Here is a 242,190-nt window from a genome sequence, read left to right as displayed (position 1 = left end):
AGTGCCTCATGCCTAGCAAGTGCTTAATAAGGAGTCAGTATTTTATGATTGGTAGCAGAGTTAATGCTTTATTCATTCTGCCAGCAAAGAGGTTTTGTATCCAGCTTTATGCTGGGTACTGGCTCAACACTGAATTTGGAGAATTTATTAGCCCAAGAACCAGCCCAGATTTCAAACAGGGGTTAAATTATATCCCATATTTTTACCGTATTTAACAAAACTGCTTTCTTAACCAGGCCCTGTATGCATCATACATGCTCCTCCTTATTCCGAGAGGAGTAAGCCCCACCCAGCCCTCATGGAGTTCACAGTGTAGCTGGGAAGAGAGACAAACAAGGGAAAAAAAAAACAAAAAACTCATAAAAGCAGGTGGAAGGGAATGGGAAGTTGTTTCATGGGTACGAAGTATCAGTTTGGGAAGACGAAAAAGTTCTGGAGGTGGATGGTAGAGATGGTTGTACAACAATACGAATGTACTTGATGCCACTGGGCTACAGACTTAAAAATGGTTAAGATGGTCAACTTTACATGATGTGTGTTTTACAATTTTCTTTTTAAAGGCAGATGGAAGCACAGGGGCACAGAGCCATGAAGGGCATTGTGTGTGAACCTACCTTATGACCAACTAATTCCACCCGCAACCCCAGGTTCTTTCAGGAGGATAACCATCCTGGGGCCCAAATGGGCATTTGGCACCTTCTCTAATCAGGCAGAGGGGCAACCTGGTTCTCAGTGCCCATCAGAGACCAAGCCTTGGGTGGGGATCTGTGCAGAGACACTGACAGCTCCCCGTGATCAGGGTGGCTGTGTGATGTGTGAGGCTCAGTGCCAAATGCAAGCAAAAGGCCCCTTGTTCAAAACGTATTAAGAATTTCAAGACCAAGGTGTCAGAGCATGAAACCAATCGCAGGCCCTTCTGAGTGCGGAACTTGTGCCACTCTACAGGTCGCTTGGCAATGAAGGGGACTCTGATGGGGACAGTTTCCAACCAAGTACTGAGAGGAAAGATGACAGAGAAAGGGAGAGAGGGAGATTGAGAGACAATATTTTTTTGAAATGTTTAACTATAACATACAGAAAAGTGCATGAATCCTGACTTCATAGCCTGATGAATTTTCACGAAGGGAGTGCATTTGTGTAACCAGCACCCAGACGAAGAACCAGAACATCACCAGCACCCCAGGAGCCCCTCCGGCTTCTCATAGGTCCCGCTATCCTGACTTCTAACACCTTATTTTTGCCTGTTTGGGGGCTTTATATAAATGGGAATCAGATGGCATGTGTTCTTTTATGTCTGGCTTTTTTCATTCTATTTCATGTTTGTGAGATGCAGCCATGCTGCTGTGTGTAGCTGTAGCTGTAAATTCTCAGACTGGTGATACCAAATGTCAGAGAGGATGTGGGGCAGCCGGACCTCTCATGCACTGCTGGCAGGAGTGGACAATGGCACAGCAACTTAGGAAAACTGAGTAGTACTATCTAGTAAAGCTGACCCAGCACCTCCACTCTTAGGTAAGTGCATGGCAGAAACGGAGGCGTGTGCTCCTCAGAAAACAACATTTACGAGGCTGCTTATATTAGCACTATTTGTAATAGCCAAAAACTCAAAAATTTGAAACTACTCAAATGCCCCAGAACACTAAGATGAATAAATCCATCAACAGCAGTATCGTCACAAAATGGATATTTTCCCCGCTGAGAGTCTGTATATTTGTTTATGTAGAAAGCCTACCCTCTTTGTGTGGCCTGGGTGTGCAATACAGGGACACAAGATAAACTTGGTCTCGAGTGAAAATGCAGGTATCCCATATTAAGAGGAGTGGGTAGAAGAGAGGGCCCCAGTCTCAGGAGCCCTCGGTAGAGCAGTTCTAAGTGACGTATTTAAGAGAAGAATTTTCACGAGACACTCACACCTGTTTATATTTGAAACCTCAATTCCCAGAAATCTGCCCCCAGCCTGGCAAGAGAATTTGCGTTATGGAAATGGAGCATACATGCTTTTGGTGACTCCCAGGAGCAAAGAGCAAGAGTGTGAACACGCCCTCCTTCCCAGGGCCACACCCTCTGCCTGGAATCAACCTGTGCAAGGCCCAGCCCCCATCTCTGTTTGGACTCCAACCGATTCCTGGAGGAATGTCTTCTTCCTTCTCCTCCATGAGAGGTACCTGAAAGACTGTGACCTCACTCTTTCCCAAGCCAGGTGAGGACCAAGGACAAAAGTCACCTTGGCCAGAAGGTAATTTCAGAATAGTTTTGGGGAATTCCATGGCAGTCTAGTGGTTAGGACTCAGTGCTTTCGTGGCCAAGGGCCTGGGTTCAATCCATGGTCAGGGAATTAAGATCCCATAAGCCATGTTGCGCAGCCAAAACAACCCCCAAAAAACAGAAAACCACGAAAGAATAATCCTTTGGCTGCTGTGCAAAATGACTGAATTTAGGCCTTGTGCCTAAAGTACTCAATGAATCTCAATCTCTGTTCACACTCTCCTGTCTCAGTGACTTTTTCTTTTCTTTTATTTTTTTTAATAAATTTATTTATTTATTTATTTATTGGCTGCATTGGGTCTTCGTTGCTGCACATGGGCTTTCTCTAGTTGTGGAGAGCAGGGGCTACTCTTCGTTGTTCCGCACAGGCTTCTCGTTGTGGTGGCTTCTTTGTTGTGGAGCACGGGCTCTAGGTGCACGGGCTTCAGTAGTTGCAGCACACAGGCTCAATTGTTGTGACTCACGGGGTCTAGAGCTCAGGCTCAATAGTTGTGGCACATGGGCTTAGTTACTCCATGGCATGTGGGATCTTCCTGGACCAAGGATCAGACCCATGTCTCCTGCATTGGCAGGCGGATTCTTAACCACCACGCCACCTGGGAAGTCCCTCAGTGACTTTTTCTGCCCTGCCAGTGGCTCCCAGAATGTCCCTTCCCTCAATTGTTTCTGGGTCCCCACTGCAGGTGGGTGACTCAGGTGACCGTGATGATGGCCTGGCTTTGACATTTGCCCTGCAGTCCCAGCTCCTCAGCCCCAGTGGGCATACTAAGAATAGTAAGAACAACAATAGCCATTCGTGAAATGTTTACTGTGTGTCAGGCCCTGTACTAAGAGCTTTTACCCGCATGATTTATTTTCACCCCATAATAATGTTTGCAAAGTAGATAGTGTTGTTTTACAGATCGGGAAATTGATGATCAAAATGGTAAAATAGAATGCTTAAGGGGCACTGCTAAACGGCAGATTAAAACCTGTTAGTCTCCAAAACATGTCATTAACCAGGGCATCCCATGGTTCTTCTGAACCTCAGTTTTCACAGCCTTCCAATGGGAATGTCAATGGAAACATTATCAGCCTACCTAAGAAAGAAAGGGAAAATTTTATTCTAGCCAAACTGAGGATTATAACTTGGGAATAGCCTCTGAGAAAGCTCTGGGGACTGTTCTGCCCATTAGAGGTCAAAGCACAGTTATATAAGTTTTTGAGACAGAGGAGTATACATTAAATGACGTATTATTGACAGGTGACACAAACAAAGCAGTGGGTCATGGGTCATGGTGGCCCCTTACAGGATTGAAGAAGGAATGTTATCTTTTAAGGAGTTGTCTTGTTGGTGTTGGGGGAAAGTTGCTCCTCGAGGTTGAGGAGGTCTTTCTGCCAACGGGGAGGTCTGGCTGATGCATAACACAGGCACACAAGGCACAGTAGGGGGAGAGGGAATTATTTACGTTTAAAATTTCCTTGCGTTGCCTTAGAGTATGAATTTTTATTTCATCAGGAATAAATGATGCTGACTTTTCAGAATCACTGGGAAATTTCGAGGAGGCAATTCACATGAGCACTTAGCCTGGGGCCCAGAGTAGGCCTAAGTGTTAGGGCACAGGCTGTGTTAGGTCTAGAGGAGCCCACAGTGGGGTCTCACCTGAGGGGCTGGGGTCCACAACTCTCTCATGGAACTTGCTCCAAGCCTAACAGCGTGAGTGAAGCCAGCTGGAAGAGTTCCCTGCACTCCTCTTTCCTATGTCCTAAGATAGACTTTGTTACCCCCACTCTTATCTCCCCCTCCCATGACTCTGGCCAGGCTCTCCGACTCTCTGTATCAAAAAGGAAAGCACTCGATCAACAACGGCTTACACTAGGGTTTCTCACTGTGGCTCTGTTGACATGCCGGATAATTCTTTGTTGTGTGGACTGTCCTGTGTATTGTGCTCTGGTTAGCAGCATCCCTGGCTTCTACTCACTGGATGCCAGAAGTAACCCCCTTCCCTTAGTGAAAACCAAAAATGTCTCCAGACATGGCCAAAGGTTTCCTGGATGTCATCACCTCCATCTGAGAACCTTGGCTTACACAATAATAACATGCAATTATCTAATCCAACCAGGAGTCCCTGAAGGTGGGTGTAGTTCCAGGTTTGGTGCAGCAGCTCAATGATGCCAACAGGGACCAGCCTCGTGCCAGTGCTCACCATCTCATGATCACAGGTGGCTGTGACCACCCCATTGTGCCATCATCACAATCCCATTCACAGGCAGGCAAGAGGGGCGAAGCGATGGTGTCCTTTGTGGCTTCACCTTTAATCTGAAGAGTTTCCCAGACACTCCTCAGCAGATTTCTCCGATGTCTTATTGGTCAAAACTGGTTATATGCCCACCCTTAGCTGCAGGGAGGCTGGGAAAATGATTATGTGGCCAGAGATAAGGGGGTTGGAAATGGGGTGGGCCCTCCCTGACAGAGCAATTTGGGCACTCCTCACACCTGTGAAAATTATTTTTTTGTCTGCTCTTCTCAACAGACTGTGAGCACCTTTAGGACGGAGCCCTTCTCAGGTTTTCCTCTGCATCCTCAGAAATTGGCCCAGGGCTCAGCATTACAAAGGTGCTCAATCAATTCTTGTTGAAAGAAAGAATGAATGAATGAATGAGTGAGTGAATCCATCAATCAATGATAAGACCTTCTCCCTTGCTTGCTGATATCAGTAAGAGCCCTATCTAGGCAGGTGTTTTTGTTTGTTTGTTTGTTTGTTTGTTTGTTTAATGGATCAGATTTAATATTTTTATCTAGATCATTAGGTCCCTTCCAAATGGTCTGAATGTCATTTATTGAATAATCTATCTTCTATATAGACAGTTATTTATTCATACGCAAAATAAACTTGGTTTAACTACAAATAAGCATATCATGCAAATGACAAGGCAAACATCTCCCCATTCCTCCAATAACATGGTCTGATCCCTCTGGCCGTTGGACTTGGCTATTCTCTTGCCCAGAACATTCTTCCTGCCACCTCCACTCATCCATCTTCACCTGGCCAGCTCCTTCTCACTCTCTAGGTCTCTGCTTGGACAGAAACACCCATAAGAAGCTTTCCCTGATCTCCCCAGTGTGGCTCAGAGGCCTCTGCTCTATCCCCCTGGACCCCCCCTTGCTGTCCCGTCCTAGCACTTGTCACCCTGGGTCGTGAGTGTCTCTCTAGCAGGACAGTAAACACCCATGGGGGCCAGAACAGCGTGTCCTTCACCATAAACTTTTGTTGACTGAATCATTTACACCAGGGGATGGCAAGGTCTTATGTAAAGGGACAGATGGTAACTAGGTTCAGCTTTGTGGGCCATATGATCTCTGTTGCCACTATTCAACTCTGTGGTTGGAGCAAGGAAGCAGCCACAGATAACATGAAAACAAATACGCCTGGCTGTGTTCCCATAAAACTTTACTTATGGGCATTGAATTTGAATTTCTTATTATGTGGGTGAGTCAAAAATTATCCGCACTCTGGCTGTAGAATTTACAGAAGTTTTAATATAACCGGAGTGTGGATAATTTTTGACTCTTCCTTGTAGTTTCACGTCATGAAATATTATTCTTAAAAAATTTTTTCCAGCCATCTGAAAAATGCAACAACTACTCGCAAAGGCTCTCGGGCCATATAAAAACAGGTGACAAACCATAGTCTGCGGACCCTGATTAACACTGAGGGTCATATGCTCTGGTTTTCCAAGTCATTCTCTGGGACATAGCAGGATCACTTAGAGCAATAATATAACAGTATTTCTTAATACCAAGCAGTATGCAGTTTATTGTATGTCAATTGTACCTCAATAAAAGTTCTTAAAAAAGAAATGGAGATAATAGAATAAATAAGAAAAAACAATATCATGCAGTAAATTAAATTTGAAAGTGCACTAAATGACTCAGTCATTCCGTACTGTAGACTGTATTTAAGAAATTCAAGATGATGTAAGATTAAGGAATTGTTACTATCAAGGAACCAAGTCAATAGGTTTAAACAAAACCGCTTGACAATTTCTATATGCAATCCTAGTGGGAATTTTTTAAGCTAGGCATAGAAGGGTATTTCTTTTTTTGTGATAAAAATTATTTATCTTAAACAATATCCAAAATATTATTTAGATAAATGAAAGTAACCACTGGAAAAACTGAAGACAGATATTGAGACCAATTGTTTCAGGGAGTGGAAATGAGGGTAGTTTTCCTGCAATGCTAACTTTTTAAACTGGGTTTCGTGTGTTACTATGATGTGTTGAATGTTAGTGAGGCTGTGGGGATATAGGAACTTCCATGCTCTTCTGGGGGTGGGGGGAGCGTGTGGACTGGTACAGCCATTTTGGACAACAATCAGGCAGTGTTAGTGAAACCTGGTGTCCATATTCCCCAAGGACTAGCAATTCCACTCCTAGCCGTTCTCACACAGCCCTTTAAGGGCAGGTGAACAAGGGTGCCCACGGCAGCACTATTTGTGCTAGCAGGGAGTTGAAAGATCCTGGGAGAAGGACAGATAAAATGCAGTGGATGTACACCCTGGAGAATTATTTACACGTTAGAGGCAACTGATTGGATGAACACATAGCAATACAGAAGTATCCTAGAGATGCAGTGTTTACTGAAAAAAAGTACGAAACAGAATATGTACCAAATAACTATGAAAATTAAAAATACAAACAGGCAAAATAACGATGCCAGGTTTGTAAGAACACGTGCAAAAAAATTACACACTCAACAATAAGCAGGGTTCCTTAGGGACAGGAAGACATACATGGGATAAACACATACAGGTGTCCCCAAAGAGAGTGCAAGAATTCCTTGCCTGGATCCAGAGCCATTCCCAAAGATAACCAAATAAAAGAAATAATTCCCCAGGGCTGCAAATGCAGTGGAATCCACATTTCCGTCTAGCCACATCTAGTCACTGATGGGGTGCAACTGACATTCCTGTCTGGCCGTATGTGGGGACCCCCAACCTGATGGTTGCCAAGCCAAGTTCTCAGGACACACAAGGAGACACAGAAGGTACCAGCTCTCCCAGGAGAGAAAGGACCAATAACTCATGGATCTGGATTTGGAAGGGCAGGGACAACATGAAATTTTATGGTCTTCTCTCAAAGAGGGTATTACAGGCAGAGGTGCAGGAGAGCTGACTCTGGTAAGAATTCTCACCCTTCACTTGGCCTCTGCCCGTTTTTCTGGGATCCAGTCTGCACTCTCCAAAGTGAGTGAGGTTCAAAATACAGCGTAGCTCTGGTATTTACCAACATCTGGCAAGGTTTTCTGTTACTTTTAAATTTCGTTTCCCCTTGGCTGTTTAAGGGGATAACTGGTCGTGAGACAGGAGGGAAGGGGGCAGGGCACACCCTCTGGAAGAATGACACAGCCACAGTACATGACGAAAACTTGTGAGAACCAGCTAGGTCCAAGATGGTGGAAGATTCGACTTCCAGTAGACCTTGAGCCTTCTTATATGCTCATTGTAGTACATTAGCTAAATGACCCACCTACCAGCACCATGACAGTTCTGAGGCCAACCAGAAGAGGCCAAAAAGTGGGCTGCGGCCCAGTTCCTGGAAATCCCCAACCTTTCCCCAAAATAATTGGACTACTTCTCCCACTCATCAGCCTGTGCAATTACCGGCCCATAAAAACTGGCCGTATTTCGAGGCTCCCTCTTGCCTTCTGAGATGGCCCATGCTCTATCCGTGGAGTGTGTCACTCTCTAAATAAATCCACCTTTCACATATCACTTGGTCTCTGAATTCTCTTGCAATGAAGAAAGAACCTCAAATTCACCGGGAACAGTAGCAGTTTACCAGAATATCCCTCAGGGCCCTGTCAACTCTGGGATAGACCCATATGGGGGCCATTCTTTGAGGGTAGATATGAGGATAAGTAACTTGGCGAATTTTTGTTTGCAGTCAGGTAGTCTCTTCAGAGTGGAAAGGTAATTCAGACAGAGGATTAGTATTAATAGACTGCGTACCCAAGGAAAGGAGGATAGAGGGGAGGGGAGGCGTTACATCAGTCTCATAGGCTTTTCTTATACGTACCTTTTATATCTTTAGCTTTTCATCAGCAATGAATCTTTCAATGAAGTCTTCAATTGTTTGGAATTTTGAAGCTTCTTGGAGGTGTCTGCATGCCAGTTAAAATAGGTATCCTGTTCTGTTTGATTTGGGAACCCTTACCTTCAAGTGCACCTCTTAAATGTGCAAATGAATGATCTTGTCTAATTGGAACTTTCCTCATAGTGGCCACTGTAATTCTAGGTTGTCTTCAGGAAGGCTGGTTCATGTACATGTGGAGAAACCATAATTTTTTAAACCGGCTGTGGTACCTAAAGAGGGGTCCACCCTTAAAACATTTAGATGACTGGGATCCCATTTTTGGAGTTTTCCCAAGAGCAAAAAGTCCTAGATAGCTGAAGGGACATGCTTAGGGTTGGGACTTGGGTTTTGTTTCACAGTGTGCCTTTCAGGAGATACTTCTTTTTTCTAGCAGACAGCCTTTGCCCTATTTGTCCAAGCTGTGACCAGGTGTTCCTCGTTGCACGGAATTTTCTTGTGAGTGGTAAATGACCTACTGGAAAATTTGCTCACCTGTGACCATTTTATCCTCAGACAGGAGTCTTGCACTTGGAGATGGCTGTCTCTCATATACAGGTGGCAAGCACTCTGGCAGCATTCAGCTGTTCAATCTGTGTCCACCAATTTTAGTTTTTGGTTTGCTCTCAGGAAAATCCACAAGTTTAAATCTAAGCCAAGTGCATTCTAATTTAGAAACCAAAAGAGTACTCACCAGAAGGACAGTCTGTCCTTATCCAAATCCCAAATAAAGTTGGAGAGCTTGACCAAAAGGAGGGAGCTTGAAAACCAGGAGGAGACTCACCAAGCCAGAAGAAGAAAGTGACCCTAAGATGCATTGAGCTTAAGGGGCTCAGTGCTGGTAACTTACTCACTTCTTTTTTTTAATTTAATTAATTAATTTATTTATTTTTGGCTGTGTTGGGTCTTTGTTGCTGTGCGAGGGCTTTCTCTAGTTTGTTGCAGTGTGTGGGCTTCTCATTGCGGTGGCTTCTCTTGTTGCAGAGCATGAGCTCTAGGCGTACGGGCTTCAGTAGCTGTGGCACACGGGCTCAATAGCTGTGGCTGGCAGGGTTTAGAGCACAGGCTCAGTAGTTGTGGCGCACGGGCTTAGTGGCTCCACGGCATTCCCCCTCAATTCTGAGAGTCATTGTCCCTCCAGGAGTCGTCTCCTTTGGATACCAGTTCTGACACCATTGAATGTCAACCTAAATAAGGAGGTAAACTGAGGCAATCTCAAATTATTGCAAACTTGAGTTTATTTGGGAATAGCAGAGGAATTGCAATTTGGGAAATCCATGCTGTAGCAAGCTACAGGTGAGTCAAATGAGGGTTTGGGAAGGACTCTATTTACAGGCAAGTAGTGCAAAGAGCAGGGAAGTCCCGCCAGAGTCCAAGCAGTAAGTTCACTGGCTCGAGGATGGAGAGAGATTCTTGGCAAATGTTCATCGGTAAGGAGATAAGACTCAGTCTTCTGTAAATCAGACATTTAATGGAAATCAGTCTCAATGTTCTTAAGTTCTGTTCTCCTGAGGGCACATGTGTGAGATTCTCCATTCCATATTTTCATTCATGCTGGATTGAGATCCTTTACAGATATAGATTATACAGATACAGATATAGGAAGGCAATATTGCTATCACTTGTAAAAATATGATTATACAGCCAGAAAATTGGAGTCTACTAAAAACTTTCAGAATAACACGAGTCTCTGTGCGAAATACACAGAAAATCTATTTACTGTCATTTACTGTGTTTTCTGTTTACTATTTACTGCATTGCTATATAACCAGTTAGAAGGCATGATGGCAGAAAATATTCCAACCACAATAAACAATTTTAAAATATTCTAATTACCCCTAAGAAGAAATGCATGCAATCCATAAATGATATAAAAGATGTCAGAAAATACAGAAACATCCATATTCTTGAAAGGAAAGCTGATGAAAAAAATGTCAACTCTGTTAATTCATAGTTCATCACATTTCCAAATAAAATTCAAAAGAATCTGACACAGAATTTGGAAATTGACAAAATCTCCCTGACTATATTTCACTGGAAAATTAACAGATGAGTTTACTATAAAATTTTTGGAAAAGAAAAATAATTGAGACGAGGAAGGGACATTTTCTCTACTGGATAGTAAGTGTATTATAAATAAAGAGGTAAAACAAGGCTGCATCTGCCAGAATTAATGGGCAAATCAATCAGGAAAAAAAAGATCGCTCTGAAGCCATTCAAATTAACATATGAATTTATTGAGAAAGAAAGCTCACAAACCAACAAGGAGAGGGGGCTGATTATGCAGCAAATGATGTTGGAGAAAGTGGCTGGAAATCAGATCTAAATCAGTTTAGATCTACACTTTATGCTGTGGTATAAAATACTTTCCAGACGCATTAAAGCATGACAAGTAATAATAATGCCACTTAAAACAGCAACAAAAACTAAAACAAAACCAAACAAACAAAAAGCTAAAAAAAAAAAAAAAGGTAGATAACTAAATTTGGCTGAGGGACTTTGTAGGAATAAAAACCACAATGAGAGGGGCGCCCCGCGCCGGGCACTCAGCGGGCTGGGCCGCGGAGGCTCCGCGCGGGAAGAGGCTCCAGACGAGTCCGCGCCAGGGCCCCGCCGCCCTCGCCCCGGTCTCCCCGCCGGGCGCCGAGCATGGAGCGCTTCGAGCCTCGGGAGCCCCGAGCACACCCCTGGCTGCTCCCTCCCTTCACAGCGGCGGGCCGCGCGAGGGCTGCCGCTCCGTGCAGGGGAGCCCCGCCGTCAGCCTGGCTCGCCGCCGGAGCTCGGCGCTCGCCCTGCCTCGAGCATCTCCGTCTGCGGGTGCGAGTGGCGTCGGCGCCAGAGGCCCCGGGGCTGAGGCGGCGGCGGCGGCTGCTGCTCCGGCTCCTGACTCCGCTGCGGAAACTCCCGCCCGCGTTCGCGGGGTCGCAGAGCGGTGAGAGTGCGGCCCTCGCGTGCGCGCCCCGCTCCCGGCCCCAGCCCTTGCCCGCGATCGCCGGCCCCTCTTGGCCACCCGTGCCTCTTCGCCGCGGTCGAGGGTCGGGTTTTCACCTCCCGTCGCCGGCTCCGCCGGCTCCTCTCCCGCAGCCCGGCCTTCTCCCGTCCACCAGCCTCCCCGGTGCTCACCCCGCCCAGCCCTAGCCTCCAGTGCATCCCTTTCCTCCCGCGGTCGCGTGGTCTCACCAACCCCGGCTCCCTTCTGGAGCGTCCCCCCCACCCGCCACCCCTTCCTTGCTCTCATCTCAGTTGGTCGGCTCCGTGAGGACCCCCCCCGGGGAAGCCCCACTCTTCAACTTGGCGAGGAGGATGAGAGCGGGCCTCTGCGTCCCCAGAGGCCTGGCGCCCAGCAGCGCAGAGCTTATGGGAAGTGGGAAGTGGGGGTCCTAGAGGGTTCTTGGATTGTTTTCACCTGGATGGGGACTTGTCGGTTATAGAGGACCTGTATTTGGATTGGAGACGGCTTGAGGATGGAGTGGGTGGGGAGTGAGGAAGTGGCGGGGGCAGGGGCGATTTTTAGGCTGGGTCTGGCTGGAAAACCTCGTTTTCTTCTCTTGACTTTCATCCCTGACAGTTCTTTTGGCAACGTCGATGCTTTTCCAGTCTCTGCCAGGTGCAATGTGGTTGGTCAACTTACTTGAAAATTGTCTCTCTTCACCTCTCCTTTTTCTCGTTTCAACGCGGAGAAGTGTCTGATTCTCCGGACGGTGGTGCAAACAGGAATTACTGGGGAAATGTTAGTTATTGCATTTCTTCTTGAATATTTTCCAGTTATGTATTTTAGATTCCTGTGAGAGAAGTCTTTAAAATAACGAACATCTTTGTTTTGTAGGATTTCCTTTAGGGTTGGGGAGTAATAGAGAAGGAATAGATTCATCATCTAGTTCTCTCAATTAGATTTAAGTATGTAGTACCATCTTGGCTAAATGATTCTTCTATGGTTAATATTCCATAGTATCTGATGAGTGAAATTACTATCTCATTTACCTGATCAGGCTTCTGCTATGACTGTACTTTCTATTAGATATAAGGTTCTAATTTTGTGATGGCTGTCTCTAAAATTACTTCTTATGGTAATTCCAATTTTATGCTGTATTATGCAAACTTCACACTCTACAATTTAAAGATTATCATCCTCTGTTGTATGTCTGACACTTTTCCTGACTATTTTTAAAACTGAGATGTTAAGATATTAGTTCCTCCCAAGTCATCAGACACTGAGTTACCTGCTAGGTGTTTTAGGTTAGGCTATAGAAGACATTTTTTTTTTTGGGTTGGAAAGAAGATAACTGATATAAATTCAGAGCTTTTATTACTACCTTGAACTATTTATACTAATTTGTATGGCCTTAGAATAGGTTAATAATAGTGGCAAAATTGCTTCCAGTTAAACCTGGGAAATCATTTTTCTTCTTTCATACATAATCTTTTCTCCCTGGCCCCCTTACCAAGTCTCCTCTTTGCTTAATTTTCCTGAAGTAAATATAAACTTGTTTCTTGAAGTAAGTAACTTCATAAGACCTATGAGGTTGTTCCTTGTCCAGGCATTTTATGACAATTTCAGGACAGTGCCGTACATAAAATATAGGCTATTGGTCATTATTGTTAAATAGGATCTAAAGTGCTTATTGTGCACTCCAGGGATGTTATTGCCTGCCTTATGTTATGATGCAGAGCTATTTAGTTTGCACGAAAAATCCATTGAGCTCTGTCCTAGGAAGATGTTAGTATGAATAGAGATCATACCATAAGTATTTGCATATTTCCTTTGAATTTCTTGAGTTATATTTTAATTCACATTTCTTAATTTCTTTACTAATTCTCCTCCCTACTACTGTAATTCCCAAAGCCATCATATATATATATATATTTTAAAAGTATGCTTGATTTTTTTAGAACAGTTTTAGATTTACAGGAAAATTAAAATCATGCAGTTAGCCCCACCCAGTTTTCCCTCTTATTAACATCTTACATTAGTATGGTACACTTGTTACAGCTAATGAACCAGTATTGATACATTATTAACTAAAGTCTGTAGTTTATTCAGATTTCCTTAGTTTTTTTTTTTTTTTTTTTTTCTGTTTCAGCATTCCATTCAGGGTACAACATTACATTTGGTTGTCCTGTCTCCTTAAGTGCCTCTTATTTTATTTTATTTTATTTTATTTTATTTTTAGCATTATGTTTACATGCTTTTTAACTCTGTGGAACTGTGAGGTTAATTATCTTTTGAGGCTAGTATATTGCTAAGTAATGCCATCCAATGGCTTTGATAATGAAAGATTGATCTGTTTTCACCGGCAGTGCCGTAGTTTTCTTTTTTTTTTTTTAAAGAACTTTTATTGAGATATAATTGACATACAATAAACTGCATATGTTTAAAGCATACAATTTGATATTTTTTCTCATTAGTAATGTATATATGACAATCCCAATGTCCCAATTCATCACACCCCTATGTAGTTTTCTTATACGTTAGCAAAGGTCTGTAGAATCTATGTCATCTTGATGTACCTTTTCTTGAATTTTTTATTTTTAGGTTTTAAAATTCCACAGTTCAGCTTTCAGACTAATCTGTGGCAAAGTCTTGTTTTTCTCCTTAATAGCGTTTACCACATTTATAATTCTTCTCTTTTTTGTGTTTGTTTTTGTCTATTTCCCGTAGCAGAATGCAAGTCCCATGATGATTAAAAACTATTATTTTGTTGTTGTTGTTCATTGTATCCCCAGTGCCTAGAATAGTGGGTACTCAGAAAATCTGGTGAATGAATGATGGTTGAATCTGATAGTAACCAAAGCTAGTAGTCATCTTTACTATGGTACGGTCTATGTTTTTTCCTTATGCAATTAATAGTTTAACAATAACATTTTATACTTACATTATTTGATTGTATACAGGGATACTCAAGATGCTCAGGGGGCAGGGAACTCAATAATTTATAGCCTTTACCACATCACTAAAAAAAAATATATGATTGACCAGAATTTTATACTTTTTGAGTTAAACAAAATTGTGTTGTTAAAGTTATTGTTAAATTATTTGCTCTTACTATAGCACCTAAAAGTATGTCAAAAGGTTATTAAAGACAGGTTCATGGAACAGATTTGAAGTTAGGTAAACTGTTTCATTTAGCTTTTCAAAAATTTAAGGTTCTATGCTCAGTAATGAAGACAAATTGTTTTCAGTATGTGAAGCCTCCCATTGAATTAATGACATCAGTCTTGGAAATCTTCCTGTAAACTCTTACAGTTTCTTTATATATCAGTAGTATACATGGTTCAATAAAGGAATGTTGAAATAAAAACAAAAATCAACAATAATGAGAGGAATCACATAAGAAAAGAATTATAGACTTTATTAAGTCAAAGTTGTAAACTTTTGCCCATCAAAAACACCATAAGAGGTTAAAAGATAAACAACCAAAGTAGAAAAAATTATTTGCAACGAATAATACAGGCAGTACTCTTCTTATTTTATAAAGGATGCAAAAAATACATGCAAATTTAAAAGTAATCAGTAAGCACATAATAAATGTTTAACTTCATTGTCAATGTTTAACTCCACCTCATAAACACAGTTTACTTTCATTTGTATGTTATGACACAACATTAAGTAGAAAAATGAGGATATAAAACTACATATGCAGAATAATCCAAATGATGTTAAAACATGCCCCTGTGTTTTTTAGTGTTTGTTTTTTAAGCCCCACGACAGGGGGCTTCTTAATTTCTTTCTTTTTTTTTTTTTTCCCAGCTTTTGGGATCTTAGTTCCCCAACCAGGGGTTGAACCCGGGGCCACTGCAGTGAAAGCGCCAAGCCCTAACCACTGGACTGCCAGGGAACTCCCTGCATGTTTGTTTTTTTTAAATGGAGACACAACCACCTAAATATTTTAAATGACTTTCCTTTGACATGGAATTATAGATGGTTCTATTTTTTTTCTTTTATTCTTTGGCACTTTTCTATAGTAAATGTGTATTATTTACATACCCTGTTATTGAAAATTAGTTAACAGTTTTCCCTGGCTGGTCCCCACCAGGAAAATTATACAAATGGCTTACGCCTCTAGCAGAAGGGGTTTGAAGGGAGGATTCCTAGCGTAACTCCCCCAGAGACAGCTTCCAGTTTGCTGTGTCTCACAGGAAGCTTCCTTCCTGTCCACATGGGGCCTCAAACATGTCACCCTGGAGAAATTCTGGCTGCCGGCTGGGCCCTCTCTGTCACAACCTCCTTCCCAAAGAGAGTGCCAAGCGGTGTCTCTGACTTTCTGGCCACTGAGCGAACCCAAATCAGATCGTCCCATCTGGGAGTGTTCGTGGGGAGGGAGGTCCCCACCAGCATAAGGCCTCGGGAGTGACAACAAGCAGAGGGGAGAAGAGCGGTCTCAAGAAGGCCCTGATCTTCAGGAACTGACCGCCTGCCTCCAAATGCCTGTCTGTTTCTCCTTCCATTCAGCATCCCAGTTTCCTCTGCCAAGTCTGAACTGGCTGAAATGATGCAGTTTAGTCCCCAGGAGCTGGGACCTCTTTTACAGATAGGAGGTTCTGCAAATTATTAGGCAAAGAGAGATTTGCAACATGCCACAAATCATTGCAGTAGCTCAAAGGGCCATGAGAGTAGCAATTGTCCTCGGTCCCAGTGGGTCCCTCTCTTTAGTGGGTTGAGCAATGATCCCCTCAAAAGAATATGTCCAAGTCCTAACCCCTGGATCTGTGAATGTGACCTTATTGGAAAAAGTCTTTGTGGATGTAATTAAGTTAAGGACTCCAAGATGAAATTATCCTGGATTTAGAGTGGCCCCTAAATCCAATGACAGGTGTCCTTATAAGAGAAAAGTAGAAGGCTGTTTGAGACATACAGAGGGAAGATGGCCACGTAAAGCTGGAGGCAGAGATTGGCGTGAAGCATCTACAAACCAAGGGATGCCAAGGGTTACCATTAGAATCTAGGAGAAAGGTGTGGAATGGATTCTCCTTCAGAGGGAACCAACCCTGTTGAAACCCTGATTTTGGACCTCTGGTCTCCTGTGAAAGAATACATGTTATTTTAAGCCCCCAGATTTGTGGCAATTTGTTACCATAGCTACAGGGAGCTAATACACACTCTTTCACAGACAGCCATTCAGCAGTCTGGGTCTTCGGGTCCCGGCACCCCCACCCAGCTAACTCTAATCCAGCTGCCCATCTCCTCTGAGTCAAGAAGCCACTGAATAGTCACCTTCCTGCTGGAGGAAACACTCAGGGGCACTGTAATTGCCTGACTGTCCAGCAGAAGGGGTGTGTGACAGACAGATAACTAACTGTACCATCCTGTTACTTTCAAAGTGTTCCCTTCATGGGCTCTAAAAAATAAGCAAATAAAATGAAATAAAAGAACATAATTCATCTGGAAATTAAAGATGTGAAGCCAGTATCGAGGAAACTGAAGTCCAGGTAAAGCATTACTCACAGCTTTTTCTGCCCTTAGTGACTTTCATTCTTAGTCAGTTCTGACCTTCCATTTAAGTCCAGGGTAGAACCAGTTTTTCACCTGCAGAGGTTGCCCACAAGGTGAAACTTGAGGGCTAGGCTCTTCTGACTCTCCTGAAATTCCCGCAGGAACTTTATCAGATGGTAGGATTTCGGGCACTAGGGTCCGACCTGGAAGGAGCTCTGTTTCAAGGAATAGGTGGACCTTTGCATTAGCAGGTGACTGTGCTCTCAGTTGATAAGTAAGATCATTCCACTCCCACCAGGCAACCAGCAAATGAGCTGTCCAGGACAGACTTTGAAGGTCTTATCTTATCAAAACAAGAGCCTTACTGACAGGCAGGCAAGCCTGTTGGGCGAACTTTGCTGAGAGCAGAGCTGTTGCACTGCTACAGTAATGCATATCTGAGGGACTTCCCTGGTGGCGCAGTGGTTAAGACTCCACACTCCCAATGCAGGGGGCCCAGGTTCTATCCCTGGTCAGGGAACTAGATCCTACATGCGTGCCACAACTAAGAGTTTGCATGGCACAACCAAGGAGCCGGCAAGCTGCAACTAAGGAGCTGGTGAGCCTCAACTAAGGAGCCCGCCTGCCATAACTAACACCCAGTGCAACTAAATAAATAAATACAGCATATCTGTATATGTCGTAAAACACCAGGGACCCCATCACGCTCCCACATGAGGGAGAGGGTTGCTGTTTTGCATATGCTCTTCTGGGATGCTTTTCATAGAAAGTAGCAGAGCCTCATTTATCAGCAGCAGCATCTCCACAGGTGGGAGCGTTTGATATATACTCCACAGCTTGCTTTTTCCTTCCCCCGCAGGTGTTCTTATAGTGGTTCCACAATAAACATTGTCTTAAAAAGAGTTTTTGGCCAAAGAGCAGGGAAGACTCCCTCCTCCCTTCCAAGCCTCAGATAGTTTCTTTTTTTAACTCAGGGTGTGAAAGGGTTCAGAACACCAAGAAACAGTCAGGACTCAGGAGGGGTGTTCAGCAACGTCCCTGTATTTCCCATGCAAGGCGAGATGAAGAAAATTGCATTTTACCCACACTGGCTCATCAGCCTTCTGCGGATAACTTTTCTCCTTGAAACTTTCAAAAGTTGGAGTGGGACTCCCAGCTGCCACTCCCAACTCAACTTAGGCAGGTGGGGGGAGGGGAGGGGACAAAGCAGTGGGCCCAAATCAGCTTGTCCACAGCTAGGTCACTACCTACCTCCCCGAGGTAACACGCCTCCCTCTTTTAAAGCCAAGGTGGTTGACAATTAGGACATCCAAGTTCAACTTTTCCTTTCTCACTTGAGGCTCTGAGAGGTACGTAAAATTTTCATGACTTAATGGAAGGTATGAAGACTAGAGAACATCCCATGCTTTTAGTTTAATTCCTTGATGCAGTTTATATAAATCATCTAATATAACAACCTAAGCCTCGCTCTGCCACGTTCTCTGAATCACGGCTTTACCAATTCCAAATATTTAAAGACAAGAATAGCATCACCATTTGCCAAATGACCAAGAGAGCCCTCCGCCCCCAGCCCGGCACCTGGGGTCCATATGTCCATTCCATGTCACTCTTTACGGATCTACTTTTCTTTACATTAGCTGCGTAGTATTTCATTGTGTTTATTTATCCAAACCCCATAGCTAGCTGTGTGGATTTTTCCCCAGCTTTTGTGATCGTAACCCAGTGCTTCAGAGAATATCTCTTTAAATATTTGTGTCATGCGAGAACATTCCTGAAACGTATATCCTTTGGTAGATCCTACTGAACCTTTGGTAGACTACCGAATTCCCTTCCAGAACTTTGCACCTCTTCACACCTCCAGCTGTTGTTTGAGTGTGGCTGCTTCTTCCCACTTACGACACCACTGAGCCTGTTCATTGCTTTCGATCCGTGAGCCATTCTCATTTGAATTATTTGATTAATAGTGAAGCTAAGCATCTTCTCAAATGCTTCTTGGCATTCGCGTTTATTCTTGAGCAGCTGGTTCTTTAATTGAAAAAAATTTTAACTTATCAAGTTATATTGTTTCCTCCAGGAAGTGCTCATTATGCTGGAGAGAATACATGGGAGCGCTTGCTTCCCATGATGCACAGGAGTTTCTCGCTTCCTGTAGAGAAAGCAGTGATTCACTTCCATGTCAGCCAAGTGCAAAGCACTCGGAGTCAGGCGTGAGCACTTCTCAAAGGAAACCGCTTCTCTGGATTTTCAAGGGCTTGTGTCACAGATGGGGCTTCAGCGGTAAATTTCTAGGCTCCACAGATGGGAAAAAGGCATTTCACACCACAAATACGAATTTTACACAGACACACACAAAAAGGACCGTCAGTTGTTTAGCTCAAGTAAGTATTGAGCAAAGTTAAATGTACTGTAGTGAATGTTAACTTTAAATTTTATTAAATATTAAAACCTTGATTGTCCTGATGGGTTGACCTCATTCACATTCATCCCAACCTCCTCCAAGGGTCTCTTCCTCTACATTATAGGTTGGAAAGCTGAGAAGTACATTTCCCAGACTTGCAGCTAGAGTTTCCGATGATTCCCATGCCCTGGCCCGTGATTTGGACGGAGCAAGTGAGGTGGGGGCAACTTTCTGTGGATCCAGCCGCTGCTGGAAGAGGCAAGGTTAAGAGAAGCTGTGTACTTTCCAGCAGCAGGATCCCAGCATGTTGCTCTCTGGGGGTGGCGTTCTGGAACATTGTTGGAGGTCCCACCCAGAACCCACCCCTCCAGCCCTTTCAATGACTTTGTAAACCCCTGATTCCTTCTCTGCTAAAATTAGCTGATGTAGTTTCTGTTTTCCTCCGACTGAACCGACTGATACAGCTCACAAATACTTATCTTGAAAGCAAAGGCTAGACAAAGGGCAGTGCACTCACAAATCATGCTTATTGTGATTTTCCTAATAGCACTTTAATCAGATACCTCCTCCCTGTAGGAAATTTGAAAAGTACAGAAAGGGTACAAAGAATGAAATAAAAACCATCTGCTATTCCACGAGAATCAAATATTGATGAGAAGAAAACATTCAGCCCCTCTGAAATGCGGGTCCTAATCAGCCAGCTGCTGCTGTTTATTTGAATGCAGAGGGACCAGCTCAGCCAAGGGGAGCTCAGGCTGATTTTGGTGCTCACATTGAATGTGAGAATGCAGAGCAGCTCCCAGCCCCTTCCCAAGAGTCAGGGAGAAGAGTTGTGGCAGCAGAACATGATGATAATAGCTTACCCACTTTTTCTCCTAGTTCTAACCTATAGACCTGGCAGCAGTAGTGGGAGGCTGAGTATCTATACTCTTTCTCTCTTCATTCATCTTCCCTAGACCCACACTGACCACTCCCCACGTCTGGAGAGGGCCCAAGCTAACCTGAAGTCTGTTTGTCTACTTATTTAAGCTGGGCCTCTTCTTCTCATTTTTCATCCAAGGCCAGAGTTTCCTTCCAGAGACCTTCCTCTGTGTCCAAGAGAAAATAATAAGAAAAATAACTATCATTTATTGCATACTCTAAGCTACCAAGAAGTTAAGCCTCGTAAGAAACCTACAAAGTAGAGATTATTTTCATTTTACAGATGAGAAACTCACAGTCAATTTCCTAACATTTCACAGTTCAGAAGAGGTGGAAGCAGGATTCAGAGTCTGGGTTTTAACACTTATGCTGTGTCCCACTCCTGCATCCCTAGGAAAGTGCCTCGGACCTGCCGCTCTCTTAGAGGAAGCTGACACTCTACACAGAGGCTCTATTTACTCATAAATTCTTTTTCTCTTTAGCAACACCTTTATTGAGCTCTAATTCAGATGCCTTAAAGTTCACCATTTTAAAGTGTACAATTCAGTGGGCTTTAGTATATTCATACAGTTGCGTGTCAGTTGCCACTGTCTTAATTCCAGAACATTTTCATCGCTCTTAAAAGAAATCCCATACCCATTAGTTTTCACTCCCCATTCCCTCCTTGCTCCTGCCGCTGGCAACCACCAATCTACTGCCTATTTCTATGAATTTGCCTATTCTGGACATTTCATATATGTTCTGGAATCATATAATAGGTAACCTTTTGTATTTGGCTTCTTTCATGTAGCATAATGTTTTCAAGGTTCATCATGTTATGACATATATCAGAACTTGATTCCTTTTTATGGCCAAATAATATTCCATTGTATGGATATGCCACATTTGTTTATCCATTCTTCAATTGTTTGTTTCTTTGGGTTGGTTTTGTTTTGTTGTGTTTTGTTTTTTGACTATGAATAATGCTGCTGTGAATATTTGTGTATGAAAAAAATATATATATATTCATAAATTTTCAATTCTCTTGGTTATATATTTAGGAATGAGATTGCTGGACCATATGGTAAATCTGCTGTAGCTTTTTGAGAAAATGCTAAACTATTTTTCATAGCAGCTGCATATCAGCAATATATGAGGGTTCCAATTTCTCCACATCCTCTCCAACACTTGTTATTGTCTGTCTTTTTTATTACAGCCATCCTAGTACGTGTGAAGTAGTATCTTGTGGTTTGATTGCATTTTCTTAATGACTAATGATGTTGAGCATCTTTTCATCTGCTTATTGGCCGTTTGTATATCTTCTTTGGAGAAACATCTATTCAAGTCTTTTGCCCAATTTTTAATTGAGTTATTTGTCTTTTTTCTATTGTGTTGTAAGAATTCTTCCTGTATCCTGGATACAAGTCCCTTGTGAGATATACGATTTGGAGATATTTTCTCCAGTTTTTGTGTTGTCTTTTTAGTTTCTTGGTGGTACCCTTTGAAGCACAGAAGTTTAAAATTTTGATGAAGTCTAATTTATCTATTTTTTTCTTCTGTTGCTTGTGCTTTTAGTGTCATATTTAATAAACTGTTGCTTAATTCAAGGTAATGAAGATTTAGTCCCAATTTTCTTCTAAGAGTTTTATGGTTTTAGCTCTTATATTTATGTCTTTGATACATTTTGAGTTACTTTTTGTATATGGTGTGAGGTAGGGGTACAACTTCATTCTTTTGCATGTGGATATCCAGTTCTCTCAACAGCATTTGTTGAAGAGACTATTCTTTCCCCATTGAATACTCTTGGCACCCTTGCTGAAAATCAGTTGCCATAGATGTATGGGTTTATTTCAGGACTCTCATTTCTTTTTTTTTTCCAGGGCTCTCAATTCTATTTCCTTGGTCTACATGTCTATTCATATGCCAGTATCACACTGTTTTGATTACTGTAGCTTTGCAGTAAGTTTTGAAATCAGGAAATGTGGGTCCTCCAACTTCTTTTTTCTTTTCAAGATTGTTTTGGCTATTTGGGGTCACTTGCAATTCCATTTGACTGTTAGGATCAGCTTGTCCATTTCTCCAAAAAAAAAAAAGGTTGGAATTTTAATAGGGATTGTACTGTAGCTATAGATAAATTTGACATAGCTACATTTTAACAGTATTAAATCTTCCCATCTGTGAACATGGTATGTTTGCCCATGTAATTTGGTCTTCCTTAATTTCTTTCAACAATGCTTTGTAGCTTTTGGAGTATATCTCTAGCACTTTGTTTAAGTTTATTCCTAAGGATTTTATTCTGCTTGATATTGCTGTAAATAGAATTGTTTTTAAATTTCATTTTCAGATGTTCATTGTTAGTGTATAGAAATAGAGTTAACTTTTGTAGATTGATCTTGTATCCTGCAACCTTGCTGAACTCATTTAATAGTTCTAATAGATTTTTTTCCCTTAAGATTTTTATATATAATATCATGTTATCTATGAACAGGTGTGATTTTACTTCTTCCTTCTCAATCTGGATGCCTTTCTTTTCTTGCCTGATTCCCCTGGCTAGAACCTCCTGATATTGGGGGGAAGCATCTATGGTGGTAGCAGTGGGGTTTTCATAAATGGCCTTTATCAGGTTGAAGATGTTTTCTTATAGTATTAGCTTGTTGAGTATTTTTATTATAAAAGCATTTGGACTTTGTCAACTGCTTTTTCTGTCTACTGAGATGATCATGTGGGTTTTGTTTTTCATTTTACTAATATGGTGTATTACACTGATGATCATAAACTCTTGGTCCATGGGTTTGAGAGAAAACTAGAACCATATTCAAATACTAGGCCTCTAATCTCTGGCAGGAGGACACTGTACACAATGGGATCAGTGATTATTACTGAGAATATTCTTGCCACTCAGCTTAATCTCTTGAGCTCCGATGCAATAATTCCTTCTGATTCATCCGAGACAAAGGACATCCCTTTTCTGCTTGAAAGCCTCTAATGATGGGGAACTTACCCCCTAGGAAAGAGAAAAGTAGCAGGCTTGTGTGTGAACTTGAAAGGTTCCAAACAATCGTTTGACTGAAAATTATGCCTTCTCCTCAAAATGTAGTGAGATTTTTCTTATTTGCCAAAGACAGAACCCCAGCTCAAACCATTTTAAATGAGAGTTTTATTAGAAAGCGATTGAGTTTGTCAAAGAATTGAAGGGAGATCCACAGGGATTAGGACAGCTCAGAAATCCCACCAACTGGAGTGGGAGACCAGCCCCTCTTGGGACCCCACATCACCTTTCTGCTTCCCTGGCATCCCCTCATGGCGGAGGACATGGCTACCACCAGCTTGGGGATAACTTCCTTGCCAGCTCCAATTAGAAAAATCCCAGGGAAGATCTCTGATTGGCCTGTCCTGGGTCCTGTGCCATCTCTGGACCAATCACTGTTGTCAGGGGAATGAGCTTCTCTCAGTGCTCCTGCATAGGTTACAGGGCCCTCTCCCATTGCCAGGATCAGGAGACTGTGATGGAGTAGGAGAGGAGCCACTCCCAGAGGCGATATCAATTATTAGCAGGAGGATGGCAAGATGGGTGCTGAACTGATACCTGTATTACCTCACTGCCAATCTCTTTGAGGGGTTAGGCATTGAAGATTCATGTTTCAAGTTTAGATATGTTATTGAGGGAAATTTGAGGGACTCCATCACCTCCATTAAAAAGTCATCACAGGTTAATTTATCAAAATACTGCAGAAGCCTCAAAGGGCAGAGTTTCTAGGGCTGCCAGAACAGAGTACCATAAACTGGACGGCTTAAACAACAGATGCCTACTTTATCACCGTTCTGGAGGCTGGACGTCCAACATGCAGGTGCCAGCAGGGTTTATTTTTTCTGAGGCCTGTCTCCTTGGCTTGAAGACAGCTACCTTCTCAGTGTTTCCTTACATGATTTTTACTCTGTGTGTGTACATATCCCTGGCGTCTGAGTGTCCTAATCTCCACTTTTTATAAGACACCAGTCGGATTGAATTAGGGCCCACTGTAATGGCCTCGTTTTAACTTAATTACCCCTTTAGAGACCCTATCTCCAAACATACTCATATTCTGAAGTATTGAAGGTTAGGGCTTCACCACAGAAATTTGGGGGAATACAATCCAGTCTATAAGAGGAAGTTAGAGGATACATGGCAGGCCATGGATTATGCAGGGTTATGTGTGTGTGTGTATTTGTGTGTGTGTAGTTATATATAAACTTCATGGTAATCACAAACCAAAAATCTATAATAGATACGCACACAAAAAAAGAGAAAGAAATCCAAACATAACACTAAAGATAGTCATCAAATCACAAAGGAAGAGAGCAAAAGAAGACAAAAAGAACAAAAAAGAACTATAAAAACAACCCAAATACAGTTTTTTAAATGGTAATAAGTATGTGTCTATCAATAGTTACTGTATATAAATGAACTAAATGTCCAGTCAAAAGACAGAGTGAGTGAATGGAAACAAAGCAAGACCCACATATATGCTGCCTGTAATAGACTCACTTCAGATCTAAAGACACACAGACTGAAAGGGGATGGAAAAAGATATTCATTATTTATAATAGCCAAGATATTATGTAACCTGAGTACCCATCAATAGATGAATGGATAAAGAAGATGTCACACACACACACACCCCCCACCCCAGAATATTACTCAGCTATAAAAAAAGAATGAAATCTTGCCATTTATGAAACATGGATGGACCTAGAGGGTATTCTGCTAAGTGAATTTCAGTCAGACAGAAAAAGACAAATACTGTATGATTTCACATATATGTGGAATCTAAAAAACAAAACAAATAAACATAACTAAGCAGAAACAGAGTCATCGATATAGAGAACAAACAGGTGGTTGCCAGAGGGGAGGGGGATGGGAGGAGGAGAGAAACGGGTGAGGGAGATTAAGACATACAAACGTTCAGTTACAAAATAAGTGAGTTATAGGTATAAAATGTACAGTATGGAGAATATAATCAATAATTAGATAATATCTTTGTACAGTGACAGAAGGTAACTGGACTTATCTTGATGATCATTTTGAAAGATATAGAAATATCAAATTACTGTGTTGTATATTAGGAGCTAACATAGTGTTGTAGGTCAATTATGCTTCAACAACAAACAAACAAACAAAGCCTTAGAAAAAGTGATCAGATTTGTTGTTGCCAGAGGCAGAGTGTGTGTGGAGTGGGGAAAGGTAATAAAAAAGTACCAACTTCCATTTAAAAGATAAACAAGTATTAGAGATGTAATATACAACAAGACAATATAATTAACACTGCTGTATGTTATCTGTGAAACTTGTTGAGAGTAAATCCTTAGAGTCTCATCCCAAGGGAAAAAAAAGTTTTTTTCTATTTCTTTAATTTTGTATCTATATGAGATGATGGATGTTCACGAAACTTATTGTGGTCATCATTTCATGGTCAAATCATTATGCTGTACACCCTAAACTTATACAGTACTGTATGTCAATTATATCTCAATAAAACTGGAAGAAAAACAAAACAAAGTGTCTATCATGCTAAGCCCTGAGATTTCAGTTTGTATGCTGCAGCTATAACTGATACAGTGGATACCTTAGCTAATTACAGTAGGAGTGAATCATCAGGACTGGCGTCCTTTGAAGGGGAGCTGGATTTTGATCTGGGCATGTCTTCCTCACTATAGAGTCAGATGATTTAATTTGTATTATCAGAAACGCACTTCATCGTGCTCAAAGTAAGATGTGGTTGAGCCACCAAGTTTTGTTTCTGTTATTTCTCTGAGGACCTTCCACTGTTAGCTCTCGTTCAGATCTCTTGCTTTGTCAAAGTCCCTTTTCTCTTTTTGATGCTGATCAAGACCCAAGTTGGTGAATTATTCACTGTTCAGCCAGGGAAACATAACTTTAAAAAATTGCAAATCACTATAAGTTTGTAGAGGGATAGGCTTGGCATGATCTGTTCCAAAGCTTGGAGGGGGCTCTGGGTAAAAGCTGGGTGCCAGACCCTCAAGCTCCCCTCGACATCTTCAATCTTCGGTTTCTCCATCCCTAAAACTGGGCCAGATCCTGAGACTTGTGAGGGGTAGTGGGAAGAAACGTACCTTGTCAGGTGCTTCAGAATCTCTTGGAGATTTGCATATTGTGCGCATCTGCTCCCTGAGAATCTGATACGCTCTCCACCCATCCCATGCCTCAGGATGAGAACCTAAGCATGTCACTGGCTGGAATCACCTGACTGAGGGGGAACCCTTCCTGATCAGAATTGCTGGGATTTCAGGGCCGTATTTAGAACCCTGGGGCTTTCCAGCCAGAGCACTTTGGACAATACACAGGGCTTCCTTGAGTTGGGATGTTTAGATAGGCCTAACCTGGAGTGTTGCTGTCTGTTCAGGAGACTTTGTGATCTCATTGATCTTATCTTGTGCCTCCCCTATGTGCAAAGGAGGCGCATAGAGAGGGATAGCTCTGGGCCGTGTTGGTCTTCTCTTGCCAGCCTCCCTGTCTGCATTATTCATACCCCTTAGGACTGCGTTTGGTTGCACATAACAGAAACCAACAACATTGTCTATCATCTCAGGCATGACCTTCACGGTGGCAACCACAGGCTAAATAAGAGGGGGACGAGACAGACCGCAGGGGGAAAGTTGATGTAGGTGACGATGACTTGCTTCTCCTTTCACAAGCGCTTCACATCTCTGGCAGCTCAACTTAAAATTGGCACCGTCACGTGACTCTGTTTTATTTTCCTTCCTGGTGCTTGTTACCAGCCAACATCCCATGCTGTGTTTACCACTTACTCATCTGTCGTGGTTACCACTGTATTCCGCGATTTCTAGAACAGCGCCTAGTGTATCGTAGGCACTTAATAAATATTTGTTACGTAAATGAATGCTCGAATATTTCACTTGAAGTTTTTCAACAAAATGTGGCAAGCAGGGCAGAGGACGCTGTTACTCATTTTACAGATGTGCCTAGCTAGGCCCAGCAGGCTGACTTCACTAAAGCCACCGGGGAACTGAGGCATCCTCAGTCCTTTGGATTCCTAATCAGCGTCTGAGTGTGTGGGGTGAGGGTTAGAGAGGCTTTTGACACACCCCCGGCCTGTGTCCCAGAAAGGTCTCATCTGGGCCTCTGCTCAGAAAGTTGGTAAACTACTCGGGGATAAGGTGATAAGGAAAGGTGATAAATTATTCCCAGCAAAGAGACTGGGAAGCTAGGAATTTCAGGAACCATTACCCTGCTGGTTGGGAAAGGAAGGGTGACATCATTGAACAGGTAGCTTTTGGGGGCCTTCAATTCCACCCTCACTCCTGCTACTAACTCTGTCCTGAGAGGTGCTGAGCTCTCCATTACTGGAGGTGTTCAAGCAGGGGCTGGATGTCTCCTTACAGAGCATGCCTGAGCTGGAGAGTTGTACTCACATCTCAGAAGGAGAGGGCAGGCATGCTCTGTCACAGATCAGAGTCTCAGCAGAAAGTGGTCCCAACACCAACACAAGAGGCTTGCGCCACCTGGTGGTGGTGTTTTTAAACTGCAGGCCCTTCCTTGGAGAGAAGCCTGCAGCCTGAGTATCCCTAGAATCCTAAGCAGTGAAGCCAGAATAGAGTTTTTGAAGGTTTCATGCGGACCACAGGGTTTGTGAGAGCCCCGGGGTGGGGGGGATGGTACTGCATTGGGCCGGGCACCAGCAGGCATCAGAGAGCTCACTATTACAGGGAGGACTTATTTATTTTTAAGCTCTTTATTGGAATATAATTGCTTTACACTGTTGTGCCAGTTTTTGGTGTACACCAAAGTGAATCATCTGTACTTATACATATATCCCCACATCCCCTCCCTCCCGTGACTCACTCCAACCCTCCCTATCCCAGCCCTCTAAGTCATCACCCATCATGGAGTTGATCTCCCTGTGTTATGCAGCAGCTTCCCACTAGCTATCTATAGGGAAGACATTAACAGGACTCAGGAGTTGCTGAGGCATGTCCCTGGAGATGGAGGGAACGCATCCGTCCCAAACTTTAATTCCAGATTCCTGGGATGACAAACTGGGAAGCTACCTGGGGGTGGGGGGGGTGGTGGGCAGGAGGAGGTTCATTTGTTCATTCCACTCATCTTTGTACTTGGGAGTGACTCTGAATTGTCTTTGCCTCGAAGTAAAAAACAAACAAAAAAACCTCCATGTTTTTGCTCCATGGGTATCAGATTCTGAAAGATTCTGTCTGCCAAAGTGCATATTTTCATTATGTTTATTATACTATTACTTGTTTATTATCTTACTGTATCATTTATCGCCATCGAAGGCCTTTGTAACTGCCGGTAGAAGCCATGATGAGCTTCGTGCATTCGCCTTACCGCACGGAGTTCAGGTAATGTGAGCAGACGTGAAAACGCCTGAGAGCTCGTTGGGCCTGCACAGCCCCATCTGAGGCGAACGTTGGATTCTGTTCATCCCTCCTAAAACCCTGAAATGGGCCACATTTCCCGCCTCAGACTCTGCTCTGGGAAGTGAGCCACAGGGGTCAGCGGCCCCTAAGGGGGACATGCCCCCTCCCCGGGCCAGCTGCCCCTTTCACCATTTCTCCTTCCGGTTTCACTTCATTCCTGAGAAAAGAGCACAGTTTTAATCAGCGGTCCATCCCAAGCCTAGCTCTGGGTGTCAGAGGCCAGCGGGGCTCGTGTGTCATGGTGCACAGGGCCAGCACAGGGCCTAGGACTGCGCTTCCCAATAAAGTCTGTTGGGTTAACAGTTGAAGTCTCCCTGTGGACGAGCTTCAAGCAATGTTTTATATCCTCATAGCATCAGTTGCCACACCACATAGGTTATGTGCAGATGGTGCTGCTGGGAGTTTCCCCTTGTATTCGTGGGTCAGACATAGGACACCCCCCTCCCTCTTCCTAAAGGCTCTCGCCTTACCCTCTCAGGGTCTCAGCCCCAGTCCTGGGCTGCTTCCCTGTCTGGGTGAGCCAGGCTGATCCCAGCATGAACTTCAGGGACCCCCTTGCCCTCCCTTAGGGATGGGCCTCTACAGTCTGCCCTGCTCCTGTTTCCCCTGCATCCCACATTCTCCCCGACCCCTCATGGTCAGAAGGCCCTCCTCCCTGCTGCACCTCCGGACTTCAGCCCTCCAAAGGGGAAGGAGAAAAACAGCAGAAGCCTGTGTGATCTCCTTAGGGACACTCTCCCTGCCCTCCCCCCCTCCAAGCAGAATTCACCAGAGCCACTTCGTTCCCCACCTTCACCTCTCATTGACCTCTCCCTGGGCACTGCCACAGAATCTGCTCATCAGCTACTTCTGGCTCCCCCACTGCTGTGTGAACTTCCCAAGGGCAGGGCCAACTCTCCTTTGTATACCACTCCCACCCCATCCCCCCATATGAGCAGTTAATTTATAAGGATCAGGGAATTTAAAAAATTAAGATCATGACTAAAATATTTTGGAGACTACTCTGGTGGTCCAGTGGTTAAGACTCTGCGCCTCCACTGCAGGGGCATGAGTTCGATCTGGTCGGGGAACTAAGATTCCACATGCTGTGCAGTGCAGCCAATAATAATAATAATAATAATAGTAAAAAATACGTTTTAAAAAATAAAATATTTTTTAAACATGCACATTCTTATTTCAGGACAACCCACTTTAAACTTCCCACCCAAATCTTGGGGCTGTCCCAGGAGTGGCTTAGTTCAGAGGTCATCACACTGAGTGGCCAAGCCAGCATGGAGGAGGGGACCGAGGGGACCTGACACCAGCACTGGATACCTTCTCATTCACCATCAGACGCTGGATGCCTTGGAGGCATCAGGACCTTGCTCTGTAAGTGTGTGTGTGTTTTCTCTGTGTCTATAAAACTTATCTACCTCCCTATGGTAGATTAACACCATAGGGAGGAACCAGAGGAAGAAGCCAAGAGAGGCTGACACAGCAAGGATCCTGCAGGAGAAAAACGCTGGGTCACCAGCATCAGCCCCGGCTCCCTACAGAAAGAGCCCGAGACACGGCAGGGCCACCAGGATGGGAGAAAGTGCTGGACATTGTGTACCTTAAATTCACACATTATATGTCAGTGATGTCTCAGTGAAGCTGGGGGGAACTGCTAGATCTGGAGCTTCCTTTCAAGAGAAAAAGACTTTGTGGGCAAGAATCCACGTAAGGAGAAGATGGATGTGGTGGAGCCCATGCTCCTGGGTTTATGCCGTAAATGGCTGGACCAGATGGAGGCAGTGACTTCTATTATGAACTTCTTAATATGCTCACTTTTTTTCATAACCTATTTGCTGTTGGCATTAATGTAATCTGGCAAAAAAGGACATGGCTGGCTACTTTTTCAAACCGTGGGACTATTTCCTGCTTGTTAAAATGATGTGTGTGGAAGTCCATCTTGATGTATGTTGTTTTCAGTGACCCACCACTTTTCAGAAATCTAATTGTGTAAAAGATGGGTATAAACCTGGAGCCTCCCCTCACGCCAGGTACATAGCAGGTGCTCAATTAATGCTCACGGAAGGAAAGGCTGAATGAATCCCTTTATTCCTGACCCAGGCATCCATCCCAGACCAGGGCACAGCGTGCCTGGAGAAACAGGGCGCAGCTCAGCCCAGAGCTGAGTGGAGAGTTCAGGGATGTGGGGTCTGGGGTGGTGGACTCTCCTCAAGCCCACAGCCCACTCCTGGCCCCAGCGGTCCCAGCCAGAGCTGGGTGAGATTTAACACGCTCCCCTCGCCAACCCCCGCCGGCACACTGTGAAGACAGAGTCTTTATGATATGCAGCTGTTGACAGCCATTAACACAACAGCAGGCAGATGCCAACATTATAACTGGAAGAAGTGACTTATGACTCCATCCTCTTGTTTAAACCTCTACTTCTTGGACCTGTGAGTGAGATGTGAGACAGTTAGAAGTGAGGCAGCACACTGAGCTGGGCTGTATGTCCTTGGACATGTCACTCCCCCTCTCTGGCCTCAGCTGCCTTGTCTGTAAGAGGAGGGGCTGGACAAGTTGATTTTGATGGTCCCTCCCAGTCTACTTATGTGGTTCTGGGCTGGCGATGATGAGAGAAGCTACAGGGCATGGGTTCATCCTGGAGCAAAGTCAAGGAGCTGGAACAGTCTCAGGAAGACTAAAGGGGCCAAGGATTTTCCTGCCGAACCTTTTTGCCAAGGCCCCTGCCTGGCCTTTTCTGGTGTGGAATTGTCCAGGGCCCAAGTCGGGACTAAGCCAGGATTTTCCCTGTTTATGAACAGTCACATCTCTGAGTCCCCAAATCCGGGAATCCTAATTGGCTTCTCCTTGAGTCAGCAGTGACTCAAGGCCAGCTCAGGCCAGCCAGATGGAGGCGGGCCGTGTGTGTGGGGTGGGGTGGGGGGAAGGTGAGGGGTGGTTTCCTGACCTGCTGGAGGCAAGAGGCAGAGGTGGTTTCCTCCTTCCAGAAAAGAAGATGTGAATCCAAGATGTTCTGTTTTCAATGAAATGAAAACGTTTCCTTCCCTTTCTCCCCCAGCTTCCCTGGGTTTGCAAGGACAGAGGCTCTGACCCCGTAGGGAGGTACCTGGGGGGCTGGGGAACAGAGAGGAGAGGCTGAACCAATAGTAGAGGCATTTTCATGCTTTAGAGCAACTTTGGGTTTGCAGAGTTTTCTTAGCTCCTTATATAGCAGGCATGTACTTCACAAATACTGTCTTGTTCAAGTTTTCTGGGAATCCTGCGAGGTCAAGTCAGGAATAGCATCTCCGTTTTGCAGATGAGAAACGTGAGGCTCCAAAGAGATAGAATAACTTGCCCAAGGTCACTTGGCAGATATAGGTATAGGAGCATAGGAAGCCGGGATGTGGGGGCGGGGCTGGGCAATCTTTACTGGGTCATAATCAGAGTCACCAAGGTCTGAAAACTGAGGACAGGGGATTGGGCCAGGTGAAATGAACTGTTCCCTGAAGATGCTGAGGGCAGAGAGCTAGGTTTATGGCCTCTGCTTACGAAGTGCCCAGTACATTCAGAGGCACTGAAAGGAAACAGATCACAGCACTGAATTTGGGGAAAGCATCTGCAAGCCTCTGCCTCGGTTTCCCCATCTTTAAACCTCCAGGTATGTGAATTGAATGAGATAAACTATAGATAGGACCCTCGGCACAAGGCCTGGCACACGGTAAGCACTTAAATGTCAGGCATCATTATTGCTGTTATTGCCAAGGCTGACAAAGCAGTAATCCTTTTTTCCATTTCGTGCACCAGCCCCTGAGGGTAGTTTTCATGAGCAGACCCCCCTGCAGATGAGGAGAGCTGAGGCTCAGTGAGGGACCTCTGCTTCCTTCCTCCGTAAATTGGAGCAGTTGGACTGGATATCCTCTCAGTGACTGGCTTCCTCTTCTGAGCTGGGCAGGTACTAAGGGGCAGGGCAGGTGAGTGAGTTCACTCCCTGTGCCCCCACTTAGCCCCAGGGCTGCCCTCCACAAAGAATGATGCCCCCACAATGTCCTGGAGGCGAGGCCTGCCAGTTCTCAGCCATTCCTGGTCCCCAGGCAGCTTTGAGGTCTGAGACACCAGCTGTGATCCCATGAGTGCAAAACCCAGCTGGGGTCCCCTGCTGCCCTGGGAAGAGGGAGGAGGCCCCGTACAGCTAGCTGCCTTCGTAGGAGACTCAGTCTCTGCCCCATTGGTGCCTGGTGCCTGGAATCCATGTGCCCTTCACAGAGAGACTTCCAGCATCTCCTCCTTAAAGCCCACCCTGTCCTGCCCCTGGCTCCCCAGGAGCTCCCTGCCACTGCCCTCGCCCTCGCTGATCTTCCTGAGTGTCTTCAGAAGTCTAGAATTCAGGCCCCAGCTGCAAATCCGCCCCTGCCCCAGCTGCAGAGGGTTTTCAGGCAGTCCTACCCCAGCCCCACTCCCCCTGGTCCACAGCCCCTAGGCCACTCACCTGAGCAGGAGTTTCTGCCCGGGTTCCTTCTCTTTTTTTTGGCTGCACCTCATAGCATGCGAAACTTTGCCAACCAGGGATCGAACCCTCACCCTCTGCAGTGGAAGCACAGAGTCTTAACCACTGGACCACCAGGGAAGCCCCTGAGTTCCTTCTTAATGATGTTCAGGTTATAGGAGGGGCACACGGCATGTGACATCTTCCCGTAGGTCATGTTCACCCAGTTCTGGAAGGAAAAGCAAGCCCCACATCATCCCCGACTTCCCACCCCACTCCTTCTAGGCTGGAAGGGAGCAGGTTGGACTGGATGATTTCTTAAGCCCCTCAGCCCAGGGTTCTGTGAGGACGTATGAAAGTCCTCTTGAGTTTGGAAGGAGAAAGGCAGGGGAGAGCCGGGGGTGGGGGGAATAATGGGGGTTCTGTCACCTACCTAGTGGAGACCCATGGGGAAGGAGTGAATTGCATATTGCTTTTACATGGCGAGTGTCACAAGTAGTAACAAATAAGTATATAGTTCGTAGGAGAGACAGCATGGTGGGGTGGCATGAGGGCCCTGTCACTAGTTGTGTGGCTTTGACCAAGTCATTTTTTTCCTCTCTGGGGGCAGGACAGTGCAGAGGAGGGACAAAGAGGCTGGGCTTTGGTGTCAGTTTAAGCCACCGCTCTACCATTTGGCAGCTGTGTGACCTTAGATAAGTTTCTTTACCTCTCTGAATCTGTTGTCCCAGCTATAAAATGAAGATGAAAACATCCATCTCACAGATTTGTTGTGAGGATTAAGTGAGCTAATCCACAAGGGTACCTAGCACAGTGCTTGGCATGTGGTCTGTGCTCATTAAATGGAGTTGCTGCTCTTGGGGCCTCAGTTTCCCTCCCTCCAGATGAGCACACCCAAACTTTAGTCATTTGCATCCTTCCAGCCACCAGCACTACCGGGAGGCCACAAAATACGGTGGAGCCCAGAGCTACATGGTCTGAATTCAGGTCTCTGCCACCTCCTGGCTGCAAACTCTGGGACAAATTGATAAACCTCTTTGTGCCTCACTTTCCCCATCTGATAACATCCACCCCATGAGGTTGTTGTGAGAATTAAATGAGTTACAGGCAAAGCCCTCAGAGCCGTGCTTGGCAACCAAACGCTGTGCGGTTTTAGAAGATGCTGTGTGTTGCAGATGATCGTTATTAATGGTTGTCTTTAAAAGACTCTTTTTAACTTAAGTGAATTTATTTATAGACTAGCACACTGGTTGTATATCACCACTGTCAATCATGAGATTGACAAGGCAGTTAAATTTTGAAATCCTAATTCTTAAGAAAATAAATATTTATTAGATTTTGGAGTAAACCACCTAAAATCCCCTGGCAGACGCCCATTTAGGTATGGGTGTTCCTCACATTGGGAATGCTGGCCTCGGTCACCCCCAGGCCTTTCCAGCCCTGACTCCTGACGATCCTGCGGGACCTGAGACCTGGGTTTCTGTCCCAGCTTCCTCCAGGGAACAAGCTTCCTCATCTGGCTTAACAGCAGATGATGCATAATTCATGTGAACGTGACTTGAAAGCCTCAAATGCTAAGCAAAGGTAGAATTAAGCAATTAGAAGGCAAGATTCCTGAGTTCCAAGGACAGTCCCTATCCTCAAGAAGTAACTGCCTGTCCCTCGGGTTCTCCCAAAATAAAAGGATCCCAACACTTCTGGGACTGCTGGTGAAGCTCCCATCCGTTGAGGCCTGTCCCCTAGTGCTGAGGGGTCCATTCTGACCCCCTGCCCTGTCCTCTTCTGAATATGTGTGTTGAGACCATCCTGCTGGCTGGCTGAGGTTCACCTTGTGGTTTTCCCAGAGTCTGGTGAGCTCGTTTGGATCCACAACTCAGAAGATCTTGGTGTTCTTATCTTCCCGCTTGATGTAGGGCTCGTACCTGGTGTCAGAGAGCAGCTGATACGCGTAATCCCACAGCAGCCGGCAGTCTGCAGTTGAGTGAAAGGGGTGCAGACAGGGCGCTTTCCTGGAGCTGTGAGGACAGGCGAGAGAAAGGAGCTCTGGGGCTCTTGAGGCTGGGGCCCAGGCAAGCAGCAGGATGGTGAAGACGGTGGTGCTAACAGTGGGGCCTCATCACTCGGCTCATTCAATCATCCTGACTCTAGGCGGTGGCTACCTTTACCCCCAGGAGGGGACGAGGAAATGGGCTCAGAGAGGTATGGACACGTCCCAGTCACCAGGCTCCTAAGTAGCGGGCAGAACGGGGAGTCCAACCCAGCTCTGCAGACACCAAAGCCAACGCCCTGCTCGGGGGCAGGGGGCAGGGGGCAGGGGGCAGGGGCGCTGGCCTGTGGCTGGTGGCCGGCACCCTGCCTGCAGGTCCCTCTCTGCCTCTGGCCCAGTCACTCAGCCTCCCGGATCTCTGTTTAATCAGGATTGTAGCATCCATCCTCTCCAGCCAGCCCCCTGGCAGGAGGTTCTGGAAAATCAAATGTGCTCTCATGGAGGGCAAGTGGCAGAGGGAGCCTAGGCACAGGAGCTTTTTTTTTTTTTTTTTAATGCGGACCACTGTTTTAAAGTCCTTATTGAATTTGTTACCATACCGCTTCTGTTTCATGTTTTGGCTTTTTGACCCCAAGGTGTGTAGGATCCCAGCTCCCCCACCAGGGATCAAACCTGTACCCCCTGGAAGATGAAGTCTCAACCACTGGACCACCAGGGAAGTCCCTGGGCATAAGATCTTAAGTCCCACCTTGGCCACCTGGCTCAGACGGGGGGCAGGTTACCAGACTTCTTCTGAGCCATAGTTTCCTCGTGTGGGGTGAGCTGAGGATTAAGTAACATAATGGACCAAAAGACCACCTTAGCACAGTGCCTGGTACAGAGTAAGTGCTCAAAGAATGTTAAGCATTATATTAAAATTAAATAATTGTGTTTCAGTGATTCTCAGTCGTTTTCAACCCAGGAGCTAGGCTTCTGCCCCCTGTGTGGTGTCTTAGGATAAGTGTAGTGACCCCACCGTGGCTAGAAAACACACTTTGGGAAGGCAGTCAGCTAATCTATCCATCTATCTGGTTGCCTGTCTGTGAGTCAGTCCTTTAACAATGAATGTGGAGAAGTATATCACCTGGTTAGAGCTCAGGCCCTAGAGCCAGACTGCCTGGATTCACACTTCAGTTCTGCCACTTACGGCTGTGTGATCATGGGAAGGTCACTTAACCTCTCTGTGCCCCACTTTCTTTATCTGTAAAATGGGGCTATAATAATACCAACCTCAGAGGGCTGTTGTGGGATTAAATAAAAGCCTTAGAACCATGCCTGGCACATAGTAAACACTCAACTATTTAAAAATAAATTTTTAAAGGGGGAGCAGGCATACACTAGGCCAGTCTGTCTGACTGTGACTGGTAAAGCATCCCTGCCCTGGACACAGGCTGGGCTTGGTGATCCAGGGCAGCACGTTCTGCCTCCTGTGGCCAGACTGTGGCCAGCACACAGGACAGTCACCCCACATCCCACTGCCAAGCACAGACCCTCTCATTCCCCAGGTCAAAATAACCCTCTTCCTTGTCACCCGCCACCCCTCTGGGACTCAGCCTCAGCACACCTGCCTCTGGGCCAGGGGAGCACAGCCTCCCACTCACCAGTGATCCTGTCGTCGATGGGGTCCTGTGGCATCGTGGGGAAGGAGCAGACTCCCTGCATTCGAGCTCTGCCCAGTGAGATAAGTTGAGGGACTTCTGCCTGCTGAGGGGCCAGCTGGCTGGGCCAAGGGCATCCAGGTGGCTCAAGGAACTGGCAAGCCTTGGGTTTGGTGGCTGCTGCAGGAGGCCGCTTGGGGGGCCACCTGAGAGGGCCCGATCCCCTCTACAAGCAGAGGAGCGCCATTGATTCTTTGGGCCCAGAGCCTGCCCCCAACCCAGACCTCCTCAGTGACATGCCCAGGAGCCCGTGAGGCTGTACTCCTAGTGTTCTGCCTACACCCAGCTCCTGGTTAGAAGGTCAGGGAAGCAGTGGAGGGCATGGGTGAGGGCCAGACAGCCCAGGTGCTAACCCCAGCTCCAAGACAAGTAACAGTCTCTCAAACTTGTTCCTTCATCGGTAAACTTGTTCGCAAAGCCAAGAGGCGACAGAGCCAGATCCAGAACCCAGGTGCCCTCTCCATCCACCCAATAATTATATATATATATATATATACATATATATATATATGTATATAATATTCTATGAGCCAGGCACTGTTCTAAGAATGTTGGGGACACATCGCTGAACTCAAAAGAGCTTCTCCCTCATGGAGCTTATATTCTAGTGGGGCAGGGCGGGGGAGGGAGACAGATGATTAAAATGAAAAAGGAAATAGAAATAGTATACAATATGGAGGGGTGGATAAAGCAGTACAAGGCAAGTAGGGAATTCTGGGAACGGCCTCACAGGCACGATAACATGATAACAAGGTAGAGGAGTGCGCCATGTGGGTACGTAGAGAAGAGAATGTAAGGCAGCGCGAACAGCAAGTGCAAAGGCCCTGAGGCAGGGGTGTCTCTGGCTTGTTCAGTGAGCAGGGAGGCTGGTGTGGCTGGCGCAGCATGGGCAAGAGGGATGGGAGTGGGAGAGGACAGCAGACAGCAGGGAGGTCATTGGAGGGACTGGGGCTTTAACGAGTGAGGTGAGAGCCCCTGGAGGATTTTGAGCAGAGGAGTGACATGACCTGACTTATGAATCTCTGGCTGCTCTGTTGAAAATAGATCACAGGAGGTCAAGGGCAGAAGCGAGGAGACCCGTGAGGAGGTTCTCCAGAGGAGGCAAGGGCTGGACCCTGGGCAGCAGTGCAGGTGAGTGAAGTGGTTGGATTCTGGGTAGATCTTGAAGGTAGAGCCAACAGGAGTTGTTGACAGTTGGGATAAGGATGAGAGAGAGAGAAAGTAATCAAAAATGATGTGCAGCGTTTTGGCCCAAGCAATTGGAAGGTTGCAGCCGTGAGTAAGGACGAGGAGTGACACGGATAGCCCTGTGTGCAGGTCCCTGGAGACCCTGATGAGGGCAGTTTCCACGGAGAGATCAGGAGGAGAAGAGAGACGCCACACAAATCACTGTCTGCTGGAGAGGAGAGCAGAGAAAGGAGGAGATGAGAGGCAAGGCCCCGCGGCCAGAGGGCTGCAGCAGCAAGGCCTGTCCAGAGGGCAGGAGGTGAGGCCTGGGGAGGCGGAGGGGCTTGGTGGGGGAGCTCAGTGCACACTGCTGCCTCTTTCATCACCTTGCCCGGAGGAAGTTCTGCCCTCCCCACGAGGCCAATCCTGGGGAGGGTCCCAGAGGTCCAAGAAGAGCCTCTGCACCTTCTGGGGAGCAGGGGAAGGGCTGAGTGGGCATCCTCTGCCTGAAGGCCATTCAGAACAAGGGCCCACACGCCAGGGCTTGCCGCTGGGTCTGGATGCACTGGAGTAACTCATACAGAACGGCACCTGGGGGTGGAGCAGGTGGGCAGGCTGCTGACCGGGCAACAGCCGGCCTATCCTGTCACAAGATTTGTGCTGATGGAGATGCTAGGCCGAGGCCATAGGATGGAAATGGGGAGGGGAGAGTGAGGGAGCAGGACAGGCCCCCCTGGGGTTCTGAAAGCAACAACCGAGTTGATTCCTTAGCTGCAGGCCTGCGCTGGCTGAGAATCACAGGGAAGCATGTATGGAAAGAGGGGCATCTGCGGGACTGGGAAGAGAGCATCATCCTCCAACCAACACCTTCTCCGTCTCCCTCCCTGGGCCCACCTGGGTTTTTATCAGAGGAGCCAGGGAGGGTCCCTGACCTGAACCCAGGAAGCGGAGTGGGAAGTCGTGCTTGGTGAGGATGCACAGGGCTCAGCCATTCATCTCAAAGCCCTGCTCCCCGGTGCGCTGCAGAGAATACTCCTGCTCGGCCAAGCGCAGCTGGTGCAGCTCGTCCTCCCTGCTCCAGGGCACGGGCTGGATGGGGCTGGCAGAGCCCCGGGGAGGTGCCCCGAGAGGAGGGCTTGGCTGTGCGGTGCCTCTGACTCTTCGGCCCAAATTGCCTCACGGAGGAGACAGAGGTCTGCCTTCAGCATCCAGTGGGGCGCTTCCAGTCTGGTCGGGTTGCCCAGTGGCCAGACAGCCCGATATGCTGTCTGGGGTCTGACTGTCCTTGGATTCTCCAGAGGCAGGACTCTGGACCCAGACCTACCTGGCGTGACTCTTGGGCTTGCAGTTTGCAAGCTGCAGGCCTGCACGGGTGCTGGCATCTGGAAAACGGGGCTGGTTGTCATGGATGCAGAGTGTGTACAAGCAGCGGTATTTGGGTGGGTGGTGTGTGCTCATCCCGGTGTCCTTTCTCTCCAGAATTCTCCCCAAACTTCCTTCTTCCCTTTCCATCGGAGCCTCTTCCTCCTGTCCCAAGGGTCTCCCTCATCCATCTGTTGAACGATCACTGATCACAGCCTTTATGCCAAAAGCTGTGTGAGGCACTGGGGTCAATGAGAAGTTCCCAGCTTTTGAAGCTGCAGGCTGGAGGGGCCGGCAGTGAGGTAAATCAGGTCGTATGATGCAAAGCCGTGCCACGTGACATCAACCTGTCCCCTGACATAAAGTCAGGGAACCTGAGGTAAAGCCAGGCACCTGAGGTAAAGCCAGGCATGTGACACAAAAAGCCACCTCCTGAAGAGAGACATTTTATCTCCAGCTCATCAGGGAGACTTTGGAAACCATCACTTGCCAGAAGAAATATCTTTTAGCTGCCTTGTACCTGAGAGTATCCATTTGCTGTCTATCCAAACGAAAAAGTATTTTTATGAGCAATGGGAACTACAGAAAGCCGTAGATGATAAGGATCGCTGGTTTACTTCCTTTTTCATCAGGTAATTTTTAAGTTCCTACCCTTCGCCAAAGTTACAGCGGCGTCTCCTGAGCTGGAATAGCGGTTGTCACAGATACGGGGACCATCCCCACAGGAAGAGTGGAAACCCCAGAGGCTTGCGTGCAGGAAAACAGCACGGTTTCCATCAGACATGCTTGTATGTCCCTATAGCACCACCAGGAACAGGCAGCTCAATAACCACCTTCTAACACTGATCTTCAGGTTGTCCCTCTATGTAACCTCCACCATCCGGAAGGAGATCTGGCCACTCCCTTTCCCTCACTGACATCCAGCTTCACGGTCAATCAGTCACCAGGTCCTCTTTGTTTTCTGTCCTTAATACAGTATCTTTAATCACAATCCTCTTCTCACCATCATCTCTGCCCTAGTTTGTTAAGCATAAAGGAATTGTTCCAAGCCTGAGGATGAAGGGTTGATAGAAATGAAATGATGTAGCAGCACCAGGACAAGAGTGAAGAAAGAGAGGCACCTAGGATGCACATCTCAGGAGGCATCACTCTCAGGAGCAGACAAGTGTAGGGTCAGCTCAGATGCGTGCCTTCCTGAGTTTATGCCCTAGTCACCTCTCGTCTTACCCTAATCCCAGCCCTACGATTTTTTTAAGTTTTCGTATAAATTGTTGCCGAAATCTATTAACACTCATCCGGAGGTTATGTACCCTTCTCCTCATACCACAGGTACTCATGCAGGTGATACACCTGGGCTCAGGTACTGCCACTTGGTGCTTGCACGCTTGGACAATTCTTGCCCATGCCTAGGGAGGATAAAATGCTCAATTATGTTTCTTGAGCTGCCGTTTTTCTTTAGGGAGGTTTTTCCCTCTGCTCTTTATACTATGTGATTTCATTCTCTGGTTTTACATCGACACCAGCATAAAATAAAAAAATTTTTTTTTAAACGTAGAAAAGAAAAAACAAAAAGAAAAAAAAAGGACGCCAGCATATTTTTGTCATCACAGGACACTCAGGGAATCGACACATGCAGGTTGTCAGCTGCGGTGCTAGGAAACACAGGTCGGGCTGGATGTTCCTCCACAAGGAGCGTCATAAACAGAAGTGGCGGCGGCCACAGGTACTCGGTTCTTTGTTTTTTTGTTTTAATATTCATTTTTTGGTTGCGCTGGGTCTTAGTTACAGGGCACGGGATCTTCATTGCCACCTGCGAGATCTTCGTTGCGGCATGCGGGATCTTTAGTTGTAGCACGTGGGATCTTTAGCTGCGGCATGCAGGATCTTTTTTTTTTCAGTTGCGGCATGCGGGATCTAATTCCCTGACCAGGGATGGAACCCAGGCCCCCTGCGTTGGGAGCATGGAGTCTTACCCACTGCGCCGCCAGGGAAGTCCTGGTACTCCTCATCAACAGTAAAGTATCAGTACCCACCAGTGATGTGCAGTACTTGCAATGACATTAATAAATCAGAGCAGAATCAAGGTTATCTCCACAATAACATCCTTGCATTCTCTAGAGTTATCTAGAGTTCTAAAATGCTTTCCTCAGTAGGAGAGAAAGAGGCGGCTTTACTTCTAGCCTTCCCAGCGCTATTTTTACCTTCTAAGCACTGTGTACACACGTGCCATGATCTCTTAAGCGTGTCTCGTCAGGACAAAAAGGCAGAGAATGGTGGCTGCATGTGGAGCTTAGAAACTCCAGGAGGCCCTGAGATGTTTGATTTCTCCACACACTGTCTCTCGGTTACCTCTCGAGTGCGCTTGGAGACGTTTTCCAGGGTTTGTCTGCATGTATCCCAATCTCTGTCTGGTGGGGGCCCCATGGGTGGGTCCTGGAGTGCTTTACACCTTCTTGTTCACGACATGATGTGATGTAGGCTCCCCGCCCCTCCCCCCCCACCACACACACTAACTTTCCACACGGTTCACAACTGAAAAGCTCTTCACCTGGTGTCTTCCTCTCTTTTTTCCGGTGGATTGGCTTTCACCTTCAGGATGAAATCTATCTCCTAAGATACTATATTTCACTGATCCTTTTAGGTCAGTCCTGGTCATTCTGAGTCAGACATCCTCCCACTGTTTTACACACACACACACACACACACACACACACACACATGCATTTCAATTGCCCTTTTCCTACCTTTTACAGCTGCTGTGGTCATAAGAGCTGTTCATTCAAGGCATGTCTTCTAAATTGTTGTCGTTGCCTCCTGGTTAGTCTCCCTGCCTCCTGGCCAAATCCCCTCACTCTTTATAGGAATAAAACATACCCATGAGACATCTGGATATTCTGGTCACAGACTTCCTCATTCTCTTGGGTGTATAATGATACAGTGGACAAGTAGGGTCTTTGGAACATGTAGATGTGGGTTTAAACCCAGCTCCATCTGCTATGACCTTGTGATTTGCATCACCTTTGAGCATCAGGCTCTTCATCAACAAAAAGGAATAACAATCTCTGCCTCATGGAGTTTTTATGAAAATGAAATAACACCATGCCTATAAACCAGTCAGCACAGGTGTCTGACACATAGTAGTGTTGAGGCAAGGGGGAACCCCTTCCAGGGCCCGAGCGTGGGCTCTTGTCTAATACTCGGAAATAAATTGTCCAAGGAGACACACGTGTTGACAAAACAAGATACTTCATTGGGAAGGGGCATCCCGGCGGAGAGCAGCAGGGTAAGGGAACCCAGGAGAACTGCTCTGCCACATAAGGTTCATGGCTCGCAGTCCCAAATTTTATGGTAATAGGGTTAGTTTCCGGGTTGTCCTGGCCAATCATTCTGACACAGGGTCCTTCCTGGTGGTGCATGCATCGCTCAGCCAAGAGGGATTCCAGTGAGGAGGATTCTGAGAAGTTGGTAGGACATGTGGACTAGTGTCACCTCTGTCCTTTTGACCTCTGAATTCTTCCGGTTGGTGGTAGCTTTTTAGTTCCGCATTCCTTACCAGAACCTCCCGTTGTAAGATAACTCACGCATGTGGTTACTATCTTGCCTGGCCAGGGCGGGTGGTTTCAGTCAGTGGCTCCCCTAACAGTAGGATTTTAACAGAGGCGACCCCTCCCTTCTTCCCTTTGTTATCCAAAGTAAGGGCATCTAAGGGTTGGGGAAATACTGTGCAATTTTTCTTCATGTGACCTTTCTGTTTGAAACACTTAGTACTAGCATTCTATAAGTTTGTACTACCTTGTTGAAAATATCTGGGGATTCTGAAAATAGAATTTGAATCCTGCTTAAATATATTTTCAACATAGTCCTGTGGAGGGGTGAGGATGAAAAGGGGGAAAATTCAGTGATGAAAAAATAACTTCATGAAAGAAAGAGAGGTTGTAGGTGAATTATTGTTAGCCTATTGCTTTTTCTCTTCTAGTTACTTTGATTTGATTACAGGCTCACAATATAAGACGGGTGGCATTTTTTTCCATCAGCGTTTCTCTTAGAGTCTGGTCTTTCAGAAACAGACACAGAGAACAAAGCCCCTTTCCTCTGTCCTTCCAGAGCTAACATCCCACCTTAAATCCAATGGGATATCCCAGTTATTTATTATAATGGAATTTTGCCAAGTGTTATGCAAATAACACTTCTCATTCAAAAGATCATAAGAGAAAACAGAGAGCTTCAGTCATCAGTCAGCCAGAGAATGGATTGCACCATGAACATTCCTTTCTTTCCTTGCAACTCCTGTCATTTCAGCCCCTCTCTCCACACTCCCCACCCCCAAATTTAAGCATTTCTTTGGAGCAGTATTTGCTGGGTTAACTTTCATGGAAATGGTGATAATATTAGGAATCAGAAGAAATGTGCCTTCCCGTTTTAGCAGCCCTCCCCCAACCCCCCAGGCTTAAGCATTTTGTTCTTGTTGTTGTTGTTGTTAAGACGTGTTGGGTGGGGGCTTCCCTGGTGGCGCAGTGGTTAAGAATCCACCTGCTAATGCAAAGGACACTGGTTCGAGCCCTGAGCGGGGAAGATCCCACATGCCGCAGAGCAACTAAGCCCATGCGCCACAACTACTAAGCCTGTGCCCTAGAGCCTGCGAGCCACAACTACTGAGCCCACATGCCACAACTACTGAAGCCCATGTGCCTAGAGCCCGTGCTCCGCAACAAGAGAAGCCACCACAATGAGAAGCCCACTAGAGAAAATCCATGTGTAGCAACAAAGACCAAACGTAGTCATAAATAAATAAATAAACAATAAAAATAAATCTTAAAAAAAGAAGTGTTGGATGAGTCAACTTTTATTTAAATGATGAGGATGTTGGGGGGGGGGTCAGAAAAAATTTAAGAAGTTCAAGGATAATGACAACTTGGTGACCAGACGGAGGTTTCTCTCCTCCACTTGCTGCTGACAATGCCGTAGCATTCAGGTGTCTTCTCTGGAGTGGGCAGGAGTTTTTACATAAATGTAAAGCCTTACACAGAGCTGCTTCTGGCAGAAATTTTATTATAACCAATTCAACACATCTCTCTGCACTGGCCACTCATGAGAGTAACAGCGGCTTTGTTATGCAGACCGCATCTTTAACGCAGAATTTAGTTTTAGGGGAGTTTACCTAGGCCTGAGAGGTGGACTCATGCTGCCCAGAGAGCACAGAAGACTTTTCTGAGTGAATGACGATATTCCACCCTCACCCTTGCTGCCGGCGATGTCCTGGATCCGCAGCGGCTGGGCTTTCTGACCTGTACCTCAATCTCAAGTTCTGTTTTGGACAGGGAGGAGGGAGGGCGTCAGCGGGGAGAGGGAGATTGAAGACGTCAGAAATGGCCTCAACCAAATTAGTAATTAGGTTTTTTTGTTTACTGTATTTTGACTGCGCCTTGTGGCTTGCGGGATCTTAGTTCAACGACCAGGGATTGAACCAGTGAAAGCACCGAAACCTAACCACTGTGTTGCAGGAAGGGGGACCCCTTCCAGGGCCTGAGAGGGGGCTCTTGTCTCACACTCGGAAATGAATTGTCAGTGGAGACCGTGCTGACAAAGCGAGAGGCTTTATTGGGAAGGGGCACCCGGGCGGAAGGCAGGAGGGTGAGGGAACCCAGGAGGACCGCTCTGCCGTGTGGCTCACAGTCTCGGGTTTTATGGTGATGGGATTAGTTTCCGGGTTATCTCTGGCCAACCATTCTAACTCAGGGTCTTTCCTGGTGGCGCACGCATCGCTCAGGCAAGATGGCTTCCAGCGAGGAAGATTTGGGGAGGTTGGTAGGACATGTGGACTGGCGTCTCCTTCTAACCTTTCCCAAATTCTTCGGTTGGTGCTGGCTTGTGAGTTCCAAGTTCCCTACCAGGACCTCTTGTCGTAAAACAACCCATGCACATGGTTACTGTGGTGCCTGGCCAGGGTAGGCGGTTTCGGTCAGTGGTTCCCCTGACAACTAGACAACCAGGGAATTCCCTAGTAACTAGTTTTTAAAGCTAATGAATTTCTTCTCTAACTCTGCTTATCACTCATTGGCCGTGTGTATAACATGCTGCTTTTCCCCTCCTCAGGCCGTGTCTCTCTCAGGGCCGATCGCAATTCCTGCAACATGCATTCACTTTATTTTATTTTATAAAAATATTGGGCTACAGCCGATTAACGATGTTGTGATAGTTTCAGGTGCACAGCAAGGCGACTCAGCCATACCTATGCATGTATCCACTCTCCTCCACACTCCCCTTCCATCCACGTCGCCACATAACATTGAGCAGAGTTCCCTGTGGGTTCTTGTTGGTTACCATCTTAAATAGAGCAGTTGTGTACATGTCGATCCCCGAATCCCTAACTATCCCTTCGGCCCACCCTTCCCCCCAGTAATCATAGTTTCGTTCTCTAAGTCTATGAATCTGTTTCTGTTTTGTAAATGAGTTCATTTGTATAATTTCTTCTTAGATTCCACATATAAGTGATATCATACGATATTTCGCTTTCTCTGTCTGACTTACTTCACTCAGTAGGACAATCTCCAGGTCCATCCATGTTGCTGCAAATGGCATTATGTCATTCTTTTTAATGGCTGAGTAACATTCCATTGTATATATGTACCACATCTTCTTTATCCATTCCTCTGTTGGTGGACATCTAGGTTGCTTCCACGTCTTGGCTATCGTAAACAGTGCTTCAGTGAACATTGGGGTGCATGTATCCTTTTGGGCCATGTTTTTCTCCGGATGGATGCCCAGGAGTGGGATTGCTGGGTCATATGGTAGCTCTATTTTTAGTTTTTTAAGGAAGCTCCATACTGTTCTCCATCGTGGCTGTACCAATTTACATTCCCACCAACAGGGTGGGAGGGTTCCCTTTTCTCCACACCCTCTCCAGCATTTATTGTTTGTGGATTTTTTGATGAGGGCCATTTTGACTGGTGTGAGGTAATATCTCATTGTAGTTTTTATTTGCATTTCTCTAATAATTAGCGATGTTGAATGTCTTTTCATATGCCTCTTGGCCATCTGTGTGTCTTCTTTGGAGAAATGTCTGTTTAGGTCTTCTGCTCATTTTTTGATTGGATTGTTTGTTCTGATGATATTAAGCCTCATGAGCTGTTTGTAAATTTTGGAGACTAATCCCTTGTCGGTCACGTCATTTACAAATATTTTCTCCCATCTGTGGGTTGTCTTTTCATTTTGTTTACGGTTTTCTGTGCTGTGCAAAAGCTTTTGAGTTTAATTAGATCCCATTTATTTTTTTAATTTACATTATTCTGGGAGATGGATCAAAAAGATATTGCTATGATTTATGTCAGAGAGTGTTCTGCCTCTGTTTTCCTCTAGGAATCTTATGGTGTCCGGTCTCACATTTAGGTCTTTAATCCACTTTGAGCTTATTTTTGCGTATGGTGTTAAAGAACGATCTAAATTTCATTTTTTTTTACATGTAGCTGACCAGGTTTCCCAGCACCATTTGTTGAAAAGACTGTCTTTCCACTATTGTGTAGTCTTGCCTCCTTTGTCGTAGATATGCATTCACTTTAAATCCACCCATTCTCCTGTCTTCTCTTCCAGGTAGCTATAGAGTCCACTGTCTCAAACGGGGACCTCAGGAACAGCTGTTCCCTGCTCTACATCCACCCCTAGCAGCTCAGCGAGTAAGGCCTTGGTGGCTGTGGGGGAGATTTGCCAGGGCTTTGACAGGTACAAGACTCCCCGTATCTGTGGGTTTCCATGGCCCTTGACTGACCCTGGGCAGAGGGATGGAAATTAAGTCATTGCTAAGGGTCATGAGGGGACAGAATAAAGCCTGGCCCCAAACGTGTCATCTTCTCCACACCTAGAGAAACTGAGTTCATACCCTGCTCACATTGGGCACCAAAAAAATCCTTTCTTAGCTTTCTTCTCTTACTTGGCTGGCGGGACCACTCGATAGCAGTTTTGGTTTCCCTTTTGTATAGTTTCAGTATGTGCCTTGCTACACAAAGTTTGGTGCATGGACCAGCAGTGTAAGGTCACCTAGGAACTTAGAACATCAAGCCCCACTTGAGAATCTGAATCAGCATCTGCAGTGTAACGTGATTCCCAGATGATTCGTGTGCACGTTAGAGCTGGAGAAGCACTGGTTTAGTGGGCACTGTTCTATCTGATCCTCGCATTAACGCTTCTGTCGTGGGTGTTGTTTACCAGCAGCGGAAAACCATGCAGGGAGGTGACGTGCCCTGTCGCACAGCCAGAGGCAGGATTTAAACCCAGATCCAGCTCATTCCATAGCATAAGCTCGTAATTGTGGGTTTCACTGACCTTAAAAGCTATTGGTAACTTTAGCAGAGGGTGTGTGTCTGCCCACGTGCCCGTGTGTGTGCCCACACCAGTGTGAGTGTTTGTGTGCATATAGAAAACATGATTTTGAGATCAGATGAGGTCAGATCAGTATTATATTTATTTTTACTTGGTGGTAAGTATTGACCTTTCCCACCAAGAGAATTCCCTGTAAGAAGTGATTTCCATAAATCACATTAAACTGAATTTATTCTGCCTTTGCAGTATTTCCAGATCGAGGTGATGTTGTTCACATGTTTGATCCAGAAGCCTCTTTGAGGGAGACCTAGCATAAATATAAATATGGGTAAATCTCAGTTGACTGTCTGGTATGATGGTAGAAGAGGGCTGTTTAGTAATGAGCAGCAACTAACGGACCTGTTAAAGCAGGAAAATAAAGAAAGTGACTCTGTCCTCCAGTTTCAGAGAGATTTCATGGGATAGCTGGTTTCTGTTCTTTCTAGTCTCATAATTGGTGATAACCGTATTAAAATCCTGATACCCAGGCACCATAGGGAGTGACACAACCTAGGGACCAGAAGGTGCAGAGAAACCAACAGGACAGGTAATAGGAAAGTTTCCATCAGTGTCCTTCCCGCTGGCGAGTCTCTGATTCGGTTTGGTCATTGCCAGTAACTCAAATGGGTACAAGGCCAGCTGGGGATGAATGAACAAGTCCAATCAAATCAGACAGCTCTAAACACTAGGTCCCTGCTGGCACTTCCCCTCGTCCACGTTTGGAACGAAGGGCAGTGATAGCTTCTTGTTGTTGTTCTTGTTGCTGCTGCCATGCCACGCAGCTTGTGGGATCTTAGCTCTCTGACCAGGGGCTGAACCTCAGCAGTGACAGTGCAGAGTCCTAACCACTGGACCGCAGGGAATTCCCAACAATAGCATTTTAAATTACCTTGTTGAACGGATACTTATACTTGCGATATTGTCTGTGAAGACAACTTGAATCTCAGCTCTGATTTCTTCAGGCCCCAATTCGGGGAGGATTCTTAGAGGGGCTCAGGTCGTGGAGATTTCTACCAAGGAGGGAAAAGATGGACAGATTGCATCGTTACTGTGAGAAACTCCTCCAAATGTCCCCACGACACCAACACAGTAATTCTCTCCCTTCTCTCTATCACACACACAATTTATTGAGGGGACAGTCTTTTCCTGGTATATATCCCTGGCAGCTTTGTCATAAATTAACTGACCACATATGTGTGGGTTTTTTCCTGGGCTGTCTATTCTATTCCTCTGACCCGTGTGCTTCTTTTTGTGCCATTTCTACACTGTTTGGTTACTGTAGCTTTGTAATATGTTTTCAGGTCAGTCAGTAAGTTTCCTCCAACTGCTGTTCTCCTTTCTCAGGATCCCGTTGGCTCTTTGGGGTCCTTTGTGATTCCATACAAATGTCAGGATAGTTTGTTCAGCTTCTGTGAAAAGTGCCATTGGAATTTTGGTAAGATTTGCATTGAACATGCATACTGTTTTGGGTAGAATGGACATTTCAGCACTCCTAATTCTTTCCATTTATGAGCACAGGATATCTCTCCATTTATTTGTGTCTTCATTTTCTTCATTAATGTCTATGGTTTTCATTGTGCAGCTCTTTCACGTCTTGGGTTAAATTTATTCCTAGGTAGTTGGTTCTTTTGATGTTACTGTAAATGGGATTGTTTTCTTGATTTCTCTCTCTGATGGTTCATTATTATTATATAGAAACACAACTGATTTTTGTGTATTGATTTTGTATGCTGCAGCTTTAGTGAATTCATTTCTTGGCTCTAACAGTTTTTTAGTGATTTAATACGAAAACTGGAATTAAAAATCCCTCTGTTTCTACCACGTCCGGGTTATCCACAACACCCAAGACATAGTGACTACTAATATAATCTTCCCACAGTGCCCCTTAAAAACATGTGAACTCCTACAAGGGTGCATTGCATCATCATTTCCGGTGAGCAGGATCTGGGTAGGGCTTGGCCTCTGTGGCAAAGGGTGTTGTCTTCTCTACATTTCTGCCCTTCTACTGATGTGATTGTTTTGAAAAGTAATTTATTCACCAGTAATTTCAAACACATAGAAAATTTAAAATAGCAGTACAAAGTACTCACACTTGCCACTGCACACAAAACAGTTCAGTGTGTTTTACCCAAAATGGTGATTCTCTTCCAGGGAACCAGCACGAAACCTCCACATGAGGAAATTATTATGGTTTCCACTTTATGATCCAATCCACAGGCCCACTTCAACTTTCAGCAGCTGCCCCAACTCTCAGGAAATCTCTCTTTTCATTCTGACCCTGTTTGGGTTTTCTGGAACCATGACTCATACTTTCCTTCATTATCACAACCTCGATGGGTTGAAAGTGCACAGGATGAGTAAGATCTGGGCGACCTTCTCTATATTGTACCATGGATCAATCCTGCATTCATTTCTTATTGTGATTAAATGTACATAACATTTACCATTTAAACCATTTTAAGTACACAGTTCTATGGCATTAACCACACTCACACTGTTGTGCAAATAGCCTCACCATCCATGTTCAGATTTTTTCCATTTTCACCAGTGAAGCTCTGTAGCCATTAAACACTAATTCCCCTCAGCCCCTGGCAACTGCGTTCTACTTCCTGCCTTTGAATGTGACTCCTCTGGACACCTCGTATAAGTGGAATCATACCATTTTTGTCCTTTTGCAAGAGGGCTATTTCACTTGTCATAATGGATCAAGGTTAATACATGTTGTAGCACGTGTCAGAATTTCCTTAGATTTTAAGGCTGAATTTCCAGTGCTTTCTGTGTATACCACATTTAGTTTATCCATTCCTCCACTGATGGACACGTGGGTTGCTTCTACCTTTTGCTGTTGGGATTAACATTGCTGTGAAGGTGAGTGTACCCGTATCTGTTCCAGTCCCTGCTTTCAATCTTTTGGGTATAGACCCTGATGTGGAGTTGACGAGTCATATGTTAATTCTATGTGGAAGTTTTTGAGGAACTGCCATCCTGTTTTCGACAGAGGCTACATCATTTCACTCGATTCCTCTTAAGGCAGAGTAATGTGGATCAACCGCCATATCATTTATCCATTTACCCATTGGGGGACATTAGCACTGCTTCTACCTTGTGGCTACGGTGAACTGTGCTGCTGTCAATAGATGTGTACACCTGTTTTCAATCCTTTGGGTTCTATATCCAGGGGTGGAGTGGTGGAACCATAGGAAATTGTATATTCATAAACAGAGGTTGCACCATTTTCCATTTCCACAACACTGTTTTTAAAAGTTCCAGTGTCGAAAATGGGCAAAACAGGTCTTCAGATAGTTAGATGTTTTCAGGAGCTGATGTTATGAGCCCGACCTTTGAAACTCCTCATATCTAGAAAAGCACTAAATCCCCGTATGGTGACGTCTGTTCCTCGTGACGAGCAGAAACCCCCTACAAAAAAAATGTGTTTGATTGCATGTACTCCTCCTTTACCAAGAATACATATATACCAATCCTCCTCCCTGCCTCTTTGGAACATTTCTCAGAGCTATCTGGGACGCTGTCTCTCGGGCTGCAGTCCTCATTTTGCCCCAAATAAACGCAACTCACAGCTCTCAAAAAAAAAAAAAAGTTCTAATGTCTACACTGTTGTCAACATTTGTTATTTTTAATTTTCTTGATTATACCCATTTTAGCGTGTGTGGAGTTATTATTGCATTGTGGTTTTAAGTTGCATTTCCATCGTATCTTTTCATCTGCTTGTGGACCATTTTCATGTCTTGTGTGGAGAAGGGTCTATTTAAGTCCTTTGTCCACATTTAAAATTGGGTTGTCTTTGTTGATGAGTTGTAGAAGTTCTTGATACACACTGGATAAAGGCTCATCAGATATAAATATAATGTGGAATTATTTTCTTCCATTCTGTGGGCTGTCATTTCACTTTCTAAACTGCATCTTTTTTTGATGCATAAAGGTTTTTAATTTTAAGGAAATCTAATTTTTTTCCTTTGGTTGCTGGTGCTTTGCTGTCAGATCTAAGAAACCATTGCTAAATCCGAGGTTATAAAGGTTTATCCCCATGTTTTGTTGGAAATTTTACATAGTTGTCCCTCAGTATCCATGAGGAATTTGTTCCAGGACACCCTGCAGATACCAAAATCCATGGACCCTCAAATCTCTTATATAAAAGGGTATAGTATTTGCAAATAACCTAGGCACATCTTCCTGTATACTTCAAATCATTCCTAGGTTGTGTATAAGAAGTAATGCAATATAAATGCTATATAAATGTTGTAAAAACAGTGTAAATGTTATGCAAATAGTTGCTGGCACGTGGTAAATTCAAGTTTTTCCTTTTGAAATTTTTTGAAAATTTTTTTCTAATATTTTTTGATCTGGCGTTTGTTGAATCCATGGATGTGAAACCTGTGGTTACAAGGGGCTGAGTGAAATTTTACTTTTTATATTTAAGCCTTTTATGTATTTTGAGATACTTTTTGTATGTGATATGAGGTAAGGATCCAGTTTCATTCCTCTGCAGGTGGATAGCCAATCACCTAGCACCATTTGTTGAAAACACCATTTCCCCCCATTTTAATACTGTTGACTGTAGTCTGAAGTCTGTGCATTGTAAACGAATGGGTTTATTTCTGGGATCTCCATTCAATTCCATTCATCTACGTGTATACCTTCATGCCAGGATCACAGTGTTTTATTTAATGTTGCTGTGTGCTAGTGTTGGAAATTGGGAAGTGTGAACCTCCCGTTTTGATTTTCTTTTTAAAAATTGTTTAAGCTCTTTAGGTTCTCTTGAAATTCCATATTTCAGGGTGTCACATTCTCCTCCCTTTCATGTGGATGTACCCCAATTTGCTTATGCATTCATCTCCTGAAGACATCCTGATTCCTGTAAGGTTTAGACATTATGAGTTGAGGTTCCGTGCATATTAGCATCCTTGTTTTTGTTTGGATATGGTTTTTCAAAGCAGTTGTGTGACTGCTGGAGGCATGACGGGTGGATCTCAGGGTGTGAGACCTGTTCAGCTTTGGATAATACTGCCAAACGGTATCTCGGGAGGCTGTGTGTGCCTTCCATCAGCAATGAAGGAGAGTTGCTGTTGTTCCCCATCCTCCAGCAACTGGTGTTGTCATTTGGGGAGGAGGTTAGCAGCTCTGATAAGTAGGTGGTGCCATCTTGTTGTTTTAATTTGTAATTCCCTGATGATATCCGACATGGATCATATTTCTTGTCCACTTATTTATTATCTGTATATCTTCTTTGGCCAGGTGTCTGTTCAGCTCTTTACCCATCCGTGATGAAGGTGTTTGCTTTGCAGTTGTACAAATTGTTTATCAGATATGTGTTTTGCAAATATTTTTTCTCCTGATGTGTGGCTTGTCTTCTGGTTTCCTGAGAGTTTAAAGTTTTACATTTCTGAAGTCCACGTTCAAAATTTTATTTCTTTTGTGGAGAGGCTTTTGAGGTTTTGTGTTAAAATTCATCAGGTCCAAGGTTATGTAGATTTCCTTCTATGTTTTCATCTACAGTTTTTATAATTTTGCATTTTAAATTTGTCTTTGGACAATCGCGAGTGAATATTGGTGTAAGTTGTAAAGTTTGTGTCTACAGTCTCTGGACTGCGTATGGTTTCCGATTAATTATTCTGTAACTATTTTTGGAGAAGTCATGGGATATTTGGCTCCATTTCAGTTTGAATTTCCAGACTTAGTGGTTTCTGCAGGCTTGCCAGCTGGGAGCCTGGGCTCCACTGAACTGAGAGGTTGGGGCCTGCACTTCCCAACTGGCTAGCAGACAACGCCAAGCCTGCCTCTCTGACCACTGGGGTGCATATGTGTTCCCTCCCTCCTGTCACAGCTCATTGCCTTTTTAAAAATATATATTTATTTATTTTTTAGGCTGCACCATGTCTTAGTTGCAGCATGCGAACTCTTTAGTTGCGGCATGCAAACTCTTTAGTTGCGGCATGCAAACTCTTTAGTTGCGGCATACATGTGGGATCTAGTTCCCCAACCATGGATGGAACCCTGGCCCCCTGCATTGGGAGCGCGAAGTCTTACCCACTGGAGCACCAGGGAAGTCCCAGCCCATTGCCTTTTGACAATGTTGAAGGTGACCTGAAGGTCTAGAAATGCCCTCATCCTCTGTGTCTGGGAAACGGCTTCCCGCAAAGACCCTTCCTCACAGATACTCTGCTGAGACTCAGGATCCCCCCTTTCCTGACCGGGCCACACAGACCCAGTCCCTCCCCAGGCTCATTAGCCAGGATGACCCGCTCCTTCCCAGGATCAGTCAGAACAAGAGCTATTGACCCGCACGTTCCCCTCCTCCCCAGCCCAAACTGCAGCCACTGCCGTCCGCCTGGGCAGAAGCCCGCTCAGGGCACCTCCCGAGTGGGGTCCTCGGATCCATGTGCCGTCAGGCCTCCTTTATGCTAACCCCACAGCCAGGCCTTTATACTTGTGTCTACAGCTCTCCATGGAGAAACCTCCTTTGCCCCAACTCTCCCGATGTTTGCAGACCTTGTCTCTTTTCCTACAGCTTTTCAGTCTCAGAGTTACCTGTCACCACTCACCATCCCTGCAGAGCCCAGAGATTTCTCCTGCAAGGAAAGGTTCTGGAGAAATCAGAGGGATAAATGAAGATGCCCAAAAGGGGGAAGAGAGTGAGTGGTTTCTGGGTAGAATTTTAAAGTCCTCCACGTAACAGATCATTTGGGAGCATCCTGTGTCTTCCTGCTCATTCTAAAAACATGTTTCTGAATTTTAATGGGGGAAATTCTTTATCTCATACATATCCCAAGTGAAAGGCCCATTTAACAAAAAGTGTTTACAAAGAACAAGGACACACTACCCTTTGTTCAGACACTGGCTGAGAGCTTCCCTCCAGGAGCCTCAGAGGGCCGAGCAGCCACGACCCTCCCCCCACACGTGGGCCTCCTCAAGTGCATCCCGCACACGGGCCCAACCCCATCGCAGAATCCTGGATTGGCCAATGGCAGACAGCTGGCTAGAGATGTGGACAAGTGAAAACTGCCCAAAAGCCTGGGACCACCCTGGGGTGTGGCTTCAGGAGCATGATCCAGCCCAACAGAGCATCCTTCTAGCAACACACCACATCAGGAGCTCTTCTGGTCTGGGAGGTGGCAGGAAACTGTGAGTTGAAAGGAGAGCTGGGGGTGGGGGCGGGGGTGGGGACGGGGGAAGCTTTCTGCTGAAAATAGTTTCTGTTTCCACCCCTGCCACCAGCTTGGTGTTTGGTCTCCAACAAGCCCCTTCCCTCCTTGGCCTGGGTTTTCTTTTTCTTTTTTAAATTTATTTTTATTTATTTGTTTATCGGCTGCATTAGATCTTCCTTGCTGTGCATGGGCTTTCACTAGTTGTGGCGAGCAGGGGCTACTCATTGCAGTGCATGGGCTTCTCACTGCAGTGGCTTCTCTTGTTACGGCGCATGGGCTCTAGGTGCGTGGGCTCAGTGGTTGTGGCTCGAGGGCTCTAGAGCGCAGGCTCAGCAGTTGCAGCACATAGGCTCTGCAGCATGTGGGATCTTCCCGGACCAGGGATTGAACCCATGTCCCCTGCATTGACAGGCAGATTCTTAACCACTGTGCCACCAGGAAAGTCCTTTGGCCTAGGTTTTCTCACCTGTGGAGAAATGAGTTGGACGCCGGCTTACCGAGTTTCCTCTGAGTTTGTGGTGTCTCTGTGATATCTCAGCCCCACAGGCACCTCCCTCTCATTCAGACACCTAGTGGTTTCATTCGTTTTCATCATTTCCTGGGGGGAAAGTGGGAAGGAGGGTGGTTTGTTGCAGAGATGGATCTCATAGCACCTAGGAAGGCAGGACACTCATTTCCCCTTTAGCTGCGCTGATAACCCTCCACTTTCATCAGCAGGTGAGTGACTGTGGCTTCTTCCTAATCATGGTGCAAAATGTAGAATTTCTGCCAAAGAAATTTGATTTTAATGAGAGACTAGATCATAGGAGAGAGTAATTATCTAGATGGTATTAGGCACGTGCCAGGTTAATTTTAAATCACCTTTTAGGTCAATCTATCTTAATTATTCCATTAACTGTTTTTGACTAGCAGTTTCAATAATTGTATTAGCACAATGCCTGGTAGTATAATTGAGTTTTGGATCTTGTTCACTGTGACCTCAGAGTCAGTGCCTGGGCTGTCTCCCTGGGCTGGTGTTACTGTGAAAGTGTGTGTGTGAGTATGAGTGTATGCACATGCACACGCACACTGGGGGAGGGATGCTTTCTCCTTATTTTATTTCTACTGTAGAACCTTGTGTGTTTATTTTATACACAATAGTTTGTATCTGCTAATAAAACTTCTAATTTATCCCTCCCCTCCTTTCCCCTTTGGTAACCGTAAGTTTGTTCTCAATGTCTATGAGTCCGTCTCTTTTTATGTAAATAAATTCATTGTGTCATATTTTAGATTCCACATATAAGTGATAGCATATGGTATTTGTCTTTCTCTGACTTACTTCACTTACTATGATAATCTCTAAGTCCAACCATGTTGCTGCAAATGGCATTATTTTTTTTTTCTGGCTGAGTAATATTCCTTAGTAGATATGTACCACATCTTCTTTATACATTCATCTGTCAATGGACATTTAGATTGCTTCCATGTCTTGGCTATTGTAACTAGTGCTGCTATGAATATTGGGGTACATGTATCTTTTTGAATTACAGTTTTCTCTGGATATATGCTCAGGAGTGGGATTACTGGATCCTATGGCAACTCTATGTTTAGTTTTTTTGAGGGACCTCCACACTGTTCCCCATAGTCACTAATTGATTTAAAGCCAGCTCACCTGATTTCAGGGGGTGCTGACTGATTTAAAGCCGGCTCACCTGACTTAAAGGGTGGGGCTGACTGATTTAAAGTAGTGGAGTAGGCTAGGGAGGGCTATGTGGCCTGGGAGACTTTGAGAAATACCCACCTCTGTAGGGCACCTCATTGCACTTGGAAAGGAGGGCCGAAATCAGGCTGCAGGTCCTCAGTGCAGCCCCTGGAGCTGGGGAGGTGGGGAGGAGGAAGGGCTGAGAGTTGGCATTAGAGCACACGGCCACTAGAGGGCGCTAGAGCACCAGCAGAGCCGCTTGCAGCTCCCCACGCTAGACCTCCAGGCTGGGAAATAGGGTTGGCGATGGGGTTGGCGGATCCCCAAGGACGTGCCCAGGGAGGATGGGTTGGTTACCTGGAGCTTCTAACTCTCCGGCCCAAATTGCCTTGCCTCACAGAGGGAAGAGAGGTCTGCCTTCAGCATCCGATGGGGGCACTTCCAGCCTGGTCGGGTGGCCCAGTGGCCAGACAGCCTCAGAGGCTGTCTGGGGTCTGACTGCCCTTGGCAGTCCTGCCTTATTCTCCAGAGGCAGGACTCTGGACCCAGACCTACCTAGCTTGACTCTTGGGCTTGCAGTTTGCAACCTGCTGGTCTGTGTGGGTGTGGACATCTGGAAAATGGGCTGGTGGTTGTGAACATGGAGCATGTAAAAGCGGTGGTATTTGGGTGGGTGGGCTCTGCCCTTTATCTCCAGAGTTCTCCCCAAACTTCCTTCTTCCCTTTCCATTGGAACCTCTTCCTCCTGTCCCCACACCCCTGCGAGAGATTTGGCGGGGTGGGGGGGGGGGGACCTGACCTAAAGCTGAGTCACTTAAGGGTGTGACTTAAGGGTGTCTGATTGATTTAAAGCCGAATCATGTGACTTAAACGGTGTGACTTTGTTTTCTGATTTTAAAAGAAATTGGACCATTTTTATGGGCCCCTAAAAGTATCGGGGGCCCTGGCACTGTTCCTGCTGCAATAAGTCAACCTGGCTTTTCACTTTGTGTGGTGCTTCTCCTCCCCAGCGCTCTTCATCCCTCGCAGGCCCCCAGCTGTGTAAGACTGGAAGCAGCTCAGGGCTCATCAGGTCCAGCCTGACAGGTAAGAAAACTGGAGCAGAGGAGAGAAGCAACTGTCTAAGGCCACACCTTGAGAGTGACAAGGACTAAGCCAACCTCTGACTGTCAGGTCCCAAAACAACACAAGAGAGAGAACTAGTTTTCATGTTAAAAAAGAAAAAAAAGATATGCAACCTCCACCCCCTCATGCATTCCCTCACTCTCTGTTGAGCACCAGCCATGCACCAAGCACCACGGCGCTGCTGGGGACGCGGCACAGAGTGACGCTGGCGGGAGGGAGGGACCCCAGGGACTCACGACCTTCTAATGACCATCCTGATCAGTGGCACAGAGGGAACGTGCACTTACTACAGACACAGAAAGCAGAGCAACGAAACCCAGCGTAGGAGGAAGGAGAGGCTTCCGTTATTTATTTGGGGACCTAAGAAAAAAGAAGAAGAAGAAATGTCTGAATTGACCCAAAAATTATTTAAGGGGAGAAAGAGGAATAGAAGTGACAGTTGGCCTTTGTGGTACTACAAAGCCACATGATCAAGTTCTGATGGTGTTAACCTAAGATTGACAAGTATCACTGGAAAAGAGGGAGCCCATGTGTGTGTGTGTGAGACTTTAATTCAGTGGGAAAGGATAGCTAATTTAAGATATGATAAAACCACAACTGACTCTCTACCTGGAAAAGTCTATATTTGGACCCTCACCTCTCATCAGTCACAAAAATCAATTCCAGGTGGATTAAGGCCTAATGAATTAAACAATAGAAACCCTAATAGAAGTGGAAACAGGAAACCATATGTACTGAACAAGGGTATCAGAGGCTCAACCATGACAGGAAATGCAAAGACTGTAGTAAAAATGAAGCACACATTTGACTACGTTAATTTTTGTATGTGTGTCAAAAGATACCATAAACAAAACTAAAAGAACATTTGCAATGCAGGTGACAGATAAAATGCCTGTGATAGGTCAAGAGCATCTCTAAATTGATTTTATTTTTAAGACAAAAAACCTTACCAGCAATTGACAGTGCAGCAGAATTTCTGTGGGCGCTTTGTAAGATGTTTAGCAGCATCCCTGGCGTCTACCCCCTAGATGCCAGCAGCACCCCTCCCCCACTCACGAGTTGTGATGACCAAAAATGTCTGCAGGCATTGCCACATGTCCCTGGGGAAGGAGAGAAAAATTGCTCCATTGAGAAGCTCTGCAGTAGAGCAAATCCACTAATAAACATGTGGCAGGACGCCTCAATAATCAGGGACAGGCACAGAGAAGAATGAGATGTCATTTTAATGATAGTGCCTACACCTGGCACGAATGCAAGGAAAAGAATGCATGGAGGATGCAAATAGGAATTGAGAGCCTCCAAAGGAGATCAGTCTGTTGATGCAGAAGGGAGACACAAGAAGTTGTCTGGCGTAGAACTCAGAGGCTGTGTGACGGTGTCATGCAGGTGTTGAGGGCAGGCCTGCACAGCCAGCCAGGACTTCCGGGGACTTTGGGGACCAACTGCCAATTGCATTTTGTACGCAGTTGCCTAATCAGACTATCAGCCTGAAAATTTCAAAACTATGATTCCTGAGTCAGAGGGGTCTGTTTTCCTGTGTTTGGCCAAAGGATGGGGATGGATTCCACACCCCTCTGGCTGTTCTGCCTCCATGAAAACACAGAAACTACACTCAGAGGGAAAAACCCTGAATTTTTAAGATAAAGACCACAGATGAGGCCCTGCTCCCAGGTCCAGAGAGATGGGCAGGGGACTTCCCAAGCTGTCTCTGAAGGACCCTGAGGTCACACACAGCCCCCAGTAGCACCTGAAACTTTGAAGCTGTCATCCTTCTGGAGTGTAATTTGGTTTTTCTTTCATTTCCTCATGCTCACTCCTACCGTCACCTTTCATCCTCATGCAGTCAGCACCTCCAGTCCAGTGACAAATAAAAGGGACTTTTTTAGTCTACAAATAATAGATGCTGGAGAGGGTGTGGAGAAAATGGAACCCTCTTACATGGTTAGTGGGAATGTAAATTGGTGCAGCCACTATGGAGAACAGTATGGAGGTTCCTCAAAAAACTAAAAATAGAGTTGCCATAGGATCCAGCAACCCTACTCCTGGGCATATATCCAGAGAAAACTGTAATTCAAAAAGATACATGCACCCCTATGTTCATAGCAGCACTATTCACAATAGCCAAGACATGGAAACAACCTAAATGTCAATGACAGAGGAATGGGTAAAGAAGATGTGGTACGTATATGCAATGAAATATTACCCAGCCATAAAAAAGAATGAAATAATGCCATTTGCAGCAATATGGATGGACCTAGAGATTATCATATTAAGTGAAGTAAGTCAGAAAAAGACAAATACCATATGATATCACTTATATGTGTGATCTGAAATACAACACAAATGAACATATCTACAAAACAGAAACAGAGTCACAGACATAGAGAACAGACTTGTGGTTGCCAAGGGGGAGAAGGTGTGGGGGAGGAAAGGATTGGGAGTTTGGGATTAGCAGATGCAAACTATTATATATAGGATGGATTAACAGCAAGGTCCTACTGTATAGCACAGGGAACTATATTCAATATCCTGAGATAAACCATAATGGAAAAGAATATGAAAAAGAATGTATATGTATGTGTGTAACTGAGTCACTTTGCTGTACAGCAAAAATTAAACACAATATTGTAAATCAACTATACTTCAATAAAATTTTTAGGAAAGGGGACTTTTTCATTCCTCATGTCTTCAAAAGAATATTAAGGTGAAAATGTTCTTCCAGTAGGACTTGAACCCCAGGAAAGGCTCAGGTTCCAAGCACTGGGTCAGCCACCAAAGTCAAACCCAGCAGTGGGTCGAGGCCCCTCACACCAGTCAGGTTGCTGTTCCCTGGATCAGCCACCTGGCTCAGGGCCAGATCCCCAAGCTCACGGTCCAGGTTCCAGCTCAGCCCCTTTCAGCCAAGTCACCTCATCTAAGCCACTCACTCTCTCTCAGCCTCAAGTTCCCACTCTGTGAAATGGGATAATAACTCTGCCCACTGGTCTGTTTGAGGGGCAGTGTGGCACAAAGGTTAGGCACCCAGGCCACATACTATACAACCCAGCATCCCACCCCCAAGTAAAGACCTAAGAGACGTGGTGAGTGCATCCACTGAAAGACATGCATATGAATGTCCACAGTGACTCTATTCACAATAAAAAAAAACTGGAAACATCCCAACTATCCATCGGCCAGAGAATGGACAATCGAATCGTGATGTTTCCATGCAATGGAGTGCTGACTGGCAACGAACCAGAATGCACGAACGACTTTGGCTCATGACATAAATGAAGCTCAAAGATGCTGCACTGGAGAAAGAAGGCAGATATAGAAATACCATCAAGAATAGACAGTGCTGGGACTTCCCTGGCGGTCCAGTGTTTAAGACTGAGCTTCCACTGCAGTGGGGCATGAGTTTTGATCCCTTATCAGGGAACTAAGATCCTACATGTCGCATGGCATGGCGCGGCCAAAAAAAAAAAAAAAAATCAGAGTAGTGGTGGCCCTTTCACTGGAAGTTGACTGGACAGAGGCACAAGGGAACTTTCTGGGGTGTTGGAAATGGTCTAAATCTTGATCTTTGTGGAGGCTACATGGATATATACACACAAAAATTAGTGGAGCTGTACACTTAAAATCTGTACACTTGACTGTACAGATTGTTACACCTCAAAAAAAAAAGAGTAAAAGTAAAAACATACAACAGCAACAAAAACTACCAATGATGGTGCCAGGCTAGCGTTAAACATTGGGACGTAAATGACTGTCTCAGTTTCCTCCTGTCCAAAGTGAGGGCGATGACAAAAACAGTACCAGCGACACAGCAATGTCATGAGGACCCTATGAGACAGTTTAAAGACCAGTGTCTGCGTGCGGTGTGTGCTTTCTGAGACAGATGGAGTTCTTGATGTTGGTTGGGGGGACACGTAAAATGCTTGGCACAGGGCCCAGCACACCTAGGAGCTCAACCAGTGCTCGCAAGTGTTATCTAAGGCATCAGCCCAAGAAGGCTCCCTGACCTAGTGACAGATGAGCCTAACCAGGTCTCCCCTTACCAATCTAACCAAACCTCTAGGGCCAGCTGAGCAGCCCATGGCGTCTCCCTCTCTTGGCAACGATCCACTGTATTTTCAGTTCCTTCCCATCAACCATCTTTGTCTCTCAAGACTCCAGGCAGATATCACCTTACCCTGCCTGCCCCGGGGGCCTCTCACTGGGGATTTCCAGCTTGGCTGGCTCCCAGCTTCTGGACAGACATAAACACAGCCCCCGGCTGCTTGTCCAGGGCACAGCTCAGGTGTCTCTGAAGAGTCAGCACTCTGTCCCCCTGGCTTCCAGAGCAGGGCTGGCTGTGGGGGCTGCCCCTCCCTCCCCTCTCCACAGGCTCGTGGCTGGGCTTCACACTTCCTTCTGTGCTCTCTGCGTCCACCACTAGAAGGTCAGCTCCATAAGGCACACACTTTGCCGGTCTCGGTCACTGCTGTTTCTCTAGCACCTAGAGCAATACCTGTCACACAGTAGATGCCCAGTACATATAAATTGTCCAAATGAGTGAGCTGAGCAAATCAGCATGGCGCTGGAAAGGCCTCTAGGCATCCTGACCAACCCCCTCCGTGGACCCCCAGCCAGCCCTGACCAGGTCTCTCTCCCCACAGCATCCCTTTACTCTCTTGCTCGAGAACCTAACATGGCTTGAGAACCTATCGTTTAGCACAGGGAACTCAATGATCTGTGGTGATCTATATGGGAAGGAAATCTAAAAAAGAGTGGATATACGTATATGTATAACATTCATTTTGCTGTACAGTAGAAACTAACACAACATTGTAAAGCAACTATACTCCAATAAAAATTAAAAAAAAAAAAAAAAGAGAAACCAACATGGCTTCCAACTATCAACTCCATCAAGTCACAACCCCTCTGTCCTGGTTTCAAGACTCCCTCAAGCCGCCCCCTCCTCACCCGATCAAAGCTACTTCCCACTACTCTTCACCACATCTCTGCAGCTTACTAGGTCCAGTGACCTCCAGGAGCAACAGAGCTGGACTAATCTTTAGCAACCAAATCAGAACTAACAGCTGAGGGATAGTGGTTAAGAATCCGCCTGCCAATACAGGGGACATGGGTTTGATCCCTGGTCCAGGAACTAAGCCCATACACCACAACTACTGAGCCCGCGCACCTAGAGCCCGTGCTCCGCCACAAGAGAAGCCACTGCAATGAGAAGCCCATGCACCACAATGAAGAGCAGCCCCTGCTCTCCACCATTAGAGAAAAGCCTGAGCGCAGACCCAACGCAGCCAAGAAAAAAAAAAGAATGAAAAGAAAAAACCAAAACTAACAGCTGGCTCGTACCTACCTGGCAGGGTCCCCAGGAGGCATGCAGATAACAGTGTAAAGTGCTCGGCTGGCCCCCTGAACATGGGCACTGCCATCCTCTGATGCTGGAGGCTCTTGCTCTGGGTCAGTGACAGCTATGGGGTCTACGGGACATAGGTTCAAATCCCAGCTCCATCGTTTTACTGATGGGTGACAATGGACAAGATAATTCACCTCACAGGCCAGTTTTCACATCTGAAAGGTGGGGATAATAAAAGAGCCTGCTTCCCAGACCTACGGAGGAATTTAATTAGACAGTGTGTACAATGCGCCCAGCATGATAACCTGCTCAGGAGTAAAAACTCAACAAACAGCCTTTGTTATGATTAATCAGTATCCTCTTTGGGGAGCCTGCCTGGAAACAGGGACTAGCTGGTTCCTCTGCGTGATGACTGGTTTAGCACTGCCATTGCCCTCCATCTCTCGCGGGTCGCTGTCTGTTCAGAGTCCCCTCAAATCCGTCACCTCATTGCTTGCCCTGGTTGTCCCGGCTGGGATCGCTTTTCTTGGTCATCACGCTCGGCTGTGTGGTCGTCACCAGCTGTGGGGGCAGGGCCAGCACAAGGGCACCATCTGGGGGGAGGCCAGGGACAGTGCAGGTAAAACTCAGGCCAGGCTGGACGTGGCTCCTTCCCAAAGGAGAGGTCATCTCTGTTCGCACAAAGAGGCACGCGGTCCAGCCCAGCCCCTGAGTTTAGGGAGGAGGCGGCTCTTTGTCCTCAGATGGTTAGTTTGGGGCATCTTCCTCCTGTTTGTTGTTTGCCGTGTCCCCTTCCGTGTTCAGGTGGTGGCATCACTGTCCACACTCACAGTGTGCGGAATCCTCACTTCTGGTCTCCGTCCTCCGCGCTCCACCTCACCTGTCTCACCTCACCTGCATCCATCTAACTTACTGTTTCTAATATGCCGTGATCTAGCACAGCATTTCTCAAACCATTCGGACCGCAACCCACAGTAAAAATTACATTTTATGTCATGACCCACACAGCCATGTATACCTAAAGAGCCAAAACAACGTATTCATTAAATCACAGCTACCTTTACTATTTGTGATGTACTCTGATATATTCCATTTCATTTAAAAAAAATACTTATCTTGACCCACTAAGTTGATTTCACCTCCACAGAGAGTCTTGGCCAACACCTTGAACATCACTGTTGGGACACCTGCCAAAGGTGAGATCCCACACGCGTTTCCAGCAGCCACAGCATCACCCAGGAGTTTATGAGAGAGGCAGAGCCTCAGGCACCACCCAGACCTGCTGAATCAGAATCTGCATTTCCACAAAGCTCCCAGGGGATTCATGTGCATGTGAAAATTTGAGATGCCCTGGTGTAGCATGCCAGGAAGCCACACTTGTCAGAACTGCATTTATTAAAACAAGTATCTGTGGACTCCCTTATAAATAAAGGATGTGAACTTGAGCAAGGGCACAGAAAAATCTGCTGGAGTGCCCCAAGGGCCCTTTCCCCTGTTGTACACCACCAGGGGGTTGCCAAGAGGTGACTTTCCCCTGCCTGTGACATCTGAAAATCAGAGGTGGTGTTGTATGTCTTTTCGTGTGGCTTAGTCACAGCTAGGAGCTTTGAAAGCCAATTTCAAAACACAAAGATGTCTCATTCCCTCCGCATCTGACAGTGGGAATTTCACAGCTTTTTTCCAGGAATGAGCTCCTGGAGAATGAAAAGATTCAGGACCAAGAACTAAGAGTCCTGGGTCTGAGGCCCTGTCTGATCATTAGCAGAGTCTTGGTTTCTCTGCCATTGAATGAGGACATGCTGGTGACCATCTCTGAACGGCTTCCTCTCAAAGTCCTCTGAGCAGTCCCCGGAGGTTGCATCACCTCCTCCGAGACTCACTCCTCTGTGACCTCAGGCTGGGTCCCGCAAGTGGTCCTAAGGGTCTGCCCTGCCTTCATAGCTTCCGACTCTCCCCGGCCTGGCCTTGGACAGACCCCCGAGGACGCAGACCGGGGGAGGGGGCCGCGAATCCCCCTTCATTCTCCACTTCCTCAGAATGAAACATAGTTGTAAATCGCCTGTTGTGCACGGGAGTCCCTCTGCCGGAGCCTTGGTGGATCCCACCCCTCCATCCCAGCCCACCTCCTGTCACTAGACATTACAGTCACCCTCAGAGTGGACTTTCCACTGCTCTACTGCCCATCTTTGTTTGTCGGGCAAATAAACGTGGAAAAGTGGGCTCAACAGGGAAGCAGCTTGTGTGCTGCACTTGGTGCTGACTCAGAAAGATAAGCAAGATTTGTTTTGTTTTGTTTGTTCACTTTGTGTAGAGGCAAATCAGCCCGGATGATGAGAATGGAAGCTGGAGGTAGAGGTGGGAATGGGGTGGGCGACTGGGAATAAATGTCAGAGCGATGCCCAGCAATGGAAACCCGGTAGGAAACAGGGCTGACATCATCCCAACCAGCTAAAAGGTCAGACTTTTGTTTTGGGTCTCAGCAGTTTGCTTATTTGGGATGCTATTGACAGGAAAATCAGCCCTTTAGTGTACCTTATCTTTCAAGACTGTTAGATATTTACCAAGGGCTAGAACTATGTTGTCTGAACATTTTCAGCAGTAAATATGAGTCATGGAACCTAAGGTGAGAAATATAGGAGATGTGTTGTATAGAAAGTCCTGCCCACCACCTTTGGCTCTTACTTCTACTCTCTGAAGGCGGCTGGGTGCCAAATGCCAGCACCTCACGCTGCACTGGACTCAGCCGGTGTTCAGGGCAACTTGGAAAGCTGGGAGGCAACACCCCTGTAAGCAGCTCTCATCCCATGGTGGGTGGGAAGTGAGTGGATAAAGACCCAGCTTCCTTGCCCCTCCCCCACAGGTCCCCATTGGTTATGAGCTCCAGTTGCCCACAGGGCTGCCTGGCCCAAGAGAAAGTTCTTGGATTTCCTTCTCTCTTCTGTGGGGAAGTATTTCAGGGTCTGCTTCTGGAGAAATGTAACCTAAGGCAATGGGACTAGTACCTCAGGAACTCAAAATAGGTCATAATGACCCTGTACCCTGAGTTGAGTAAACATGGAAGAGGCTGGTTCAAGAGGGGAGGAAATTCCCATCACCAGAAAAATGCGGGAAGACCTGGTGACCATCTCAGGGGGGCCCCACTGAAGGGGGTTTCAGAAATTAAAAGGCTTGCATTGGGGATTTTCCCTGGCGGTCCCACTTGGTGCTTCCACTGAAGGGGGCCCCTGGTCAAGGTGCTAAGATCCTGCGTCCCACGTGGTGTGGCCAAAAACAAAACAAAACACCCCCTACGTTAAAAGGCTTGCCTGATTGTATTCTCCAAGGTGATGATTAAACTTTCTAAATCCCCACTTCTCCTCCTGTACCCTCTCAGCCAGCAACCTTGAGCTAGGCACCCAGCAGAAGGGAGGGACTGAAAGTTCCATGACCTTGGGCAGAATACAACCTCCTGGGCCTCAGTTTCCTTATTTGAAATAGGAGGGCATTACCTGAGGGGACATCCGGGGCCTCTGCCAGTGTTGACTTTCCAGGACTCGGTGAGCTGGTTGGGGTGGTCTTTGAATAAGGGGGGAGACATGGGGGACGATCCAGAGGGCCCTGTGCGACCTGCAGGGAGCCCCTTCCTCTGAGGCTCCGTGTCCTTAGCTGCCACGAGGGGACTGGATTCGATGACCTATGAGGTCCTCCTCAGCAGCAATGCTCAGGGTCTTCAGGTCTGACCCGACGTCCTGCTTTTCCTCATCCCCACAGCCTGGGCCAGGAATGGAGCCCAAATCCTACCCTCTAGGTACCCGTGGCCAAATATCTCCTTAGAGCAGCCCTGAGCCGCGAGCTACCCGTCATTGTTGGCATCTGGACACAATAAAGCTACAGACGTTCCTCACAGAGCTCCCTGCCCCCTCCCCAAATCACACTGCCGCTTCCCTCCTCTGCTGCTGTGAGGTACCAGGGCAGCCTCCACGCTCTGGGCGTCTCTAGTGTCTGTGAGTCCCCTCTTCCCTCTCACCCTGAACAGACAAGCTCTGTTCCCCATTAAAAGAATGCCAGTCATTTGGGGGCAACAAGGTCATCCCAAGGCCTGTGAAGGCATACACCACATTCTTTGTTTTTCTTTTTTTTTCTTTTTTTTTTTAATCTTTATTGGAGTACAACTGCTTTACGGTATTGTGTCAGTTTCTGCTGTACAACAAAGTGAAAGAGTCACGTGTATACATACATCCCCATATCCCCTCCCTCTTGAGCCTCCCTCCCAGGCTCCCTATCCCGCCTCTTTAAGTCTTCACGAAGCATCAAGCTGATCTCCCTGTGCTCTGTAGCAGCTTCCCGCTGGCCACCTATTTTACATTTGGCAGTGTGTATGTGTCGATGCTGCTCTCTCACTACGCCCCAGCTTCCCCTCCCCCCGGTGTCCTCAAGTCCGTTCTCTATGTCTGCATCTCCATTCCTGCCCTGCCACTAGGTTCATCAGTACCATTTTTCTAGATTCTGTAAATATGTGTTAGCATACGGTATTTGTATTTCTCTTTCTGGCTTACTTCACTCTGTTTGGCAGACTCTAGGTCCATCCACCTCACTACAAATAGCTCAATTCCACCCCTTTTTATGGCTGAGTAATATTCCATTGTGTATATGTGCCACATCTTCTTTATCCATTCATCTGTCGATGGACATTTAGGTTGCTTCCATGTCCTGGCTATTGTAAATAATGCTGCAATGAACATTGTGGTACATATATCTTTTTGAATTATGGTTTTCTCTGGATATATGCCCAGTAGTGGGATTGCTGGGTCATATGGTAGTTCTAGTTTTAGTTTTTTAAGGAACCTCCATACCATTTTCCATAGTGGCTGTATCAATTTACATTCCCACCAACAGTGCAGGAGGGTTCCCTTTTCTCCACACCCTCTCCAGCATTGATTGTTTCTAGATTTTTTGATGGTGGCCATTCTGACTGGCATACACCACATTCTGCTCAGTCCTGTCAGCAGCTCAAAAAGCAATTTGTGGCCAGGAAATCAAAAGGGTGTGAAATTATAAAGCAGTGTTCCAGCCCCTGGACCAACCGAGCAGAAAGTGACTTGGATGCTTCATAACCCAGGTCAGACATGCCTGCCCCCAGCTGCCCCCAGACCCCTACTCAGGTTAAAGACCCTACAGGTGGTCAGCTAGCTGCCTGTCCTGTGATTTCCACAGCTTAGGAAGTGCATGTGAAAATCTCTTAGAATATGATCCGCAGAACCAAGGTTGGACCTTAGCGTGGAGACCTGTGTGATTTTGAGCTTGTCATTTAGCTTTTCCACCTCTCAGCCACATGAATGCATTAATCGGCAGCCTGCTCCATGGTTATGAGCTTCCTTGGGCAGGAGCATTACTTAGGAAAATGACATGAAAGGATAGAGCCAACATGTTTCCTGTGATTATCTTTGAGTGGATTTGATTGTCCTATGTATTCTTATGCTTCTCTGTCATTTCCGATTTTTGACAATAAGCACATGCTACTTTTGTAACAACAAAAACTAAACATAGTTATTTGAAAGAGGGTTTTACGTACATACAACTGTTCACGGATTAGCCCCGTCTGGCTTCCTCACTGGCAACATCCTCAACTCTTTGTCCTTAGGCTGGAAAGGACCTAATAGTTCATCCAATCCCAATCCTCATCTTACAACCAGGAGACTGCCTGCCCTCAAGCTTGGCCTTAGCTGTATTCCCTGCAGGAGGATTCACAATGACCTTCTCTGACTTCGTTACCAATTAAAGTTAAAGAAAACCCAGCAAAGGGACTTCCCTGGCGGTCCGGTGGTTAGGATTCTGTACTTTCACTGCCATGACTCCAGGTTCAATCCCTGGTCAAACTAAGATCCCACAAGCTATGTGATGTGGCCAAAAAAACAAAAGTAAAAAACAAAACAAAAAACCCAGCAAAGAAATAGCAAATGGAGGGAAGGCAGTTCTTGGATAAGAAGTTTATGCGTCACCTTTGCATCCTGTAAAAACATCCGTCTTTCTCCTCCCCTCTCTCTCTCTGAGTCTTCCCAGCAGCTTGCTGATGTTCCTCCTCACCCAGCAGATTCACTTGAGCTTCACATCTGGCGTGGGCCTGGGTGCCTAGGGGTGGTGTGGCTGCCTTGGGGCTCACAGGAGAACCAGCCGACGCTCCCTCGTAGAGAGAGGGGCAGAAGGGGCAAATATGAGCATCTTGGTGAAGGCTCAGTCATCCTTAAATGTATTGAGGATTTTTTTCAAAGGGGAAGAATATCTATCACTGTGTCTACCTTACAGGTAGGAACCACATAAGTCTTGAGCGTGGTACCATCAACATCTTATATACAGTGGACACTCAATAAATTTTATCTTTCCAATTCAAGCTTTTCACTCATCTGCCTAATCCTACCAGAAGGCTCTCCTGCCAGTACTTGACTTGTAAGCTGGAAATCTGAGAGCTTAGGAACCTTGGTGAGAGGACACAGGGAACCTGAGCAGCCAGGATAAAAAGACCTTCAACCAGAAACATATAAAAAAGCAAATACTATTTTCGAAAGAGAAAAAGAAAGGATAAATTTCTGAATCCCAAGGTCCCACCAAGGGAAGTCTTCATCTTTACAATGTTACAGTCCTCCTGGGCCCTAGAGGTCCTCTGGCTCAGCCATCAGAATGAGGGGATGAAAAAGTGACAGAATTTTGTAGAAACGGGGGCTCCTTGGGGCTTATGCCCCGCCACAGGCTGCCACATCGTGAAAAGCAAAAGTGAAACCAATCCCAGCAAGAGTCATTTTCGCACTCCGGGATCTCCAAGAGCATTACGTTCATTCATCTCCTGGTGTCTGAGAAGGGCAAAGTGCAGTGAAAGACTGTGATCTGTAGCCAGCAAAGCAAACTCAAGAAGCCGTGGCCACCGCAGAAGAGGATTCGACACCTTTGGCGATACTTCTCACTGCATTTCTTGGCTACCCCCACGCCCCTGCCCTAGTTGGTGCTGTACCCAGGATACCCTGCCTCAGAGGTTGCCACCTGGCCGAAGGGGCTTGCCAAGCTGGAGAAGGGGCTCGAGGCCTCGACTTGCCTGGGACTTGTGGGGAGCTCCTTGTCTATTCCTCCGCCCTCTTCCAAGTGTGAGTCATGGGGAATTCCAGGGTGTGACCGACTGGGAAACGCCAGCCAGGGAGCTGCAGAGAGATAGAGCTCTGGGTTTCAGCACAGAGGCAAGGGAAAGTTCTGATTAAAAAAAAAAAAAGGATGTGGATATGGATATTGGAGAGAGGGTAGTGGAGAAAGGCCTTGGAGGTGGGAAGGGGGCCCAGTTCTGGGGGTTCCTGAGGCTCCTAGGGAACTATGTCAGATGGAGAGGGACTGCTAAGGAGAGGAGTCCCTGCGTGGTTGCATCTCCAGCTGTGAGGGTCTGGCTTGTGCAGGAACTACACCAGCTTGATGTAGAGGTGAGCAGGAGGGGGGAGGAGCCGTATATGACACAGAGGGGTTTCCAAGGGAGAGAGTGAGAGGCTGGAGGCGAGTGAGGTGGAGAAGAGTGAGAAGCGGTGAGGGATGGATGGTGAGGTTTGGGAATGTGTTGGAAAGTGAGAGTCCAGCCAGGGAGAAGGTCTGATAAGAATGGGTATGGAAACTGAAGTGGGTGGAGAAGGGGTGGTGGGCGGGTGGCTCCGTGTGCGCGCTGCGGGGGTCAGCCGCCAGGCTCTTACCTGCATTACAGGTGGAGGCCAGGGAGCCACCCGGCTGTCCGGCGTGAGTGCACTGGTGGCCGCAGCTGCTGGGGCCTAGGCCGGCACTCTCAGGCCCTCCTTCCCCAAACCCCTAACTTGGCCTCCAAAACTGGAAGGTCTCATGGGATGGAATCTTAAATAGCACTGGATACCGTGCGCTTGGGGTTCCCGGGCGAGCAGGTGCACAGGGTTCTCTGGTCATTGCTGTCCTTCCAGGAAATGAAAACAAATGAGTGGGATCTGGCTTCTACTCCCACCCTGGTCAGAGGCTGACCCCTGCGGGAGGGGAATCCCGGGGCGCTGCATGCGTGCCCACTGGGAGGCATCGGTCCTGCTCGCATCCTTTCACGGACGGACAGCCCCTCGGGCAGCCTGGCACTGGATCCCAGGGGGTTAGCGGTGGGATTCTGCAGGATCTGGAGAGCCAAGGGAACCCCTGATCCTGGGCTCACAACAGCGACAGGCCAACTTCGTGTCACCAACTTCATGTTCATCTCCACAGATAGATAGGAGGGGGCCTCCCATGCTGTCCACCTGCACCAGGTGCCTCTCCCCTTGGGGTGAGTGACCTTCCCAGCTCTGACCTGGCCACGGCCTGCCCTTCAGCCAGGTGGAGGCCCCACTGCCCCATGCCCAAATGCCACCCTCAGAGAGGCTATGATGCTCTTCTGACCTAGACCCAAGTACTCAGTGGATCCCAGCTGCCACCTTTTACCAGGCCTCTGGCCGCTCCAGGTGTGGTGCCCACCTTCCCATCAACGGTGTGTACCTGCCTCAGCTCCCTCCGCCTTGAGGGGAAACCAGAAAAGGTTGTAAGCACTAAAGCAAACCCATACACGCAGAAGAAAGGGAGGCAAGAAGCCTTAATAACCTGCCCCAAATCTGAAGGTACAGATGCTGTTGCCTTAGCATTGATAAATCATGAGCTCCTAGAAACCAGTAAGAACAAGACCAGAAACCCAATAGAAAAATGAGCAAAGGATATGCATAGACAGTCCACATTAAAGTAAATGCCAAATGGCTCCTGAGCATAGAAGATGCTCAGACCCTCCCTTTAAAAAGATGTGCAAATTAAGGTTATTCTGAGATATCATTTTTAACCTGTTAATTTGGAAAAAAATTCCAAAGTTAAATAACATAATCTGCTGGCAAGGCTGTGGGGAACAGGGAACATTGGGCATGGAAAGTGCTACAACCAGACGAAGGCTAGTGTGGCAGGATTAGCAGAGTTACAAATGTATTTACCCTTCACCCAGCAATCCCAACCCTGGCAACGTATTCAACAAATGTACCTCCACATATCCACCACGGTTATTTATTTCAACATGGCTTATAATACTGAGTGATTAGAAACAACCCTGGCATGCATTAAGAAGGGACCGAGGAAATAAACGATGCTGCTGCCATCTACCAGAATCCTGTGCATCGTCTGATGGAGCTCTCTATGCACCGTGGCAAGCTCTCCAAGAGGCAGCACAGCAGAGCAGTTACGAACCTGGACTCCGAGGACTGCCCTCCTGGCTTGGAAACCCAGCTGTGTCACTTACTTACTGGCTGTGTGGCCTTGAGCAACTTAGTTAACTTCTGTACTCCTTCTCTCTACTAACTACTGCCTCAGTTTCCTTCACAGGAAAATAGAGCTAATAATAATACCTGTCTCATTAGGTTCTTATGAAGAGTGAGTTAACACTTGTGAAACAAGTAGAATAGGGCCTGACCACCATGCTAAGCAAAAACATCAAGGTACAGAACAGGCCATTACATGCTGCCTTTTGTGTGTTTCTGTGAGTGTGTGTGTGTGTGTTTACTGGTATTTGAACAAAGAAACTCTGGAAGGATATGTAACAAGCGTACAAACGTAACTGCGATTCAGGATAGAAAATAAGGGTAAGGGTTTTCCTTTTTATACAGTTTTTACTTTTTTAACCATATGAATAAATAAATACCTACTCAAAATAGTTAAAGAAACAAATAAGAGGGAATTCCCTGGTGGCGCAGTGGTTAAGAATCCACCTGACAATGCAGGGGACACGGGTTTGATCCCTAGTTGGGGACGATCCCACATGCCGCGGAGCAACTAAGCCCGTGTGCCACAGCTGCTGAGCCTGCGCTCTACAGCCCTCAAGCCACAACTACTGAGCCCACACGCCACAACTACTGAAGCCCGCGTGCTCTAGAGCCAGTGCTCCGCAACAAGAGAAGCCACTGCACTGAGAAGCCCACGCACTGCAATGAAAAATAGCCCCCGCTCGCCACAACTAGAGAAAGCCCGCGTGCACCAACGAAGACCCAACACAGCCAAAAAAATCAATCAATCAATCATAAAAAGTTATTTAAAAAAAAAAGAAGAAAGACGTTTTAGGATCTGTTCCCTGCCAGGAAGCCAAAACCTAGGTGATGATAGGCATTGCCTGAGACGTACTTAAAAAATGAGGACATTTCCCTTTGGAAGGATGAAGGTGATGCTATATAAGATCAAACTACAAAATTATGAACCCATATAAGCAGGAACAAGTAGACTCCCTCCTTCACAAAAGAAATATGCATAGGTGTTTCATGCTCAATAAAATAACCATATTTATTTCATTTTTTAAATTATTAATTTTTTAAGTAACACTTTTCCTACAAAGAACTCAAAATGCATATACAGAACTTATAATTTATAACAACAAACTTTCTTAACACTTGTCATACTTCTCAAACGGTGGAGGGAGGGAATATGAGGTAGACAGAAAGGTACAAAGAGGACAGGGCACTGCAGGTCTGGACATGAGCAACGACGGTGGGGCAAGCAAGCTGCTGGAGGGCCCTGGACTCAGGGAAGGGGCCCAGGAGAAAGCACCCCTTTCTGTGACCTCTGGGGATGAGGTTCAATTTCACTCATAGGAGGAAATGTTCAAGGTTTCCTTAAAAGGAGCAGTGGGACTATCCACAGTGCTGGTGTTTCCTAAGCAGCAAGGCCTCCTGGTTCCTAAGCTCCTTGAGTTCTACCATGAGGCAGTTACAGACATCTCATCACTGGCTGACCAGTGAACAGACATGGCCAGTGAGCCCGCAGTTCTCCAACAAACCAGGCACAAAGCAACAATGATGGGTGAAAAGAGAGGAGGTAGAGAAGGGTCTTCTTCCCATCTGCCCTGGTGGGATTCCTGTCTTCTCAGAGAGTAGAAGGAAACTATAACCTGACATTTACGTTCCTTTTACATCAAATGGTTATTCCAGAGAAAGCGCGGCAACCTGCGAACTCCTCCAAAGAAAACTAAGACAAAATGAGCCAGGATAGCTCTGCCTTCTTGTTGAAAATCCTGTTGAAAAACAGAGAGAGCAAGAAAGGTTAAAAAAGAAGTGATAAAATCATCCAAAGTTAGAAATTCAGTATTGATATTAATTCAATCAATGCCACAAACAAGCTTCTCGGGCTGCTTCATGAAGTACTGAGTGGAAGAATATCTTGGTCTGTTCCATAATGTCCACACCATCTACGGTACCTTGGGAAGTTTTCCTCTGGACATGCTTTCCCATCTTCACCATCACCCAATCGGGGCACTCTTTTCAGGGTTGATTAACCTCTTCCTCTGGCTTCCCAGAGCACTTTCTTAGTCCTCGCAAAGAAGCAAGGGGCTCTGCTTTGGGATTGGAAGAACGGACTTAGATGAGAAAAGCTGGAAGTGATAAAGACCACAGCAGGTTTCTGGAGCCGTAGGTAAACACCACTGTTTATATGGGAGCATCAAGAGAAGAAGGCCGGGGGCCCTACAGAAAGGACTCTCCCTGGCCCTGCCCTCCTCCTGCAGTCTGTTCTCAACACAGCAGCCTCGCAGACTGTTGCGATGCGGCGCCTCTGCTCAGTGCTCTCCAATGGCGTGGCCACACTTAGAAGAGCCTTTACGCTGACCTCAAGGCCCTGCCACCCACCTCTCTGATCATATCTTTACTGCTTTCTCCATCACTCATCTTCAGCCACCCTGGCCTCCTTGCTACTCTTCAAACGTGCCAGACATGCCCCTGCCTCAGAGCCTTTGCTATTCACCTGCCTCCACGGCTCTCCCCCCATGTCCACGGCCCCTCCCCTACCTCTGTCAGGGTTTTGCTCAGAAGGTACCCTCTCAGTGAGGCCTTCCCTTAAAATTGCAAATCCCCCAATGCTTCTCATCACTTCCCTTGCTTTACTTTTCTCCAGAATATTGATCACTCTCTGATAAACTATATTCTTTGTTTGTTTATTGTTTGTCTCCATGAGATCAGGGGAGTTTTCTCTTTTGATCATTGCCATATCTCCAGCACTTAAATGGAGCCTGACACATAGTAGGTGCTCAATAAATATTAGCTGACTGACTGATTGAATGCATGATAAACCATTAGCAGCAGGCTAAGGAATTTAGACTTTGTCCTATCAATAATTGGAAATCATGAAAGAACTTCTTTCCCCCTTTTATAGTTGATAGCAGAAAAACTGAATTTCCTTCCAGCAAGGCAGATGAGAAAATATACAGAGCACTGAGTCAGATGCTTATATATTTAAATTCCAGTTTTGCTGCTTGGTTGCTGAGTAACATTGGATAGATTATCTAAACTCTCTGACCCTCAAATGCTTCTCCTGAAATACCCATTGCACTCATTCATAGAGTTATTTGGAAAACTAAATGAAACACGTAAGAGTATCTCAGAGTACCTGGAAGAAAATGTTTTAATAAATGTTCATGTCCCTCCCGTCTTTCTCACAAACTAAGAAATTCTTTATAAGTTAATGTCAGGGTCCCAGAGAAAACGGATGGCATCCTCAAGTTAGGATAACTCAGGGAGGGTCAGACAAAGACACTGTCTACAAAAGTGGGGGGAGGGGCACAAGGGTGGGCTGGGAGCAGCAGAGTTGTTGCCACTCTTAGGGCCTGTAGGGACAGGGAGGGGGCAGTTTCTAGAACCCAGGAGAGAGTCCTATGGAGAAAAATGTCAAAGACACATTTAAGATCCTAAAAGCAATAGGAAGACTATTTCTAAACACACTTGATATCTAGGAAAATGACATGCCCCAGATTTAAAAAACAAAAAAACAAAAAACAACCAGGTCCTTGAACCAAAACCCCTCAAAACTAGATGGCAAAATAGAAGATGTTATTTTGAGAACCAAGGCCTATTTGAAAACACAGAGCACGTGCTTAAGTGAAAAGAATAACACGTCAAGCTGTGTGATAACTCGAGGACAATCAATTCGGCAGATGAAAATACACCTCTGTGAACTCCTTGCCGGGGAGTTCCAAGAGCAAGAATAAAAGTTTCTTTAAATACATCAAAAGCAGGAAGACATCTGGAGAATCAATGTGACCACTTGATTAAACAAAGTACAAAAGGTGAATAAACAACTGTATATGAAAGCAATATATCATGCCAGATTTGAAATTCTGTTAAAGTTGCTTGAGGTAAGCCTTGAAGCAGCAGAATAAAGCCTTTAACATTTTAGAGCTAAACTTAGGAGGAATTTTAAAATTATTTTTAAAATATTCTGTGGTCTATTTAAAGTGTTCTAAAATGCAATTTTGCAGTACAAGATTATTTTAAAAGTCTAGGTCAAAGCTAGCTTTGTAAAATGTTACAAGAAAAGGTAGGGTAGGCATTAAAGATAGACATATAGATCAACGGAATAGAACTGAGAGTCCAGAAATAAACCCCAAAATTTACAGTTAGTTGATTTTCAACAAGGGTGCTAAGGCAATTCAGTAGGAAAAAAGTAGTCTTTTCAACAGATGGTGCTGTGACAACTGAATACCTATATGCAAAAGAATGAAGGTGAACTTTTAATTCATACCATATACAAATATTAACTCTAAATGGGTCAAAGACCTAAATTTAAGAGCTAAAACTCTAAATCTCTTGAAAGAAAACATACGTATAAATCTTCATGACTTTGGATTAGGCAATGGTTTCTTAGGTATGACCCCAAAAGCACTAGCAACAAAAGAAAAATAAATTAAAATTCATCAAAATTTAAAACTTTTGCACTTCAAAGAACACCATCAAGAAGGTGAAAGACAAAATAAAATTTAAAAGTTAAAAATAAATTTAAAAAAAGGTGAAAGACAAACTTCAGAATGGGAGAAAATATTTGCAAATAATATATCTGATAAGGAACTTACATCTAGAATATATAAAGAACTCTTACAACTCAATAATAAAAAGACAACCCAATTTAAAAATAGGCAAAGGAAAAAAAAATGGGCAAAGGATCTGAATAGACATTTCTCCAAATAGTTACACGAATGACCAATAAGCACATGAAAAGATACACAACATTAACCATCAGGGAAGTGCAAATCAAACTCACAGCAAGATTCTACTTCACACCCACTGGGCTGGCTATAATCAAAAAGACAGTTAACAACAAATTTTGACAAGAATGTGGAGAAACAAGAACCCTCGTACCCTGCGGGTGGGCCACAATGTAAAATAGTGCAGCCACTTTGGAAAATGATCTGAAAGTTCCTCAAAAGTTGACTATAAAGTTGTCATATGACCCAGCAATTCCACTCCTAAGTATGTACTCAAGAGAATCGAAAACATGCCTAAACAAGAACTTCTACACAAATGTTCATAGCATCATTACTTATAACAGTCAAAAAGTGGAAACAACCCAAACGTTCATCAACTGATGAATAAACAAAATGTGATATATACATATAATAGACTATTATTCAGCAATAAAAAGAAATGAAGTGCTGATTCATGCTACAGCATGGATGAACCTTGAAAAAAACATTGTGTTAAGTGAAAGAAGCCAAACATAAAGACCACATATTATATGAGTCCCCTTATATGAAATTCCAGAATAGGCAAATCCAGAGAGATAGAACGTTGATGGTGGGGCTGGGAGGAGAACTGGGAGGAAATGAGAAGGGACTTTGGATTTGAGGTGTCTTCTGGGGTGATGAAAATGTTCTAAAATTGATCGTGATGATGGCTGTGCAGCCATGAATATACCAAAAACCATGTATTGTACTGTTTAAATGGGTGAATTGTATGTTATGTGAATTTTATTTCTCAATAAAGTTATTATTTTTTAAAAAAGAAAAGTGTTTATTTAGCTGCAGAGGTTAAGTTTAAGACATAAGTAAATTACAACTTAAAAGGTAAGACAAAAAAAATCGTTACCAAAAAAAAAAAAAAAGGTAAGGGAAAGAAAGAAAAGAAAAAGAAGAGGAGGTTATGTGGAGAAGTGACTTCCTGATTGGGTGGAGGTACACTTAGAAAATAGGTGGTTGTGATTTGTCCTACTCTGTTCTCCTCAGAGAAGAAAAATTAAAAGGAACCAGGAGTATTCGGAGTGTTAGCTGATAAAGAAGCAGAAGAGCTGGACTAAAGGACTTGCCTAGAATTCATAAAGCACAGTCATCAGTGAAAACTATAGAAGAAACTGGAGCTTAGAAGGAAGGCAGCAAATATCATGTAACAAATGATACGTGGCAAAGAAATGTTCATCTCGAAACAGTGAAAGGGCAAAGCCCCGAAACAAATTAATTTGTTGGCTTCGATAACATGTATTGATCATTTTCTGTGGGTCAGACTCTATTCCAAGTGATTTACATAGAACATCTCACTTAATTCACAACAGCCTACTCTCTGCACCGCAGCCAGGCTTCATTCTAAATGTAAATCAGCACAAGGCACTCTCCCGCTCTCCCTCCCCACAAGCTTCCCTTATACTTAGAGTAAAACCCAAACACCTGACCACCGCCTCTAAGACGGAGGCCAATTCCTGGACCTCAGCACTCCCCACTCCAGCTATTTTGGCCTTCTTGCTATTCCTTAAGCCTGTTCCTATTGCAAGGGCTTTGCACTCCCAGTTCCCTCTGTCTAGAACACTTTCCCCCTAGGTATTCCCATGGCTCTCTCCCTCAGTTCCAATCTCTGCTCAAATATCACCTCCTTAGAGTGGCCTTCCCTCAGGGCCCCTCCAAAGTCACTCTCCATCGCTCAGTATCCCCTAGAGTCTAGTCATCTGCTGTACTGTTTGTCTCTCCTACATTAAGAGTCCTGTGAGAGCAGGCTCATCTTCCATCCTTGTCTCTGTCTGGAACTAAGTCTGGCACATAGTAGGCACTCAATAACTATTTGTTTGAATGAAATTGGTCTATCAATATTTTGATTGTGTTTGTTTCCTTCTTACTTTTAATAATGTCATTGTTGGGACCTTCCATTCTTGTTTTGTCTCAGGGAATGTTTTATTTGAGGGGATGGCTGAGTACTGCCACATTTGGACCAGAGCATAGAAGAGGGCCTGAAGTCAGCATAATGACAGCACCGTGATAAACAAGAAATTACCACAGGTATCTGTCCTGTGATGAATTTAAGGGCAGGACTTTGGGCTGCAAGGGGCAGCCGTCCCTCCCACCATGGAGCCTCACATGATCATTCTCATTCGGCTGCCAGCTTCAGGTTGTTCTGAACGAAAGCTAAGCTGGCTGTAGATTTCATGGCCCCTAAGATTCGAAACAGCAATCATTATTCTTTCCTGTTTCCCTTATTATCCCTTACAATAATCAGGAGAAACAAAGAAATCAGGGGGAGCTGGGCTTAGACCATAACCTGGGTTGGTTCAAGGAGGATAACCCCAATCTGAGGCAAAGGTTCTCCTCCCTGGCAGAGCGTTAGTCACCTTGACTGTCTCAAGGTGGGGCGTGGCATCTGCAGTTCTTAAAATTCCACAGGTGATTCTAACATGCATCCTAGTTGGAGGGTGTGGAGCAAAGTTTCTCACCCTTTAATGTGCACTCAACTCCCCTAGGGCGTGTGTAAAACAGTAAATTCTGATTCCAGAGTTGTGGGCTAGGGCCCAAGATTTTGCACATCTGACCAGCTGCCAAATGCTGCTGCTGCTGCTGCTGGTCCGTGGACCACAGTTTGAGTAGCAAGTGTGAAATCAAATACTGGCTTTGACTCGGGTTCACAATTTTCAGATCTCATTGCTTGGTAATCCGGACATTATTAACCCATGTGTTCTAATTCCTGGGCATCCCAGCTACTTGGCAGCCATAGTTCTGTTTGCTCTTTCCTCCTCCCTGACAGGCCCTTGCTGGGGAAACTGAAGTCTCACCTCTTGAACCATTCTATGATCGATGCTGTCCCCAATGTTTCTCAGCTGCCTGGCCAACTTGTGGATTCTTTCCTGCTGGTGATGGTTCTGACCGATATTATTCTCCTTGGGCTGAGAAGGTGGGTTGTGATCTGCATTGATAGAAAAGAGTTCAAAGAGATAACTCCATTAACTATCTGTAAATCATTCACCACTAGTCACTTAAAACTGTCTTAGACAACTTTCGAGAGGGATGAAATCCTGTCATCATAATGATTATTGAAAAGCAAAGCCTTGCATTGGAATAGATCAACTCTGTCCAGTAGAAATATAATTCAAGCTACATATTAACTTAAAATTTTCTACTAGTAAAGGCAGGTAAAAATAATTTTAGTAATATATTTTACTTAAGACAGTATATCCAAAGTATTACCATGATAACATAAAATCAGTATAAAATTATTAGTTTTACACTCTTTTTATTATATTTAAGTTTTCAAAATCCAGTGTTTATACTTACAGCACATCTCAATTCAGATATTAACTAATTTCATTGGAAAACCTTGTATTTTTTAAAAATAAATTTATTTATTTATTTATTTAATTTATTGACTGTCTTCGGTCTTCGTTGCTGCACGGGCTTTTCTCTAGCTGCAGCGAGTGGGGGCTACTCTTCGTTTCAGCGTGTGGGCTTCTCATTGCGGTGGCTTCTGTTGTTGCAGAGTGTGGGCTTCAGTAGTTGTGGCATATGGGCTCAATAGTTGTGGCTCAAGGGCTCTAGAGCACAGGCTCAGTAGTTGTGGCTCACGGGCTTAGTTGCTTCATGGCATGTGGGATCTTCCCGGCCCAGGGATCGAACCCGTGTCCCCTGCATTGGCAGGTAGATTCTTAACCATTGTGCCACCAGGGAAGTCAGAAAACCTTGTATTTTGATTTCATGAAGTTTACAGTTAAAAAGTAAATTCATATATCCAAATTGTTCCAAACATACCTAAAACTTTTCTAACAATTAAGTTGAGTATCAGGTTTGTTTTTTTTTTTGGCGCATGGGCTTAGTTGCTCCACGGCATGTGGGATCTTCCTGGAGCAGGGATTGAACCCGTGTCCTCTGCATTGGCAGGTGGATTCTTAACCACTGCGCAACCTAGGAAGCCCTATTTTGTTTTTTATAAACTCATTTATTTTTTATTTGTTGGCTGTGTTGGATCTTCATTGCTGTGCGTGGGCTTTCTGTAGTTGTGGAGAGTAGGGCCTACTCTTCATTGTGTGGCTTCTCTTGTTGCGGACCACCGGCTCTAGGCACATGGGCTCAGTAGTTGTGACTCAAGGGCTCTAGAGCACAGGCTCAGTAGTTGTGGTGCACGGGCTTAGTTGCTCCGCGGCATGTAGGATCTTCCCGGACCAGGGCTTGAACTCGTGTCCCCTGTATTGGCAGGTGGATTCTTAACCACTGTGCCACCAGGGAAGCCCAAGTATCAGTTTTTTAAACTTAAATTAATTAAAATTAAACAAAACTTAAAGTTCAGTTCCCCAATTGCATTGGCCACATTTCAAGTGCTCTATTATTTTCCAAGTATTGAATTTTTAATATCCAGAAGGAAAAAGTATCTCACTTTATGCTGAAAAGTCATATGGATATATACATAACCACACAGAGTTCTGAAACTAAAATTGTAGTCTAAATGATCTAGTGGAGAATTTGGAAAAATCTCATGGTTAATCTTTTTGAAAGAATAATTCCTTCACAAAGCAAATAATAAGCCTCAATGTATTGGAATTTTTAACAATATTGTTGTAGGACTTCCTAGGTGGCACAGTGGGTAAGAATCTGCCTGCCAATGCAGGGGACACGGGTTCAAGCCTTGCCCCAGGAAGATCCCACATGCCGCGGAGCAACTAAGCCCGTGCGCCACAACTATTGAGCCTGTGCTCTAGAGCCCGTGAGCCACAACTATTGAGCCCATGTGCCGCAACTACTGAAGCCCACGCACCTAGAGCCCGTGTTCTGCAACAAGAGAGGCCACCGCAATGAGAAGCCCACGCACCACAACGAAGAGTAGCCCCCGCTCACCGCAACTAGAGAAAGCCCGTGTGCAGCAACGAAGACCCAACACAGCCAATAAAATAAATAAATAAATAAATAAATTTATTTATTTTTAAAAAAAATCAGGGCACCTGTATTCCTAATCTGATTAATGAATTCTCTTGCAGGAAAGCCCTTTAAAAAAAAATATTGTTGTATATTGAGAATCCTTCAGTTGCATTTAGGGAAACTTTTAAGCAAATATGACCTTAAGGTTTTATAAGTGCTTTTCCACTGTCAGCTAAAGTGTGAATATTTTATTTTCTCAAATAGTGGTCATCCTTTTAAAATCTTGATTTTTTTTTTTTACTAAAACTAGAGGTCTAGGGACTTCTGGTTGAAGACTGAGCACAAGCATTGACCTCTCCATTTCTCCTAATCCCTCCCAAGACCCCACCAACATCAAAGTATAAAAAAGAGTAAACCCACAACAGTGAAGTGAATGGGAAGCAGGATCAACAGCAGGTGAGAGGTCTGTACATTCTCCTAGAAGGCAGAAAGCAGAGAAGACAAGATAGGAACAAAGAAGCCAGACAGAGAAAGTGCCAAGAACCCACGACAGGAAGCATGGTTACTCCACGAAGACCCCAAAGCTGGGAAAAGGAGACATACCGTTGACTAGAATTCTGATGAGGATCAGCTGTACCGCATGGTACCCTTGACAACCCCAGCCCACTGGACCCAGCAAATTTCAGGTAAAAAATCCAGACCACTCTTCTCTAACAGAGAACAAATCTTGTGGAGAAAGCTAAAACTTCTTTATGAACGTTAGTGCCTTGGGTTAAAGGTCTCCTTGTTCTGGCATTTGAGGGACGTGGGGCCAGAAAGCCAGCTTCCCTAAATCATCACCCTAAAGCTTCCCCAACTCAGAGCCCTCATTTGAGTCCCCACTCAGTGAGGAGCCCTGGAGAAGCAGTTAGGCATAGTGGTAAGAGTCTGAAGCCAGATCATTTGGGTTCAAATGTAAAATCCACTACAGATAAAACTACGTAACCTGGGAAAGTTATTTAATTGCTCTATGCCTCAGTTTCTTCAACTGTAAAATGGGAATGGTAATGTATTATTTTATCAGTTCTAAGATTTCATAATGCCTCCAAAACAGAATGTGTTTATAGTCTCTGGCATGTCATATTCTAACAACACTGTTTACCTTCTTAGTAGGAAACAAAATTATAGTACATTTTACAATTGATGGAATATTAAGCTTAACGAGATACCATAGCAACTACCTTGGAGAGGGGTTGTTGAGATGATTAAATGAGTTAATATAATTAACCTGCGCAGGACAACACTTGGAACATGGATAAATGCTTTATAAATGTTAGCTACCGCTACCACCTGGGAAAACAGTCCTACTCACATAACAGCAGAAAAAACCCATACCAGCTAACTGGTCAGTATTTTTTTAAATAACAAAGGATCATCAGGCAACTGAGGAGAACCACAGAATGAAAGAGAAATACCAGATAAACAAACAAAACAGTAATCCTGAAGAAAACGGATATAATTCAGGGAACAGAAGCGACTATTTCCAAGTTCTAATGTATATGTTTAGAGAGATTTAAGGAAATATTACATTTAGGAAGCAAAAGAGAATGCTATGAAAAAAAGAATAAACCTACAACAAAATCTTTCAGATTTTAAACATATGAGTGCTAAAATTAAAAATACAATTGATGGTCTGAAAAAAATCAAGTCAATAAAATCACTCAGAAAAAAAATCAGAAATTTTAAAATATGAGAGAAAAGATAGGTGATATAGAGAACCAATATGGAAACACCAGCATATGATTAATGAGTCACAAAAAGAGAGAAATAGAGGGGGGAAATTGTCAAAACAAACAGCATAAGACAGCTTCCCAGAGCTAAAGGACACCAAACTTCAGATTAGAAAGTCCTACCAAAAAAAAAAAAAAAAACCACCAAGTTCTCAGGACAACAAATGGGGAAATAAAATCCTCATCTCTGGAACATACTAATATTTCAAAACACCAAGCATAAGGAGATGCTAAAATTCTCCAAACAGAAACATGGATTAGTTTGATGATTGACTTTCCATCAATAATGGATACTAGAATATAGTAGAACAATTAATACCCTCAAGGATTTTATTTAAAAAAATTCTTTTCAACCTAGACGACTCTGCCTATCTAATTCTCAATAATTTGTGAGAGGTGAATAAAGACATCTGCAGACATGCAAGGACCCAGGAAGTTGTTCACTCCCAATTTCTTAGGAAGCCTCTTGAGGAAGCTCTCCAGCAAAACAGAGGATGACTAAACCAAGAAAAAGAAGATTTAGTAAAAGGTGGATCCAACCCATGAGAAGGGAAGTCCCAGGAAGACAGTGGTGCACCAGGCCTAGAGAGTGGTGAGATTCCAGCAAGAGAACAGCTCTAGAAGGGAAGTCCCTGAGGATGGGGAGATTTGATAGAAGAGATAGCATGGTTGAAAAAATCTGGGGAAACTTGAAGATATCATAACTACAAGTCATGTGAGGAGGGGAGGGAGAGGCAATGAGAAAGTTCAGAAAACAATAAAAGGTCATACAGGAAGTTTATGGTCCAAAGTGAAGCCAATTAAAATGTGGCTTAAGTTTAAACTGAGGAATTGTTTTATAGTTCCTTTCAAAAGATGTTCCTCTGTGTTAAACTTTACCATACTTTACCTACGTAACTAGTGATGAAATAAAATTCATATTTTATGGCAAGATGAGAAAAATTTAAACATAAAACTTTTCTTTGCCTGTTTGGACCTCCTCCTTCCCCTTCAGTGTATACTGTGCCTCTGCAGGAACCAGACCTCCCTGGGAGATAACCTTCCTTGTTACTCTTATAAGGGGCCACCCTAACCCATGACCCACTACTTGTAGATCTGAATTATGTAAACTGTCAACAATGTGTCCTTTAACGTACAGCCTCCTGTCTCAAAAACTTACATAACTGTGCTCTGACCTTTAATAGGCAAAACAGTTCTCAGAATTTTCTGAGAGGCTGTTCCCAGGTTATAATCCTCAATTTGGCTTGAATAAAATTTTCCATTTCTTCCTTAGATCCACTGATTAATTTTTTGTCATCACTAGGCATAATTTTAAGCAATCACAGCTTTGATCCCCTATTTCATTACTGGGAGGTCATTATTCTCAGGGAAAATCATTTCAGTACATATGAATTTTATTGTTGGCAGCGACCACTCCTGAACCTCAGAGCCTTAAGAGAGTATGAAGAGTATTTGCACAACCTTTTACCTTTCTAAAATAACAAGTGGACAAGAGGGTACTGGAAGTTTTGGCCTCTCCACATACTGGATCATCTGCTTCCAGACTGGAAAACACATGCCTCCCTTTTTTCAGAAACACACCACCCCACCGGAACTCAAGGCTTCATCTCAAACTCAGAGTGACCTCTTCTTCAAGTAAAGGAAAGTGGTGTCTTTTAACAGAGCATTAAGCCATTAGCTAGTGCTTAAAATTCAATCAGTATGAACATTTAAATCTTTCAAGTATAAAATCAACAGTAACTGCCCCATCTCAAAGGACACACCCCCTCAGAATCAAGCATATTATAGTTGAATGTCCAGTTGCTAACAGTACCTAATCTGAATAATAATTTCCAAAAAAAAAAAAAAAAAAACAGCATGCTTACATTTAACAGCACTACTAGTCAATCACAGGAAGGCTCAAAGGCTCTTACCAAGGACACACTGCTCCTTTAAAAAGGTTTACTAGTATCACCCAGGACTGAAGTACAGCAAAAGACAGTTAGTCACACAATGAGAATGAAAGGAAGTTTGCGCAATTCAAGTGTGACTTCGAGCTACCCGGACTAGACCTGGCATCAGGGAGTGTAGACTACTCGTCCAAGAGGTGCCCTGATGAACGAATGAGAGAGAATGGACAGTAGCAAGAGGAAGAGATGTGTTGAAGGAATTCTCTAAGTTGAGAGTCTTAAGCAGGTTTGTAGGTTGAGGAGAGGGATTAGAGCAGAAGTGCAAGATAGAGTAGGGCAAATTGTTGAGGCAGAGTCGCAGAGGTTTGGGAGAAATGAGGATGAAAACAGGAGGAAGGATACATTTTGAAGGAGGGGGGTCTTCCCTTCCTTTGAGATAGGCTAGAAAGAGAGAAGATGTGATGCTCATGTAGGGAAGACTGCAATGAGGGGTAAGGAGATTAAGGTGTTTACCCCCAATGACGTCAATTTTGTACATGAAGCAGAAAACTCAGCCATCTGCTGAGAGAGGGGGGAATCCTGAAGTGGCTGAAATTAGTCACTAACAGAAACAGAAAAAAAGAAAAGTGACCAGAGCTAAAGACCATTACCCCCTCCTCCCCAAAAAAAAGAGAAAGAAAAAATATGTATATATGACTGATGTGCATTCTCTTTCCAGCTGGAAAGAGTCCTAAACTTGGATCTAAAGAAAAGAAAAATTTATCCTGTCCTCACATAGGAGAAAGTCTTGACTCAGTTACTTTCTAATTCCTGTTCTTAGCTTCTCTGTGCCTCAGTTCCCTCATTTGTTAAAAGGGACTTTAGGATTATGAATATTAAACAATAATGTTCGTGAAGTGCCTGGTATACAATAAGTCCTATGTCATATGTCTCAGCTACTACCACTGGACTTGGTGTCAGACTATACTTACAGGGATACAATAATGTAAACCAAGATTGTTGGTTTTTAAATTATAGAATCAACTGATGGAAAAAGCATGGGAGAGTTGGTTGTGACTGGAAGACAGAATGTAAATGTTAAAATTTTGGCTAATAAAAATTAAAAATCACAGTTGTGCCTTGGTATCGAGGGGCATTGGATCCAGGAGGAACGAGGGGCCCCAGAGCTCCAGGACCATACACAGAATAAAAAGTGGGAGGGATGAGATGGGGGCAGGGAGAGCCAGAGTCTCAGTGCATTAATTCATCTCAGCCAAAGTAGGTAGCTTAAATAGTAGGTGAAATATATGGCCCTTTGATCAAAATTGCAACCATTATTTCCTGTCATTTGTTTCTATTGTTGTTTTCAAGAGTATCTCACCTTAAGCCATTTTGAAATGACACCCTAATGATTAACTGACACCCCAGCAAGGATAACTTGATAATTACCTGAGAAAAGGTGAGGGTACCAGTGAGGGCTGAGAGTTCACCCAAGAGGGGAGGTGCCCAGAGAGAAGAAAGGGCAACCGAGTGGGGAGACCATCCAAATGAATATCATCTACTTCAAAATGGGTTTAGGACCAGCCCTACCTGTGCCAATCAAAAGCATAATGATTTGCAACTATTATTCGGCCTGATTGTCACCTGGGGAATACGAAATCTAGTATCTGCAGTAAGAAGATGGAATACAAGTTGGATAAGTTTCAGTAATGGACATTGGGAGAAATGAAGCAGCTGTAAGGATGTCAACAAGTCTTGGGTATCCCAATTGTGTAGTCAAAGGCGCAGAGAAGGAAGGACCCAGAGATAGGATGCAACAAAAGATTGCCTGTGCCCAAAGCAAGACGTGTGTTTTGCATTCTGGAACTCAACATAATAACTGTTTGTATTTTGTGCCTGTCTGGCCAACTAAGTGGCAAAACCCTTGAGCACATGTATCTATTTCATAATTCTGGAACCTACCTCAGTGCCCTACACAGATGTTGTTGATTATGATTATGAAGTTGCATAAGGGGGTGGAGAGAATGGGACAGAAAAGGGTTGGAGGGAAAATACTGGCTACTCTGTAAGTTGATCTAAGGAAAGCCCTACCTTTTTGTTTGTCTTCAAGACAGCTAGCTCTCCTTTCATTTAAATTTGCAGAATAGCAACAATAATGCATTGGTATAGAACTTTATCAAAATCCTGGAGACACAATTGGTGGTGGAAGTATAAATTGGTAAAAAACCTCTGTGGTGGGCAATGTATCTATTTATCAAAATTTACAAATACAGATGTGCTGGAGGTTATCTGTTGTAGCATTGGTTTCAATGTTAAGTGTTTGGAAACAACCCAAATGTACATCAATAGGATACTATTTAAATAAATGATGGTGTATTCACACTGTGGAATATTATGCCACTGTAAATAAGAATGAGGAAGCTCTGTAAGTATTAATGCAGAGAGATCTCCAAATCATATTGTTAAGTGAGAAAACAAGTAAGAACAGTGTGTTTAATGTGCTAACTTTGTCTAAAAAGAGAGGTGTATAAATATTTATATTCACTATTGTTTATTTTCACATAAAGAACCTCTGGAAGGATATCCAAGAATCTAAGAACAATCGCTACCTATGATAAGAACTGAACAGATGGGGGAGAAGAATACAGGAGAAATTTTTCACTACATGCCTTTCCTTATTCTTTAGTTTCCCAACCTTTAAAATGTATTTTTTTAAGAAAACACTTACACAGCACTTACAAGCCACTGTTGCAAGCCATTTAAAATAAGTAATGCATTATTATTATTATTTAACATACTTATTCAAATTTTAATTTTAAAACTATCTCAGTTGTCATAATTGCATTGCAATTATGCAGAAAAATATCTTTGTTCTTAGGAGACAATGTGCAGAATAACTTGGAGATGAAGTTAGTATGTCTGCAACTTTATCTCAAATGGTTTAGCAAAGAAAAACATCTGTGTATGCATTCATGAGTGTGTGCCTCTGTGTGGTGTGCGTGTGTGTGTGTGCGCGCGTCTGTGTGTGTGTAGAGAGGGAAAGAGAGAGAAAACTAATGTGGCCAAAAAGTGGTAAATCTATGTGAAGAGTATATGAGTAACCATAGATTTATCCATGCAACTTTTTTGTACATTTTAAATTTTCCAAAGTAAACATTAAAGGGGAAAAGTATCTCAGAAAAGTCCTCAAAACTTAAATAAAACATTTCTATTTAGTTTCTACAAACTCTTTGAACTGGTTTTCAAGACCCTTAGAATAATCTCAACTTATCTGTCCATCCTCCTTACTCTTCTTCTTGAACCTTATGCTCTAACTAAGCTGTATCTCCACTTGACCAAATCTTCCCTGTGAAGCATATCTCAAAAATTATTTTCTCAAAGATGCCTTTTTTGAGTCTTCCAAAATAATGTGATCTCTCACCACTTTGAATATCTATAGCACTTTCAGTTCTATTGAGACATATCCTAGTCTAGATTTGGTACAATCATTGCATGTTTTCATTATGTAAAATGATAGAAATGATCATGCATGTTCGATGTGTATATCAGCATCCTCACCTACTGGATACACACTGTCTATAACAATAATTATGGGTTACCGTTCCTAAGAACTTGGAATTGAAAGAAAAAAATGTCTTCTGACAACTAAAAGGCAAGATCAATGTGCGTTTAGTGGAAATGGGTGAGATGGGCCGTCATTGAAAGGGGGGAGGCTACTAACTCTCCCTTGCACAAGCCACTCCCTCTGCCTGGAACCTGTACCCTCCTTAACCCCCTCAGGTCTCAGTCCAGGCTTACATCTCAAGGGAAGCCTTCTCTAACCTCCCTACCAGGTCAAAGCCCCATTATAGTATCTGGACCTCTGCTTAGCACCTATCACATATCTAACATTGGTGTGTGTAACTGACTGCTATCTGCCTCCTTTACCAGACTGTCTGCTCCCGGAAGGAAGGGGCTGTTACTGTTCTTGTTCACCATTGTCACCCCAGCACCTAGCACAGTGCCTAGAATATAGTAGGCCCTATCATTTTTTTGTTGTTGATGAATAAAAAAAGTAAATGTGTCCATCTAGAGGAGGAAAGGGAGAGGTGGGAGCCTTAGAAGTACAATAAAAAAAAAAAAAAGGCAAAATGAGCATCCAAGCACTCTCAAAGGAAGAAAGAAGCTGAATAACTGGACTCTCTACTGACTTCTACAATTAATATATCCCATCTACACTACCTATACATATATGTGTATGTATACATATATATGTGTGTGTGAATATATATATATTTTTTTTAATTTTATTTTATTTTAATTTTTTGGCCATGCCACTCAGCTTATGGGATCTTAGTTGTCCGACCAGGGATTGAACCCCAGCCCCTTGCAGTGGCAGGACAGAGCCCTAACAACCACTGGACTATCAGGGAATTCCTCTATGCGTGTGTATATATTTTTAATTCTGCCCTTTCCTATCAATACTTATTACATTTTTAGAGGTAGGCAGGGCCTCTTTCCACTTTTAATCATTTTTGTTTTCCCAAGAGTGTCTAATTTATCTTAAATAATGTATCAGGATGGTTGCTCTGGACTTCACCAAATCCTACACACTACCTCAACTTTTCTAAGAAGTGTCTTTAAGTTCCCCCTTACAAATACTATGGGTTTTTTCCCCCAAAGAGTTAGTACGAGTAGTGTAGATGTCCCCAAAGTAAGAGATATAAATTTGGGCTTCAGCAAGGACAAAAGCCACTAAAGGGAGAAAGGGACCTTCTCAATCAGCTTCTTCGTTGAGAGTTTTGCTTCGGGCAGTATTCACAGTCTCTATCTTATCTATCCTATCTAATCTACTTCTACCTATCATCTATCTCATACAGCCTGCACTCACCCACCCATCCACCCACCCACCCACCCATCCATCCATCCATCCATCCATCCATCCATCCATCCATCCAATCAGGTTTCCAGTAGGACACCTTCGCAGGGTCCTCTGCACGACCTCCCACACCTGGGCCGGCTCCGCGCCCAGCTGCGCGGCCCAGGCCTGCTCTCCCGAGGGAAAAACACTTGGGGCGGGGCCGGCGGTAGAAGTCACGTGGGCGGCTGTGACCCATGGAAAGTGCACACGGCGCTCGGTGGCCAGAGGCGGGCTCCCGCGCTGGCCGTGGCGCCTCTGGCCAGTTCCCTCCCTCAGACCTGAGTGAGAGGGAGGGAGACCGGGCACCCGGCATTCTCCGCCCGGCACCTCTGATAACGCTGGCGTTAGTATTCTCGACGCCGTAATAACAACTCCAGGTCCCTCTCACACTGCCCCTCTCAGTCTGCACCTTCCCCATTCCTTCAGCGATACTGTAAAATAATAAGGGGAGAAACGCGCTGCTTCCTCCTGAGCCTGTGGGGGAAGGAAACGGGGGGATGCGGGTGGTGTCTGCTACACCTCTAATTGGGGGATCCCTTGTTGCTAACTGGCGGTGGTCGAATGCACGCTGGTGATGCACCACTCGAAAATGCCAGGCGCAAATACGGTTTTACATACGTGGTAAAATGAGAGCTCGAGGCGAGAAAACAAATACTTCCTTGCTGTTGTTGTATATCAGGTTGTTGGCTGTTACTCTCTAACTCAAAGGTAGCGGCATGATTAATTCTTCACCCTGCTTCTGCTTTTGAGGTGAAACTGGAATTAGGAAAGCTTTTGGGGTAAATGTGGCAACCGCCCACAGTGCACCTCAATTTCATGAGGGATCTGTGAGGATTAAGTGGTATAGTGAGTGTGAAAACACTGGAAAAGGTTTACAGTAAAATACAAGTTCTAGAATAGTGCGCAACTTTGTGAATATACTAAACAACCACTGAATTGTACGCTTTAAAAGATTGAACTTTATGGTGTATGAATTACATCTCAATTTAAGAAAACAAAATATATGTTCTAGAAGGTATTCATAGGTCACACAGTCTCAGGCTTTGTGAAATCATTGTTGACAACTGCCCAGATGAAAATTCAAACTTTCAGTCAATTGAGATTTTTCTAAAAAATGGATACCATATTTGATGTGGTAGCAAGAGTCTGTCAGGATGCTTGAAATTTCCACTTTCTCAGTGCCATGTAATTGCTTTAAATTGCAGAATAGTTTGAGATTCCTTTCAGGTGTCTAGCATATTTTTAATCTAAAAGTCTTTTTTAAAAAGTCTAAAACCTCATCATTTAACCCTAACACTCTGTAATGTTTTCAAAATATAACACTTTAATTTTACAACATTTTGGGACATTTTTGAAAAAACAAAATTTCAAGTTTATCTTTCCCTCATGTTCTTTCCTATATTGACAAAATCAAAAAGGATCCTAAGCTGAATTTTCCCTACCTTAACAAAGCAGACATTTTCAGGTCCAGTTAAAGATAAATTTGTATTAAAAGATAAATTTGATCTGTTTTAGTCAATTTGGGGTCATCTTAATTAGTTGTCACATCAGTGATTAAGGGCTAACAGAAACTAAGAGATTTATACCATGAAGCAAAGTCAGTTTTAGATTTTTACTATGTAAGAACTTTGATGAATAGATTTATCACTACTTCTTATAGTTAATGTTTACATACTCTAATGCCTAATTTTATATCCTCAATATCAAGAAAAATGCACGCTAAATGGAATATTTAACTTAGTTTAATACAAATATCTTACCTGGGTTCCTTGACATGGCTGAAACTGGCTGGGAGCTGACAAGTCGAGTCATGTAAGCCTTCTGAAAACTGTATTTCACGCACAGTGATTTGCAACAATTTGTTACTTTGGTAGAGGGATTCAGAAGTTGTTTAGGTTCACAAACAATAGCATCATGTTTTTCCTTCTTCATGTTTTTTCCCTGTTGAAAAATATACTTTCAGAGGATTTCCCCCATTTCTCAGTATATATTTGGTATGTTAGATGAATACTGATACTCTAACACAAGCAGCCTGTATTCCATATTTAAAAAGGTTTTGGATTTGGGTGGAAGATGGAACAGGATAATCTCTAAATTCTTTTTCAACTTAAGTAAAAATCTTTCTATGTTGTTTGGTCTTTAGATCTGCTACACCACCCTGCATCATCTCCCAGCAGTTTTTTTGTCATCTTTTTAATAGCCACATTCCATCAAGGGAACAGTCTAAATTAGTACACATAGAAGAAGAGAGACAAATCAGTGTAGCCAAAAGAAAAATAGATAAAAAAACCTAGACAGGTGGGGAAGGTTGGAGATGGAATACCTTCTTCATCCTACTTCGGAGTGTGTGTGTGCGTGTGTGTTTTTCCCCAGAATGATTCTTGTATTCCCTCTTCAATCCTCTATATACACACAGTCCATCTCTACAGACACTAATGAAGGCTATTCTCCTGTGCTTACTCCTCCCCTTTTTTCTAATATTGTAGCACCAACCCAAGAAGTTGAAGAATTAAAGATTTTTGTTGTCTATCAGTTAATTATCACTTAATCAATCATTTAATTATCACTTTAATTATGTGATAATTAGTTAATTGTCACTTAATTATCTTATTTTAAAGGTTGACCACAGAGTTTGACTTGCTACTTTACCTTCTAAATCTAAGCAGTTACTAGCAAGTAAAGGAGTAGTTGAGAGGTTAGACCATAAAAAACAACTAAAGAAGGTAGCAGGGGAGGACTTCAGGAGACTTAGAGCAGTACTATCCAATAAAAACATGTGAACCACATACGTAACGTTAAGTTTTCTAGTAGACACATTAAAAAAAGTGAGAAGGAACAGGTAAAATTAATTTTAATGATGTATTTTATTTAACTAAATGTATGCCTAAATAAATCCCAGTTATCATTTCAACAGGTAATCAATATAAAAATTATTATTGAAATATTTTCTATTCTCATTAATGTAACTCTTCAAAATCTGGTATGTATTTTACACTTACAGCACATCTCAATTCAGACCAGCCACATTTCCAGTGCTCAGTAGCTACATTTGGCTAGTGGCTACTGTATTGGACAGCAAATACAGTAAAGCTGTATTGCAGCTTTAGAAGAAGAAGTAAGAATTGAAAAGAAATGGCTTTGAGAGAAAGGCAATAAGCAGCTATCTCAGCTAGAAAAACCAAGGTGGGGGAAATCATCAAGTAAAATTCAGATTCATCATTTTTCAAATGTACCACATTTTCCAGTGCAGAATGCTATTACAAATTTTGATTTTTGTAATTTGGGCCAGATTAGGGGAGAGGGAACTGTGGGATGAAGGGTAGTATGTGCCTGGGCATTTTTGGTGCCTTAGGCTGCCTGACATTTTAACTATACTCATCAGGCAATCTCCTAACCTTTGGGACTTCCCTGGTGGTGCAATGGTTAAGACTCTGTGCTCCCAATCCTAAGAGCCTGGGTTCAATCGCTGGTCAGGGAACTAGATCCCACATGCATGCTGCAACTAAGGAGGCTACCTGCCACAACTAAGAAGCCTGCCTGCCGCAGCTAAGACCCAATGCACTCAATATCAAAAAAACAAACAACCCAATCAAAAAATGGGCAGAGAACCTAAATAGGCATCTCTCCAAAGAAGACATATGGATGGCCAAGAGGCACATGAAAAGCTGCTCAACATCACTAATTATTAGAGAAATGCAAATCAAAACTACAATGAGGTATCACCTCACACTGGTTAGAACGGGCATCATCACAAAATCTACAAACAGTTAATGCTGAAGAGGGTGAGGAGAAAAGGGAACGCTCTTGCACTGTCGGTGGGAATGTAAATTGATACAGCCACTATGGAGAACAGTATGGAGGTTCCTTGCAAAACTAAAAATAGAGTTACCATATGACCCAGCAATCCCACTACTGGGCATATACCCAGAGAACACCATAATTCAAAAAGACACATGCACTCCAATGTTCATTGCAGCACTATTTACAATAGCCAGGACATGGAAGCAACCTAAATGTCCATCAACAGATGAATGGATAAAAAAGATGTACGTATATACAATGGAATATTACTCAGCTGTAAAAAGGAATGAAACTGGGACATTTGTAGAGACATGGGTGGACCTAGAGACTGTCATACAGAGTGAAGTGAGTCAGAAAGAGAAAAACAAATATCGTGTATTAACACATATGTGGAATACAGAAAAATGATACAGATCAACCGGTTTGCAAGGCAGAAAGAGAGACACAGATGTAGAGAATAGACATATGGACACCATGTGGGGAAAGGAGGGAGGGTTGGGGGGGGATTAACTGGGAGATTGGGATTGCCATATATACATTACTAATAAGAAAAAAAAATACCAAATTGTACACTCTAAATATGTGCAATTTATTGTCTGTTAACTGTATCTCAATAAAATTTCTTAAAAAAAAAAAAAGACCCAATGCAACCAAATAAACAAATCTTAAAAAAAAAAAAAATCTTCTAACCTTAATTTGATTTCTCAAGTAAACTTTCCAATGGGAAAAGGATATCCTCTACAGCAAATGCATCAGAGCCAGATCAGCCCTGGATAAAATTAATAAATTACTAAATGGGCAAAGCTGACAATCAAGATATAGTTTCGGGGTGAGATTCTTATCTGAAAGAGCTAGCTGACAGCCTTACCCATCAGCACATTGTGAAACTGTCACTTTGTACTGGTTGTTCATATGACATTGCTAGATAACTGAGAATAAAATATTAACCATGGTCTTTTAAAATAATCCAGAATGTTGGACTTTATTTCTCCCAAATAGGTTTTTATTATAATACAGTTATTCCCAAACAATTCTGTACAATGTTATGAGATATTTATTGAAAATTAATCAGTACTAATTATACAGCTGTCTTTTGGTATCCATGGAGGATTGATTCGGTTACCCAGTCCAAGCTCGCTCTGCTCGCCCCACAAGACAGGCCAGTGGGTCAGAGATGAGGTGTTGAGGCTAGGAATACTACTTTATTGGGAAAGCCAGCAGGACATGGCAGATTAGTGTCTCCAAAAAACCATCTTGCTGGGGTCTGGTGCCAGTTTCTTTTATAGTATCAGAGAGGGAGGGATGGGAAATAAAATAACAAGGGTTATCAGTCTTGTAAAACATCTCCTGGGATGGCTAGCCCAGGGGAAAGGATGTGTTAATTTACACGTGGGTAGGGTTCCCCCAGACAGAGGCAGTCCATTATGTATAATTTTAATAACAAAAGTAATGAAAAGCAAAAATCAAAGAAACAGATCCAACATGGAATCCAATTTAGTTTTTCCTGGTTACAATTCCAAGGCCCCCTCTGGATATCAAGTCCACAGATGCTCAAGTACCTTATATAACGTGGCATAGTATTTACATATAACCTATGCACATCCTCCCGGAACTTTAAAATCATCTCTAGACTACTTAAAATACTTAATACAATCTAAATGTCATGTAAATAGTTATAATGTAAATGCTATGTAAATAGTTGACAGCCCACAGCAAATTCAAAGTTTAGCTTTTTGAAACTTTCTGAAATTTTTTTTTCTGAATATTTTCCATCTACAATTGCTTGAATCCAAGGATGCAGAACCAGTGGATACAGAAAGCCAACTGGATTTTTCTTCTAATATTTATTTTTAAATATATCTAGGGGACTTCCCTGGTGGGGCAGTGGTTAAGAATCTGACTGCCAGTGCGGGGCAGTTCGATCCCTGGCCTGGGGAAGATTCCCACGTGCCACAGAGCAACAGAGCAACTAAGCCTGTGCACCACAACCACTGAGCCTGCACTCCAGAGCCCACAAGCCACAATTACTGAGCCCGCGTGCCTAGAGCCTGTGCTCTGCAACAAGAGAAGCCACTGCAATGAGAAGCCAATGCACCACAATGAAAGAGTAGCCTCTGCTCGTCACAACTAGAGAAAGCCCATGTACAGCAACAAAGAACCAACGCAGCCAATAAATAAATAAAGAATATATATATATGAAAAACACTATGCTCTTTTACATAGTTGTTAGTATAATTGCCTTTAGAAAATGCTGTGCCTACCTGAAAACTTCAGGAAATCTGAGGATTCCCGAAAGCATAATAATGGCAGGCACATGAAAGCCTAAGCAATCATTGAGCTGATATATGCTGTCTATTTAATAATCATTGGTTTATGTTAGGTATCTTATTATTTAAATATATATATGATATTTTTCACTTAAGAAAGCTGTTTTATCTACTTTGGAGGTTGTTCTAATATAAAGTTTTAAATATATGTGAGTGAAATTTTTATTATTTCTTGCAGCAACTAATTCATCTGTGGGTTCATATTTTGCTGTCTATGTGTGGTAGGCTGAAAAATAGTCCCCCAAAGATGTCCACATCCTAATTCCCAAAACCTGTGACTATTTTCCTTTATGTAGCAAAATGGACTTTGCAGATGTGGTTAAGTTAAGGCTGTTGAGAAGCAGAGATTATCCTGGTTTATCTGGGCCTGACCTAATCATATAGGTCTTTATAAGAGGGAGGCAAGAGAGTCAGGGTAAGCAAAGGAGATGGAAGTAGAGTTCAGAATGATATGAGAGGACTTCCTAGGTGGCGCAGTGGTAAAGAATCGCCTGCCAATGCAGGGGACACGGGTTCGATCCCTGCTCCAGGAAGATCCCACATGCCGCGGAGCAACTAAGCCCATGCGCCACAACTATTGAGCCTGCACTCTAGAGCCCGTGAGCCACAACTACTGAGCCCATGTGCCGCAACCATTGAAGCCCACACACCTAGGGCCCGTGCTCCACCACAAGAGAAGCCACTACAATGAGGAGTCTGCGCACCACAATGAAGAGTAGCCCCCGCTCGCAGCAACTAGAGAAAGCCCGTGTGCAGCAACGAAGACCCAACACAGCCAATAAATAAATGAAATAAATAAATTTAAAAAAAAAAGAATGATATGAGAAAGGGTCTATGATTGCTTCTCAGCCATATGGCTAAGGTCAAATGTAGAAAGGGTCTATGAGCCAAGGAATGCAGGCAGCCTCTAGAAGCTACAAAAGGCATGCAAACTGATTCTCTCCTAGAGCCTCCGGAGGGAATGTAGCCCTGCCAACCCATTTCAGACTTTCGACCTCCCGAACCATAAGATAATAAATTTGTGTTGTTTTAGGCCACTCAGTCTGTGGTAATTTGAAACAGAAGGAATAGAAAACTTATACAATATGCTGATTTGAGTGCATATTATAATATTGCCAGTACATGATAATTTAAAAAGTGTTCATTATAAAATAAATTTGGGAGATGGACCAGAGTCCATATTATAGTGTTTTCATATCCATAACTAGATAATTGTAATAACTAGGAATGTTGAACTCTAAACAACTACTTGTGGCAGCAACTGTAAATTAAGTTACAAATCTTTATAGTGAGCAATATATGTTATCAACAGTGAAAAACATATATGGACCCCCTACTGAATGCCAGGCATTACACCAGACACTGGAGTCAACAAGACAGAAATGATCCCTTCCCTTGTGGAGGTGACAGTCTAGCAGAGGAGATAGGCATATACACTAATTAGAGTCATGGCAGATGTTACGAGAATCTATCATGGGGAGTGTACCTAACCTAGTCTGGGTGATCAGGAAGGATTTATCTATGGATGATGTTTAAACTGGGACCTAAAAGACTTGGAATTGGCCAGGAGGGAAGATTAGGGAGGGAAAAAGAAGGTCTCAGAGAGCTGGAACACCAAATGTAAATGCCCAGCAGCAGTAAAGAATTCAAGGCATGTGAAGAACTAAAAATAAAGACAGTGAAGACTTTTCAAGGTAGTTGAGATCTTCCCCACATCACTTCCTTCAAAAAAAAAAAAGGAGGGGGGAAAAACCCAGAAACAATAAAATTTCATCTTGACTGAATTGGTAATCACCCCAAACTACAATGCCTGAAAATGGAAAATGGACAGAGGGTGATAGAGAACTTAGCGACCCAAAGTAGGTCAAGTCTAAGTGATGGAGAAGGAGAAACCAGGAGAAGCAAGGCAGGTCACCAGGAAGGACTCTGCAAAGACTCAGGGAATTGGAAGCACGTAAAACACAGGAGGAAAGTAGAGACGTGGAAATGGAAGGAATGTAGTGCTGAAGAGAGATTTATTTGAAAATATGCTTGAGAAGTGGTCAGAGCCCCAGGTTCCAACTCCACCTGATATAATCAGGCTACTAGTTTTACCTTCATGTGAGAGAAGAAATCTCACCTCTGAAGAAAGTAAGCCAAAGGAGTCCTAGATGTAGGGACACCAGGCATAGATCAGAGTGGGAGTGAGACATCTTACTGAATAGAGAGGAATTAAGTCTGAACCTGAAAATGAGATACTCAGGCCTCTTCTCTTGGTCACATACAGAATTTCACAGCCAAGCTCTACTCTCAAGCAGAAAATAAAGTGTGCTTCTCAGGAGAAATTAACCATGCCAGAAAAAAGAGCCACTGATACTGACATTTAGGGGACCCATAGGGAAAGCCTACAGCAATGCCTTCAATTGACAAGACTCAAAATACACACCTGGAGCCCCCAATCAACTTTTAGGACTTTATTCTTAAAATATAAGTGGGCAGAAATCACCAGGTACCAGATACTTCGACGTAAAGTTTAAAACCTTCCAACATGTGAGAATCATGGGGGAAAGGAATCATAGGAAATAGAAACAATGCAAGGAGCATAAAAATACTTCAGAGAAAGCATAGTATTATCAGAAAAATACTATATCCATGAAACAAGAACAGGATGCTGAAAGAAGAAATAATCTAAGAGCAAGAAGGAGCATCTGGAAATGACAAATACTGTTAACTAATTAAAATTCAGTAAAAAAAATTATATACTGAAAGATAAAGACAAAGAAATCCTCAAAGTAGAATGGCCTTGGAAATTGTTACAGGTCTGAAAGAATCATGAGAACATTCTGCAAGCTAACTGATCTCTTTTTTACAATTGGTATTACAGGGAGATAAAATGGTGGGCAGATGGGGAGCACTGCCCTAGATTAGAAGAGGCTAAAGAAATAAAACAACCAAATGCAATATGTGCACTTTGGATCCTGGTTTAAAAAAACAAAAACAGAAAAGCTGCTATAAAAAATGTTCTAAGGTGTTTGCATTGTCCGAGAAGAGGTAAAAATATAAATTTAAATTTGTTATACTTAGAGAGTTATACTTTTTATATGATATAAAATTAGATATATGTGATTATTGGCCTAATTTCTTTAGCCTGCATCCACATCTCTGCTGTGGCTTCATGAGACTGGGGCACGAGTGACAGTGTGCTAGTTCCAAGCCTAGGCCGGAAGAGGCCTGGTGTGTCTCTGCTTGCCCTTTTGCACCTCTGCCATCTGCATAAGAAGAGTTTTCCCTGGGTAGCTGCTGCCCTTCAGACTAAGCATCGGAAAGAGTGCAAAACAAAGAAAGCAAAATGTCAACAGGCTAGAATTAGAGATTCTTTTTTTACCCTGCCTTTCTCCCAGAGAAAGAGAATTAGAGCTTCTTTATTCCACTCCGTATTTTCCAGATTTTCTAAAGAGCATAAATTACTTTCGTTCTCAGGGGAAAAAAAAAAAAGTTACTAAAAATGAAATCATAGACTCTTTGCAGTAGAGTAATGCATATTTGTTTCTCCCAAGAAATGAATTTATCAAAGTGCCTTGCACACAGTAGATGGGCATAAATATTTATAGAGTGAAAAAAGGAGCTCCCTTAGCTCACCTCTCCTGGCTTCTGCTGCGATTCTCTGTTCTTAGTCTTTCTCTCCCTTCTATGACCAGCTTCCTCCCTTCCCACTCCCACTTCCCCCTCCCTCGCAGATTCCTCCTCCTTCCCTACCTCTTTGTCATTCTCTCTTTCCCTAACTCTAACTTTTTCTTCCTATATTTCTCTCCTTTCCTTTTTTCTTCCCCCTTTTTTCTTTTTAATTTGATATTGCCTCCCGCTTTCCTCCTTCTCTCATCTCCCCTTCTCCTTAATTGGGATTTCTCCTTCTTAGCTAGACATAATAAATAGTTATTTATTATGTTTATTTATTATGTTTATTGAAAGTATATTATTTACATAACTTTATCCTGTTTTTAGGGTTTAAATAATTTTAAAATGTAAAAATATATCTGTATGTGTACTTAATTTTTAGGAGCTATTTTAATAACACATTAAAAACTAAATTAAGTTGCTTTTTAATTATGTGTGACTCTCCTATGACTTTTCAGTGGTTCAGTGGTTCTGGATGGAAGAGTTTCACCACTCTTATTTTACACCTTTTCGAAAAAAGGAAATGTTCAGAAATTCCCTGGTGGTCCAGTGGTTAGGACTCTGAGCTCTCACTGCCAAGGGCCTGGGGAACAAAAATCCCACAAGCCACGTGGACCGGCCAAAAAAAAAAAATCCTTTAAAAAAAATAAATGTCCTCCAGTAACCTTCAAATCTTCAAAATTCTCCTTACTTGGACAGACAATATTTTCACAAATAACCAAGGTTATGTTTTGGAACTTTTGGAGCCCAGGTCAAATTCTACTTCCTGACCTACTTTCCCATATATATTTCTCTCCAAGTAGAATCAGTTTACAGTGAGCATTTCAGGCAAACTTGAAAAAAAATAAATCATAACCATGGGCCGGTCACTGATCCTTTTTGGACCTTAGATTCCTTCTCATCAAGTGAAAAACCTAGCACTGATGATTTCTAAGGCCCTTTTCACATTTGGCATTTCATGACTGAATCCCAAAGAATGAAATTTCTAAAAGGGAAACATGAGGCCCAAACGGTTGTCTTTTTCTCTAAGGAATCCTAGAATTTCAAAGCTGAAGTGGTTGCATGGAGTTCACCTACTGTGACCCAAGATGATAACTTTACTTCTTTGACCCTTGATGTCTGTAACTGTAATATGGGACTAATAAAGCCTGTCTTGCAAGGCTGCTGGGAGAATTAGAGCTTATACCTGCCTACTCTTTAAGAACAAGACAACGGGGCCAAAATGGAGTCACTTACACTAAGTTCCAAGTCACCAAACTGAGACAACTTAATTATAGTTTTGGCTCTCCCAGAAAGGGAATCTTAAACTGATCTGATCAATCAGGAGTTACCTGATCAGCACTAGTTAAGTAATTTGCCTGATAGAGTCTTGTCATTCTCTAACTGAAAGTAACTTTGCAACAACTAACCACTTTTTTGTCAGTATAACTTCTTTTGTTCCCACTCCCTTCTGTCTATAAGTCTTTCACTTTGCACAGCTTCTTGGACCTCCTTTCTATCTGCTAGGTTGGATGCTGCCCTATTCAAATCAATTTTTGCTCAAATAAACTCTTAAAATGTTTAATATGCCTCAGTTTATCTTTAAACACTGCCATGTGGAAGGCACTCAACAAATGGCAGATATCACTTGGTCCAAACTTCCTAATTTTTAGGTAAAAAGAAATGAAACAGAGAGGTAATGACTGACCAAAGGTGACCAGGCTGGAGCAGATGCCAGATCTTCTTAATGCCTGTTTAGCCTCCTCTCACCTGACTCCTTCTCAAAGTCAATTTCTAAAGTATATGATTTCCACTCCAAGGCTGAACATCTACTAATTTTCAGCATGTTAAGGGCCTACCTCCATTTACAGTGAATAAAAAACAAGAGAGAACAACCCAAATTACTAGCTAAACTTAAGGGTTAAGTGCTACAGAGATTCAGAGCAAGAAGAGGAACTTCTTGAAATTGCTCTCTTCAGCCTTATTCATATATTACTATCATGTGATTAAAAATCAAAGAGCAGGGACTTCCCTGGTGGTGCAGTGGTTAAGAATCCATCTGCCAATGCAGGGATTCCATCCCTGGTCCGGGAAGATCCCACACGCTGCGGAGCAACTAAACCTGTGTACCACAACTACTGAGCCCGTGAGCTGCAACGAATGAAGCCCGAGGGCCTAGAGCCCATGCTCTGCAATAAGAGAAGCCACTGGAATGAGAAGCCTCAGCACCACAACAAAGAGTATCCCCTGCTCACCGCAACTAGAGTGGCAAGAACAAGGACGCAGATGCAGAGAATGGACTGGAGAACTCGAGGTTTGGGGGGGGCGGGGGGTGAAGGGGAAGCTGAGACGAAGCGATAGAGTAGCACAGACATATACATACTACCAACTGTAAAATAGATAGCCAGTGGGAAGTAGTTGTATAACAAAGGGAGTTCAACTTGAGGATGGAAGATGCCTTAGAGGAGTGGGACGGGGAGGGTGGGGGGACTCGAGGGAGGGTGGGGGAGGAGTCAAGGGAGGGAGGGAATAGGGGGATATGTGTATAAAAACAGATGATTGAGCTTGGTGTACCCCCCCAAAAATAATAAATACATAAATAAAATAAAAAAAAAGAACAAGAAATAAAATATCAATATTGGAAAGGAAGAAATAAAACTATTTTTATTAAGAGATTAAAAAAAAAAGTCCTCGAGCAGCAACGAAGACCCAACACAGCCAATAAACAAATAAATAAATAAATTTATTAAAAATATCAAAAAATCAAAGAGCAGCTAAGGAAAGACTCAGTTACTAATTCCTAATAATTTCTTCCAGATCCAGCCTAGAAGTGTGTGTGTGTGTGTGTGTGTGTGTGTGTGTATGTGTAGTTGGCAACCTTTTAAGAATTAGAATCTATGAGGGCATTGGAAAAAAAGTGCTAAGAAAAGGACATACTTGATAGAGAACCAAATGTCCCCTTAAGAAAAGATGTTAAATTCTCTTTAAAATAATAAGTATTGTTATCAATGATTATGAACAAAAGGAGAAAACACTGAAAATATCTTGACACTATAACATATTGTTATTTGCATTCAAACTGCATCATAAATGTTAAGGAAACCAGAATAGTTTGATACATAAACAATTTACAGTTGACATTAAGGAGGGTGATTTTATATCATTAAAAAGTCCTTGGGGGCTTCCTAGGTGGCGCGGTGGTTGAGAATCCGCCTGCCAATGCAGGGGACACAGGTTCAGTCCCTGCTCCAGGAAGATCCCACATGCTGTGGAGCAACTAAGCCCATGTGCCACAACTATTGATCCTGTGCTTTAGAGCCTGTGGGCCACAACTATTGAGCCCATGTGCTGCAACTACTGAAGCCCACGTGCCTAGAGCCCGTGCTCTGCAACAAGAGAAACCACGGCAATGAGGAGCCCGCGCACCACAACAAAGACTAGCCCCCACTCACTGCAACTAAAAAAGAAAGCCTGCGCACAGCAAAAGAAAAAGACCCAACACAGCCAATAAAATAAATAAATTTAAAAAAAAAAGTCCTTGGGTGTTCCTTTTAAAGATAATAATGGTTTGGATGGAGTGTGTGTATAATATTAATAACAATAGAGCCTTAAAATTTTTTAGTGCTTTGAGGTTGTAAAATACTTTTGTATATCTTTTGATTAAGTTTTCTTCCTTCCACATCCTCAAGGCAGTGGTAGGTCAGTTATCTTACAGATTGGGAAGCCCAAGCTTATGGGTGACTTGCTCAGTTAGTAACTGGTGGAATGGCCTCAAACTCAGGTCATCTGGCTCTTTTTCTAATTTTTATTTCCACCACGTCACACTGCCTTATGAACCTGATGTCACTTCCTGTTTTTTTATTTTTATTTATTTATTTATTCATTCATTCATTCATTTATTATTTTGGGGGGGGACTTTCTGTTTTTATATTTCCTTTTCATGTATCTTGTACATTCACAAACATTGACTTATTTCCAAGTAGGCATCACAACTCCAAATAAGCAAGAACAGTTTGTTTGGGCTCCTTGTTGACAAGCAAAAGAAACTTTCTGAATTTGCCGAGTTCCCACTATTTATCTTATTGTTTATCTGTTTGTTTTTCATTACAAAGTTTCTAGAGAGTGAAGGTAAGGGGGCCAGGACATATGTTTGGTAAACAGATTTTGTCTTTTTTTCAGTTATTGAAAGTTTGGCGAAAGGAGGAAGTGTGATTTGAGCAAAGTAAAAGAACCTCGAGGTTTTATATGGTGACTCCATGGGTGACCAACCTGTTTTGTGATCCTAAATGTCACTGGTTCAAATCCTAGTTTGAAGAATGTTTATTTGGGGGCTTGTCTTTTTGTTTTCTTTTTCAAATGCAGTTTATTTAAAACCCATGTAAGGTTAAAACAAACAAACAAAAAAAGACAACTTCCCAGCATTCTCAGGGTAGAGTTCAAGAATGAGACCTGGCACTGTGAGCCATCAGAGCTGGTGCATGGGATTGGAAGGTCAGAGTCTGTTTGTAAATTGATAACGAGTAATAAGAGATAAACATATCATCAGTTTACACACAGCTCTGAAGCCTGGGCGAACGCATTTCTACATTTTTTGACTCCCTATTCTGGCTCCCCACAGGACTTTCATTTACAGAAGTTTATTTGATTCTTGAATCTCAAGCTGAGCATTCTATTCTATGCACTTTTAAAAAGTCATAGAATTCTGAGATGAATTGTTCCTGGCATGTGGGTGGGAAAGGGAGAGAGTTCATGCCCCCAACAAAAACTCAATGGGAAATGTTAATACTCTCCTGACCTTTATTAGAATTTAACCATTAAGCTTCAAAAAATTGTTCATCTCCATATCTTTCATCATTCCATTTTACCGCTTTCTCTAACACTCAAAATACACTCTGCTACAAATTCCCCAATTGTATTATAATGCAGAATATCTTTCAAAAGTTTTTTTGGAAAGCATTTATTTTTTTTTAAGTAATTTAACCTTAATATTGATATTTTCCCAGGAAACCAAATGGATACATTTGCAAATAGCTCATTGTGAATAAAATATATTTCAGCTCTTGGGTAGGACTGGCCTCTAGCTCCAAACTTTTTCTTTAAAAAAAATTCTATCATAAAATAAAGCACAGAAACAGAAGACAACACAAAGAAAATGTTTGCCTTAATCAGTTATTCTAAGGCAAACACCCTTGTAACAACCACCAGGTCAGAAACAGAACTTTCCTACTTACACTTAGAAGCCCCCTTCCATTAGTCACTTTCCAATCACAACTGTTTCACCACCAACTGTGAATAAGTAACCTAACCTTTACAGTAGTCACTTTCACTTCCTTTTTCTTAAATGGTTTTACCAGCCTAGACAGTATAGTATAGTTCTCCCCTAGACAGTATAGTTTCCCCCTACACACATATACACACTTTTTAAAAAATTGAGATACCTTTTAAGTCTTTTTTTTTGTTGTTAAACTTTACCATTTTTCTCTTGAAGAAATGAGGCCTTTTGACCTGTAGAGACTCCCGCAGTCAGGACTTTGCATATTGCATGATCATGGTACAGTTCAACATGTCCCCTGTTCTCTGTTTCCTACAAATTGGCAGCTGGATCTCAAGCCTAGACCCAATTTAGTTTCCATCCCTTTAGCAGCATTTTAGGTGGTGGTGTGGTCTTCCCTCGGAAGGCACATAATGTCTAGTTCTCTCTCTTTTTATGAGGTGTTGATGCATAATGCCTGTATCTGTTAATTCACAGGGGTTTGCAAAATTGGGATATTCTATCATTTCTTTTTTACTTACCAGTGGATTTTTTTTTTGGGGGGGGAGCGCCCACATAGCATGTGGGATCTTAGTTCCCCGACCTGGGATCAAACCTGTGCCCCCTGCAGTGGAAGCATGGAGTCTTAACGCAGTGGAATATTTCGATGTACATTCACTTCCCCTTATCTCCTGTTTGGTTACCCAAATAACCAAACAACTTTTTCAAGTTCCCTTAGAGGAGAGATCCTGCAATCATCATCTATGTAATTCTCTTGGGGTCCTACACCTTTGGACTGTGCTCGGTGTTTGTTGAATCTGCAGATGAAACAATCCCTATAAATGAGGCTAAAAGTCATACTAAAGTTGTATGTAAAGCAGATGTATATTAATAAAGATTTAGTAGCAAATTCCAGCCACTAGAAACTTAAAATTCTTGCTTCTCTGGTTGATTATGTACTTAAGGTCCAGTCTGTTCCCTGCTGGTCATACGCCTTTGTGACTTTCATGAAGAGATTGTTAATGAAGGCGAACTAATGAAAGTGAAGTAAAAAAGATTCTTGTGAATCTTCTTTGGGTCAATATGCAGGATTCTGGCCACCCTCTAAAAAGTCAGAAATTAAATAATTATCCACATCTATATTTGAGCACAATTTTGGACTTCCCAATGAAAGTGATTATTCTTTCAAAAAGTCTCATTTGATATGTCTGCAGTGATCTAGAGATTATACAACCTAAAGCACTTAGTTTAAAAAATTGTCTTTGCAAATGTAATTATTTTGATAGAGTTCAAAAATCTTGGGATTTTTGGGGTTGTTTTTATATTTACTACATACTATGTATGTTTAAAGGATAATTAGTTTTTTATATGATAACTGATAGCTATTACTTTAATTTAATTAATAATTAATTAATTTATAGCTGTGTTGGGTCTTCGTTGCTGCACATGGGCTTTCTCTAGCTGTGGTGAGCGGGAGCGGTTTGCCAGGCTTCTCATTGCGGTGGCTTCTCTTGTTGCGGAGCACAGGCCCTAGAGCACACGGGCTTCAGTAGTTGCAGCACATGGGCTCAATAGTTGTGGCTCGCGGGCTCTAGAGTGCAGGCTCAGTAGTTGTGGCACACGGGCTTAGCTGCCTCACAGCACGTGCGGTCTTCCTGACCCAGGGATGGAACACTTGTCCCCTGCATTGGCAGGCAGGTTCTTAACTACCGCACCCCCAGGGAAGTCCTGCTATTACTTTAAAAATATTTTCATTCTAAGATAGAGGCAATCTTAAATTAGTTGGTTGGTGTTAACAGCTGAAGACATTTAAGGTGCCTCCTGGAAGTGCTCAGGAGTTCACCTGGAAGCAGGTGGAGCTGCCATTCACTCAAGGAATGTCAAGAGCAAGAACTTTGGGGTCAGGCTTCCCTGGTGGCGCAGTGGCTAAGAATCTGCCTGCCAATTCAGGGGACACCTATCTCCCAGGTGTCAACCAAAAAATAATGCAGGAGGCTGCAAATAAGAAAAGTTTATTTGGGGTCTTAAGAATTGCAATTGGGGAGACACAGATTTGGGTAACCCCGAAAGAATGTTCTTGGGAAGAAAAAGAGTCAGGGGCTTATAAAGACAAAAAGCCAGGAGGTTGTTAAAAGTTGCCTGGCGAAAATTGTGATTGACTCTGAAGCGAGTCAGAAAATATTTGTCCTTAAAGAACCATGAGTTTTTTTAGGGTAAGCGTCCAATAAGTAGACAGACTGTCAGCAGATGTTCTGGATTACTTCATCCGGTCAAAAGTTCAGATTCCATCCAGACAGGGCATGCATAAGTCACATTTCCTTAATGGCCTCCCGGCTCCATTTTAGAGAGCTCTCTTAGCGATACCAACTTCATTTTGATTTTCCTTTCACATAGGGCTGTTGAGAAGTTTAAGTCATGTGAAATACTGAGAAAAGTGCTTTGTAATATTTACTGGTAGGAGATGTTATATTTAAGGAATTTAAATAACATAATCAAACTGTATTGCCTTTGAATTGGCCATTATGACAACTGAAAATTTCAGGTCTGCCAATTTGACATTAGAAAGGTTTCAGCTCCAGATACAAATACATCTGAGATTCAGATTTTGGAGATTCATTAAATTAGAAATAAAATGGTAAAAATCAGCATACACCTTTGCTTTCTGTGAGTCTACACTTTTCATACTCCGTCTCCTTGATGTCTACTCAAAGTACCAGGTCTGATATGCTGTTCATTATATGAAATTAGAGATAAAAATAGAACCATTTAGTCTTAACTACTAACTAAAAGACACAGTAGTTAGCATAATTTTGCAACGTTGGGGCCAGATTTTTATATTTTACAAATCTGTAGGGCTTCCATGGTGGCGCAGTGGTTAAGAATCTGCCTGCCAATGCAGGGGACACAGATTCGAGCCTTGGGCCAGGAAGATCCCACACACGGTAGAGCAACTAAGCCCGTGAGCCACAACTATTGGGCTCACATCCCACAACTACTGAAGCCCGTGCACCTAGAGTCCGTGCTCCACAAGAAGAGAAGCCACCACAATGAGAAGCCAGAGCACCAAAATGAAGAGTAGCCCCACTCACCGCAACTAGAGAAGGCCCCATGTGCAGCAACAAAGACCCAACGCAAACAACTAAATAATTAATTTTAAAAAAATCTGTAGGGCTTCCTAGGTGGCGCAGTGGCTAAGAATCTGCCTGCCAATGCAGAGAACATGGGTTCGATCCCTGCTCCAGGAAGATCCCACATGCTGCGGAGCAACTAAGCCCATGTGCCAAAAAAAAAAAAAAAAAAATCTGTAGAGAGAAACCGTTCCAGAAAGCAAGAATTTGTTTCAAGAACTGTCTTGCATGAACATCAGAAAAGTTTTTTCTTTCTTTTGACTCAGCGGACATAACACTGTACTTTATAGAAATGGAAATAAAGGCATTAGTTAGAATAATTCTCTATATTACTTTGGTTGTAAAGTTTGGATCCTATAACACATTCAGATTGGTTTATATTTATTTTTACTATAGAATACTGTGACAGAGACAACGCGGTGTTCACTAAATCTTTTTTCTTGTCCCCCCGCCCCCACACACACAGGAAGTTATACCTCCCAGCCTTCTTAGAGACAAGTCAGGTTTGGCCATGTGACTAGTTCAGGCCAATGAAATGCCAGCAGAAGTGAAACGTCCACATCCGGAGGAGGCAAAGAAGAGCCCTTGCTCCATTCTCCAATCTAACTCTTCTGGAATCCCTGATGTGTAACCTGGTGTTGGGCTGGCAGAGCCACAGATGGAAGCAGCTGGGAATGCTAAGTCACCACATGAAGGTGAGCTGCCCTGAAGGCGAGCTGACCTACAGGTGACTAGTGCAGCACCTAACCCATCCTGATTCACAGTACTGGATGCTTTACAGTCAGTATAAGTGAAGTGAAAGAACAGAAATGGGGAATGACCCTTTACACTTCTAAGATAAAATTACAATGATCAAATTTATAGCTTCAGTTTTTTAAAGTTGTTGCCCTTAATGAGGCAATTTTGCTATACAAATATCCTGCAATCATTTGCAAGCTACTGGAATGAGATATTTTCTTATATTCCTTACATTTCAACTCTAATCATTAGCCCCAAATTAGTTTTTAGACTCTTAACAAAAAAGTTTACTCAAAATTTAAGAAATCGTGCTATTTTTCACTTAATTGGTTTTCAGCAATTTAAAAACAGAATAGTTTGCATCATCAGTATAATTTAACTAGTATAACTTTTAAAAGTACAAAAACCAGTAGAAATCATGACAGAAAAGGACTGATGCTGTTTCTTTCCTTTTATGCTTTATAGGTCATGGACTATACATAGATTTTTTTGAGTGTTGAAATATTTTATTAGTAACAACCAGCTTTCCAATAATTTGCTTCAGGTTGATTAAAACTTTGTAATTCAGCTTTGTTTGCTATAGTATGTAGTTTCATTAAACTCAAGATTTGAAAAAAACGTGCAGTTTTCCCCCCTCCTTTTGGTCAGAACGCATATCCAGGAGAGGGATTTCCAAGCAAAACGAGTTTAAGGAACTCCATTATTCTTACTACCCCCTCCCCCCAAATGTATGGCAAGATCCGGGCTCCACAATTTTCTAAAAGCACCGGCTGTCCCGGGGCTGGGCGAGCTTATTTCACCATTCAGATAACTACTAACTTTTCCGTTTCAGACTTTTAATAATTGAAAGCGGGTATCCGCAGCTCAGAAACCGACCCACCGTGGCTGTGCCGGGGTGAGAGCGTCCTCCCAGGGACCGTGCGGCGGGCCGGGAAGAAAAGAGGACACCCTGCAGCGTGCGGCCCAGGGGGCGGGCCGGAGCCCAGCCTTCCCGGCGTGCCCCGCGCGCCGAGGGGGACTCTTAACGTGAAGCGCCGGGTGGCTCTGCCGCGTGGCCGCACGGGCCGGGGCGGGGGCTGGGGGGCGCGCGCCGCTGCGGCACTGCGGGTCCCCGCGGCGGCTGCTCGCGGCGCCGTGTGCGCGCGCCTCCCGGGCGGATTCGGGCCCCGAGCGCGAGAGCGCGGCAGGGAGCTTCAGGTAAGTGGCGGCGCGGGATGCTTCGACTCAAAGACCCGGCGGGCGGAGTGCGGCGGTGGGCCTAGCCCCGGAAGGTGCCTTTGTGTCGGGGGTGCGGGGCCAGCTCCTCAGGACGCCGCTCGGGCGGCAGCCAGCCGGGGCGACCCCCAGTTGAAAGGCCGCGGGGCTGCAGTCCCCTCGGGGCACAGCGTTGGCAGATGGGTTCCCGGCGCCGGTTTCCGTGCTGAGGGTGAAGCCTAGTGGTAATCCGGGGAAGAAGGGGGTCGCCTTGTGTGGAAGCCGTCAGCGCAGTCGTGGGAATAAGTAAAGTGTAACTTGGCTTTTCTGCAGGCCTTTGGTGTTTTTATCGCAACAGAAGAGAAGTCATGAGAGCCCTGGAGTGTATCTTGCTAAAACATTTGCAGACGTGTTTTTTCCTGGCAGTTAATTTAATTCATTAAAAATTAGGCAGCTGGGCGGACTTCTCGCTCTTTGCTCCCCTTCTCTGCCACCCATAAATGACTAGCTTTCATCGGTGCCTCTGAGTGCGAAAGCGCCGGGGAGCCTGAACTGGAAATTTTCCTTTAAGTAAAACCTTACTTTTTATAGCGTTCTTCAGGTTTACGAGCCTAGTTCTGCACCATCAAAAAAAAAAAAAAAAAAAAACACACACACACCAAAAAACCTCTTCTATTTTGGAGTTTGTGATTCTTTCTGAAAATTCCTGGGTTGATGCGATTTATTTTTAAACGAGAAACCAGTGAACAAACTAACAAGATAAACAGACTGTGAGGAACTGTTTAACCAGTTTATGAAAATGCATTTTCCAGGCCCTTTAATTGTGCCCCTGTTAGCTGTTAAACAACTAGTTGCAGCTGTTACCTGAGAAATTAAGGGTTTTTTTTTTTTTATGGTCCTCCAAAACAGTGTTGTAGTTACAGCAGTTGAATTTGATGAATCCAGTTGAAGAACTTCACCTTCAACTCCGACCCCCCACTCCCCCCCAAATTCTGGAACAGTAGTTCTCAAATATAAGTTTGCCCCTTAAAAAATACCAACACCCCTCCCAGAATTTTTTTTTATAATTTTAAAAATTGTTCATACAATTTTTAAGCCTTACTTTCCATTTACAGTTATTACCAAATATTGGCTGTATTCCCCGTGTTGTACAGCACATCCTTGAGCCTATTTTACACCCAATAGTTTGTACCTCCCACTCCCCCACCCTTATATTATTCCACCCCCATCCTGTAACCACTTGTTTTTTCTCTGTATCTGAGTGCGCTTCTTTTTTCTTATATTCACTGGTGTGTTGTACTTTTTTAGATTCCCCATATAAGTGATATACAGTATTTGTCTTTCTCTGTCTGACATTTCACTTAGCCTAATGCCCTCCAAGTCCATCCATGTTGCTGCAAATGGCAAAATTTCATCCTTTTTTATGGTTGAGTAGTAGTCCATTGTACATGTATACTACGTCTTCTTTATCTGTTCATCTGTTGATAGACACTTAGGTTGCTTCCATATCTTGGTAATTGTAAATAATGCTGCTTTGAAGATTAGGGGGCATGTATCATTTCCAATTAGTGATTTTGTTTTTTTCAGGTATATAGTCAGGAGTGGAATTGTTGGGTCATATGGTAGTTCTGTTTTTAGTTTTTTGAGAAATCTCCATACTGTTTTCCACAGTGGCTACACCAGTTTACACTCCCATCAACAGTGTACAAGGGTTCCCTTTTGTGCACATCCTTGCGAACATTTGTTATTTGTGTTCTTTTTTTTTTTAATTTATTTGTTTATTGGCTGTGTTGGGTCCTCATTGCTGCACATGGGCTTTCTCTAGTTGCTGGGAGCGGAGGCCACTCCTTATCGCAGTGTGCGGGCTCCTCATTGTAGTGGCCTCCCTTGTTGTGGAGCACAGGCTCTAGGCGCGTGGGCTTCAATAGTTGTGGCTCATGGGCTCTAGAGCACAGGTTCAATAGCTGTGGCGCACGGGCCCACTTGCCCCGTGGCGTGTGGAATCTTCCCAGAGCAGGGCTCGAACCCGTGTCCCCTGCATTGGCAGGCCGACTCCTAATCACTGCACCACCTAGGAAGTCCTATTTGTGTTCTTTTTGATGATAAGCTATTCTGACAGGTGTGAGGTGATAGCTCAAGTGGTTTTGATTTGTACCACTCCCAGAAATTTGATTCTATAGATCAGTGATGGGTCCCCGAGGCTGCATTTTAAGCAAGTACCCTCTCCTTTGGTCTGTTATTGGTTATCCAGGGACCACACTTTGAGAAACACAAAATAGTGCCCAACTTCCTTATCCCTTTGTTGATTTACTCACCCCTGCCCCCTAACCAGTCATAAGCCAAGAAGATCTGACTCTTTGGAAGGAATCTTCGGAAAAGATAGTGCTTTCTTGGACTCTGACACCAGGGTAGGAAATACTTTCATACATATTATCATAGTGCCTTAGAGATGGTTGGTGCCTATTAATCTGTCCCTTCTAGTATCATCAGCCCGTAAATTATGCCGTTAGGCCAACTCTTCCCCCCTCCCACCTAATTCAGCCTCCTTCCCCTTTGAACCAGAGCAGCCAATGCCTTGTAATTCCCATGGCCTTGAACACTCAGATTTCCTGGTATGTAGCAGTACCGGTAGCATTTATGAGGGCTTTCAGGTCATCTGAATATTAATTCAGTCATCAGATGCCCCAGTAATGCCTGTCTTGTGCAAAGCACTGTAGTAGGCCATTTTAGCAACAACACTGCAAAGATGTCACAGAGTTGCATTGCTCCCTTGAGGCAGATATGAGGGCTGGATAACCTCTGCTGCCAAAGCTTTTTCTGTCTTAGTCCTTCTTCAAATAGATGTGTAGGGTTGAGGTTAGAGTTAGGCTATGTGTTTCTGACTTTTTTTCTCTCTTTGGTTTCTTCTTGGTGTCTCATTTTTCTTACTAATCTTTTTCTGTTGATTCACAAAATATCATGTCTTTCCTTCTGTAGTCCTGGGCTTCCTGATTAGTGTGTCTTCCTCTGTCGCTGAATCTGAACATGCCTACCCCTCCTTGGCTAACTGAAGTAAAAATCTAGTGCAGTCCTCTTGCCTTTTAAGATGAGGAATCTGAGAAATGAGATGGCAGAGTGAGGACTCCTGGCTCCTAGCCCAGTGTTCTTGCCACTAAATCATCTCAAGAAAAATGCTTCAAAAATGGAAAAAGTTTAGAGAAATTCAGTTGTAAGTAAAGAAAACTGTGAGACTTTCACATGAGTACAAAAACTAAATCTTAGATGTTTGAGCAGTATCCAGAATCTTTTGAAGTTGTCACATAACCATACTGTTGTCCTTACCCAAGTTATTAGTTATCTCTGTGGGAGACAGAATATAAGACTGATCTAACTGCTAATCTGATTCAATATACTTCTTACGAGAAATGAGATTATTGGAATAGTATATGCATTTCTGGAATAGTAGGAAGGAAGAAAGTATGGATGAAAGAAGAGAACCCTTTGCTATTTTTTCTTAGAGTCCCCAAAGTAGACATTGTTGAATTGTTGTTATATATCATGAAAGTAGAATTAGAAATAGTAAGACAGGGCTTCCTAGGTGGTGCAGTGGTTAAGAATCCACCTGCCAATGCAGGGGACACGGGTTCGATCCCTGCTCCAGGAAGATCCCACATGCCGCGGAGCAACTAAGCCCATGCGCCACAACTGTTGAGCCTGCACTTTAGAGCCCGTGAGCCACAACTATTGAGCCCATGTGCCGCAACTACTGAAGCCCACACGCCTAGAGCCTGTGCTCCGCAACAAGAGAAGCCACGGCAATGAGGAGCCTGCGCACCACAATGAAGAGTAGCCCCCACTCACCGCAACTAAAAAGAAAGCCCGCACACAGCAAAAAAGACACAACACAGCCAATAAAATAAATAAATAAATTTATTAAAAAAAAAGAAATAGTAAGACATTGTTATGTACCAGATAGTGTGCTAAATGTTTTTACATCCATTATGTCATTTAAGTATCTCCATTTTATAGCCAAGGAATCTAAGACACAAAGAGCATAAGTTTGCCCAAAGTCATACACCTTGTAAGTGGCAGAGCCAGCGTTCAGATTTAAACTGACTCCAAAGCCATTACTGTTTATGCTCAGTAGTGCCCTCATTATACTTCGTTGGGCAATGGTTAAGAATGTGAGCTTTGGAGCCAGTTTTTCCTGGGTTTAAATGGATATTCATCAGTTTCTATGTGTCCGAAATAGAGGCTGTAATAGTACTACCTCAGAGGGTTGTTAGGATTGAGTTAATTCATGTAAAATGCTTTGATCTGTGCCTGACTATTGTGAGTTCTCAGGAGATGCTGGCTGTTAATTGGTTTTTTTAAAAAATATTTTAAGATACTGTTTTCTTTAGATTTAGATTGTCCTTTCCAGTGTTTAAATATTAAGGCCTTTATTATAAGTATAGATATAAATTAAACTTTATCTCTGTTCTTACTGTAACATGGGGGCAGGGCTTACTAAAATTTTGGAAAACAGTGGGGTGTAGTGGAAAGATCTGTGACATGATTTGGTTAAGAACATTATTAAAGTTCAGCTTCCTTAGAATAAAACAACTAATGATCTACATTTCTATATGAAGGTCACAGTTTGTACCTTAAACCATGTAAGACACCTTCAGTATGTTTGCCCCAAATCTCTTTTTTGGTGGGAGAGGGTAGAATTTAATTTTTGCAGTTGTATCTGTGTATTCGTTTGCTAGGACTGCCCTAACAAAGTACCACAAACTGTGTGGCTTAAACAACAGAAGTTTATTTTTCCACAATTCTGGAGGCTGGACGCCCAAATTCAAGGTATTAAGCAGGGTTGGTTTTTTCTGAGGCCTCTCTCCTTGGCTTGTAGGTGGCTGCCTTTTACCTGTGTCTTCACATGGTCAGTCTTCCCTCTGTGCCTATATGTGTCCTCATCTCGTATACTTAAAAGGACACCAGTTGTATTGGATTAAGGCCCACCCTAATGACTTCATTTGATCTTAATCACCTCTTTAAAGACCCTATTTCCAGTCACATTCTGAGGATGTAGGACTTCAACATATGAATTTTGAGGGAAACACAGTTTAATTTAGCTCATAATAATCTGTTTAGGGAATTAAATGCCAGGTAATCTGAATGTTCCAGTTGTCCTTTTATTGAGCGCCCTCTGGCTTGTGATTCAAGCATCATCCTTTATCCTGTGCCTACCCACCTGTCATACCTTCCACTTGTTCCTTAGAACCATGCTTGCTGTTGAGTACCGTAAGAAGCACATCATGCCTCCATATTTTTTAAGTCCTTATGTTGGATTTAAAACTATTAAGATTATTCTGTCATCCTATTGAATAATCTGCTTGAGAAACTATTTAATGTGTTTAATTCCTAATTTGTCTTGTATTCCTCATATTTTTTCTTTAATCTAGGTGGGAAAATGTCAAAATCTCTTTAGTAATATGTCATTTTCTTAAACTGTAAAAAGTTTCTTTTAAACTGTTCTAACCTTTAAAAAAAATTCCAACATTTTCTTGAAGAGTACCCTGTTTTTAGAGATACATTTTCCTTTTCTCTCATTTTAAAAGTAATAACACATTCATTTTAGAGACTTTGGCATATTCAATAAAACAGTTTTTAAAAGTCACATGATAAGCCAAGGGAGAATAATTGTTAATATTTTTAATCTTTTTTCTATGACTATATTTATTGTTTCAACCTGCCTTTTTAAAATCTAGTTCATCTATACTGTTTCATGCTTTTTTAGTTATTATTCTAAAACTTTTTTTGAAAATAAATTTATATTTTTGGCTGCGTTGATTCTTCATTGCTATCCGCGGGCTTTCTCTAGTTGCAGAGAGCAGGGGCTACTCTTCATTGCGATGCATGGGATTCTCAGTGCGGTAGCTTTTCTTGTTGCAGAGCAAGGGCTCTAGGCACACAGGCTCAGTAGTTGTGGCACACGGGCTTAGTTGCTCTCTGACATGTGGAATCTTCTCAGACCAGGGATCAAACCCTGCATTGGCAGGCAGATTCTTAACCACTGCGCCACCTGGGAAGTCCCTCTAAAACTTTTTTAGTCTTTTAACATGGTGAATTATATTAATTGATTTTAGAATGTTAAGTCAACCTTTGTCATAATGTATTATCCTTTTCTATGTATCTGGGTTTGATTTTTTAATAATTTGTATAGGATTTTTGTACTTACGAGAAAAAGTCGTCTGTTGTGCTTTTTGGTAATGTCCTTGTCAAGTTTTGGGTCAGTATTATGCTGGCCTCAGAAAATGAATTGGGATATATGCCCTTTTTTTCTGTTCTCTTGAAGAGTTTGAATAAGATTGATGTAATTTCTTCCTTAAAGGTGTGGAAGAATTCACTAGTCGAGCCACTTGGTCCTGGAGTTTTCTTTAAAGGATGGTTTTAATTATGCATTATGGTTCTGTGTAGTATTTATATATCATCAAAATAATCTATGTCATCTATCTGTGTGTATATAAATATATACACATATATATTAAGCTGTTTATTGAAGGGAGTTGGTGTATACAATTGTGGAGACTGGATTAGGCCATCAGGAAGGGCAGGCTGGGACTCTTGGGCAGGAGTGGAAGCTGCATTCCAATCAAATTTCTTCTTCCTCAGAGAAAGCTCAGTTCTGCTATTAAAGCCTTTCAGTTGGTTGGATCAGTCCGACCCACATTATCTAGGATAATCTTCCTTACTTAAACGAAAATGAGTAAAGACTTTAATCAAATCTACCAAATACCTTCACAGTAACACCTAGATTAGTGTTTGAATAACTAGGACTGTAGCCTTGCAGGTTGACATATAGAACTGTCCATCACAGCTTCTCTGCAGTCTTGGCTATCTTCCTAGTTGTCTAATGCCTTCAAACAGATGGGGTTTTTTGTTTTGTTTTTCTGTTTTACCCATCCCATTCTGATGGATGCATTATCCCAGGGGATAGGACTTACCAACGCATGGAAGTCACGGTGGGTGCAGGGAGGAAGGAAGGCAGACTTCAGCTCAGCAAAGGAAAAAAAAAATTTTTCCCCAAGGATTGCTGGCCACCAATAGGGTGAGCTAAGCAAGAGATTCTTTATTTTGGGATATTTTTTAGGTAGACTGGACTGAACTAATAGAAGTGTTTTTGTAGTCCTAGATGGAAGGTGATTGGGACCCAGATTTTTTTTTTGAGATTTATGATTGGAAAAATTGTGGGTGAAATTGGGAACCCATCATCAAGTTGCCAGCCTTTTAGGACATTGAAAAAAAATCTGACTATCATTTTCTGTCACTATTATTTTGTAAAAGACATTTAATATCAAAAAGGAAGTAAAGATTTAATTTAGGTACCAAGAAAGCATTATACTAACATACCATAATTTTTAGTTCACATTTTAATATTTTTGAAATCAGGCTGTCTTAAAATCATGTATGTATTTAATGTAACAGTGCTTTCCTAAAATGCTGTTATTATATTGATGTTTTAGTCAATGTCAGGTGTCTTAGAACTGGGATAATAATTGTATGTGTGTGTGTTACATTATCTCCATTGTCCCCATTTTTGCTAAGAGTTGGTGAAAACTTTTGACACGTATTACTGCTGGTCCTTGAACCATCTTCTGACACAGTGATTTTGGATTGTCTCCAAAATTTCAGTGTTTGTTCTATTGCTACAGTACTGATCTGTGGATCTGTTCCCTAAGACCTTCAGTACTTTTCTTGTTGAACAGAAACTTAGCTCTTTCTTATAAAATGGTCTACTGTATTGAGTAATACGTTTAAATTTTTTTTTTGATTGCACACCCTTGTACTGTTTAAGACGTTATTGCTAACAAAATATCTCTTGGATATTTCCTGAAAGTTTGCCATTAAGTAATCTTTAACAGCTTGTGTGTCTCTTCCTGTAGAGGGGTTTTAGGTAATAAGCAGAAGAGGGGCCTGGACATTAAGGACCTCATATGTTGATTGGCTTCTTCTTAGGAGTCATGAGCTTTGCCTGGTCTGTTTTGTACCTTGGATTGTTCCTAGCTTAAAAGTGTCGTTAGAATGACCATAACTAGTTGAATCCATTGAAAGATAGAAGCACGTTGTGTGGAAATTACAGAATTTGATCTACCCTGTTTTTAGGTAATAAAGTTGAAAGTTACAGTGGAATTAGGTAAGATCTTAATTTGAATTTGGGGAACTCATAAAATCAACCCCTATCTGGAGTTAATTGATTTAGAGGTCATCTCAGAGCAACTATGTAAGCAGAAAAGGTGCTAGGTATGCCTTATTGGCACAGAAAGGTCATATGTCCTGGCTCTAGATCTTGGGCTTGAAAGTATATTTCCAAACCTGTGAAACTTATGTACAGTTCATGAAGTAAATCAGACCTATAAAGAGAGGTAACATGCATTTGACTCTGAAGCCAGAAGCCTGGGTTTTGAAGCCTAGCTCTGCTATTGTTAGCTATGTGATTGCGGGAACTTTTCTTAACCTCTTTTCTTTCTCAGTTTCCTCATCTGTAAATGTGGGTAATAATAGCACCTACTTGATGAAGGTTTGTTTTTTTGCTTTTTTTGTGTGTTTTTGACTATTAAGTTAAATAACAAAGTGCTGAGAATAATATGTAGCACATGATATATGTTAAGTCAGTGAAGTTTAAGTCCATCTGGACTTTCAATGGAATGTTTGTGGTAATTTGGTATATTGTAGAATCTCAACTGATTAATTTGATTACAATGTAAAATGTGTTCTTGAGTAACTGGGTTTAGATTTGGTTATTAGTTTAAGGATGTAAGAAAACTTTGCATTTTGAAAGGGTGTTGCAATATTTAAGAACTTGAGATATACTAGATTCATGAGTTTCCTTTTTTAGGATTTACTAATTTTTTTTTTTTTGAGAACTTAAAGATTTGCTTGGGAGGCAAGTGAAGTGCTAAAACAAGAAAAGAAGATATTAAGATGATAGTTTAAAGTGTTTGGCAATAGCAAACTTAGGATCATGGTTTTAGGAGATTCAACTATATTTGTCTTGTTTTATATTTTAAACTGGGTAGTGAGTAAAAAAAGTTATTATATTGTTTTAGTCTTTTTGTTTAAAAGGTAATTTGATAAAGTTGTAAAGGAAACTAAAGGCCTTTGGACAGTTATAAATTGAACGGAAGGTCTTAAGTCTTAATTTAAATCCAAGTAACTATAGTATAGTCTCTTCTGGCACAAAAGCTGTTCTTGGACATAAGTTGTATTGTCAAAAAGGTACTAAGGGCAGTAAGTTAGGGATGTCAAGTAGAGAAGACAGGAAAATATATGCAAGCAGTTATAATCTTATTACTACTGTCCTTGTGCTTTTACCTGCTAGCCTGTTAGCCTAGCCTCAGCAATTCATAGAGGAAAGTGAAGGAGAAGGGATATGGAATCAGAGGCATTCCTGCCTTTCTGTGGACTTGGAATGCCCTCTTCTCGCCTGCATCTCTTCTCTTGTTATGGCTTTCTTCCAAGGTAGAAATGAGGAAGAGAAATGGTTCTGGCAACAGATATCTTCCAATGTTATGCCTTGTCCAACCTGTGTAGTTTTTTTGCCTTAAATTCTATTTTGTATCCTATTAATATAGTTTCATGAACTTCTTGGGTATTTCCCCCTTTTTTCCCATCCTTTGCCCATTTTTCTGTTGGGTTAGTTTCATGCATTTTCATAAGCCCTCATTGAATTTGTGATGCATTTTCATAAGCCCTCATTGAATTTGTGAAAATAATTCTTTGTAAAACTCTGTTGCAAATATAATTTTTCAAGGTTTTTTTCTCTTTATAGGATTCCTTGCCATACAAAAGTTTGAAAAATTTTTTCTTTTTAAAAAAAAAATATATAAATTTATTTATTTATTCATTGGCTGCGTTGGGTCTTCATTGCTGCACACTGGCTTTCTCTAGTTGTGGCAAGCGAGGGCTACTCTTCATTGTGGTGCTCCGGCTCCTCACTGTGGTGGCTTCTCTTGTGGAGCACGGGCTTCAGTAGTTGCGGCAGACGGGCTCAATAGTTGTGGCACCCAGGCTTAGTTGCTCTGAGGTATGTGGGATCTTCCTGGAGCAGGGATCGAACCCATGTCTCCTGCACTGGCGGGCAGATTCTTAACCACTGTGCGACCTAGGAAGTCCCTTCTTTTCTTTTTTAGCTTTTGGGTTTTTTGTTCTTGATTAAAAAGGCCTCCTTACTCTAAGTTTGTAATCTCCTAGAATATTCCTCAAAAAGAATATTGTTGTGATTCAGTCTCTCATTCATGAAATGAAAGCGTGTACCAGATGAGTTGTTCCCAAACATATCCAGTCTACAGGATCAGCTGAGGAGTTTGTTTAAAAAATTCACATTCCCAGGACTTCCCTGGCAGTCCAGTGGTTAAGACTCCGTGCTTCCGCTGCAGGGGACACAGATTCAATCCCTGGTCAGGGAACTAAGATCCCATATGGGGAAAAAAAAATTCACATTCTCAGATCCACCCTAGACCTACTAAATCAGAATCTCTGGGGAACAGGACCCAAGAATGTTTTTAACAAGTTCCCCTAGGTGATTCTGATTATCAGCTAAACTTGAGAACCACTGGACAAAATAATCACTAAGGTCTCTTCTGATTCTAAAATATCACTTTTCTGTATTATGTAACTCTTGCTTTACATTCTCAACAACTAGGATTGTAAGCTCTTTGAAGGCAGGCAGGACTGTGTCTTAGGTACTACCCTTCTTGCTGTCAACCCACTGAGATCCTTTCACACCTAGACAATTCCAATAACCTCTTACTCTTCTGGTCCATCTGTGGTTGTATTTATCTTAAAGCAGCATGCTAAACATGACACTTCTGTATGTAAAAACTTTGGCTACAAGACAAAGTCCTAACTCTGTTCTACTTTGTAATTCAAGGTTTCCATAAGCTTCCTCCAACTTGTTTTTCAACCTAATCCTCTGCTAGGGCTGTTGTATACAACCATCTAAGTTGTGTGTTGTACAGCTCCTTAAATGATGGTATGCATGGGGTTCCCTGAATTTGTATGGTATGGTGGTTCTGATTTCTCGCACCCTTTTGTATTAATCCTTCACTCTAACCTGGTTGTCTCCCTGTTCCCTTCATATAGTATAAAGCCTTGTTTACTCTTACTTTCCTGCCTGTGATACACCATTCACCCTGTCTAAAATGCCGTTTTTTCTCTATCAGAGTTCCAGCTATTAGCATCTAAGAGTGGAGTATTAAACAGCCATTAAAAAGAATGAGGAAGATTTCTAATCACTCCTATGGAGTGAATTTGAGATATATTGTTAAGTAAAAATAGCAGAGTACAGGACTGGATGTGGTATTCCATCTTTTGTATAAGAAAAAGAAGAACTATGAATTTATATGTCTATAGACACATTATGCTTATTTCTATAAATAGAAACATGAAAGATAAACAAATTAATAAAACTAGTTATCTGTAGGTAATAGGCAAATATTGGAGGGAAAGGGGAAGGGAGAGACACTTCTCTGAGCATTCCTCTTTTGTAACACTTTAACCTTTGATGAATGTAAATGTTTTATATATTCAAAAATTAAATTTAAAAATAATGAAAAATAAGCTATAATTGAGTGTTAAAAAATGCACCTAAATTAAAGGACATACAGAGAAAAAAGAAAAATCAACTTGAACATAGCATGTTGACTGTACATCACTAGTGGGATATACTTTAAGGACAAAAAGAATTGGCCCCCAAAAGACACTTAAACTTAGTAAGTTTATTGTTAGTAATATTAATGTTATATTTGGGACTTCCCTGGTGGCAAAGTGGTTAAGAATCTGCCCATGCAGGGAACATGGGTTCGATCCCTGGTTTGGGAAGATCCCACATGCCACGGAGCAGCTAAGCCCATGAGCCACAACTACTGAGCCTGTGCTCTAGAGCCCGCAGACCACAACTATTGAGCCCACATGCCACAGATACTGAAGCCCGCATACCTAGAGCCCGTGCTCTGCAATGAGAAGCCCATGCATCGCAACAAAGAGTTGCCCCCACTCGCCGCAGCTAGAGAAAGCCCACATTCAGCAACGAAGACCCAATGCAGCCAATTAATAAATTAATTTAAAAGAAGTTATAATTTAAAAAATAGTTTATGAACCAAGATTTTCATTGAGAGGAAAGATATAGTACTAATATAAAATAAGTGAAGAAAAACCATAATGTTGAATTTGAGTTGAAAATACCAATATAAACTCTTTTTTTTTTTTTTTTTTTCAAAATCCTCAACTTACTTCTAGACCATTTCAGTAGACGATGACACCCCAATAGCTATGAAGACACCAAGTGCTCAGATCCTGATTTATAAATGCATTTGTCCATTAAAAGGAACAAAGGCTCCAGGGAGAAATGGCAGATTATTTCAGGCTGGGTCAGAGATGGTAAAAGGTAAGCTTAGAAAAATCTTGTACAGGAAATAGCCTCAAAAGCCAATAGAACTGACACAGATGAAGGCTTGAAGCGAACCCTATTAGCCATACCTGGGACAATTCAAATCAAAAATTGGACAGTTTGAAAAAAAATGATGGTAATGGATTATTTTAATATGTTAGATTAAAACAAATATTTGAGTTCATAATGATACTTAAAAAGGAAGATAGAGAGTGAATAAATAGTTCTATTTAACAAAAGAATGCTAGACAATAAATGTAAAAGGAATGATAAAATTAGAAAGTCATCATTTTGTAGTCCCAAAGGTAATAATTGATTCAGGCAAGAATCATCAATAGATGCTAAAACCACTGGGTGAAAAGTTATTGGGAGATAGAGTATTAGATCTCTCTTTACAATGGAGAGACTTAGAGTCACCACTTTAACCACATGATCAAACTTATCCCCTGTAGTGGGGTAGCCTCGCATTATGTGCCTCTGATGTGATGGCAGTTGGAAGGACACAGCTGTCATCTATACATACACATATTCCTGTTTTTTTTAATATAAATTTATTTATTTTATTTATTTATTGGCTGTGTTGGGTCTTCGTTGCTGCACACGGGCACTCTCTAGTTGCTGCAAGTGGGGGCTACTCTTCATTGTGGTGTGCAGGCTCTTCATTGTAGTGGCTTCTCTTATTGTGGAGCACAGGCTCTAGGCCCGTGGGCTTCAATAATTGTGGCACAGGGGCTCAATAGTTGTGGCTCACAGGCTCCTGAGCACAGGCTCAATAGTTGTGGCGCACAGGCTTAGTTGCTCCATGGCATATGGAATCATCCCAGAGCAGGGCTTAAACCTGTGTTCCCTGCGTTGGCAGGCAGATTCTTAACCACTGCGCCACCTAGAAAGTCCCATATTCCTGTTTAAAAAGAATTTAACTTATATCTAATCACATGGAAACAGACATATGTTAGAACTGACCTAGATTTCTATTTAAAAAAAAATTTTTTTTTTGGAAGTGTAGTTGATTTACAATATTGTGTTAGTTTCAGGTGTACAGCAGCGTGATTCAGTTATATATATTTTTTCAGATTATTTTCCATTATAGTTATTACAAGATATTGAATATAATTCTGTGTTATATAGTGAATCCTTATATCTTATCTATTTTATGTATAGTAGTTTGTATCTGTTAATCCCATACTCCTAATTTATCCTCCCCCCCTTTTCCTTTTGATAGCAGTAAGCTTGTTTTCCATGTCTGTGAGTCTGTTTATGTTTTGTATATAGGTTCATTTGTATTATTTTGTATTATTTTTCAGATTCCACATGTAAGTGGTATCATAATATTTGTCTTTGACTTACTGCACTTAGTATGATATTCTGTAGGTCTATCAATGTTGCTGCAAATGGCAATATTTCATTCTTTTTTTTATGGCTGAGTAATATTTGTGTGTGTGCACGTGCACGCTCATAGATGTCTACCAGTCAGGTTGTTTCCATGTCTTGGCTGTTTGTAGTGTTGCTATAAACACTGGGGTGCATGTATCTTTTTGAATTAGAGTTTTTGTGTTTCCTGGATATATGCCCAGGAGTGGGATTGCTGGATCATATGGTAGTTGTATTTTTAGTTTTTTACGGAACCTCCATACTATTCTCCATTGTGGCTGGAGGGTTCTAATTTACATTCCCACCAACAGTATAGGAGGGTTCCCTTTTCTGACCTAGACTTTTTTAAAAAGTCCATTCCGTGTAAAACAAAACAATCCCCTCAGATTGCAAGGGGGGTGGGGTGGAATATGCAAGATTAAAAGTCTCAGAACAACCAAATGCAAGGAATGAGCCTTGACTGAATTATGGATCCAAAAAAAAAGATTTTGAGAGAAAACATGAGGTCAATTGAGTAAATGTGATTGTGGGTTATATATTAGTATTATGGAATTGTTCATTTTCTTAGATGTGAAAACGGTACTGTTGTGTTTTTTAAGAGAATGTTCTCATTCTTAGAATATGCTTGCTAAAGGAAGTGGGTGTAGTGTTGTGATGTCTGTAACTTTCAAGTGATTTTGTGCGTGGTGGGGGAGCGCAGGCTCACAGACAAATGAGGCAGATAATCATTGGTACCTCTGAAGAATATATAAGATTTTACTGATTGTAATGATTTTTTCAATCTTCCTATAGATTTGAAAAGTTTCAAAATAAAAAGTTGAGAAGAAAATCTTATCTTTCACAGCCCAGCTCAAATTTTGTCTCTTATGAAGACTTCCTTTTCCCAACCACACTATCTAGAGGTGATTTTTCTCTAACCTTTATGTTTAGAGAAACATAAAGATTATGTTTCTTTATCATTATTCTAAGATAACCTTTATCATTATTTTAAGATAACCTTTATCTTAGAATCTCCAAATCTGAATGCCACATGAGAGCTACCTGAGAAGTTGATTTTTTTTAAATAATAAATTCCCAGAACCCACTGTAAGGATAGGCCCTAGAATCTGAAACGACTGGTTTGAATCACTTACTCTGTATTTATTATGTAAATTTGCTTATCTTTTTCATATATCCCCACCTAACCAGTCGGAGCTTAGGGCCAACCCTTGAAAATGTTGCTCAATCCTTTGTGTCCCTCAGTGCTGGCACACAGTGCTATGTGCCTTCCACACAGGAGGTGGTTGGTAAATGTATGCTGGCTGTATATGCTGACTAACTTGTTGATAATCTGAAGAGAATACCAGAAACTTCTCTCTAATTTTGAGAGAGTAAAAAAGAAGAAACCTAGCTGATGAAAGTGCTTATTAGTCAGTACAGAAGGTCCATTAGAAAGCTGTATACTTTTTAGTTTTAAAACTACAGGTTTGGTTTACAGAAATAACATGTTTGTTATCAGCAAATGTTTGGAATTAAGAGTTAACGGTTGTATCATAATTGAGTTTTATTACTTCTGCAAATGGATATATAAGGATTCTACTACATGTTCTGTATAAAAATATAGATACCCAGAGATATAGAGAGTTGCTGCTGTTGGGATTGAGATGATAGATGATGTACAGGCAGGGTGTTAATGCAAGAAAAAAGAAACAAGTAGAGATTTTAAAAATACGGACTTTGATTTTTGTAAGCTTGAAGCTAGTTTTGAGTATATAAACAGTAATAACAAGTAAGTCTTTTCATTGTTTACCATATGCCAGAGGTTGCTTTCTCTGAAGTATTTGTAATCCCTGAAACAGTTCTTCCAGGTAGATACTATTATTATTAATTTATAGATGAGAAAACTGAGTCTCAGAAGTTTTTCTTTTTTTAAAAAAATATTTATTTTGGCTGTGTCAAGTCTTAGTTGTGGTATGCAGGATCTTTCGTTGTTGCACATGGGCCACAACGGCATGTGGGATCTTAGTTCCTGGACCAGGGATCGAACCCTTGTCCGGTGGATTGGAAGGCGGATTCTTAACTACTGGACCACCAGGGAAGTCCCCTTGGATAAGTTTTTCATGTGCCCAGATTCATGCAGCTAGTAAGCAGTGGAATCAAGAACCAAACCAGGTAGTGTGGGTTCCAAAGCACTTGCTGATAATATAGGAGGAGGATAGCTTATGATTAAATATAACTTCTCTTAATTTGAGACTTCATGAGGAAATGGTATGGTAAATGGGAAAACATTTTATAGCATTAGTTCTTTGAAAAGAAAAAAGCAAAAGAGAAAGAGGTTAGGGGAAGGGGATTGATTTTTATCAGGGATTAATTATACAATGGCTTAGGCCCACTATAAGAAAGGCAAGTGTATAAACCTTGACCAGTATTCAAGAAATGCAGTATCATGAGAAGTTGTTTTCCTGCACAGAAAAGTCTTCTAGTATAACTGCAATAGTAACCTAACCTATCTTTAAAGTATATAATGTATTTATGTGTATTAAAATAGCTGAAATAAAATTTTTTACTTTGAATTTAAAATTTGATTAAACATTGTCTCTTAATAATAAACAGCAAAAATCCTCTAATATTAATAATCTTATTATCCATACATTTAAAAAATATTTCATTGGAATGAATTATAGCAGTAATATTTTTAGGTAAAGCAAATTTTTACTTCCATATAGTAAGAGAACAAACACAGCTGCATTCTGGGTAATAAACTGGTATGGGGAGTCTGTGTGCAACTGCCATATCCCATTAAATTTAATGTTCTATGAAACACAGTAATTCTAAACTAGTAAAGCTGGTGTTAACCATTGCAGAAGAAAAAGGTGAACAAGTATTTAAGACATAATTTTAAAGATGAGAAGGAAAAATTTCCGTCGACAACTTAGAAATACCATCTTAGAAGTTCTAGATAAATGACATAGAGAAATGATGTCAAGTTTGTTAAATTAAAATTGTCTATTATATATGGGCACAGAGATAAGATTAATCAGGTGGAACAGAGTTTAAAAACCAGACCAAGCATAAATTATATGTTAGTATTTGATAAAGGTGACATCTCAAATCCACGTGGAAAAAAACAGACTCTTCAGAATATATTAAGGCAGTTAGTTGGTTAACCATTTGAATTTTGTTATATCTATACTGTGCTATATGCCAGAATGAATTCTAAATGGGTTAAAGATTAAATTTTTAAAAATATGAAATCAATTGAGTAAAATTTGGTACAACCATATAATAAAATCTTGTGTACCATTGAAAATGATGTAAGAATATGATTGACATACAGCCAAATTCATGATATGTTGAGAATACAGTATAGTAGTGCTTACAGCAGAATTTCAAATTGTAAAAATAAATAAAAGGAATATATTTATGTATGCTTAGGAAAGTTTGGAAGAGGCGTTACAAATGATTTTTGTCTTTTCAGTATTTCCTTCCGGGAACAATGAAATGTACAATACTACCCAAGTGCAGGATTATTGTTTGTCTTTGTTTTTTTAAAATTCTACAGGAGTAAAAGAGCTAAAGAAAAGACAGCTGGAGGACTTCCCTGGTGGTCCAGTGGTTAAGACTCTGCATTTCCACTGCAGGGGGCTCTGGTTCTATCTGGGGAACTAAGATACCACATGCCTTATGGCATGGCCAAAAAAGCAAAAAAGAAAAAAAAAGACAGTTCAGCAGAAGGAGATGATATGGTGTGTTCCTGAGGGAAAAATGGAAAGACACAGATGGTCACGTGCAAATGGAAAGTTAGGCAACTGAGGCAAAAAAAATTCAGAGAATTCTAAAAGCAGTACAGTATGTCATTCCACTGAATCAAAAAGAGAAATGTAGCTGAAATCAGTAGAACTATACAGTAGAACATAAAAAGTATATTCAAAAGTGGAGGATGGGTATGATGAGCTTAAAGAGCTGAATAAATGGTAACTCAGCAGTTGTATAAGGGAGATTCACATACCAAATGTGTCTCTTTGTATAGCACTTCATGTTTTATGAGGGCTTTTCCATACATTCTAATTGATTGTCTAACTTGGTAGTGGCTGATATCATCTCATTTTTATGGATGAAAACACTGAAGCTTAAAGGACCTTTTCTTGGTGATGTGGCTTAGTAACAAAGCCAAAGCCAGAGGGTGCTTTGCCTCAGTTTAGTGGGTGGTCTTGTCATCATACCTCATTGTCATCTTAGACTTCCACGGAGATGAGAGCAAGTCATGGGAATCATCGAGTGATTCTAGTCAAGCCTGACAAACTTGATACAAATAAATCACTGCAATTATCTAATATCTACCCAGCATGGGTTTTTCTCCCCCACCCACCCAAATCTTTTAAGCCTCCCAAAGGTGAAATTTTGCAAATGTTGCTGAAACTGAGTGACTTTTTAAGTGACCACGTTAAAATGAACCACATTTCACTCATCAAATTAGCAAAGATGAGGAAGATTGAAACACTGAGTGTTAGCCAGAGTTCTGGAGAATGCATGCTCCATGCTGCCGGAAGGGGTGTAAATTAGTATAGAGGGCAATCTGGCAGTACATATCAGAACTTAAAAATTATTTAACTTTTTTCCATAGCAATTTTATTTCTAGGAGTTTGTTCCAAGGATATAATGGAGTAGATGTCCAAAGATATATGTGCATGTATTTTACCACAGATATGATTTTTAAAGTATTTATATCTTTCTGTATTGACTGATTTTTTTTTCATTGAACATATATTGCTTTTATAAGCAGTAAAACACTAATGCTATTTTATTTTATGGAAAAATATAACCATTCTGTCACAGGATTCTTGCACTATGACTATAATTCCTATTTGATAAGAACTGCAGCAGCAAGACCCTGGAAACTAATGGTTTTCTCTTTAATGTCTGACAAGCAATAGCAGGAAGAACTTATAGAATCAGTAATGGATAAAAGGCAGGATGGTTTGGGGGAAGCAGCGTGATTGGATGAAAAGAATATGGGAATCAAAAGACCTAGGTTTGGAATCTTTCCTTGCCATTTAGCTAGAGTTGTGATTCAGGCCAAGTAGCTAACCTTTCTAAAGCTTGTTGTTTGTTTGTTTGTTTTTTCAGCAGCGAAGTGAGGATAATTACAGTCTTTCTCTTAGGGCTGTTTTAGTTTCAAATGAGGTTAGATTTGTAAAAGTTCTTTGCAGATTCTGTGGTTTGGGAATAACAATAATCAACTTTATCGGGTGCTGTGTGCCATGCATTGTACTCAGCACTATCAAGCCTCATTTAATCCTTATATCAACCCTGTGTGGTTAATGGTTAACATCTTCTTTTACAAGTGAGGAAGTTGAGACACAGACTTAGGAGCCTTCCCAGGGTCACAGTTATAAGAGATGGAGCCATAATGGAAAATCTTACTTGGGGAGCAGTGTAGCAAGAGGTCTCTAAGAAGTATTCATCTCACCAGTCTGCCAGAGTTCTTTGAGGAAGACAGCAAGTATGGGCTAAGAGAGAACCCAGTGGAGATAACTTACTAACAAAGGTCTCTTTTCTTTGCTAAATTATTATGGGTTTGGGGACATGCTGTAGGAAAACTATGAGATTTAGAAATATTATGAATAAATTTTATATGCGCTTAATACTGGAGTGGTCTCACTCAATATTTTTTAGAAATAATCTAGAAAAAGGAAAAACAGGAAGACTTAAACATTCAGAAAACAGAATTTCTTCTGAGATTAGAACATTAGGGGTACACATGCAAAGAGAGTGAATAGAAAAGCTGCAGTGGAGTTGGGTTAAAAAATATATATACCCAGAGTACATTTTGAAGATGGCAGTCTCTTAGCTATCAGTTAATACCCTAGGAGATCTCGTAGACCAGCGGTCTTCAACCTTTTAGGCACCAGGGACCAGTTTCATGGAAGACAGTTTTTCCGTGGGGGTGGGGGTAGGGTAGGGAGTGGTTCAGGTGGTAATGAGAGCAATGGGGAGCAGCAGGTGAAGCTTCTCTTCGCTCCCTGGCTGTTCACCGCCTGCTGTGTGTCCTGGTTCCCAACATGCCGTGGACCAGTAAAGGTCTGTGGCCCAGGGGTTGGGACCCCGTCATAGACATTTTAGATTGTATCTGTCACCTCTATAGTCTTTACCCTCAACTTCACTCTCTTTAACCTGTTCCCAGAGATCCTAGGTATCATCACCAGAGAGCATATGTGAAGCAAAACTGGAAAACCTGTTCACCTTTAATAGAATACACTAGCAGAGTTCTCATTGCTGTGAATTAAGAAAACATAGTGGAACTAGACTAAAGTGAGTGATAAGGAATTAAAATAGTTAAAGCAATGTAGTGGTATTCACATAAGAACAGACTGAAAGGACTAGGATTTGTCAGTCTGGATTGAAGGTTTGGCAAAGATGTAATTACTTTCTAATTTCAAGTGTGGAGTACAGATGAAGGGTAGATTGGTTCATTTACCAGATTCTGTGGCATCCTACCTCATCTTTACCTCCCAGCTTTTACACAGAGAGGAGACATGGCCCTGAAGTATAAAAGGATCCTACCTTTTAAAATATCATACCCTTGTATCATTAACAGTCTGAAAGTATTATGCTTTTGAGATACATCCATGTTAAGTTTGCCCCCACCCTCATTCCAACTAGATTTTTAAACTCTGAATAGTTCAATTGCAAGATACTGAACTTAATTACCACATTTCCATTATCTTGATTTCTTCATAAATAATTGATTAGAGGAAGTTGCAAGTAAAAAGAAGAAAATACATAGACTTATTATCTAAATTATTTTGGATTAATACTTGAGATGATTATGTTCTAGGGAGAAACCAGCATGTCCTTTTTTAGGTGCAAAGAATATGTGGAGAAAATTCCACTATCAAAGATTGTACGCAAATTTTCCAAGGTGGGGAGATTATGATGCTAAATCGTTTTGCTGTTCCAGGTCAGCAAAAATAAGACTTAACAAAATAGGGGTCTTCACAGAGGCTTATGTAATAAATGATAAAATATATATTTGTGTAGCTCTTTAGTGTGTTTAAAAGTGCTTTCACATACTATGTGGAAGTGCTGCTTGAACTGGCTTGCTGGATGTTAAGTTTGTTTTGCTTCACAGCTATACAGTCTGAATTGCATTATTAATATTTTTCTAACTGCTAGTTCTTTTCTGAAGCAGTCTCTTCAGTTACTATCAGGTGTACCAGGGGTGTACTGCCCATGACTGATCCTTTGGTTCTTGCAGTTGTACATTGCTGTGACTTTTAGATCTGTGTTGGCCACAAATAGTTTTATAGCAATAGAGAACTATATTATTCAAATTCTTTGCTTATTTCTTTCTTTCTTTTCTTCTTCTTTTTTTTTATTTTTCCTTAGATCTGTTCTGAGGACCAAGATTCATTTGGGGGATGGTTACAGAAATGAACCATGGTAGGCAATAAAAATATACATTCAAAGTTGAATGAAACATCCATCCTATTCTGGTGTATGTTGAAGAATTGGGTGTCGGTCAGTTTACTTCTTAGGTTTCATAGATCGAGAGTTTTCTTCTATCATTCTAGGATTATAGAAGAATAAGTTTATAGGGGACTTTGGGAAATGATTGATTAGGTGATTTCTTAAAGAGTGTGCCATTAAGCATTAATCCTGAGATGGTTTCTTGAAAACAGGAGTTTTGAAGCCAAATTCTTTTGGAAAACTGCAAATTAGGTCCGCTCCTGGAATTTCATGGTATACTCTGATCCTGTTCATTGAAACATTGTAATGGTTAAGTTAGAAAAACTTAAAACTTCATAGATAGAGTAGAATCATAGAATATTATACAGCAGTTAAAAAGGAATAAACTCAATAGATATATCTTCCAATATGGATGGATTTTTAGACCGTTAATCTAGAAAAATATTACAGAATGAGAATGTGTATAGTTTGTATGATTTTAAAAACTAGATGCTTTTATAGTATACCTGTATAGTATAAAGGCATCCTTTAAAGCCTAAAAAGCTTCATACCAAGCAGGTCATGATTTAGTTACGTGGAGAAGTGACTGGGATTGAGGGTGATGATCCGTGTCCTTTCTTGCCTTATCTATAAGGTTTGCATTTTTTTAGAAGGGAAATATTCATGTGTTATTTATAAGAAAAATTAACAAGCATTTTATTTGTATTTAGTTAAGTGCTCAGCAAGTTACATTCTTTTTCCTCATTGAAGATACCTCCCCTGCTAATTTCCAAGTATATCTTTCTATTTACTAACTCATTGTATATAAGTTAAACTGAATCCTGAGCCCCTGGTATTATAGACAAGGAAGAAAATGTTTTCATTATAGTCTGTCATAATGAAACTTTTTCATACATTATAAGGAATAAATGAAGTAACTTATACAATAAATAGTCTAGTCTGTGCAAATTCTCAAGAAATCAGCTTATTCAAATTTATTTTGTTTTGGTCCAAGAGATCTTTTGGAGAGCAACAAAGAGAAGTTTGAACTTAGTTCTTGAGCGCAGCTAGTGAATAGTTGAGAAGCAGCTCAAGTAGATAGAGTGAAACATAGTTCAAAACCAGTTAAGCTTAAAGAAGCAGACCCCCTTTTGGTGTTTCCAGTGTTAGTAATGCTTTTTCCAATTTCATGGATCTTCTTTACCCTGTTCTCCAGACTTAATTTTGACTTTAACACCTTTGAATCAAACTCGAAGGGCATGGTGGTTCTATTTGATTTTACCAACTGCTGGGGATCAATTTTAGGGGGCTGCATTTTTTGTGTAAATATGTAAATAATGTTTTTCTTTAAGAAAGGGTAATCTTGAAAGAGCTGTTGCCACATTTCAGGTTTTCTAACAACATTCACTTTATTTCCTAATTTACCTTATGATGTACGAGCTATTGTCTGAAAATTTAAGATTTCATCAACTGTGAAAGTATCTCTTTTTAAAATTACTTGTTTTCAGGCATATGTATTGGCTCCTTTTTTCAAAGGGGTCATTTTTATATTTCGTGCAAGTTAAAACAGGGACTCAATGATCAATCAGCTTTATGCTCAAAAATGTATTAATACAGGTTATAAAGTGATACAAAATTTAATGCACATTACAAGTGTCTATTGGCACCTCTACATGCTTGCATGTCAGGAAATTCAGAATATTAAAACATGTTCCTGATCTTAGTGACATTACTTCTTCTTAAAATGGTATTATCATGCAATCTTATGGATAAAAATTGCTAGTGATATGATTCTTCCACCAGAATATGAAGTGGAACTCAGCACAGTATAAACTGTGAAAGTGCGAATAAGTAGGGTGAATTTCAGGAATGTTGTCAGCAGTTGGGCATCCCCCGCGGATGGAGGGGCTGCTGGGCAGAGTGTCATTACCTAGAAGAAAGGTATGAGGCCTCCTGCCTGGGGAGGGTGGGAAATTCTGCCTAATCAGCAAATGCCTCGCACCTGGCAGTCACTCAGGAGGTGGTGTTCACGATGGTTGTGCACTGCTAGGGGAGAATTAGCCTTACAGCCAGTGACATCTTGGTGTAATTTTGAGGTGGGGGTTGAGGGTTGAGCATAAGGTATGGAAAGCAAAAGAGAGAACTTACAAAGGAGAACTTGAGAGCACTATAAGTATATTTATTTTTTAATTTTTTTTTAAGTGCAGGTGACTTCTGGTTTCAGCTCTCATGCTAGCATTATAATTGTGATTCGCATTTCCTAGTGCTTAATTGTTGCAGGAATATATGTCTCAATTTTTAAAAATAATGGACTAGTTTTCTTTAATTGACAAATTGTACTTTTTGCTCCCTACATGTCTCTGTGGTATAAAGACCACCAAATTATTTTACCACCATCTAATATGCAGACTTGAATGTGAATGTGGCCAGAGTCAGTGGATTTGATGTCTGTTTATAAATAAAGCTTTAAATTATTCCCTAGTAACAAATTTATCAGCATTCTTAGTGATTTGGTAAAGACAATTTAAATCAGCCCAATTCCTCTCAATATAAAATCACAGAAATGTTTTAAGATGTCATTTCTTCTCAGAACAAGAATGAGAGCTGTCTGTCAGTCCTCTAGTTAGGAGAGAGTTCTAAATCATGCATATTCCTGTCTTCCAGGATTTCTCCCTGATCAAGCAGACAGTTCAGGGTACACAGTCCAAGGATGAATGTTCACCGTGGCACTGAGAGCGACAGGTTATTGCGGCAGGAGGCCAGCTGCCTGATGGATGAAGCCTCAGCTGCAGCCCAAGAAAGAGAAGCAAATAGCCCAGCTTCTTCTGGTCTTCAAAATCTTACTTATCCTCTAGGTCCCAGGAATGATGGTACAATGATAAGATCTTGACTTCATTTGGAGGGCTTTCTGACACCTGAGCACCTGTTCTGCCTAGAAGGCATAAATGTTCTTTTTTTTTTTATAAATGTTCTTCATAAATACAATATCCAGTAAATTGGCTTCGCTTACATACCACAATTATGTAAAGTTAACTATCACAAAAAGCTGCACTTATTTAATCAGTTTAGTACATCTAACTTGGCAATAATGATATTAGAAAAACAGTCTCAGGTTTGGAGTCAGAAGACAGATTCACATTCTAGCTCTGCTACTTACCAGCTGTGACCATGAATAAGATCCTTACTTAATCTTTCTGAGCCCTGCTTTCTTAATCTAGAATACAAGGATGTTAAGATTCTTCTTACCTCACAAGGCTAGAAGACTATTGAGTTAATGGATGTGAAGGCTCTTAGTAAATTGTTAGGTACTTTTTAACTTTTAATAAAAAACAATAGCAGCAATAATAATAGCAATTACAGTTTATTGAGCACTCACTGTGCCAAAACTACTTTTTTTAGATCAAAGGTGGCAAACTGTGGTCAAATCTGAAGTGCTTCCTGTTTTTGTAAATAAAAATTTGAAACACAGCCATCATGCCCATTTGTTTACATACTGTCTGTGGCTGCTTTCCTGCTATAGTGGCAAAAACTGACCCACAAAGCCCCAAATATTTACTTTTTAGCCCTTCCAAGAAACTTTGCCGATCCCTGCTTTACATTAATCTTCCTGTTACAAACAAGGAAACTGAGGCTTCGAAAGCGTAGGTAACTTGCTCAGGTTCGCACTGCTAGGAGGTAGGTGACTATGACTTAAACTTGTGTCTTTCTCGCCAGGCTTTGCTGTTATTTTATATACATATCAACTGACAAAAAAGCAGAGTGTGACTGCCACCCCAGTGTGCCCCATTACGGAGCATTTATGTAGTGAGTCTCTTTTCCTGCTCATCCATTTGAGTGGGGTAGAACCTGAGGCACCCTTCAGGAATCAACCCAGTGTAATTGCTTTATTGCTGGGGGGAAATCAAGTGTTCTAAAGAACTGAATTAATAAGTTAGGTACGTACTTTCATTTTTTTTTTTTTTTTCGTACTTTCATTTTTAAGAACAGCACTTCAAGTGTTGAAGGCCTGTCTTGGTAATTAAAATGTTTCTTGCTACAAGCTTGCCCATGGATTGTGTGGAAACTTATCTCTTGGTATGTAGACACAGGGTCACATTTAAAATTGACCAGAAGTTCTAGGATGTGAACCCTAAACAGGTTTTTGGTCTAGATTTTGGTTTCCTTTTCTCTAGAAGCAAATGTGGAAAAAATTGAGTGTACTCTAGCTAACAGTGTATTTGGTTATCTAAGTACTTGAAATAAAACTAATTTCCCAGAGGTCATGGGCAATAATCCTGTTCATGAATTGTTGTATATAAATTTAAAATACATGAAGAGTGGGAGTGAGACATTAAGTTGTATCTATAACATTTTATTTCTTTCCAATGTAGGAAAATGTTAGCTAGCCAAATCTAGGTGATGTATACACATTGTATTAACTCTGTTTTGGTATATTTGAAATTTTTCACTTAAAAAAAAAAACACATTATTTTACATTAAAACAAAATATATTAGGAGAACTCCCTATTTAAAAGAATCTTCTAAAAAAAAAGAGCTATATAATAAAAAGAGCATACAGCAATTAAAAAAAAAATCTGGTAATCCTTTTGAAAACACTTTTCCCTGATTGTCTTCTGTATACATCCAGATTTCATATACTGTATTTAGTTTTAAGCCTGATTACATGATGTGGTATTATACATTTTTAAGTGCTTTCACATTTTTTTCTGTTGATAGTCAAACCAATCCTGTGAGGTGGATTCCACAGATGACGAATCAGGTTTAGAAAAATCAGATAAATTACTTAAAGAAAATGGCTCTTTGGTGATACTAGGACAAAAACTCAGATTCCATGATTGAATCCTAATCCAAAACCATTTGCACTGGAACTTTTCTGTTTGAGAGCAAGACCTGCCTGTTCAAAAAATGGTGTTGATAACGTTAGGATTCTCCTATGTGTAGTGAAAATGCATTGTTCAGTGAATTTCTAGGAAAAGTGACACTTAGAGACTATCACTGTCCTTTCTGGAAAATAACATTGAGAAACGATTTTTAAGGATGTGGAAAACAAATAGTTTTGGCTAACAGTTACCAAGTTCCTTAAATAAAATATAGGAAATATGAGTGTTATTTAGAGATAGAAGTTGAAAACGGAAATAAAAAAGATGCCTCTGTGAAACAAGACTAGGCAAGGTTAAGAAGTGCAGCAGAAGATTGCTTGTTTTCTACAGACATTCTTCTCTAGTGTTTAATTATTTTTAACCATGTGTGTAATTTACTTTTAAATTGTTTAATCATTTTAAAGTATGGGCATTACTGCCTTCATGCTCCCCTCCCCAAGACACACACACACACACACACACACACACACACAGAGAAAGCACCTCGGGGGATCCAATGAGTCTCTAGTTTGTGTTTAGTTTTTGCCTATGGATACTTAAAGTTTGGGTTTTTTTGTTTGTTTAATGGTTTTTGTTCTTATTTTTTTAACAAGGACAAGCTTTATTTTCCTCAGGGCTTTTTGCTGTCAAGTTATTTTGGTTTGTTTGTATGATCTCTTAGATCTTCCACTTGACTCTGCCTCTCAGCCAGCAAATCTTCAGTTCCCTCACATGATGCCACTTCCCGAAGACATCAAAGGCTCTTGCTTCCAGAGTGGGAATAAACGGAACCATGAACCCTTCATTGCTACAGAACGATTTGGAAACAGCACTGTGGGCTTTGGCAGTAACATCCATTCTCAGGCGCCAGAGAAAGTGACACTTCTTGTAGATGGCACACGTTTTGTTGTCAATCCACAAATTTTCACTGCTCATCCGGATACCATGTTGGGAAGGTAACTGATAATAATTTCCTTCCGAATTTTACTCTGTTCTCTATGAATAGAAATACGTGCTGTTTGCCTTACATTAGATGTGAGAATGAAGACATTGCATTGCTTATTTTTCTACCTTCATACTTTTGTGAGACAGAGGACATAAAAACCTTATATGTGTTGGTGATTTTGGGGGTGGGTGCTTTCATTTACTAAGCTAGTATAGTGAAATGAGCCCCCACAAAAGGGAGCGCAGAAGGTCCAAATGGTGTGGATCTCTAGTGTCTCCAGCACTGTTCAGGCCTGCTGAAGCTGGGCCTTCGCTGTGTCTGGCTGTCGTGTTTAACAGTCACTCTCTCTCTCCTCCGTGTTCCATCCTCCGTGCTGCTTCACGCAGACTGGAGTCTCACTCTCCCCTCACCACCTCCTGCCTCCAGCTTTTTAGGATTAGAGTTCAGGAAATGGGAAGAGTCTGCTGAGGAGGAGCACTGTCCAGGTGGTACTCTTACAGCCTGTGCTGGGAGTCAGGAGATCTCTTTCCGGCCAACTGTAGACTTTAACATGAAGAGCAGATTGGGATAAGGGTAAAATAAAAACATTTGGCTTTTGAGGACTTTCATCTAGTACTTAAAAGTGGATCTAACCTCACTCCGACTTTGAACTAATTTGAACAGAATTAGAAATCAGAATGGACTGCACTAACTTGCTGAATTTTAGGCTAAGTGAATCTAGCTATTCAAATATGTGTATACTTAAACATATACATACAAATTCATGATGAACCGTTTTTAACCAGAGCCAAACCTATATATTTCTTAAACATCTGAATTAAGATTAAACTAGAACATTAAAACATTTTCTAAATTGGCCCTATATCAGACTTGACTTCATGTCCTCAGTCTTGATATCTCCACCACCATTTCCCACCAGGCCCTTCCAGAAAGGCATTCCTCAGGGTAGGCTGTCTGTTTGAAGTCGGCTGCCTACAAAAGTAGTGCTCAAGAAAAGAAAGGCAAGCATTTTCTGGGTAATAGATCCCTTTATCTAGGTGGTTTATCAGCTGAGTCAGCCGAGGTCATGAATTCTGAGAGTTTCTTAGGTTTGTTTTGTCCTGTGGTTGCATAAAGTATTCATAAGCCTAGCCAGTGAGCTTACTAACGTGGGCCACTGGTCACAAGGGGGGCAAGCTGAGAAACTGAAAATGGATGACTGCAGATCCGTGCCAGTACTGGATGAATGACTCTGAGAGGGGCTTATGTATATGGCACGTTATTCACTATTTTGATTCATAGCTGTCTCGGCTACACTTCAACCAGAACATTCCAGAAAAATGTCAGCATTCTTTGAAGACTGCTTTTATCAGAATAGATTTCTTATGTATAGTGTAGTGATTTGGAAAGCATGTGAGTCTTTTTCAGGCCCTGGAAAACAGCCAGTTCAGGATGGATAACAGTTTTGAACAGTTAAACAGCAGGGCTTCCCAACAGGTTAAGGAAGGAAAAGGCAGTGAGTCCCCAGTGGGCCGGCTGAAGATACTGACTGCCTGCCCTGTCCTGGCTTCTCCTTCCACGGCTCCTACACAGATGTGCAGCAGGAGTAGTAGGAGTCATGGGGCCAGTTTTACTGGAGGGGATCTGAGAGAAGGAGGAAGGATGGAAGGGAGGAAAGATGAATATAAAACCAAGACTTCCTCCCTGTGCCCTCATGACCTCTGAATTCATGCCCAGATCAGGCCTCCCTCTCTGAAATATGTCAAACTGCGGATGACCCTAATACCTACCCTCCTTTTCTATCTGACCTGAAATTCCCACCATCAGTTACTACTTGGATTGAAGAAGGGCATTTTTTCCGGAGCTCCGCCAGAAAGGGAAAGCACTGACATCTGCACCTACTAATACAGATTCATCTATCAGATTAGATATTGAAAAGCAAAACTCAGAAACATGGAGGATGGCACGCTGGATAGGTACATGTTGATGGGTGAGGAGAAGGAATAGGCAAGCCCAGGACTGGGGGACAGTCTTCCTGAGCTGCTGGTGTGGGCAGGTTCCTAAGCGCTGGGGAGGGCATGAGAGGTGACCATCCCACACTCCAGAGACTTTCCAAGGGCCAGTTCTGCAGGTGCTGTTGCACTTCATGTGCTGTCACAGAAGCTCACTGCAGTGAACTCTGAAGGTTTATTGCTTTGTTCCTCCTTGCACTCAAACACTGAAAGCAATTGCTGCCTTCTTTTCCTATCTGAAGGGAGTTTCCTGAGACTTGAGTGTGTCTTATAGGGGTTGAGTCTGTTTTTCACTTACACTGAAAGACTGGAATGGAGTCTTCCAGAATGAGGTGAAGAAGGGAGAAGTCTCATCTGTGAAGAATCTTGCTGAAGAGGGTAACACTGTTGTGTGGGTATCTTGCAGGATGTTTGGACCAGGAAGAGAGTACAACTTCACACGGCCCAACGAGAAGGGCGAGTATGAGATTGCTGAAGGCATCAGTGCAACGGTATTTCGAACAGTGCTGGTGTGTAGTGGCCTTCTTGTTACATCCTTTTCCCTGGGGGCGTGCATAGTAGGAAGCCTTGAGAGTTCCATCAGACTCTGTTCTGACTTTAGGGGTTCTCATTTCTAGTTGTTGCCTTTCCCGCTTTATTTTCTGTTCCTATAATTCTTAAGTCCCTCTCGCTTGTGTAAGCTCAGTCAGGTATCAAGCTGTGATTAAACATCTCAAGGTGGCCAGGAGCCACTTTGCTGTCTAATGAATCGCCACCTTGGTGATAGTTCTAGTAACCCACCATTTCAATAGAACCAGGAATGAGTAGGGGGTTGAAGAGGGAGTTTTTCATCTTGTTCTTTGCCTACATTTCTTCTTCCTAATATATTTATAGGATTATTACAAAACTGGTATCATCAATTGTCCTGATGGCATCTCTATCCCAGACCTTAGAGATACATGCGATTATCTCTGCATCAACTTTGACTTCAACACTATCCGATGTCAAGATCTGAGTAAGTACAGGAGAAGCTGCCAGCTGCATTTGAGCAGCTGAACTTTGAGTTTGGTTGGAATTAACATTTTTTATTACTAAACACAAAGCGTTTCAAGTGTGGGTTGAAAATCATCTATAGAGGCAGAGGCATGGTACTAACCATTCCCTCTCTTGTTTTAAAGCTCTGTGAGGAGTGGAGTAAACAAGAGAATATGTAGTGGGTTCCAAGTCTAGCTTGACCCAGTGAGTCACCAAGCTAACTGCTTCCCCTCTTGGGACCCTGGTGTCTCAACTCTTTAACAAATAAGGATACTGATGCTCAGATATGAGGGAGGGTTCACTAATAAAGTCACACAACATAAATTGGTTGGGTTCTTCTTACAGTTTATCATTATTATTAATTTAGTGTTTGTTAAGTGCTTTATAGATGTGAACTTGCATGTCACAGTTAATCCTTGAAAGGTAGGTGATAATCTCACTTAACAAATGAGAAGATGAAGAAATTAGCTTGAGAAGATGGAGAAATTAGCTTGTTCAAAGTTCTAAACATTAAAGCTGGGATTAGAACTGATTGAATATAAACTCCATGCTCTTATCATTACCTAGGCTTCCTGAAATGATTTTAAAATTCTTTGAAGTTCATGATACATTTCCCTGCATATTCTATGAAGTTCTCTTCATGTGTGATTTCTCTACTGAGTCTAGGACACACTTAGAGCAAGTCCCTTGGTGTTGCCAAACTTCAGATTATTCCTGTTCTGTGGTGCTCTGACTCTGTGAAATTGAGTCCAGAACCTCTAAAGAAGAGGTATTATAAGGAGTCATCCCCAAATGATGGTTCTGTGTCTTGTAGAATTAATGTTTATATTCTGACGTGACATGTCAAAAAACCCTCAATTGATCAGAATGCTCAAGGTTTATTAAACAGGAGGAGATTGGTAGAATGTGAAAAGTATCTTAGCATTATCACCTTGGAGCAGGAAACATTCCTTGCCTTTAAATGGGCCACTTCTCTGGGCCTCATCAATGAGATAACAGCTGTTACCTCATAGTCTTTTCACTCCAGTAATACGTGCATTTGAGCAGAGAGGATGTTCACTTGCCTTTCGTCTCCCAGGTGCTTTACTGCATGAACTGTCTAATGACGGTGCTCACAAGCAGTTTGATCACTACCTCGAAGAGCTGATCCTGCCCATCATGGTGGGCTGTGCCAAGAAAGGGGAGCGAGAATGCCACATCGTTGTGCTGACGGATGAGGATTCTGTGGACTGGGATGAAGACCACCCCCCACCCATGGGGGAGGAGTATTCCCAAAGTAGGAGCCCCTTGCATGATGTAGATACTTTCAGCAAGAAACATGCTGCCCAGAGTAGCAGCCAGATCTTAGAACCAGTGTGTCAGTCACTGCTGAGCTGGTGACGAGCACAGTCACCTGGGTGATCAGTCTGGTGATGCGGGTCTTGCATGCTGGGGAGTCCAGTAAACACTGTGAAACTTCCATGCCGACCCCTGGTGTCTGGTACTGTATCAGTACTGAGGCAGCACGTTAAGTGGTGGTGTCATTCTTCTCTCCATTTGTTCCAAGTCCTTTTGAATTGGTAGTAATTCAAAATTCAGAAAATACAAAAGGATATATATTGAAAAGTCTTACTCCCACCCCACCTCATCTACCCAGTTTTCCTCCTCAGTTTCTTTTATATTCTTCCAGATTTAGTCAATGCACATATATAAGCAATTACATACATTTCTTTTTCCTCAAATGATATCATACCATAGAGACTGTTCTACATCATGTCTACGTTAAAAGCTTCCACTATCTTTGTTATGGCTGTATAGTATTCCATTGCAGGACTGTGTCATAATTGATTTAATCAGCCCTTTAAATGACCATTTAAGCAATAAATTATAAATGATGCTGCAATGAATATCTTTTTAAACAAAGTCTTTTCACACATGTATATCTCTATAGAATAATATTCCTAGAAATGGAATTTGTGTCAAAAGCTTTGTGCTTTTATGATTTTGATAAAATTTGCCAAATTATCTTTCATGAAGGTTGAGCTAGTTTATACTCACAAGACAATATATGATGGGTTTGTTTCCCATATGCTCACCAAAACAGTTTCACTGAACTTTTTATCTTTGCCACTCTTATAGGTGAAAAACAGCATCTTATTTGAGTTTTAATTTGCATTTCTCATTTCATGAATGATACTGAACATCTTTTTAAGAGCCATTTTCATTTCCTTTTCTGTTAACTGTAATCATGCCTTTTGCCCATTACAGAATTGGATTGTTAGTCTTTTACTTAGTGATTTGTAAAAGCTCTCTATTTGTGACCACTCTATAGATATCAAGGAAATTAGCCCTTTGTAATATGAGTTGCAAATATTTTTCCCATTTGGTTGTCTTCTTAGCTTTGTTTGGTGGTTTTGGATAAGCAGAGACTTTTTTTATGTAATCAGATGTATCAGTTTTTCTTTTATGACTTCAAGGTTTTATGTCATATCCAGAAAGGTCTTCCCTACCCTAAGACTATAAAAATTTCTTGTATGGTTTCTTTCTTATGGTTGGTTTATTATTTAATGTTTAATCTGTGATCCATATGGATTTTTTGGCATCAGGGCTCAGGTCATTAGTCTGAATCTGTTAGCTCATCTCCTTCCTCTTACAGAGGTATTCACTCCATAACTAACCCCAGATTTTTTTTTTTCCAGTTCTTTATAGCTCTAAGCTCTATAGATTTTTCAAATATATTGAGAATCGGGATGTCGCTAAAACAGTGCTAAAGGAACGGGGCCTGAAAAACATTCGCATTGGAATTGAAGGTAAAGAACATCGCAGTCAGTATTCAGCTTGCATGGCTCATGGAGTGGGTTGGATCTGTGGCAACAGCTTATGTCCTTAAAACCTGGCTTCCGAGGGCCTAGAGGATAGACATACGTGGAAACTACATTCCTGCCCAAGTTTGAAGATTCCTATTTTTGTTTTTGTTCGTCCTACATTTCATTTTATTTCTAGCTGAAAATGCTTTAAAGCAGCTGTAGGAATAGTTCCAGTTTACTGCCTCAGGAAAAAGAGCAGTGAGGGCTAAGGACACTGGAGAGTAAATGTAGCAGGGCTCATGGGCTCACCAAGTGGGAGGGTCAGCCGTTTAGCCAACAATCTTGGTGAAGATCTTTCTGGGATCTGGAAGGGTCCTTCTGAAAACTATAACTTGAAGACTCATTTTATTCCACTACATACCTCTGGGGAATGTCTGGATATATTGTCAGAACTGCTTTAAATGATTTGAGCAATGGCTCCCAACCTGTGGTCTCCATGGAAGGGTATCAGAGATTGATTCTTGGACAGTGCTGAAGCTATTCTGGTCTCCCCTCCATGGGTCTTTGACTCTTGTGTTTTGCTACTCTAGCTGTCTCATTATTGCCCACAGAACCCATCATTGTGTCTGACTTACGCTGTAACTTAAAGTTGGAAGAGATTTTTGAGATTATCTGTTAAATATCTTTCTACAGTGTCCTCTTTTGTCTCTTTGGAAACCACAGGGACAGAGTGACAGGGATCACTCTATTTCCCAGAGCAGCCCATCAAACTGTCCTACCATGAGAACATTCTTCCATACAGCTAATAGATAACCTCCTCCCTCTTCTGTCTTCCTTCTAGTTCTAGCCTGGCAAGCGTATACTCTCAGTAAGATTTCTCCCATTTCCCTGTGGCCTTTCAGATATTTTAGGCCTTTCAGATATTTTAGGCAGCATCCCAGTTTTTTCTTTAGGCTTAAACATTTCACATTTCCTTAACTACTTCTCATACAGGATGCCCTCTAAGCAATAGAATTAGAGGACTAGAGTAGCCATGCTCCAGTAGGATTTTTGTTCTGTAGTACTGAAGCCAGTAAAATAAAGATTTCTGAAATTAGTAAGAGGCTCCTACCCCTTCCATTAGAAGGGATACAGTTTTTGTTACTTCCCGTCTAGGGACAAGACCTACTAAGCTGAGCAGGAGGGAAGCAAGCATGTAGGTGGCCGGAGCTGGGAGAACATGGTCACTTCCTTGTAGTTTTCACACAGTCTTAGGGTTTGGGAGGAAATTCATGTGGTTAGGAAGAAGCAAATACGGAAAGCAGGGTGAGCAATTTTCTGGGGTCATGATGGCTCTTTCCCTCTGTTTCAGGTTATCCTACCTGTAAAGAAAAAATTAAGAGGAGACCTGGTGGCCGATCTGAAGTGATCTATAATTATGTGCAGCGCCCCTTTATCCAGATGTCATGGGAAAAAGAAGAAGGAAAGAGTCGCCATGTAGATTTCCAGTGTGTTCGAAGCAAATCCCTCACTAATTTGGTAGCTGCTGGAGAAGATGTCTTGGAGGACCAAGAGATATTAATGTACCACCCACCCCAGGTGGATGAACTTGACCGGTTAAATGCCCCACTTTCTCAGATGGCTTCTAACGACTTTCAAGATTAGGGCCAGCTGTGGGTCCACCCCTCTGCAGGCCTTTTCTCTGTCTGGGATGCCCACAGCCAGTGCTCCCCATGGTTTGTCTCGCACTAAGTAGGAGACGTGCTTCTCCCCCATCCTGTCTTTTTCTACCATAATTAACGTGTGTCCTATTCAGTAAGTCTGTGCCTCTGGCAGGGGATGAAAAAGCACTCACTGGTAATTAAGCTACCAGCTTTGCAGCAGCCCTGGTAACTTGAAAATTTTAGGTCTGGTGCTGTTCAGAGCCTTTGCATAACTGCAGAAGCAAGGAAGGAAGTGAAGACTCATATTGCCTCATGTTCAGCAAAGCAGGTCTCATCCTTTACACTCTCTTCTTGGCTTTTGTTTGTTTTATTTTGTTTTATACCAGGCAAATTACTTAGCAGCAAAGGGACCAAACTTAAGACAATCTCTATCTTCTACAAGCAGGCACTAATGGGATGCCCATTAGAGGTTAGTGAAGATACCATCCTGGTGGCCTCTGTGCCCAGGTTGCATCTGGGAGGAATAGGCTATTGTTCAAAATGTCCAAGAGGAAATTCTTAAGAGCTTCAATTCAGTTTTGTTTTTCATTATTGCAATGAATAATCCAAAACCTCACAAATTCTTTGACAGGAAGGATAATGTGTAACAATGTTTATGAAACCTTTTTAGCTTCAAGGTTTTTGAGCCTAAACAAATTGATTATTCATTTGGAATGAAATTCACACTTTGATTATCCTGGCTTGGAATCTGGTGTGAAGACATAGGTCTTCACCCTAGGCCGGCATGTTGCTGTGGGTGTGGCTGGGAGACCTTAGAAATGGCTTAAAAGGCTTTCAAGATGTGGGCAGTGACTTCTCAGAAGTGCTCAGTTTCTCAGTAGAAAGACTAATAAGAACTGGGGTGGAGGGGAGGGCAGGACTGGGGGTGAATCTGGATGGGAAAACATCACCTGTCTAGGCTTTGTCTCAGTGCAGGATTTTTTGTTGTATAGTCTTTTCATACTATGGAATATCTTTAGCTATCAGGATATTTTAATTTTTGAAATAGCCTATCAGCTACTCACACTGGGTAAGAAAACCATATTAATGCCATTTCCAAAGGAAGAATGAGTGGAAGGGAAATTAGGCCTAGTAATTTTGATTGCTCTGTCAGCTCTGTGTTAACAGTACATGGTGTGTGATGACCCAGATCACTCCTCTCGGCACTGAACCACCTCCCCTGATGTCCCCGTGGCTGCTAACGCCAGAGCTAAATTTAGAGTCTAGAGCCAGATGTGTCTTGAGATTTTTTCCCATTTTATGGTAGAGGCTGGCCTTCCAGTCACCTACCCTGAGCGTTTATGAAGAGACACATAGTTTCCTTCAAGCTCTTTAAGAACAGGACTGGTTTTCTTAAATTTCATTTCCACAAGATACTATAGGGCAACTTGAAGACGTTTTATGACTGCCCTAGTGACAGACCTCCAAAGGTAAAGTCAGATGGGTGTTGACCGCTATTCTCTCCAGGCTTGAAGAACAAGAGTGTTCTTAAGGTTTGTATTCTCTGTGCATGTGACCAGGGTGAGTGTCACAGGGGACATCAACGCTCTGTTACTTACTCAGAAAAATTAGTAGCAAGGGGTTAAGCCGAGCCGTCCCCCAGCTACAGAGGTATTCTGGTTATCACTGGCATCCGTTTATAAGGCTGATGGCCAGGGTTAACGTTTAGGGTTAGTGGGTTAGCGGTATTTTGTAGCCGGGGGTAGTTTTATTTCTGTGAAAAGAATTGGCTCCTATTTGAGGTCAGGTTTGGCTTTGATCTTACTGGTACTACATTCATACCCATGAGTAGTTGACCAGCCCAGATAATTGTTTAATGGTGCTTCTTTTACACTTTTCAGTTGACTTCCGTGCCATCACAAAGGAAATTTGAGTTAACTTTTGTGTAGTCTATATGTATAATTTGTTTTATAGCTTATATAACATTTAAGGGTAAACATGTCTCAGCTAACACTCTCATTAGTCCTTGCTTAGGTATGAAAGTGTGGCATGTACTTAACACTTTGTTCTATATAAATGATTAACTTCCTCAGGCTTTCAAAAACTATGTTTTTCCCCCCCGAAATTGGATTAATGTGCTTTCAGCCCCAACCCTTAGGGTTTAAGTGAGCTGGAAATGTATGGAGGTAAATTTGCCAGTGTTGCCAGGTGGTGGTGACCGAGGGGAAAACTGGGCCCACAGGTTCGCTCTGGTGGAGAGGACATCTCTTCTGCACCCCATGCCCTTCCAGCCCGGAGTGCAGTATCACTGTCATTTGGTGGCTCCTCTCAACCACACCTGCTCTGTTCCCAGGGCCAGGACATTCCTCGGTGGCAGGACCTCGCAGTTCTCACAGGGACAAGAGCTGGGTTGCAGTCATTCTCTTCAGAGTCACTTTCTGGCCAGCTGGGAAAGAGGTGTTTCTAATTGAAAAGGTGGAACTCAGGTTCAGTATTTTTTTCTAAGTGCCTAAATAAGTAAGCCAGGCTGTTTATACAGAAACATTTTCATAAGAAAATGGCTTTGCTTAGACTGTCTTATTCAGAGGTATCTGTCTCAGGCCAAGATAAACCTGAATTTGAGGTTTAAGATCTGAGTTTGTGTCATCTGCGTGATACCACGTGTTGTCGATTAGCAAACGTTTGCCATTAAGGAATTGGGAGCAGGCAAGGAGACAGTATTAAAATGTGTCTGGTTAATGGTTTCTCCAAAGTGGAGAAAAGGTATTAAAAGGATGACAGTAAAAATGGTAAGGAAGCTAGAAAGTAGCTGGATTTTGTACATGATATGCAGTAGCCAATATTATTTTGAACTGAATTCCGTGTGTATACAAGTCTATGAAAATACTGTGGAATAAGCCCAGGAAGGATGGATAATGTTCCAGCAGGTCTTTCTGTAAGTAAAAACAATCAGGGCACAGGCTTTAAATTGTCAAAGTGTGATGGGGAGTCTTTATCAAGTAATAGTCAGTAAGAATCAGTCTTAGTGATTTATTCAATGCCACTTCTTGCCGTCATCTTGAAATTGTTATACTGGGCATAGTTCAGAAAACAAACTTGATACCTTTATGGGAGATGGAGCCACATTCATGCTCTGGATGGGATCACCTCTGCAGGAGAACATTACATTTTCTCTTAAAGGCAAAATGCTTGTAGGTTTTGCCTCTTAGTATTTACTCTTAAAGTTGCACTTGTTCACCTACCAGTGTTTACGAAATCCTACATTTGGGATGCTTTTTCTATAATAAAATGTTATCACTTGCGTCCATGTTGCTTTTTTTTCAGCAGAAAATAAGACTGGAAGCCAAGATGTTAAAGGGGACTGAGAGTAGCAGCACCCAGACTGCCCAGGAGAGTCTTTTTCCCTTCCTGCGGCCAGCTGGGGGGCTCACCTGGAGCCTGTGTGTGCTTCTCCCACCCTGCTATTTCCTATCGTTCACAGGTTCCAGAGCTGTGATGCTCTGCTTTCTTGAGTTTCTGGTTAACTTTCATTCAAGACCCCTTGAACCCTCAACTCCAACTAAGTAGGACCACACAAAGCCAAACGTAAATTTCAAAGGTAAGACGACCCACAAAAGTGTGTTGTACTTTTGGTTTAAAGCAAGTGAGGAAGCATGGCAGGAATGAAAGGCAGGTAAGAAGGTAGGGTAGGGTCCAGGCATGTCCCCGGGAAACACTGCTGTGGGGCACCTTGTCATCCGCTGCTGAGTCTGCCCTCTTATAGTCAGGTGCCTCCTGGGTTCCCTCGGTGCACTTGGCCTGGGATACTGACAACTTCAAGGGGTGCTAAAGCAAGCCTGGGCCTCCCTGGCAGGCCCACCTTTATCAGCACAGAGGTTAAGAACATGCTCTGAAGACATGGCCTGTTGAGTATGTTCAGTGCCAGGCACTGCTTGGTCACAGGGACATGCTGATGAGGACAGTTTCTCCCTTGAGAGGGCTTTTATAACTGTGTGGAGGAGAGAGGTCCATAAATAGTCCAGGTCACTCGGGAAGCCCAAAGGCATGGAGTAGCCAGTTTTTACTGTGAAAATCAGGAGAGTTCACAAGAGGATTCTATACATGACACATGAACCAAACTGTGAAAGAAATACTGGTTGTTTTGGATCCAGGAATCCAAAAGGAAGTATTCCAGGCCAACTCAACTAATATAATCAAAGACGCAAAGGTGAAATAGATGCTTACTGTCATCAGGGAAGAGGATGGGCAGGTGGGCAGGAAATGCAGCGATGAGGCCAGAGTAGGAAAGGACTCTTGTACCTCAGAGGTGTTTGGTCTCATTATATAAACTTTGGGGAGCCTTAAGGGTTTTATGCAGAATAAAATGATCAGACTTGAAATTTAAAAGAATTTCTTCGGCAGCAGAGAGGATGACAGACTTGTAAGGGGAAGGACCAGGGACAAAGAGATCAGCTAAGAGACCATGATGACGGACTCAGCAACAAATGGTGACGATGCTGGTAGGATGGACAGTCATGCCTCAGAATTACACGTTTACTGATGGGCATCGTAAGAAATTTCTGGCTTGAACAGTGGGTAAAATGAACTAGAAAAAAAGCTCTAGAAGCAAGAGGAGCTCCATAAGGACAGTTTGCACCTGTAAAGGACCTAGAGTTCCAGGGAGGGATCCAGGCAGGATGGTCATGTTGAAGATCTCACCACAGAATGGCAGCTGAAGCCACAGGATGGGGGAGATCCCATGAGTGAAAAGAAGGCAGAGGCATCACTGAGGAGCACTAGCCATCAAGCAGTGGCAGAGGAACTGCTAAGAAGGAAGTCAGGTGGGAGCAGAGAGTTTTTTTTTTTTTTAAATCAACAGTGTGAGTGCAGCAGGGTGGTCAGGTAGAGGAGGGCTGAAGAGAAGTCAGTGGATACGGCAGTCAGGACACCAGTGAACAGAGGAATGACTAGAAAGATAAGTACTGACTTGTTTTGCACATGGGATAATTAATACTGACATGTTTCCCACAAAGGGAAGAAACCAGACTGAAGTGAGAAGGAAATGAAGTAATGAAAGTGACTGGAGAGTGTTTTTCAGGAAGTAATACTTACTCATAGCTCCAGGCCTGTGTCACAGCATGGGACCATACCTACCAGCCTCCCAAATCCTGGACTGCTCACCTTCCCCTCTGCCAAGTCACTGCTACTCATAAACCTCTCTGGGACGCTTCCTCAGCCTTTCCAACAACTCTGGGTTGGCTTAACAGTCCTGTTACAGCAACACTCACGTAGTAATAACTTTGTAGTTGATGCTGCAATTCTGTGAAGCCAACTTGGCTGGGAATTCTCTCCTCAAACCGAACTGTGGTTCAGAACCCAGTGGACTTCCCTGTTGTGTCCCCAGTGTGCCTGGGATTGAGCTCTGTATGAATGCTTAAGTACTACATGGGCAAGATATTTTTCTCTGAAAACATGCCTGAAAAGCATCGTGGAGGCTTGTTTTTAAGTCAGTGTTGGCTTTGAGAGATCATTCCAGGGAAACAGTTTGCTAACTAGAAAAGGAAAATACCATTCACTGAATCCTTCTGCATTCGATTAAAAACACGAGGCCCAGGAAAGAGTAACAAGAGAAGGTGATCCAGGAGATATGCTTTCCAAGGAAATGACTGAGAGAGAGAGTATCAGCCATCAGTGGCAGGGGATTCCTGTGCTACACAGGTGAGTGTTAAAACGAGCAATCTGCCAGTCAGAGCCTAGTAATCCCAAGGCAGTTCCCCTCTTTAGAAAGTAATTCTTAAACAGGTACTGAAGAAAATTCTGATGTACTCCTGAATCAAGGAGGCTGAATGACATCAGCATTCAGTTTCATTTTAGTATGCAGTACAGCTGAAGTTCTATTATTTAAAAACTCCTAAGAGACAGGACACAGAATTATCTGTGAAACACATGAGCCTTGGAAAGACACTATATTCTGTTAGGCTGCATTTAACTAACCTCGGGCTACAGCTCCCACCCTAGGTGGTCTTTGCCTGAGGCTCCTCTCCCTCATCCAGAGAAGGCGCTAAGGAGATGGAACCCAACAGGACTCCTGGGACACACACATCCAGAGACAGCCCTGCTCTGGTGGACACAGGGAGCTAAGAAGTCCATCCAGGGAGCTTGTGAGATTCTTGGTCAACCCCAGGCTGAAAAAAAAAAAAAAATGGGGCTGGGCTACAGACAGTTTTATAAAGGAAACTGCCAGCACATTCATCAGCAGGTCTCCCGTTGGCCTTGGTGCACTTACTGCAAGCGTGCCCTCTGCCCAGTAACACTGAGCCAGGTGGAAAGAGCACAGGCGTGAGGCCAACAGAAAACAGTCTCTCTCTTTGCATGAACTCCAATTCAGAAGACTTGTTCTCAGGGAACAAAAAAGCAGGTCCCATCTTCCCTGAGACAGTAAAGCATTTTGCCTAAAGATGGTATTCAGTGTTCCAATGGTTTGCAGTCAAATGGGTTAGAAGAAGCCACCAGCACTCTGCCTCTCTGAATGACAAGCCACATTTGCTTTAAAACATACCACAGATTTATATTATTTTCACACAGTTTATTCAGAAGTTTGAAAGTTAAAATGTGGGCATTCCCCCCTAAAACAAATCATCCCCTACCACTCCCCAACACACAGACTGTCACCCTCCTATTACTTCTCATTATCCATGCTTACCACACACTCTTGCAAAACACACGGGGGTCAAGACCCCAACTATTTGGTAATCCAAAGAAACTACAAAGTTTCACAAAAGAATCTCACTTCCTTTTCACTAGCAAACCATGAATGAAAGAATGAGGGGCCAAATACATTACCTTCATCCAGAGTTAATACTTCCCTAATATTATTCTTTTTTCTTCTTCTAAGATATTAAAACCCAAAGCAGTTTCACTTACTACTGTAACTCTGATATTCCATTTTTCTTTTCTGAATGGCTAAGCGAGGACATACTTTCCTTTCATAGCTGATGTTAACAACCTCAAGACTGGCAGAAAGCAGTGTCCCAGTTGTTGGCCTGGCTATAACACCCTGCAACAGACAAAGTTACCACACAGGTGCAAATGATGCTTTAGGAGTTATCAACATTTTTAAAAGTAATAATGCATTAATATGGACCCTCCACATTTTTCTGATGCAGCAAAAGTCCTCTAAAGGAGGTGGCAGCTATGAAAGAAAAGGCACTTTGTGCTAAAATTCAGAGGGTCTCTCTTGAGAGAACACCACAGCAGAGAGGCCAGGTCAGCCCAGGCCTGCAGGTGACCCTTTAGGGTGGAGAGGACCATCCCCCAGGAAGGCATCTGCAAAGGAAAAATTTGTAATCATGATTCCAAGGCAAAATGGTTACTTAGAGTTGGGAGGGGAGAAATACTAGGAGAATACAAATACAGTTGCACCAAAGATTGAGGAGTGAACTTTACACGGATTTGTAGGCTAGCTCTGCACTTTGTATTGGGCTGGTTCCTTCACCACTTGGAAGGAGGTTCTGGAGACAGAGCAGGAGCAGCACCTTAGGCCAAGAGGGTTCTAGGCCTCCTGCTTCTGCCCGGGCTCTCCTTGCTGTGTCCCAGGAATAAACCGAGGTCCTGTTGGCAGCACTTGTGGGTATTGCTGGTCCACGGCAACATCCAAAGGGATTTTCCGATACAGCCGTGAAGAGGAAGTGAGGATTTTCCATGTGATCCCGGACTCCTTGGCAATGCCCAGTGACTTTGTGGGCCTTCTGAGAGCAACAGTGGATCAGGTTGGTATCCTCCCATCAACACTGAGAAGAGCAGCATGAGTACTTTAGATGGGCAGAAGGAAATAAATCAAAATGGACTGAGGGTCTTTATCCTAGTACCATAAATAAAGTGCACCATGAATGGAGGCTATAAAAAGCCACTTGCCCGAGGCTGAGGTCTGGGGAGAAACTACCACCACCATCCACTCAGAATGGTGGATCACTTCCTTAAGCCAGAATGCTGGCTGCTGAAGCTTTCTTTATTGCTTTATTTCCTTAGTACTATGGAACTTTTAGCTGTAAAGAAAAAAAAATACTTGGTGGGCTTGGCAGGAAGCATGTCACAAAGTCACAAGAATTGGCTGATACTCAGTAAGTATATCTTACAATCTCAATGTTGGATGATGGCTGTTTTCCCCTCTTCATTCTGATGAACTTAGGAAAACTCAAGTTTTTTTAAAAACATCAAATTGGCTCATGATGCTTCTAAAGAAGCAGGACAGCTGTTTATGGCCGATGCAGTAGAAATGGTTGTCTTTGTTCTACAGGGTCATCAGGTTCATTATGGAAGAGAATCCACTTACTATCACATTTCAGGAGAATTTACCGTGACACGTTGGTGGGTTCCATAAATTTCTCACAAAAGAGTATGTGAGAAGACGACCATGATGTTGTACAAAGAACTGCTCGATTTAGGATCCTATTTCAAGGAAACTATTTTGCTGCTTTCATGTAGGAGGGTATTGCCCCCCGCGCAGTCAGGCCCTCAAAGCGCTTGTACGTGTAATTGATGAAGACCCAGTCTTTGTTCTTGTAGTCAGTCTCAGGGTGATTACTTGTTGCCACTGGGAAAGAAATAGATGTGAGAGTTGATTCACTGCCTTACCCTGATGGACTACTCAGTAATGGAGACATGACATTCTCAAGAACATACCACAGCTTCTATTTGGGAAAAGTTATTCTTCGCTCTGCGAATTTTCTACATTTGCCTGCCTGTGTTCTTTGAACCTCATATTCTTCATGATATTTTAAAAGTCTTATTTTCCCATTTCTGTCATTTCAGGTTACCTAATCTTTAATTTAATAAATAACAAGACAGCAAATCTTTGTGGTTCACCCACCCAGTTGAGCAGGCTAAACATGGGCGTTTGTATCCACTTTCCATTCGACAAGGTCTCACTGCTGCCCCGCATTAACACCGGAAAAATACTTACAAAGAGCCTGAAGACCTTAAGTTCCTCTCCATGTCTTCTACCAATTTGTAAACACCACCCCAAAATTTCGGGGAAATAACGCACTTATAAGACAGCCTGAGGCGGTGGTAGTATTACCTGTTGGCTTAAGAATATCAGATTCTGGAAATTCATCGAAGTTTGAGGTATCATCAATGCTTTTGATTTCAATAGATATTGCAGCAGGTCTCTCTCTGCCAAGAATAGACATGCCAAAAATTATTCAGGTTAGTCTTATGGATCACAACGAATCAATTCTTTCCCCCCAATCTGACAGGGGAAGACTGTCCACTGGCAGGCAGCTTTTATTTCCTCTGAAAAGCTTATGACTGCTGACCAACTGCTGACGACATCCAAACAAAATTATGATAAAAAATATAACAATTATTCATAGCTAGGAAGACAAGAAATAGAAAAAATTAAAATCCAGTTAACACACTCTCCCTGACAGCCTGCCCTGTCTGCTGAAAAGGGAAACTGAACCTCTACATGCCCCCTCAGGTAGGGCTCTGCCCCTCTTCTACCAGAAGTGCCAACGAGTAGAGTGGCTAAAAGGCAAAGGTAGAAGTCACAAGCACGCAGATTAGAATACAATTATGAAATGGATGACATCATCTTCTGTTCAGCAAACAAATGCACCCTTTCCCACCCCATCCCTCTTCCAAGCTTCTCTTCCTTCTCTATCTCCCAGTGGTAGCCTCCACCCTAGGGGCAGGGACCGTCCCGCTGGTGGCTCCCAACACTAGAGAAGTTGGTGTGTTCTTGGTAAAAGGGAGTGCAACACGATGCTTAGGTGGTCCTTTCACCGTGGAATCCAAAGTTCACTTCACTACGTGTCCTGTGGCACATGGCTGACAGGAATTCTTGCCATGAATGAAAATCAGGAAAAGACCCTGAATTTCTAGGCTCTCTTCTCATACCTGGCTTGCCAGTAATGGTGCAAATTAGTATTAAGCAAACTATAGACTTTCTGAAATTATCCTGAAAGCTTTTATATGGATGTACCTGATATGTTCCCAGTCAACACCTTCAAAAAAAGAATTACTTTTGATTTCCTCAACTCCGGGGGCTCCAATTCTATGTTCCCATTCACAGCAGAATCTGGAAAAGACAGAGGCCTTTCAGCACACCTCAAGTAGTCTCTTCAGAAAAAGAAGAGGAATAACTTCCCCCTTTTTTAAAAGAGAGAAATGGGAGGTGGCAAACCCAGGAAATGATGAAAATTTTAAAAAAATGGATTCACTCATGTCAAAAGCGTGAGTCGGGGACAGGGGAAATGTTCTCTGATACCTCAAAATTAGATCCTTGGCTTTCTCAGAAATAGGAACTTCTGGAGGAAAAATCAAAGTTTCTTTCCAGTTCATCACCTTCTTATACGTCTCTTGAGGGGTCTCAGAACAGAAAGGTGGGTAGCCTGTAATAAAAAGGGAACTTCGGAGCTTTTACATCCCAGAACTTTGAATCTGACTGAGATTATTCCCCTTAATCTGATCTCATATATCTTTAATGATCCTATATGTCCTTCCCTACATGACATGGACAGGATTTCCACTCATCCCAGAAAACATCTAAACCAATTGTTCATTTTCCCCCAAACTCCTAAACCCAAAGTTTCTGGTACCACTAGGGAGCCAGCTACTAGCTGGAGCTGGAAAAAAGGAAGAAGGACATGTGGACATAAGCAGAGCTGCAGATGCAGGACTCTGTGCCCAAAGAGGCAAACAAAACGATGAAACATCATCATTAAGAAATGACTCCATTCAAGGAATATCCATATTTGGGAAAAGTGACCACTGTGCCTCTCTTTGAGAACTACAGGTGTGAGGGTAGTCACACACTGTGTTACTCCACCTGTCCTCCACACAGATCACACCTGCCTCCACAGGCATCCACTCAGTGTTTCCAAAGACAACACAGCCAGATGACGCCACCCCAGTCATTCACACAGACTCACTCAGGGCCACCATGGACAGACAGGTTCTCCTAGGGCTCAGGCATATGGCCGCCCCCACAGATGTGTCCCCCAAATACACAGATATACCAAGCAAGAGGGAGAGAGGTCAGAGGGGTCCATGCTTTGAAGGCTTTGAGAGAGAAAGGGGACAGCAACTGAGAAGTAAAGAGTGCTCAGGACACTGCCCAGTGAAGGCACTCTGTATACAACGGATGTTTAATAAATGCCAGTGAATGAAAGAGCTGCTAGATGGAGAGGATGGAAAAGTTGAAGAAAACCATGATAAATGATCAACAAAGCCACCACAGGATGCCAGTGAGCCAGAATATAGTGGGATACTTTGATGGCCCAAAGTTTCCACCTAGGAAACTTCACTTTGAAAGACAAGGGAGGAAAAGTGCTCACTTAGATGACCCCCACCTGAAACAGTCTATTGTCAACACAGGACTCTTTCCTGACTGCACAGAAAAAGTCCTCTGAAAGCACGCAACTTACCGATGAGCATTTCATACATGATCACCCCTAGCGACCACCAGTCACAGAGCTTGTTGTACCCGGTCTGCATGAACACCTCAGGAGCGATGTAGTCAGGAGTGCCTACTGTGGAGAAGGCCTGAAACACGTACCACACGTCAGGGAGGCCTGGCAGGAAGGTGTGCGCCCCCCGAGTTCTGTTCCAGAGACCAAAGGCTACAAGCACCACCTAGAGCTACCCACAACTAAATAAGCAGGATGGCCCAACAGCTTAGTGGCAAGCCCGACTTGCCAGAGCACTTCTAAAATTAAAATAAAGCTCTGTCCATGAGGCGAGAGACCATTCACTAGGTCTAAGGTATCTGTCATAGCAACTAGTGCCATAACTGACTGAGCACCCAGTAAGTGCCAGGCTCTGTACTTCTTTTATGCTTATGAGCCAATGCCAAAGCTCAGCAAAGAGGACCTTATTAGCCCAACTCTGTAGATAAAATTCTGATGCCCCAAACCGCTTTGCCCAAGGCCTCAGAACTAGTTAAGTGGTAGAGCCCAATTTGGCAATTAAATATCTTTCTCGAAACCACCCCTCTTTCTACATCTTTAATTTGGTAAATCATAAAGGGAAACTTTATTATCAAAAGCTAAAGTTATGGGAGGTAATACGGGGATATGTGTATAAAAACAGATGATTGAACTTGATGTACCCCCCAAAAAATAATAAATTTAAAAAAAAAAAAAAAAAAAAGCTAAAGTTATAACCCATCAGTCAAAGGTTTATAAATGTCTACTTACCAAACTGAAACATTTATGTCAATAGTCCTTAGGGGAGTATTTTCTAAATTCAAGTGATCTACTCTCACATACCAGGACTGCAATACGAGGGCAAGTAGGGGCTTTTGAGGGCTTACCGCATGGAAGGCCCTAAGTGCTTTTCATATCATATAACTTTCAAAGTTAAAAGCTATAGCTGTGTGGTCTCTTACCCGTATTACAGAGAGGTTAATAATCTGTGGTATTCCTCTCAGATCATTTGTCTTTTTAAAAGAAACAAAACTACAGAAATGATTAAAGCCAGACCTCTCTCCCCACTGAAGTCATAACTACCCCAAAGTTGCTATGCTATGCTTGTATGGATATTTGCATAAGTGACATATTACTTCTCGTATATTTCAACTTTTAATACAGAATTTCATACTGTACTGCATTCTTCTACAATGCTACAACTTGCTTTTTTTAACTCCACATTGTGATCTTGAGATTTATTCATGTAGCTCTAGTTCACCCATGTCACTGCGGCACACTATTCCATCAGACAAATGTCACAATGTTTTTTATACATTCTTCTGTAAATGAACACTTATGTTCCTTTCAATGTTTCACTATAACAAGTAACACCTGAATAAACATCCTTGTAACACCTCCCATGGGGATAGTATTGCTGGTCTTGCATTGGGGATAGTATTGCAGGGTCTTGCATTATGAGCATCTTCAAGTTAGTCAGACATCTTCCAATTGTCCTCCAAGGTGGTTACGCCTATTTAAACATGCTCAGTGGGGATGAGCTCCTAGTGCTCCACTTCCACCAACACTTGGCTTTAATCAGACTCTTACCATCTGATGAATATGAAATAGGATCTTGCTGTTTTAATTTCCATTTCCCTTATTCCTAGTAAGGTTGAGTGCATATTCATATGTTAATTAGCCATTCAGTTCTTTTTTCTGTGAATTACTGTTCAGATCCTTTAGTCATTAGCTTTTTTTTTTCCAGTTGCATCATCTTTTTTCTTATCAATTCGCTGGAATTCTTTTTTTAGCTTTTTTTTTGGCCTCAAGGTATCTTAGTTCCCCGACCAAGGATCAAACCCTGGCCTGGGCAGTGAAAGCTCAGTCCTAACCACTGGGCAGCCAGGGAATTCTCTCGTAGGAATTCTTTATGAATGCAAGCCATTAATCCTGATTCAGGACATTAATCCTTTACAGTTTTATATATTGCAAATATCTTCTCCCAGACTGAGGCTTACCATTTTTATTATGATTTTTTTAAACGATGTAATATTTGTTACGTACCAAAAAATGTAAAGTTACCGCATTATGAAGCATAATAAAATGAATACCCATGATTCCAAACAAAGACCCAAAATATGCATCACTGATCCCATTCAAGCTAATAATGTACCCAAGCAGCCCGTCGTCCTGCCTCTCCTCCTGACCCCCATGCCCAGTTTTATGTTTATCATTCCTCTGATTTTTTTATTTTTATTTTTTGGCCAAACTGCGCGGCACGCGGAATCGTAGTTCCCCAACCAGGGATCAAACTCGTGCCCCCTGCAGTGGAAGTGCAGAGTCCTAACCACTGGACCCATAGGGAATTCCATTCCTCTGCTTTTAAAAAGTAATTTTGCCACGCATCTCTCAAACTGAGATCTTAGTTTTGTTTTTGAGCTTTGTAAAAATGGTATCACTCTACATGCAGTCTTCTGCTACTTGATTTTTCCTCTCAGTATTTTGTTTCTGAAATTGATCCATCACGTCACATGTAGCTATAGTTCAGTTATTTTCACCACTAAACAACATTCTGTTCTACAATGCAACCATTTTCCTGTCAACGGACACTGGGTTGTTTCCAGATTTTTGCTATTATGAACATGCAATAAACATTCTTATATGTGCCTCCTGGTTCAGAGGTACAAGAGTTTCTCCAGGGCATCTGACTAGGGGTAGAACTGCTGGGTTGTAGAGTATGCATGTGAGCTGTAAGATAATTCCCAAGTTTGGACCATGTGGCTTATCTTTTCATTTGCTTATATCTTTCAACATATGAAGGTTTTTTTTTTTAAAGTAGTACACTACACCAAGTATTCCTTTACAATTTGTACTTCTTGTATGTTACTTAAGAAACCCTTCCTTTTTGTGAGGTCATAAAGATATTGCCCAGTATTTTCTTCTAAAATTTTTGAAGTTTTATATTCCATCTACAGTTTATTTTTGTGTATACTGGAAGGTAGGAACTCATTTTCTTCCATATGGATAATTGTACATTTTCTTTTAAATACACATAAATGCCAAATGTGATTTTTTTTTAAGCTTTAAAGTCTGAAACATGAATTTGGCCTTCCCCAAGAAGCAGAAATATTTTAATTCTAATTATAAAAGTTGAGAAATACAGAAACTCTTCAATTTAGACTAAATATAGTCCGGCAAAGCTGAATGTTTAAGTGAATCTTATTTGTCCAAAGATTTCTATTATAAAACCAGAGACCTATTGCCACAAAAAAAAAAAGAATTTCTTCAAGGTACTAAGGTGTAAAAAAAATCTTGGGAGTTACAGAAGATAGGCAACAGCAGGTTCAAAACTGTGATATGAGGTAATACTCTCACCTGGAAGCTAGCGTCCCACCTTGGGAGCCCACTCTCACTTCAGCACATGGTAAGAACAGGTAATCCAGAGACAGCCCCCTTCCCACACCTTTGTCTACTTTCCATATTGGTGTGTTCTCCAACTTGAAACTTTTAATACCTCAAATCTGTACCCTTCTTTTTCCTTTTGTTGTCTGGGTGTTCACAGTGTCAATTACAGCTGTGCTCTAGAAGCGTTTTGTTTGTTGTTATTAGTCATTTCAAATATATGATGTGTTCCAACTTATGATTTCATTTAGGATTTTAGGGGAAATAAAGCAATTTAATTTCCTACTTAATCATTTTTGTAAATTTCTACACTTAAGAAAAATGAATTGACAAAGACTGGACACCTAGATGTACTTCATCTTTTACCTCTGTGGTTTAATAACTTAAAGTTGACTCATACCTATTTCCTAATCAGCTACTGGGGCCTAAGAGTTACCCAGGACCATGCTGGTACTACAAATATTAGAATAGGATTTAATCAGCCAAAGACAAAGCTAAAGCCTCCGCTTTTTTCCAATGATTCTCAATGGACTGAAAAGTAGCAGGTTGGGTGAACAGTTACGTATGTTAGCCTTAACTTAGAGCAATAAATTTATATTAAGCATTAAGTAATATTAATCTTCCACTTGCTACTAGCTGAATAGGATCACTTATGAAAGGTCAAAAGCACAGGATTAACTGACCTTTTGAAGACTGAAAGGTAGCTTTATTTTCTTCAAGTTATCAAAGGAGGTGATATGAGGATGACCACTTCTACTATAGAGTAAAAAGGCAAGAACCTTAACCACAGCATGACAACCTAAATTTATTCAGATTAAAACCATTAACTATTAAAGGACATTTAACTCCAAATGTGGAACTTGTGAAATCTCCTTCCTTATAGACCTATAAGGGGTTCCTAGTAAGTCTGACACAACCCTTTGGTATATGTCAAAGGGCAGAAAGCTTCTCAGAGTATAAGGATAATTTAAGGTATTTAAGCTTAATTACCCCCAAAATAAAAGTGGCCAAAGGTTATACCTTGGTTTGCTTTAAAAAAAAAAAAAAAAAAAAAAACTGATTTTTTAATCACATAATATTCCTTACCTTTTGTTACCCTCCAAAACATAAGATAAATATCAGTCTCCCAATAATGCAGGAGCTATTGTTTAATAAGAAATAGTCTCTTAGGTAGAGAGTCTCAACCTTCACTGCAAAGTAGAATCACCCAGAGCCCTTTTAAAAATCAGATACAGAGACTATATACCCCAAACCAACTGCATCAGAATCTCTGGGGGTAGGACCCAGACATCAGTAAGTTCTGAAGTTCCCTAGGTGATTCTGGTGTGCAGCCAAGGTTAAGATCTACTGCTCTATGAGAGACATAATAGAAGCATTTAACCAAATCTGTTCCTGACATTCCCTAATCCTTAAGCTATGTAAACAGTGTTCCAACCACATATGAAATTTAGACATTTAAAGAGTATCAGAGTTCCTAAGAAAAGAAGGCTATGATGTGACTAGCTATACCAAACTTAAGTATCCCCAAGTTAATGTTAGATCAATTTCATTTACTACATTTCTGAAAGTGTTTGGTTTAAGTTAATGCCTCTCACAGGGCCCAGGTTTAACATAAAAATCCTAATATTCAAAGCATGGTCTTGAGGCCCACTGATGGGCCTGAAAGGTATCCAAAAAATGCAAGCCTTTCCTTTGATTCTTTCCTATTCTAAGGCTTCCATTTTCACATATAACTAACAGGTACTTACTAGCAACCTCCTAAATGAGTTATTAAAGATACTACAGAGAACTCTAATTCAGTATTTTACTAAGAAGTCTGGCCAAAACACAGTAGTTGGCAAACCTGCCAAGTTACAACTATATACACCAACAAGCAGCAGTGCCACCATTTCTAGCTAATACACATGCACGATCATCATTCCAAGTTAGTCATAGTTTCCCATCCCTGCTATTCTTGCTTTCCAATGACCAACTGCTAGTTTAGCTTCACTATTTTCAATTTGCTATTGGGTTTCTAGCAAAGCCTAAGTAGGCAGTGACATACGTTTCTATTATACCTGGTCAATAATTTTCCAAGAACTAGACACTGGGATACGTGCATCATACTTTATGAACCAATGAGTCAGAATCGAAGTTTGCCTAGACAGCAATATTTCACTGGTAAATTTGTACTATTTAAATAAATTCCAACATGCTATTGATATCAAGGTAAATGCAATAATGTTACCTATTTTTAAGCTTGTGGGGCATAATTTTATGTGTATATGATCAAATACTAGTAAAGTAAGCATCTCCCTTAAATTTCTCTCCAATTTTTATCACCAAGTTCTTTTTTCCACCATAAAGTAGGAAAGGATGCGGCAGGTGAACTGACTTGACTAAGTGAATCAAACTTTTGTAAGTCTGAGAACCACTGCCTTAAAGCTCTGGATAGGTATTTGTACTTAGTTGCATTTTGAGAGAACTGCACCTTAAATATAACCCCTTTACCACCATAAACATAGGGAAAAGGTGGAACAGAAAGGAAAGGGGTTGTCACCAATGTAAAAGGTCAGAATGAGGTCATCCACTGAAAATGTCACAACCAAAACAGCCTCGTATTATCTGCCCTCCTTCAAAAGATTACTTTTGGTGCTACCAACATAATGACAGTGCTCTATTAAGGTAATTTAAAACAAGGAATAGGTAAGTTGCAAAACATTTACCAAATGCAAATTTATGTGCATATTTTTAAACTGATTCATACTTGGTTTGCAGCATTTAAGAAGCCACAAATATTACTTACTAGCTGACGTCTATTTCTTTTCCAGGTTTCTGCTTTCCTTTTAGAATTCATGTTTTGAAAAGCTAAAAGTAGAAAAAACAAGTTCTAATCAAAGTTCAGGAATGTTTACTACTTTTTTAGGCTCTGGTTCAAGCCACGAGACCCTTGAGTCTTGCTTTTCTGCTCATACATCAATAACTCTGGATGACACATTTCCCAGCAAGTTCACAAGCCCAAATCAGAAGCTCTAAAACATTAACTCAAAGAATCACACAATAAGAGATGTAAGCCACACTTCTATATGGATCATGTGGCCAGAGAGGACATGGACAGGCCTTAAACAAAATTACAGGGAATTTAATCAGAATCAAGGGAATTCAGTCTCATCGGAAGCACAGGTCACAAAGTGGACCTAAAACATTCACAACTTCTCAAAATTACTATCAAATTTCCAAGAGTAGTAATTATTACATAATCAGAGATTTCTGAATATATAATACGCTATGGACATAAGTTCTCAAGGATGAATTGTAATCTGACCACATAGTTTCAATGGTTTGATAGAGTGAAAGTAACTCATAAACTTCTTTCTGCCATGACAGAAGGAAGCACCAAGGATAAATCTAACCTGGAGCTGATCCCAGAACTCTTTCCTCTGCTGCTTTTGCTTGCCTGCTCCTTATTCATCCCTTGTAACCTCCTCGGTAGAGCTCCAGAGACACTCTTTTGGACATCTGCCTTTAACACATTTGGTAGCCTTCATCTTGCCTCACCATACAGTACAAATCACAGGCAAACCTGGGAAGGTATTTTTATTCTCTAAAGACTCAAACTGTGAGAATCTCCTAATCCATCCTGCATATTCTGGTTATCAGGGGAATAGCTCTTCCAGGCCCACATAAGGGATAAAAAGGCTAAAATCACTGTTAACACTTACTGAAATCACTGGGGAGGCTGTGGTTCAGATTCCTATAAAATTCTGTCCTATGTGCCTTTTTCAGTCCTGTGCAAAGGCCAAAGTCAGAAAGCTTCACGTGGCCCTATGAGGAAACAAGGTAATGAATGGACGAACACTCATGAATATGGAACAGGAGATTATCTTCTCCAGCTCCGTGCAGCAGCCACTGCAGCTCCCCAGCCAAAGGATGCTGCTTTTGCTTTTTCTTTTATTACAGGGAGAAATATATAATAGCAGACAAATTCTTTAAGATTACCCCAAATCCTATTATACAAATAAAAGTATTTTCATTTTTGCATATTATCTTTGTTTTTGTCCAAATATAAACTTTTAAACTGGTTGAACCCTCCATGGCATCTAATATTTCACTTTTTAAAAAAACTGAAATATAGCTGACATACAATATTATATTAGTTTCAGATGTATCCACAGCATTTAATTCAGCTTCTTAGACTAACTCAATCAAATACTCATCTCCTGATGATGAAGGTTTAACCCACTCTCAAGTAATGTGGATTATAAGCAAGCACCCCTGTGCCAGAGAGCTCTGTGTTCCCAACCCTAATCATGCATGCTACAGAACACGGTCTTAATAACGGCTGTTAAATGATGAGTAAATGAACAAACCTTTGCTCATATAGCTTTTTCTCCACTTGATTTCATTAGGATAAATTCCAAGAAGTAAACTACTCCAAATACAAATGGAATAAACTTTTTCACACAGTTTTTTTTTTGTTTTGTTTTTTTTATTGGCTGCATTGAGTCCTCATTGCTGCAGGTGGGCTTTCCGCACTTGCGGAGAGCAGGGGCTACTCTTCGTTGTGGTGCACAGGCTTCTCAATGCGGTGGCTTCTCTTGTTGCAGAGCACAGGCTCTAGGCGTGCGGGCTTCAGTAGTTGTGGCACGTGGGCTCATTAGTTGTGATTCGTGGGCTCTAGAGCACAGAATCAGTAGTTGTGGCACACGGGCTTAGTTGCTCCATGCCATGTGGGATTTTCCTGGCCCAGGGATCGAACCCATGTCCCCTGCATTGGCAGACAAATTCTTAACCACTATATCACACAGTTCTTGATAAATGTTGCCATACTGTATTCCAATCATAAGTCTCTGACTTTATCACCCTCTTTAAAGAAAATTCACACTTCCTATGAGCCAGGCACGATGGCTTTAAATGCACTGTCTCATTTATAATCCTTAAGCCACACTTCACAGACTCAGTCATTATATGACTTGCCAGTGACATGGCAGGATCAAATCCAGAAATCAATGCTCCCTCTCCCCAGACCAGGATTACTTAACCTCTCTGACACCCTGATCTCATCTGGAAAATGGGAATAATGATATCTTCCTGGCAACAATGATGAGAATTAATGCATGTAAGGCTTCTAACCTGGTGCCTGGCACATGCCTTGCCCTTAGGAAGAGGAAAGTGTTCTTGGGGTGGTGAGATTTTTCCTTGCAGGACATTTGGTCCACGCCCAAAGGTCCTCGGTATTTGATTCTGTCCAAAACCATTTGGCATGGACTTTTGTTTTGTTTTGTTTCATTTCTCCAGTTGTGGCATGCGGGCTTTTTTCTCTTCTCTAGTTGTGGCGCGTGGGTTCCAGAGCACGCGGGCTCTGCAGTTTTGCGGCACGTAGGCTCTCTAGTTGAGGCACACGAGCTCAGTAGTGTGACACACGGGCTTAGTTTCCTAGGAGCATGTGAGATCTTAGTTCCCTGACCAGGGATCGAACTGGCATCCCCTGCATTGGAAGGCAGATTCTTTACCACCAGGCGACCAGGGAAGGCCCGGCATGGACGTTTTGGATTGCACCAAACTTCAAGGAAATTTTTGCATGGACAAAATGTCTTATGGACATTTTAGACAGGACCAGTGTCCATTTGCATGTCCAAATGTCCAAAATTTTAAGTAGATGAGGTAAAACAAAAAACAGAGGAGGGTCCCCTCAGGGACCTATACTGCTCAGGGTCACACAATCAAAAGTGATGTGGCCAATGTTTGAGCTCCAATGACTTCAACATCTGTGATCTTTCCATGACACCACCTTCCTTCAGTCCATAATACACAAGCTTCCCAGGGTACAAGGCTACAGAAGCTTTGCTTAAGGTCAGGTTTTTGTGTTTTTGTTTAAATCCCATTAGGTTTGAGTGTGTGTGTGTGTGTGTGTGTGTGTGTACACACGTGCATGCAATCAAAGGTAAACTATCAAAGACAGCTTTGAGCCTGCTAACCTAGTAACTTCCTTTCAGATTTGCAAATACCCTGTTCTACAAGCCAAGGAAGTGTTTTATAGTTCTCATAATTACATGTTTTACCTGAACACCTCCAGGACAAAGAAGTGTCTTAAAAAGAAGTGCATGGAGGGACTTCTCTGGTGGTCCAGTGGTTAAGAATCTGCTTTCCAATGCAGGGGACACGGGTTCAATCTCTGCTTGTGGAACTAAGATCCCACATGCCGCAGGGCAACTGAGCCAGTGCACCACAACTACTGAGCACGAGAGCCACAACTACAGAGCCCACACACTCTGGAGCCTGTGCACAACTAGAGAGAAGCCTGCACGCCACAACGAAGAGCCTGAACTCTGCAGCGAAAGATCCCATGTGTCACAACTAAGACCCAACACAGCCAAAATTAAAAATATTAAAAGAAAGAAAACTGAAATCATTTCTCAAAAAAAAAAAAAAAAAAGCAGTGCCTGGAGCAAATGCTATTCAAATCTAGATTTGCAGGGAACTCTGTAGCTCTTCTGACGGTACAGCAGGAACTCAAAATATCTACATTTTCACTTCTAAAATCTATATGGCTAAGCACATAAATGAGCTCTCCTCTACAAGTTTGGGTTAGCATATTGTATAGACGGCATGTCTGCACCAAACAGGGCTCCCCAATCCTCCTCAGCTCTTGGCCTTCAGTATGTTTGCTGGCCTTGAACACAGACAGACTACAGCCTACAACTAAGCCAGCACCAAGGCACCCAGGGTACAGGACCAAGGCATCTGAACCCAAGAACACACGAAGTAGGGCTACTACCTCATTAAAAATACATCTGAATTTAAGGACAGAAAAATAATCTCATATACAGTAACATTTTAAAAGCAGAATATCAAGCTATTTACTTTTAGGATGTTAACTGTTAACATAAGCTGACACAGACAGAAGAGGTACTGAAGCTATTATACTAAAACAGTGGTTGTCTCTGAACGATGACATTATAGGTATTTTTCTTCTTCACAGCTCTCTGTATTCTTCAAATTTTCCACTATGTATGTACATTGTTCTTATAACGAAGAGAAAAACTACTAACCGCAAGAGATTATCTGACAAAACTCCTACCCTCTTGAAACAGAAAGATTAAGGTTTTCAAAGAAAGTAGACCAACACTTCAGATTTTTCAGACTGTTATCAAAAGACAGAAAGAAAAACACTCTAGGAATTAAATTTACTTTCCTACTTAAAAGAAAAATTCAGTCTAGACAGCAATTCTATGTACCAGAACACAACAATCTAGAATTCTCTTCTGATCTGCTGCGAGTTTAAGAATCAGGCAACTAAGCTCACTTGCACGTCTAAAGATAACTACAAGGAGGCCATCACAGAGGCCGAGCAGGACTCATCACAGAGGGCACAGGATTTGCAACCTGAACTATGTGATGGATTACTGTTGCTGTCACCTTACTTCCTGGTTCTTGGCTGGGATCCTCAACAGATGAGGTTGCCCAACAGACGGGTTCTCGGTAGGTGACGCGTTAGCATAGTCAATTATATGCTCAGAGAAGATGACTGTCTTTGGCTTTATTACAAAATAACTTAAATCAATGTTATTTTTAATCATTTTCCAAAATGTTCTTTATCTCTACAAGGAACATTCAATTAAATTATGGACTTCATAAGCCTTTCAGATAAAGTAACAGCAAACTTACCTGTAAGAAAAAGAAAAAAATGTACTGGGTAGCTCACAGCTCCCCTGCTGTGATTACCACAAACCACACAGGCATTAAAGCAGAGACTGCTCAGACAGGTAAAGACACAGGTCAGGCTGCTACTCCCCTCAGTACCTTGCTGTCCAGGAGAAGGTTGTCTGGTTTGATGTCTCTGTGGATGAATCCAAGTTGGTGGATGGAGTCTATGGCTAATACTGTTTCTGCTATATAAAACTGAGTCTCCTCTTCTGTCAGTGTGTCTTTTTTCATCAAGAGAGTCATCATGTCCCCTGGAAACAAGAAGATACAAAGCGCACACACACGCGCACACACACACACACAAAACAACACATGAATAAGTGCCAGTTTTCAAATATGTCTTCCCTATCTGCCAACGTAAGGTGGTGCTAAACAGGCCTCTGCTGTGTTCCAGAGATGACCCACTACAGGCGGAACTGCCCAATATGAGCAGAAATGATAAGTAGTTTCTAACACTTAAAAGGTAAAATTCATTGCCACAGACTGCAAAACACTTTCACCTAAGCTAACTGATGCTGACCACTGAGCTGTGATTTCCATTTTACTTTGGAGAGAGAAAGGAAATTCCTCTCACACTAAAATAAATAAATAAATTTGCTTAAGATAATTTTTTGGACTGGGGAAAAAGCTACTTACTTTTCACTTTGTACAAATATCTGCAAACTTCTCACTACCTACAACCAAATGGCATTTCCACATTGGCTGAACTGCCATTATTAGAGAGGCTGAAATGCCAAACAACAAAAAATGTAAAAATTTTGGGAGGCTGAAAACAAGCTCTCCAATGTCTATTCACAAAACACTAGAACATAAATGGGATTTAGGTAGCAAAGTGTTAGTCAACAAAAGCTAAATATGAACTGAAAATGCCACAGACTAGGATGTGTAATAGCTGCCTCCCAAAAGTGCACAGTGAACACCTCCCAAGATCAGTGGGGTTTTTTCTCCAGTGTCTTATTGTAGGTACTTAAATATACACCAAAATGCTTTACTCAACTCTTATAACACAGTATCAGTATTTCAGCAGTTCAAACATAACCTCCTTAGTTTTCTGAAAAGTCAAAATTTAATTATTTCTGCCTAATACCATCAACATAAAATAGTGAAAAAAAGATTCTGATCCTAACTCAACAGTTAGACAAAAGCAAAGCAAAGAAAATATGAGTAAGCAGTTTAAAGCTAAAAGAAACAGGAAAGATTCAGTTTAGATCGCAAAGAAAGACAGTTATGTTAGAAAACAGGGAAAAGAGATAGAAAGCTCTGATTTTAATAGAGCACCATGCTGCTTTTTAAATTTCATTTATAACTTTGAGGGAATTTTTGTATTCTTGGAGAAAAGTGGATATTTTACCCTTGGGCAAAAATTAAGCCATTTATTAAAATGCTCCCTTTTTTGCCCCAAAACTTGAAAAACATGATTCCCTAATCACTCCTGGCTGCTACACATTCAATCTTGGAGGCACATCAGAGACTCAGGCCGGCTCTAAGGTATCTGTGTGGCCTTTGTTAGCGCTGTGGCCCAGAAGAGCAGCCAGTGGCCTCACCTGTGCGAGCTTGCCCAGATGATCAGAGAGCTCAGGCCAGATGGTCCATGGCTCTGCAGGCCAGCTCCACCAAGTGCAAAGGGCAGGGTCCAGGAGACAAGGGAAGCTATGGAAGATGGTGCAGGTAAGGCTTGAGGAGACACATGTCAACGGGCTGGCTGGTTACCGAACTGGTTCTTATTCCTTAACAACTGGCATCTAAATGTTAAAAAGTTTCTCCTCATTCTATCAGATAGATTTTTTTCTAACCTTCATCTATTGTTAATAAAAAATTATTGATGACCCTAGATCTAAACTAAAGGCTGTCACAAGATCAAACATTATGCCACAATTATATTAGCTTTGCTACAGAAGCAAAAAAGAAAAAGTTCTCTTTCTTTCCTACCAGTATGCTCACAGTTTATCTGCTCACTGGGAAACAGACTGTGTTCCCCAGAACACATGCATGTTCTGTTCTGGGTTTACTCTGGAACTGTCTTAGAAGATGCGCATGCATAAAACTCGAAATCTCAGAAATGAGAAACTGATTGTGGCTACTATCACAGGTAATGAGAAATTCACTTCTTGTAACTTATAGGAAAAAAAGTTGAAGCAAAGAATGTAACAGCTTCAATTTTGTCACCTGGGTAACTGATTATACATGATTCCCATTGACAGGAGGGCAGGCAAAGCCCCTAAGTTTATTCTTATGTATTTAAAAAGAAAAAGAAAAGAAATATCCATCTGAAATTATGAGAATGAATGAGAAGATTACTTTCATGGCCCTAAAGTTGTAGAAAGGCACCCCAGCACAGACAGGTTACTGACCTCCTTTACAGACCTAAAAAGATACAGAAAGCAACTTTGTGAGCACGATTAAAAGTAGAAAGGAGGGTTAATTGATGTGATAGAGAAACCACAAAACAAAAAGGAAAAATGACCTTTCATCGTCAAGTAATTACCTCCAGGCAGGAACTCCATGATTAGGTAGAGGTTTAGCTTATCCTGAAAACTATAGAACATTTTCACAACCCACAAACTGTCTGCCTCCACTAGAATGTCACGCTCCGCACGAATGTGGCCAACCTGGAGGTATACGCATTTGATTAATGACAAGCCTTGCTCTGTTTTATTAGACTGTATATTTGTTTAAACAATTTAAATACTGTTTTGACTATTAAATTATGATGATGCAAAACATCTAATGTATGCTTAGGCAAACCTACTAACTCAAAATTGACAACATTTGACTTGAAGGTATTCGGTGATGAAAACTTGAGTGATGAAAGGCTTAAAAAATGGCAAAATCAATGGCTTTAATGCAAATGGAAACTTTAACAGTGCTATCATTGAACCTTTGAGCAGTTAAAATAACTGTTCTTTTTGCATATCCTTTTGTTCTAATAATCCTTTTTGATAAAAAATAAGTCCCTAAGGGGAGACTCTCTAAACACATCCTGCCTCTGGTCTTCAATGACACCTGCAAAGACAGCACCCTGGTGGACAATTTCAGAACACTCTGATACCACAGCATTCAGTTCACTGCTGTGCACACAGGATGTGCTCAATCAGTTCTTACTTTACTGAAATATAAGAACACCTACGAAAAGTTGTAGATTCAAATTTATGACCTTGCCAGTTTTCGATTTTTACTGAAATACCTAGCTGGGAGGATCAAGCTACCGAAGGTTTGGGAGAATTACTTCATTAATTTATTATTATCAAGCTTACCTTATCTACTGTAAATACATAATAGTAATCAAACTACCGCTGCCTATTATCAAGCCCCACCCCCTCTCTTCTTATATACATGTCACAAGATGCAAAACTGGGTTGAATCAGGTCTAAATTTATTAAGACCCAGTCCAATCCTTGAATAGACGTGTTGATCTTAACATATGCTCCAGGGCTGGACCACCTACAACAGGTTCAGAGGTAAAGGTATACCAAGTTCACAAACCAGAACTTCTGTTGGCAAACTCAGCCCATGGTTGTTGCTTTGTTTGAGACAATGTGCTGTATGCTTGTTTGTTTTACTGGAATGTTTTTACCAAAGACAGAACCCGGCACTCTCTCCTGCCTCACACCCAACCTGCCTCGTTCTTCCATGCTAACTCCTACGGGCCTAAAAGCATCTGAGTTTTCCATTTCTACTAAAATTGTTCTTTAGGAAATTTTTAAATAACTTCAACGTCTTAGAAAATTTACATTTTTACATCTCTACTTATGGTATGAGGGTGGGGAAAATGGAATAAGATCAGGGCGATAAGGAACAGTGTCATAAAATCATGAAGAAGCCAAGTAAAGCTTTGAGCAAATGCTCACGCCACTTGCTGAAGTGCAGCCCTGACTATGACCCAGTCGATTACTACAAGAAGACTGCACACAGCAACCTTCACCTGCCTCTGCTTCCCGTAGCTCCTGTTAAGGCCTCTACCAACTACAAGGACGTACGGAAAAGGAGAGGCACTACCATTAACACTTGTCACTCACCTGAGAGGGCAGGATGGTGACTGCAATGTTCCCAGTTTGTCACAGGGAAAGCTACAGGCACTGTGACCACACCTTGCCTTTCTCTCCTGGGGCTGACACAGTAGCTAAGAATCTCAAGATCTAGGGGTGGAGTCAGGTGATTTTAGGGTGGGGGAGGGAAGAGCCAGAGGTGCAATGCACACCAGAGGTTCCCTTTCCCCTGCTGCATAAATACTGAATGGGGTGGGGAATCACGTGCTAGCTGCTACCCTGGGCACTAGGGAAGCAGAGATTAAGGCCAGTCTTTGGTCCCATCCTAACACTATACTGGCATCACAACTGGAAGTTTTCCTTTTGCACTGGAAGAGAAACATGAAGAGACTAGCTAAATGCTGGTCTCTTATCCTTTAAAATTTATTTCCCAGGTAGCAGAAATTTCCACCTTGTGGGACAGAATAACAACCTGAACTCTCAGCAGGCAGCTGTAATTCCTGCTCAGTTTCATAAAAGCAAACAAAAAATCTTCCTCTGGATAAGGCACCTACCCCTACAAAAAGTCAGGCTCTGAATCTACACTGTGTCAGCCTCACCCAGAAGTGAAGGGTTTGCCCCACAAAGCTGCTGCATGCTTCCTCGACTCAGCTGACCCAGGTAGAGTCTATGGCCGGAAACTTTAACTGGACCACACTGAGATCAAACCTAGGGAGCTGAGTTCACCAGCAAGATGAGCTAACAATTTAAGTGAATGCATCATTTAAAATCCCAATGTGAACAGACATTTCCTTTATTTTCATGTAGAAAATGTTCAGAAACTGACTTTGAAGAAGGTACAGTACTTGAGAAAATGTTTTTACACAATATGTTTGGATCGTCCTCTGTTACCCACTTGTTACCTCTGGCACATGATACGAAGGGTCAGTGAGTAAGAGTTAGGATGTGTGCTTCTCGTTGCAATTTTATTCTGAATGCCAATCATTTGATAAAGAAAGACTTTGAGTCTTGGTTAAAACTACAGGAAATACCTCGTGTAAAAATAAAATTTACTTGTGAAATACACACAAAAAATATACTGACTAATCAATAAAGCTTTACATTTTCCTTTGCAAGATTAACTGAAACTCTTTCAGAGCCTATACTCATATCACATACTAACTTTTAGAGATAAATTAATAGGGCTGGTGTGCATTTTGAATAAGGTTAGTGTTAGCATAAACTACAGTCTGAAGGTTTACTGCCAGGGTATTTGATACTCTCAACTGAAATTCCTGAGAGTTTAAAGCTTCTGGGTAACATAGGAAAATTAAAGAGAAAATTAAAATCCCAAATTTTGAGCGGGCACTTAAGTGAAGGGCAGAGGAGCCTCGGTGATTCTACCTCTTCTCAAGTGGCAAGAAGGACTGGGTGTGGGGCCGGCCTCCATCCCAGCTCTCCTGCTCTGTTTCCAGAGCTTCCTTTCCATGGGGTTTCTCCGCCCTCCTGTAGCCACTGGTATTTTACAGGCCATTTGCAGGCACCACCCACTACAATCTGTTCTTAAGCAACGTGCTTAATTAAGCTAGGTTTACAGAAAGTCTGCGTTCTTGTTTTTAATATACTGTCCAATATTTAAAATCTTACTTATTCTGCATAAACTACTTAACGCATCTTATAAATCTACTTGCAAAGTAGGTTTGAGGTTTTAGAAAGTATTCTTAATCATTAAAGGAGAATCTCCATTGCTCTGTTGTTTGCATTACATTTTTTCAAATTCATTCTGAAAGAAGACTGGTCTCTCTTAGGTAGTGATGATTCACTCAGAAGACCCAACTCTGGTTTGTGTGTACAGAATGAAGCATGTTTAGATATATTTTAGATCACAAATTCCAAATTTATGTTCCCAAGCCTCAGTTCCAAGGTATATATACAACTTCTATCTCTCAGTACTCAGTAAGGAACATGCTACCACAGTAAGTAAGACCTCAAGAAAAGGCTCCTGATGACAAAGACAGCTTGTGATCAACTGAGAGACACAAATAGCAGATATTTCTTTAGTCGGTTTTCAGCTTTAAAAAGACTGCACAAAGCATCTTAGGTATTATTTGTACTTTTAAAATATATGTAATTGCTTCTTTTGAGGGGAAAGAAAAGTAATATTACATGTATATTCATATATGGCAGGGCTGAAGAAAACTAAAATAGGAATATACACTTCAATTAAGCAAAAAGAGCAGTTCTAGGAGACAAAAATTCATAAGCTGACTAAAATCAATGCTACAATTGTGCTTTACCTGCTCTTTTTCAAGCATATCTGCTTTACGGAGTATTTTCATTGCATACACATGTCCTGTATCTTTCTTCTGAACAAGCCGCACCTAAAAGTTATAAAAGAAATACCAAGTCAAAAGTTCACAATGCCAAACTAATGCTTTCATGTGTTACAGGAAGTAATATTTAAACTAAAATAGTACTGCAATTTTTATATAAGCAATAACAAAGCAGAAGAAAATGCTTTTCAATGTTCCAAAATGGATATATTACACACAGTGCAAGTCAGTGCTGGAAACATCCTCAAATGTCTCCACATCTGAACAGCTATGGCTCCCTAGATGAACAAATCAATCAAATTTAAAACCCTCACTTTGGAACTTAAGGACTCGTTAAACCCATGGCATGTGTCAAGCAGTCAGCTCAGAAAACCTAAGGAAATGATTACAACAATTTTTAAAACAATAGCAAAAGCTCAGGCATAGAAAAAAAATGCCTGGAAGAAAAAAAAACCCTAAAATGTATAAATTAGGGAAATAGGGTTTTCCACAGTTCTCCTTTCTCTTTACTTTCCAAATTTTTTTTTAGAGAGAACAGATAATTTAGGATGACAAGCCTATCAATGGTGTGCAAACCCGAACACAACTTCTTGGTAATTCCCTGCACACCCTCCCCCGCCACCCCCAAGATATATATGTTTTCTTCTCCCTGCACCATTCTTCACGTTCTCCCACGACCCCTCCTCACTGAACAGGAAGCTCACTGAGAGGTGGTCCTGTGCCTTTCCCTCTCTCAAGGGGCCAGAAGGGATTCAGAACACAGAGGGATCCATTTAATCTCTCACCTGTGCCTCTGAATATGTACTCACATTTCCCCTAGGTATTGGTTTTTAGTAATATGCTGCTCCTTTTATACAAGGATAATGAAACTACTGCATCAGCAGGTTGTCCACTTTGGGCGGTTTCCATAAATGGGGATGATCTCACATGGGGGCTCATTCAAACCCTCCCCAACAGACTGCTCCTGTGACCAGGCAGGATGCACTTACAAGACCAGCTGGGACAAAGCTGCAAATGCTTTCACTCTCTACCAGCACCTACATAACTTATTTCCATAAATTCTGTCTCCTAGGGCCACCTTTTCAGAGCTACACCAATCTGGTGGGAAGAAATAAAGGGTGGAGCTGTGAGTTTGCTCCTAAAGAGGCAGTAATGGGAAAAGCAGGAGCTTTAAGATCAGGAAGACAAAGGCCCCACTTCTGGTACCACTGCTCAATGGTTATGTGACACTGGAACATTATATATAAAATGAGTTATTGTCATGATTCTAGGAGAGAAGCACTCAGTAAATAATACGTATTAATTTCTTTCTACCTTTCAACTCTCCCTCTAGATCAGTACTTAAAACATCAACATCATCTCTGGCAAAACAAAGAAGACCAGATCCCTGGGACAGAGAGAGGAAGAAAAACAGAAGGCCAGACAGAGCAGTTAGGATGTGGGGCTGGCATGCTTGACCCCACCCACTCCACACTTCACTTATATCAACAATCATGAGCTCGTGGTATGTTAGAAGCTTTGAAGTTGTGTAGTATTTCTGTATTTGATAAGGCGTTGTGGTTTAGGTTTGTTTTGTTTTTTTACCTCACCAAATGCTCCTCTGCCTATTACTTTTAAGGACTCAAAATCTTCCAGTCCAAGTCTTGTTCTCTTCAAACGAAGAAACTCTGTTTCCTTCCGGGCATGTGCTGATCTCCTGAGTCGTTTCTAATGTTTAAATAAAGAGGAAGAGAGGTGGGAAGGGGAGGAGTTGGAACTCTGAAACTCTGCAACAAAGTCTTACTTGTGGTTTAACCCACCTGGGGCCACATCATCTGTTCACACATGAAAGCACCACAGGAGGATCCTTAAGAGGTCTCTCCCCTCTTCCTGGGCCTTCAGACCCAATAACCAAACCATACAGAACAAACAGTGCCTCCTGGGAGGACTCTGACTAACCTAATGTCAACACTCCACTATTCTAAGGTTCCTAAAGAAGAAAGGATAAACAACCAACATTTTCCTTTAACCTTTCTTATATAAAAGTGTGGTTTTTAAATTTCTCTCTGGATTTTTTTTTTACACATTGTGGATCATTTTATGCATTAACTTTCTATTGTTTCTACAAGTCTTGGGTTTTTTTCACCATTTTCCTGGGTTCTCTGATTCACTACTGTTTCTGAAAGCACCTCCACTGCCATTTCAGTTTCTTACATGGTTTCTTGTTAACTAAGTTTTCTGCCACATCTGTAAGCAGAAGGGCTGATATGGGAGAGATTTCACCTTGACCAAGCTTTCAGAAATTTGCTCCACTTCTGTGGAGGCTTTTCAGTGAATTAAGCAAGCCATAATCTGCTTTTCTAAAATTTTATTTTATCTCTTCCTTTTCCTGGAGTCCTAAAGCTAATTAATTTATTACAACAGAGCCTAGAGAAGTCTTCCTCTCCTGGTACTTCATAATTAACTTTTCCCTCTGCGTGAGCACCTAAATCCAGAAGCACGCCAGCCCTCATAATTTCCTGTTACTGAGCCAAAACCCTTCCCCTGTGCACCAAGGCTAACAACTTGCTGGACAAGATATGATCTGCCAGGCTGGGTTTCAAGGAAAATTTTTCCAATAATAATTACCTCTTCGTCTTTTAGGCCTTCTTCTTCCATCACTTTTTCTAACTTCTTTTGTCTAAAAATAAAGACATATGAAATAATCTCTGAATGATAACTTTCTGCTATCTAGACGAACAATTTTCTTTTACTGATAAAAACAGGTAAATCTCAAAATGCTTCAATAAAACAACAGGTCAGTTACTAAGACAAGTGAAAAGATTCCCACTCTTCCTTACTTCTACATTTTGACAAAAATTGTATAAGATGTTAATGCAACAAAGAATCTTACTTTGAAATGGAAAGTTCCTCCCTGCCCCCCTCCGTCCCCCCCCCCCCTTTTTTTTGTAGTATTTCCTCCTTAACAAACCACAAACAGCTGGTGTTTGATAACCTCTTCTATCAGGGTGTTTCTCTCCCTGTCCCTGACTGAAATCTATTTCCTTTATTTTCACGTTTTCCTTCTCCTCCCCGCCACAAGCAAAGAGTAATAAACAACAAAGGTGAACACAGAACTTGGAGATTCAAGGAGGGGAATTGTTCAAAAAAGGTGATTAGCACTGCTATTAAAACTTAAGACTTAAAGCCACAGGGCACGGCCAAAAACATCACCACCACCACCACCACATAAAAACAAAAAAACTTACTCTACTACACTTTAGAAACTGCATCCAGGAATATTTTTGATCTGTATTCTCATACTGATTTGGTAAAACTAAAAGAAACATTTAAAACTGCCTTACAACCAATTCCACACAAACTTTACTTACTCAGCATAATAAATGAAAGCACATGGGCTGGAATCTCCTCTACCACTCCTCAGCATTCCAGATAACAGGCAAGCTGAGCAGGGCAGGGAAGAACAGAAGTACAGGACACATGAAGCAACAGCATGTGGCCCAGCACAGCTGAAGCACACAGAACTTCCAAGGCCACACTGAGAAGGCTGGCTCTTAGTCTGCAGACAACCAGGAGCTATCAGAGGTTTGTGCACAAAGGAACGGTGTGATGAGGTTTCTATTTTACAAGGGCAGCCCACAGCAATGAGCTGAAGCACTGGCAGAGAAAGCAACGGACAAAGACGGAGGCAAATGGAAAGCTACCATGAGTCAGATGGACCATAAAGACTTGGAACTCGGGCTGGAAACCTAGAATGAAGTGAACAGAGTTATTGCAAAGATGACCAACTGGCAGAAGAAGTCAAGGGAACAGTCTCAGAATTTCTTGTGTGGGAGGATATGATGCCACTAACCAAGACAGGAAGCACAGAGAGAGGAACATGGGAAGACAATGTTTCACTTTAATCAAAGAATATTTACTGCAATAATAGAATTTAGTTAAAATGAATATTTTTATTTAATTATATTTAATTACTGTTAGAAATCATATTACAGTACAAATCCACAGCCTCAGATGATAAATAAGAATCTGTGTCCAAACTCCCAGGAAGTGAAAAGATCTACTCTGACCCTGGTGGGAAGAAGAAAGCATCTGCATGGCTTCCAGTCGGCCCACTTCTCTTCTCCTAGTTCCCAGAACATCTGGGGATATGCATCTATGTGTGCATATGTATTTGGAGGGAGAAGGCTATATATACTACTGGCAATTTTAGGAGTGAAAATTAATTCCACTTCTGTGGTTAAATAATTGAAGTAGGGAAGAGTAAGAAGAGTCAACACATGGCAAGAACGATAAGAATTCAACCATGGTCAGCTCCTCTTGAGCCCTGAGTATCAAACACCATCATACTTTCTGACTATATATTCTTTTAATGACCACACCAGACTGTGACCGCAGTCCAATGTGCTATCACACAATGTGTGTCACAGAGACAGCGCCTTCTGAATTTTAAATCTAAATTCAAACTGGACAGTTTTCTAAAGCTCTGTTGCAAGTGTAATTGGTCTCACTAGATAACCTGCCTGAGAGTAAAGTTATCAGAATCAGCACCTTGAACACAGTCAGATTCTTTCATTAGAGAAGGTATCCAGAAAATGCCTATCATGCAAAAGTATCCATGGTGATGATTTACTGGGATCAAGTCAAAGATCCTGAAGACACCAAAAATGGCAAACACAGTGACATCTTACAAAAGGCTTACAAGTGACATCCTCTGTGAGACAATACCAAGGAACTGCAGCCAACTGCAGACTCATGCTGGCACTGTGATGACAGGAAGATAAATGGCCATATTTTTGGAGATGCATACTAGAGTATGTAGGATTGAAATGACAGATGTTTGAAATTTGTTTGAAAACACAATAGCAAACAACAACAACAAAACACAATAGCAAGAAAAAATAAAATGGAATAGGTGAAATAAATTCAGCAAAGTCTTCATAATTACTGCATCTGAGGGATAAACACAGGGGCTCATTGTATTAGTCTTTCTGTCTATGTGTGTGTGTTTAAAAGTGTCCACAACAAAACTGGCACAACATTGTAAAGCAATTATGCTCCAATAAAGATCTGAAGGAAAAAAAAAAAAAAACATGTCCACAACAATTCAGAAAGGCAGGCCCCTCCACCGCATGTCTCTGGAGGCAGGCAAGGCTAGCTAACACTTCAGCCTTCGGTGAGCCCACTCTTCAACTCAACTCCAACGTTCCAAACCAGAACCCTGGCAGAAAGAGGCACTTTCACACACAGAGGCCACACCCAACTCCACCCAGCAAGGCTTCCATGAGCATCATTTATTACACGTGAGACCATTTCCCACATGAGATGGTAAATCTTTTAAAGGCACGGACCACATCTGAATTCTCCTTCCCCACTAAATATAGTGCTGGCTAGTCCACTTAAAAGCAGTTGAGCAGACAATATTTCTCATTTCTGCTGATGAGACATTTAAAATCAGGAAAAACAGTATAGAAATAAACAGTGGGTATCTCCATGATCAAAACTGAGAATTCTCAAGAAATACCCTAAAAATGAATATTACACAACTTTTAAAAATTCTCAACCAATGACTTTGGTTTGACTGATATCTAGTCAGTGAATATCATTAGATAAGTATAGACTTAGCCATTCCTGGGGCCCAAATAAAACTGACAGTTGCTCACTAGTAATAATCACACATTGCAACTAAGTATCAGATCAGACTAACAGCAAACAGAAAAACCTGGGAAAGAATATGGAAGAGAAGTAGCGGAAAATGCTGGTTCTCAGAGGGTAAAATGTAGGAAAATTCTTATTTGATCTGGGGGGAGATTGGAGGAAAGCATATAATTATTGCCTTAAATTAGCCTTTTGTGGCTTTAATTAATCCACCAAAATAGTATTTATAAAGAACGGAAACAACACGGAATATTTTGTAAAAAGAAATGCCACTTGCCTCAGTTTTGATTTCAAACTGCTACAAATTATCGAAACCACTAATTTTCTAGGAATAACTTGGCAATTGTCAATACCTATCCCTCTCATGTGTACCTAGGATCACATAAAAGAACAGCAGAATTGCTGTTTCTAGAGAAGCTAACCACAGAGGCCACTATCAAAGGCAAAACAGATTAAAAAAAGAATATGAACTTGCATTACTGAAGGGATTTAGTTTATCATCTGTAAGTAGCTTTAATAAGCATTGTGCAACACTGTGCGATGGGCACTAGACTCAGGCAATTTGTGTTTAAATCAATATGTAGAACTTACTGTAGTGTTTCTATGAAATAGTCCAAGGTTCTCATATTCTACCTTTATACAGTAAATTCCCAAATGATTTTTACTTTTTCTTCTGCCTTTAGGCTTTGGTCTCATTGCCCCCTGCAGTAAATCCTTTGTTCAACTATAACCCAGTGCTCTACTATAAATGGAACAGCACAAAAGTTGCATGTAAGTGGGAGAAATACTAGAGATTTTAAAGGCAACAAGACACAATATAAAAATTTGTATTACAACCTGATCTCTTTTACTAGCCCCCAAATTTACTAGCCTAATACTTATTATTTCAAACTGCTCATCATCATATATTAGCCATATACCAATAATGAAACATTTCTTTACCATCAACTGTCTCATATCATTAAAATTCTGCTTATTTATCAAAGTTCTGTGACTTTTCCCCCATTACATCAAAACACTTGAAAATCCATTTCTGATAGTTCTAATTTTAGTTTACTTACTACTGTGGTAGCTCCTGCCAAGCACTGATTTTCTTTTTCTTTCCTTTTTTTAAAAATTTTTAATTTTGATACAATTTTGAAAGGTTACAATCCATTTACAATTATTACAAAACACTGGCTATATTCTCCATATTGTACAATATATCTATCCTTGCAGCCTATCTTATACCCAAGAGTTCATACCTCCCACTCCACATCCCAAACTGCTTCCCCCTTACTGGTAACCACTAGCTTGTTCTCCATATCTAAGAGATATTTTTTAGATTCCACATATAAGTGATATCATACATTATTTTTCTTTCTCTGTCTGACATTTCTTTTAGCATAATGCCCTCCAAGTCCACCTATGTTGCTGCAAATGGCAAAATTTCATACTTTTTTATGTCTGAGTAGTATTCCATCATGTGTGTATGTATATATGTACATACACCACATCTTCTTTATCCATTCATCTGTTGATGGACACTTAGGTTGCTTCCATACCTTGGCAATTATAAATGATGCTGCTATGAACACTGGGGTACATGTATCTTCTCAAATTAGTGGTTTGGTTTTGTTTTTCAGATACATACCCAGGAGTGGAATTGCTGGGTCATATGGTAGTTCTATTTTTAGTTTTTTGAAAAACCTCCATACTGTTTTCCACAGTGGCTACACCAATTTACATTCCCACTGACAGTATATGAGGGTTCCCTTTTCTCCACATCGTTACCAACTTTTGCTATTTGTGTTATTTTTGATGAGAGCCATTCTGACAGGTGTGAGGTAATATCTCATTGTGGTTTTGATTTGCATTTCTCTCATGATTAGCGATACTGAGCATCTTTTCATGTGCCTGTTCGCCATCTGCATTTCCTCTTTGGAAAAATGTCTATTCAGTTCTTCTGCCCATATTTTAATCTTGTTGTTTGATTTTCTGATGTTGAGTTATATGAGCTATTTATATACAATTTTTCTTTTTTAATTTTTAATTTTCTAGGAGTGATAAAACCTGAAATAAAATAGTCTTATCAAATTGTATCAACAAACTTCCAAGACCAAGTATCAATTTATGTTCAAAAAAGAGGGCACTAAAGAAATGCAAAAATTACAATGGGATATCACCTCACAACCGTCAGAATGGCCATCACCAAAAAATCTACAAACAATAAATGCTGGAGAGGGTGTGGAGAAAAGAGAACACTCCTACACTGTTGGTGGGAATGTAAACTGGTACAACCATTATGGAGAACAATATGGAGGTTCCTTCAAAAACTAAATATAGGACTACCACATGATCCAGCAATCCCACTCCTAGGTATTTATCTGAAGAAAACCATAATTCGAAAAGATACATGCACCCCAATGTTCACTGCAGCACTATTTACAATAGCCAAGACACTGAAGCAACCTAAATGTCCATCAACAGAGGAATGGATAAAGAAGACGTGGTGTGTATACACACACACACACACACACACACACAATGGAATATTACTCCGCCATAAAAAAATAATGCCATTTGTAGCAACAAGGATGGACCTGGAGATTATCATGCTAAATGAAGTATGTCAGAGAAAGACAAATGTCATATGGTATCACTTATATGTGGCATCTAATTAAAAAAATGATACAAATGAACTTATTTACAAAAACAGAAACGATATACACTACCAACTGTAAGATAGATAGCTAGTGGGAAGTTGCTGTGTAACAAAGGGAGATCAATTCAATGATGGGTGATGCCTTAGAGGGCCAGGACAGGGAGGGTGGGAGGAAGTCGCGGGAGGGAGGGGATATGGGGATACATGTAGAAATACAGCTGATTCACTTTGGTGTACCTCAAAAACTGGTACAAGAGTGTAAAGTAATTATATTCCAATAAAGACCTAAAAAAAAAAAAACAAAAAACAGAAACGGACTCACAGATCTTGAAATCAAACTTATGGTTACCAAAGGGGAAACATGGGAGGAAGTGATAAATTAGGAGACTGGGATTAACATATACACACTACTATGTATAAAATAGATAAATAACAAGCACCTACTGTAGAGCACAGGGAACTCTACTCAGTACTCTGTAATGACTTACATGGGAAAAGAATCTGAAAAAGAATCTGTACATATACATGTATAACTGATTCACTTTGCTGTACATCTAAAACTAACACAACATTGTAAATCATACTCCAATAAAAATTTTAAAAAATAAAAATGAAAGAAAAACAACAACAAAAGAGGGCACTAAAAGAAAAAGATTAACCAGGAAATACTGATTCTGAAAAGCTCAAAGTATCTACTGTTTTTTGTTTTTTTTTTTTTTTTTGGCAGGCAGATTCTTTTTTTATTATTATTATTTACTTTTTTTTTGGGGGGGTACACCAGGTTCAATCAACTGTTTTTATACACATATCCCCATATTCCCTCCCTTCCTTGACGCCCCCCCCTCGAGTCCCCCCCACCCTCCCTGCCCCAGTCCTCTAAGGCATCTTCCATCCTCGAGTTGGACTCCCTTTGTTAACAACAACTTCCCACTGACTATTTTACAGTTGGTAGTATATATATGTCTGTGCTACTCTCTCGCTTCGTCTCAGTTTCCCCTTCACCCCCCGCCCCCTCCCATACCTCGAGTTCTCCAGTCCATTCTCTGTATCTGCTTCCTTGTTCTTGTCACTGAGTTCATCAGTACCATTTTTAGATTCCGTATATGTGAGTTAGCATACAATATTTGTCTTTCTCTTTCTGACTTACTTCACTATGTATGACAGATTGTAGTTCTATCCACCTTATTACATATAGCTCCATCTCATCCCTTTTTATAGCTGAGTAATATTCCATTGTATATATATGCCACATCTTCTGTATCCATTCATTTGTTGATGGGCATTTAGGTTGTTTCCATGTCCTGGCTATTGTAAAGAGTGCTGCAATAAATACTGTTTTTTTTAAATGAAAAATAATGGTGATTTGATAACAACAAAAATTACAAAAGCAAACATTCTAATCCTCTTAAATGTCTAACATTCTCTTTTTACTGTCTTGATTAATTTGGTCTTTAAGAAAACCAAAACCATGAAAGCATTTGGAAGGTCTTTCCATCTTGAGAATCCAAAACAAAAAAAGCACTGATTTCAACCCATTTTGGGATACAATCTTAGTGTAAATCACAATATAACACTTACTAATAAGGTAAATAAAACCATGTATCATCTTGTTGCTGGAGAATGTGTTACATATCAACCATGCACCACAGGGCAGAGCCGGTAGGATTAAAAACCAACTGACTATTATCAAATAAAACAAGTAGCTTAATCAGAACTCATAAGCATTTGCTTCGTAACTACAATACCAGAAGCTCTGATTTCAAGAAAGTGGTTGTGTTTTATTTGAAAATAACCACCTCCAACAGGTTTCACATGCCTAGAGACAGAGTATGCAAACGTATTTTTGAATTCCCCATGATCCTAACAAAGAGCACTGTACAGGCTCTTTGTACAGCTAGCCACCACGGGTATAAAGTGTCTTGCTATTCCGCAACAGAGCTGCATATTTAAAGTCAAATCATATATCCCATGTAAATTATGATTTACACCCTCCTGCAGGAAATGGTTACAAAAATTCCTATCCAAACATTAGCACACTGAATCCAGCAACATATAAAGAGAATAAAGCATTAAGACCAAGAGGGTTTTACCCTGGGAATGGAAATTGGTTTAACATTAAAAAACTCAGTCCACGTAATTCACCACAGTGAAACAATAAAGGAGAAAAAACAACATGAACATTTCAAAAATGCAGAAAAAGCATCTGACAAAATTCAACACCCACTTATAAAAACTCTCAGTCGAACAGGAACCGGAAACTATTCCCAAGTCTATGAAGAGCATCTCTGAAAAACCTACATTAGTATCACAACTGACAGTAAAATAGTGCTTTCCCCCTTAAATCGGGAACAAAAGATGTCTACTCCTACCACTTACATTCAACATTGTATCTGAAATTCTAGCCAACGTAAAAAGGCAAGAAAAAGAAAGAAAAGGTGTACAGATTGGAAAGGAAGATGTAAAACTCTCTATTTCGCTATGACATGGTTTACATAGAAAATTCTAAGGAATCTACAAAAAAGCTTCTAGAATAAGTAAATTATTACTTATTACAAGTTGCAGGGTATAAGATCAATATACAAAATTCACATTTTGTTATAGTTCCACATGCTAGCAGCAAACAAGTGAAAACTGAAATTTTAAATATCCACTTAAAATAGTATCGAAAAACTCCAAAAAATACTGGGAACAGACAAAAGACATGAAAGATCTCCACCCTAAAACTACAAAATATTGCTGAGAAAAATTAAAGACCTAACAAAATGGAGAGGTAAGCATCAGAAGATTCGACATTGTTAAGATGTCAACTCTCCCTCAAACTGATCTACAGATTCAATACAATTACAATCATAATTCCATCAGGATTTTCTGTAGAAGTTGACAAGCTGATTCTAAAATTTACATGGAAATTCAAAGAACCTAGAATATCCAAAGCAATCTTGAAAAAAAACAAGAACGATAAAGTTGAGGACCTGCACTATCTGACTTCAAAACTTACCACAAAGCTACCGTAATCAAGACAATCTGATACTGGCATAGAGACAGACAAATAAGTCAATGAAACAGGATAAAGAGCCCAGACACAGATACATAATTACACGGTATTTAATTTTCAAAAGTGCAAAAGCAATCTAATGGCAAAAAGAAAATCTTTGCAACAAATACTGCTAAAATAACTGGATATCCATAAGGAAAAAAAATAAATAAATCTCAAACCCCACACATGTATTAATTCAAGATGGATTATACAACTAAATGTAAAAACTAAATCTATAAAACTTCCAGAAGAAAACATGAGAGAATATCATCATGGCTTAGGAGTAGGCAAAGGTTTCTTAAGAGGTCACACAATGCAGTAGCTACAAAAGAAAAAAATGCCAAACTAGATGAACAGGAAAGCCACAGACTGGGAGAAACTTTGCAAAACACACCTAGGACAAAAGACCAGTATCTAAGATATATAAGGAACTTCTAAAACTCAATGGTCAAAAAAATATGAACAAGCACTTCACAAAGGCAAATATACAAATGGCCAAAAAACACATAAAGAAAAATGTTTAACATCATTAATCATCAGGGAAATGCAAATTAAAATAACAATGAAATACCACTAAGCATCCACAAGAATAGCTAACTTTAAAAGACTGACGACACAAATGTTAAAAAATATAAACATGAAGCAACTAGAACCGCATACACTGTTAGTAATCTTTTAGAAAAAGGTCTAGCAGTTTCTTATAAAACTAAACATACACCTATGTATGTTTACGAGCCAGCCATTCCACTCCTAAATATTCACCTAAGAACTGAAAACAAATGTTCACAAAAAGATCTGTAAACAAATATTCAGAGAAACTTATTAAAAACAGCCAAAAACTTTAAAAAGCCCAGATTTTTATTAACAAAAGAATATATAAAAAAAACTATGGGATAGTCAGAAAACAGAATGGTACTCAGCAATATAAAGGAACAAACTATGGACACAACAGCAACGTGGATAAACCTTGAAAACATTCAAGTGCAAGATGCCTTATTCAAAAGAATACACTGACACATCCCGTTCGTATGGAATAGGCAATATTAACCTATGGTAGAAACAATCACAACAGTGGCATGGGGTTGAAGGAGAATCTCCAGGAAAGAACTTTCTGGGACGATAGTAATATTCTATGTCTTCATAGGGGTTTAAGTTGTACAGGTGTATGTATTTATCAAAACTCCGAAATGTACCCTTAAGGTGGTGCATTTCGTTGTATGCAAATTCTCCACTCTTAAAATATATATATATAAAACTCTGTTTTTATACAAGCAGAAATATTCATAAGTAAAACATATAGACATCTGCAGCATAATTTGAAGTACAAGCAAAAAATTAAGATGAATTAATGAATGGATAAAGGAATGGATAGATGGATATGTGAAAAAATAACAAATGATAACTGTAGAATCTATATGATGTCTGTACGGGTATTCACCGTACAATTCTTTCAACTTTTCTGTACTTTTGAATATTTTCATAATAAAATATTGGGAAAAAATTTTAATTATGAGTTACTACATGGATAGTGCACATTAGATCAGTAACAATAGTTGCTACTGTAATAGGGAAGAATATTTTGTATTCTATCACAACTTAATCACTAAAGGGATGTTGGCTGTAAGCTTAAATTATACATAATGGCCCATCTCTGAGAACCCTGCCTCCCAAGGAATAAGCACTAAGCTAAAATAACTTTGTTTAGATCACCAGACCCACCTGTGAATTATTGCAGGGAGAAAGAAATTAACACAACCTTTCTGGAGGCTGACTGGAATCAGGAAATCTTTGACTTTACTCCCACCCCTTTTAGTATAAAAGGAGCCTCAGGCAAGATGGTTCTAAGCGCATGAGTCCACCATCTTCTCAGTTTGCTGTCTTTCTGAATAAACTCGCTACTCCTTGCACCCAACAACTCCTCTCTGGATTTACTGGCCTCTAATGCAGTGAGCCGAACAAGCCTGGGCTCGGCAACACTACAACCCCATTAACTATGTGACTGTGTGAAGCACTTTAGTAGGTACTCATGTATGTCATATCTAATCCCCACAGCAATCTTGCAAGGCAAGTAATATTATCCCCATTTTCTAGATGGGAGAACTGATATGCAGAAAGACTTACAACTTGTTCCAACCTCATACAGCTACTAAATGGTAAAGGCAGGATTCTAAACCCAGATCTGGCTCCATAAGTTTGCTCTTTCCATTACATCACACGGCCTTAACAATGAATTCTAAGGTTTTGGCCCAATTACTTTTTTTATACTACCATGGAATTTTATGTTACTGACTAGTAGTGGACATAAGTGCGTTAACAGCAAGGGCTTTGGAAATCAATGACACTGTCACTCCACCGTACTGGAATAGGCTATAACACAGCCGCTGCTATTCTTGTCTCCTTTCAACTATATTATCAATGTGATTTAAGATACTAGACATGGATGCCAAAACCATGACATACTTTTCTCAAACAAAATGCTTTACCTCAGCTCTCGTTCTTCATGTTGAGCGATAAGGTTGCTATAAAAATTCTCCAGTGTCACTTTGGTCATGGTCACCCTTTCCTTTGTGTGATTACTCATGGCCGAGCAAGGTGTTGAGCCTGTCATTGCCATGGCTGCTAGAAACAATGAAAAAAAGAGGTATTAGTTTTGGAGTTAGAACCCACCAATTATGCACTCTCTTACCCAACTGGAAGCAATGTAAATTGACCCAAGTTTTCTAGAGGACAAACAATATATAACAAAAACCAAACAAACAGAAAACTTGGTGAAAATAAGTATACATTAATGTTTTTTGACCCAGAAATATCATCCCTAGGTATAAGGCCTAGAGAAACTGTCACACAGGCTCTTAAGGGAACATGTACAAGGATGTGCATCACAGAGGATGTTCACTATGCCATTATCTGTGTTGTGGGAAGTTGGAGGCAATTTAATAAGTAAATCAATAAATAAAATGTTGTGGATGTATGCAAAGAAATACCATACAACAGTCAGAAGCAAATCTATCTGTACCTAAAAGCAACATGAATATATCTTTAAAGCATAGTACTGCATTTTTTTAAAAAGAAGAGAATGAGATTACAATACCAGATACATATATTAAGAATATATAGGGACTTCCCTGGTGGCGCAGTGGTTAAGAATCCGTCTGCCAATGTAGGGGACATGAGTTCAAGCCCTGGGCCGGGAAGATCCAACATGCTGCGGAGCAACTAAGCCCGTGTGCCACAACTACTGAGCCCACATGCCCCAACTACTGAAGCCTGCTCGCCTAGAGCCCGTGCTCCACAAGGGAAGCCACCACAATGAGAAGCCTACGCACCGCAACAGAGTAGCCCCCGCTCACCACAACCAGAGAAAGCCCATGTGCAGCAACAAGACCAAACACAGCTAAAAATAAACAAATAAATATTTAAAAAAAAAAAAAAAGGATCTATAACATAGGGGACACAGTTTTTCCAGGCAGGTGCCCACTGTGTTCCCCCTTTGCCTGCCAAAGTAATAAAGCTATTCTTTTCTACTTCACCCCCCCCCCCCAAAAAAAAGAATATATAACACAGACAGTATAATTCTTTGCCATCTAGGAACCTACCTTGGAGAAATCAAAGACCCATAAGGATTCATACCTAAGGGGATTCAATGCAGCATTGTAATGACAAAAACCAGAAGTAACTTGAATAACCAACAACAGAACTGATTAAATTATGGGAAAGTCCTACAATTAAATAATATGCAGACAATTAAAATATGTTCAAATGTTTAATGTGAGGGAAAATATTTCCAATCTAAGTGGAAAGAATAGGTTAAAAAACAGAACGTATACCATTTTAATTTTATGTGTTTACTGTATGTGCACAGAATTATTAGAAATAAATATCAAAATGTTATTAGTGGCCTAAGTCTAGGCAGTGAGAATACAATAGATCGTTTTATTCTTTTTTTATATAAATTTGTTTATTTATTTATTTATTGGCTGTGTTGGGTCTTTTTTCCCAGCTGTGCACAGGCTCTCTTTAGTTGCAGCTAGCGAGGACTACTCTTTGTTGTGGTGCGCAGGCTCCTCATTGCCGTGGCTTTTCTTGTTGCAGAGCATGGGCTCTAGGCGCATGGGCTTTAGCAGTTGCAGCACATGGGCTCAATAGCTGTGGCTCACGGGCTCTAAAGCAAAGGCTCAGTAGTTGTGGCACACTGGCTTAGTTGCTCCGCGGAATGTGGGATCTTCCTGGAGCAGGGATCGAACCTGTGTCCCCAGCATTGGCAGGCAAATTCTTAACCACTGCGCCACCAGGGAAGCCCTAGATCATTTTATTCTTGTTTGTGCTTTTCCACATTTTCTATATTTCCTTCAATGAGTATGTACTATCACCATTAAGCTACCAAGAACTTTTAAATTTACAATTTCTATAGTTTAAAAAAAATCTATGACTAAAATCTTCACCTATAGGTATACATGTACTGTGACATGGCTTATGGTATTCGATAGATGTTTGCTATTTGAATTGACAAGTTAAAGACCTACGATGGAAACAATATTACAAAAGAAAAAACCTGAATTATAATTTTAGTGATGGAAGATATCTTAAAAACAGGAGACCCTAACTTCCTAGTTTTACATATTTGAAAACGGATCCCAACAAGGTTTAAATAGCTTACAGAACTGCCCCCTCCCCCACCCCCCAACATTTAAATCTCATCTTCCCTAAATATTTTTTGCCAACCTACACTGTCACACCTGGCCAAATTGTTCACCAACCTTGACTTGCTCCAGCACTGACAATAATACTCAATATTTCATCCTTATCATGCCTTCCTCCCACAGGACCTGCCTCTAAGTCTGTCTTCTCATCCCAGTATGAAGCTGAGTAAAAATCAGCAGGGGCCAAGGGCCATTTTCAAAGACAGCACATTTTGTGAAAAGTTTTCCTAAGGTTCTCCCCTTAACATTTAGCCACTTTTAAATTGTTCCATAGATTAAACTTAGGCTTTTAAGGAATGTGCAGACACTTATTATTACTAAGAAAAAAGGCTTCACATTAAGCAATTTTATAAAAAGATACTCAGAAAAATCTCAAAGAATACTCTCTTCAGACAAAAGAGATTCAAAATCAAGGCTCTATTTCAAAGTGGAACATTTTGATTCACAATGTGCCCAAATGCCAGTAATCACAAATTCAAGACATTGAACTCATCTCTACCTCACTATAAGATGTTATTTTTCACATGAAAGTTTCAGCTAACACTAAAGCAAACTCAAATGTTTTCAGGATATCAGTAGAATTTTTTTTAAAACCTCTGTCTGGTTTATAAAGCTTGGGTGTGGTTCCTTATTTGTCAGCCTGTACCCCCTCCACCCACAATGAAAACCACATGCACTCCAAGTTTGGTGAAGAAATTTTAAAACCAGATTTAAAAACAAGTCTGAAGCAAGAGAGCGCTTAGTACTCCTCCCCTGTCTGAAAATTTCTGGAGAGTGTCTCTGTTTCTTTCTCTCTATATATATATATCTGTAGATATATATATATACACATATATTTACATTTTAACAAATGAAATTTTAGAGCATGTTTAAGCCTAAGACAAACAGTGCCTTCCATATAAAAGGCAGTTAGTAAAGGTAAGTTGAGCAAGTTAATGATTTTCAGTTGTCAACAAAGCTAAAGAACAAAATCACATTTACATTGAGGTGGTATATGAAAACTGGGGAACAAGCGTTTTGACCCACTTAAGTCGCTAGCATGACTTCCTAAACTTTGTAAAAGATCAACAGGAGATTAAGTGCATTAAAAGATGCTCTTGTAGGCCAACAATGTTCTAGCAGAATGGTTTTCAACCTTCATACAGTCTCTAATGTAACGGCAAAGGATGCACTTGTCCTTCCCTTTGACCCTTCTTCAAAACCTCCTCCCCATCCTCTTCCTCTGCTCATGAAAGAGTTAGCCTAATTCTATTAACTTTTCATCAAATGTTACAATTACTATTACCCTACAGCAATTTATAGGTTTACTGGGTCAACCAAGTACTTTATATAAGACAGGGCTTTCCCTAAAGCTTTTGACAATTCAAGCCTTCTTACCCTGACCTATAGGCCACTGAAGGCCCTTGCCCTATTTGTTTCATTCTCCAACTCAGAAATAAGAAATAATAGGTAGGTAAGAAATTCTTAAAAGGTAAAAAAAATTCACAAAAGTTAAATTTTATGATCCTCATAAGTCAGGACAGACGTTAAAAGGAGATCAAATGAAAACTATTGTATTCAATCTAGATGGTCATGCATAGTTAACTGGTTGACTTTACAATGGTACCCTGTTAACTCCATAAATACCCCCTTTTCTCACCAATTCCTTCTTTGTGACTGACAACCCAATATTTGGACAATTCAGCACTGGGGCTGAGACTATTCCTTAAAAGTAACGTGTCTAATTTCTCCTACTGAACTGTAAGCCACTGGAAAGCAAGCACCCTATCTTACACTTTTACCATCCTTCCCCATATCATGCACAACGCTATGCACTTAGTTAAGTACCTTATGTAAAAGATTTGCTAGGAAAACACTGGTTTCTTACGTCCATTACTAGGAGCTGAAAATATGCATGTATGATGGGAGTAGGGTTAGGATATGGAATGGTTTTCTATACAGAGTTGGATAGAGTTGTTCCCGTCCGCCTATGAGGAAGCTGCCATCTAATGCTTGGGTGGAGAGTGGAGGCTGTTATTGTGGTGGTGGTTGTTGTATGCTTAGGGAAACCACATCCACTGCCTGGCTAATCCTAACTCAGAGCCAAAGTGAGCTGAAAACGATAGAAAGCACGGGGTCTTCTTCACGCCAACCTTCCTCTGTGCGTTTCAAAAAGAACAAGTTTCTCTGTGTCCTTTAGTCAACTGGGAGATCTGGTCTCTCTACTTGCCGTTCTGCACACTTTCGCTAAGTCCTTCTGCACAGACTTTGCTCTAAGTCTTTACCGACTTTCCGTCCCCACTCATCTTAAAAGAACAGTCTTCGCTCAATTTCCCCGTGGTTTTCAGTCAGATTACCTGAAGCCCAGTACCCTGAGCTTAACCATCAGGAAGAGGGCAGACGCAAAGGTACCGCTCCCCCCCCCGCCCCGCCGCCGCCTCCCAGAAGGGCTTTCAATATCTCTGCCTCACACAACACCTCAGGTTCTTAGACCCCAGGAGAAAGAAAAGGAGGTGAAAATTCGCAGTGACCGACACCCCAGAGGGGACTGAGCGGTGGCAAGGAGCAGACAAAGCAGGCAACAGGGAAAGAAGAGAGCCTGGCTCCCCGCCCCAACCGCGCACGAAGACAGAGAAAAGACGAGGTGGGGAGCCCGGCTCCGGGAAGACGTGCAGAGGACCGACTACGAGCCTCTGGACGCCGGCGGGAGAGGCGCTGTCAGGAGGGGCCGAAAGGGCAGGGCTGGAAAGAGGACGCTGGCGGGAAGAGGAGAGAAAAGGGGAAAGCCCGGGACTGACCGAAGACAACAGCAGCCAGACACTCACCGGAGCCCCAAGGGAGACAGGGCCGGCGGAGGGCGCGGACAGCCGCAGACGCCGGCCGGGCGGCCAGTCTCGACGGGCGCAGAGGCGAGACCCCAGCGGCAGCAGCCAGCCGACCAGACGAGTGCAGGGGCCTCGCGAAGGGCTCTGAGGTAGGGGCCGAGGGGCGGTTGCGGGTGCGAACAACAGGAAGCGCACCAACTGCCGGAAAAGACGGCAAGCGGAGGAGCCAAGGCAGCGCGGTGCCCCACCGCGGAGACGGGCTGGCGCGCCGGCCAGGGGCCCAGACTGCGCAAGCGTTACCTCCCGGCGACGCGATGGGGATTTCGGGTCTGCGCCTGCGCGGCCCCGCCCCCTCGCCTTATTCCCTCAGGAGACGCTGGGTTGAGTGCAGAAGGGTGAGGTGTGGGGCCATCTCGGGCCGGGCCGGGGCGGGGCTGGGCCCTCGGGAGGGGCTTTTTTTTTTCTTTTTAACTTTTTATTTTGAAATAATAAGCTCACAAAAAGTTGCAAAATTAATACAGAGGGGTCCCTTTTACCCATCACCCACCCAGCTTCTCTCAACATCTTATATAACTAACTATAGTACATTATCAAAACCAGGAAATTGACACTGGCGGGATACCATTGACCAGATCAATGCAATTAACTAGATTACAAGCCTGACTCACATTTAACCAGTTTGCCATGCGTGTGTTCGCGTGCTCGCGTTCATGTGTAGTTCTGTGAAGTTTTATTACCTGTGTAGTCCTGGTCCCCCACCTTCTCTTGAATTTCATCATAAGTAGGTCCGCTGGAGCTCTTGGCCTTACCTGCTCTTCCTTAAAGTAACGATTAACCCGCCTTGCCTTGGATGGGCTGCGCTCTTGGTTGCGGTTCCTTGGATGGTGTTTGGACATTGGACACCGGGAGAGCATCCAGTGAGTACAAAAGAACCTGCCTTTCAAGGCTACCCAGCCTCTTAGTCTCTCACCCCTTGGGTTAAAGAGGTCCCAAGCCTGTGGGCATTCACTGGTTCCTTAAGAGTGAGCACAGTGCTCTTGACCAGAAAGTGTCAGGCTCCTGGAAACAAAGATGAGTAAGAGATGGTCCCTTCCTGCCTTCGGTAGAGGCCATGTAGGCAGCGAAAGAAACGGGTGTGCAAGTCATTCTTTAGCGTGTTTTGTTCTGTTAGGGCGCCCCATGCTCTTGTGTAACTGTGTAAGGCCATTGGGCTTTGTTTTATCCTTCAAGCTTGGGGTCCCAGGCTTTGTTTCCTTAATGGTCTTAAAAGCAGAGGCTTTCTTTGACTGCTTTCAGCTTTGTAGACTTCAAACCCAGTTTCCTCTTGTCTTAACACACAAAAACCTTCGCCTTTCATTCTCCCTGTGCAGAGGCCCTTCTCACTCAGTGCCTTTTGTCAAAGTCCTCCCCTTCCTTAACAACTTAGTAGCAGTGCCAGATGTTTGCACAGCACTTTTCAGTCTACAACCCACATGCAAGTTACTTAATCCCAGGTGATCCTCACAATTCTTTTCTTCTTCTTCCATTTTTATTGAGGTATAATTGACATACAGCACTGTATAAGTTTGTGTACAGCGGGACTTCCCTGGTGGCACAGTGGTTACGAATCCGCCTGCCAGTGCAGGGGACACAGGTTCCAGCCCTAGTCAGGGAAGATCCCACAGGCCGCCGAGCAACTAAGCCCGAGTGCCACAACTACTGAGCCTGCACGCCTAGAGCTGGTGCTCTGGAGCAAGAGAAGCCACTGCAATGCAAAGCCTGTGCACCACAATGAAGAGTAGCCCCCACTTGTCACAACTAGAGAGAAAGCCCTCACGCAGCAACAAAGACCCAACACAGCCAAAAAAATTTGTGTACAACGTAATGATTTGACTTGCACACCTCATGAAATGATTATCACAATAAATTTAGTAAACATCCATCATCTCACATAAATACAAGATTAAGGAAACAAAAGTTTCACATATAACATACAGCCATGTTAATTATATTTATCTTGGTGTACATTACATCCCTAGTACTTATAACTGGAAGTGTGTACCGTTTGACCACCTTCATGCAACTCCCCCTCCCCTACTCTGGTAACCACAAATCTGATCCCTTTTTCTATGAGTTTGTTCGTTTGTTTCTGAAGTATAATTGATCTACAGCATTATATTAGTTCTTGTTATACAACATTATGCTGTTTCAATATTTCTACACATTTCAAAATGATATGTCTAATTACGTGTCACCATACAAAGATATTACATAGTTATTGACTATATTCTCCACACTGCACATTTCAGACCTGTGACTCATTTATTTTGCAACTAGAAATTTGTACCTCTTAATCTCCCTCACCTTTCTCCCCCATCCCTCCCACCCACCTCCCCTCTAGCAACCACCTATTTGTTGTCTGTAACTCTGTTTCTGTTTTATGTTTGTTCATTTATATTTATTTTAGATTGTGCAAGTGAAATCATGTGTAAGTAAAATCATACAGTATTTATCTTTGACTTATTCCTCTTAGCATAATACCTTCTGGGTGCATCCATGTTGTCACAAATAGCAAGATTTTATTCTTTTTCATGGCTGAGTAATATTCATATATATATATAAGTACTTTATATATATATATATACACACACACACATACCACATCTTCTTTATCTATTCATCTATTGATGGGCACTTAGGTTGTTTCCATATCTTAGCTGTTGTAAACAATGCTGCAATGAACATAGGAATGTGTATATCTTTTTTTTTAATAAATTTATTTATTTATTTATTTATTTATTGGCTGCATTGGCTCTTCATTGCTGTGCACGGGCTTTCTCTAGTTGCGGCGAGTGGGGGCTACTCTTCCTTGTGGTGTGCGGGCTTCTCATTGTGGTGGCTTCTCTTGTTGCAAAGCACGAGCTTTAGGTGTGCAAGCTTCAGTAGTTGTGGCACACAGGCTCAGTAGTTATGGCTCACAGGCTCTAGAGCACAGGGTTAGTAGTTGTGGCACACGAGCTTAGTTGCTCCACGACATGTGGGATCTTCCCCGGCCAGACTCGAACCCATGTCCCCTGCATTGGCAGGCAGATTCTTAACCACTGTGCCAACAGGGAAGTCCCCATATATCTTTTTTTTTAGAGATCTATTTTATTATTTATTTACTTATATTGTTTTTGGCTGCATTGGGTCTTCGTTGCTGTGCATGGGGGCCCCTCTTCACTGCCGTATGCGGTTGCAGTGGCTTTTCTTGTTGCGGAGCATGGGTTCTAGGCTTGTGGGCTTCCGTAGTTGTGGCACACAGGTTCAGTAGTTGTGACTCACAGGCTCTAGAGCACAGGCTCAGTAGTTGTGACACACGGGCTTAGTTGCTCCGCAGCATGTGGAATCTTCCCAGGCCAGGGTTGGAACCCGTGTCCCCTGCATTGGCAGGTGGATTCTTAACCACTGAGCCACCTAGGAAGTCTGACCCTTATTAATTGACTTCTGGTTAGTGGGAATACTGAACAGTCATTCCCTTTATATTTTCTGTTATATATTATCTCTGCCCTCTTATAATTATGATATAATTCACACAATCCAAGCTTTCCAGTTTCATAACAGATTTCTCTATAGGGTCGTCTTCATCCCCACGGGACTTGAATTACTTGGTTTGAATGTTAGTGCTGTTTCTGTCTCTCTCCTTTCCCCAGTTCCAGGCCAGTTAGCCTTTTCATTCTCTTTAAACGTTGCTCTAAGTTGTTTTTTGTCCCAGAGGAGTCACCTGCTTCTCCTCCATCAAGCTGACCTGTGATTGCTTCACCAGCCAAAGCTCAGCCTCATGGCAAAGACCACAGTCCTCTAAGAACAGGCGTCTTACCCGCTGGCAGTATGTGGCCAACCCACTGGGGGCCATGACATCAATTGCCTCTGAATATTTCCTCCAATTGAGGGCAGGAACTGTGCTTGGTGCCTGCTAGCCTAGTGCTTCTCAAATGTCAACGTGTGCAAACAGATCCCCTGGGATTCAGTTAAAATGCAGATTCTGATTCAAAAAGTCTGGGGCTGAGATGAGATTCTGCATTTTAAACAAGCTCCCAGGTAATCCACATACCTTGGAGTAACAAGGAATTTAAACAAATATTTAAGTGAAAAATAAGAAGGGGAAAGTGCCCACAATCCAGCAGCTCTGTGACCCCACCAGGGCAGAGACTAAGGCAAGTGAGGCACCTAGGGCACAGCATTGAAGGAGGCACTCAAGTTCAGGTGCAGTCCCTGCACTTGCATGATGCTGAGAGTGTGTTTCCTTACTTTGTGAGTCCTAACGCCTCCCTTGCCCACCCTAGTCCCAGCCCCAGCCCTGGTCACTACCAAGTAACATTTTGGTGAGTATCCCTTCAGATTACTTTCTTTCTTTAAAAAAAAAAAATTACGTTTTGTTTATTTTCGTGGACTCCATCTAGCAACTACGTGGCCTCACCTGACTGAAAAGTATCATCGTGGATAGTAATGATTGTATGTTGAGATTCACAAATTTCAGTAGAATAAATTAACTGCCAAGTGGTTAATAATTTTCCTTTTTCTTTTTATCAGTTTCAGGTGTACAGATTACTTTCTCATACACACATAATCACAAAAGGGGTCACACTGTATATGATTATACTGTATGTAATTATACCTACACATGCAGTACTGTACTCTTATTATTTGTCCGTTTATATCTGTTGTGATGTTTTAAAATCCTCAAGCTCTGACAGCTGAATCTCAACAAATTCATTTAATAATTCTGTCCCTCAGAAATGTGCATAGTTGCACACCATTGTGAATCAACTATATTTCAGTTTTTGAAAATGTGCATAGTTACTTTCTCTGAGGGGAAGAATTATAAATGGTTTTTATTTCTTTCTTACACTTTTCTGTACTTCCCCAATTTTCCACATTGGACCCACATAACTTTTAATTTAGTTTTTATTTTTATCAAAGTAATACACATATGGGCTTGAAAAAGACCAAATGATCTGCAACATCTATAATGACAAACAGCAGCTCCTTGCCCCACCCACTCCCACTAGAGTCAATCAGCAGGCAGCGGCTTTCCATGCTTTTCGTTGTTTCTTCTGCTATGTATCTCCTTGTTTCTAAATAAGATTGCTTTTTCTTAAATTTTCCGTTTTAGATATTTTTTAACTTCCTCAGTGAAGATGAGTATTTGACTTACTTACACCACAACTTTCATATAACTTCTTCCATCACCATTTTCCTTAAATCAATATTCAGCATTTATTCTCCAAAGAAGATACACAGATGGCCAACAGGCACATGAAAATATGCTCAACACTGCTAATTATTAGAGATGCAAATCAAAAGTACAATGAGGTGTCACCTCACACCAGTCAGAATGGCCATCATCAAAAAGTCTACAAATAATAAGTGCTGGAGAGGTTGTGGAGAAAAAGGAACCATCCTACACTGTTGTTGAGAATGTAAATTGGTGCAGCCACTATGAAGAACAGATGCAGGTTCCTTAAAAAACCTAAAAATAGAGTTACCACATGATCCTGTAATCCCACTCCTGGGCACATATCTGGAAAAGACAAAAACTCTAATTCAAGAAGATACATGCACCCCAGTTCATAGCAGCACTACTTACAATAGCCAAGACATGAAAGCAACCTAACTGTACGTCAACAGGTGAATAGATAAAGAAGATGTGGTGAATATATACAGTGGAATATTATTCAGCCATTAAAAAAGAAATAATGCCAGGCTTCCCTGGTAGCTCAGTGGTTAAGAATCTACCTGCCAATCAGGGGACATGGGTTCAAGCCCTGGTCTGGGAAGTTCCCACATGCTGTGGGGCAATTAAGCCCACGAGCCACAACTACTGAGCCCACGTGCCACAACCACTGAAGCCCGTGCACCTAGAACCCCTGCTCCACAACAAGAGAAGCCACCACAATGAGAAGCCCAAGCGCCACAATGAAGAGTAGCCCCCACTCGCTGCAACTAGAGAAAGCCCTCGCACAGCAGCAAAGGCCCAATACATCCAAAATAAATTTAAAAATAGATATATATAAAAATAAATAAAAATTAAAAAAAAAAGAATGCCATTTGCAGCAACATGGATGGACCTAGAGAGTATCATACCAAGTGAAGTAAGTCAGAGAAAGACAAATATAGGATATCACTTATATGTGGAATCTTACAAAATGGGATGAACTTATTTACAAAACAGAAATAGACTCACAGACATGGAAAACAAATTTATGGTTACCGAAGAGGAAAGGGGAGGAATAAATTAGGAGCTTGGAATCAACAGATACACACTCCTATATATAAAATAACAAGGATCAGCTGGGAATCCTTGTTGTTTATCCTTATTGTTCTAGCACAGGGAACTATATTCAATATCTTGTAATAACCTATAATGAAAAAAAATCTGAGAAAAATATATATATATTTCTTATATACATATGTAAAACCGAATCACTTTGCTGTACACCTGAAACTAACACAACATTGTTAATCAACTATACTGCGATAAAAAAAAATTAATTGTGTCTATAACTGAACCAAATGAGGCAGAATAATTACTCTGGTTTTTCTCTGCCATTTTTTTTTTCCCTAGAGTTAACAATTGCCTCAATTTTTTATCTTGCATAGTTTTATTTTAAAGTATCTGTCACTGACTTATCTGCAAGCTCTCTGCCAAACTGGAAAGCTTTTATCAGATTATGGTCAAACAGCTTCATTTTTTTTCTCTAGGGTCATCCTTTCTAGAGCCCTGTGTGTTAACCGGGTTTTTCCAGAGAAACTGAAGCAATAAGGTAGAGAGAGAGGGAGAGAGATTTGTTTTAAGGGTTGGGACTTCCCTGGTGGCACAATGGTTAAGAATCTGCCTGCCAATGCAGGGGACATGGGTTCAACCCCTGGTCTAGGAAGATCCCACATGCCACAAAGTAACTAAGCCCGTGTGCCACAACTACTGAGCCTGCACACCTAGAGCCTGTGCTCCTCAACGAGAGAAGCCACGACAATGAGAAGTCTGTGCACTGCAACGAGAAGTAGCCCCTGCTCACCACAACTAGAGAAAGCCTGCACGCAGCAACGAAGACCCAATGTGGCCAAAATAATTAAGTAATTAGTTTTTTTTAAAAAAGGATTGTGGGGACTTCCTAGGTGGTGTAGTGTTTAAGAATCTGCCTGCCAATGCAGGGGACGTGGTTTCAATCCCTGCCCCAGGACGGTGCCACATGCCGTGGAGCAACTAAGCCTGTGCACCACAACTATTGAGCCTGTGCTCTAGAGCCCGTGAGCCACAACTATTGAGCCCATGTGCCACAACTACTGAAGCCCATGCGCCTAGAGCCTGTGCTCCGCAGCAAGACAGGCCACCGCAATGAGGAACCTGCATACCACAATGAAGGGTAGCCCCCACTCGCCACAACTAGAGAAAACCCGTGTGCAGCAACGAAGACCCAACACAGCCAATTAAATAAATAAATAAATAAATAAATAACTTTATTTTAAAAACAAAAGATTCTAAATCTGTAGGGCAGGCTGGAAACTCAGGCAAGAGGTGATGTTCCAGTCTTAAGTCTGAAATCCACAGGGTAGGCCAGTAGGCTGGAAACTCAGGCAGGATTTCTATGTCATCATCTTGATGCAAAATTCTTTCTTCCTTTGGAAACCTCAACCTTTGTTCACAAGGCTTTCAATTGATTGGATGAGGCCCACCCACGTTATGGAGGGTAATCTGCTTGACTTAGTGGTCAAGTGATTATAAATGTTAATAATATCTAAAATATACCTTCTCAACAAAGAGTAGCCCCTACTCACAGCAACTGGAGAAAGCCTGCGCACAGCAACAAAGACCCAATGCAGCCCAAAAATATATATGTATATTTATTATGTTTATTTTTGTTCTCTTTGGTGTTTCCCTACCACTTAATTTCATAGCCTTCCCTTTAAATTTAACCATAGCGTTCAGTAAATATTTCCCAGGTGAATTAAGACAACCCATCAAAGAACCACTGCTAAGGTAGACAGAGTAGGTGGGAGAGTCAATGGGTACCTCCTCCACCCCCATCCAGCTATCTTCTCATCTCCATGTCTTTCCCACTGTCCCAGGAGAGCACGAGGGGACAGCACATATTATGTGGTAACTGCCAATAACGAAGGCTGGTCAGGAGAAAACAAATTTATTTACAGCTATAATTCTCCAGGGAAGCATTCGTATAATCAGCTGACCCTGCAATAGCCACCTGACTGGTCATTTTTATCTTAATGCTTAGGCTACAAACCTGAAAACTCAAAGAAAGCACTAAATGCAAAAGTAGCTTTTCATATTGTTTCTTAGTTTCAGACTTACAGACATGCCAACACACAGTACAATGATAGCTTTGACTGTATGATTTTGCCTGCTTAGAGTTTTTCTTTAAACTGAATGCTTAATGATTATTGGCTTAATTATTTTAGCTTAATGCCAAAATAATTGAGAAGTCTTAAGAAATACAGATTTTAAATTAATTTTTTCCAGATGACTCTGTGTGTGCGTGTGTATGTGTGCGTGTGTGTCATGATGAGTCAATGTTTCTTTGGGAATTGAGGGTGAAATATCTCAAAAACAAATGCAGGATGTGAAGTGGGGCAGGTCTAGCACCCAAATAATGCATAAACGTTTCCCACCTGCCAGTTTGGGAGTGAAAACATTAGGAGGGAGGGAATTAAATAAACCTTGTGCAGCAAGGAGAGAAAGAGAACTATAATTTCTGAACAAAAAGAGTGACGGAAGCAAATTCCCCAAAGCAAAAATAAATCTGACCTCATTGTGCTTAGATGGGAATCTTCCTGTAAAACAAGGGAATTTCTGAGGCTCCCACTGTTGAAAGGTTTTCTTTCAATTGGTGGGGTGGAGAGCTGCATGAATCACAAGACTCTCAGGCTCCCTTAGGAACGTGTTCAATCTTCCCGTGTTTGCAGAAGCCCCAGAACTGTCCTAACTGCCAAATGACAGCTGATCTTATTGCAGGAAGGGGAAACCCTTCCAGGGTCCGAGAGTGGGCACTTGCCTAACACTTGGAAATGAATTGTCCAAGGAGATGCACGTGCTGACAAAGCAAGAGACTTTATTGGGAAGGGGCACCCTGGCGGAGAGCAGGAGAGGAAGGGAACCCAGGAGGACTGCTTTGCCGTGTGGTTTGCAGTCTCAGGTTTTATGGTGATGGGATTAGTTTCCGGGTTGTCTCTGGCCAATCATTCTGACTCAGGATCTTTCCTGGTGGCGCACACATAGCTCAGCAAGATGGCTTCCAGCGAGGAGGATTTGGGGAGGTTGGTAGGACGTATGGACTGGCGTCTCCTTCTGACCTTCCCCAGATTCTTCAGTTCGTGCCAGCTTGTTAGTTCCGTGTGCCTTACCAGGACCTCCTGTCTTAAAATAACAAATGCAAACGGTTACTGTGGTGCCTGACCAGGGTGGGTGGTTTCAGTCAGTGTTTGCCCTAACAATCTCATGCATTCCCTAAAAATAGAGGCATGTGAATGCCACTTGTTCTAAGTAGAGGTAACAGCACACACTAAAGTGTTCCGTATACATGTTTGGAAAATGCTGGTTTAACTAAAATTATGTGTTTCTTTTTTTTACTTTTTTTTTTGGTTGTGCCACACGGCTTATAGAATCTCAGTTCCCTGACCAGGGGTTGAACTCAATCCACAGCAGTGAAAATGCCAAATCCTAACCACTGGACCACCAGGGAATTCCCTATGTGAGTTTCTTTATTGCAGGACTTCTTAGGTCCTTTAATACCATTGTGATTCTCCATTGGGAATGTTTATTGTACAGGATCCCTCAAATTTATTTGAGATGTTTCATGGAGCACTGATTAACATTTCCCTAAACTAGCACTCTGAAGAACACAGATCTAAATAGTCATCATCGGGGTGTGTGTGTGTATGTGTGTGTGTGTGTAGGAGAAAAAGGCCAAGAAGATCAGTTGCTAGTTCCTGTTGTAGCTTCACATCAAAGGAGCAAAAGGTGACCCAACAGCCCATAGCCATCTCCTGGCCTTGAAAAATGATCTCATAAATTCCCCTTTAGTTCTAAATTGCTAACGACTGTTTCAGACTCCAGTCATATCAGAGCTAAAAGAGAATCTAGAGATGTCTTCATCTAATCCTTTCATTTTACAGATGTGAAAACTGGCCTAAAGAGAGGAGTTAATTTACTCGAAGTCACAGGTGAATTAAATTGCAAAGTTCAGTTAGAACCAGCTTTCCTGTCTTCCTGTCCATTGATCTTTGTTCTGCCATGTGGTGCCTCTTCATATGACTGAATGTTACTGCAGATTTTGACAAATCTGTCTATAATCAAAAACAAGATCTAAGCCCAGCTGATGGCCCATGTTATCTCAAACAAATTTCAATATGACAAAATAACTCTGATCATCACGGGCATTTGAGGCAGTGGGATTTGACCTGTGGTTTCAACACCAGATTCTTCATTTATCTCTGATCCCATAGCCTCATGATATCTTCCTTGAAAACTGAATTGTAAGTCATGTAGATGCCATGATCCATCTCTTTATAAAGCTTTTAAACAGGTTTGTATTGTTCAAAAACATAGTTCAAGGATTATAAAAGATTCAAAGTGAAAAATCTCATTCCTACCCCTGTCTTCCACTCTCCCATTTCTCACCTCTCCTCCCTCTTTACATAGTTAGCCATTGATATTCGTGTTTTGTGTATTCTTTATTTATATCTTCATTACAGATATGGATAGAGAGAATTTTTTTTTTCTCCCTTATGTACACAAGATGGCATTATCTCTTTGTTAGGCAAGACTCTTCTCCTTTAGCCTTAGTTTCCTCATTTAGAAAAAATAGGATTGTACCAGCTCTCTCCACGGGCCCTTCTCTCTGACACTCTCGGATGCTGGGCATGCTTCAAGCCCCCTGGCGCTTGACAGTGTTCGGCCTTTTGGAAAGTCACACTTGCATGGCAGGTTTTGTTGGTGACCTCAAATTTAGAGCACTCAGGGCGTGGCTTGCAGACTTTTGTATTTCATGCTTTAAGAAAATCCAATACACAAATGCAAATTAGGGAGTGGCTGTTTGTATTACAAATGAACCTTGCAAAATGAGTCAACACAGGCATCTTTTACGTATTTACATATATTTATTAAATAAATAATACTTGGTACAACGTTCAAAAGAGTATACAATGAAAACTCTCTGCCTTGATCTCAGGTCACTGAGCTCTCCTCCCCACAGGCCACCTGTGTCACCAGTTTCTTGTTTTCTTCTGTATTCTTTGTACATACAAACATATCCGTATACATCCTTTTCTGAAAAGAGCACTCAATGCATGACTGCACCTTGTACTTTTTACTGAAAAAGATGTCTCGGAAATCCTTCCACATCAGGGCAAGTAGAGCTGCCTCATTCTTCTTTTAATGGTTGTATAATTTTTCAATGATGGCTATGCCAAAATAAATTAATCTAAGAGGGATCATTGGCAAATTTCCTGGCAGTCAAGTGGTTAGGACTTGGCACTTTCATTGCCAAGGCCTGGCTTCGATCCCTGGTGGAGCAACTAAGATCCCACAATAATAATGTAATAATAATGATGTTGATGATGACAGTGAAAGGGGGTCATTCTTTTTTTTTTTTTATTTTTTTTATTTTTTTGGGGGTACACCAGGTTCAATCATCTGTTTCCATACACACATCCCCGTACTCCCTCCCTTCCCCGACCCCCCCCCCGAGTCCCCCCCACCCTCCCTGCCCCAAGGGTCATTCTTTTTTAACCGTTAACTCCATTCGTCCATTGGATAATCTGATTTAATCCCTGAAGTCCTGTTTTCAGTTGCACTCTGTTATAGGAAACGAAATCCTCTCAGGGTGCTTCCCTTTCTGCACAATCAGAGCAGGTATCAGTGCCTATGGATGAAATTGTGCCAAACAAAACCTCACAGTATTCACCTCCTCAATCTTTTTTCTCCCCAACAAAAGGTCTCACATATGTATTTCTGAGCCAACCTACTAGTGCAGAAACATGGAAACAAAGAGAAAAATCATTTTCCCAAGTAAGACATATCCAACTGTCCAGATAGTGATGTTTTCAGAGTGATATGGTAAGAAACAAGTGACTTGATATAGAATAAATGTGTGCTGTTTCATTGTACGATTCCCTATAGAGCCAGCTTGGTTCTTCTCCAGCATCTCCTCTTGGAGTTATATCTGATTATTTATCAGTTTTCATCTGAATCCACTGGGGAATGGGATGATTCTGCTTTTCTTTCTTGGCCAGGAAATTGCTTGATCCTGAAAGTCTTGTGAGAAGATGTGGTGAAGAATAGAGTCCTCACCTCCTAAATCTTAAGGTTGAATCTCAGACTGCTTCAAGATCTTCAAAGCTTAATTTTTTTTTTGGCCGTGCCTCACGGCTTGCAGGGTCGTAGTTCCCTGACCAGGAATTGAACCTGGGCCACAGCAGTGAAAGTGCTGAGTCCTAACCACTGGACTGCCAGGGAACTCCCCTCAAAGCTTAATCTTCCTAATTTTTAGAACAAGTTTTTCCCTTTCCTAATTTTTAGAATAAGCTCATTTCTCTCTCTCTCTCTCTCTCTCCCCCCCCCCCACCTGCTCATTACTGAAGCTGAACAAAGTAATGTAGCATTTTTTTAAGCACCGAGCTTTTGACACCTGCCTTATTCTCTGAGGCGCTGGTGATCACTAGCAGCTCTTAACCTCCGTAGTCCCCGGCTCTGCCTTCATACCAATAAAACTCCTCTACAGTCATACTAATTCAGGTAATATATGATTGGTTGGTTGAATGACATAATCAGGTACTATATACTCAATAAAGAGTAGGTTTTATGATTATATCCTCTATCTGTTTTTTTTTTTTGTGCCCCAACCCAAAGAAAGAAGACATGACACGCATGAATATTTTATAATCCTAATCCTAGTTGACTTCTTATTTCACTTACAGTATTCACATCCCTTAGTTCAGTGATGTGACATTCTGCTTTTCTCCCTACCTTCTGAGTGTCTTTTGCTGATTCTTCTTTCTCCACTGGGCCTTTTCCCCCAAGTTTGGCTCTTTGTCCTCTCCTCTCTCCCTGAGGCATGTCAGTGACTCCTGGGACTCCAGAGACAAACGCTGTGTTCTGATGAACCCCAAAAGGATGTTTTCAGTCCATATCCCTTCTCTGAGCTCCAGACCCATGAATCCAACCACCTCCCATCTCGTCTAGAATTGACTGAGATGAAGCCTCTGCCACCCAGAGGAATGGGAGCTCAAAATAGAAATAAAGGCACTGAGCTGTAACATGTTGCTTGCACCTCTGGAATTCGTACCAAGTCTACTACTTCAGAGCTCTTCTATCTTCTTCAGTTCTCTCCTTTTACTAGCCCTTCCCACCCACTGACCCACCCCAGTTAGCAGAGCCTCTCACCTCCCACTTCGCAGAGGCCGTTAGACAGCTCCCTCCCCTCCGCCACCAAATCTGCAGACTTCTCCAGGCTTTTCTCCTCCAATTGAGGCCAATTTCCTAAATTGGCTCGAGTCACTTCCTCATTCCCCAGGGGTCTTTTGCTAAGGAGAGACCCCCCCTCTAACCTCTCTCCTTTATCTGCTCTCCACTTGCCACTTCCTGTCAACACTTACACGTACTCAAAGGTTCCCCAACCTCATCCATCGCCTTGTCCTTTGACTCCCTATCCAGCTCCCGCTAGGGCCCTTTACCACTCCCTTCACAGCCAAATTTCGTGAAGATTCGTCTGTTTACTTCTACCATCTTTATTTCTGCACCTCCCACATCTCAGCTTCCTGCAATTTTTCTTTCTTCCCATAATTTGCTGAAACTATTCCTGACAAAGTCAACACAACGTCTTCAATCCAACGGTCCTCATGTTGTTTTGACTTTTCTGCAGCATCTGCCGCTATTGAGCAGCCCCTTCTTCTCTTTTTCTCGCTCTTTTCTTCACGACCCTATTTCATAAGTGGTTCTGGGTGGCTCACTAGGTAATTGCCAGCCCAGGGACTGTATTCTCTTTCTACCTTCACAAACACCTAGTTATCTCTAACTCATCTTTTGGGTCCCAGCTCAGGGTGCCCTTCCCTCTCCCCACAGACCAGTCCACATGGCTTCCTGTGCTTTGCCTGAGTAGCAATTATCACAGATTACAATTAGATGTGTAGGGTCATTCTACACCCCCAGCTTCTCCCCTGAGTCATATCGAATTTCCAGGGACTCCTGTGGTGACAAGGCACAAGGGAGAATGGCTTTCTGCTGTTATGCTGGCCGGGCTGAAGTGTATCAAGAGCTCACAGTCCCCATGAATGCTAGTTTAAAGGGATCTGAATGCTTCCCTTCATCCTCCTCACATATTTAAATATTTTTCCCTATGTTTTCCCAGATTTTGTCCAAGGTAATCATTGGGAATGATTAAAGCAGCCACCTCTGAGAGTGGCCTGATAGTGGCCACACAGCCTCTTTGTATGAAATTTTGCCTAGCAACCACTGAAGTCACCAAAACGGTTATCAGGGCATTCCTCTCATCCCCGTTCCTAACTCCACCCAAGAAGGCCTGGTCCAGTTATGGGGGCACAGCACTGGGCCTTGTGTGGAAGGCACAAGCTCCATAGTCACCCCCTCCTCAGTCTGGGGACCCTAAGCTCATCTAGAGGTTGAGTAGACTTGCAGACCTTCAGTGTTGTCTCTGCATGAGTCCTTTCTGTTTCCCAAAGCCAGGAAAAGACTCCTATCTCAGCTGGGTCCACCCTTCCCTGCGTTGAGACAACAAAAATTTAGTTCACTGAATGGGGGGAGTGGCCACGGAGAAAAGAAAATCCTGGGGACAAAAGCCACCAGTTAATATTCCAAAGTAGCCTCCTGACATAGTACTGTGGATAAGAATCGAGGGAAATAGGGGGTTGGAGGCAGTAGATGAATCCAGAACTGCCTGATGCCTTTAGTAGATAAATAGATACGGCAGAAGGAAAGAAATTGTTTTGCCAGTGAGTAGAAGAAGGGCTGTTTCATCTTCAGCATTACACAGAGGAATTTCTGGGGGAAAATGGGAAGAGTTTGTGACTGTTGAATTGCAAAGGGTATGAGTCATTTGTAAATATTAAGAAAAATAAAACGTGCTTATGCCTAAATGCAGCTAGCAAGAAACTTAATAATCACCCATGTATCTCCCCTTAATTATCTAATTAATCTAATTACCTCCTACCATCTTTTGACCCTTCTCTTCCCACACATCCCTACTTATTATTTATTACTTAAATGACACAACACAGTCACCCCAAACAAAAACCCACAGATAACCAAGAGAAGCCACATGTTTGAGAAAGATTCCTGTTATATTTTCATGTAACTCTATATTAACATACCTCCTTTCTTTAGAATCTCAAACTCTCAGAGGAGAATATAAGATGCAAGTGGAGGGCAAAGTGACCTCATGCTTTTCTGCAAGTACTGTTGGCTCTCCAGGGGGCAGGAAGCTGACTCCAGAGGCCTCTTGCTTTTTGATAATCCCTTAGGACACAGCAGAACAAGCATAAAGTGTCTGAATATAGGTGATTAAAACTTGACTCCACCAGGAAGGAGTTTGTCCAGCTGCTTCCTCTCTCAATGCCAAAATGCATCTTGAAATCTGCCCTCTTCTGGTTTATTGAGAAAGATTTTAAATAGTTAAATATTTTTTATTCTTATTGACATCCACGCAGTGGAAATCTGGCCTTTGGGGGCCCCTGCAGCTGACTTTCTCCCATGATACTCTCTCTATATCTGCCTTTGTTTTTGAATGCTCTGCTGTCTTATTTTTACTTAGACCTCTCTTTGGAGAGAGAGCGTTGGAGAAACCAAAATAATTGGACTCCAGGGAGAGCTGAGTTGCAGAGCTGAAGTGTAAATGAACTGACAAAATAATTTTTCTCCATGTCGTGTTTTTATTTCAAAACCTTGCTTAAAAACTGGTTTCTAATTGAAGTGTTCTATTTTTTAATTATTATTATTACTATTAACAATTATTTATTGAGTACCTAATCAGTGACCACTGCACTAGGCTCTTTAGCCAGTTTTTTTTGGCTGATTGTCTGGCATCCATGAGTAATAGGAATTGTTACCTCTGTTTCAGAGATTAGAAAACTGAGTGTCAGAAATAAAGGGCTAAACTCTTAGAGGAAAACATAGGCAGAACACTCTATGACATAAATCATAGCAAGATCCTTTCTGACCCACCTCCCAGAATAATGGAAATAAAAACAAAAATAAATAAATGGGACCTAATGAAACTTAAAAGCTTTTGCACAGCAAAGGAAACCATGAACAAGACAAAAAGACAGCCCTCAGAATGGGAGAAAATATTTGTAAATGAAGCAACTGACAAAGGTTTAATCTCCAAAATACACAAGCAGCTCATGCAACTCAATAGAAAAAAAAGAACAACCGAACCCAAAAATGGACGGAAGACCTAAATAGACATTTCTCCAAGGAAGACATACAGCTGGCCACCAAACACATGAAAAGATGCTCAACATCACTAATCATTAGAGAAGTGCAAATCAAAACTACAATGAGGTATCACCTCACACTGGTCAGAATGGCCATCATCAAAAAATCTATAAACAACAAATGCTGGAGAGGGTGTGGAGAAGAGGGAACCCTCCTGCATTGTTGGTGGGAATGTAAACTGATACAGCCACTATGGAAAACAGTATGGAGTTTCCTTAAAAAACTAAAAATAGAGCTACCATATGACCCAGCAATCCCACTCCTGGGCATATACCCAGAGAAAACCATAATTCAAAAAGATACATATACCACAATGTTCATTGCAGCATTATTTACAATAGCCAGGACATGGAAGCAACCTAAATGTCCATGGACAGATGAATGGATAAAGAAGATGTGGTACATATATACAGTGGACTATTACTCTGCCATAAAAAGGAATGAAATTGAGCTATTTGTAGTGAGGTGGATGGACCTAGAGTCTGTCATACAGTGTGAAGTAAGCCAGAAAGAGAAAAACAAATACTGTATGCTAACGCATATATATGGAATCTAGAAAAACGGTACTGATGAACCTAGTGGCAGGGCAGGAATAGAGATGCAGATGTAGAGAATGGACTTGAGAACACCAAGGGGAGGGGAAGCTGGGACTTAGTGAGAGAGTAGTATTGACATATACACACTACCAAATGTAAAATAGATAGCTAGTGGGAGGCTGCTACAGAGCACAGGGAGATCAGCTTGATGCTTTGTGAAGACCTAAATCGGTGGGATAGAGAGGTTGGGAGGGAGGCTCAAGAGGGAGGGAATATGGGGATATATGTATACATGTAGCTGATTCACTTTGTTGTACAGCAGAAACTAACACAATACTGTAAAGCAATTATACTCCAATAAAGATTCAAAAAAAAAAAAAAAAGAATCCGCCTGCCAATGCAGGGGACATGGGTTCAATCCCTGGTCTGGGAAGATCCCACATGCCGCAGAGCAACTAAGCCCATGTGCCACAACTACTGAGCCTGCGCTTTAGGGCCCATAAGCCACAACTACTGAAGCCCGTGCACCTACAAAGCCCATGTGCCCTAGAGCCTGTACACCACAACTACTGAGCCTGCACACCTAGAGCCTGTGCTCTGCAACAAGAGATGCCACAGCAATGAGAAACCAGAGCACTACAGCAAAGAGTAGCCCCTGCTCGCCACATCTAGAGAAAGCACACCTGCAGCAACAAAGACCTGACACAGCCAAAAAAAATTAAAAATTTTAAAAATTAAAAAATAAATTTTTTGAAGTCTACAAACAATAAATGCTGGGGTCTTCCCTGATAGTCCAGTGGGTAAGACCACGCATCCAATACAGAGGGCCTGGGTTCAATCCCTGGTAGGGAAACTAGATCCCACGTGGATGCCGCAACTAAGAGTTCACATGCTACAACTGAAGATCCTGTATACCACAACAAAGATCCTACAAGTCACAACTAAGGCCCAGTGCAGCCAAAATTAATTAATTAAGTAAAATTTTAAAAAAAGAAATATGACATTAAAAAAGCAAACAAAAAAACCCCAATAAATGCTGGAGAGGGTTTGGAGAAAAGAGGGCCCTCCTACACTGTTGGTGGGAATGTAAATTGGTAACAGCACTATGGAGAACAGCATGGAGGTCCCTTAAAAAAACAAAAGTAGAGTTTCCGTGTGATCTGGTAATCCCACTCCTGGGCGTACATCTGGAGAAAACCATAATTCAAAAAAGACACATGCACTACAACATTCACTGCAGCACTATTTACAATAGCTAAGTCCTGGCAGTAAGCAAAATGTCCATTGACAGAGGAATGGATAAAGAAGATGTGATACATATACACAATGGGATATTACTCAGCCATAAAAAGAATGAAATAATGCCACTGGCAGCATCATGGGTGGACCTAGAGATGATCATATGGAGTGAAGTAAGTCAGACAGAGAAAGACAAATACATGATATCACTCATATGTGGAATCTGATTTTTTTAAATGATATAAATGAACTTATTTACAGAACAGAAACAGACTCAGATTTCAAAAACAAACTTATGGTTACCGAAGGGGAAACATGGAGGGGAGGGACAAATTATGAGCTTGGGATTAACACACATACACTACTATATATAAAATGGATAACCAACAAGGACCTACTGTATAGCACAGGGAACTCAACACTCTGTAATAATCTATATGGGAAAAGAATCTGAAAAAAATGAATGTGTCTATGTACAACTGAATCACTTTGCTGTACACCTGAAACTAACACATTGTAAATAAACATTGTAAATTAACTATACTCCAATAAAATTTAAAGATTTAGAAAGAAGGAAAGAAAGAAAGAAAGAAAGAAAGAAAGAAAGAAAGAAAGAAAGAAAGAAAGAGAGAAAGAGAGAGAAAGAAAGAAAGGGCTAATAAAGGGCAGACAGAAGCACGTAAACAGGAAGCTAAGGACGCTTAAGCCACAGGGTCCTCTCTTACATGGGCCCCTTTCAAGGCCAGGCACTTAACTCTGAATCCATGAGCTTTATTCTTCTCATTATGAAGATCTTTCAAAACTGCACAAAGCCTCAGTCCCCACAAAGTCTGGATCTGTCCCTGGTGTGGAGCCAGTATGTGAACCAAGAATAACCTGACTTGGAAGTCTATGCTCTTCATACAGAACTGTTGTTCATTGTGAAATATGAGTCAGAAAATATAACTTCTGCTCCATAAATCTGCTCTAACCTTGAACACTCCAATAATCTTGACAGAGCACTGTGTTCAAATACCATTTGAATCACTCCTTTGGAGAATCAGAGACATCTATCAGCAGATACTCACCACCAATGTGGCAGGCGGGATAAGAGAGGCCCTGTAAGAGAGCAGCTCAAAGGACTGTCTTTGAAGCTGACTCCCTGGGTTACAATACGGGTTCTCCCACTTTATTCTTAGCTGTGTGTGCTTAGGTTAGTTATTTAACCTCTCTGTGCCAGAATTTCCTCTTCTGAAAAATTGGTACAGTAACAGTTTCTACCTCATAGGAGTTTGTGTGTGTGTGTGTTTGTACATACATTAAACGAATTAAAAGGGTTTTTCAAACTGCAGGTCAAGACTCATCAGTGGGTCATGAAATCAATTTAATGGGTTAGCCACATTTAAAAAAAAAGGGAATAGAATCAGAATACAATCTAACAGAAGGTATCAGAATGCATTGCGCACAGTCAGGGGAGGTAATTGTTTTCTGAAATGTTTGGTTTCCATTGTGCATGTATGAGTGTGTTGCATTGCTCTATAAAATGTATTTCTTATGGTGAGTCACCACCCAAAAGGTTTGAAAACCTGAGTGAATACAGGGAAAGGGATCAGAAGTATATGAGGCAGGGGACTTCCCTGGTGGTCCAGTGGTTCAGACTTGGTGTTTCCATGGCAGGGATGGAGGATTCGATCCCTAGTCGGGGAGCTAAGATCCCACAAGCTGTGCAGTGTGGCCAAAAAAAAAAAACAAAACCCACAATGGTGGGACTGACATAGGACAACACTTCAAAAGAAACAGAAAAACAAATGAACAAAAACAAAAGACAGAAAGAAGAAAGGAAAGAAATTTCCCAAGAAATTTCAAAATCTGGTCTTGTAAACTCCATTAGGTTTCAAAGCATGGGAATATTTCTGTATGCCTCTCGGTTCTGTTCCCTGGATTTGAATCTCCATCCTCTGAGCTGTCCTTCCTTTTTCATGAAAGGTGCACATGTTTACAGCTGAGTAGTTTTATCAGCCTGCTTCCTATGTGTAGGATTTTTGGGGTACAACGTCTTTCATTTTATCTTCTTTTTGTCCCTTTTAGTTCAAGCTGTCAGTGTTTCTGCTGGTGTAAAATCTTCAAGAGGCTTGTGGGCCACCTGTGCATTTCATGGGAATTCACTGCAGTAGACAAAAGGCTCTTCCTCTTACTTTCCTGGATAATCCCATGTCTATTTTTTTCTTTTGTTGAAATGGCTAATGGGATCTGTGAGTTGCACCCTTAATCTCTTCAAAGAACCTTTTTGGTCTATTACAAAGAAAGCTGCTGTGAACATTCATGTATAAGTCTTTGTATGGACATATGCTTTCATTTCTCTTAGGTAACTATCTGGGAGTGAAATGGTTGAGTCGTGTGGTGAGTATATGTTTAAGTTTTAAAGAAATCGCTAAACTGTTTTCCAAAGTGGTGTACATTTTACATTCCCACCACCATTGTATGAGAGTTCCAACTCCTTCATATCCTTACCAACATTTAGTATGGACAGGCTTTTTAATTTTAGCCATTCTAATGGGGGGAATTCTGTAATGACTTTACTAGCAGTTGATAATACTTGCTTGAATTAAATTCATTAGAGCTTGCAAAATGCTGATTTATTATTTCTACATTGATTAGCTGGCATTCTTCAGTAAAATAGAGCTTTCTCTCATAAACTGAGATTATATAGTTACCCTAAATATAGTTCCCATTAAAAAGGAGGTTCAGTGTTTAATTCCTTCCCTTTAATTGCCAGTTTTCAAAACAAAGAGTTATTTTAATCCTTACATACCTTTTTGATTCAACTAGGTCATTCTTGTTTTCCTATTTTGCAATATGAAAGATATGACCATGAGACTCAAAAGAGCTTAAGGAAATTGCTTAAGGTCTCAATCTCAGCCAACGATCAAGAATCCTGATAAGAGTTTGCTTCTAAAATAAAAGTCTCGGTGGCCAAGGTTCTTTGAAGATTTGTCACGGTATGCCTGTACTGGGCGCCTGCTTCTTAGTAACGTGCAGAGTTATTGAGAAACATCCATTAACTCCCTCCTGGCAGCAGGGTCATTACCCTGAGTGTCTCCCAGGCTGTTGTGCTGCCCTGCCCAGCACCTGCTGGTGTGAGGCGGAACTTGAACACTGTGGTGCAACAGGCCTGGAATACATTCTTTTGCCAGGAAAGACCCTTCACTGACTTCTGTCTGAGCAGACTGCTTTTCTTTCAGAAATTAGAATTAATTAGGGCTGACTTCCTGGGCTCTTTTGCAAGCAAGGATGGGGCAGAAAGTAGCAAGTGGCAGAAAAGCCAGGAATCTGAAAGCAGGTTTAGATGGTAGAGTCAGTAAGGGACACAGAAGCTAAGGGGTAGATGGAATGATGTTCCGCTTGAAGGCACTGGAACAGAGGTAGCAGCTGCTAAAATATTCAAGTGCATCTGTGTTCTTTGGTAAGTAGCTGCTGCTCTGAGAACCACCCCCCACCCACCCATACCAGTGCCTATCTTCCTCCCACCCTGGCACCCAGTCTCTTCTCTCATCACCCTCCCATGACTGCTTTCGTTAGCTAGTCCAGGCTGAACTATGGTTAAATATTTTGAATAACTACCCTGGGTATGGACACAAACTGGATTGGAATTCTCACTGGTGTGACCTAGCACCTATATTCTAACTTGAGCGTGAACATGGTGTTGTCAACCACTGCTGAGACAGCCTAGATGCTGCCTATCCTTGGGGTCATGCACTCGTGGGTACAGTTTGTGATGTCACATGTATGTCTTACTTGTGGGATCAAAAATTTGAAAAACCCAAGCTAGGGCATACCAGGCAAATGTGGCTGAATGCAGAGGTACACAGCTTGTTTCTGGAAAGGAAAGACAAGATGATTAGGAGGTAGGCAGGGCCAGAATGAAGGCTGTGAGACTCACAGTCAATCAAAAGTGGCTGGAAAGCAGTGAGTCAGATGTGGGGCACAGGATGCAAAGGTAGTGAGTTGGAGGTCTGAAGTACACTGGGGACATAAGAAAGAAGCATGGGTACTGGATGTATGGTTCAGGTGTGAAGGCATAATCACCCCACCAAAGATAAAGCAGAGAACTTAAGTCCTGAAAGGGAAGGAGTTTCCTCATGGACAGAAACATACAGGGAGCCAGCAGGAGGCCAGGAGGGAATCCTAAGGGCTCCCTGCATGAGCCCGCAGTGGAGGAAGAAGCACTCTGAGGGAAATGCGCAGGAGGAGCCAGAGAGGTGGGAACTTGCAAAACTGGTAGGAGACAGAAATGCGAGAGTCAGGGTTCAGCAGGCTGAAATGCAATAGCTCAAGTAAGACAAAGGCCTCCAGATACCTGGGGTGCCTCAGAAGTAGCAGAGCCCTGTGGTTACCATCCTGACTTCAGGGGCAAGCCTGGCTTTGGTAATTCTGAACTCTGGGATCTTGGGCAAGTGACTTCAATTCTTGTGACTCAGTTTTTTCATCCATAAAATGGAAGTAATAATGGGAATTCCCTGACAGTCCAGTGGTTAGGACTCAGTACTTTCCCTGCCATGGCCCAGATTCAATCCCTGATCAGGGAACGAAGATCCCTCAAGCCACACTCAGTGCAGCCAAGAAAAAAAAAGAAAACATAAAATGGAGATAATAAGAACATCTACCTCAGAGAGTTTAAAAAATTAGATGAGAGAAAGAGAGACTGAACCAGTTTTAAAAGGTTATTCATGCAACATCTAAGCATATGCTCAATTATAATAACTGTGGCACCCGCTACGTAAAATTTTTTATACTTTCTGGGCTTGAGTTTCCTCATATTGGTATATAAACTCTAGAAACTCAGGAAAGAGCAAAGAAAGAAAGACAGGTAGGAGGGAGCTGAATAAAGACAAATCTCTTTCTAGACACAGAATTAAGCACACATTGAATGGGGAATTCCCCGGCGGTTCAGTGGTTAGGACTCGGCACTTTCACTGTCGTGGCCCCAGGGTTCAATCCCTGGTTGGGAAACTAAGATCCCACAAGCTGCGCAGCGTGGCAAAAAAAAAAGAGAAAAGCAAACAAACAAACAAAAACAGAAACAAAACACCCCACACATCAAAAACTGTAACATTGGCACCTCCACTCTGCCCTCTTCAGTAGCTTCTTTTTTTTTTTTTTTTTTTGCACTAGCCACATTTTATGTAGCTTCTTATAGTTGTTTTTAAGACTAAACTTCACTGCATTTGTGACTTTCAGAGCACGAGCCAGGGTCACCAAAATAAAAATTTCTCACCCCCTAGCTGCACAAGCAATCCTTTTATTCTGGCCTGAATCCTTTTCCAGACTTCTCTGTGAGCCTGAGAACCAAATAAGGTAATACACTGAGGCAGGCATTGACGTTCAGGCGCCACCGACGGGGGAAGAGGGTGGAGCTGAAATCAGAAAAGGAGGCTCAGGAACTGAGCTGACTCAGGGGGCCGGGCACAGCAAGGAAGGACCACTGTTCATGTAACATGTTGTTCCCTAGGGTTCCCTGAGGAAAGTGGGGCGCTGAAAACACACACATACATACCCAGAGACATCAAAGGCAGTCTTTCCAAATGGCCACAATTTCTGAGTATGACTGCTTTCCACTCCTCAAGTTTTCACAAGGCTTCAGAGCCAGACTTGGGGTTTGAATCCCATCTTTATCCCTTACAAGCTGTGTGACTTTGGGCAACTTACTTAACCTCTCTGTATCCCAGTTTCCACTTATTTTATTTTATTTTTAATTAATTAATTTATTGCCTGCATTGGGTCTTCGTTGCTGCAAAATGGGCTTTCTCTAGCTGCAGAGAGTGGGGGCTACTCTTCACTGTGGTGCACGGGCTCCTCATTATGGTGGCTTCTCTTGTTGTGGAGCACAGGCTCTAGGTACATGGGCTTCAGTAGTTGCGGCACATGGGCTCAACAGTTGTGGCTCACGGGCTTTAGAGCCCAGGCTCAACAGTTGTGATGCACAGGCTTCGTTGCTCCGAGGCATGTGGTATCGTCCTGGGGCAGGGATTGAACCCGTGTCCCCTGCGTTGGCAGGCAGATTCTTAACTACTGCACCACCAGGGAAGTCCTAGGTTACTTTAAGTTGAAGTATACCAATGTGAAAAAACGCCTCTGCTTTTTGGCCCACAACATTGTAAATCAACTATACTTCAATAAAAATAAAAAACAAATTAAATAAATAAGTAACGAGGATACATTGTACACCACAGGGAATATAGCCAATATTTTATAATAACTTTAAATGGGATATAATCTATAAAAATTTTGAAGCACTATGTTGTACACCTGAAACTAATATAATATTGTAAGGCAACTATACCTCAATAAAAATTGAAAAAAAAATTTTGTTTCAGCATATGAATTTTAGGGGAACACATTCTGTCCATGACATTAAATGTATAAGAATTGCTTACGTATATATGTATAAACACTTTTGCTTGTTACTATTTTCTTTTTCTTTTTTTTAAATTGAAGTGAAATTCACATAAAATTAACCACTTTAAGGCGAACAATTCAGTAGTAGCATTTAGTATATTCACAATATTGTACAACCACCACCTCTACCTAGTTCCAAAATATATTCATTACCCCAAAAGGAAACCTGATGTTCATTAAGAAGCTGCTTTCCACCACCCCAGTTTATCCCTGACAACCACCAATCTGCATTCTATCGCTATGAATTTACCCATTCTGGATATTTCATATAATTAGGATCATATAATATATGACCTTTTGTGATTGGCTTCTTTCACTTAGCATAATGTTTTCGATTCATCCATGTTGTAGCATGGAGCAGTATTTCATTCCTTTTTTTAAAAAAAATATTTTTATTATTATTATTTAAATTTATTTATTTATTTTGGCTGCGTTGGGACTTTGTTGCTGTGCACTGGCTTTCTCTGGTTGCGGTAAGCGGGGGTTACTCTTGGTTGCGATGTGTAGGCTTCTCATTGCGGTGGCTTCTCTTGTTGCAGAGCACAGGCTCTAGGCCCTTGGGCTTCAACAGTTGTGGCATGCTGGGCTTCAGTAGTTGTGGCACACCAGGCTTCCGTAGTTGTGGTGCACGGGCTTAGTTGCTCCGCGGCATGTGGGATCTTCCCAACCCAGGGATGGAACCCGTGTTCCCCTGCACTGGCAGGCGGATTCTTAACCACTGTGCCACCAGGGAAGTCCCTCATTCCTTTTTAAAGTTGAATCATATTCCATTGTGTGTATATACTAAAATTTGTTTATCCACTGATGGACTTTGGGGCTCCTCTTCCTACCTTTTGGCAGTTGTGAATAGTGCTGACATAGACATGCATGTGTATGTACTTCGAGTACCAGTTTTCATTTCTTTTGGGTGTATACCTAGAAGTAGAATTACTAGGTCATAAAGTAATTCTATGTTTAACTTTTTGAGGTACTGCAAAACTTTTCCACAGCAAATACACTATTTTACATTCCACCAGCAACATATTAGGGTTCTAATTTCTCTGCATCCTCACCAACATTTGTTGTTTTCTTTTAAAAAATTATTACAGTCATCCTAATGGGTGTGAAGTTGTACCTCACTGTGGTTTTGATAACTAATGATGTTGAGTATCTTTTCATGTGTTTGTTGGCCATTTGTTTATCTTCTTTGGAGAAGTGTCTTTTCAGGTAGTTTGCCTATTTTTAAATTTGGTTGTCTTTTTGTCACTGAGTTTTAAGAGTGCTTTATACTAATTCTGGATACTATACCTTTATCAGATACATGATTTGCAAATATTTTTTCCCATTCTGTAGATTGTTATTCTGTTTCAGCCTCCACTATTGCAGCACCAATTGGTACACTGCAATTCAACCTGACATTAGATACCCAGAGTTAGCATCAGACACTATAGGTTTAAGGGCGTGGTTCCCAACAAGACTGCTTCTACTTCAGACACTAGCCTCAATTTCTGGGGGTCTTCAGACCAAGTGCAGTTTTGAACACAGAGCTACCGATGTAGGAGTTCCCACAATCTCTGTAGGCTCAATATTCACCAGAATGACTCATAGAACTCAAGAAACCACTATACTTGTTCCTTTTTATTTTTTTTTTATAAAGGATACTGGTCAGGAACAGCCAAATAGACGAATGCATTGGGCAAGGACTGGGAAGGTTCCTGACACAGTGCTTCTGTGCCTTCTCTTCACAGAATCAGGGTGCATCACTCCTCCAGCACATCAATGTGTTCACCAACCAGGAAACTCCACTGATCTTCAGTCCAGAGTATTTAATGGGAGTGTCATTGCACAGACTAGATTAAATCAATGGCTCCCTGACTGAATTCAATCTCCAGCTGCTCTCCTCTCCCCAGGCAGTGGGCTGGCTCAAAGCCCCAACCCTCTAATCATGTGGTTATTTGGGAAATTCCAAGGGTTTTAGAAGCTCAATGCCAGGAACCTGGCATTGACCAGACAAATTCTTTATCACACAACAGTTGCCTTTTCACTTTCTTAATAATGCTCTTTAATGCACAAACATTTTTAATTTTGATAAAGTTCAACTTAACTATTTTTTCTTTTGTTGCTTGTGTTTTTGGTGTCATATCTAGGAATCCAAGGTCACAAAGATTTGCCCCTATGTTTCACTGTAAGAGTTTTATGGTTTTAGATCTAATACTTCAGTGATTGATGCATTTGCAGTTAATTTTTGTATATGGTATGAGGTAGGGGTTCAACTTCACTTTTTTTTTTTTCATGTGGATATCGGTCGTCACAACACCATTTGTTTTGAGGAGACTATTCTTTCTCCATTGAAAAGTCTTGGCCCTTGGGCCTTGTCAAAAATCAATTGACTATAGATGTATGAGTTAATTTCTGGACTCTCAATTCTATTCCAATCGCCTATATGTCTATCCTTATGCTAGTACCACAATGTATTGATTACTGTAACTTTGTAGTAAGTTTTGAAATTGGGAAGTGTGAGTCCTCCAAATTTTGTCTTATTTTTCAATATTAATTTTGGCTTTTCCATTTCTGCAAAGAAGTCCCTTGGAATTTTGGTAGGGATTGCATTGACTCTGCAGATTGCTTTGTGTACTGTTGCCATCTTAATGATATTGTCTTCTAATCTGTGAATAGCGGATATCTTTCATGTTAGAATTATGTCTGCTATGATAGACCTTTGAAATAGTTCAGAAAATTAAATGTACTAAATGTACAAATGTTGCTTGATATATTTAACGGGATTAAATCAGTCAAGTGTGTAAATAAGGTTAATTGTTCAGGGAAATTCTGCTTAACTTCTGATTCTATTAAAGATTTATTTAAGGACAGTGGGAATTATTGATCTTATCAACAAAAATTAGATTCTCAGAAAATAAAATAACAATGATTGGAAGTTTAGCTTAACCCTACAGAAAGAACTTGATTTCAGAATTTGAAACTTTGATAAATTTAATATTAATCAAAACACCAGAATTAATCATTATTCCTTTCCAGACACAAGAGCACTCCTCAGAAAATAAAAAGTCCAGGGAATTTCCTGGTGGTCCAGTGGGTAGGACTCTGTGCTTCCACTGCAGGGGGCACTGATTCGATCCTTGGTCGGGGAACTACGATCCTGCAAGCTGTGCAGCATGGCCAAAAAGAAAAAAAGAAAAGAAGAAAAGAAAAGAAAAAAAAATCACTCATAAGTATTCCTCCTAAAGATTCCTAACCACCATTAGCTATTCCCCCACTATCCCACCTCTCAGAAATGATGAATGTTAACTTTTGGAGGATGGGGGGAAATCTCCTGGGTGCACATACTTCTAATATACCATTATAGCAGCTCTCTGAGACTTCCAGAGAGAAATATAATAAGTACTCAATTAATGTTTATTGACTGAATGAAAGTAATTGATCGAGCTTTGCTTCACTGAAAGCACTTAGGCACTTGGCAAATATTTTTTTCTTAAATAAATAAATAAATAAATTTATTTATTTATTTATTGGCTGCGTTGGGTCTTTGTTGCTGTGTGCAGGCTTCCTCTAGTTGCCGCTAGCGGGGGCAACTCTTTGTTGCAGTACACAGCCTTCTCATTGCAGGGGCTTCTCTTGTTGCAGAGCATGGGCTCTAGGCATTCAGGCTTCAGTAGTTGTGGCTAGAGGGCTCAATAGTTGTGGCTCAAGGGCTCTAGAGCACAGGCTAGTAGTTGTGGCGCATGGGCTTAGTTGCTCCTCGGCATGTGGGATCTTCCCGGACCAGGGCTTGAACCCATATTCCCCTGCATTGGCAGGCAGATTCTTAACCACTGCACCACCAGGGAAGTCCCAATACTTGTTGATATACGAATAAATACATGTATAACGTGGGCATTTTACAGATTAATGAAATTTCAAAATTATTTCCTCACTCTGTGCTTCAAACACACTGGCCTTTTTTTTTTTTTTTTTTTTAATTCCTCTAACTTACTACAGGAACTTTACATATTCTGTAGCCTCTTCCAGGAACATTCTCTCGCTCCTCTCACAAACTTTGCCAGATATCTTCTGCTTCTGCTGAATCATCACTTCCTTTAGGAAGCCTTCTTTGGTTTACCTAATCAGGCCAACCTTTCCTATGATATGTTCTTTTTTAAAAAATTTTTAATTTAATTTAATTTTACTTATTGGCTGCATTGGGTCTTTGTTGCTGCACGTGGGCTTTCTCTAGTTGCAGCAGGTGGGGGCTGCTCTTCGTTGCAGTGTGGGGGCTTCTCATTGTGGTGGCTTCTCTTGTTGCAGAGCATGGGCCCTAGGCCCTTGGGCTTCAGTAGTTGAGACGCTCAGGCTCTAGAGCACAGGCTCAGTAGTTGTGGCACTTGGGCTTAGCTGGGCTCGAACCCATGTCCCCTGCATTGGCAGGCGGATTCTTAACCATTGCGCCACCAGGGAAGTCCTATGATATGTTCTTAAGACACCATTTCCCTCTCCAGATCATTTTCTAAATAAGTAATTTCACAACCACTTGTGTGATTCTTTTTCTAATTCCCCTCTGTGTTGGAACTTAGCCCCATGATGGCAGCCCGAGACACTGTTTGGCTTACTACTTTTCCTCCAAATCCATCTCAGTGTTTGGAAAATAGAAGTTACCTAACAAACACTTATTGACTGAATGAATAATTGTTAAGTATGCAATAGGATCCAAAAAACTGTTTTAGGAAACAATAAAAAAATACATAAAAGAGTGTTACCTCAAAGGATCAAGGAAATTAGGTTAAAAAAAAAAACTATATGTGATTTGCAAAAACAGTATTTTCACATAGTTGTCCAGGATATAGAATTAAAATGAGTTTTTAAATGATTATTTGTTGGATTTGTGTGAGGTTATTTTCCATTTGTCCCTGTAGATCAACACTGTCCAACAGATATAATGTGAGCCACACATGTAATTTTAAGTGTCCTAGTAGCCACAGTCAAAAAGTATAAAGAAACAAGGAACGGCCTGGTGGTCCAGTGGTTAGGACTCAGTGCTCTCACTGCCAAGGGCCTGGGTTCAATCTCTAGTTGGGAAACTAAAATCTCACAAGCCGAGTGGTGCTGCCAAAAAAAAAAAAAAAAAAAGTATAAAGAAACAGATGAATTTAATTGTAATGATATAGTTGATTTAACCCAATACATAAAAAACACCATCATTTCAATATGTAATTGATATAAAAATTAAGATATTTACATTCTTTTTTAATACTGTTTGAAATCCAGCATGTAGTTTACATTTACAATACATCTCAATTTGGACTCAAGTAACCACATGAGCCTAATGGTGGCTGTATTGGACAATACAACCCTGGATCAATTTCCAGTCTTCTCTATCCTCCTCTGTGCCCTGGCAGGCTGACCTGAGCTTGCATCACCCAGCTCTCTTGCCCTCAGGTTTCCAGATAGCTTTGGGCAATAGAAGGCACCATCAAAAGATGGGACTATAGGAAGAGAAAGTAGTCCAGTTATTTCATCTCTGGTCACCCCCACCCCCTGCCTGAACTGGGCTGCCACAGTTCCTCTACCTAAGGCCATTAAGGCCTCTCTTCATAGCTACAGTATTTGTCTGGTTCTGGTAACCCTGCTCCCTTCCTTGCCCCACTGGGCCTAAAAGCTGCTTCTGGGAGTTCCCCCTTCCCCTGTGGGTTTCCTTAACTCAGCCCATACTTCTGTAAATAATTACCACTTCAATTAACGCTTTGTTGAGTACGCCATCTGCTTCCTACGAGGACACTGACTGAACCAAGCAGTTAATAAACTATTGGTTTACAGTAGACTTTCCTTCATGGATACTCGAAGTCAATGACAATATTGAACGTTTTAATTCTTATACATAGATGCCAATGCCTGGCCATCAGTAATTCTTTTTTTCTTAAATTAAAAAAAAAAAAAGCACTCAGGACTTCTGTGGCAGTCCAGTGGTTAAGACACTGCGCTTCCAATGCAGGGGGCAAGGGTTTGATCCCTGGTTGGGGAACTAAGATCCCACATGCTACATGCTGCACGGTGTGGCCAAAAAAAAAAAGAAGAAGAAAGAAAGTAAAAAGAAAAAAAAATACAAATCTAGGAATTCCTTGGCAGTCCAGTGGTTAGGACTTTGTGCTTTCACTGCTGAGGGCACGGGTTCCATCTCTGGTCGGGTGAGCTAAGATCCTGCAAGCCGCACTTCAAGGCCAAAAAAATAAAAATAAAAAAAAAATTTTTAATTTTAAAATTAAAAAAAGCACTTAACCTAATGTATAGCACAGGGAACTATACACAATATTTTGGTGTGGTATTTTTTTTTGGCTGTACTGGGTCTTCGTTGCTGCACGCGGGCTTTCTCTAGCTGTGGCGAGCAGGGGCTACTATTCATTGCAGCTCGCGCGTGGGTTTCTCATTGCAGTGGCTTCTCTTGTTGTGGAGCATGGGCTCTACCGGGCTTCAGTAGTTGTGGCACATGGGCTCAGTAGTTGTGGCTCTCAGGCTCTAGAGCACAGGCTCCGTACTTGTGGCACACAGGCTTAGTTTTTCCGAGGCATGTGAGATCTTCCTGGACTAGGGATGGAACCTGTGTCCCCTGCAGTAGCAGGCAGAGTCTTAACCACTGTGCCACCTAGATTTTTTTTTTTTTTTGCCACACCACATACCATGTGGGATCTTAGTTCCCCAACCAGGGATTGAACCCACACCCCCTGCAGTAGACGCGCACAGTCTTAACCACTGGACCACCAGGGAAGTCCTAGAATTTAAAAAATTTTTATTTTATTTTTTTGGTCACACCATGCAGCTTGCGGGAGATCCCTAACCAGGGACTGAACCCAGGCCATGGCAGTGAAAGTACTGAGTCCTAACCACTGGACCACCAGGGAATTCCCTATAATCAATATTTTTAAATAAACTATAAAGGAAAAGAATCTGGAAAAGAATATATAAATACACATATATTTATTTTATATATATGTATATGTAAAACCGAATCACTGTAGTGTACATCTGAAACTAACATGACATTGTAAATCAACTATACTTCAATTTAAAAAAAATTTTTTAAAAAGCACTTAATTTTAAAAAGCTAACAGGTGAATTTTAGAACTGGAAGATAACTCAGAGCCATGGTTCTTGACTTGAGGTAGTGAGATGGCAGTGTAAATTCTGTATTTGGAATCCTTCTGTTGCAAGTGACAGGAAAAATAAACAAATCAAAGTGGCTTAGGCAAATCAGAAGAGGAAAGGAACATGTATGTTCAAACAACTGGGAATTTCAAAAGTGGAATTGGGTTCGGGACTTCTTAAACAAGAGTTCTAGAGCTCCTTATTCCCCATCTCTCAGCTCTCCCTCTCTTTGGGTTGGGTCTACTGCAGGCTGCTTCCTCTCTCCTGGAAAGAGGTTGGCTACCAGGCTCAGGATCCCACTAGTCAGGGAAAGGAACACACCTCTCTCTGGCTGGCCTAGCAGCAGTGCTGGCAAGATAGCTAATAGTTCATGGAAGTAATACTGTACATCAATAGGGTCTTCCCTGGTGGCACAGTGGTTAAGACCCCTTACTTCCTATGCAGGGGTCCCGGGTTCAATCCCTGACCAGGGAACAATATCCCACATGCATGCTGCTACTAAAAGTTCGCATGCTGCAACTAAGGAGCTTGCCTGCCACAACTAAGACCCGCACAACCAAATAAATAAATAAAATGTAACCATATAATTAAATAAAATAAATATTAAAAAAAAACACATGATAAATACAGCATCTTTAAAAAAATACTGTGCATCAATAATTACACTGTTCTAAATTTATATGGGCTTTTTTGGCAGTATGCAACTTGCAGAGTTTAAATTGGAAGGGTTTCTGTAAAAAGGATAATAGATTATGGCTATAATGAGGCTAATACAGAACCTGATGATATAAAGTTAACCCCAGGAAGTTATCCTCAGGGTTCAAATTTGCAATCACTTTAACCAGAAGCCTTAGCACAATTTTATGGCTTGTAAAAAATATGGAAGATAATTGTTAAAATCTTACATTCTACACTTAGATTACCTGACAGGTCTGATTGGATTAGTCATCCTGTCCTGAACTAATGGGGGCAGGGTGGGGGGGCCACTAAGAACCAGAATGATTTAATTAACTAGGGGTGTTCATGTCTCTACCCCTAAAAAAATTAGGGTGTAGGACCCAACCACACCTAAATTAATAACGTGGTCTACTGTGAGAATGGTAGTTCCTCAGAGAAAATCATGGGATGTTTGTTTACTACAACATATGATCTCCATTCTTTGTCCAGGAAATTCTGATAATGTCTCCTCGAAGCTTCCTATGGTTCTAGGTTCTAGACAAGAGTGGTTGGTGGTTGAATAAATTTAAAGGAACATTAAAGTATTTCATAATTTAAATGGATAATTCACTTGGCTGCAGTTACCAGAAGATGGAAAGTATGTGTGGATGGCCAGAGGAGGTTCAAAAGGTATTTGAGAATACAGCTGGAGGGATTAAGAGTGTTCCATTGAAAGATGCATGCTAGACTATCATTATAAACACAAGCAACAACAACAAAAACAGGAAAAATGGTGGGAAAGAACGGGATACTGAGATGTGAAAAGAACACAGCATTTTTTTGAGCAAATACTGTGCCAGCTGATTTACATACATTATTTCTTTTAATTAATTAAATAATTAAACAAATATGTTTTGATCACCTGCTGTATGTCAGGCTTGTTTCCAGGCCCTGGAGATGCAGGAGTGATCACAACAGAGCAATGCTGAAGTTCCTGTGAGAGGAGACAGCACATAACAATCCTGCATTGATGTAATTATCCCATTTTACAGGGAGGAAAGTAATCTTGAGAGAGGGAAAGGGACTATTCTCCAGACACTTTAGCAGTAAGCAGCAGCAGTACTGTGGTCCAAATCTAGGACTGTCTGACTTCAAAAAGGCCTTGCTTTGATAGAAGGAAATCAAAAGAGGAGAAAAACTTACACAGGAGGAGGGGAGAAGATCAAAGCAAATGTAAGTGAGCCAGAAGAGAAAAACAGTTGGAGAAGGAAAGAAAAGTAAGAAGAGAAACAGAAAGGTTTTGCTAGAATCCCTCACCTGGAAACACCCCTGGGTAAGGCCAGCTCAGGGTCTGGCTCAACAACTGCAGTTCCCATCCCCCCTCCTTCCTTGGGAGTATGAAATCCCCCCATTCTACAGGTGTGAAAACTAAGGCTCCAAACCATTAATCTTTCTATTTTCCCCCCACTATGGATAAAACTTTTAGAGCCACAATGAGAATCTGGGAGAAACAAAACAAGTAAATAACTGGTATATCTTTCAGTTAATGGTGGAAAAATACAAGTTATTGTTTCTCTTGAGAGCAGATTTAAATGTTTTAGCAATAAGTCAGACTTCACTGAAAAAGGATAGGGAACACCCGGCAAACTTCCTAGCTGAACTCACTGTTCCGGCGAAGGAGATCTTGGTGATTTTTCTGACACAATCGCGGTATTTCTCTCCCAATAGTTAATCTAGTGGCTCGGGTTTCTTTTTTACGGGAAGTGGAAAACAGAGGAAGGTGTAAATGACCCATGGACCCCACCCCTGCCCCCCAGGTCACCACAGAAGCCTTTGCTAGGAGAAAGGCTGGCGTTCAGTGGCGGTGGGGGGTGGGGGGTATAGTTTCCATGTGGCTTGAGCCGGCTTATTTGCGTTTGCGTTTCTATTAAACATTTCAAGAGTCCAGGATGATGCGTCTCCTCCAAATCCTGCAGTTTGTATGAGGGGTGGGAAACCAGCCAGAGTTAGGCAGACTTTCCAGGTTTGGGCTTTTCCTTAAGCATGGGACCCCGGCGGGTACAATCTGGTGGCCGCTCGGTCAGAAACAGCTCCTTGACCTTGGAAGCAATTCCGAAGCAGGAAGCACGTTTGTAAACGTGACGGTCTTAGTTCCAGCCTAACCGCTCACGAGGATGAAGTGATTGGTGAATTCTTTTAATACTTTAATCTTATTAGAAACAAAACGTTCTATCTGTTTGGGAGTAACAGCGGAGGTATTATTATTAAACCCCAGCCCATTTGGAGGTGAGGGAGAGGGGACTGAGGATAACTTGGATGTCGGCAACCGGGGAATTACACCCCAGGGAACTCCGGGCCTGAGTCGACCAGAACCTGGCGGAGCCACTCTCCACAGACAAGGCGGCACAACCGGAGCGCGCTCACGGCAACCGCGATTCTCGCAGGGTTTGTAGCCGTTACGTCACGACCTCCTCCGCCTCTCATTGGGCGAGCCCGTCCAATCATGTGACTCCAGCATGGTGTATAAATAAGGGCGAGGAGAAGGCGGTGGTCCGCCATTTCGTGGACGCCGGGTCTGGGGTAGCATCTGCGGGTGGCAGGCGGGAGGGAACCGGGAAGACCCAGCCGAGGGTGTGTGGATTTGAGCCTCCGCGTTTCTAACCGAAGATCTCGGTAAGTGACCCGCGACTAAAGGAATGAGGTAGGAAATGGGCCTTACTGGGACCGAAGTGGGGCTAGGCCCAATGGCGGCGCCAGATTGAGACAAAGAGACGCTGCCGCCATTTTGTGACGTTCAGCACGGGGCGGTGGCGGGGGCTCCCGGCCCCTCGGAGGATGTACCCAGGCCTCAAGAGTGGAGGTGTTTTTAACCCTTTCCTGGGGGGGGAGGTGAACCGGGAGGTGAGATTGCCCAAGAGTTGAGGCGAAGGGGGGACTCGGTAGTCGGTTGCGCTCCAGGCCGCGGCTTTTCAATTTATGGCGCCTTTTTTTTTTTTTCGCTCCACGTTTTCTTAGGTAGCTTCTCATGATTTTTTTCTCAACTCACTAATCAAGACTGGGCCTTTCGACCCCTTTTAAGTAGTTTCTGTACTCACCTTCATTTTTATGTTCTTTTAATTTCACTTTTTACAGTCTGAATCTAATCACTTTTTTTTTTAAACCGCTTTTCCGTGAACTGTATTGTTGTAGTTCTTTCCATTAATACGTAGGTCTGTAACTGGTCACGGTAAAGTTCTTGGGAAAAAGGAAAAAAGCCATTCCCCAGTAATGGTTTGGTCTCAGAACTCCTGGGTGCAGGGTGGGGTCACGCAAATAGCATGTGTCTGGACTGGTTTTTTTAATTGGATAAGCCCAGAGAGAGAAGAAACTGGTAAAAGGCCTTGAGTTGAGTTTTTTGGACAAGCTGCTTTTTTATGCAATTGATACTGGCTTATAAGTTGATTAGATTCATTGCTGAGGCGACTTTTAAGTATTTAAGGTTTGTGAAATGCAAGTCCCCCAAGTGCCTTAAATTCTTGCATAAGAAATAGCTATTTTCCCCCCTGAGGTAAAATTAACACAAGATTTATTTTAAAATGCACAATTCAGAAGTATTTAGTACATTCACAATGTTGTGCAACTATCACCTTTCTAGTTCTAACGCACTTGATCCCCCCCCCCGCCAAAGTGACCTGGACACATAAGCAACCACTCCCCTTTTGCCCTGCCCCCCTTTTCTTCTCCCAGCCCCTGGTAGCTACTGATCCGTCTCTGCATTTACCCGTTTTGGATATTTCACATACATGGAATCGTGATATGTGCGCTTGTGTGTCTGGTATCTGTAACTTAGCATGCTTTCGAGTTTCACGTTTGTAGCACTTACGAATACTTCCTGAAGAATAACGCTGTTCTATGGATAATACATTTTGCTTATCCACTTATCTGTTGCTGGACATTTTTGGGTTAACACTTTTGGCAGCTGAGAATAGAATTAGGTACATTTCTTAGAAAACAAGTTTGTCTTGCTGCTTGGGGAATGAAGCTGGTTAACTTCTGGCCTGTGAAAGCACATTAGTATCACTTTTCTAGCGGTCTTCAGCAAGTTGTTTTCATTTTGGTTTTGAGTTAACAGGATTTGCTTCTGAGTAGCCTATCCTACTGTGTTTTGTTTGTTTGTTTTTCATTAATTGGAATAGGTAAAGTCCTTAACTCGATTCTCACTTGCGGTGAATGCACCTTCACTTACTTTTCAAGTAGGCTTTTTTTCCCCTTTATACAACTTGTGCTGGCTTCCATGCAATTATTGGTAACTGTTTCAAGGGTAGTGCTTTTAGTGGTGGTTCTTGTTTTGTTTTTTACAAAAAGTAATATGTTTTTCTTCAGGTTTTTATTGGAGTATAATTGTTTTACAATGTTGCGCCGTTTCCACTGTACAACAAAGTGAATTGGCTGTATTTACACATGTATCCCCATATCCCCTCCCTCTGGAGCCTCCCTCCCCTCTCCCTATCCCATCCCTCTAAGTCATCACCAGTGCTTTTAGTTTTTGGGTTTTCCTATTTTTTAATTCTTTCCTAAGGATCTGTTTTTCACTGTGTGGATTATGATATTTTGAGGGGTTTGTTTTGTTTTTGTTTTTTTTACAGAAATGCATCGTGATTCCTGTCCGTTGGACTGTAAGGTTTATGTAGGTAATCTTGGAAACAATGGTAACAAGACTGAATTGGAACGAGCTTTTGGCTACTATGGACCACTCCGAAGTGTGTGGGTTGCTAGAAACCCTCCCGGCTTTGCTTTTGTTGAATTTGAAGATCCCCGAGATGCAGCCGATGCTGTCCGAGAGCTAGATGGGAGGTAATTCATTTATTTATACTAATGAGAAATAATGCTGATTATGTTTTAATATTTAAAATCTCTAGGATATGTGGCTTTTAGATGGCTTCTTGGCTATCTGAAATTGATGTTACTGGAGATTTACGTAAACCTTTTTTGGCAGTCAAAAAAAGTGAACAGTTGAAGTGATGATATCTAGGAAAAGTTTTTTATATTCAGTTGGCTGTTGAAGAAAACAGTTTTAACGGTCAGTTTTTTGGTGGGTGGATAGCTGTATATGGTAGAAACATTTTAACCTAAGTCCACCACGAAGCAGCACTTGTGTTGTCACCTTTGAATTGTTTCTAAAATAATGGTAGAATCAAATATTTCTCCTATGGCCACAAACTGATGGTAGGTGGATGATGGTTACATGGTTTGTCGTACCATTATCTTTTACATGTTGGAAATATTTTGTTTAGAAAGCGTGGATCGTATAGCTATTTCCCTTTGCATTTACAGTGTTCTGTTAGCTGGCGGAAAAGTAACACCTGAGCCTTAACGGTGAACAGGTGTTCCCCTTCTCCTTCCTGGCATTTGAAAACCATTGGATTTCATGAACCAAAGAAAATAATCCTTAAGATCCGAAAATTAAAGAGTCTGAGAGTTGGCTGTAAAGCTGTATGAAAGGTCATTTATCTAAGAAAATTACAGAAACACATTTTGCCAGGGCCCCACCTTTTCCCAGTCACTGTCCCACATATGGGGGCTTATCTAAACTTCATGGTTGTGGACCAATGAAGATGTGGGAGATAACTGTCTTTTTTTTTTTTTTTTTTTTTTTTAATACTGTTCTCAGCTGCAGTTTCTTATGTGTCAAGTATTGTGTGATGATTGAGGGGAGAGGGAGATGTAAAATGGCTTTTGTCCTATTTATTGCTATTTATTTGGAAGGGGGATGGGGAGGAGGGAGACCAACAGAGTATAGTAAGACTTGTAAACAGTTGCTGCAACTTCAGAGGAAGAGGTCAAAACAGGTGAACTAGCTGTTGGAGGATTAATCCAAGGGTTTTCACATTTAAATTGCAACTGTTAACATTGAACCCAATGATAAGAGTGACTAACAGTAATAAAATGTAAGGAAGTTGGTTTGCTTTACTAGAAAAAATAAGGGAACTAAAATTTGCTTTATAAGAGTGGGGTTTTTCTTCCCCCTCCTTGCTTTAATCTCTTAGAAAGTCACTGGCTACTTTAAATTGAATGTTTCTTCCCCCTCCCAGAACACTATGTGGCTGCCGAGTAAGAGTGGAACTGTCGAATGGTGAAAAGAGAAGTCGAAATCGTGGCCCACCTCCTTCTTGGGGTCGTCGCCCTCGAGATGATTATCGGAGAAGGAGTCCTCCACCTCGCCGCAGGTACTTAGAGAGAGCGTGTTTAGAGGTATTGGTGTAATGGAGTAGCTAATAGGAGCAGGTATTTCTCTTTAAAGTTTGTTGGTGGGTTTTAAATTTTGAAGAATCAGGTTTTTATGAAATATTTGCTGGGTGTAGTTTGGGATATGTGAGTTGTGCTGAGTGTTGGCTTTTGTCTTTAGGTCACTGTTCATGTTGGTAGTCAGTAAATTCTATCTTGGATCTATCTTCTAGTTCATCTTCTAGTTGCATCTTTCCAAGTCTTCCCTTATACTTCAATTTAGGCCTTTTTCCATTTCTTGACTCCATAATGACAAACATTACATTCAACTCTAGCTCTTCACAAAAATGTGTTTTCTACTATTAGCACGATTGTAATATTTATCAAACAGGCAGCTGTTATAATGTTACAACTGGTAAAGTAGAAGTCATTCTGAAACTAACTTAAGTCACTGACCAATAAAGGGGGCTAAAGTAATCCCAGTCATCTGTTCTTCAAACCCAAATAGGAGAGAATGCAGTTTTTTTTATAATTGGAAATGGCATCATTCTTGGACCAGGCAGTATTGTCTGGATGCTAACTCCACATCTCCTCAAACCTCCAAAATAGTTTCTATAGGACTGAATTTACCTCTTACAGGTGAGTGAAGTCCTAGGAGATAGGAGTTCAAAATCTTGCCCCTTTTGCTGTTTTGAAAAACAAAACAACACACTGTTGCCCATCATAATAAAGAGTATTTGTTAGCTAATAGATGGTTGTACTGATGGCTTGTTTTTCATTTTTTTTTGTGCTTTTTGGTCCATCTATTAATAAAAATGAACCCCGTTACAGAGTCACCATCATGTCTCTTCTCACCACCCTCTGAGTCTGCATTAGCCAGTCAACTAGCCCTTTCAGCGTCATGTGACCAGCGCGCCCCATTCAGCTTGGCTGGTGTCGTTTCACATGACCCAGGCATGGCCAGTCGTCAGGTTGCACCGCCCTTTGGTTCCCGAGCATGCTGTTTTCTCTCAGCCTTCTCTCCAACCTTAACCAAATCGGCAGCAGCCACCTCGACCGCCCACACATTCCTGGCCAATCAGCTCAGCTGTTTATTTACCAAATGTCTTCACAACAACTACAGCAGCAGCCTTCGGCTAACAAAAAAGCAGGAAAAATCCACAACACCCCCTTCGCCAACCAACTAAATCCAACGCAACATCTGGCAAAACCTTTTCAGCAAATTCTTCCTGGCCGTCAGTCCGGCAGCCTCACCTCACCATTTCTAGCTTGTTGAAACCCAAAAACTAGTAAGTTTTTCCTGCTTATACAGTTTACTGCTGGTTAAAATAAGGAGTAAGCGGCTTAAAGTAATTCTTTTTTCTGGATCAAAGGCTGGCTGTGCATAATTGAATGGTAACGTACATATATATTGCTTGAATAAAACTTTTAAGGGTGATAGGGAACTCATAATGTAACTAGACCTTCAAGTGAAACTTATTTGCATGTGTGAGATGCCAAACTAAAAATTTTAATAACTCTAACAGATTTAGCTTTCCTTTCTAGCAAAAATTGGTTGAATCCTATCACCTTTAAATGGTTTTACTAACAGTTTTCAAAATTTTTAAATTTTTGGGGGTGAAGTGGGCCAAGCTAAGGTAATTTTGATAAGCCTAAACACACTCTTAAATGTGACGATCACAAATGCAGTTCTAATGTAGCACTTAATGGCATCAATATTTACACCTAGCGCGTTTTCACAAAATTACACTATCCACTTGGTACCTAAGTCTTGTCATGGACTTATAGGTTTGCATGGGTTCCAAATACTGGTTTATGGTACTGTTTTTGGAACTACTTGTGGGACTACATTTTGGTGTGGTGTTTGGGTAGTGAAGTTAGTTTGACATGAAGTTTGCATTGGACAGATCTGCTGTGAAGCATTCTTTGTTAAAGTGAATCCATGGTTGGAATACCTGCTTTTCACTTGAGCTTTTGGTTCCTTAATCCTTCTGTGCCTTTTTTTTCTTTTCTTTAAAAAAAAATTTTTTTTTTTTGTTTTTTTTGTTTTTGGACGATGGGTGCCAGTTCTTCGGCACATTTCACTGGGCCCAACAGTGAGATTGAAAAGTTGGGAAATGCCTCACGCCATAAATGCTACTTGACAGTTGGCCTGATTTTCCTGTTTTCTGCTTTTAGATCTCCAAGACGGAGAAGCTTCTCCCGAAGCCGGAGCAGGTAAATAACCTTTTTTGGGCCACATTCTCAGAAGTGGGAGTGTTTATGCTATTTTCGAAGCTGTTTCCCAAATGACTTGGTTAATGGTAATAGACCTTGAACTTCAGTAATGAATCAAGTGGCATATATAGAGCTTTTAGCTTTCAAAAACGTCTTAAGAAATATTTGTTGTGTATAATCCTGAATGGCCCTATTTTTCTTTTCCCTTTGACTTTAGGTCCCTTTCTAGAGATAGGAGAAGAGAGAGATCACTGTCCCGGGAGAGAAATCATAAGCCGTCCCGATCTTTCTCTAGGTCTCGTAGGTAAGATCTTTAATGACATGACCCTGAGCCATTTAAGACCTTGCATACATAACGTACTAAAACAGAAATAGGTCTTCTTTTAAGCCATTCGGATAAAAATTTTTATAACTTTTTTTACTGTAAAAATCTGTTGAAGTTTTGTCAGTGTAGCTGAGTTACAGATGTAACTTTGTTTTTCTATTTTTCAGCCGATCTAGGTCAAATGAAAGGAAATAGAAGACCAGTTTGTGAGAGGAGTGGTGTACAGGAAATAACTTCATTTGACAGGAGTATGTACAGAAAATTCAAGTTTTGTTTGAAATTCAAGTTTTGTTTGAGACTTCATAAGCTTGGTGCATTTTTAAAATGTTTTAGCTGTTCACATTTGTTTGTTTCTTGGAACAGTGACACATAAAAGTGTAATTCTCTATGGTTTGAAATGGATCATACGAGGCATGTAATATCAAGAATTGTTACTTTACAATGTTCCCTTAAGCAAAATTGAATTTGCTTTGAATTTTTAGTCTTGCATAGACTGGTAATAAACCTCTAACTTCTGCCCAGCTAAAGTGTGATGTTTAATATTGTGGAAACAAAACTGGCAAAAATTGAAAAGGCTTTCCAGAGCTGGGATATGGTATGCAGCTATAGTTAAGCAAGCAGTCTTTAAAAGCTGCTGTGAACACAAGGCAGCAGGTAAAAAATTAAAGCTGCACCCTTTAACTAGATTAGAGGTTTAAAAATTCCACTAGTCTTCACACTGGACGAGAGATTGTCCAGTGGGTTTAGAATCTAAGGAGTGTCAAGAAAGTTAGTTTACCTTCGCTTTAGGTCATAAGTTCCTTCTGTGATTGCTGTATATGAATACATAGCTCCTTGTAACATTATTTGGAAATTTGAGACTGTTCAAGATACCAGTGTCCTGCCAGTTTAAGGGTACATTGTAGAGCTGAACTTTTTGAGTTACTGTGCGAGATTTTTTTTCATGCTGTCATTTGTAATATGTTTTGTGAGAATCCTTGGGATTAAAGTTTTGGTTACAAATTGTTGTTTAACCTGAAAGCCTGTTTTTCCTTGCAAAACTAAAATCTGAGCTTGGTACCAAACCAAGTCCAGGTATAACATTCCTATTGGAAGCCATACTTATATTTTCTTGTAAAGTGCTTTTGAAAATAAAACATTAGCATAATTGTGTAATAGTTGAACCCACTATTACCATGGTTGTTGTCCCATAGAAGGCAGTTGGTTACATGAATCTTATTTTGTAAGAAACACAATTGAGGCTTTTGAAGTGAAGGGAATTTTTGGTTGTCCATCTAAGTGTTGAGACATTTTTAGGAGCAGAAGCCAGTTCAAAGTCCATGATATTCAGTGACCAACATTTTAAAGTATAGCCACCTGATATATTATAATCCAAAGTTGCCGGGAAAAAATAAGACCTTTTATCATTCGCATGAAAACCTACCACAAAGCTTTAAAAATTACTTCCAATTTATATAATTTGAGGTGTTGCATGGGAATTCTAAATTGATACGTCAGTGATGTGAAATTCACTATATGGTTCAAATGTAACAGTGCAGAATTGAATATGGAGGCATGCATAACCTTCCTCTTAGAAATCTAGAGGAGTTGTAATTTCAAATTTTTGTGCAATTAGATTAAATTATAATGCAACAGTCTTGTGGCTTAGTTTCCTTAAATGTGCTATTTAAAGCTAGTTTTGGATTATGCTGTTGTACTGACTTTCTTTAAAATGAAAGATAAGTCGTACTAATCAATCTATAAGGATGTTTTATAAGATACAGTTCCTAAACATTATTTCCAGTGGTCCTTTCTTCACCTTTCATACACATCAAAGGAGGAGAGCCCTGGGTGTCACAGGGGAGGATTGGTGTTGGTGGAGTTCAGTATGAGCCTGTTTACAGAAGACACTTTTAAGACTGCCTGTCGACTTACTCTGGGGGCTCAGGTTTTGGGCCTTTTGTGTTGGCATTTCATAGCTTAAAAACTTTGTTAGGATCAAGCAAGGCAAGATAGCTAAGAATTCATGGAAGTCATATGGTACATCAATAACTGCTCTTACAAATCTGCATGGGCATTTTTGGCAGTATACAATTTGCAGAGTCTTAAATTGGAAGGGTTTCTGTAAAGGGGTTAGTAGATTACAATGTGGCTAATACACACCTGATATAGAAGTAACCTGAGGGATTTATCCTTAGGGTCCAAATTTGCAATCACTTTAATCAGAAACCCTCGCACAATTTTATGGCTTGTAAAAAATATAGAAGATAGAAATTGTTAAAAACTTTACATTCTACATTTAGATTGTGGCTATTAAAAAGTTCTCTAGTTCACTATAATTTCTGAAATTAACAAGTCCTGTTGGCCAGTTTAGTCTTGCATTCTCAGTTGAATATGATACCGAAAGCAGTCAGCTTTGACTTGTGATGTAATGATTACAGGTGTTCACTAGAGGTCACTATTAATGCTTGGCGATAATTTAAGGAGCATATATAAGGATTATAGTTCCTTTTTACGCTCGCAGAAATAGTTAATATTTATGGTTCTCAGTTCATTGTGGGTTACTTTAGACCTCCATGTCTTAAGCAGAAAGGTAAAGACAAACTAGCCAGAGAAATTATAATTTTGAAATGTAGGTACCTTTTAACTACTGTTTCTAGGCTTTTACAGTTCCTTAAAAGATCATGTGATCAGTAGATGGCATCACCACCTTTTTAATTAGACTCACCCTTGTCTGGATGGAAAGTCCTAGTCACTTTTTATTGTAGAGTTACGGTTTATATTCCTACAGTGCTTCTTTATCAGGAATGGTGTTTTCCAGGTCTACTGACTTTTTTCCATCCCTGGTTACATAAGAACCACTGGTTTAGTACTGTGAGCTTTTATTTTCAGAATCCCCATCATGACTTAGTTGTGAGATCTGGTTGATGGTAACGTCTTCCAGTTGTATTTTTTTGTACTAGACTGTTGCCTTCTGGTTTTTTTTTTTTAAGAACATGAAAGATTTTTATAATTAAAGTAGCTGAAGAAAAACTGGGTTGGAGTATATTTTTATCAAAACATTGACAGTGTTGAATTCAATTTTATATGTCCACACAAGTTCTCTTCATCTTACTTTATTAAATTCATTGAATGCTTCAAAAGAACTCAGCTGTATACAGCACACTTTAGAAAAGATAGAAAATTTGAAAGAAAAATTTGTCTTGATAAACAGTATAAGGGCTTAATGTTGTTATGTAACTTTTTGCTTATTGGAATTGCAGAAATTCATAATATGGTATTCTCATCATTTTGTATCCCAGTTCTTCCTCTAACTACCTGGTTGAAACACGTGACAACAGCCAAATGTTTCCCAAACTAACACATGAAATACATGGGTAGAACATTAGTTTTCTCAAACTTAGTTTTTCCTTGGTTCTTCTCTGACATACATAAAACATTGTATTGTATGATGATTTTCCTAAAGTCTTAGAATCTGGGCATTCAGTGCCTTAACTATTAGTACGTGAATGTACTTAGTCTTGAAGTGAAAATCTCTGGAAACATTGATACTTAGCTTCCTTGCTCTAGTCATCATTTGGAGAGGTCCTGAGATGAAGAATATTTAACCTCATTTCCAGAGCAGAATTAACACCTTTCAGAAAAGTAGTCTGTGGGTGACTTTCCCCCTCTCTTTTTGGAGTCCTATTCACTTGTGAATTGTCATTTTTATTTCAGTACATAACTCATCCAGATTTCATTTGTTAGCATTCTTTAGTGGTCATAAGTCCCAAAACTTCAAATCAGAGCCAAGGGGGAAAGTTGCTGAAAAACTACTTAATGAATGCTGCCTTGGAGGGGGATGGAGGTTGCTACTTGTATTGAACATTTGGAAAGGGGAATGGAAATTATCAGTATATAAAATGTAAGTTTTGAGAGCTGAACGTTATTGAGAGAATAACTCCCTCTGGAAACAATTTCTAAATCCTTTTAAACTTAAGCAGCTGGTACTTTCAACCCAATCCAGCTGGCGCTCTGCCACCAGAATTTTTTATAATGAGAATTTATTTTTAGTTGAGGTAAAACCATCCATGTTAACTTTCAGTAAGTGCTTTGCAAATAAATACAAATTGAAATGTTGATTTGTCATTTAATCCTTTTTGTGTCACAGCTTCCCCACATGGCAGTCAATGACACAGGTGTTTGATGGGGAGTGGGGTACAGTGATAAGGCATAACACCAGCTCAGTATCTCAAAGCAACATAGGTAATATTTGACCTTTGTTCAGTATTAGGAAGTTGAGACTTTGAACTAAACAGTAAGTTCACCCCTGTTTTAGATCAGGGTAAATTAAGAAGTGTTGGTTGTAGGGCTTTTAAATAACCCTAAGAGAAAGGCTCTTGGATCTTGAGTAAGGTGGTAAATAATCTTCAGGGTGCTTTGAAAAGCCCCTTACCTAGTAGTGGAAAACAGGTGAATTGAGTCAGACGGTAAGGTGCGGGGCTGTGTATTAAAGGCAGAACTCACAGATAAAAGATTAAGAATCTGAGGTGAAGAAGAAATGAGTGTGAATACCCCAATCATAAAGTAGAGGTTAGAGGGCAAGAGCAAACTGAATGCACAGCTGCTGTAGGGTTTGGAGGTAAAAATGAAAAGATTTTAAAACCATGGATTTTTACTGATTCCACTCTAATGATTTTTCTTAATTTCCTATAGCCCTATTGCCAAATAAACAGTGTGGGATAATCTGTCCAGCTTTAGTACTGGCAGGAAGGCCAAGAAGTTGGGAGTGTTACTACCCTAATGAAAAGGCTGGCCCGTGTGCCCCAGCTCAGTTTCAGGAGAAATTCACTGAACTGGCAGTCCTGATTGGTCTTCAGTTGGCGGTGTGTAGCAGTCCATTTGAAATGAAATTGGCTTCCAGAAGTGAGGTTGGAAGTAGAAGTTGCGCACTTTGTAAATAGTAAGGAGTAGGTGAACATTGATAGTTTGGAGAGGGCTAAGAAAGCAGCTGCCTTTCAGGATGCTGGAAGCTTGGGTGAAGACAGTTGGAGTAGTCAGGAAAGGAAGTTTAAAGCCAATTTTTTTTAATCTTGTCTTCTCTGCCCTACCATGCCTACTCTGGCCAGCTATATCCTCCAGGGAAGGAAGTTTTTTTGAGTACTAGCCTGCCAAACATTGTCCTTTTTTTTATGTAATGCTTAATCACTCGAGAGGTGAATGTGTCCCTGTTAGAGGCATACGCTCTGTTAAATCCTTGTTAAAAGTTCCTTATACATCATTCCTCATCCTACCAAACAAGTACGGACAGTCTTGGGCTTAAGATGGGTCAACTTGTGATTTTTTTTTTCACTTGCGGGTGGTGCAAAAGCAATATGCAGAAACTACTTCGAATTTTTATCTTTTTCTTGGCTAGTGGTGTTTGGCACCGTACTCTTCTTGATGCTGAGCAGGGGCAGCAAGCCAAGCTGTGGCTCCCAGTCAGCCATATGATCACAAGGGTAAATGACCAATGCACTTAAAAAGCGTCCTGGACTCGACCGTTTTTTGTTTTTTGCTTTCTGTACAGTATTCAGTGAGTCACGAGAAATTCAATACTCTGTTGGGTTTTGCCCAACTGTAGGCTAATGCAAGCGTTCTGAGCACGTTTAAGGTAGGGTAGGCTAGGCTAAGCTGTGATGTTGGGTAGGTTAGGTGTGTTAAATGTATTTTTGACTTGTATTTTCCATTTATGACCAGTTTATCAAGTTGAGGAAGATCTGTAGTATATTCAGCACTGAGGCCATACTTGACTCCACAGCCCTTGTTTTCTGCTCACTGCATTTTTATTTTACAACCCAATTGTAAGATGTCAGTTAGTGACTGTCAGGGTTTAGGATATGTCTTTTTAATTATAAAATGTTTTTTTTTTAAATTTTATTTATTTATTATTTTCTGGGGGGGTGCACCAAGTTCAATCATCTGTTTTTATACACATATTCCCCGTATTCTCTCCCTCCCTCGACTCCCCCCCCACCCTTCTCGCCCCAGTTCTCTGGTAAAAGTAAATTGTACATACACTGGAAAAGAATTATCTTCTTTCTGGAGGTAACTTGTTAAATTTTTGTTTGCCAGAAAGTGAGTCATACTGTAATGAGCAAGTTTTTATACAGCTAGAAATGCCAACCATGTGTCCTTCGACTTTTTCCTTACTACACATCTGAAGCATGCACATCTGAGGTTGTATGTACTATTTAAACTTAAAATACATGTCATCATCTGGGCAAGTATCACAGCTGTTAAGCAGTCAAGATATTTCTTGGCAAACGCCTACCTGGCTTTATGCTGATGCTTAATTTAATGACTAAAATGTCATTGCCAAGGAGGACAAAGTTGTGCCAATGTGGATGGGTTGACATTATTTCCATCTGTCCATGTTCACTATTAACTTTGTGTCATGGGCATGCTTCAGAGCTGTGACTAGTTGCTATGGCTACTCCAGTCTCCTGGTCTTGACATCACCTGTTTTAACCCTTACAGGAATGTGAGAACAACATTGGTGAGTATCGCATTTTTATATGAGGACTGGTAAACATCAAACTTATGTTTGATGGGGCTTTGTAATTAATTTTTTCAACTATAGAGAAAAGTGCACAATTTTTTTTTCTTTTTAGTGGAGTTTTAGGGAATTCCGTGGCCTGACAAGGCTGTTGCAGAGATGAAAGCACCTTCTCTGGTTTCCAAACTAGGTGGTCAAAGTTGGGAGTCTGTTATGCAGCATTTCTTAGTTGCTGGAGGGAAAAAATACTGGTCTAAGTTAAGCAGGCACATTCGAGTGATCAATTAGGTTTTGACAGTGGACCTGGCGATTAAAGCTACTGAATTGCCTCCAGCAGCTGCGGCCTGTTGACTTGGAAGAACGCTCCATTCCTTTCCTCAGATGATTTGGATTAATTCTCATAGAGGGGAATGGAAGGAAGGGCTTTTAAGTGTATCATCCAAGATTGGTTCCTGAATCAGGGCCAACTTTTTGTACTTGACAGCAGGTGACAGGAAGAAAATAATTCAAAAGGGTGTCAGTAATAAGGCAGATGTACTCATCCTAGTATAGAGAAGGCTGGACACTTGTCCAAGGTCACAGCCTAGCAGTGATTGAGCTGTAATGGTGTAACCCAGGTTGCAGGACCAGGTGTAGATTAACTAGAAGTGGCCTTCAGAGTCCATAGTCCCACTCCTATGCTTAGAGGTGAGAAGGTGGATTTACCCAAGGCCATGCAGCTGGAACAAGGGTTGTCCCAGCAGCTGATGAAGTGCTAGTTCCAGGGAGCAGAATAATGTCAAGGCCTTCAGGCTTTGATGTAGCTGGGATTTGAATCCTGGTTTCCTCGCTTACAGCTTAATGACCAGCTGCATGATTTTTGACACTTCATTTTTCTCATCCATAAAATGGGTAACAGTAGAAAACAATTACCTCCTGTTAATATCTTGAGAATGTAGTGATATGATACATATATGGTATTCAACACAGATTGACACACTGCTCAGTAAGCATTAGCTGTTAATGTGGCAGGCTAACACTGGTATGCAGTAAGCACTCAAGGAATGGCTTTTAAGCAAAACTGACCCGTTTTGGTGCTGGGTAAGCAAGAGTGCCCCCAGTGCATTCCCCAGGGCATACTAGGAGTGTTTCCACTGACTCTGGTCCTTACCTACTTTTGAGCCTATTGTCCAGTTTGAGTTGAGGGGATGTGGCTTTGAGGGCTCCAAGGTCAAGAGGGACATTTGTGGTTAAAGGGGTCTGGGCACATTTCAAGAAAGGAGTTTCTGAAGTCAAGTCACAGGGATAGGCAGGTAGGAAAGATGAAGGGTTAAAACTGCTAGATGGCTCTTTTAAAAATGGGTTTTCACATTAGCCCAGACTGTATTCAAATTTACATTTTTTGGCTATGTGTCTGGGATAAGTCACTTGTATCTTAGTTTCTTAAAAAGTTGGGAATCACAGAAACATCTCAGATGGTATTAAACTGATAAATCTTTGTGTATGTCAGTGGTTTTTTTCCTTGCACACTGGAGTCACCTGGGGTAACTTTTGAAAACTTATACCTGGGCCCTACCCCCAGAGGTTCTGATTTAGTTTGAGCTGGGAGCTTGGTATCTGTATGCTTTAAAAGCCCCCCAGGTGAATCTAAAGAGCAGTCAGGGTTAAGATCTGTTTCTGATCTCACAGTAGTCCTGTGGGTCTCTATCTTCTCTTCTCCCTATCACAGTTCTCCCAGGCCTGCGTGTATATGGAGCAAGGCACATCCCTGTTCTTGCATCCTAACCTTGCTGGGAAAGGCAGCTCTGCTTCTGTTCTGTATAGGGGCTGTGAAGCTGGACTGAAAACTAGCATTCCCTGAGTGCTTGCCTTGGTGTCACCTAGCAGCTAGATGAGATTGTTTTCACCAGAAAATGCTGCTTTGTTCCTTCATTCATCAAATTGGTTGTTGGTGCTGGGGTTATCCCTTGAGCAAGGTGTGGGAGAGATAATGCAGACAACTAGGCCAGAAAGGAGCTGAAATTGAGTTACCATGTGCTGAGCATATGTATGGTGCTTTTTCTCATTATCAGCTGTGATGTTGGAGTTCTCTCTCATTTACTGAAG

General features: G+C 41.8%; 5 protein-coding genes and 1 non-coding gene across 20 annotated transcripts; 2 read left to right on the top strand and 4 right to left on the bottom strand.

Moving 5' to 3' along the window:
* Positions 1 to 32,795: 32,795 nt before the first annotated feature.
* Positions 32,796 to 71,245, bottom strand: ETV7 (ETS variant transcription factor 7). The gene is given in 12 exon segments (XM_057698193.1): positions 32,796 to 32,977; positions 33,157 to 33,250; positions 34,850 to 34,992; positions 36,649 to 36,705; positions 36,708 to 36,871; positions 38,397 to 38,463; positions 38,805 to 38,971; positions 39,197 to 39,254; positions 63,394 to 63,489; positions 68,960 to 69,094; positions 70,594 to 70,658; positions 71,199 to 71,245. Coding segments are annotated over 12 exon segments (1,275 nt in total).
* A 2,569-nt stretch (positions 71,246 to 73,814) lies between these two features.
* Positions 73,815 to 110,106, bottom strand: PXT1 (peroxisomal testis enriched protein 1). Its single transcript, XM_057699007.1, has 4 exons — positions 110,066 to 110,106; positions 92,068 to 92,248; positions 79,700 to 79,830; positions 73,815 to 73,919 (listed from the first exon to the last, which is right to left on the bottom strand). Exons 2-4 carry the CDS (start codon positions 92,237 to 92,239, stop codon positions 73,815 to 73,817), a joined length of 408 nt encoding a protein of 135 aa, XP_057554990.1. The 5' UTR covers positions 92,240 to 92,248; positions 110,066 to 110,106.
* KCTD20 (potassium channel tetramerization domain containing 20) lies at positions 109,020 to 148,107 on the top strand. Of its 12 annotated transcripts, XM_057698996.1 has the most exons (10): positions 110,180 to 110,382; positions 122,638 to 122,785; positions 131,528 to 131,581; positions 134,252 to 134,457; positions 137,129 to 137,402; positions 139,790 to 139,892; positions 140,257 to 140,377; positions 141,476 to 141,673; positions 143,076 to 143,186; positions 144,535 to 148,107. In XM_057698996.1, the coding sequence occupies exons 4-10, from the start codon at positions 134,298 to 134,300 to the stop codon at positions 144,825 to 144,827; spliced, it is 1,260 nt and encodes a 419-aa protein (XP_057554979.1). In that variant the 5' UTR covers positions 110,180 to 110,382; positions 122,638 to 122,785; positions 131,528 to 131,581; positions 134,252 to 134,297; the 3' UTR covers positions 144,828 to 148,107. The 12 variants fall into 12 exon arrangements, with proteins under 12 accessions (XP_057554985.1, XP_057554982.1, XP_057554984.1 ...); XM_057698999.1 differs by lacking the exons at positions 110,180 to 110,382; positions 122,638 to 122,785; positions 131,528 to 131,581 and adding exons at positions 109,032 to 109,142; positions 110,018 to 110,080; XM_057698995.1 differs by lacking the exon at positions 122,638 to 122,785.
* Positions 148,108 to 151,358: 3,251 nt separating this feature from the next.
* STK38 (serine/threonine kinase 38) lies at positions 151,359 to 192,671 on the bottom strand. Of its 4 annotated transcripts, none has more exons than XM_057699059.1 (14): positions 192,404 to 192,671; positions 187,383 to 187,518; positions 176,189 to 176,240; positions 175,166 to 175,288; positions 173,546 to 173,629; positions 169,769 to 169,892; positions 167,380 to 167,534; positions 163,299 to 163,401; positions 162,383 to 162,444; positions 156,214 to 156,331; positions 155,055 to 155,178; positions 154,770 to 154,865; positions 153,864 to 153,958; positions 151,359 to 153,377 (listed from the first exon to the last, which is right to left on the bottom strand). In XM_057699059.1, exons 2-14 carry the CDS (start codon positions 187,511 to 187,513, stop codon positions 153,247 to 153,249), a joined length of 1,398 nt encoding a protein of 465 aa, XP_057555042.1. In that variant the 5' UTR covers positions 187,514 to 187,518; positions 192,404 to 192,671; the 3' UTR covers positions 151,359 to 153,246. The 4 variants fall into 4 exon arrangements, with proteins under 4 accessions (XP_057555042.1, XP_057555043.1, XP_057555044.1 ...); XM_057699060.1 differs by having other exon boundaries at positions 187,383 to 187,515; XM_057699061.1 differs by lacking the exon at positions 154,770 to 154,865.
* A 12,150-nt stretch (positions 192,672 to 204,821) lies between these two features.
* TRNAE-UUC (transfer RNA glutamic acid (anticodon UUC)) lies at positions 204,822 to 204,893 on the bottom strand. The gene has a single exon. It is a non-coding gene; the product is annotated as a tRNA-Glu (tRNA).
* Positions 204,894 to 227,398: 22,505 nt separating this feature from the next.
* SRSF3 (serine and arginine rich splicing factor 3) lies at positions 227,399 to 235,245 on the top strand. The gene is made up of 6 exons (XM_057699282.1): positions 227,399 to 227,536; positions 229,489 to 229,696; positions 230,935 to 231,069; positions 233,246 to 233,284; positions 233,502 to 233,588; positions 233,777 to 235,245. The coding sequence occupies exons 2-6, from the start codon at positions 229,491 to 229,493 to the stop codon at positions 233,802 to 233,804; spliced, it is 495 nt and encodes a 164-aa protein (XP_057555265.1). The 5' UTR covers positions 227,399 to 227,536; positions 229,489 to 229,490; the 3' UTR covers positions 233,805 to 235,245.
* Positions 235,246 to 242,190: the final 6,945 nt, after the last annotated feature.

Source organism: Hippopotamus amphibius, chromosome 11, assembly GCF_030028045.1.
Source record: "Hippopotamus amphibius kiboko isolate mHipAmp2 chromosome 11, mHipAmp2.hap2, whole genome shotgun sequence".
Taxonomy (NCBI): domain Eukaryota; kingdom Metazoa; phylum Chordata; class Mammalia; order Artiodactyla; family Hippopotamidae; genus Hippopotamus; species Hippopotamus amphibius.
This window is presented reverse-complemented; position numbering and strand designations above follow the sequence as displayed.

Coding starts and splice junctions, on each gene's coding strand:
- KCTD20 (XM_057699002.1), top strand. CDS start 134,298: ATGAATGTTCACCGTGGCACTGAGAGCGACAGGTTATTGCGGCAGGAG. Junction 134,458..137,128: donor TCTAGGTCCCAGGAATGATG/GTACAATGATAA, acceptor ATGATCTCTTAG/ATCTTCCACTTGACTCTGCC. Junction 143,187..144,534: donor CATTCGCATTGGAATTGAAG/GTAAAGAACATC, acceptor CCTCTGTTTCAG/GTTATCCTACCTGTAAAGAA.
- SRSF3 (XM_057699282.1), top strand. CDS start 229,491: ATGCATCGTGATTCCTGTCCGTTGGACTGTAAGGTTTATGTAGGTAAT. Junction 229,697..230,934: donor GTCCGAGAGCTAGATGGGAG/GTAATTCATTTA, acceptor TCCCCCTCCCAG/AACACTATGTGGCTGCCGAG. Junction 231,070..233,245: donor AGTCCTCCACCTCGCCGCAG/GTACTTAGAGAG, acceptor TTCTGCTTTTAG/ATCTCCAAGACGGAGAAGCT.
- STK38 (XM_057699059.1), bottom strand. CDS start 187,513: ATGGCAATGACAGGCTCAACACCTTGCTCGGCCATGAGTAATCACACA. Junction 176,241..187,382: donor CATGAAGAACGAGAGCTGAG/GTAAAGCATTTT, acceptor CTTTATTTTTAG/ACAAAAGAAGTTAGAAAAAG. Junction 155,179..156,213: donor CATGTATGAAATGCTCATCG/GTAAGTTGCGTG, acceptor TTTTTATTACAG/GCTACCCACCTTTCTGTTCT.
- PXT1 (XM_057699007.1), bottom strand. CDS start 92,239: ATGAAGAAGGAAAAACATGATGCTATTGTTTGTGAACCTAAACAACTT. Junction 79,831..92,067: donor AGCCATGTCAAGGAACCCAG/GTAAGATATTTG, acceptor CTATCAATGCAG/ATCACAACCCACCTTCTCAG. Junction 73,920..79,699: donor ATCATAGAATGGTTCAAGAG/GTGAGACTTCAG, acceptor GTTTTTCAACAG/GATTTTCAACAAGAAGGCAG.